This window comes from Mya arenaria, chromosome 7 (genome assembly GCF_026914265.1).
Source record: "Mya arenaria isolate MELC-2E11 chromosome 7, ASM2691426v1".
Taxonomy (NCBI): Eukaryota; Metazoa; Mollusca; class Bivalvia; order Myida; family Myidae; genus Mya; species Mya arenaria.
The window spans coordinates 10,821,544-11,069,952 of record NC_069128.1 but is presented as its reverse complement, the minus strand read 5'-3'; the positions used below and the strand labels follow the sequence as shown (position 1 = coordinate 11,069,952).

Genomic DNA, 248,409 nt, shown 5'->3' with positions numbered 1-248,409 from the left:
GAGTAATTAAAGGCCACTGGCTCCAAATACATAACATACAAGAAAGGCATGAGTTGTGTCAGGGTAATTAATCGATACAAGCAAAGTGTAATAAAATTCATGATTACTTCCCCTTAACCATTAATGTTCTGAAGGAGATGGTATACATAATAAGCTAGTATTCGTAAATCTTCAGATTGATATGTGTTTAATAACCTATAAAAATCTTCTAATTCTAAACATTTTCACCACATTGTTTTATTTGAACCAATACTCTGGATGTAGCCACCTTATCGAACACATACTGATACGTTAAACCAGTTTGTTTTCTGAGTGGGAACATGATTTGTTTCTTATGTTGTTTAATGATTAGTTTACGAGTGGTACTTTCCTCCTGTATATGGTGTTGGGTAACGTGCAACACTACAAATCAATGTTATTTCGCGTGCAAATAGGTCAGAAAACAGAGTATATCTACCTTATGAGACGATAGTTGATCACCATCAATCTTTTAGGACCCACCAGTCATTTAATATTTGTGCGTTTTCAGCTATTGAATACACGGTTACATTCATGCTGTCAGTTATATTTATTTTTCATAAATACATTATTTAGTAAGTAGTAAAATGTTTATCAAGCAAAATATATGTTTGTTATACATGTGTATGTATTGATTTTAAATACGAGTGTCACTTTAAAGTGTCCGATGTATATTTAGGTGCCTAGTGACCACGTATTACTTTAGCAAAATTTGAAGGGGTTATATGAACAGAGAAAGAGTATGCAAAACTCGTATCTAAACAAATATTAGAAACAATCTAATTTGGCATATTACGATTGTAAAATAGATTATTTTACGATCGATATCAGATGAAGAGCAGAAATATAAATTGCAATAACTATATTTGTAATGTATTTTAGGTCATTTTATACATATCAGCAAGTCATACGCTTTCAAATGATATCAAAGTAATTGGAGGTCACCAGGCATCAAATTTCAGTTCTCCAGTTTAAAGCTGCACTCTCAAAGACTGACCGTTTTGACAATCACCGCCAATGACCCGATAACATTACAAGCTTATTTGTACATCGGATGTCTTAAAGCTGCATTCTTACAGATTAAACATATTGACAATTTTTTTTGTCTTTGAACGAGCCAATTTTTTGCGAAAATGCATGGAAACCAGCGATATAAGTCTGCTTACAAAACTCCCGATTGTAGGTCTTCATATTTGAGCCGCATCGCGCGATTTTGGGCCTGCGGACATAAATATTTGCTATTAAAATGTTTTAAGGTATTTGAATTAAATGACATTTCAGGAAGTAATTCTGAAAATTTCATTCTGATATCACTTAAATTGTGTAAGATACGTGTTGTTTACAAGTGAGACCATATAAGCGCGTTTTGAATACTAAATTTGACGTCATTCACATGACGTCGTTACGAAAGAACATTATTCAAATGACGTGCAAAATTAACGTATCAATATTGCAACTAGTTTATAATTTAAATTATTTTATTAACACAGTTTCTATAAGGAACATAAATTTAGAAAGAAATGATGATTCGTTTTCGTATTTTAATACATCGTGCCGATTTAAACACAGACTATGAGTGCAGTCCAAATAAGTCGGGACGAAATCCATGGTTGCTATGGAAACATGAGTCAACCAACGGCCATAACTCGTCGATAAAAAGATGCACCAATGACAAACCTTTGAAAGAAAGAAGTTTACAAGAAATTGATATACATAGTAAAAATCATTATTTTTGGCATATTTTATTAATGATTATTTCATTTGTAAAAATTATGTCCGAAGGCCCAAAATCGCGCAATGCGGCTCATTTATGTTCAAAAATTGATGTTTTATGCATTCTTCTTGAAGAGTAAATAAAGCTTTTAGCCATTAAACATTAATTTATGAACGGAAATATGAAAAAAACTGCGATCTGATCTTTTGTAAGCAGTCTTATATCACTGGCTTTTAGATATTTACACAAAAAAATGGCTCATTCAAATAAAAAAAATAAAAAAAGGTTTATAAAACGTTTTATCTGTGAGAGTACAGCTTTAACAACACATCTAACCATGACCTTAGGGAAACCAGGTACTTATCTGAAAGCTCAATCAACCACTATGTTAAATTTTGATTCCTTGTGATCCAATGCAAATTTGGAATCATTTCAAAGAGAAGTGCTTGCTGATAACATACACATATATAAAAAATGTTCATAATCGATACAGTTTGTATTTTTGCTCTTGGTTTTTCCTGAAATCAGATGTAAAATGACATGTTTTGCCAGCTTTCAAGCTTGTTTGTTATTAGTCGGCGCCCAGAAGGGCGCCGACTATATTTGATATTACTTTAGAAATATTCCAACTAAGGGATTAGTTCATAAATTGCAGAACAATGCTTTCAATAGTTTCCACGTTGCATGATATAATATGAAGTTTAGTATATTTTATAAAATTTTACACTTCAATTGATAATGAATACTTAAATCATAATAGCTCAGCTTATCATTTTGAAAATTTTGATTTTTAATACCAACTCAATCATAACAACTCGGCCATCTCCGAGATAGATACAGGCCGAGGTGTTCCGGTTGATATCAACTTCCGCTCAGATAGATGTGCAATATGTACAACCAGCTTAAAAGAGTGATACTAGGGAAACATAGTGTATGCATAATTGAATAATTTGTATTGTGCTTGTATCGCTTGTCTTTTTTCAGGTACTATAATTGCAATTAATGCATTAATTAAGCTTAGCCTCATTATCTTGAAAATGATGAGAAAAAGTTTTTAAACATATCACTAAACAATATGTATCCGAGTATGTCATAAAAATGAAGAAAGAAAAGAAGTTGTGTCTTTTATTTTTCCAAACATTACACTTTCAAAATGGAAATGCAATTAAGGCTATATATGTGGCGTTGTAGCAGTTTCGGTCAGTAGTGATGAAATACATTTATAAATATACATTTTTTCTTAATTCATGGCATATTGAATTGTGTCGTGAACTTAGTATTATATTCGAATAGGTGTGCTTTAATTAAATCTAAAACAACAGACTGTTGTCCAGAATGCCCCTTTTGTGGGAAATTTAGGTAAATACCGTATTCTGGAGGCAAATGAGAATATACCAAATTCCAGAGGGAAATGGCTTTATATCATATTCTGTGGGAAAATTAGGTAAATACCGTATTCTGGAGGCAAATGGGAATATACGAAATTCCAGAGGGAAATGGCTTTATATCATATTTTGTGGGAAAATTAAGTAAATACCATGTTCTGGGGGAAAATGGAGTATACGAAATTCCAGAAGGAAATTGGTTTATATTATAGCCTGTATTATTTGAATGTAAAAGATAATTTGCAAATTACCTTTAATTTTTATTATCAGGCGAATGGATTTGTTTTCGGATGATACTCAGCATACATAAGCCAGAAATTGATCAATTTGAGCATCCAGGGTTTGGCCTTCTGGGTGAAGCATTATGCTGCCATACGCGACACTTATAGAAAATGTGTCAAGGTAAATTACCTTGTCTAGAATAGAGTTTAATTCCTCATAAATTATTTCACGGTACATAAGGGCTATTCTGACATCAAACCACTTATCATCTTGTGAACACTGGTGCGGCCCTTTAAAAAGTACTTTCGAAAGAGGATACTTTGCTTTCAACATGGTAATTGGTTTAACTAAACTTCTTAGTCTTCTTCGCAAAACTTCCAGGGGGTACTTTTGGAGATGTGTGTTCATTGTTATTAAAATGATTATCTCAGACCCATCGATGGACAGTGAACGTTTGTATAGTATGTCCAAAAGTTTGCCAGCAATGGAAGAAGAAACACATTTGGCGACGCTCCCCCCGCAGTGGTACGGCATAGAATGGATTGACCATTCAAAATGCATATTCTGTCTTGTATCAGTGAATAATAAACCATTAACATACTTTCGAATATGATTTGTTGATTTAAGTTTTGATATGATATTTTCGAAATACTGCCTCACAGTGGAATCCCCCATGGTGTAGAATCGTTTCCCTGCGAAGCAGCGCCGAATGGTGGCTGTATCCCTGACCTGCGTGTGGCGGCAGTGTAGCATTCGCCAGCCATGGTTAACCCCCAGTCCTGTTGGGTATGTTTCATTCCATGAAAACAGTGCTGATCGGATTTTGCACTCAGTTTGATTTAGTTCGAAGTTGTATACACTTTTCTCTCCCGCAAAGTATCTATTTGTATTTGAACACGATGCGGAAATGTTCAATACGATTGTGTTTTTAAGTTCAGCCACAAGTGGACAAAATATAATACCGGAATCGTTTCTTTTAAGTACGTCGAATTTCCGAGGTGTCCATAAAACTATAGGAGATCTGCAAGAGAGTAGTCGACTTTTAGGTTGCCCACAATAAATTGTCATGTTAAAATTGTGTTTTGTTAGGTTGCATATCTTATCGTAGCCTACAACATTAGGCACAGCAGAACAAGGTGTACTTTCTGTAAAATTTGTTTCTTGAAATATGACCCACACACCGTAAGGGCTCTTCAAAGAATACACGGAATCCCCATAAAGCTCCATGGCCAAGAACCGCCTGCAGGAGTTTGCGTATTGAGAAGCAATTATGGCACGAATCTCCGTAGGTCCCGACCAAAACACCTTTACAATGGCGACGTACGTGCCATCTCCGTTGTCGGTCACTGTACCAGCAACGACCGCAACAGGCTCTTCTGTTTTGGTATTCATCGAACCACTAGATGGAAGCTTAAGTGCCCGCACTGTAACCACATCTCCCCCGCGACTTTTCGGTCGTCCTGTGACGTCATACAAACGGATCAACACATGCAGTTCGTTTGTGTGTATGTTGTGACTCAGCAGAGACAAGTTCGAATAAAGGCCTGACGACAATTCACTGGAGGAACCACAGACTGTGTTTGCATCTTCGCCTGAAGGACAACACAAATGTAATTGATGTAGTTATAACTAAATTATTTATCATTAAATTGATGAACTTAATATAAAACTGCTGTAAAATTCCTCCTTGAATCAATATCCTCGCCGGATCTCACAATTCGTTATCATGACGCCCGAACAAATCTAGTGTTTGGGCTTAAAACATTTCATTTTACATGGACAATTCGTATTTCTATTTACTTACTTTCAAATCTTAATCAGCAATAATTCATATTACAAAATAAACTTACTGAAGGAAAAATGTAAGTTCGTGGTGAATTCTGAATGTCGTTTTCGAGATAAAAACGTGTAGTCCTTAAAGACATGTCCGTCTGTCTGGAACGACAGTTCTCTGTTTGGAATATCTAAGTTTCGCTCCGAACTTGTTACAGGCTCAAGATCTATGAAATTATTCCAGTTTATATAAACACAAGCAAGTGTCATTATCACTAGCACAATAAAGTGTCCTAGTTTCAGATTAAATACACTGCACGTGAATTTACTTTTCCTCGCCATTACAAACGTCTACGTGTATTTTCCATTTCAGGCCTATACTCATCGAAACTCATTATTTAAAACAGAAAATCCATATGGTAACATACTATTATGTAATTATTGCAACAGGTGGTGGTCGCCGACTACGTTTATTTGAAAGTTTTCTATGTTTTAAAGTGTTTGCCTATATGCTCAACTGGTACAATAACAGTTTATCGCAGAGTTAGAACTAAAAGGGCGTAATTATGTTTCAGAAACACCTGGAAATTTAAGTTTAACCATTTATGTTATTAGTTTATTCGGGATCGTTGGTATAAGAGTGAGGTTGTGCACACAAACGGGTTTAACCCCCCAGTAAATTTACATTATACTGACAGTTTCAAGGCGGTACCTAACAATCCTTGATAAACATACCTAGTTATTTATATAGTGTATATGCATTGTGTTGTTTGAGGATTTTTGTGTTGTTGTTCCATGTTTGTGATTTTTTTTGTGCTCTATGTCTATATGTGTTTACCCTATGCCATTAAACGGGGTTTATGTGTAAACTTTTGGCCATTGAGCTTTTTTTCTGTAGTTTTTCACATAGTAATTATTAGTGTGATGATAAGAGTTTATTTATACTCGCACTCGGGCAAAGCCCATTTAGCGAGTGCCCCGATTATATGTTTAGTCATATTTTTAGAGCATAGTGCACAAACAGAATGTAACCTTAGCTAACCTCGTTGTTTAACGTACACAAGTGTATAGCACTGTCACACGGGAACCCCATTTAACGTCCCTCCTAGAGGACGATTAGTATTTGCTTAGTGGTGCGGTTGGGAATCGGACCGGCAACCCCTAGATTGACATTCAAGTTTGTAAGCACTAGACCACGGATACACCACAAAGAAGTCGTGTTGCAAAACGGTACTTTCTTCAAGATGTCTTAACCTTTGCAATCTGACAACACATTACACATTACATTGCACCGATGGTTTGCCACGCATACGATCTCTTATAATCGTCATTTATATAAACTAAGAGCAAGCATTATGGGACGTGTTGAGGGTCTAGTTTGTTTGTTTTAGGTGTTTGTAATTGTGTATGTGGTGTATATATGTGTGTATCTAGCTCATTGTCGTTTGAACCATATCCTCGTGACCCTTAACAGTGTTTATTATTGAATTATCGGCTACTGGGCTTGTCCCTGCAGGTTTCATCGTATGATTGAAGCTTTGACTGATCGTGGTTTTTGCCCCGCCATAATACCACCATTGGAATTTCGAATCGTCTGTAACATCTCTAGCCTATCATTTGACTTTACACATCAAAGACAACCCGTCTGCCACCGTCAGCGATTTGTTCTATACTTTCACGTATCACGTGGAACTAGCTTCTGAAGAACACCTGCAAGAACGAGGCGGTGTCAAACGACACTCTTTGAAGTGCCGAAATTGACGTTTAGAAACCTCCATTGAATCGGAGTGTCTTTTCGGTACAAAACTGTTTTACGATCGTGCTTTTTTTAACTGATTGACGATCATTTTTCCCAACTTGTTGTTTATTTGTTTTCAAACAGGAGTTTACCATACTTACGAAATTACGTTGGCCCGATATCATTACCCGACGTTGGCCAAATCTCATTATGCTAATCCAGACACCGTTGACCCAACGCATGGGGCTTATAATGGTGCAAAGCGATACCTTCGGCAGTATGATATTCGCCCAAAATTAAATACGGTCGAACACCGTTGACTCGAAATCACAGAGAATACCTCGAGCCTCGGAAAATTCGAGCCAAACATCAACGCTTAGCTTCAGTCAAAATAAATCGGTCCTTAACATTTAGTTCGAGCAAGCGAGGAGTTCGAGCCAAGCGAATTTGAGCCAACGGGGCTCGAATGTGTGACGATAACCCAACTTTGGCACAACGTCGGTGGGTAACTGGATTCGATTTGGTAAAAGACCGAAGGCGGAGCTCCGTAAGCGGCATAGACTGCGCTATATTTCCTTTCAAATGGTAAAACATTAGAAAAGTTATCTTTGTTTAAAATCTTCAATCGAAGCGAAATATTGCCTTCCGACGTAGCATTTATGACACAATTTATCATGTGGTATACACACACTGTTTCTAATACATGACAGTGATTCAAACCACGGTCATTCCATCCCAGACCATTTGCTGCTTTCCAATTTTATGGGTTTTGAAGCTAAATGGTTTGTCATTAAAAAAAACAACTTGATAAACAAGTCAACAGTTTATTGAGTAATTAAAGGCCACTGGCCCCAAATACATAACATACAAGAAAGGCATGAGTTATGTCAGGGTAATTAATCGATACAAGCAAAGTGTAATAAAATTCATGATTACTTCCCCTTAACCATTAATGTTCAGAAGGAGATGGTAAACATAATAAGCTAGTTTTCGTAAATGTTCAGATTGATTTGTGTTTAATAACCTATAAAAATCTTCTAATTCTAAACATTTTCACCACATTGTTTTATTTGAACCAATACACTGGATGTAGCCACCTTATCGAATACATACTGATACGTTAAACCAGTGTGTATTCTGAGTGGGAACATGATTTGTTTCTTATGTTGTTTAATGATTAGTTTACGAGTGGTACTTTCCTCCTCTATATGGTGTTGGGTAACCTGAAACACTACAATTCAGTGTTATTTCGCGTGCAAATAGGTCAATGAACTTTAGAATATTCAGGAAATTTAAGTGATCTCTGACCTTATCATATTTTTTTTAATTTTTTTTTTTGAAATGCGATATAGCCTTACAAGTGACCACCAAATAATGTTTCGTCCTGTGTACGAGTTTTGTTTTTACATTTCGCAAAACGAAGAAAACGAAATATTTTTGGTAGAAAAGTTGTATTTGATATGGGGGAGGGGGTGGGGTGGATAATCCCCGTAAGAGAATGCTTTCGGTGAAAATGATAAGAAAAATATAATATTTGCTGTTTTCACTGCAAACCAGTGATAAAAGACTGCTGACTAAAGATCAGATCGCAGATTTTCATATTTTCGCTCCATAGTTTATGCATTTTTTAAATATTTTATTTTATAATTATATAATAATTAATGAAAGTGAGCGTAAAAAATCGAATTTCATTCACATAATATCATTCAAACTGTAAAAACAGAAACCAAGAGTGACATCGAGCAAATGGCATGTTACAGGCCGGCCATTCACTTAGACGCCTCTTTACAGTAAACTTTATTCATAATGTATAGATGCTTTTAATTGCAAAAATATGAAGTTTATACAAAGTCACTAAAATCGTATAAAAAAGTGTATTTACATCTTTATTTTCTAAATTGAACTTTGAATTGAAATACAGGTAGCTCGACTTTTTGCACATGCGTCTTCCATGACGAATCTACTGGAGAAGTGGTAACGCATCGAACGAGCTGACAAGTTCGGGTTGTCTCGCGGAATTTGACTACTCCGACACAGGATGCACAGATTGTTCCGGCTATTATCAGAATCGTTTCCGGAACGCAACAGGTACTGCCAGGATGACGAACATAACGCAAGATAGACCAGTAAGTAGACACACGGTCATCAGGCGGCTCCGCGAACCGGGCATACGAGCTAGACGGCCATTCATGTTACTTATTCTGGAACAACACCACAAGCAGCAGCGGGAGCGGCCTGAGTGGTTAAACCTCGTATTCACTGAAGATATCCGGTTTAACTTGTATCACAACGATGGAAGAATGCGGGTGTACAGACGTGGCGGAGAAACAATGAACGACGCGTGTGTGATTCAGCCAGGAATGTATGGTTTGGTTTTTGTGATGGTGCGGGCCGTAATGTCGTTTCACACCAAGGCAGACTTAATACGTGTTCAAGAGAACACTAAAGCTGCTTGATATCAAGATAATATTTTGATCCCGGTAGCAGTTACGCACATAGAGCCGGCGGATGTGGCATGGTATCTCTGCTTGATGAGGCATCGGTCCATACAGCGCGTGAGACACAGGCGTTTTTAGAGCAGAAGAACGTCCGGGATTTAAACATGACTGGGCGCAAAGTTCACTCTCCCCACGATAAAGTCATATTCATAATTTTATTTTAATAATTTGTTTAACAACATTCAATCACTATTACTAAACTTTCTACCTATTCCTTAATAAATTACATTTTTTTTTAATTTAAATATATTACTCTTTCTTGTTTCACTTACTATGTCACTTTCGTATTTTTTTCAAATAATAATGATACTTATATTAACTTCTTTATTCATGGAAAAAAGTTGTTGTACTTAACTAACTATTACAACAAAATGATATCTCAACATTCTAGTCGTATATTTTTAATTTGATAAACAGTATTTTGGAATTTCTTTTCATAAAACCAATAACTTTTCACTTTATGTTTTGGGTAAGACAGTATGGAAATACATGTAAGTGGTATTCATTTGCCATAAAGGACTCACCATAAGAAAACGAGCTATTGTCATATTTTGAAAGTATTGTTGATTAGTTGTCACATATCATTTACGTAGGGAAACATTTAGGTATGTAATGTCTTTGAAAGGATCTTTATTACTATCACATAATACGTTAAACGAGTTCACTTTAATATCATTGAATGACGTACATAGAAAAATGAAAAGTAATTAAATTCTTTACAATCTTATAATTTATTTATTGCTAATAACAAGTTGTTTTGTTAAAGCCTTTCTTTTTCGAAACCGGAAAATTACATTAACATTGCTTTGATTTGTATCTATCATATTGTTTGATAAACGAACTGTTCTATTACACAATTAGTGTATTTCAGTGAGGTTTAAAAGGAAGAATGATTGTCTCAACACACCGTGAACAGTTGGAACAGATAATTAAACTAACTACTGATTGACTATAAAGGCTATATAAAAGGTGGCATTGTAAGATATCGCCATTTCATTGACAAGAGAGGCTGTGATTACCAGTGACATTAATTTTAATGAATAAAATGTTTACCAAAATATTACTTAAAGTTGGTGTTTTGCACGTGCACAGCATTGTGTTAGCGTCAGCGTCCCACATTACTATGGATGTTGAAATGCTTCAAACTTGTCCGTTTGCCACCTGCCAGAGAAAGACAATAAACACAACAGGGGTTGGCATCAGTATAGCGAAAACTCTGATACTTTGCAATTTTAGAGGTAGGAGGTTTTGCAATTATTGTCGTATGGAGGTATATGAAAAGTAGTTCTTTACTGAAATCAGACTAAAATCATCATTTAACATAAAATATCGATAATCGTGTTAGCTAATTCTTTCAACGAAGTGAAATTGTGAACATAATTCTACCAATTGTTTTGTTTCTTCATGCTGCAAACACATTCAATATCTTTGAAAAATGCATCCGAATGGTCGATTTTAGCACTACATTAGGCACTTGGGGTAGCTAGGTGTTTTAACTCATTACAGGAGGACTGCCGACCGATTCTTTGCCCAACTGGAATGATAAGAAACGCTTCAGCACAATGTCAGCTCCTGAAAGTCGGACGAGGATGTCGGACTTTAATTGTCTTGGTATTTAATGGTAGCATCTGATTGGGTATTATCATATGGATGACGTCATTGAGACATATATCTCTTTAAAATTGTATTATACCCATGTAGTTGGAATTTCTTTCCCGTTAACTTGTTTGCTTGTGCGTAATCTTTATTGTACATAAAATTGACCTTTTCCGTGATGCCCTTTTTTAAAGATGCATCATTTGAGTTCAGGAGTCCGATGTACGCACATGCTCGTAATTTGATCGGGCAATTGGCACTTATGCACAGTGGCTCCATATAATGTTTATATTATACCTTACACATATGTGTCACTTCTTTGCATATATAAAGTCGGTCGTTCCGTATATCACTGTAATTTTATGAAAATACAGTTCTATGACGTCAGCGGTTCAATATTATGGCCAGTCTGGACCTCACCAAATATGTAAGATGGATCGCTGACGTCATACAACTGGTAAGTGCTGCTTCTTATTTTCACAACGGCGAAAATTTGTCGCTGGTAAACATAATTAGCTTTGTTCGATAAAACATATCTAAAGCTCTGTAAGAAACATTGAATGGTACAATTTTTTCAGTATAATATAATATTAAGTATTTACACAGTTCAAATCCGTTTTCGGGTATACAACTTCGCATCTATTCAATCTTTTAAACGGATGTCACACCTATCCGGTTATTAAAAAGAACCCTCATAACTATTTCGTCATTGAATACTCGATAGAAAACAGTTCACTTGAATCGCGAGATTTTTATAATTTCAAGCGACGAATACACTAAAAAGCTCATTCATTTCAAACAAGTCATTTCAAACTTAAGCAGGAATAAAGTCTTTTTTTCCTAGATGAATATCCGTTAGCTATATATTGTACATATTGAAACATTATTTTACTTAAAGATGCACTCTCACTCCCAAATAAGATTTACCACAATTAATCATATTGTTTTAATATTCCGAAAAGGATGAATAAATGCCGAAAATAATGGTTCTTATGAAGGATACCGAGTTTAATTTGAAAGAAACTAGCATAAAACACGGTATTTCGACCTTATGACACTAGTTGAATAGTACCTTTGATATCTTGTTTGTTTTGAAAACTGATAAGATGCATTAGCTCAGTATTCTATTTGAATGTGCTGAAATAGATTTCCAGCCTACAGGTACGGCCAAGTTTCCAATAAATATTCGTTTTCACCGTCACGAATTTGCAAAGCCAGTAATCAAACGTGCTGAACTCCTTTACATTAGAAAGATAGACCTTCATACACTGACTAACACTATTTCCGATCACGTATTGCTATTTTGTCATAATAATATTACTAAAGTACGCATACAGAAATGCAATAAAGAAAAATGAAGGGCTTTATATGAAAGTTATTTGCCATGGACTTTACAATTTTTGCAAATTGTCCCGAACGCCAATATTTTTGTATCAATTTTGACTGAGGTATTTCCTTACACAAATATAAAAACGCACGCGACCCTTTAGTTCCATCCTTAACGATATGCTTACACCGTTCGCTCTCGCAGCCTAGCAACGATGTCGGCCGAGGTGTTTTCTTATATTTCATATGAATTTAGACTCCATTAAGTCTTTACCTATTAAAACAAACAAAATCAAATTGTTCTATAAGCATTTGTTATTAATATGGATTCAGTTTAAGCAACTTCCAGTTAATCAAACGAAAACACCCAAAAGTTACTTAAATATTAGAAAAGAAATAATATTGGGTAATAAACTCATAAAAAACAAGTCTTCTATTTAAGAGCTGGATTGATTCCAACACACTATACATAAACGATATTCTTTCGAATTCGGGCAACTTAGACGCTAATTGTATTCTTGATAAGCTATAAAAATAAACAAAACTGGATTGCAGAAGTAAATATTTTAAAACAAGCAATTTCTAACACTTAGAAAGAAACTCTTACATCGGATATATCTACAAAAACAAACGTCAATCCAAAATTACTAATAAGTATCCAAAGTAAACCTTTTAAAGATATGACGAATAAGCAAATATATCAAATCTATATAAAGCAATTTTATGAAAAGCCTTACATTCATGGTTATTGGGATCGACGGTTGCAAGAGCATATTTGCTGGAACTCTTGGTATTATATTGTTCATAAGTCCATTGTGGATTATAAAGTCAAACAATTTAAAATAAAGTTATTGCATAATCTTGTAGCAACGAATTTAAATTTATTTACTTGGAAATTGAAGAATTACCCTTTATGTATTTATTGTAATGAAGTAGATGACTACGAACACTTCTTAATTAAATGTCCTTTTTGACAACTTTCTGGAATGCTATACATGATATCTTTAAAAGATGCGGAATACAGAAAGAAATTAAGAATTTAAGATATATAGTAATAGGTTACAAAATCGACCAAAAAGAGTATAATATTGTAAACATTGTTTTAAGTCAGATTGCCTATTGCATCTATAAGACCTATTTTTTTGTGAAAGGAGATCCAAACCGATAAATATAATGTACCATTTATATAATGATTTGAAAGTTCTTCAAACTCACTTGAACAATAAAAGCATTTCTAAACGTTTTTAAGCGATTTTTTAATAAAATTACAATATAATGTTAAGGCATTTTCATAATGTTTAATATTTACCTCAAATTGTTAAATGATATTGTTCCACTTCGATATATATACTTATATATATATATTGTATGTAATGTTTGTTTTATAAAATAAATAAAATAAACGGGTTGCCATGAACTGTCAATTCCAAAAATAAAAATAAACATAGGGTTAAATTTAAAAAAAAAGCCTTGACACCGCGAAAATCTTGTTGTGTTCGATTCTGTTACGTATGAAACTTAATAAATACTGTTATTATTTCGGAAATGTGAGTGGTTTTCTTGGAAGATTGATGAGAAGTCATGCATTGCCTGTCATTTTGGACTTTTCCCACAGCTTTCGCGTGAACTGCATGTAAACATATCCCGAATCATGGAAAACATCACCACTGATATAGATAGATAAGTTGCAGAGACATAGCTGCGACCATATTATGACAGAAAACTCTTGAAAGTATAACATTCTCACGGTGCGTTGATAAGCAAATACCCTGAAAATATGTCTGAATAAATGAGGGCTGATTAAGAAGAACTTTTTTTTTAAATTTCATAACAATTGTGATGTGAGTAGATGATAACCTAATTTAGCTTTCAGTGAATTGTGCTATTGGGCGTGGACCTTTTACACTTTCAAAGGCTGTTCCTCTGAATTATATCTCTACCAAAATGAACGTACTATTCTTCACATAAGTACTATATCTGTATACTTATTACTTAAGAATATGGCTACAAAGCAATTGATACAATCATGTAGTTGTATTTGTTTTTTTTCCATATACCACCATAGTCAAACGAGCCTTAACTTGTCACATCTCTTCTTTTGACCTACTTTAATGTGAGTTGGGAAGAACAAGCATTTCAACTTTTTCAAAAATTCAGTTGATGTCCGTTTGAGATATATACAGTTTTACTGATTAGACATGCATATATATACATACTTCTTCTGATCTTCAGAGGGGAGCTATCAATAATATCTAAACAACATTGTATCGTTCCTTTTGATGATTTTTGTGTTTAGTTAAGAAATTATAAGGATTATAATAACTAACTGGCAAAGTTATAATATATCATTTACGTCATATCATAGGATTAAAAAGTTTTTGGTCAGCCCTTAGATGTGACGTATTCAAGATGAATTACCCATGACACATTGTGTGCCATTTAACACCGCCAGACTGGATTTACAATATAATTTTGAAAGTTTAAAATGCTATTAAACTGAAGTTATTTTGTTTTATTTGAGAAATAAGATTTTTGGAACAGCTTTACAATGAACAAAATTTGTAATTACATAGTTTTATTTTGCACTCTTTCTGGTGTGTTCGGCAGTGAGCCCCGATATAGTTCACGTTTTGAATACGATGAACAAATGTTGGAAAAAATGATTAGGATGGAAATAGATTATGAAAATTGGGAAAAGAGAATTGATGAACAGCTGAACAAAATGGTGCAAATAAAAGAAAATTTGGAATCCTTTGTTGAAAGCAAAGTCATTCAAGTGCAAGAAGAATCGGAAAATGCCATACGTAACTATGAAAGCCGATTTAATGCAAGTCTCGAGGAGTTAAGAAACACTGACAAAGGTAACATCTATAACTAAACATTGAGAGATAATATAAACATCCTATTTAAGTATATCTAAATAAGTTACAACACAATAAACATCATACAGTATTGCAAAACAACTAAACCCATAAAATGTTTATAGACATTGATGTTAATATTACTTTTTATGTTTATCATTTAAACCTTTTTGTACATCAAAATACGAACATTAAATTTGAAGAGTATCCTTTCTTATTACAAAATAATTACTCATTATGCAAATACGACTTTTTGCAGAACAAGCCACTGCCTTACCCGACGTTTTGTTCAGAGCTCGAGGGATGGTAGACAACACGCTTTATGTAAACCAAACTGTGGTGTTTAGTGAAGTCATGTACAACAACGGTGATGGGTATGACAAGGCATCCGGGATATTTAGAACTCCCGTAAACGGAACATACCTTTTCAACGTGCATTTGTGCCAATACAAAGGGAAGAGCATTTTTTATGCAATTGTGGCAAGAGGTGAAACGGTTTCAAGTGGACTTTCTCACGAAAATGCCGGATTTGTCTGCGTTTCCGGCGAAGTTGTTATCAAACTTAACGAAACAGATACAGTGTTTGTGATGGCATTACATGATAACGATGAACTACTTGCAGGAGGACTTGGCACTTTGTATCGCTACGGTATAAAATCTAACACATTTTCTGGTGTACTTCTTAGATAAAGATTTCTTAAACGCATAAAACGGAGTATTCCAACAGTGCAACATAACTCTCTTTTTGATAAATTAAAACAAGCCTTCGTATTAATGCAACACAGTGTCCATCTAAATTGAGTTTTATTGACCAATAACAGATTAACAAATTATATTTGCAGGAAGGCTAAAAGGAAATATTTTCACCTGTTAAAAGAACATAGATCGAGAGCGACTGTTTCAGAGGAATAGAAATAAATCTTAAATGTGATTAAATCTGCCGAATTGCAATTACTGCACAAATGATATTTACGCTGAAGTGTTCAATGTGGTGTGTTAGCTACATGTTTTACTTATGAATTCATTATACAACTCTTATCATGAGAGTCTCATCATTGGGTAACAACAATGGTAAAGGCTCTGTTAATAAGTGCATAATAACGACGACCTTCTTGATTTCGGACTAAGCTCTACATGGATCTTTGTCCTTTTCTTAGGAGTTTTTAAGATAATTTTTTTTAAAGGATATGAGGGTATCAAGCTGTGTATGTGAACCTCTAAAAACGAACATCGATGTATCCATAAAAATCCTAAACTATATTAATGAAAAAAGTGTCCTAATTGAATAAGCACTCGCACATGGTGTCTATTCACCGATTACAATTTGGGAAACGAAGTCTTAGATAGGTAGCAGCATGTATCTATAAAGTATGCATGGAGGCTGAGATAAAAAACGGTAATTGTTTTACCCAAGATAAGTGAAGCCTTGATCGAGAGAGGATATTAAGTAGACCAATACTAAATGTTAAGTGTACATAACATTTTAGCATAACGATTGTTAAATAACGATTACCGCGACAGTAATATCTCTTCTTCTCTATGAAACTGTTCAGTTTATATTCAAAATTTTATTTTTGATGATTATTTTTCATGTTTTAACCAATCTCAACCACAGAATTCCTTTAACAGACGGATCAAACCGTTGTGTATATATTTCTGACGTATATGTGTGTGCATGTGATATCTATAATGATTTGCAGCCAGAATATTGGTATAAATTTCAATGTCGTAATTCAATGATAAGAGGATTATGCATTTTTCACTTTTGTATTTTTACACTTTGTATCCCTAAAGCGAAATTGCGTGTTTGTAAAATGTAAAATTATAGTTTTGTTTTTGCTTCTTCGATGTCATACTCCAAATTAAAATGCAGTTCTGTTATTGACAAAAATGTCCATATATTTCTATGTCGAAGATTAAAAACAACTATTACTAATGACTCATTGGGCTACAGCAAAGCAATGGAATCAAAAGGGATCTTTTTTTTTAGCTTGCCGAGACTTATGTTTAAATTTACATTCGCATTCGCAAAAATACTAAATGACATGCATTAAGTGATAATTTACTATTTATTTTTAAGTAATGTTGTCCTATTTTCATCTCAATGAAAAATATAATATTTGATATGAATACGTTTCAGATATTTAAAACATTATTTTTTGACTTTTAAAGAATTTTGTTTTATGTATTATTCAACATTTCGCCGTGTGGTTGATTCACATTTTGTTACATTTATTCTCAAATCCATTTCATTTCTTCACTTTATAATCACTATGCAAATTGTATAACCAGCTAAAAGAGCGACACCAGCGAAACATGTTTTCTTCTAAATTATGTCTTGATTATTTTGTATTGTGAATGTATCGCTTGTCTTTTTACACGTACTATAACCTCAATAAATACATTAATCATGCTTAAACTTAATATCTCGAAAAAAATATTTATTGAAACAAATAGTGCCTAAACCAATCACTCTACAACTCGATCAGTGTATGTCATAAAAACAGAAGTTGTGTCTTTTATTCTTCCAAATATTACACTTGCAATGTAAGGCAAAGAGTGTTTATATATTTTACTCAGGATGAGTGAAGCTTTCATCGAGAGAGGATATTTAGAGGACCAATAGTAAATGTTTAGTGGGAATAACGTTTTAGCATTACGATTGTTAAATAACGATTTCTGCGACAGTGATATCTCTTTATCTCTATGGAACTGATAAGTTCAATAGTATTCAATTTCTTTTTTAGATATTAAATTACTTTTATGTTTTAACCCATTGTGCCTACAGAATTCTTTTAACAAACGGATCAAATTGCTATGCATACCTTGCTGACATCTGTGTGTTGTGTAAATGTGACATCTGTTACGTTTTGCAACTTATATTTCGAAATAAATTTCAATGGCGTAATTAAAGATTATTATTTATGAGGATTATGCAGTATTCGCATTTGTACTTTTACACTTCCTATCCCCTTAGCGAACATTGCTTGTTTGTTCAAAGTTTTCCTTTAATTTCTTTAATTTTTTTTGCTACTTCGATGCAATACTCCAAATGAAAATGAAGTCTTGTTATTGACGCCAATGTCTGTATATTTCTATGTCGAATGTTAAATACAACTATTACTAATGACTCACTGGGCTACATCAAACCAATGGAAACAAACGGGACCTGCATTTTAGTTTGCCGCGACGTATGTTTAAAGAATTAATTCGAATCGCAAAAATATAAATCTAGAGTTTATTTACAATTTATTTTTGAGTAATGGTGTCCTATTTTCATCTCAATGAAGAATATAATATTTGATATGAACACGTTTCAGATATTTAAAACGTGATATCTCTTTATCTCTATGAAACTGATGAGCTCAATTGTATTCAATTTCTTTTTTCGATAATTACTTTTCATGTTTTATCCCATCGTGACTACAGAATTCAGTGAACAGACTGATCAAACTGTTATGCATACCTTGCTGACGTCTATGTATGTAAATGTAACATTTTGCAGCCTATATATTGAAATTAATTTCAATTTCGTAATTAAGGGATATTACTTATGAGGATTATGCAGTATTCGCATTTGTATTTTTACACTTCCTTTCCTCTTAACGAACATTGCGTGTTTGATCAAAGTTTTCCTTTAAATTATAATTGTTTTTTTTGCTTCTTCGATGCAATATTTCAAGTAAAAACAGTAATGTTATTGGCAACAATGTCTGTATATTTCTAGATTAAAGGTTAAATACAACTATTACTTATGACTCAAACCCTCACTGTGCTACAGCAAAACAAATGCAACAAAAAGGGACCTGCATTTAAGCTTTCCGCGACGTATGTATAAAGATTGAATTCGAAAAATATGTATCTAGTGTTTATTTACTATTTATTTTTGAGTCTTATTTTCATCTCAATAAAAAATGTAATAATTGATATGAATACGTTTCAGATATTTAAAACATTATTTTTAAAGAATGTTGATTTATATATTACTCAACATTTCGCACTGCTTTACAAAACGTCGCATTTAATTGTTGATTGATGTACATGGGTTTATTAAAATGTATCTTTTTCATAAAGCTTACAATATGCTAAAACTAGAAATATTAAAAGTAATTTCATTATGTTTACCATTTTACTCTATTGTATGTTATACAATTTATTTGAATTCCTATGTTCACCATTCACCACTATGTTTGTATGTATATTATTGTGTACATAATGTTGTTCTGGGTCGGTGGCCTATATCAATGTAATAAATAAATGAAATGAAATGTTAAAACTGACAACGCCGTGTGGTTTAATTCTCATATGGAATTATCATATCCATTTCATTTCTTCACTTTATAATCACTATGCACTATGCATAAACAGCTTAAAATAGTGACAATAGCGAAACATAGTATATGTTTCAATGTATTCTTCTTATTTATGTGTTGATTATTTTGAATTGTACATGTATCGCTTGTCTTTTTTTCACGTACTATAACCACAATAAATATATTACTTATGCTAAACTTTATATCTTGAAAATGATGACAAATAGTGTTTAAACCAATCACTATACACTTTGTATCCGAGTATGTCATAAAAAAGAATAAAAAAGTTGTGTCTTTTATTTTTCCAAACATTACACTTTCAATGAGAATGCAATTTAGGCCATAAAGGTGGTGCTGTAGCAGTATCGGTCAGGAGTGATGAAATACATTTATAAATATACATGTATTTTTTTATAATTCATGGCATATTGACTTGTGCCCTGAGCTTAGTATTATATTCGAATAGGTATGCTTTAATAAAATCTCCAACAGCAGACTGTTTTTCAGGATGCCCTTTCCATATTTTAAATTCAGTCCAATACCTGCACTCAGACAGAAAAAAAATCATAAATATCTCTGAGATGAAATACGTAACTACAATTTGAAGTGTTGTTAGTTTGCATTGAATGTATACGGAAATCATTTAGTAGTGTATAACCTTAAGATTGGAAGAGTGTGGAGTTATGACTATTTAAGATTATTTTATAAATTTCCATTTTAGAGGGTAATGGGGTAATACCAAATTCGGGAGAGAAATGGGGTGATACCATATTCTGGAGGGAAATGAGGAAACGCCCTATGCTGTAGGGAAATGGGGTAATACTACATTCTGAAGGAAAATGGGATAATACCACATTATGGAGGGGAATGGGATAATACCATATTTTGGAGAGAAATGGTAAATACCATATTATGGAGAGAAACGGGGAAATACCAAATTCTGAAGGGAAATGGAGAAATACCATATTGTGGAGAAAAATGGGGGCAAAACCATATCATAGAGGGAAATGTGAAAATACCATATTCTGGAGAGAAATGGGGGTGATACAATATTCTGGGTGGAAATGGGGCAATACCATATGCTTGGGGGGAAATAATGGGGTAATACCATATTCTTGAGATAAATAATGGGGTTATGCCATATGCTGGAGAGATATGGTTAATACCATATTCTGGAGGGAAATGGGGTAATACCATTTTATGAAGGTAAATGGTGTAATACAATATTCTAGAGGTAAATAATGGGGTCATACCATATTCTGGTTGGAAATGGGGTAATATCCTTTATACCGAAGCCTGTATTATTTGAATATAAAATTATTATTTTTTATCACACAATGGATAATTGTTTTAGATATTACTCAGCATACATATGCCAGAAATTGATCAATTTGAGCATCCAGTTGTTTGTCTTTTGGATGAAGCATCCAGCTTCCATACGCGACACTTATAGAAAATGTGTGTATATAACCTTGTCTAGAATAGAGTTTAATTCCTCATAAATTATTTCATGGTAAATAAGGGCTATTCTGACATCAAACCACTTATCATCTTGTGAACACTGATGAGGTCCTTTAAAAAGTACTTTTGAAAGCAGATACTTTGCTTTCAACATGGTTATTGGTTTAACTATACTTCTTAGTCTGCTTCGCAAAACTTCCAAAGGGTAATTTTGGAGATGTGCGTTTATTGTTATTAAAATGATTATCTCAGACCCATCGATGGACATTGAACGTTTGTATAGTATGTCCCAAAGTTTGCCAGCAATGGAAGAAGGAACACATTTGGCGATGCTTCCCCCGCAGTGGTACGGCATAGAATGGATTGACCATTCAAAATGCATATTCTGTCTTGGATCAGTGAATAATAAACTGTTAAAGTTCTTACGAATATGTATTGTGGAGTTAAGTTTTGATATGATATTTTCGAAATATTGCCTCACAGTGGAATCCCCCATGACGTAAAATCGTTTTCCAGCGAAGCAGCGCCTGATGGTGGCTGTATCCCTGACCTGCGTGTGGTGGCACTGTAGCATCCTCCAGCCCTTGTTTAACCCTAGTCCTGTTGGGTATGTTTCATTCCATGATAACAGTGGTGATCGGTTATTGCACTCAGTTTGCTTTGGTTCGAAGTTATATACACTTTTCCCTCCCGCAAAGAATCTACTGGTGTTTGAATACGATGAGGAAATGTTCAAAACATATGTGTTATTAAGTTCAGCCACAACTGGACGAAATATTACACCGGAATCGTTCTTTTTATGTACGTCGATGTTCCGAGTTGTCCATAAAACTATAGGAGATCTGCAAGAGAGTAGTCGACTTTTAGGTTGCCCACAATAAACTGTCATGTTAAAATTGTGTTTTGTTAGGTTGCATATCTTATCATAGCCTACAACATTCGGCACGGCAGAACAAGGTGTACTTTCTGCAAGATTTCTTTTCTGAAATATGACCCACACACCATGAGGGCTCTTCAAAGAATACACGGAATCCCCATAAAGCGCCATGGCCAAGAATCGCCTGCAGGAGTTTGCGTATTGAGAAGCAATTATGGCACGAATCTCCGTAGGTCCCGACCAAAACACCTTTACAGTGGCGACGTACGTGCCATCTCCGTTGTCGGTCACTGTACCAGCAACGACCGCAACAGGCTCTTCTGTTTTGGTCGCCATCGAACCACTAGATGGAAGCTTAAGTGCCCGCACTGTAACCACATCTCCCCCGCGACTTCTCGGTCATCCTGTGACGTCATACAAACGGATCAACACATGCAGTTCGTTTGTGTGTATGTTGTGACTCAGCAGAGACAAGTTCGAATAAAGGCCTGACGACAATTCACTGGAGGAACCACACACTGTGTTTGCATCTTCGCCTGAAGGACAACACAAATGTAATTGATGTAGTTATAACTAAATTATTTATCATTAAATTGATGAACTTAATATAAAACTGCTGTAAAATTCTTTCTTGAATCAATATCCTCGCCGGATCTCACAATTCGTTATCATGACGCCCGAACAAATCTAGTGTTTGGGCTTAAAACATTTCATTTCACATGGAAAATTAGTATTTCTATTTACTTACTTTCAAATCTTAATCAGCAATATTTCATATTACAAAATAAACTTACTGAAGGTAAAATGTAAGTTCGTGGTGAATTCTGAATGTCGTTTTCGAGATAAAAACGTGTAGTCCTTAAAGACATGTCCGCCTGTCTGGAACGACAGTTTTCTGTTTGGAATATCTAAGTTTCGCTCCGAACTTGTATCAGGCTCAAGATCTATGAAATTATTCCAATTTATATAAACACAAGCAAGTGTCATTATCACTAGCACAATAAAGTGTCCTAGTTTCAGATTAAATACACTGCACGTGAATTTACTTTTCCTCGCCATTACAAACGTCTACGTGTATTTTCCATTTCAGGCCTATACTCATCGAAACTCATTATTTAAAACAGAAAATCCATATGGTAACATACTATTATGTAATTATTGCAACAGGTGGTGGTCGCCGTCTACGTTTATTTGAAAGTTTTCTATGTTTTAAAGTGTTTGCCTATATGCTCAACTGGTACAATAACAGTTTATCGCAGAGTTAGAACTAAAAGGGCGTAATTATGTTTCAGAAACACCTGGAAATTTAAGTTTAACCATTTATGTTATTAGTTTATTCGGGATCGTTGGTATAAGAGTGAGGTTGTGCACACAAACTGGTTTAAACCCCCAGTAAATTTACATTATACTGACAGTTTCAAGGCGGTACCTAACAATCCTTGATAAACATACCTAGTTATTTATATAGTGTATATGCATTGTGTTGTTTGAGGATTTTTGTGTTGTTGTTCCATGTTTGTGATTTTTTTTTGTGCTCTATGTCTATATGTGTTTACCCTATGCCATTAAACGGGGTTTATGTGTAAACTTTTGGCCATTGAGCTTTTTTCTGTAGTTTTTCACATAGTAATTATTAGTGTGATGATAAGAGTTTATTTATACTCGCACTCGGGCAAAGCCCATTTAGCGAGTGCCCCGATTATATGTTTAGTCATATTTTTAGAGCATAGTGCACATACAGAATGTAACCTTAGCTAACCTCGTTGTTTAACGTACACAAGTGTATAGCACTGTCACACGGGAACCCCATTTAACGTCCCTCCTAGAGGACGATTAGTATTTGCTTAGTGGTGCGGTTGGGAATCGGACCTGCAACCCCTAGATTGACATTCAAGTTTGTAGGCACTAGACCACGGATACACCACAAAGAAATCGTGTTGCAAAACGGTACTTTCTTCAAGATGTCTTAACCTGTGCAATCTGACAACACATTATACATTACATTGCACCGATGGTTTGCCACGCATACGATTTCTTATAATCGTCATTTATATAAACTAAGAGCAAGCATTATGGGACGTGGTGAGGGTCTAGTTTGTTTGTTTTAGGTGTTTGTAATTGTGTATGTGGTGTATATATGTGTGTATCTAGCTCATTGTCGTTTGAACCATATCCTCGTGACCCTTAACAGTGTTTATTATTGAATTATCGGCTACTGGGCTTGTCCCTGCAGGTTTCATCGTATGATTGAAGCTTTGACTGATCGTGGTTTTTGCCCCGCCATAATACCACCATTGGAATTTCGAATCGTCTGTAACATCTCTAGCCTATCATTTGACTTTACACATCAAAGACAACCCGTCTGCCACCGTCAGCGATTTGTTCTATACTTTCACGTATCACGTGGAACTAGCTTCTGAAGAACACCTGCAAGAACGAGGCGGTGTCAAACGACATTCTTTGAAGTGCCGAAATTGACGTTTAGAAACCTCCATTGAGTGTCTTTTCGGTACAAAACTGTTTTACGATCGTGCTTTTTTTAACTGATTGACGATCATTTTTTCCCAACTTGTTGTTTATTTGTTTTCAAACAGGAGTTTACCATACTTACGAAATTACGTTGGCCCGATATCATTACCCGACGTTGGCCAAATCTCATGATGCTAATCTAGACACCGTTGACCCAACGCATGGGGCTTATAATGGTGCAAAGCGATACCTTCGGCAGTATGATATTCACCCAAAATTAAATACGGTCGAACACCGTTGACTCGAAATCACAGAGAATACCTCGAGCCTCGGAAAATTCGAGCCAAACATCAACGCTTAGGTTCAGTCAAAATAAATCGGTCCTTAACATATAGTTCGAGCAAGCGATGAGTTCTAGCCAAGCGAATTCGAGCCAACGGGGTTCGAATGTGTGACGATAACCCAACTTTGGCACAACGTCGGTGGGTAACTGGATTCGATTTGGTAAAAGACCGAAGGCGGAGCTCCGTAAGCGGCATAGACTGCGCTATATTTCCTTTCAAATGGTAAAACATTAGAAAAGTTATCTTTGTTTAAAATCTTTAATCAAAGCGAAATATTGCCTTCCGACGTAGCATTTATGACGCAATTCATCATGTGGTATACACACTGTTTATAATACATGAGAGTAATTCAAACCACGGTCATTCCATCCCAGACCATTGGCTGCTTTCCAATTTTATGGGTTTTGAAGCTAAATGGTTTGTCATTTAAAAAAAAAACTTGATAAACAAGTCAACAGTTAATTGAGTAATTGAAGGCCACTGGCCCCAAATACATAACATACAAGAAAGGCATGAGTTGTGTCAGGGTAATTAATCGGTACAAGCAAAGTGTAATAAAATTCATGATTACTTCCCCTTAACCATTAATGTTCAGAAGGAGATGGTAAACATAATAAGCTAGTATTCGTAAATGTTCAGATTGATTTGTGTTTAATAACCTATAAAAATCTTCTAATTCTAAACATTTTCACCACATTGTTTTATTTGAACCAATACACTGGATGTAGCCACCTTATCGAATACATACTGATACGTTAAACCAGTATGTTTTCTGAGTGGGAACATGATTTGTTTCTTATGTTGTTTAATGATTAGTTTACGAGTGGTACTTTCCTCCTCTATATGGTGTTGGGTAACCTGAAACACTACAAATCAGTGTTATTTCGCGTGCAAATAGGTCAATGAACTTTAGAATATTCAGGAAATTTAAGTGATCTCTGACCTTATCATATTTATTTTTTTATTTTGAAATGCGATATAGCCTAACAAGTGACCACCAAATAATGTTTCGTCCTGTGTACGAGTTTTGTTTTAACATTTCGCAAAGATCTCGACATAAATATTGTTACGAATGACCATGGAACATGCATGTATGAACACAATATTTTGACACCGTATTGTTGGGGATTTAAAACGATGCTTTGATTTTCAAATTGGATAGTTAAACTAACCTAACACTTTGCGTGCCATATTTTAACCTTTTCTGATTGGACGTTTTGTTAATCATAACAAAATGATAAAACCATAACACACTCTTTTTTACAGATGGCAACAGTGCAGGTTTTGAAAATGAAATAATTTTGGTAGAAAAGTGGTATTTGAAAGGGGGGGGGGGGTGAAGCCATAAAACATTAAATTTGGAATGGAAATATGAAAATCTGCGATCTGATCTTTTGTCAGCAGTCTTTTATCACTTGTTTGCAGATATTTACGCAAAAAATTGCTAATTCCAAGACAAAAAATAAAAAAGTTGGAAAAAACGGTAAATCTGTGAAAGTGCAGCTACGGTAACTTTCTAGACTAAGCTTTCTTACGACAAAAGGATAACAGCACCGTCATATTGTGTATATACTTATTGGACTAAATAGACTAGAAATTGAGCCTTCACTTCCGACGCGGACGGTCTCGGGTTCAATCCTGGCCACGTTATACCAACACGTTACAATTAAGTACCAGTAGCTCTATTGCCTCGCACTGACATTAAAAGGGTGGTACTGTGTGATTTGGGGTTTTAATTACTCGTTTACATCCAGGTCAGTTGCATCCTAAGTATCGGTGCTTTACACAGGGTACTTTAAATAGTCAAGAGGTTTCTGGCCCTAATATAAAAAAAAAAACAATACGTATCTCAATCTCAGACTCAACTTATTTTACCACATAACATCATAAGTTATCTAAAATCGAAGATGTTTTTACACTTTTAAAAAAAAATCTGTCATAGAATATGCACATTAAAACACACGCACATACATACGCACGCACACACGCACGCACGCACACAAGCACGCACACACACACACGCGCACACACGCACACACACACGCACACACACACACGCACGCACGCACACACGCACACACACACGCACACACACACACGCACGCACGCACGCACGCACACACGCACACACACACACGCACGCATGCACACACGCACACACACACGCACGCACGCACACACGCACGCACACTCATACTTACGCTCACACGCACGCGTACGCTCGCACGCACGCAGGCACGCACGCAGACACGCACGCACGCACGCACGCACGCACACACACAAACACACACACATTCTCACACAAACACACACATTTTACTCATTATTAGATTTTGATATAATGGACCTTAAAGATGCACTCTCCCAGATTAGATGTGAACCACAATTGATACATTTTTTATTTTACCGTAAAGGATAAATGAATATAGAAAACAATGGTTCTTATGAAAGGTACCGTGTTTAATTTGAAAGAACGGTGCAGAAAACAGAGTATATCTACCTTATGAGACGATAGTTGATTACCATAAATCTTTTAGGACCCACCAGTCATTTAATATTTGTGCGTTTTCAGCTATTGAATACACGGTTACATTCATGCTGTCAGTTATATTTATTTTTCATAAATGCATTATTTAGTAAGTAGTAAAATGTTAATCAAGCAAAATATATGTTTGTTATACATGTGTATGTATTGATTTTAAATACGAGTGTCACTTTAAAGTGTCCGATGTATATTTAGGTGCCTAGTGACCACGTACTACTTTAGCAAAATTTGAATGGGTTATATGAACAGAGAAAGAGTATGCAAAACTCGTATCTAAACAAATATTAGAAACAATCTAATTTGGCATATAACGATTGTAAAATAGATTATTTTACGATCGATATCAGATGAAGAGCAGAAATATAAATTGCAATAACTATATTTGTAATGTATTTTAGGTCATTTTACACATATCAGCAAGTCATACGCTTTCAAATGATATCAAAGTAATTGGAGGTCACCTGGCATCAAATTTCAGTTCTCCAGTTTAAAGCTGCACTCTCAAAGACTGACCGTTTTGACAATCACCGCCAATGACCCGATAACATTACAAGCTTATTTGTACATCGGATGTCTTAAAGCTGCATTCTTACAGATTAAACATATTGACAATTTTTTTTGTCTTTGAACGAGCCATTTTTTTGCGAAAATGCATGGAAACCAGCGATATAAGTCTGCTTACAAAACTCCAGATTGTAGGTTTTCATATTTTAGCCGCATCGCGCGATTTTGGGCCTGCGGAAATATATATTTGCTATTAAAATGTTTTAAGGTATTTGAATTAAATGACATTTCAGGAAGTAATTCTGAAAATTTCATTCTGATATCACTTAAATTGTGTAAGATACGTGTTGTTTACAAGTGAGACCATATAAGCGCGTTTTGAATACTAAATTTGACGTCATTCACATGACGTCGTTACGAAAGAACATTATTCAAATGACGTGCAAAATTAACGTATCAATATTGCAACTAGTTTATAATTTAAATTATTTTATTAACACAGTTTCTATAAGGAACATAAATTTAGAAAGAAATGATGATTCGTTTTCGTATTTTAATACATCGTGCCGATTTAAACACAGACTATGAGTGCAGTCCAAATAAGTCGGGACGAAATCCATGGTTGCTATGGAAACATGAGTCAACCAACGGCCATAACTCGTCGATAAAAAGATGCACCAATGACAAACCTTTGAAAGAAAGAAGTTTAGAAGAAATTGATATACATAGAAAAAATCATTATTTTTGGCATATTTTATTAATGATTATTTCATTTGTAAAAATTATGTCCGAAGGCCCAAAATCGCGCAATGCGGCTCATTTATGTTCAAAAATTGATGTTTTATGCATTCTTCTTGAAGCGTAAATAAAGCTTTTAGCCATTAAACATTAATTTATGAACGGAAATATGAAAAAAACTGCGATCTGATCTTTTGTAAGCAGTCTTATATCACTGGCTTTTAGATATTTACGCAAAAAATGGCCCATTCAAAGACAAAAAATAAAAAAAGGTTTATAAAACGTTTTATCTGTGAGAGTGCAGCTTTAACAACACATCTAACCATGACCTTAGGGAAACCAGGTACTTATCTGAAAGCTCAATCAACCACTATGTTAAATTTTGATTCCTTGTGATCCAATGCAAATTTGGAATCATTTCAAAGAGAAGTGCTTGCTGATAACATACACATATATAAAAAATGACTTAATGTTCATAAACGATACAGTTTGTATTTTTGCTCTTGGTTTTTCCTGAAATCAGATGTAAAATGACATGTTTTGCCAGCTTTCAAGAAGGGCGCCGACTATATTTGATATTACTTTTATTCCAACTAAGGGACTAGTTCATAAATTGCAGAACAATGCTTTCAATAGTTTCCACGTTGCATGATATAATATGAAGTTTAGTATATTTTATAAAATTTTACACTTCAATTGATAATGAATACTTAAATCATAATAGCTCAGCTTATCATTTTGAAAATTTTGATTTTTAATACCAACTCAATCATAACAACTCGGCCATCTCCGAGATAGATACAGGCCGAGGTGTTCCGATTGATATCAACTTCCGCTCAAATAGATGAAGGTTACACGGTACTATAACAATATCCTTTATGTTTGTAAACCTCTGTAGTTGTATGTCAGTTTTATGTTTAAATCACATGCATGTAACATGCCTTGATTTATGAAATAAACTTTCAAACTTTCAAACTTTTCCTACGCAGTAATCTCCCCTGGCGACAGCAAAAATGCCGAGTTTTGAAAATTAACATTGAGCTAAATGGTTTGTTTAAAAAAATCCATTCGAAAGAATGAGCTCCTGATTATTCCCTATTGATGTATAGTTTTTTTATCCCCATTCTATAAACTCATATGAGTGAAATGTGTTACATAAACTTGTACAAAATATAAAGCAAGGAATTCACATAGCATGCCGGTACAAATAAAAGGTGAATTTCATGCTATTAAAATCTATGACCATTGACTCTAATTCTTCCGAAGAAACGTATGTATATTTTTGGTATAATGTAGTTTTAACCGGAGGATTAGCTTGACCCCCCCCCCCCCCCCCCCCCAGAGTTTTTATAATTCCGGGCTTAAACTGTTGTAACAATATTATTAACCATAATGTCATTCGAGCATATCGAGGGGTGAAAGCGAAAAGGTTCTATCTGCTTCTTTATTTAATGTCACTTAGAACCTTTTCGCTTTCACCCCTCGATATGTACACCCAACATAAAAAAAGATATTATCAAAAAAGATGATTACAATTTTTGGTTATCTGCATGCACGTTTTTCTTCTAATTTCATTGCGCCGACTTAATGCTATGCATCAACTTTTTTCTTGTATATATTTTGATGCGAATTGTACAAATTCTTTTTTCTGCAAATCACATAATTATGTTTTAAATTTTACAAAAAACAACATGGGGTTACCCGGCACCTACATTTCGCATAGTTGTGTATCGGTAACTTTATGATACATCATTGGTGACTCGATTCAGTCAGAGGAAACTATGACGTCATATATTCTACTGTCATATTTACTATACGGCCTATTTATTCATGCGGTGGTTATTTTTGAAATGATGAAATGGCCAAAAATGTTTAATGGCTGGAATTTAGCGTATATTAATTATTTATTTTAAAATAATGTTGTCCCATTTCATATTTGATATAAACAACTTTCAGATAAAAGATATACTGAATGAATCAAATATTTTTATTTTTTTATTTTTGTTGGTTTAGTGATTTTGACATATATGTTATTCTACATTTAGCACTACTTTACAAAACGTCGCATGTAATTGTGGCTTGATGTACATGCAATGTATTTTTTGTTCATTCTTTTTTCTTTTGATGTATATAGGTTTGTTCAATATTTTTTTTTCTGTGTTACCAACAATGTCTTTAAAATGGTTCTTACTAATTTATTTTAGCTCGACTCTGACGAAAGCTGATAGCTTATATGATCACTCTGGAGTCCGTTTCCTGTGCAGACACTAGTACTTTGTCCTTTTTGAGAGGCCATGAGAAAGTACCTGGTTGAGATCTAACCCAACCTCTTGAGTGAGTAGCGGACATCGATACCACTAAACCACTCTCACTCTATTCAAATTGACAACGCCGTGTGGCTTAATCACATAAAGTTACATTGATTATCTTATCCATTTCATTTCTTCACTTTAAGATCTCTGTACAATATGTATAAACAGCTTTATAGGGGTAACCGAAGAGAGACAAAGTTTACCCTTCAAAGCCTCCAACTCAATTCTGTCTTGATTGTTTTTCATTATGCATAAATCACTTGTCTATTTTTCATCAGTAAAAGCCAAAGTAAATCCCTTGATTATGTTTAAACTTGTACATCTTGAAAATGATTTATTGAAATTAAAAGTGTTTAAACAAATCACTTTACAATATTTATCCGGGTATTTCATAAAGAAAGAAAAAAAAGAAGAAGTTGTGTTTTTTTATTTTTTTAAAGCATTACACTTTCAATGAAAATGCAAGTAAGATCAGTTGGCGCTGTAGCAGTTTCGGTCAGGAGTGATAAAAAACATACTTATATTTAGACATTTTCTTAATTCATGGCATATTCACTTGCGCCGTGAGCTTAGTATTATATTCAAATGTAGATGTAGCGAAAATGCATCATTAAATTATTCATAATGTTGTAAACCCTTCAATAAAGGCGTGTACCATTTAACAAATTTAGTCATTAGTTAGAATGATAGCGATCAACAGAAATACTAAAATTTGCATAAAACTCAAACACAGGCTAAAATATCACAAAAGTACACAAGTCGAATCTCAATCTCAACTTATTTAACCACATAAAAGCATGGTTTATTTCAAATTTCTGTATGATGTAGCGTATTTTCTCATAGCTTTTGGGCTATAGTATATTTTTTGTTTGGAATATTGACCAAAGCTGTTAATCAAATTATTGTATAAGTGAATGCGCATTTAAAAAGTGTGAAAAACACATACAAATTTAAAAGGAAATTATAATGTTATATGGTAAAATTAGTTGAGATTTCGATTGAGATTTGACCTAAGTAGTTTCGTGATATTTGGGCCAAGATGATACTGATAATTGGCCCTGACCGAGTCCACATACATTTCCACCACATATTATTTAGCCAACAATTTCCTCTTCTCCAACGTGAGCTCTGAGTAAAAAGCCGGAAAACAGCGAGTGTCCACCACCGTAAGCACCATGGTCGCTCTCAATGTGACGAACCGAAATTGTCTCCCCTCGTTTCAATGCTAGAACGACAGTTTGTGCCGTGGAATCGGAAGTGACGTCACCGTGGACATAGATGGTTGTGATTTTGTCGGAGTTACGGAATATCGCGAAATGTGTCGTCTGGCTATTGAGGCTGTGCATTGTTGTTGAGAAAACATAAAGGCCAGCAACTGAAATCAATATAAAATACATTTGAACTTTTGTTACACACTAAAAAATCTTTGGTACCATATCTAAGAAACAACTGACCCTTAATCGGAATGCACCACTGTCAAGATAAGAAACTGGCATTGATATGAACCATTTAAATTAGTCTAGCGTCCTTGACGTTTTGGGGATAGTTGGATGGAATGTTTGTACTGCGAACTGTACACACCCTCATAATTAGAATAACAGACTAAATTAATGCTTTACTGTGAAATCGAGAAATGGTATACTAGACGCGGGGGGGGGGGATGGTCTTATATCTTAAATGTTAGCCCGAATTTCACTAAAGAAGGCGTCGATTGGCGCGCTTCCATGGACACTTTATTTAATCTTGTAATCTAACATGATCAATAATGAGCGACTCTTTAGTTTTACTCCGGGAACGGAATCATAACCTTAACCTAGATGTTCGTACCACAGTCGTGGTATATGTATATAAAAATACAAATTTAAAATGTATAAAACGCTATACTTGGCGCCGTGAACATTCCAGAACTGTTGTTGTATGCTCCAAGTGACATGGTGCTGTCGATGTCGGTAACAACATCACCGAACACGATAGTCTGACCTTGACCAAGGTGCTCCAAATTAGTCCCGACCTTTGCAAAGAATGCAACCTCATAATCGAACGGATTCTGTCTCTTTTGTAGTTTGTCTGAAAGTTATAAGTGTAAAAAACTTTAAGATAATGTTAGTAAAGAAAACCATGCTGCAGTAGCCATCGTAGTAGAAACGATGTAATTCGTAAACAGTTTGATTTTTACTGAGCATTGACATGATCGGATTATTAAATAAGCGACTATGGGTGCCTGCGCATTAGAAATAGTTCCCTATAACTGAAACATTTTAATCTAAAATGTGGTAATTTAAACAATACTAAGTCTTGTAGTAGACAGCTTTGCGCCCAGCCTTAGATACAAAATGGTACATACATTTCATGGGTAAATATTAGGCCTGCTATTTACACAATTATTAACAATATATTTCTACAGAAAAAACATAGTTAATAAGACATTATAACCTCCCTAAAAATCATTATTTTGGAAACACTATAATGTTAACAGTTAAAATAGGAGTACAGTTACCCTTCTCCGAACTCTTCACAACCTCCCGTAGCACTTTAATTTCATTCTCTTGCTCGGCCGTACGCCTTTTCAAAAGATCGATCTCCAACTGCTGCTCCTCAAACCGTTTGGTGAACGAACGATCCATTTCCTTGAATCTGTTTTCCATTTCGTTTGTCATCGTGGCAAACGCATTACCAAGAAACACAAGAAATAGCGCAGAAGAAAACATTGTTCTGTTGGTTGATTATTGCGAGCCTATGCCTGACCTGAAATGTGTACAATTATTAAAATAATCTACATTTATATAATGATAAGACAAAACTAGAACACACCTACATTAGCAAGTCGAATCGCAATTAATCATAACACTTTGGCATATTTCGTACAGAGTGCATAAAAGTTACATTTCTTGTAGGAAGTGATATTTGGACGACTGTTGTTAGATTAGGAAACTCGTGTTATTATCTAATTCAGATTTTTTTTGCTGGCGTTTACTCGGAAATCGCTATCAGTTTTTAGTTTTAAACATAATTCAAAATTTATATAAAACATCAGATTACAACATCTTATATCTTTTTATTATAATGTTAAGTGAGGTATTGAAACAGTTGTTTTTATACGAATTCATAATTTGTCTTATAAAACATTCGTGTATCTTAAAGGGATTGGTTAACGTTTTTTTCATTTTTTGGATATCCAAAAGCATAATCATGTTTGCAACGCAGACTAAATGCTTGAAACAAGAATAAAACCTCAATAAAAGTTTAATAAGATATATATTGTTAACAGGTATCAAAAGAAATGACAGATAATGCTTTATTTTGCCGAAAACGGTTAGTAACGCTAATGGAAATTGAATGAATTTAGGATGGATAATCAAAACAATGTTCAAATGATTACTTGCCAGTTACTGGTTGGTGTTTGTACATAAAAAATGATAGACTAACATAAGTTAAAGACATTTAACTTATAGACCTTGAAACACATAACATTTCTAAACATATAGACCAATCAATGCCCTGTTTACATACTATATAATACTATAAATGATTGAGTAAAAATAAAATTAAAATAAATACGTATTTCTTATTTATGTGACAAATTATTAGATGTATGTAGCCTCCGTCGTTTATTGCCTCCCCTTGCTCACACCGATTTTGTAACTAAATATGTGTATTTCAAAATGATTGGGGAGTTATACAGAAGTTTAATTGATTTTGGTTTAGATTGATAGCAGAAATATGAATTAATTCCTTATATAGCATGCATACGGCGTTTTAGTAAAACCAAATACTCCATTCATTGATTTTGTCATTATTATAGACGATGTAATCGGTCAAATCTTGTGGAATTGTGTTTATGATAGCAAATGCGAATTGCTGAAATTATCTTCATGAGAGTAAATCAGGAAGTTATACAGTGTTGTTAGTTTTGAGCATTATATTGTTTATAACTTTGTCATCAGTGTTTTAATGTTAAATGGTTATTTCGAATTCGAAACAGAGAAATTAGTCTATTTGCAAACTGGAAGATAATATACAATACCACCAAGTAAGTTTTAATATGCGCTTACGTATATAAGGCGTGATTTCAATGTAAGTAATTAGTCTGAACTGGGACTCTTGGTCAGATCGATGCTGTTTGTTGAGTGTGGATGGCTTGTGGGAGTCTGATTGTAAACATTGTTAAGGCAAAGGTTATTTTACGAGTGGTATTAATTGATCTCCTCTCAATTATTGCGAAAGTTCAGGGGCTCTGTGAAAAAAAACTAGTTACGGAAGCAAATGCCTGGGACTTAAGGGCGGTCATAATCAGATACCATTGTCGGTTTCTCTTCTACGTGCATTGCGATAGTGGTTTACCAAGCTTTGGTATAGTTTACTAGATGCGACGAAATGATAATAGTATAGTGTCATAGTTGTATTGCTGTTTGGTGCAATAATGATGAGGGTCATAATATTAAGCATGTTTTAGCAGCAGGTGTTTAAAATATAAGGCTAGAACATTTAGATATATTTAGTAAATATTGGCCAAACAGTTTTATAAGCTATGTGAACTTATAATTCAATTATGTTGACAAGAGGAAGTGTAGAAAAGTATCTCGGTGTTAATAGGAAATAAAGTCTTAATAAATCGACACTTCCTTGTCATCGGATATTTACAATGAAAACACAATGATTGCATTTGAAATCAGTAATTAACCTATGCAAATCAGCAGCGTTATTACCAATTATTCTAACAACTTCTAACAAAATCAATGAGTTCAAACCATTTCCAGCTTCAAGTTTCAAAGTTTCAAAGTTAATTATACACGCAATGCAGAATGAAGAAATTATAGATACAAAGTATAACGAGGTTTTATGAAGGTCGATAATGAAAACAAATATGAAAACAAAGTAAACATTGAGTTTAAAGTTGTCAGACAGGCAGTATACGTTAAAATTCAAATGGTGTCAAATTACTCATTTATTATCGGCTGACAAGGATTGTCGAATTGTTATGTCTAGACAATCAATCGCTACATATTTTGGTGACGTCATGATTGTCAAACAAGTTGAAAGAATTTCGTAACATTTGAATCCCTGCGTTCGTCCACGTAACTATGCGTTCCTGTTCGTTATTATATTTACTCACTCACTGATGATTTGTCTTTATTCTCAGTGGTTATAACTTACCTACACTTGCAGATAACACCTTTCGAATTCAATTCAATTCAATTCAATTCAATAGTTTATTAGCACAAGCATTCAAGTTCATCGCCTTTATATCTGGCCATTACATTTTACTTACATACAGGAGAAGAGCATGATAATATGATGACACAGTCACAGATCATTAACACTTTTAAGATATTGATAATTCATGTATAAAAGTGGCTAACCAGGTTGCAATTTATTTATCATGATCTTGTTTTAAAGCATCATAATCGCAAATAACAGAAAGAAGATAAAGAAAATAAGATTTCAACAGTAGTTTGTCTATCGATGATTATATATATTTTGATAGGCAGTACCTCACATTTTTCAAACTAAGAGTTAATAAGAATACATATTGTAAATCGAATGGAAATAGAATGGTGGTATCTATAATTCGACAAGTTGTCAGTTTTGTGTATAAGATATTTGCCATTAAATTACTATAATGCAAACAAAACTACGTTTCAGTTTACCATCTGTTCGTCCTTCACACTGTCAAATCAGCAACAATGAACTATATTATCTTGGACTCTAATGTACCATATATTTTTATAGCACAATATTTTTTGACTAAACTAATGCTCATTTTCAAAGGAACAGATGTGATATTCACAAATACACATTTGCATTGAGATACACTGTTTCATTGTAATGTTCTAAGAAGTACTGTTTTAACATTGAGACAAACTATCATCTTGTAATGTTCTAAGAAGTACTGTTTTAACATTGAGACAAACTATCATCTTGTAATGTTCTAAGAAGTACTGTTTTAACATTGAGACAAACTATCATCTTGTAATCTTCTAAGAAGTATTGTTTTAACATTGACACAACCTATCATCTTGTAATGTTCTAAGAAGTACTGTTTTAACACCGAGACAACCTATCATCTTGTAATGTTCTAAGAAGTACTGTTTTAACATTGACACAACCTATCATCTTGTAATGTTCTAAGAAGTACTGTTTTTACATTGAGACAACCTATCATCTTGTAATGTTCTAAGAAGTACTGTTTTAACATTGAGACAAACTATCATCTTGTAATGTTCTAAGAAGTACTGTTTTAACATTGAGACAACCTATCATCTTGTAATGTTCTAAGAAGTACTGTTTTAACATTGAGACAAACTATCATCTTGTAATGTTCTAAGAAGTACTGTTTTTACATTGAGACAACCTATCATCTTGTAATGTTCTAAGAAGTACTGTTTTAACATTGAGACAACCTATCATCTTGTAATGTTCTAAGAAGTACTGTTTTTACATTGACACAACCTATCATCTTGTAATGTTCTAAGAAGTACTGTTTTAACATTGAGACAAACTATCATCTTGTAATGTTCTAAGAAGTGCTGTTTTAACATTGAGACAAACTATCATCTTGTAATGTTCTAAGAAGTGCTGTTTTAACATTGAGACAAACTATCATCTTGTAATGTTCTAAGAAGTACTGTTTTAACATTGAGACAAACTATCATCTTGTAATGTTCTAAGAAGTACTGTTTTAACATCGAGACAAACTATCATCGTGTAATGTTCTAAGAAGTACTGTTTTAACATCGAGACAAACTATCATCTTGTAATGTTCTAAGAAGTACTGTTTTAACATTGAGACAAACTATCATCTTGTAATGTTCTAAGAAGTACTGTTTTAACATCGATACAAACCATCATCTTGTAATGTTCTAAGAAGTACTGTTTTAACATCGAGACAAACCATCATCTTGTAATGTTCTAAGAAGTACTGTTTTAACATCGAGACAAACTATCATCGTGTAATGTTCTAAGAAGTACTGTTTTAACATCGAGACAAACTATCATCGTGTAATGTTCTAAGAAGTACTGTTTTAACATCGAGACAAACTATCATCGTGTAATGTTCTAAGAAGTACTGTTTTAACATCGAGACAAACTATCATCTTGTAATGTTCTAAGAAGTACTGTTTTAACATTGAGACAAACTATCATCTTGTAATGTTCTAAGAAGTACTGTTTTAACATTGAGACAAACTATCATCGTGTAATGTTCTAAGAAGTACTGTTTTAACATCGAGACAAACTATCATCTTGTAATGTTCTAAGAAGTACTGTTTTAACATTGAGACAAACTATCATCTTGTAATGTTCTAAGAAGTACTGTTTTAACATTGAGACAAACTATCATCGTGTAATGTTCTAAGAAGTACTGTTTTAACATCGAGACAAACCATCATCTTGTAATGTTCTAAGAAGTACTGTTTTAACATTGAGACAAACCATCATCTTGTAATGTTCTAAGAAGTACTGTTTTAACATTGAGACAAACCATCATCGTGTAATGTTCTAAGAAGTACTGTTTTAACATTGAGACAAACCATCATCTTGTAATGTTCTAAGAAGTACTGTTTTAACATTGAGACAAACTATCATTGTGTAATGTTCTAAGAAGTACTGTTTTAACATCGAGACAAACCATCATCTTGTAATGTTCTAAGAAGTACTGTTTTAACATCGAGACAAACTATCATCGTGTAATGTTCTAAGAAGTACTGTTTTAACATCGAGACAAACTATCATCGTGTAATGTTCTAAGAAGTACTGTTTTAACATTGAGACAAACTATCATCTTGTAATGTTCTAAGAAGTACTGTTTTAACATTGAGACAAACTATCATCGTGTAATGTTCTAAGAAGTACTGTTTTAACATTGAGACAAACCATCATCTTGTAATGTTCTAAGAAGTACTGTATTAACATCGAGACAAACTATCATCTTGTAATGTTCTAAGAAGTACTGTTTTAACATTGAGACAAACTATCATCTTGTAATGTTCTAAGAAGTACTGTTTTAACATTGAGACAAACCATCATCTTGTAATGTTCTAAGAAGTACTGTTTTAACATTGAGACAAACTATCATCTTGTAATGTTCTAAGAAGTACTGTTTTAACATCGATACAAACCATCATCTTGTAATGTTCTAAGAAGTACTGTTTTAACATCGAGACAAACCATCATCTTGTAATGTTCTAAGAAGTACTGTTTTAACATCGAGACAAACTATCATCGTGTAATGTTCTAAGAAGTACTGTTTTAACATCGAGACAAACTATCATCGTGTAATGTTCTAAGAAGTACTGTTTTAACATCGAGACAATCTATCATCGTGTAATGTTCTAAGAAGTACTGTTTTAACATTGAGACAAACCATCATCTTGTAATGTTCTAAGAAGTACTGTTTTAACATCGAGACAAACTATCATCTTGTAATGTTCTAAGAAGTACTGTTTTAACATTGAGACAAACTATCATCTTGTAATGTTCTAAGAAGTACTGTTTTAACATTGAGACAAACTATCATCGTGTAATGTTCTAAGAAGTACTGTTTTAACATCGAGACAAACTATCATCTTGTAATGTTCTAAGAAGTACTGTTTTAACATTGAGACAAACTATCATCTTGTAATGTTCTAAGAAGTACTGTTTTAACATTGAGACAAACTATCATCGTGTAATGTTCTAAGAAGTACTGTTTTAACATCGAGACAAACCATCATCTTGTAATGTTCTTAGAAGTACTGTTTTAACATTGAGACAAACCATCATCTTGTAATGTTCTAAGAAGTACTGTTTTAACATTGAGACAAACCGTCATCGTGTAATGTTCTAAGAAGTACTGTTTTAACATTGAGACAAACCATCATCTTGTAATGTTCTAAGAAGTACTGTTTTAACATTGAAACAAACTATCATTGTGTAATGTTCTAAGAAGTACTGTTTTAACATCGAGACAAACCATCATCTTGTAATGTTCTAAGAAGTACTGTTTTAACATCGAGACAAACTATCATCGTGTAATGTTCTAAGAAGTACTGTTTTAACATCGAGACAAACTATCATCGTGTAATGTTCTAAGAAGTACTGTTTTAACATTGAGACAAACTATCATCTTGTAATGTTCTAAGAAGTACTGTTTTAACATTGAGACAAACTATCATCGTGTAATGTTCTAAGAAGTACTGTTTTAACATTGAGACAAACCATCATCTTGTAATGTTCTAAGAAGTACTGTATTAACATCGAGACAAACTATCATCTTGTAATGTTCTAAGAAGTACTGTTTTAACATTGAGACAAACTATCATCTTGTAATGTTCTAAGAAGTACTGTTTTAACATTGAGACAAACCATCATCTTGTAATGTTCTAAGAAGTACTGTTTTAACATTGAGACAAACCATCATCTTGTAATGTTCTAAGAAGTACTGTTTTAACATTGAGACAAACTATCATCTTGTAATGTTCTAAGAAGCACTGTTTTAACATTGAGACAAACTATCATCTTGTAATGTTCTAAGAAGTACTGTTTTAACATCGAGACAAACTATCATCTTGTAATGTTCTAAGAAGTACTGTTTTAACATTGAGACAAACCATCATCTTGTAATGTTCTAAGAAGTACTGTTTTAACATTGAGACAAACTATCATCTTGTAATGTTCTAAGAAGTACTGTTTTAACATTGAGACAAACTATCATCTTGTAATGTTCTAAGAAGTGCTGTTTTAACATTGAGACAAACTATCATCTTGTAATGTTCTAAGAAGTATTGTTTTAACATTGAGACAAACTATCATCGTGTAATGTTCTAAGAAGTACTGTTTTAACATTGAGACAAACTATCATCGTGTAATGTTCTAAGAAGTACTGTTTTAACATTGAGACAAACCATCATCTTGTAATGTTCTAAGAAGTACTGTTTTAACATTGAGACAAACCATCATCTTGTAATGTTCTAAGAAGTACTGTTTTAACATTGAGACCAACTATCATCGTGTAATGTTCTAAGAAGTACTGTTTTAACATTGAGACAAACTATCATCGTGTAATGTTCTAAGAAGTACTGTTTTAACATTGAGACAAACTATCATCGTGTAATGTTCTAAGAAGTACTGTTTTAACATTGACACAACCTATCATCTTGTAATGTTCTAAGAAGTACTGTTTTAACATCGAGACAAACTATCATCTTGTAATGTTCTAAGAAGTACTGTTTTAACATTGAGACAAACTATCATCGTGTAATGTTCTAAGAAGTACTGTTTTAACATCGAGACAAACTATCATCTTGTAGTGTTCTAAGAAGTACTGTTTTAACATCGAGACAAACTATCATCTTGTAGTGTTCTAAGAAGTACTGTTTTAACATTGAGACAAACTATCATCTTGTAATGTTCTAAGAAGTACTGTTTTAACATTGAGACAAACTATCATCTTGTAATGTTCTAAGAAGTACTGTTTTAACATTGAGACAAACCATCATCTTGTAATGTTCTAAGAAGTACTGTTTTAACACCGAGACAACCTATCATCTTGTAATGTTCTAAGAAGTACTGTTTTAACATTGAGACAAACTATCATCTTGTAATGTTCTAAGAAGTACTGTTTTAACATTGAGACAAACTATCATCTTGTAATGTTCTAAGAAGTACTGTTTTAACATTGAGACAAACTATCATCTTGTAATGTTCTAAGAAGTACTGTTTTAACATTGAGACAAACTATCATCTTGTAATGTTCTAAGAAGTACTGTTTTAACATTGAGACAAACTATCATCTTGTAATGTTCTAAGAAGTACTGTTTTAACATTGAGACAAACTATCATCTTGTAATGTTCTAAGAAGTACTGTTTTAACATTGAGACAAACTATCATCTTGTAATGTTCTAAGAAGTACTGTTTTAACATTGAGACAAACTATCATCTTGTAATGTTCTAAGAAGTACTGTTTTAACATTGAGACAAACTATCATCTTGTAATGTTCTAAGAAGTACTGTTTTAACATTGAGACAAACTATCATCTTGTAATGTTCTAAGAAGTACTGTTTTAACATTGAGACAAACTATCATCTTGTAATGTTTTAAGAAGTACTGTTTTAACATTGAGACAAACTATCATCTTGTAATGTTCTAAGAAGTACTGTTTTAACATTGAGACAAACTATCATCTTGTAATGTTCTAAGAAGTACGGTTTTAACATTGAGACAAACTATCATCTTGTAATGTTCTAAGAAGTACTGTTTTAACATTGAGACAAACTATCATCTTGTAATGTTCTAAGAAGTACTGTTTTAACATTGAGACAAACTATCATCTTGTAATGTTCTAAGAAGTACTGTTTTAACATTGAGACAAACTATCATCTTGTAATGTTCTAAGAAGTACTGTTTTAACATTGAGACAAACTATCATCTTGTAATGTTTTAAGAAGTACTGTTTTAACATTGAGACAAACTATCATCTTGTAATGTTCGACAAAAAACGTTCAGGCAAATTACCCAGTGTCGTGCAATGTGATATGTAGAGTATACATGCGAAAATATATTTATACGTTTGGTTTGCTATGAACGGGATCCCCAAAATTTATTTCATAGTTCTACGATCTTACAAATACTACAAACACTCGTTAATTGTGCATTTAGGAGTGCCAAAAGCATGATTATTATCTTCCTCTTTTGTTATTTTACAATCAAATGACATTATCTGTAAAATATGGAAGCATCGGTTTACGTTGCGAATAATTCCTGTTCGCTTAAGCCATACCCTGATTAGTTTATTGATAATTATTACATGTTTTGAATAACCAAGCAAACCTGTTCGATTGGGTTATGAAATATAATCGGCGATTTGTAGCGTGACATTCGTCTTGTGTCAGGCAAATAGAGGACGAATCTTTTAAACAAAACCGTATTTTGAAATTCTTTCATTCGTAACTGTCATGTTATTTACATACCGCATATATCAACGAAAATGCCATAGTGAACTTAAACACTTAAATCAATCTTCAAATGTATACAGACCAATGACCAGACATGTATTATTAAGAATACGATTTTATCGAATATAATAAAAAATAGATGTTATGTAATGATCTCAAATTTGCATGTTCAAAAGGATATGTAGCCTAAGGATAATACGGATTTCAGCGTCAAGACTTGCAATAAAAGCCTGCTACTGAAGGATGAGTGATCTTTTGACATACTGATGGAAGACGAGGATGATTATTTCGTGAGGATATGGCTAAGTGTCTTTGACTGTGGAACAGCGACTTTGAGACAAACATTGATGAAAGTATGTGAAAATGAAAGACCACTGGGCACAGATGACAAAGGCTGGTCTCTTGACCACCTTTTGAGTGATCATCAAGTAAAAATATTAAGTAATTTTAAGAATCGTGCAGATGGCAGACAAAAGAAAAATCAATTATTTCCTATTGGTTCTAAAACGAACATTGAAGAATGGGATCTGCAGTTGGTCGTGTTCATTCTTAAAATTGTAGGCAATTTAGAACAGTCTGTTGGGAAAGCAGTTGATGCCCTGCAAAACCTTCGAAATAAACTGTGTCACATGAAAGAGACAAAGCTTTCTATTGACAAGTACACTGTTTATAGATCGTTATCAAAAGATGCAGTTACATATCTATTAAACTTCATTCAAAACGAAAATGTGAAAGAGGAAATGTTGAAGAGGCTCAAAACCATACACAGATGTGTCGTTGTCGACAAGAATAAAGACTGGAATTGTAGGGACGTGGAGCTCAAAGACCTCATGACTCGGGTTAAAGCAAAGCTAGAACCTTTAAGCAAGGCGGACGAAGATGACACGTGTTTTAAGTGCAGTTTTACTGCAGACGAGGCAGCAAATGTAGGAGAAGGTTGGTAAAAGCATTATATTTATTGAATGACGGAATAGGTGTGAGGGTGTGAGAAATTGCCGAAAATGTAAGAGGACTTTACAAACTAGGGTCAGATTAAAAAAACTTAAACTTAATGAATGTTACATTGTTTTTTCTGTAATTATAAAAGTAAAATCATGTTAGGATGGGTTTAGTTAGAGAAAAATTCCGAGATCTGGTAAAGTTCCCAGTGAATATAGTTGTAGTTTGATTAGCTTTCCAAGACAGATGTCCAACATGTATTTAACAATGTAAAAACAACTGTTGTAGTAACATGTACTTGTTTTTACGTGTTATGTATGATAATAGTGACATAGCCCAACCCTATAGCTTTATCTTGCTTCATACAAAAATGAATGATTTGAAATACAATTTTTTTTTCAGAAGCAAGACTAGTGATAAATCTTTTAAATGATGTGAAGACAATGTTGACTTCAAAAGAAATCAAAGTTGAAGTTCCAGGTATGAGTAAAGCTTTGTTTCTGTATACAAATACTATAAGTTAACACTAACAGGCAAGTGATAGTATTATTTTCACGCTGTGCTGAAAAAGGAATGAAAGTGATTTTCGCATGCATAACATCTCATTGTACGCTACAATGTACGACCAGAAACGTTATTTATGGGAATGAAAATGATGAAATGATTTATAAGCAAACTATTTCCAGGCGTAATGAAGAAAATGTGCTACATGGTCCATTTAATGGGATATTTTAGGGGTGTTCATTATACAATGCAACTTTAGTTATTATTCGAAAACTTCATCAATGTTTAGGTATTGAACAAGATGTTTTTATTCCTTTATATACCCAGAAATAGTATTTTTTAGACCTGGTAGGTTGTTTTTTAGGCCCATTTTAAGGTATAGATAATATCCTGCCATATTCAATTTGGCCAAAATTTTACTTATCTTCACTGTGTGTGATTTCCTTTTTTTATTACTATTTAGTAGAAGTACCTAAATCCCCTAAAGTTTGAGTTTCCATTTTTCAACTATAAGTTTAATAATTGAAAAGTGTAGCTTATGCTAGCCTTTTCAATGAAGGATGTAAATATAAACTGTTTTATGAAATAGAATATTACGGGATTAGTAGGTGACCCGATATGGGAATAGAGGGCAAAGGAAACCATATCGGAGGAGAATATGGTTTCTCGGTTCCGTATATCCCATATTGGGTCATCTACTAATCCCGTAACGTATATATAACGTCGACAACCTGTTTACTCGTTTAAATGTTTCATTTATTCATCGGAATATTCATAGGAACCGGTAAATATACGCCAATTTGGTACAATATAAATTTGGTGACCCAATATGGAAAAAATATGGGGCCACGGCGCGACCGGTCCTGAACCAATGGCGTTGCGTTATTTATGTTGGAGGCGGGATATTTTCTAATACACAGTACTCTCCGGGGAGATTAATTTAACCCAAACTATAATTGTTTTAAAAAACAGTGCATCAATGTTCTAATTAATGCTGTTACGAGCCCGTGTCCTTTGCATTAATTAAACTTTAATATCCTTGCTATTGTTCTAAAACATAAAAGCAAATTAGAATGATCTTTATCATACAATACATTTCATATGAATGAGAACGGATTTTAAATTATCATAAACAAATCTTTGAGAAATAACACTGATTTAAGTTGAACCTGTAATTTAATTCAGTGTACCCAATCATGCTCCATTCAATGGTTTACAAATCCTATACTTACTGACGTAGGTCTATAGAATTGGGAAGACAGGTGGAACAAAGCCATTCCTTAAGAATATATTCGTATAGTTTATATAAGTTGCATTATACAATGTACAATCATCATTATCAGTCAATAACTGTATATTGTAGACCACAGCATATTTAAGTATCGGTGGACATCGTGTTTTATGTTTGACATGAATCAGGACCGGTATCCATAAAACATAGGTCAACTCCTAACTTAAATCATTTCCCTAAGTAAAGTATCTCACTGGTCATAAGATGTAATATATAAACGATATTTAAAAAAATCTTTTTTACATTAGTTTCGTATCCCGTACACTTTTTAAACACTTCTCTTTAATTTGAAAACTTAAGAAATATGATTTAAATTTACATTTTACTGACCGTTCCAAGGCGGTACCTAACTATTCTTGATAAACATACCTATTTTTATAAATATAGTAAGTATGCACTGTGCTGTTTGTGGAGTTTTGTGCTGTTCTTCTATGTTTCTTGTTTGTGATTTTGTGTTCTATGTCTTTGGCGTTTGCCCAGTGCCATTAAATGGGTTTATGTTTAAACTTTTTGCTACTGAGCTTGTTTCTGTAGCTTTTTGTATAAATATTAAGATAATAATGACTTGAGCAGTTTATGGATACGAACCCGGTAAATTATGTTTTTATCATATCGATATGTCGATATTGTTTACTAGTTATGTAATATTTATTTGTTGTGCTGTAAAATCGTGTCCCGCGTTTTGTTTTATGCTTTTAGGAGTTTCTCTGTTGCAATCGTTTCATTTTTGAATATGCATTGTTTGTGCCTATTTCGATTCTTAAAGGCCTAGTTCAAGCCTTCTATAAGGGACCCCCCACCCCACCCCCCCCCCCAAAAAAAAAAAAAAGAAAAAAAAAAAGAAAGAAAAAGAAAACGTGTATTTGACACAACCTCTGTTAATTGATCTTAATCTTATTGCCTAATTGTCTTATCAGATCTCCAATCTGAGTATCCTGCTGTGCAGTTGGGGATGTTTTATTGTAAAAGTGGACCCTAAATGGCCCTGAGCCAATAAACGAATACACTGGAAATTGGCCCCTACTGTGACACCAGTGCATTAAGCAGGAAATGCACAGCAGGGGATTATCATGCCAAACATTCCTTAAACTAGGCCTTTAATCATTTCAGACACTAGTATAGAACTTGTGATAAGGAACTATGATAAAGACGAGACTCATCGAATATCTGAAATTCTGGTGAACATGTTTGTCGAAGTCCGAGATCAAATCGAATCCAATCACGGGAACAACTCACTTGCATCAGATGACGAATATGCAGGGGTTAAGACTGCCATTAAACACATCATTCGAAAGTTAGCCGAAGGTAACTCCTTATTTAAATAATTTATTTCCCTAACGTTTATTTCGGCTATGACAAGGCTTATGTATAGTGTAGAGTGTGCATGTAGCTACATGTACATATACAAGTTGCTGTAGAGTGTTGAGTTTAACCGTCGTTTGCGAAACTTTACTTACAACTCGTACTTGTAAACTCATCGCTACTTGAACAAATCCCCTTTTATGTCCTAAACTTAATTTTTAACAGTTTTCTTTCAAATGTATTGTATCTCTACACATTTTAGCAGCTTCTAAAATATATCTGTGGAAATTCTACCGAGACTGTTCACATTAAATGTTCCCCCAGAAAAAATGTTTTAAACTACATAGATATGAGACTAGTCACTATAATGCTTACATCTCGAGCTATCTACCTTTTTGAATGCAATATATATGAAGCATTAAGATAAGGATCCATTCCTGAATATTATTGCCGACACCCAATTGTGTTAAAGTCCACTGAAATAGTTGTGTCAAAGAATGTGTTTATAACAAGAAACCTTGCTGTGTATGTTTAAAGAACTATCGATAGAAGAAAGCAGCATACTTTGTAACTGGTACAAATGTCAATTCTACAATTTATGTTGACCGAAATATGTCTCTATACTATGATATGTACGTAAACATTTAACTTATCAAAACTCATATGCTACAAAATACATTTTTTATATGTTAATTATTGATTTCTCGATCACATTGTACTGTATGAACTCTTTATGTATGTTTGCAATGGTCAGAGGTCATTTTGACCTTTATTCACTGAATGTATGTCATGTGTTTTGATATCAACGTCTGTTCTATTCTTATTTAAACTAAACTATCTTTTTATTATGTCCGTCTATCACATGGTACATAAACATTATAAATGTCATTATACAACCAAAGTTAGCGAATTTATTATTTTTATAGATAAAATTAAGATTCGTCGCCAAAGGAACAAATGTGTGCAACTAGACATCAGCTGCGATGAAATCTCGACGTTTCTCGCTTTGTACGAGAAGTGCATTTCTGGTGAACTGACGTCACTTATTGAGCCTTTAGAAGAAGAGGTTATAAAAGTCACTGGCAACGACTGTATCGACATTGATGTTGTTATGCCTGAAACAAGCTTCTGGTCCTGTGTTATCAAGTTTGGTAAGTGATTATTTATGACATGTGTTGAACCTTCATTTGAATTTAATTTCCCCATAACGACTTTATGTCTTTCGAATATGGTTATGCATTTATCTTTGAAATTTTGACTTGTTATAATGGTTTAATTATTTTGTTTGCTTTTCTGCCTTTGACCGTGATGTAATTAAACACGGTCGCCGTAGGCCTTTTGCAGATGGACTTTTTCTTGTAATGTTCTCGCCTTAATGAATCGAAACTACGAATAGTGGACCTACGTGTGTCTAACCATTAAACTGTTTCAAATAAGGTAATGAATTAAGTGGTGTCAGGGGTATATTTACAAATATATACAATGTATATACTGAGATCAGAAGTGATGCTCTCTCTTTCAGTGGATAACGTTCGCCAACTTACAGACGTTGATTTCGTGTTGTATGAGACTTTGAAGCGAAAGGAAATTGCACACATTCCTGAGAGCAAGATCTCAGAAATTCCTGAAGGAGCTAAAACCTTATTTTTGAGGGACGTAAATGCAATTCTGGAGCCATCTTTTCAATCACCATCGTCTCGTCTTGCTCTTTCCCTCTGCCACACAGAGAGTGAAGGTTCTATTAATTATTGTAAGGAAATATAATTTAACATTTGATGACGTTTGATTGTTTTGATATAGGTTATTTTCTGTGTACGATTGCAAATAGTAAGTTTCAATTTTCAAATTTTCTAAAATATTCACGGACACACATATGATATGTGAAAATATAGTATTGAGACGGCTGAATCAGCTGGACTTGTTTTACTTTAATATATTATCACATCATACAAATGTTTACTTTTTTAAATTAACAACGATGCATTAACAAAGTTGTTAACTGAAATAAAATTTTATACCATCGGCCTTATGTTCTGTAATGTATGGGAAAATTATTATAGGTTTAGATGAAACAGGAACAAAAAGGAATGTACTTGATAAATAAACTATCTTTACTTTTTTGTTTTGACGTTCACCATTATCATTATTCTTTTTGTATTCAGTTTCACCCGTTGCCTCACCATGCAACCTTGACGACGACGTAAATGGAAGCGTTCATTCCTGGGAACAAGACACACAAGAAGTCATTGTATCGCCTGAACAAATCACACAAGAAGATGTATCTCCTGGTACCGATATGGTAATATGTTGCTGCGTCTTATCGTTTTGTGTCGTGACCAGACCTTTTATGGTTTAACTTCACTTGGTAGTGATGACATTAACATGAAAAATATGTAATGCAGATAATGAATCGTTTCTTCTTGTTGTTTTAAAGAATCGCTAGCAGACGTTTTTGAGGCGAATGTTTTCAACATTTATCAAATTTAGACATTTTGTGAACATATAGGAACGGATATTTGTGTATTTAGCCTTCATATCGCTAAATGTCCAAAATTCAAATAAATCAAATATTTCAAATATCTTTACATAGGTGATCACCTATCAATACTTATATAAACTTAATGATTCTCGCGCAACATCGTGCCAACGATGCCTTTCTTTACAATCGTTGTAAAATGTATAATATTTATAGGTAACAAATTAAAACATAAGCTCATTGCACAGGGTGAACGCAGATGGAACAGGGTCAATACAAATGACAAAGACCACCACAGAAAAACATACATTTACAGACGATCAGAAACACGGAACAATAAGACAAAACTCCACAAACAACACACTACACACACAGATTATTTCAGATGCTTTCTAGTAATTTTGGTGCTTATAAATAAATGTTCTATTAATTCAGACCCGTTTCGAGACTGAGCGCACCCCGAGTTACAGTTCTGTGACCAGTGGTAGGTCTCTTGTACCTTGATGATATTTAAATGTGAAATTAATTCAAAAATGACATAAAAACAATGTTTGAAATTATTTGTATTGTGCCAATATCTGGGATCGATTCGTATACACATGTAACATTACAGTGATAACTAGTAAATTCAGTCACATGTAAGAATTGAATAATTTCGCTCGAAAAAGCTCAGCGCCTTGAGACATTTATACCTACAAATAAGTAGATATATGGAACTTGTTAATACTTTTTCAGCAATTTTGAGCGACAGCCCGCTAACGCCTCGAAACCCGACAAGTGAACCTTTGGTAAACATATGTACTTTTGATTTGCAATCATTTCAATTTTGAGTTTAGGCAAATTTAATAATTGACAATATATTTGCAGTATAACCATGGGACTGTTTAATTTCCAGAAAGGGCAAAAGCGAAATGCCACATCCGATGACGATGGGATGGCAGAGAGGGAAGAAAATGAGAGTGAAAATGTGGAGGATGGAGAAGGGAGAACTACAGAAATACAGTTGAAGCAGCATGGTAAGCATCGCTTTAGAAATACTTCTTCTTTTCGTACGTGTCGTACATATCATATTATGGATACTGTGAGTTTTGAAAACGATATAACGCTTAAGCCGAAGCCAGGGAGAGTAAACTGTGCTGAGTGCTGAGCCAACAAAAATGTAAAAGGGCTGTCTGAATCAAAACTACATGTGTTTTCCTAGTGAGTCTGTTTGTATTATTGCTCTTCAAATGCTCTGCTGCCTACCTAATTAATTATCAACAATATGTACAGATTCGTATGTGTACTCAATCAATTAAGAAGAGTAATTTGCACGCATACCATACAGTGTATTAATGTTGCAGATGAGATTAACAAAGAAGATAATGACCTTCCTCGAAATGACGTGTATCGGTCTGGTACACCTCGAAGGCGACGTAAAAGACGGAAAACGAAACACGCGACTTACATGACAAAACTTAGAGGTGAGCCTTTAATTTAAAAAAAGTGATTTTAGTCAGCCATGTGATCTATATTATTAAATTGTCCCTTCTCTGGTATTTTTTTTTTTGAACTACTGTATTATGTTGCTTAATATATCTACACGTTTAACATCATATTTTCAATGTTGTTTTGGTTTTATTTAAGCGTTTCAAAAGGATCTCATTCGATTTTACGTATTGAGTTGTGAAACTGCACCTGTTTCTCCAAGAAGCAGTTATCGTATAAATGTACCGAAGATCTTCGTAAGTCCGGATATTACTGAAATGAATACGTTCACAAAGACAACCATGAGGCAGTCAACAAACCAAACAGCGACATATAATTACCTTTTCGGTATTGATGAGGGTGTAGCCAAAAACGTATGCATCTGTGGAGAAATGGGAGTAGGCAAGTCTATAGTTTGTAACATGATTGTACTGCAATGGTGCCATGCGCATGATGATAAACCTGCCAGGTATACACCTTCCAAGGCTGGAGTTTTTAACGATGGATATGCACTGAAGATATTTTCAGTAGTATTTTACATCCAATTGAGCAAAGTCAAAGGTGTATGTAGGGTGGACGAAATGATAAAACGATATATCATAGACAACCTTGCACGATCAACCGATTACAATGAAGGTTTCATAACACAGACTCTTCTCAAAGAAAAATGTCTTCTGATTCTTGACGGCCTAGACAAGTGGACCCATCCGGAAGACGGGTATTCAACACATGAATGCAGAGATATATCATCCCTTCCGCACATGACAAACTGGCCCAATATGGTCACAATAACAACATCAAGACCGTGGAAGGTTTGGAAAACGCCTGAACTAGCTATTGACCGCTGCTTTGTACTTCAAGGTGTCAAGAGTAATACCGTCGAACAGTTGTTTGAAAACTACATCAAAGAGCTACCGAGTACAGGATCCCGTCTGAAACGTTCGTTTGTTGCTTTTAAGCAGTCAGGGATGGACCGCTTTGAGGATATGTTTACTAAACCCGCTGTTTTAGTCCGTTGCCTTTGTCTTTGGTTAGAAGGACATACATCCATCCGAAATGTGTGCGAAAGTATTTTGTCGATGTGTTTTGAAAATACTAGAGGTATTTACAAACTGATGAAACAAGCTAAAGCAGCATTAAAACAACAGGGCGTATACAATGTTTCCTCGAATGCAGGTTTGGCTGAACCGCTTGGTTCTTTTCAAGATGCCCAATACATCAATCCCACGGGTTCAGCTATGGATGAAACGCTTGTACCTTTTCAAGATGTACTTTACCTTCTGGGAAAGTTGGCTCTTAGTACATATCCACGAGACACTGACCACTGCAGAGTAGATCTCAATGCGGCTCGAATGATATGCAATGACCAAGATCCTGTCAACATTGGAGTCACCACTGGTGTGTTGATATGTCAAAACCGTGCATCATTGTTGAAAAATAACTTGGAATACAAATTCGTGAACAAAAGTGTTAGAGACTATCTAATGGCTGTTGTTTTGTCAACTGACAACCGTTTAGTCCTAGATGTCAGTCAAAAACTTTTGAAAGCAAAACCTTCACATATACTGACCACGACTCATGACAGAAAGACAGTCAGATTGAACGAGATGGACGATTTGTGTGGTGTTCTAGAGTTGTTATTTGATATAAACAACAATATTGCATGTACACTCCAGGGGGGAATTACAGACAAAACACTCGAAATAATGAAATCTACTCATTTCGCGATGAACAATGACGATTCTTGTATGAAACTTTTCCGAACTGTGCAAAACGCACTGATCAATGCAGCAACTGAAATAGAAGGTAAAGGTGAAGTAGCGCCGTTTCAGTTTGTGTTGTATGAAAAGTTGGACAAGGATGAACAAGACCAATTTGAGGTCATATCAAAAAGATACTCTCAAAGCCTCAATGCCATTGTAGTTAATGGAAGAGACATTGATGAGACGATTGTATCCAGCATTCATGAATCCGAACAGAGTTTACGCCTTCTTGATCTGTCGAACACAGACACGATAGTAACTCTTCCCGTCACGGCAAACTTAGAGAAGCTGAAACTGTATAATGTTCCCTTTTCAAACACAACTGTTGAGCATTTGGATTTGTCGACCTGCAAACGGATCGGAACATTTCTGGCAGAGAATGTCCGTATTCAGAATATAAACATAGAAAACGAGACCTTGTGTGAGTGCTTAATCAAAGGATGCTTCTCGTTTTCGCCGTCGATCACGATCGCCGTTGAGAAAGTTCAAAGTCTACGCCGTCTAGTATTGCACAGGGTGAGTGTAAATGGGCCCCTTGATCTTAATTGCTGTCATAAGCTTGAGGAAATCGATCTCAACTATGTAACTGTTAGCGATGTTACTTTGAAGTGTGAAACAATGCGTGTTTGCAAACTTACGCTGATCGGTGATAAAGTTGCCACAAATATATGCAAAGCCTTGCGGTCGTCCAAAGTGTTAGAAGAAATTGAGTTGTCATTCCTATCGCTCGATTGCCACCTAGATCTGTTGAACTCGCCTGTTTTATCGAAGGTCAAACTAGTTGAAATAACAGTTGACAAAGTCTGCGTCCAAACTAGAAATCTCACTGATTGTTCCCTGTGGTATCTAAATAAAGAAGCTACCGTAAGCATCATCAACAGCATGAAACAAATGATAAATAACACAGCTGTGTTTGAATTTGCAACCAGAGAGAAACATGAAGATGTAACACAGCTGATTTATCAGTTCTTACCCTCGATGGTTCATTTGCAACGTTTGACAATAGCTGATTTTGACATAGGCGATAACTTGGTAGCACCGCAAAGCATCCAGGACATTTCATTCTGTCGCACTGCCATAACATTCAGAACCTTTCAGAAACTTCTAGTACACATCTTAAAGTTGAGAGATGTCGTAGAATGTAGGTTATTGAAGTGCACAATCGAGCCAGAAAACGAATTCAATAACCTCAAGAAGGTATTGGAATTGAGTCATACCGTAGAGATAATAACAGATGATAAATCAAGACAAGACTTTCGATTTAGAACAGTGAAAGAACAAAACTGACATTATTCGCGCTCAAAGGACTACACCGATAGGGCTAGTGATTAAAACATTTCCATTGCTATACCTCATGGTCACGTGATTGCACGTCTACATGATTTTTTTAAAGCATTCATTACTCAGATAAACGCTTTGCTGTTAGGTTTGCGATCCTGTGTGTTTGGCGTGAATGTGATTCATTGTTCTACTAGTATTTGTTTTGTGTCTGTTTTGTCGTTTTTATTAAGTCATATGTTCGTACCTAAAGTTTGAGACGAATCTTACAATGTCCAATACTTGATATAGAAGTACTTGTTGATGTTTTAAATTTGTAGATAAGGCCATACCAAATTGTTGTTTCTTTTACGGATCTACCGCGTTTGATGTGGCCTTAGTATTAGTTACTTTAAACCGTTTTGTGGCATTAGTTATGTGTTTATTTTTGTGTTTCTTGTTGAAGGTATTTTTCAGATCTTTTAAGCAAACCCAATACTTATCTCTCATATCTATGTGACATGAATATTTTGATGGTTATCGTGTTTTATGTAACTATAGTAACACACAGCATGTACATGCCTTTATCTTTACAGAAATGCAGTGTTGCAATTTTAAGTATAACTATGAGACGGAAACTTGTTGACTTTGTTACATCTACATAGTATAGCATACTAAAGAACTTTTCAAATTTTAAAAAGAAATCGTGTTCACTAGCATATAATGTAGTTACAGTTCGAGGCCTTTATCATCATTAGTATTTCTTAATTGATCATATATATATATATATATATGAGAGAGAGAGAGAGAGAGAGAGAGAGAGAGAGAGAGATAATTGAATTTATATGCAAAGTTAAGTCCCGCAAACTGAACACTCCCGATATGAACAGTTCACAAACCCGATTTCAAATGACCAGTGGAAGTAGTCCCGCAAAGTTAACACATCCACTATCAATAGATGACAAACCGATATGACCATCGGACACTTGTGAATAAAACGGAATTACGATTGGAATAAGTCTAAAAAAATTGCATTGCTTATAATGTTTGGTATCACGACCTTGACTTGAATAAAAAATACCATCGTGGTTCTCTGACATACGTCTGCTTCAGAAGTCAGGTGCATTCATATTTGCTGAACTGTTAATTTGCGAAATGAATAGTCCATATACACATTTTTGAGAGAAAATTTTGTTCTTCTGATTAGACGGCAATTTCGTAAAAAATGTTTAATTAATCATAGAAGGATACATTACCATTGATACAATGTATTAAATAACAATACATTGTCTATCGTCTGCGACTTTAGTTTTCAGTTATGGATTAATTCAATAATGCATAAATACGTGAATTGAATAGTTCTTTCATTTCTATTCGTAAAAGGGCGGGCTTTATTTACTTAGATACATTTGCCTTATTTTAATAGACATAGCCTTAAGAACAAACATAAGGTAAAATGGGTAACACTAATATGACAGAAGCTTATTATGTTTGTTTATATTAATAAGAAAGCCAATAGATACGGAAAGGACTAACTGTTTGTATCTGATATTAGTAGAGAAACATCGGTCATCAACATTGAGCAAGTATATTGAATTCACATGATTTGTACATACATACGGAAACACTAAATTAGGGTGTCGGTCATCTGGTCTTCTTCATTTTAAAAACCCCAATCGTGATATGTTAAATTATATACGCTTAAAGACTTATGATAAGTTTGAAATGAAATTGCATAGTAATCATTTAAATAACACGGTTTCAAACCCAAATTAGTCATAAATTGTACCTGAAATAGATAATAGCAAATTGCATGTCATTTCGGCAAACAGTTGATTTCAATATTCAGTCAGACTGTTTTATAGCGACAACAATATATGATAATACCACAATATTTGCAAGGGCATAGAAAGTTCACTTTATCTGTTCAAGTTAGTCATTGCTATTGTCATTTTTGTGACAATTCAATTAATATTTTCTATAAGTACAATATTTTATATGAATTTATTATATGTGGTCCGTTTCCAACAGAAGCATGCGTATTTGTGAAATGCTCGTTCCATAACTTCACTATGTCATGTAATATTCAAACTCGTTCCCGATGGTCATTTATGAACTGTTATAATCGGTTCTTTTTTGTATAGCTAAACCAATTTGATATATACAAATGCTACACACTGCGTCTCATTGCGTGTCAATAAAACAAATTGTCATAGGACACAAAAATGTAATTGGTAAGTGCGAATAATTAAAGTTGTTTGTTAATGTTTTTGATTAAAGAGATATTTATTGCTCAAGCTCTTTATGGTAATGTTTAAAGCATGAAAATTTTATTAATTTGATAACAATCCCGAATGGGCACAGAAAGAATAACTTCATAATATCAAATGTTAGTTCCACTGCTCTTGTCGACCAATTAATAATAGTGCTTGAATGCTTTTTGAGAATACGCTTTATTGTTGTGTATACACGAAACACGAATGTGCTATTTTATAAAACTTGTCGTCATATGTGCTATACCGTTTTCTTACAATGTTCAGGTGTATGCGATTGTGGTTTTATATGTTCTATGTGTGATCCATAAACGTAAAAGAAATAAATTTGACACAAATAATTCTTCTTTTGTTTCACTTTATTTTTCAATAATAAGTTTGCTGTTTTCACGACGGAAATATGTAACAAGAGCGTTCAATTGTGGATGTAAACATCGGACATCAATCTAACACTTGTGTCGGGATTGGTGATATTTTTTGTAATTCGGATGAGACGAATTTCGTTATCTCGACTTTTTTACTAGGTCCCGAAAAAGTCGACATAACGAGTTTCGACTGTATATCACTATTAATGCCTTGCTCGAGATTTAGAAGAGACTAGCCATGAAAATTTAGACTTAGGGCGAGTTATGTGAACAATAGCAGTATTTATATATTGCTCCTGAGTGAGGAGAGGCTAGCTTCGACGAATTAGAACTAGGGTGAAAGATGTGAATAATATCGGTATTTATATATTGCTCATGAACTAGTAGCGGCTAGCCATGACAAATTAGAACTAGAATGAGAGACGTGAATACTATCAGTTTTTATGTATTGCCCCTCAAAAAAATAAGTAGGGGCTATCCATGACAAATTAGTACTAGGGTGAGACGTTAAAAATAACAGTATTTATATATTTGTCCTCAATGAGAATGAGCTAGCCATAACAAATAATAACCGTGATAAGAGGCGTTAATAATATCAGTGTTTATGTGTTGCTCCTGCATGAGGAGAAGCTAGCCTGCATGACATATTCGAACTAGTGTGAGAGATGTGAAAAATAAACCACGGATAAGTGTAAATAAATGTATTCGCTTTCAAAGACTTCATATGACATTTTCGTAACCAACAGTCTTTACTAGCATGCTGTGCGACAACCGTTCTATAAGTAAAAACACACGAATGAAAATATTTATATAATGTGAAATAGAGTGTAAACAGCCAACGCACATTTTATTCAAAAAGTCGTGATTGTATACTATCGATACGGATGAAACCACAGAATACTCAGATATCAATAACATTGATACACAATGGCGAGATATTTACAAGGACGGACATCATTAGAATATTAGAAGAATCATGAAATGACACAAGATAACAACCTTGCACATCCGTAATGTGCAATCGCCCCCCTTAGGGAAAAATCCTTGACCTCATACGATTTCCCCTAACAAATACCGCATTTTTTATGTTCACAATACCAACATTTATTACATTAACCGTCTACGTGGCCAAGTGGTTAAGGCGTCCGCCTACGGAGCGGGAGGTCGAAGGTTGGAGTCTCACAAGGGGCTTGTTCTGACATGACCGGTTGCCTTCCCAGCAGCTAGTTAAATCGAGGGGTACCGATTGCCTTCCTGCCAGGCGCCTGGCATTTGGGATAAGGAATCGGGGTAAAGATGTTCACGAATGTAGGTGTCTCATAAGCCCAATGGGCTGGCCCTTAACTAAGAGGGGTGACACTTTAATAAACAAACACTTTACTTTACTTACTTTACTTAACAAATTAGCAAACTTTAATAGATTCAAAGCGGAAAATAAACATAGATATTATCAAAAACTTAATTATCTCCTGCGCTACATTCCTGATGAAAATATAGTTTTCCTGAATGTCAATATACTTAGAAAATGTAATAACATAGCGGCAGTGATCGTATTGTTCTCTCCTTTTATACAACAAAGTGAATGACGGTGTCGTTTGAAGTCTGAACAAATATTTCATTTAATCAACATCTTAGCTCTTCCCAATCTCAATCTCTCTCCGATTCCCATTGAACCTGCCCTCTCCTCTGAAATACCATAGCGAATGCTCAAAGCAATGCTTTTCAACCATATCGTCGGTCAATAATAGAAACACATTCAGTTTCATATATTCATTTGCTACAACTAGAGCAAAGAATTGCAATTAGTTAAATCGTATTACAAAGTCATGAATTAAAATCACCTGATATTTAGGTTATCTGCAATTAACTACTTAAATTACTCGAGAGAGAGAGAGAGAGAGAGAGAGAGAGAGAGAGAGAGAGAAAGAGAGAGACTGCGCTGTAACAATGAAACTATTTTTGCAGATAAATTGTAGATCTTTTTATTTCCTTTTTATTTAGTAGCGATGTAGCAACACCAACAACTTGTCACTGAAATACTTGTCATTGTAATATCCATTATTTCGTAAACTAGTAGTCACTGATCTTGTTGGTCTCCTACTTGAGTGGCGATAAGCAAACACATTTTACTGAAATAGACGCTTTGAAATTTTCCTTATTGAAAATGTAGGGTACAAGTGTACGTAAACTATTAATTATTCACTACAAAGCGCAATCCAGGGGTAATTCAAACACTCAGCATTATGTCTGCGTTTGTAAGCGTTCTTTACTCGGAAATATTGAAATTCATACCATCAATTTGCCTTATTGCTGACTAACAACCCTTTCATCTGAGTTCTCGATAGTACTCTCTTGAAATAATAATTCTGGAAGTCGTACTTCAGCCTAAGTTAACAAACAAATATCGATGTATCAGAGGGAAAAGGTTCTAGGTCAATGTGTTTGTATGTATCAGAGGGAAAAGGCTCTAGGTCAATGTGTTTGTCATCACTAATATCTACTTATTGAATTGAATCTTTGAACAATAAATTTTCTGATGAGGCTTTTATATTTAATTCAGCAATTTTTGATAAATGATGGGTCAAGTGTGTGTTTATGACCATGCTAATTAGTTTAATCCCCCAGTAGACTCGTGTTCCAGAGAATGGTTGTCTCACTGACCGTTTCAAGGCAGAAATCCTAAAGTTTAACAGTAAGGAAAATTTGATGAGGGTATGGTTTGTTTGCATTTGTGCAGGTGGTGTAAGTTTGTTCTCGGCGTTTGTATTTGTGTAGGTGGTGTAAGTTTGTTCTCGGCATTTGTATTTGTGTAGGCGGTGTAAGTTTGTTCTCGGCGTTTGTATTTGTTTAGGTGCTGTAAGTTTGTTCTAGGCGTTTGTATTTGTGTAGAAGGTGTAAGTTTGTTTTCGGCGTTTGTATTTGTGTATGTCATGGTTATATTTTGTGTCTATACTTCATTGTCGTTTTGGCCCTTGCCTTGTGCCCCTATAACATGGTTTGCGTTTTAGTTTCCGATTACTGGGCTTGCCCCTATAAAATGGTTTGCGTTTTAGTTCTCGATTACTGGGCTTGTCCCTATAACATGGTTTGCGTTTTAGTTCTCGATTACTGGGCTTGCCCCTATAACATGGTTTGCGTTTTAGTTCTCGATTACTGGGCTTGCCCCTATAACATGGTTTGCGTTTTAGTTCTCGATTACTGGGCTTGCCCCTATAACATGGTTTGCGTTTTAGTTCTCGATTACTGGGTTTGCCCCTATATTTTTCATTGTGTTATTTGTTATTTCTCGTGGGGACCAATATCAAACCATAAGCGTATCTGTTTATTAAATTGATATTTTAAATTGTGTGTCTGGTACGTGGTTTATAAGGATGTCTTAGCAATGTTGGTACATTGGACAAAATATCTGACTTGTGAAAAGGAGTTTAAAGCTGCACTCTCACAAAATGCCAGTTGTAACATTTTTATCGATTTTGTCTCAGAATCATCAGAGTATCTTCAATTCAGTCATAACTTGAAATAGATCAGATATAAATTGTTTAATAACTGCCGAAAAAATCATTTTTCTTCAATCGCAAGTAACGTTGTATCCATAAAACATCAGTTGCCAAGTGTAAATATGAAAACTGCAATCTGCTCTTTTGTAAGCAGTCTTATATTCCATTGTTCAAGACATTAACGCAAAGATTGGCTCATTTCAAGACAAAAATAAATAAATAAATTCTTTAAGCGCATTATATTGACATTGTCAGAAACAGCAGTAAAAACGCTATCTAACTTGATTCAAACGCAGAAGAAAACTATGGGGGCCAAAGCGAAGGATTTTCCGAATCCTTATAATTGCAAATTGTCATTTTGGTCCGAAACAATGGCTCCGATAGTTTTAATTTCTTAAACCACTCTAATGACTTATGTTACCAGTTGCAGCCTGCTCACAACTCACATTACGCCGAGGGCATGTCGGAAAACTAGCACTTGAGTCGTATTCTATCACATTGCTGTGACCACCCAACGATAATCTATAATATTCTTGCCGTCCTAAGGCTTCTTTCGAAAATTTCATATCGCACGCTAACATTTCCGTTCAACAAACGTGTATTAAACAACCGCTCAATAATGTAAAGAATCATATGTCCTTGGCATCAAAAGCCTTCGAGTAAAGGCGATAAGGTACGATACCATGAGGGAATTTGGATGACTAATGAAGGTTTTAATAATTGTTTTCACCGAGAATTTTCTGTAACTCGTCAACAATGCGCGAGAGTCTCATCAGCAAGGTAAGAGTTGACTATTCTCAGAGGACATCATCGTATAAGAGAAACCACATCGTTTTCAAGCAATGGTTTAATACAGGGAGTATACAATGCTTCATATTAATTTGTATGTATCGCTCCTCCATTTGAATGGGCTAACCATGAACAATGCAAACTATGGTGAGTAATAAACTTAAGATGAATGAAAATCTCATTTATTCAATGACAAAAACAATAATATTATATGACATTCTCGTTACCAAACATTTACGACTAGACTACTGCGGGTTTCAATACACACAAATACTATATCTTTCAAAACATTGCATAAACGACCACGACATTTTATTTTAAAGCTGCACTCTCACAGATTGAGTGTGAAACTTTTTTATTGTTTTTCTTGAAACGAGCGGATGTTTGCAAAAATCCATAGAAACCAGTTATATAAGACTGCTGACGAAAAATCAGATCGCAGATTTTTATTTTTAAGTACAAAAAATGATGTTTTATGCATTTTTCTTAAACCGTTAGTAACGGTTTAAGCCATTAAACATTTATTTTCGAACGGAAATATGAAAACTTACGATCTGATTTTTTGTCAGCAATCTTCTATCATTGGTTCGCAGATATTTACGCAAAAATTTGCACTTTCCAAGACAAAAATTAAAAAAGTTGTTAAAATGGACGATCTATGAGAGTGCAGCTGAATGCATCAATCAATCATAAATTAACAATTGAATCAATTACAATACAATAAAAGTAAAAAATATTTTCACTGAACACACTTAGTTATACTGAGGTGGGCAAGGTGGTGAAAGTAAATTATGAAAATATTTTTCTTAACATTTATATAGCAATCAAGCCGAACATGTTGCATATTGTCATATGTCGCAGGAAAGAGCGTATAAATGTGACAGTTCGGGATATTAAGATGTCAGATAAACAAAAAAAATCTGATTCCAGATGACCCGTACTATTTGGTTGCCATTTGTTTTTGTTTTTTGCTTTCGCCTAAAGAACAAAGTATGTCAAAAACATGCCACGAATCTGTATAGCAAAGAACCCATTTAAAATTTTATGTACTGTGTTTTCCGTCAGTTACTTTACAAACAATGCTCGTTCAAATGATACGAACTTACATTTCGTTACATGTTGGCTAAGGCCAATGAAATGAAAATATTGTGTACATTGGATTAAAAAAACTAACAGCCATGAGGCAGTGAAGAGCGAAGGCTGTGCGTTTATACTTCTCAAAATGAATATACTAATACCATGTCCTCATATAAGTCTTAAATGTTGATACGTTGTATACATTTGACACTGATAATATCACTGAAATTCATACCAAAAAAGCGAGTTTTAACAAGGAGATCATAAGAACATTCATAAAATTATTTTTGTGCAGATTAGAATACAAATTTGCAAATCATGCAAAGTGCGTTAGCGCTTCTAGGGAAATCTGCAAGTTTGATTCCCTGTGTTCACAAGAAGCAAATCCGCTAACTTGTCATACATAATATATTTTTAAATCAATTACAAAGCAGCATAAAATTATCAAATTAGAAAGCAATTTAAACATAAATATAAACTATGATGCAATCAGCACTTGCGTGATATTCAATTATTTTTTTGCTTCTAAAGCATTATATTTGGAAAATGTTTTCAATCAAAGCGGCAGTGAGCGTATAGTTTATCCCTTTCGTATATTCAGTTCAAACAATATCGGTTAAAACTATGAAATCGATGGACAATGTTTACTTATATTAAATATGTTTAATTGAATCTGACATTTTAATCATTAGATAATAATTAATATATATTGAAACATTAAGGTAAAACATGCAGATTCAATATGCATTTGTTCTTTAAGAGTGAGTCACAATATTTTAATCTAAATAAAAGGTCATATGATCTAAGTTATTTAATCGAAATAATATTTTTAAATCAACTTATTAAACATTGATTATATAAAAAGTATAATATATTCATAACCAATTAGATAAGTATATATATATATATATATATATATATATATATATATATATATATATGCACGTATGTTACATGTGAACAACAGTGAACATATTTCCCAAAGCGAATCTTAGATAATTTATTCATTTCTTTTTTATTTAGTGATGAGATGAGATACAATTTTACTGAAGTATTCGTCTAGAGATCTTCTTTTTTTTTGAACTGGTGGTCTCTTACCTTATAGGGATCCTACTTAAGTGGCGAAGAGTAAACAGGTTGACTTCTTGCATTTTTCCTAATTCAATATGTTTTGTTAAAGTGTACGCAAATAAATTAATAAATGATTATAAAATACCTAGCGCAGTCCAGTGGTAATTCAAATAATCCGCATTCATACTTTGTTCGTTTTGTGTTCTTTTATCAGAAGCATTGCAGTTGTTACAATTAATATGCCTATTAATAGTCTTATTGCTGAATAACTCATTCATTTACGTTGTCTATAATATCGTCTTCAAATAAACAAACATTTTTATAATGGTCGGAAGCAACGCACTTTAGGTTTATTTGATCAAACATATCGAAGGGTCAAACCGAACATGTTTTAAGATACAATATTTGTTTTTCTATCGTTTACAAATCATTACTGCAAATTAGAACAAGCCTAAGAGCGATTTTGTTTCTCATGGGGGACAAAAATACCAATCATGAACGTATCGCTTTATTCTCATTCGGAGATCCTCGGCCATTTTTTAAAAACAACCTCGGATGTATTTGGACGGTTTACATACTCAAAAAGTGGTACGTTTAAGTCCGCTGCAAATAGATCGCGTAGTAATCTTATTAGTAGTTAAACTTTATGGCTTAACTCTTGGGAATCTTAATTATGTTTGCAATAATACACTTCACTGGCAATCAATTTAAACTGAGAGCAATGAATACAACTCTTAAACACTACATTTAATTAATGATATTATTTAAAAATTTACGGACTACTTCAACTGATGTACCGGCATACATCCGAGGTTGTTTTTGAAAACAATGGCCGAGGTGTTCCGAATGGCTTTATTCTATGCCTAAAGTTCGTAAATTGATCGTCTTGTTAGCGCGTTTTTAAAATGTTTAAGCAATGTCGGTATATCCGACAAAAAGATTAATCCAAACAATGTCCCTATAATTATCGACCCAACGAGTCCGATAATTGCAGAAGAAACCCTCGGATCGGATCGGGACATAAGCGCGTATCGGCTTAAACTCGTGGCATTCTTCTGAATCGCAGTTTCTCGAATGAGATAAGCAATAATTTCGTCCTGTGTCATGTTCACAAATGTCCTGTTTGCATTGCAGATACAGGGCATAATGTAGAGCCGGGCTGTCGAAGGAGTTGTCATCGCTTCTGAAAACATAATATTTAAGTCATTTTTTATATTATTATGATTCAGGTCACCTTTCCACATTTACACGAACACCATCGCAACAATTCAATTTGTACATGTGAATGTATACATCGACAAGGGCTAGTATGAATATCACTTTTATATAGGTCTTATTACCTACTTACTTTGAATACATGCAGGACTAAAGTTTGACCATTCGGAAGTGTTACCACAAGTCCGTTGTTGATAATGTGTCAACTGATACCCTGCGTAACACTGAAAAGTTGCATTGGCGCCAAAGGTTGTGTTTCCTCCGATTCCATTTGACAAGATCACGTGACCTTGAGAAGGAGCACTAACTGGCCCACAGTCTGAAAGGAATATTTAATGATATGTTCACCTAGACATAATTCGTTTAAATAAAATATTTCATAATTAATGAAAACGGAACATACATCTTGGAAAACGAGTTAAATAGTGTTAGAAAAGGGGCTCACAGTTAAATGAAAACAACAAAATATGTATCATGTTATGTTTCTAATTATTTATGTACCGTGTATATTATATATGTGGAATGAAACCAATTTTGTTAAATAACAAGTGCATAGGCAAATAAGTTTGTCTTTAGTACCAGTTAATGCATTTGTTTTCTCATGTACTTACCAATGAGATCACAAGATGGGGGTATGGCGTCCCAAAGAGCCGATGCATTACAAGTAGAAAACGACGATCCATTCAAAACAAATCCTTCATCGCAATCAAACAATGCTTGTTGCTCGAAAGCAGTCCCACCAGGCGTCGAAACACTTCCATTCTGTGGCTCAATTGGAGCATTGCAGTAAACAATGTTGCAAACAGGCAACATCCCGCTCCAATTACCGTCTGACAAGCATTCCCGTGTTTCATTTCCGGATAAATTAAACCCATCTATGCACGAATATTGCACAAGGTCTTCGTACGACACTGTACTGTTTAGGAGGACAACCGATCCGTTTTGCAGAGTCTCCGGGCTACTACAGTTGACCTTACTACATATCGGAGTAATACCGTCCCATGCTAAACTTCCCTGACATGTTCGTTGGTTAATTCCTGCGCTGAGTTCGTAGCCTGCGATACAGGAGTATGTCGCTGTTGAGCCTGGGATTCGAACTGCGGGGTTTTGTACAAGTCGATAAGACGTATTGTCAAGTTCTGGGCATTCTGAAAGTTCCAATATGTAACAATAAATATATAACATGGTTTAGAACATGCGAATGAAATAACAAATGTCTACACATGATTAGGTTTTCATAATACATCTTTAAGACCGTATATGGTTGTTTCTATAATTCTTACTGATACGTATTATGTCAACTCTCACTCAGCTACAAACATTATCATTTTTAAATTTCGGAGGTGCTATGGATGAGTAAATGATACAACGTTAGTACCATTATAAACACAGGTTGGTGGATCCTTATTCCAGGTACCAGATTCAGTACATATTACAAATGTTATATCACTCAGTTTGAATCCCGGATCACAGATAAAGTTAGCTTCTTGATTAACAGTCGTTCCACCGGGAAAATTCACCGTCCCGTTCCCTGGAGGATCAAGCAGTCCACAGTCCACTGAAATGGATTATTTTGAAAAGTTGAGCTCAAAAGAATGCTAGGAAATATGTCCACACTTACAATACATAACATTCATCGGACTAAAGTGTTTATTTGATACTTTTTCTAGATATATACGTATGTACCGTGTTCAAACTCATTATGGATTTAATAATAATTTAAAATACTACAGTGATAAATCCCAGTAACCAAACCATTACAAAACCATAAACAGTTTTTAAAGCTCTAGACTATAGCCCAACAGATACTTAACGATTTCCATCGACCTACCGATGGGATCGCAAATGGGACTTGTCGCGTCCCAAAGAGCAGTTGAATTGCAAGTAGAAATCAACGATCCATTCAGAACGAAACCATCATTGCATTCATAAAATGCTTGTTGCTGAAAGGCAGTCCCGCCAGGCGTCGTAACACTTCCATTTTGTGGCTCAATTGGGGCATTACAGTAAACAATGTTGCAAACAGGCAACAACCCGCTCCAACTACCGTCTGCCAAGCATTCCCTTGTTTCACTTCCCGATAAATTAAACCCACTATTACAAGAATATTGCACAAGGCTTTCGTAAGTTGTTGCACCATTAAGGAGGACAAACGAACCATTTTGTGGAGTACCCGGGCTACCACAGTTGACCTTACTACATGTGGGTACATTTCCGCTCCATGCTAAACTTGGTTGGCATGTTTGTTGGTTCATTCCTGCGCTGAGTTCGTAGCCTGTGACACAAGAGTAGGTCGCGGTAGAGCCTGGAATTCGAACTGCGGGGTTTTGTACAAGCCGAGTAGACGTATTGTCAAGTGCTGGGCATTCTACAAATTCAAGACTAAAGCGATAAAGATAATACGGCGTTTAGAAAGGTGTAAAGTTTTTATCACATATATATTATGTACATACTTGTTAAAGTAAAACGTAGTACACCAATATTTAAGTTGCGCGAATAATTAAATTTATCTTCTTCCTCAGTTATGAACAAAATATTTGACAAATCGTTGAAATAAATCAGATGTTTTATAAGAATATGTTACAATTATAGTACCGTTATAGATACATGTTGGTGGATCCTTGTTCCAAAGTCCAGTTGCAGTACAGATAATTGAAGATATGTCACTTAGTTTAAAACCCGGACTACAGGTGAAGTTAGCCTTTTGATTAACAATTGTTCCACCTGGAAAATCTACTGTTCCGTTTCCTGGAGCAGCAATTGTTCCACAGTCCACTGCATTGCAAACCGGCGGGTTGCCACTCCAGCTTTTGTTTGCAAGGCAGTCCTGTTTAGCAGTCCCCTCCAAGGTATATCCTGTGTCGCATTGATATTGAATTTGCTGTTGGAAGGAGGTGTCTGGACCGAGAAGGTGTACCATGCCGTTAGATGGATTAGTGGGAGTTGCGCAGGAAATTAGTGAGCAGGCTGGTTCGCTTCCACTCCATGTACTATCGGAGCGGCAAAGTCTGTTTGGTGTACCAGTAGTTATTTCATACCCTGTGGCGCAAATGTAAGTTGACACAGAACACAGTGTTGTTCCTGTTGTTGTGACGTGTCGCGTTGTTGTGTTTGTTAAGGTTGGGCATGTTGGGGCTGAAATTGAATTTAGGCTGATAAGAGATGGTGCATGAAAACAAAATATAATTCTGCCAACACTACAACATACACAACATGGAGAAGCACAGAAGGCAACTAGTGAGCCATGACGTTGTTAATATGATTTGTTTTCAATAAAAGTCTTACACGCACTGGAGAGTTATACAACTCCACTGTAGGAATACCCTATAATATTATATAATTATTGAACAATGCCTGTGTTAACACCTTGGAAATCAGTAGTTTCAAAGCTTAATACATTTAAACATTCATTTTTACGGCAAAAACGTTGCTAAAAGAGGTCAGTATTTGTACAAGCATCTTGATAGCTTGCTTACTCAAAAACATTTCTTTTATATGAAAAAAGGTTTTCAAATATAAAAAGTAATTTTGTGTCAAAACTTTCATCTGTTAACTTACCAGAATTAGAGTCATAGCATTCCCGTTCATATATCACAGTAGCTGTAAAAAGTTTAAAAGACATGCTACAACTTGTTCCACAACTAGTATATATATTGCATTCTTTTGAAATAGGGTTCCAGGAAAATGTATAACAGCCCACAGTGTTAAAACATTCTGCAAAACATTCATCGCTACTTTCGAAATTCTGTGTATCATCTGCGGCAACTTTAATATCTTGCCAAATAATGGCTTTCAGACGGAAATTCTTGCAATCAGAATTGCACGTCGCAAACTGTTGACAGCTCTCCGAGGTAGAATATTGAGTGTTGGGTATGCAGTTGCTGTAGCCGCACTCGTTTTCAGTGTAGTACACGGACAGTACAGCGGATCCGTCCAATAAACTCGGACAATCTTCCACAGAATACGAGGATCCTGAGCCGGTGCCTACACATTTTTGAAGAGATCCCCTGCAGCGGTAACATGTTTGAAGAACCCATGAGTTTTGACAAGACGAAAGGTAGTCGCTATGTATGATATCTGAAAAATACACATAAATTGTGGTAAATTAACGGCTTCATACGAAAAGGGCCAAACAAGTTAAATTCAAATTTTGTTCTAGATTTTTGAAATTGTGTGTTTTTTAACCATGTACATGTCTTTGAATACCATTCCACTTAATATATTTCATTAAATTAATTAAATGTTATGAAACACATACTATCCCACATACTAGTAAATATAGGGGATCTTAAACAAACACATTTTTTTTCTTAATCCCATCCCTGGAGAATAGATATTTGTAAAAACACTCTTGGGTCGGAGGTGCTGCAGGCATAAAAAACCCTTGAAAAAATAACCCGACCAAGTCTTAGCGGGCCTGTCAAAACCCCGCCAGTCGGAAATCATCCGCTCTATTTAAACTGCTCTAGGTCCCCCAAATTGTTGGGGTAAATCGTTGATATATTTGTTAAAACTGAATTCTGATGACTTAATCATTCTGTTAATGTTTAAACACGCCTCAAATATGCAATACTAATCTTTTTTTTACGCAACATAATTATGTTTTTAAAATTCTCAATCAATGTGTTTCTTAAGGATTAATACAGGCAATTTAAGGGGAGTAATACAGACATGTTAAGCGGATTAATACAGCCATGTCAAGCGGATTAATACATGCATGTTAAGCGGATTAAAACAGGCATGTCAAGCGGATTAATACATGCAATTTAAGCGGTGTAATGCCGCAGTGCCTGACCCTTAAAGGTCTTGGAAATTGGTTTTATGCTCGAAAATATTCCTTGGGCAAGCTTCGCTTCATGTCTTTTTAAATTGTATATTTTATTTAATTAAAATAATGAAATATACTCTGTTTATCTTTATTTTTTCTTATTTCATAAGTAATAACTTGTGAAAAAATATAACTGATTGTGATTTTTACAATGGTGTCCAGTAATGGTATACACTATATAATAGTTTTCTAATGGTAGTTTACTAGTTTATCAGAACTTAATTAGATACATCCAAAAACTTATAAAAGGTACCTTAAAAAGTGAATGAAAGTAAATGAAATCAATTTAGAATAATTAAGTTAGCAAATGATCAGTCATACTCCGTAAGGGCACTTACCAACATAGCCAAGTATGCACATAAATACAAGCCACATGCTTAAACACACTTTGTAGCTGATATGGGTGTTGAAATAAGGTCCTTTCAGAATGCGCCTGCTTATAAATTGATTTCAGAGAACATTATTCATTAAGACTCCAGATACTTAAACATTTAAACACCTTAATTCTTTTGCGGAATAATTGTACGCTTTATAATTACCAATCAAAAGAAATAGCAATATCGATGTTAAATATGAAGTATTTACAATAAGTTCAGATATTTGAATACTAAATACACTTTAATAAGAATAATTGATAATGTTCAAACAAGCTCATTCGTTAGATATTACAATGTCATCTTTGCTTAATTTCTGTGTTTTCAATAAACATCGCGTTTGAGTAGGTCAACAGCCACTAATCAATTTCTAGGATGTTTACTTAACTTTTAAAGTTACTATGCATATAAAAACTTCTGTCTTGATCGTGTTTTTTCTTAGTATTTCTATTAATATTTAATTGACTATTTGAAGAGGGTTGCGTATTAGTCCCCAATAATACTTTGGACCTTCTTGTTCCATTACCTTTTAAGTAAGATAAAATAAATACGGTAATTAGTACTGCGCTTTGATACAAAGAGAAGGTATTTGATTCGAGTGGATATTTCAGATTATGAGAGATCCATGAGAGTCTAATACGACCATCGGGATCAAAACGCAGTACTAAATAATAACCCTTTATCATATACAGTCGTGGTTTAAATCAGACAAATGGCATATTATAACATAATAAATTACATCTTATTGACGCACTATTTTGTTTAATTGAGGAGAAATAATTTTACCATCGCGTGATAATACTTGTTTTGACTCAAACATAGATCGTTATACTACTGTTTACATTTAATTATGTTCGTTTGACAGTGCTATACACTGGTGCACGTTAAGGAACCAGAGTAGCTCTTACCAGGGTTACATTATGTCTGTGCACTATGCATCATAAACATAAAATGACTAACAATTTTATTTGAGCACTCGCCGAATGGGCAAGACCCGAGTGCGAGTATAAATAAGCTTACACGCCACCTGGTCTCCAAATGTACACAATTTGCTTCTGCTGATTTGCGACTTAACGTCATGTGTCGATTTGAGGAAATTTTATATTATGACGTAATTTCCTGTATAACGTTTTATATATTTATATATTTCATTTGCCATGTTAAGTCTAAAAATGTAAAAAAAACAACTTCCGTTTTAGTATTTAAAAAAAACGTATTGCCAAAACATCAACAAAGAGTTAAATAAAGGATTTTACAGCTAAATTCCCTCGGAAATAATTGCAGTGATATTGCAACATTGTTATGGATATATCCAATTAGTTTTAAACCCAATACATCCTGATTTTATGCTTAGTATGTGTGTAGCCTGTAAAAGTAGGTCGGTACTGAGCCTGGCACTATAACTGCTGGTTTTCGTACTAGCCGAAATTAGGTGAATCGTTCTGTTCTAGGCATTCTGCAAATTCAAGATTTTGCTTTAAAGGAAATAATATTTGTTCAAGTTAAGATACAATTGAGAAAGGCCGGTAATTAAATGTGCGCATATGAATACATCTATGCTTAACCAGTGTTGATCCTCTTTTAGTGAATTAACGCGTTGTTGTATGTGCTAAGGTCGGGCATGTGGGAACTTAATTCAAACAGAACGTATTTGTACCTACAAGCATGGGCTCAAAGAGAAACGGTTCTTTAGGGACATTAAATAAAAAAGCAGAAATCACCTCTTCTAATTACTAAAATCACATTCTATTTTGACAAAGACCTGTTACCGAACGTAAGTGTCAGTGGTAATAGTGTTTGTCTATGAGTACTTTCGTGCCGCTGCTTTGTTCAGTATACAAAATAAACTGAATAAGATATAAATATTTCAGAAAAAAATAATATTAAGCATATTTACACTAACCTGTACTTAGGTCATTCTCACATATGTTAAAGATATGTAACTTGTAGTATGCTGCAACTTGTTAAACATATAACGTAAGTATTGCATTTGATCGCTTATACACTACAGGTATATTTAACAGCCTAAGGTTTTAAAACACTTCTCATACATTATTTCTGACTCGTCAAAATATCTGCGTCATCCGCGAAATTGTTAATATCTTGCAATAACTCAATTAGAGACCCGGGCCCTCACCTTCGGTATTACACGGCGAAAACTACTAGACTAGATCACCGGCTAAATGATATGATTTGCTTATGTCGTTGCAGTGAACTGAGATATATACTCGTTTGAACTCAGTTTTCCGAAAAATAATTGCTTTCAAAGTATTTGTTTTGCGATTTTGACGTTGGTCAGTGAATAAACGAACTCATACAAGTATAATTTTAATAACAGATATTCCATTCGGATCTGAAAACCTTGGTTTGCCCTGCACTCGAAATCAAGGAAAGATAATTTCTCACGTGCGCAGCCACAAGGTCCAAAGCCGGATCAGGCGTTCCCTGATAAACTGTGTCAGTCAGAGCCCCATGTAATGTGACACGTTGCTGCATTTACAGCCCCCACTATTTCTACTGCTCTTTTCTTAAACATTGCAGCAACAGTCAAATCCAGTATAGTTGTTGGCCCTTTTGTTTAATTATGTACTCTATCAGACACCTTCTCCTGTAAAACCTGAAAATAACTTCTCCTTTCTATTATATGCATTATGTAAATATTATATTAAGAGCTCGTAATTCTCACTCTCATTTGGTCGCCGAAGCAAAAATACTCTTAAATTCCATTCCGTTTGTGTATTCTCAGGGTTTGACCAAAGTTTTCGAGAGTTGCATAACCATAACCAAGAACCATAACCTGACATAACTTAATTGAGTGATTGTCTCAAGCGCTTGAGTTCATTAAAGAAACTGCAGTTAATGGCTCCAGCCACCGCACACCAATATTCAACATAAATCATGCTAACACGTGCGGGAACTCAGACCAGTGAGTGTAAAATGCAAAACACGAAGTGCCGGTAAGGGTACCATTTATCGATAAAGCTATTATACTGAGTGTGTTGTCTGTTTGTTGTGATTGTTTTTGCGAATGTGGTGTTTATACGTTTGTGTTTCTACTTCATTGTTGTTATGGCCCTTGCCTTGGGTCTCTAAACAGGGATGTTGTTGTTGTTTTTAATTTTCGACTACTGGAGTTATACCTGTAATATGCCTTTATTGTTGTTCCATTAGATGCCTCGGGTCGTAACTGCACGTGCGTCTTTTAATGCGATCGGCCTCTGCTCTACCACTTAAATTTCTCCCCTGGCGACACATATTAGTTTACCACTGTAGGCATAAAGGCATTGTGCAAGGCGGTTCTTAAATATACTAGCTTTACTTCACAAAGCTTAAGGATTGATGCAGCTAACATGGCCGCTAATAATGGCATTCCTGTAGATCAATTTCACAGGGCTGGCCGATGGCGTTCAGAAGTCGTTAGCAGATACATTCTCAAATATTGACAGCGTTCCAGAATTATCATATCATGCAAACGCTTGGAGTATGGGCCGTTTCTTCAAATTACAGATCAATCTTTGCCCATTTGTCATTTATTGAAACATGTTAGAGACTGGGTTATTGGACTGCGTTCCGTACTTAATTTCTACTAATTGGCCAATGTTTGAAGAATAGATTGTCCATTTTAATTGTTCATTTTAATAATGAGAAGTCATTGTTGAAAAAGGCAAGTCAGTAAAATAGTACGATGGTGTGATTAACACACTGTTGAATCAATACGTGTCTTGACAAACTTTTTCTTTGTAAATAATATCAACATTGTGTGAATAAAATGCACTTATTTGAAGAAAATTAACTAAAATTTAAATTCCTTTTATGTTTCGGTTAAATATAAATGATAAAAATGTTCATTTTCTTTTAAAAGTTCCGATTTTTGGGTTATAATAAAACAATAACTAACAATGATGAGACTTAAGTTTGCGGAGCCGTTAGGGACAGTGAAAATGTTTATTTATTGTATTCCCAAAAATAATCTTAAAAGTTTCCGACACATTTTGCACTTGTTATATAAGTTGAATTTGAAAGTTGATTATTTTAAATAATGACCCTCATAATTATTTACTAGTTAATGTAAATAAGCGCAAAATTATTTTGATTTACCTAAGAAATTCACACGATATGGAGCTTTTCAATGGGTGTGCCAGTGTCCAATAAGTCGACAATAGCACCATGAAATTTGGAACCTATTGTTTACATGTTTTAAGTAAGTGAAACACCTCAAACTGTCCATTTTGTTAGCGGAAAAACACTCTTAGAACTGTGTACCCTGAACTGTTCTTTCTCTGATATAATGGACAGTTTTCGGCCTTTCACCCTTATATGTCAAAACAAATAAGCTACAGTTTCGTTCTTATTGGCTGGTGCATTACACGTTTACTTGAGTGCAACGGGTCATCATTGAGCAAATATGCCATTCCAAAGGCAAGACCGAGTGCGTGCGATACAAAACCTTAAATTCATTGGCAGAGTGTGCGCATTAAGCAGATCAAATACGTTCTGAAGCTTTTTTTGAACGAATGGACTCCTTCACACTATTTTCTAGTGCACGGCAGGGATAACAACGTATGAATGTCAATAAATAATATGTTTGATACACATATAGAGTTAAAAAAACAACAAAGGTACAAACCCAAGTTTATCTGGTCGGAGAACCTCTCTCACAAAATTTGGAGGCAGTATTCCGTAAAAGATTCAAAAGCTATGATGCCATAATGACCTTTGGTTGCCATTATTTAATCATGTTATAATATTGTATTGTACATTATAATTGATTAAATTGAACCATTTAGTGATTGTAATTTTGCATTTCTTTTTTTGCTAAACACGGTATATTCATCTAACCGAACGAGGTCCCGTCTTACTATTAAATTTCAGCACCTTTGTTCGGCATCCCGCATCTTTTTTGTTTTGGAATGATGTCAGTAATATAAAATCTGACCCTCAGGGGCTACGTTCTGTACAATTAGTTGTCTGTTAATGCACCGCCACGTTTAACATACCAAGGGTAATTTGGGGTACAATTAGAGATTTAATTTGTACATATATTCGCTACATACAAAAAGACTTATATAGAACATGACTTAACTCCGGAAGAAAGAAACTCTATTGCAAACCTGAAGACTATTGCCAAAGTTATTGGTGACAATAAACTCTATGTTAAAGGCAACCGACTAGTGCAGAAAACACACAATGATGAGTCGCGTGACGCTCACGAGAGGCAAGAAGTGCGGCACCAACGAAATACGTCCCCTCACCAGGTACGCACGAGATCTGGCAGGTCAGATCACAGACGCCGAGATGAAACCTTCACAAGACGTCATGATACCGACCGTACTTCATATCGCCATGAGCATCAGTCGTCACGTGACCGACACGAGACGCGCCATCGCGACCATGCACGTGATACAAGCCGCCGCCACCAGGGATATCATGACGGTGAGGACCGAAGAAATTACACCCACGGTAACCAAGGTTACCAAGGTCGTCACAGAAATAATTACCGTCAATACTAGGTTTCATGCGGGTTTTGGAACACAAACGGTTTCAGTCGGAATGAAATGTCGGAAAATTATCAAATACGCAAAAATTGTATTGATCAATTAAATCTTGACATTGTATGTATAGCAGAAACACATTTAAAGAACGATGAAATTTTAAACGTCGAAGGATATACATGGATTGGACATAATCGAACTAACTTACACAGAAGGGCACCAAAAGGAAGTGGAGGCATCGGTGTTCTTATTCGGAATACATTTTTAAATACGTTTACTGTGAACAAGTTAAATGATGAACATGAAAGAATTTTATGGATATCAGTAACGAATAAAATAACTAAAGAACGACTTCGAATCGGTGTGTGTTACTTACCCCCGGCAAACTCAACACGCAACATTCAAATTAACGAATTCTTAGAAACACTTCTGTCACAAGTATACGAGTATCAAATGGACTCATTAGTTTCGATCGTCGGAGACTTTAACATTCGTGTCGGAAACAATGACGATTACATCGCTGGAGTTGACTGTATACCGGAAAGAGATTTAATTGACTATCACATATCGCCATATTGCGATGCTTTCCTGGACTTTCTTCTTAGTGCTAATTTATGTATTTTAAACGACAGAAATTGCATTAAAAAAGGTTATACAAGCATCTCAACAAAGGGTTGCGCAGTTTTCGACTATTGCCTAGTTCCATACGAACAGTTAAACCGTTATGAACATTTTAACGTAATAAGAGCAACATATCTTTTACAAAAAAGCACCGGTATAAACACACTAGACCGAATTACAATTCCCGACCATTCAGTGTTACAGTGGACTTTGTCTATGACAAATTTTAAGAATGTTGATAGTATTAACACAAGTGTTGTTAATGGCAAGTTAAACAAAAGCAAGATAATACACGACCGACAGAATATTCCAGAAGTTTTTTATGAACAATCATGATATATATGAACTTCTTAAGGAAAAGATAAACCTGCTAGAGGCCGACAGAGATAGACAAGAACATATTGACAATTCTTATACTGAATTTCTGGATATACTTAACTCGCAGATGAAGACGCACTTAAACCCAAGGGAGATAAATCTCAATGTCAACAACACGAATAATAAGCGAGTTAACAAACCTTGGTGGAATGAGGATTTGAGCGTTGAGTGGAAGGGTGTTTGCGTAAGCGAAAAATTATGGCTCAACTGTAAGATCAGATCTCAGAAAAACTTATTAAAAGCAATATTTATGAACAAAAGAAAACTATTTGACAAAAATGTTAAACGGAGAAAAAGGGCACACTGGCATGATGAACAAAGTAAATTGTTAAAAGCTTGTGAAAACACAAATAAGAGCGATTGTTGGAAAGACATAGGGAAGATTGGTATCGGGTCCGAGCGAAATAAATCTATTCCGATTGAAGTCTTGCTAGCGGACGGTTCGGTATCAACATTACCTCAAGACGTCTTAAACAAATGGAAGAACTCTTTTGAAAAGCTATACAATGTACCAAATATTAATAACGAGCCTGTAGTTATACAAAATAACTTACATGAAAACACTTTGAACACTCACTCACTGAACGATGGAATTCATATTTTGGAGATTGACAAAGCTGTGAACTCGTTAAACAAGAATAAAGCCCCCGGGCACGACGGTATACCAGCCGAGATGTTAAACAATAAATTGACTGTGTACTACTTACATGCCTTATTTAACGTCTGTTTTGAAACAGGGGCTGTTCCTAAAGCATGGACATACGGACTTATTACCCCAATCTTGAAAAAGAAAGACTCAGATAAACGTGACCCAGTTAACTACCGTGGAATTACATTGACACCGGCAATTTACAAAGTATATTGCTCTGTATTAAATGATAGACTTACTAAATGGAGCGAACTAAACAATGCAGTATCTGACACTCAAAATGGTTTTCGGAAAAACAGAAGTACGATCGACCAGTTATCAACTTTAACTAGTATAATCGACGCTAGAAAAAAGACAAAGAAGGATACCTTTGTTGCATACGTCGACTTTTCCAAAGCCTATGACCGGATTAATAGAAGTAAGCTATGGGCTAAATTGGAAGGGAACTTCGGAATACACGGCAAAATGTTGACTGCTCTGAAATCGCTTTACAAATCGGTCAAATGTGCCGTGCGCGTGAACAACTATACAACCGATTGGTTTGACGTATCCACTGGCCTGAAACAGGGCTGTCTGGTTTCCACGACAATGTTCAACTTTTTTTAAATGACTGCAGCGAACTATTTGAGCATTCAAATAAAGGTGTTTTATTTAACGGCAAGATAATAAGTCACCTATTTTATGCGGATGATTTAGTGTTAATTGCCGAAAATGAAAACGATCTTCAATATTTGCTAGACATACTATCGCGATGGTGTTGCACAAACGACATGACCGTTAATATTGAGAAGAGCAAGGTTATGCACTTTAGAAATCCGTCTAGACAGAAAACACAGTTTAAGTTCAAATGTAGTAATAATGAATTGGAATGCGTAGAAAATATCGTTACCTAGGACTACTACTAAACGACAGTCTCGATTATAACATCACTGCAAAATACGTTGCCCAGTCAGCTACACGAGCCCTTGGACTTATTATATCAAAATTTAAAGCCATGGGAGGCATGCCATTTAACGTATTTATGAAACTTTACGACACAGTAGTCTGGCCAACCATCAGCTACGGTGCTGCGATATGGGGAACACGGGAATACGCCTGCATTAATGCCGTCCAGCACAGAGCCAGTCGCTTCTTCCTTGAATTAGGAAAATATACACCAAACGCCGCTGTGAATGGTGACATTGGATGGACCCCACCTCTTGTTAAACAATGGAAAGTTGTCATTCCGTGGTTCCGATTAGCTAATATGGACAGTTATCGACTGAATAACTTTGTATTTCAAGCAATATCTGGTTATAAGAAGTGTTGGACTCGTACTGTAATGAATAAAGTAAAAGATATAGCTGACTATAACTTGGATATAAACGTTAAAATTCGTAGATCTGAACACTTTAGATTAATTGATAAGTGTCATACAACTATGCTTGACCAAATTCACCATCCATGGCGTAATGTTATAAATGTAAATACAAGCATACGACAGATAAATGGAGGCAACAAACTGCGGCTATACAGAACTTTTAAGCAAACATATAAAACAGAATACTATGTTCAGAGCCCATCTATTACCCGCCTTTATAGAAGTGCGTTAGATAAATTTAGATGTGGAGTGGCGCCATTAAAACTCGAAACAGGCCGCTATGAATCACTCAATGTTGAACAAAGAACCTGTTTTAACTGTCATAACATAGTAGAAGATGAATGTCATGTTTTATTACATTGTCCTTTATATAATAATCTACGACATTTACTGTTGTTAAAAGTTATTGATATTAATGATAATTTCAATTCATTATCGGATAACGAAAAACGTTCATTCCTTCTTTCAAATGAAACTATCGTTAAACACAGTGCCAAAACCTGTCATGATATCCTAAAACTCCGACGTCAGTATCTGTATAACAAGTAATTTAGTGTTTGTATGTTTTATTGCATGTTTTGTACAATAATGATTATTCTCACCTTATCTTTATTACTGAATATTTTAAGTTATATTGCATGTTTTAAAGTTATTGATATATTTTATTGTTTTTTTTTTATTGAGCAAATAGTCTCTCATAACTCCATGAGGAGTGGTTTTATACATTATTATTGCATGTTTTATCTGTATTTATCCCATGAATGTATAAAAGTGAGACTTGAATAAATTTTCTGTCTGTCTGTCTGTACATTTTAGGGCAATTACATCTGAGTAAAGTCAATTTGTTGGTTGAACCATAACGGAATAATATGACCGCCTTCGATGTGCCAATATAGTTCACATAATAAGGAATATCGCATTACGCGGACTTGATCCGCTGCTTTCCAGAGTCCACTGCGGACGGCGAGATTAGATTTAAAAATGACCAGAGCATTAAAATATTCATCTAAGACATTGTCAAAAATCATTTAGCACCAAAAACCTTTTTCTCTGGTTATGCACTATTTCACTCTTTCATACCAAAATTGCAGAAAAACAGCAACATTTTATATATAAAAAATACTATACTTTGAGTCAGTGTGCTAACCAACGCCTGTACAGTCAAGGGAAAATGAGGACACGGACAACAAAACCTCGCTATCGTAAGGAACCATACTCACATAAAAGGATACCTTAACCATAAATGCTTTTTTGAATCGCGTTTCTAACGCTACTCAAAATTGAGGTCGTCAAAGACATTAATTGAGCATATATCAGCATTTGTTGAAGGGTTCCAGCCGTCAGTATCTTACTTTTAACACTTCTTATGATTTGCCACACTTTATTTCGTTATAGATATTACAAAAACATGAGCGAGTACCTTTCAATATTGGGTGCAATCGAAGGCGTTCGGTGGCTTAATGTCCCTTAACCATTTCTGTCGTTTTACGATTTACCCATTGAATTACCAATAATTAGTGTCAGTCTTTTTTAACAACTCCAGTATAGTACAAACACTGGCCGCAAAGAAAACACTTCAATTTCAAAATTTATTGCGAAAGCAAAATTATTATCTATGCTAAGAAATGAATGTATAAAATCGATAATACGTTTGCGCATAAAATCATATACATGTATGTTTTTTGTGATAAGGCATAATGATACTCGTGAAATATAACATTCCCTTTTTGGTCCAAAATTAAAAGCTAATTAGTATATTTATAGTTCAAAAGACGAGCGTTATTGTTCCTTTGAGCATATATAATGGCTAAAACTATTGCAGGGAAAGATAAAACAGTTTAAGATTAGTTCAAAGACAATGGATTTCAAATTAATATACAGTGGTGTTTAATTGAGCTTTCTGCAAGCTATTAACGCATGTAGTATTTGTTCCATTGTAAGATAGCAATATATTTAACAGACTGAACACTAATCGCTATTTTCACAAGTCGCGTTGCCACGTGTGAAACATTTGCTTATTGTGTTTACCAGGTGAAATATATTGCAATCTTATACTGATACAAACATTTTTTTTAATCTCATGCATTACATTAATCAATGTTATAATTCATTGGTATTTGCGCAAAATTCCGGACATGAGGTTTCTGATTTTTTCTTGCAAGCATAGCGTTTTCTTCAATGAAACGGACTAAAACCAATCAATCAGTGAGGTCATATATATATTCGCTGTTCGGTGAGTTTATCAGGATAGAAGCCACTGTTATTTTTCATTGAACCACCGAAGAACATTAAATAAAGCGAAGTGCATAGTTTTGATTAGCAGAATGATGTTTGTCCATTGGAGATATTGTTTCGTTTCAAAAGCATGAAAAAGGTCATTTAAAATGTTAATAAAGCTTTATGCCACACCGACAACGAGGTATTTAACAGCGCTTTGAGATAGTTATTGGCTTAATGCCACTCAAACTGCGATTTATTTAATAGCACTTTGCAATGGTTAATTCATGAACAGCGATTTGAACAGCGCTCTGCGGTAGTTAATGGCCCAGTGCCACATGAACTGCGATTTGATAACAGCGCTTTGCGATAGTTATTGGCTTAATGCCTCATAAACTGCGATTTATTTAAAAGAGTTAATGGCTCAATGCCACATAAACTGCGATTTATTTAACAGCGCTGTGCGATAGTTAATGGCTCTATGCCACATAAACTGTGATTTATTTAACAGCGCTTTGCGATAGTTAATGGCTCTATGCCACATAAACTGCAATTTATTTAACAGCGCTTTGCGATAGTTAATGGCTGTATGTCACAATTAACATAACAGCGCTTTGTAATAGTTAATTGGTCTATGCAACCTTAACTGCGATTCATTTTAGAGCGCTCTGCAATCGCTAATGGCTTTATGCATCATGAACTGTGTGTAATTTAACAGCGATTGTGATTGCAAATGGCCCTATGCTATAAACACTGCGATTTATGTAACAACGCTCTGCAATAGGTAATGGCACTTTGCCACATTTACTTATGGATATTAAACAGCGCTATGCGATAATTAATACATTACATTAGACTCAGTTTTACACTACGATATATACATTAGTGCACATAACCAATTCCATTCTAAAAATAAGTTTACACACTTTAACCATGTAAAGACTTTAAAATAAAGCACACTTGATTTTGGAAACAAAAACGACAATTATTTTCAATAAAAAATGTCAAAAATGACACTGTACATGCGAACAAGCAACCGGAACGTAGCAATATAAAAAGCGGTAAACAATATATAAAAACATATGACATATTATATGGCACATTATTTAGTATGAGTATTTTGTTAATACCCAGATCATGTCATGAATTCCTTTGGCTCTGTATTGATTGCATAAATACATCGTTAGTCAAACACGACTTCAAAACGTTTATCGGGGGCTGCAAATCTATCTTATTCGACCTTTTTAACTATTTTCAATAGGTCATTTATTTAAAACACTTCAAACACAATCTATTTCTTTTCTATTACATTGCCATTCTTACAAGTGTTTTGAACTACTTCTTCCAATACACCTTCTAGATCGTCATACTTATTAATCTTAAACGAATCCCGTTTACTTGAAGCCATGCTTTCCACTTCGCTAGGATCGTCCATATTGATTCCGACTGTGATTACTCTTGCGCCCTTATTCTTAATATTATCAGCAGCAGCAATAGTGTCATCTTCGTTGACATTGCCTGTACCATCAGTGATAACAAATACAATATTCTCGGCATCATATCTGTCCCCTAAATCTTCAGTGGACAGTTCATCGACGACCCTCAGTGCGCTAGCGGTGTTTGTGTTCCCTGGACGGTAGCGAGCGTACTTGACTGCGTTTTGGATTATATTCAAGCTATTGTACCTTCCCAGAGAGAATACAATCTGGACTTCATCGCTGTATGTAAGAAGGGAAAAACGGTTAAAGCTGTCCTTGCTGCTGAACTCTTCAATGATATTGTTAATGAACTTCTTGGCTTGTTCGAAGTTTTGTGTACCAACGCTGTCTGAGCTGTCAAGCAGGAAGAAGATGTCCTTCACCGAAACGCACGCTGAAAATAGACAAACATTTGCATAGATGCGATATTTTTGAGCCCGTTAACCTGTCCATACCAAATATAAATTCTTAAATAGTTTTCACCGAGTTGCAACAGCGGTAAGCCCCTATTGATATGTAATGTCTGTTGCCTTGTATCGTTTTGACTCTTGATAAGCATTTTCCATGATCATTGTAGCTTTATACAGGAGATTGGTTGAAGTTCAGGATACTAAGCGTGTTTCTGCTGTTTTCACATATGAATGGAATACATTCGTGACAGGAAAGTATCTTAAATATGCAGCCTAATGGTATATCAGTATTTTTCGTCCATGTATTTGTATATACACTACAGGTAAACTGACATTGGAGTAAACTATCTCGTATTTTTTAATCATCTTCATGTTTATCATGTCGCATAATTTTGTTAGTATTATAAGTTACAGGGTTAGTAGATGACCTTTTTTTTGGAGACTAGTATACGGTGCAAAAGAAACCATATCGAGTGACAGAGAATATATATCACGTCGACAACCTGTTTACATGTTTAAAGTTTCATTTATTCATCGCGATATTCATTGTAATTGGAAAATAGGCGCCAGTTTGGTACGATATAAATTTGGTGACCCGATATGTTTAATATTGGGCCACCGCGTGACCAGTCCTGGTCCAATTGCGTTGCGTTATTTATATTAGAGGCGTGATATATTTCAATTCTTGACACGACCCTTCACCGACGCATTCCACAAACAAGCATTTGCGAAAAGAGATCGTAAATGTCTGGAATAAATTTCAAAACTTATGATATATACATTCACTTTACTTTTGATATACAATAAGATAATTTTACTTACATTCCTCACAGTGTACCCCGCGATATCCCCTGCGGCATTCGCAGAAGAGCCCGTTAATTCCTGGTACACAAACTCCACCATTTCTGCACGGATTCTCGTCACATACTGAAGGATCTGGTGGTAAAAGTTATTATAAATCATATAAGCGATACCGTTAAAACGTTTGTTTGCAGTGTTCTGTTGTTGAAAGATGACTTTACAATTTCTTTAGTTTGCGGGCAGCAATTACTTTTACGATTAAAGGATAACATAAGTTAATCAGATGGTGGATAGACTGTATATCAATACTGAAAGATAACCTAACATGTTAGTTGATGTTAAATGATGTTACTTAAGCTATTAAGGGATAGTAATATGTATTTGATGGTGGCATACATATCTAGACTCACAACTGACACAGTCTTCTAGGTGATTCTACTTTAGCTATTGTGAAGGGGAAAGTAGTCGTTGACTGATAATGTCATAAATAACAAAACTATAAAATAACACTCTCCTCTGCATGTATTCTAAAGGGTTCAACATTGTAAAGGGCAAAATAATAGCTTATTGATAAGTTCGTAAATAGCTTAACTACCAAATGAGAAATGTCTCTGTATATGTTCTCAATGTTTCTTGAGACATTTATATAGTTATAGCCATTGGAAGTAGCATAATTAGCTAAACCACCAACCGACACACGCCTCAACATGAATTCTTAATGATGTTACTTTAGCTATTGTTGAGGGCAGAGTAATGGTTAACTGATGCTGTCCTAAACAGCTAATCTATCAACTCACATTCCCCTTTACATGTATTCTTAATGATGTTACTTCAGCTATCGTGGAGGGCAGAGTAATGGTTAACTGATACTGTCATAAATAACTAAACTATCAACTCACATTCGCCTCTACATGTATTCTTAATGTATGTTACTTCAGCTATCGTGGAGGGCAGAGTAATGGTTAACTGATACTGTCATAAATAACTAAACTATCAACTCACATTCGCCTCTACATGTATTCTTAATGTATGTTACTTCAGCTATCGTGGAGGGCAGAGTAATGGTTAACTGATACTGTCATAAATAACTAAACTATCAACTCACATTCGCCTCTACATGTATTCTTAATGATGTTACTTCAGCTATCGTGGAGGGCAGAGTAATGGTTAACTGATACTGTCATAAATAACTAAACTATCAACTCACATTCGCCTCTACATGTATTCTTAATGATGTTACTTCAGCTATCGTGGAGGGCAGAGTAATGGTTAACTGATACTGTCATAAATAACTAAACTATCAACTCACATTCGCCTCTACATGTATTCTTAATGTATGTTACTTCAGCTATCGTGGAGGGCAGAGTAATGGTTAACTGATACTGTCATAAATAACTAAACTACCAACTGATAATCGCCTCTACATGTATTCTTAATGATGCTATTTCAACTATTGTGGAGGGCAGAGTAATGGTTAACTGATACTGTCATAAATAGCTAATCTACTAACTGACAATCGCCTTTACATGTATTCTTAATGAGTCTACTTCAGCTATTGTGGAGGGCAAAGTAATGGCTCACTGATAATGTCATAAAAAGCTAAACTACCAACTGACACTCGCCTCCACATGTTTTCCTAATGATGCTACTTCAGCTATTGTGGAGGGCAGAGTAATGGTTAACTGATACTGTCATAAATAGCTAATCTACTAACTGACACTCGCCTCCACATGTATTCCTAATGATGCTACTTCAGCTATTGTGGAGGGCAGAGTAATGGCTCACTGATAATGTCATAATAGCTAATCTACCAACTGACAATCGCCTCTACATGTATTCCTAATGATGCTACTTCAGCTATTGTGGAGGGCAGAGTAATGGCTCACTGATACTGTCATAAATAGCTAATCTACCAACTGACACTCGCCTCCACATGTATTCCTAATGATGCTACTTCAGCTATTGTGGAGGGCAGAGTAATGGCTCACTGATAATGTCATAAATAGCTTAACTACCAACTGACAATCGCCTCTACATGTATTCTTAATGATGCTACTTCAGCTTTTGTGGAGGGCAGAGTAATGGCCCAATGATACCGTCATAAATAGCTAAACAACCAATTGACACTCCCCAATACACGCATTCTTAATGATGCTACTTCAGCTATTGTGGAGGGCAGAGTAATGGCTCACTGATACTGTCATAAATAGCTAATCTACCAACTGACAATCTCCTCTACATGTATTCTTAATGATGCTATTTCAGCGATTGTGGAGGCAGAGTAATGGTTAACTGATACTGTCATAAATAGCTAATCTACCAACTGACACTCGCCTCCACATGTATTCCTAATGATGCTACTTCAGCTATTGTGGAGGGCAGAGTAATGGCTCACTGATACTGTCATAAATAGCTAATCTACCAACTGACAATCGCCTTTACATGTATTCCTAATGATGCTACTTCAGCTATTGTGGAGGGCAGAGTAATGGCTCACTGATACTGTCATAAATAGCTAATCTACCAACTGACACTCGCCTCCAAATGTATTCCTAATGATGCTACTTCAGCTATTCTGGAGGGCAGAGTAATGGCTCACTGATAATGTCATAAATAGCTAAACTTCCAACTGACAATCGCCTCTACATATATTCTTAATGATGCTACTTCAGCTATTGTGGAGGGCAGAGTAATGGCCCAATGATACCGTCATAAAAAGCTAAACTACCAATTGACACTCCCCAATACACGCAATCTTAATGATGCTACTTCAGCTATTGTGGAGGGCAGAGTAATGGCTCACTGATACTGTCATAAATAGCTAATCTACCAACTGACAATCGCCTCTACATGTATTCTTAATGATGCTACTTCAGCGATTGTGGAGGGCAGAGTAATGGCTAACTGATAATGTCATAAATAGCTAAACTACCAACTGTCACTCTCCTTTACTTGTATTATGATGCTATTTTAGCTATTGTGGAGGGCGGAATAGTTGCAAATTGATATTGTCATAAAAATTAACTACAAACCTCTACATGTCTGCTTGATGATGCTATTTGAGATATTGTCCAGGCCGGAGTAGTCGCTGAGGATGTAGGCGTTCTCTGAAGCAGGTTTACTGGCTATTTCATTTAGCTCTGCCGGGTCAAATTCACCGATTCCGACAGCGTACACATGCACTCCTATAAGAAAGCGTATCATGTTTTATCGTATCCGATGGTCAAATAAGCTAGTAATTTCCTCAAGACATTTGTTATTAGTGACCGGGTTTTCAAACCTTCAAGGTCAAACAGGATGTTTGCATTACCACCATCGATAAGATATTTTCGGATAACAGTCGAAACTCGCTATGTTGAACTCTGTTATCTCGATGTTCTGGTTATGTCGAACGTTTTTTTGGTTTAGTAATACATTTTTGTATTCCGGTTATATTGAATATTCGTTATCAAAAAGTATTTCACGAGGTTCCAACGAGTTTTGACTGTTTTCCTATACACATTAAACCTTTTAAAATGATTCCAAAATTATATGGGGTCAACAGGTGTTAAAATTTCACATTATTGTACACCTTAATTGAAAGCATTCAGTTGCATAAGGTTAAAGTCATACTGAACCAAAACATTTTACGCAAATATTGATAAATATTGAAAAAATGCAAATGGACTCCCTGTTAAAGAATACACTTTCTGAATATCTTAATCTTGAGTTGAATGTAGATATAAGTTAAATGTTTTATTTCTATATTTTAGCAGGACGCCATTACAAAGAATATGTGAGCTTTTATTTATATCCAGTCTTATTCCGTACGTTACAAGTTTTTGAAAACATTATATAAATTTCATGATATACATTATAGAATATAGAATAAAGATGAATACATTACTGACCTTTTTCCTTAATGAGGTTTGCCTCGATAAGGGTCTGGTCAGGTTGAACATTGGAGACACCATCCGTAATAACAACAACTGAAAATCAATAACCAAACTGAATGTATGTCAAATCTCGAATATGTATTGGTGTTGATATTTGAACGATTATTGAATCTGTCTCTATCGATTTCTGACGGTGTGTGTCTGGTTGAGTGTTGGGCCTTATGTTAAGTAATAAATTTAATATTTACACTCATAGTTCGTTTCTTTTGATAAAAATAATTCTTTCAATTGCGTTCATATTCCGATGATGGCAACATTTTCGGAATACCTCGGATAATTCACAAACGACGTCTCTGATGGGTAAAATGATGTTTAATTGCGATTAAATATAGCAGACGTTAATGAAACAAGAGACGTCATTGACGGTCTCGCTATTCAAACAGCCGAATGATGCTACTACGTTAAATATCCTTGGAGTCGTTATTGTTAAGCGTTGTAGTTAGATTATTCTAAAAATATTTTACAAATAAGAAGTGTAAAAATTGACATTGATCATTTCAGAATTGCTAAAAACATTTGCGTTTATCATACAAGAAAAAAATGCTAAACAATCAGAATGTAATAACACTTGTTTTAAATATTTGCTCTTGAAAATGTTTTGTTTGTATTTCGATTCCAACAATGAACACATTGAATTAAACATACGGAAGTCCTGGATGTCAGATCTATCGCCGTTGCGTCCATTGAAGTAGTGTTCCCTAACAAGCCTGAGGCCCTCAGCGGCGTTCGAGTTACCATATTCATAGCTGATTCCGGCAATTGCGTTCTGCAGCTTGAATAGGTCATCGTACTTGCTCATGAAGAATCCGTGCCTGTAAACAATCATCATCATCATCATCATCATCATCATCATCATCATCATCATCACAATTATCATCACCACCGCCCCCGCCGTCGTCGTCGGCGGCATAATCATCATCATCATTATCATCATCATCGTCATCACCACCGCCGCCGCCGTCTTCGTCGACGGCACCATCATCATCATCATCATAATCATTGTCATCATCATCATCATCATCATCATCATCATCATCATCATCGTTATCATCACCACCGCCGCCGCCGTCATCGTCGACGGCATCATCAACATCTTCACTACCATCATCATCATCATATCATCATCATTATCATCATAATCATCATCATCATAATCATCATCATCGTCATCATCATCATCATAATCATCATCACCACCGCCCCCGATAGGGTGATGGTTATCGTTGCGTAGTATAAATAAATGTTTAATAAATGCTTGAACTCGACCAAAACCGATTGGATCGAAATTAATAATAGTTCTAGGAATTGTTTCCTGTAACCGAAATTAATAATAATCATTGGGCATACAAATGTATTTGATTTTCAAGGTTCACTACCTGCTCTTGGAGCTGTATGTCGCCAAACCGATCCTTGATGCATCTTTGCCAATTTGCAGATCGCTAACCATGTTGTGGACAAACTTTTTCACTCGCCTGAAGTCCTTGTGTCCGATACTACCGCTCGAATCCAACAGGAAAACAATATCGGCTCTCGCGTTACACGCTGAAGAAAATAATCGATATTTTTAAGTGTTCATGCAAAAGCCCTTGTTATCGGCCCTCGCGTTACATTCTGAAGAAAAAAATCGGTATTCTTAAGTGATCATGCAAAAACCCTTGTTATCGGCCCTCGCGTTACATGCTGAAGAAAAGATCGATATTCTTAAGTGGTCATGCAAAAAACCTTGTTATCGGCCCTCGCGTTACATGCTAAAGAAAAAACGATATTTTTAAGTGATCATGCAAAAACCTTGTTATTGGCCCTCGCGTAACATGCTGAAAAAAATCGATGTTCTTAAGTGATCATGCAAAAAACTTTGCTATCGACCCTCGCGTTACATCCTTAAGAAAAATTTAGACATCAAAAGGCCGAACAAAGAAACTACACAGAAAATATACCTGACAAACAAAAAAAACCCATAAAAAGCTACTCACTATTCTCACAGTACCGTCCGGCATATCCTACACCACAGTCACAATAGAAGTCACCACCTAACCGCTGGCACACTCCACCATTCCTGCATGGGTTCTCAGCACAAAGGTTCTCATCTGTAACACAAAAAATCGTTTGAAATAACAACGAAAGTTTGGTTTAGGCTTCGCGTTTGGACTTAAGAGATTAGGTGCTCTCCTATGCTAGATTAAATCCCCCTGCACTTCCTGTTTCGCAGGCCGTTTTAAAACAGTGACCACCAACATGTTTTAATAATTATCGACACCTCTAAATTTCATCAATATTGGTACAACTATTGGTCAACTTCATAAAACACATTCACAATTAAAACGGTACCTCTTTTATCGAAAAGCAAGGTAGAAAAAAAAATTCTGCAAAAGTAAGGAAACACGTCAGTTATTTGTAATTAACGTCTGTGAAATGGAAGGGCTGATATTCGAAACGTCGTTTACCATTTGTCAAAAAAGCGAAGCCAATTAAGTAAACATTAAGGTCTTAACGTCAAGTGGCTCATGCAAAATGGACATTATTTTATCACAATACAAAAGACCAGAACATTAAAAAAGATTTATGTTTTACCGTCACACATATATTCAACAACCCTGTCAGCAAGATCGTCCATCTCCTTCCTGTCATCAGCAAACATTGCGGTCTCTCTGAAGGGAATTGAGACGCTTGACTCGAGGTACTCTCTCTCATTTGCTGTCAGTCCTAGGCCTGGAAAAGAATCAAGATTAATCATTAAACAAAACGTTTACTAAATTTTGAAATCAATCGTGACCCCTTGTTGTATTTTTGTAGATGGTCACCCAAGGAAGCTTCCTGTGAAGTTTCATTGAATTTGGCCAGGTAGTTTCAGAGGAGAAGTTTTTGAAGCAATTGTTGACGGACGGACTGACTGACGGACGGACGGACGGACGGACGGACGGACGGACTGACGGACGGACGCCGGACAAAGACCGATCACAATAGCTCACCTTGAGCACTTCGTGCTCTGGTGAGCAAAAAAACAACAAGAGTTTCAATTCAATCCGATTAGCTATATCGTTCTTAGACCTTGGATACCATTCGAATATTAGTAAAGTCATCAGTACTTGTACTATCGGGTGTTTTAATCCACTTACGGAATAATGCAAAAACTACCAAACTGTATTTTGAAATAGGGACCATCTAACAAATTAGTTTATCGTGCACTCGACATTTCTTGTTAAGGTTGTTATATTTGTGAAAAAAATGAAGGAAAAAATGTTTGGCAGATTAAATTCGGCTCCTGGCCTTTCTTTTTCAAGCTTACGATACGTTGTCGTACGTTGATAAACCCGTTATTTCTAAGCTTTTAAACTTACCAACGCCGAGTATTCTAGTTCCTTCAAGTTTCAGTTTGTTCGCTTCAGTCAGGATATCCTCTTCTCCTCGCATGCTCTTCGTAATTAGAATGAGGTAATTTGGTCTGTCTTTGTCTTCACCGTAAGCGTCGAATATTCTATATTTAGCTTTCGCGAGGGCAATCGAAGGTTGTGGATCTCCACCATGTACTCTGGTTAAAACAATGTAATAATAATAATAATAATAATAATAATAATAATAATAATAATAATAATAATAATAATAATAATATTTTTTGTCGATAAATTACAATTATGGATATTGAGTCATATTCGAACATATAAACGATTGTTTCCGTTTGCTAAAGGTTCTTTGTCGACATTGGTCCAATAATATTTCATACAGAGCGCCGCACAGAAAAGAAAATGCACAACACACGTAAAAAACAAAGGCACTACTTGTGAGATCCAAACAGAAAAAACAACAACATGCACAACACACATAAAAAACAAAGGCACTACCTGTGAGATTTGATTCGAATTAAGGAATGTTTTTCATCACGTAAATCGAAGATACACAGCCGTTGTATTTAAATTTTGTATCCACAATATGTTAATTCTCTGTCGGAAACTAACCTCAACCCAGCGATACTTTTCCTGACTGCCTTCTTTGATTTGCCCTGGCTCAGTGTCAGTGACACCTGTGCCCAGTCGGTGAACTGTACCATTCCCACGCTAAATTCATTCTTGTTGAACTTCAACCGCTTAACGACGGAGCGAAGGAAGCGTCGAATACTCTTGAGCTCTTTCCTGGTGACGTATCTTGATGTGTCCACAGCGAATACGACATCACCCTTGGCCGAGCAGCCTTAGATAGTTAACGAGATGAAAACATGTGTTTACTACTATTATGAATGAAATTGAAATGTAAACGGTAGTACAATTTAATAGTAAGTTCTTTTAATTAGCACAACTAGATGTGATTCCGAATAACCTACTTAAATTGTAGGCAATATTTCTAAATATCTGAACAACAGCCTGCTTTAATATATTTGACATCATCACATTGAGCAATTTGCATCAACTACTTTATTACACTTACAAGTATTCTAGTGATGGAGTTCCTCCTAGTTCTCCATGAACTCAATTAGTTTTGGTTTTGGTTCTAAAATCTATAAATCTCTTAGCAAAACTTCAAATGAACACTTTCTATTGTAGTGCCATTTTGTTAACCCCAAACAGCACAGCCATAACTTACCACTGGTTATATAAGTTTATCAAACAAAGATAATAAGTGAATACGCTATTTTCGAATCATGTTTGTTTATAAAGTCACGTTGGTTTAAACATATATATTGTATATAAGTACATTTAGAAAATACATCAATTACATGCATTATAATTATTAAGGATTGAGATTAACTTACGTTGAGTGCAAGTGTCACCGGTGTATCCAATATCACATTCACAGCTGTAGCCGAACGGTTCATTAACACACTGCCCTCCATTGCTGCAAGGGTTCTCCGCGCAATAGTCGTTAGAACCTGAAAACAACCATTCGTGTTTAAGTAAAGCTAAAACTAAACATGTAAAAGCAGAAGTGGAGGTGATACGAAACATCACAAATTTAAAAGCCAAAAATTTCATTCCGTCGTTAAAGTTTGAGAAAGATACTAGTCCAAATCGTCGTATTGAAATATTCCCCAATTATAACAAACGTTATCAGCTCTGTTAGAATGACACCATTAATTTGAATCAATATTAAAACGAAATATATTCGATCAGTGTATTTTCTATCTACAAGGAAAATGATATGTACCTTGGTCGCAGTATGACGCCAATGTTCTATTTACCTTCGTAAAGCGGTCGCAGTATGACGTCAGTGTTCTCGATGAGGGCAGGTTCGTCGTTAATCTCAATCACGTTTAGATTCTGTTTCTCTGCAATGTTGTCCAGCTCGAACCGTTCTCGGAGGTTAATTCCGATAGGTACAATTCTAAAATATCAAGAATATGTACATGATAACATATGCGTATGTAGCCGCAGATCGCGTGCATGGTATAGTTACGCGCTGTGACGCAATACTGTTTATTTCTGTTATTATACTATTTTGTAAGCATAATTATGATATTTCAATAGATGACTTCCATAAGCATTGATTTTACAAATAATATAGCTTCAAAACAAACAAAAATTACTCTTAAAAGACGTTAAATTGAAAGAACCTCTTGACGTCTGCAGTGAATAAAAATTACTGCGCGTCATGACGTTAGTAAACATCATCGCACGCGATTATAAGTGAAATGTACAAAAATGGGTTTTTCTATGTCATTTTTTTTCACAAAAAAGTAATTCAAAGTATGCTAGAAAAACATCAAGCATGTGTGTCCGGTCCGGAAAGATTAGGTCTGACCCTTGGTCACGCTGCGTAGCTCGTAACTAGACAAGCCTAGTTACCTCGAACCGATGTTATGACCCTTCAATCCACACTGTGCCCCTTGAAGGCATTACCTGATTCCGGAGCTGATAGCTTGCTCTGCCTCAGATTCCGCCATCTCACTCTCCGCATCGTTGGTTCCGTCCGTCAGGAAGTAAGCAATATTCCTTGCCCCGGGTCTGTCCCCACCCCTACCATTGAACATCTCTGTCCTCAGAGATCTGAACGCAGCCGCCATGTTCGCACGTCCCCTACTGTAGGAAATCTGCTCAACAGCCCGGACGTTCGTTTCTGTGTCGTCATACGTTCCTGTTGACGTAAAATTTAGTATCTCAATTGATCATGTTGAAAACTGCGATAAATAACAGGGGAGGGGGTGGGGTAAAAAAATAAAGCAGTTTGGTGTTTTTGACTAATTGCATATGCTACTTTTTTAAAGGACTTTCTAAACATTTTAAACTTGCATTGGATTTAATATGAGATTTAGTTTACGGCTTGTTCAACAAATGGTATTTAACTATTTATATGAAAAAGTACAAAAACAAGTACAGAAGTCGAAAGTTTAAACATAAACCCCGTTTAATGACGTAGGGGTCCACGCCAAAGACATAGAACATACAAACAAATAACCACAAACCAAAAACATGGAGATGCTGCAGAAAATTTCACAAACAACACATTACATATAAACACATAAACAACTAGGGGTGTTTATCAAGGATTGTTAGGTACCGCCTTTGTAAAACCGAAAAGACAATAAAATTCGAGAATAATGCACCAGTCAATTGTTACCACGCCCCCCCCCCCCCTAAGTCCGGGGTATACCTACCGGGGATAGCCGGGGAAATTGGCCGTTTTTACCTTCCAGGTGGCCCGCAGTGCCGGGTGAATGCAGCGGTTTTGTCTTCGCGCCAAAAATAGCGGGAAATGGGCCTTACCTAGAGTCCCTGGGGTGCGGGGGCATTTGACAGAGATTTTACCAGCAGTACATCCCCGCAGGGCGGGGATTTTACCCGGGCTTGGCTGTCCGACCGTAAGTCAAAGTCCCCGCAATTCCCCGGACCTGGGGGAGAGGGGGAGGTTACAATTGACTTGTGCATAAATGGTACATACCTAGATGAACTTGGACCATTGCATTGGAGCTGTACTTCATGAACCCGATGTTGACGTCACAAGAATCTTTATTCATTTCACGAACAAGGTGCTCCGAATATTCCTTGAGACGGCCGAAGTTGTACTCCCCGACAGTATTGGACGAATCCAGAACGATAACAACGTCAGATGGTTCCCCGCAATCTATATCAGAGAAGAAAGTATCTTGCTAGTTTGTTTCTCTACCCTTTCTACTTTTTAAGTTTTAATTAAATTTACACTCATTTATGCTGATTCAATATGTTTTTATTACAGACTCCGACAGTCAGATACAAATTTCGTTAGAAACGTTTTGAATTTCGATTCTACCAAGTGTTCGTTATCTCAAATTATTCAACGAGGTACCAACGACTGTCACATAATATATACTGTATTACTATCATGATTGCATGTTATTAGATTTGTACTTGTAGACATGCTATGTAATTCACTTATTCAAAGCTCATGTTGATGTATTATTTTATTTGCAAAAAAATCTTGGTAAACCAAATAATGTTTTTGCCAGGATCAAACCAAGGAGTCATCATCCTACCCTTTTTAAATGGCAGTATTTATCCGGTATGTACACGTTAAATCTGAACTCTTAACAGATTGTCAGCTTTGACTTTTTCTTTCTTTTATTATCCCAGATTGAATTCGGTGTCAATGCCTTAAATTCAGTCATATTATATCACTCATAATAGAACATATCTCAATTCTTTAGTGAAAAGCCGACATTTTTTCTTAAAGCGTTGGTAACGCTTTTATCGATAAAACATCAATTTTTAAACGTAAATATGATAAACTGCAAACTGACATTTTGTCAGTAGTCTTACATTCACGCAGAAATGGCTCATTCAAAGACAAAAACTAAAAATGTTGTCAAATTATAAATTTGTGAGAATGCAGCTTAAAGTGAAAGATAAGTACACATTTAAGTACATAAGTACTTACGTTTACTGCAGGTGTCTCCGAAGAAATCGTCCGGACAGATACAGATGTAGCTGCGGATACCGTCCATACAAACGCCGCCATTTTGGCAGGGACTGCTTCGGCACATGTTGCTATCTAGAAGGACATTATGGTAATGCTACAATCAATGTTGAAATTTCTAAGGTTAATTACTGTTAAATCTTATGTTATGAAAAACAGGGATATGTGCCAGCTTCTGCAAATCTTTGAACATGGAAGTACATTACAGACGTGTTTGGAATCATAATATAAATGAAATAAAATTCATGTAAAAATGTAATATTTGGTCTGTATTACGAGCATGTGAAGTATAAGGGATAGAGTTAAAATATTGATGGTCTGGAAATCAATATGGAAGCAAAAAACAACTTAACAAGAACAATCGGAACTCCTCGGCCTTTTTCCATCGAAAACAACCTCGGATGTATATAGACGGTTTACAATGTCAGGATTCATTACATTAAACAACGCTGCAAGTAGATCGCGTATTAATTTCAATACAGCAGTTTAATTTTATGACATCACTCTGGGGAATCTTTATTATTTATGCAATAATACACTTTACTGACAATTTACTCGATTTATATGTAGTAATAGAAAATACACGTTAAAACACTACACTTAATTAAAACTGTTATTTATTTTTTATGAACTACTTCTTGTGATGTACCGGCAAACACCCGGGGTAGTTTTCCTCAATGGATGGTCGAGGTATTCCGAATGTAATAAGAATTGAAACTAGAAGGCAAATGTATGTATAACATGTAAAGGATTATGAGGCTCTTGAAGGACATGAGGCGAGTGTGTACATATACGGCAATCGCTATACCTACCGTGGCAAAGAGGCTCAATGAGTTTGTCCTTGACTTTAGACAATGACTCGTAATCCTCCGTGTAGACGAGGTTCTCGCTGATTGGTGGAGATGTCAGGCCGACAAGTTCACTCGTCTCGGAGGTAAACCCGACCGCTAAGGTAATGATCGTCACGCCAGCAGCCTTAAATTATTCATACGAAGTTGAGAGTGTTAATGTCAACAGACGAGATGGTGAAAGCAATTATAGACTTTAATAAGAACACCGCAATCACTTGAATGATCTTGTTTTGTTTTCTCAGTCAAAAAACGAGCGATGTCGCTTGTCACATGTGTACCAAATTTCATTTGAATATCTTCAACGGTGTAAGAGTATGGCCAGGTTAAACGTTTTTTCACGACGCCGATGACGACGACACAAATGGCTTTATGGCTTTTATAACAAACACGCTGAGAATACGATAAGATATTTTCGCTCTAATCTTTCGCTACGCGGTTAGGATGACTCTGGAGTGTACGAGGGGAGTGGGGTAAATTAGTTTTAATGGCGATAACCTCAAACTTGTCCCAATGACAACTCTAAAACTTTGAACATTAAATAATGTACTTAAATGTACCTTAAGGTGCCTGGCTTCCGGTATTGTCATCTCATGGTTGATGTTGGACTGGCCGTCAGTGATTATAACAATCACGTTAGGGACATCTGGAATGGAATATTTGAATGCATGATTAATATTTAATCGTTAGTGTATTTTATTTGTTTTAACATTATATATCTTTCAACGATTGTGAAGAAAATTATGATAACTTATACTAAGTCACTCTCGTTGGCACGATGGTGCGCGAGAGTGCGGACTTGTGTATTTTATTTAGGAATTCAAACTTACTAAAAGTACTCGTATAATCAACATCGGTTAAATGTGAAAACAAAATACTAATATACAGTAGAACCCCGTTGGTTCGAATTCGTTTGGCTCGAAATCCTCGTCGGCTCGAACTAGATATAAAGGACCGATTTCTTAAAACTGAAACCATTCCGCTTGGTTCGATTTTTCTGAGGCTCGAAGTATTTTCGCCGGTCCCTGTGAGTTCGAGCCAACGGGGTTCGATTGTATTGTTATTTTTACCTGGTCTATCTCCCGCTGCCAATTGGAACATCTCAAGTCGAGCTCGTCTCAGCGCATGCGCAGTGTGGGTGTTTCCGTACATGTATCGTACCTATAAATTATTGTGTTTTAAATATAATTATAAAACAGATTATCATTAAATTATTTCTATTTTGAAATCGTATTGTGTTAATATTTGACAAAAAGAAACAAAAGAAACTTTTAAATGAGTTTGAAATAAAACATGCCTACATCTAATAAAGCAATATTTATAGAAATTAACCAACGGCTATTGTAGGTCTTTTTGTATGATACTATCAACTTATAAGTTATATTTTACCACAGAAATCCTTGTGCTGCATGCAAAGACAAAGTGAGAAGAGCAATACAGTCGAACCCTGTTAGCTCGAACTCGATTGGCTCGAATTCTTCGTTTGCTCGAACTGGATGTTAAGGACCGATTTCTTAAAACTTTAAGTAAGCATTGCCTCCTTGCTCAATTTTTTTAGGCTCAATGTCCCTTCGAGCTCGAGCAAATGAGGTTTGGCTGTATTGCATAACATGTGTTTTAAGACAGAAAAGTCAACACTTTACACTATAAATGGCATACATTTCTACATTGCTTTTTTCTTCATAATAAAGGCACATCTTGCGTACAGAATTATTTGAAGATAACACATAGCGACAGAGTATCGCAAAGCCTGGATTAGAATATAATGATCGGTAATACTCGAATAAGAAGAAACCTAGCATTTTAAAGATAAATGACATATATTATGATTTTACAATTGCTTTGTCAGATGGATTATCAGTTAACTGTACATGTATATATATTAATACTCAGAGATTCATACAGAATAGATATTGATAGAGGATTTGGAAAAAGTTATAGCACTGATTATCTTTGTTGTTTATGCCATTGAAGCCAGAGGCGTGGTTTGGCTAAAGATAATGTTTAAGCTTTTTTTGGTGCCCCCCCCCTTGATTTTTTCCAGCTAGATTACTGGGGATGTATTTGGGCGTATATCCCCTACCAGTAAGTATATTTGCAAGTACAACGATGACCTTTGATTTTACTTTAAAGCCTAAAATATGTGTCTGTCGATTTTATATTTTCGATATTTCGGAAAGAAAATGTGTATGCTGCGCCCCTTGACGCCATAGTCATTTAATAGTAATGAACTCCGTCAGGAGTAAGGTCCCTTTGAACTGTACATAGATTTGATCAGTGGACCGGTTACTGTGTTACATTCTCACACTGAATACTTTAAAATATTTGATTCAATGGTTAAGCCTATAATTATTTACGGTGCTGAAATATATGGTACGGAAATATCTGATATTCTTGAACAGGTACAAATTCAATATTGTAAGGAATTCCTTGGGGTAAATAATTATGTTAACGATTGTGTTGCATTGGGGGAATGCGGGAGGTTTCCTCTATGTATTGATCATCATGTAAAATGTATTAAGTACTGGTGCAAACTGCTATACATGTCCAATGAACGTTATCCAAGAAACTGCTATATAATGCTTAAACGACATGATGATATTGGAAGAAAAAAATGGGTTACATCTGTAAAGAATTTATTATTCAAATATGTTTTGGTTTTGTTTGGCTAAGTCAGGAAGTTGGAAATGTTGGCGAAATTTAATATCATTTAAGCAAAGGTTAGTTGATTGTAAAAGACAAAACTGGTTCGAAAATGTGGGAGACTCAACACGATGTGACACATATAAGCATTTTAAAACTTTGTTAAATCCAGAAAAATATTTATGTATTAATCTACCATTTTATGTGAGCAAATCGTTGGCGAGATTCCGATGTTCTAGCCATTAATTGTTTATTGAGACTGGTCAACATTTGGGTATCGAAAGGGAAAATAGACTGTGTAGATATTGCTTAATTAATTTTGATATCAGATGTGTAGAAGATGAATTTCATGTATTCTTTCAATGTAACAAATTCAGGCAAGAAAGGCAATTTTATATCTGTAAATGGTACACGGGTAGGCAAGACTTCCAAAACTTCATAAATCTTATGCAAAGTCTAAACGATGATCGAATAAAAAATATAGCATTCTTTGTAAATGTAATAATGAAACAAAAAGATCAGGAAAAATGAATGTCATTAAGGAATCACAACTCTAAAGATCTTATGCTTTGTATTGTATGTGTTGTATTATGGGCCGGAGGCCTTTCTTTACAAATAAATAAAAAAATTGAATTTGATTCGGAAACTTGAACAAATTTCGTCAATTAGACGCATGTTCAGGTAAAAATTTTGGTTGCTATTGATGGATTGAAGGGTGATCTGATTTTCCTTGTAGACGGGATGTTTTTGCAACTTTTCATTTAGGTACTTTGAGCTATTAAGGCCTTTCGAGATTTTCTGACATTTCTAATCTGCAAATTTATTTTATGCTAGATCGTTGAAAGGAGTGACCCCTTTGATAAATCGGTAGAAAAATAAATACTTTTAGGTTAAATGCCACTAAATGCATTTCAGGTCAGATGACACCAAAGCAGGAGATCATTTCTATTAAATGATTGTGCTAGAAGCTAGACATGGATTTTTTTCAACAAGTTCATATATTATGAACTAAACGCAAAGCATCTGAAATCCATATAATATTGTTTCAGGTATTTAAGGGCCGGTTTTCCTATTAAAGTTCATAAAATTTTCATAACAACATTAATACAAAATAAGAAAAAATAAGAAAGGGACTTAAAGGCCTAGTTTGAGCCTTCTAGAAGTGACCCCCCCCCCCCCCAAACTGTGTACAGTACACAACCTCTGTGTATTAATCTTAATTCACTTGCCTTGATCCCTCTTATCAGATCTCCGATCTGAGTATCCTGTTGTGCATTTTGGAAGGTTTTATTATAGAAATAGACCCTAAATGGTACTGAGCCTATAAACGAATACACAATAAATTGGCCCCTACTGTGACACCAGTGCAATTAGCAGAAGATGCACAGCAAGGAATTATCATGCCAAACATTCCGTAAACTAGGCCTTTAAGTTAGGAAATGACTTAAGTTGCTCTATGACTTAGACACCAATACTGCGCATAACACAATCTAACATTTCCCAAAACACTGACACTACGTACGACTAAAATCCAAAATGCGGTACTGTAATCTTCATTAAGTAATCTATAATACTTGTACATTTCAATGCATTTACGACGAAACAGCCAGTAGAAAGCCCTTTCCCCATAGCAACATATTATTAAGACGAAAACAGAGTTTCAAGAAACTATATAACCAAGAGTTAGTACGGTATTTAGTAACATCCGAACTACAAATATACTCTGTCACAAGCATTAATTTGTTACATGAATAACAAACCCTCTGAAAGAATAAAAAATAATATTATTTGGTATAAGAAAAACAAATAAATATAAGAATACCACTATTAATACTCAAACTAAAATATTACAGAAGCCTTCAAATGTTCACCAACGTCGTTAGTCTGAATACTCAATAGTGCCGATTTTTTTTTTCCATTCTAAAATAGATATTTCTGAAACATTTATGGAAACAAAAATGCTTAGTTCGTGTCAAATAGAAGGTTTGATTCAAATATGTATCAACTATTCTTTTATCAGAAGACAGATAATTACTAAGTCTTGCTATATTTAAACATTTAATATATGAAAGTTAGACTAAGGACGTTGAGTGAATAATGGCTGGTATTCAATATTAGTCTTAAATGGATCTTAGAACGATATAGCTAATCGGATTACTTTTTAAATATCTGACCAATTGATTGAATTATGTATGACAACAAGATTAACTTACATTAAGATGAATATTGAATACCACCCATTGACCATTACTACTTCTAAAACTTAAAAAGATAAATAAATTATTGATAATATTGAACTACGCAAATCCAAAACATGTTATTAAAGGGACTTGCTCATGGTTTGTTAAATTCACTTTTAACAAAGAAAAATATAATTTTAAAACGAAATCAAGTGTGGCAAAGCGTAAAAAGTGTCAAAGGATCATGAAAGCTATTAACCCTTCAACAAATGATTAAAATCGCTCAAATATTGTCTTTCAAACCCACAATTCTGAATACCGCTACCAACGCTAATCAGCAAAAGCGTGATTGGTTGATGGATATTATCACGTGATGTTTTCAATTTAATCGATTAAGGTTAGTTGCTTTTGATAATTAAAATATTTTTTACTGTGATAATTCATATTGAGAGTCTTAAAATTCCTCAAGAAGTACAAATCATGTAAATCATAGAAAAAAAAGGTGAGCTTAGCTTAATCCTGTAATAAGGGAGGTTTAGAGATATTTGGGCCAAATAATTATTGGTTTGACCATGCATATAATATTAACTTGAGCAATTAAATATTAACTACATAATATTTAACTACTTAATAATTTATTGTATACATTCTCCAAAAATGCAAAAATAACATAATAATATTTTGTTTTATCTTAAATGAAATACCTGAGTCAAAGCATCATGTATATCCTGCTTATTACTGAAGTCATTCAGGTTAAAATCTAGCCTGGAACTGTCACTGAAAGTTGTGACTCCGACCCGGAAGTGACCGCTGTCAATGTCAAGGCCGTCGATAGTACTGTATGTGAAGTTCAACACTCTGAAAAACAGAAAACATGGGATCGAATATTGAATATCGATATTAATAACAATACATATTAAAATGCCATACCTAACTTATAAAATAAACAATAACCTTGAACAAACAATTACTTTTTTTGATTTCAACATTGAATCTCAAAAGTATATTTCATATCAGTCATAAAGAGAAATGAAGATAAAGATGACCAATCACAATGAAACGTTACAATCCACAGGAGCAGTACTTGTTATTATTTCATCTAAATGTTTAAGAACTGCGACCCACAAATTAACATTTTCTATGATATCTCCATAAGGCCATTATAAATTAGTTGCTAGATTAGCATCCTTTTTCAACTGATGTGGGGTTGCCATTTGTTTTATTTTCTTAGATGGCTGATCCACCGTTGAGTTTATGTTCATGCTCTTAGCTGCATAAGGGAACATTCACATAGGGGATATTATGCTAGGACGCTTTTCTGGTGACCTGCATCACGTCGATTTCGGTGTGTAAACACGTATCCGTCGAGAACTACATTTTCAATAAAAACGATGTTGTTTTAGAAATCGGCCCAATAATGGTATGTGTAAGAAATATTTAATGGCAAACCTACACTTATAAAGATGTATAGTATAAAAATGAGTATTTACAAACCTGTAGAAGTTGTCCTGACCGACTGATCCACTAGAATCAAGAATAAAGACGATGTCCCCTGACGCAAAGCAATCTAAAAAAAACATAGACAAATGATTATTACCTAAATGTTAAAAAAATACATCATGTCCACCTATACAAAAATGAGCGGGAGGGATTTTGTTATTAACATTATTAAAAATACTAATGTTTTACCATTTTTAAAAGCACATTCTCACATGCATTATGTTGATTAACATGATTGCTCAATAATCTACAAAAATATATTTCTGCAGCACAAAATGTACTTGAGTAAAATTCAAAAACAAAAAAATGGACTCAATTTAAGTTTTTGCTCTCATTTTTTTCTATAAAATGTTGACCAATTTTTTTTATCGACATAATGAATGAGAGAATGCGATTTTAAAAAGGGTAAAACATTTACAATTTACAATCATATGATGCTGTAGTTTGATAAAACGAGTTGAGACTGAGATTGAGATTTGAATTGAGTATTTTCGAGATATTGGGGCCTGGTTTCTCATGTGTAAGTGGGTAACCCTGTAGTTACTCATACAGTTGGAACCCGTTGGCTCGAACTCGCTTAGCTCGAATTCCTCTTTTGCTCGAACATGATAAGAGGGACCGATTTCTTGAAACTGAATGTGAGCATTTCCGCATGGGTCGAATTTTTCGAGGCTCGAGTTATTTTCTCTTGTTCCGAGGAGTTCGAGCCAACACAGTTGGAAAAACGCATATAGGTATATGACTCTTACCGCCATTGTATGGTGTAGTTACTACGACCGGGCACGCAGAGGGGCGCGGAGTTCCTGAAACAAATGTCAAACAAACAGTATAAGATGCTGGTCTATTTCAAATTCCTTGGTAAAGAAAAAAAATCCATGTACAATGGCTTTCTACCATGTTCAAAGTATAAAATTGATCTGGGCAGCAAATAACAAAACGAATAAACAATGAAAATTGTTTTCAATACAATTTAAGGCGACAATGAAAAAGGCGTTATGTATGTTATTGATTAAAAATAAATCATCGGTTATTTTTCATAATGAATTAGAACAAAGTTACACTATTGTGTCCTGTAATTTTCCTATACTCGTGGTAAAGGTGCGGTCCGTTCGTTTTCCCTGTCTTTTTTCAGTTAAAGTCGCCTAAAGTTTTAACACTGCTTTTTACTCAAGCCATGTGCATCTATGATACCTTATATGAATGGTGATGTATCTTTTCTTGATAAACAGAATGCTTCTTTGACTCTTTTCTACAATGTGTGTGACTTGTGCTAACAGACAATGATACTTTTACAGTTTCTATAACAATGTCAATTCGATTTTTTACCAAATGCAAAGCTTTGTTTTCTTTCCTCTAGTGTAACAAGCTGGGTTACAAAATTTAATTACTTTTGTTAAGTTTATACAGCATGAGTCCCGATATCTCTAATTGTTTGCACTGCTTCCGCAGAACAAGCTGGGATCAACATTGCTTTTAAATCTCTTTAGGTTGTACAACATGAGTCCCACAATTTAGACTTGTTCGCTTTCCTTCCAATTAACAAGCTGGGGACAGCTTAAACTTATTTTTGCGCAGTTTGAACAACATTAGACCCTGCATCTCGCTTTGTTTGATTTCCTGCCGCATAAAAAATTGGGTACAACGTTTACTTACTCTGGTCAAGGTTGTACAACATGAATCCATACATCTCGCCTCTTTGTTTCTGCACAACAAACTGGATTCAACATTTACTTAGTCGTCTATAGAATATACAGCATAAGACCAGATAACTTGCCGTGTTCGCTTTCCTGCTGCATAACAAGCTTGGTACAACATTCACTTACTCGTCTTTAGGTTATACAACATGAGTCCCGGCATCTCGCCTTGACCGCGTTCCTACTGCACAAAAGATTGGTCCAACATTCACTTACTCGTCTTTAGGTTATACAACATGAGTCCCGGCATCTCGCCTTGACCGCGTTCCTACTGCACAAAAGATTGGTCCAACATTCACTTACTCGTCTTTAGGTTATACAACATGAGTCCCGGCATCTCGCCTTGACCGCGTTCCTACTGCACAAAAGATTGGTCCAACATTCACTTACTCGTCTTTAGGTTATATAACATGAGTCCCGGCATCTCGCCTTGACCGCGTTCCTACTGCACAAAAGATTGGTCCAACATTCACTTACTCGTCTTTAGGTTATACAACATGAGTCCCGGCATCTCGCATTGACCGCGTTCCTACTGCACAAAAGATTGGTCCAACATTCACTTACTCGTCTTTAGGTTATATCACATGAGTCCCGGCATCTCGCCTTGACCGCGTTCCTACTGCACAAAAGATTGGTTCAACATTCACTTACTCGTCTTTAGGTTATATAACATGAGTCCCGGCATCTCGCCTTGAACGCGTTCCTACTGCACAAAAGATTGGTCCAACATTCACTTACTCGTCTTTAGGTTATATAACATGAGTCCCGGCATCTCGCCTTGACCGCGTTCCTACTGCACAAAAGATTGGTTCAACATTCACTTACTCGTCTTTAGGTTATATAACATGAGTCCCGGTATCTCGCCTTGACCGCGTTCCTACTGCACAAAAGATTGGTTCAACATTCACTTACTCGTCTTTAGGTTATACAACATGAGTCCCGGCATCTCGCCTTGACCGCGTTCCTACTGCACAAAAGATTGGTTCAACATTCACTTACTCGTCTTTAGGTTATATAACATGAGTCCCGGCATCTCGCCTTGACCGCGTTCCTACTGCACAAAAGATTGGTTCAACATTCACTTACTCGTCTTTAGGTTATACAATATGAGTCCCGGCATCTCGCCTTGACCGCGTTCCTACTGCACAAAAGATTGGTCCAACATTCACTTACTTGTCTTTAGGTTATACAATATGAGTCCCGGCATCTCGCCTTGACCGCGTTCCTACTGCACAAAAGATTGGTCCAACATTCACTTACTTGTCTTTAGGTTATACAATATGAGTCCCGGCATCTCGCTTTGACCGCGTTCCTACTGCGCAAAAGATTGGTCCAACATTCACTTACTTGTCTTTAGGTTATACAACATGAGTCCCGGCATCTCGCCTTGACCGCGTTCCTACTGCACAAAAGATTGGTCCAACATTCACTTACTTGTCTTTAGGTTATACAATATGAGTCCCGGCATCTCGCTTTGACCGCGTTCCTACTGCACAAAAGATTGGTCCAACATTCACTTACTCGTCTTTAGGTTATATAACATGAGTCCCGGCATCTCGCCTTGACCGCGTTCCTACTGCACAAAAGATTGGTCCAACATTCACTTACTCGTCTTTAGGTTATATAACATGAGTCTCGGCATCTCGCTTTGACCGCGTTCCTACTGCGCAAAAGATTGGTCCAACATTCACTTACTCGTCTTTAGGTTATACAACATGAGTCCCGGCATCTCGCCTTGACCGCGTTCCTATTGCGCAAAAGATTGGTCCAACATTCACTTACTCGTCTTTAGGTTATATAACATGAGTCCCGGCATCTCGCCTTGACCGCGTTCCTATTGCGCAAAAGATTGGTCCAACATTCACTTACTCGTCTTTAGGTTATATAACATGAGTCCCGGCATCTCGCCTTGACCGCGTTCCTATTGCGCAAAAGATTGGTCCAACATTCACTTACTCGTCTTTAGGTTATATAACATGAGTCCCGGCATCTCGCCTTGACCGCGTTCCTACTGCACAAAAGATTGGTCCAACATTCACTTACTCGTCTTTAGGTTATATAACATGAGTCCCGGCATCTCGCCTTGACCGCGTTCCTACTGCACAAAAGATTGGTCCAACATTCACTTACTCGTCTTTAGGTTATACAACATGAGTCCCGGCATCTCGCCTTGACCGCGTTCCTACTGCACAAAAGATTGGTCCAACATTCACTTACTTGTCTTAGGTTATATAACATGAGTCCCGGCATCTCGCCTTGACCGCGTTCCTACTGCACAAAAGATTGGTCCAACATTCACTTACTCGTCTTTAGGTTATATAACATGAGTCCCGGCATCTCGCCTTGACCGCGTTCCTACTGCACAAAAGATTGGTCCAACATTCACTTACTCGTCTTTAGGTTATACAACATGAGTCCCGGCATCTCGCCTTGACCGCGTTCCTACTGCACAAAAGATTGGTCCAACATTCACTTACTTGTCTTTAGGTTATATAACATGAGTCCCGGCATCTCGCCTTGACCGCGTTCCTACTGCACAAAAGATTGGTCCAACATTCACTTACTCGTCTTTAGGTTATATAACATGAGTCCCGGCATCTCGCCTTGACCGCGTTCCTACTGCACAAAAGATTGGTCCAACTTTCACTTACTCGTCTTTAGGTTATATAACATGAGTCCCGGCATCTCGCCTTGAACGCTTTCCTACTGCACAAAAGATTGGTTCAACATCCACTTACTCGTCTTTAGGTTATATAACATGAGTCCCGGCATCTCGCATTGACCGCGTTCCTACTGCACAAAAGATTGGTCCAACATTCACTTACTCGTCTTTAGGTTATACAATATGAGTCCCGGCATCTCGCATTGACCGCGTTCCTACTGCACAAAAGATTGGTCCAACATTCACTTACTCGTCTTTAGGTTATACAATATGAGTCCCGGCATCTCGCATTGACCGCGTTCCTACTGCACAAAAGATTGGTCCAACATTCACTTACTCGTCTTTAGGTTATACAACATGAGTCCCGGCATCTCGCTTTGACCGCGTTCCTACTGCACAAAAGATTGGTCCAACATTCACTTACTCGTCTTTAGGTTATACAACATGAGTCCCGGCATCTCGCTTTGACCGCGTTCCTACTGCACAAAAGATTGGTTCAACATTCACTTACTCGTCTTTAGGTTATACAACATGAGTCCCGGCATCTCGCTTTGACCGCGTTCCTACTGCGCAAAAGATTGGTCCAACATTCACTTACTCGTCTTTAGGTTATACAACATGAGTCCCGGCATCTCGCCTTGACCGCGTTCCTACTGCACAAAAGATTGGTCCAACATTCACTTACTCGTCTTTAGGTTATACAACATGAGTCCCGGCATCTCGCCTTGACCGCGTTCCTACTGCACAAAAGATTGGTTCAACATTAACTTACTCGTCTTTAGGTTATACAACATGAGTCCCGGCATCTCGCTTTGACCGCGTTCCTACTGCACAAAAGATTGGTCCAACATTCACTTACTCGTCTTTAGGTTATACAATATGAGTCCCGGCATCTCGCCTTGACCGCGTTCCTACTGCGCAAAAGATTGGTCCAACATTCACTTACTCGTCTTTAGGTTATACAATATGAGTCCCGGCATCTCGCCTTGACCGCGTTCCTACTGCACAAAAGATTGGTCCAACATTCACTTACTCGTCTTTAGGTTATACAACATGAGTCCCGGCATCTCGCTTTGACCGCGTTCCTACTGCACAAAAGATTGGTCCAACATTCACTTACTCGTCTTTAGGTTATATAACATGAGTCCCGGCATCTCGCCTTGACCGCGTTCCTACTGCACAAAAGATTGGTCCAACATTCACTTACTCGTCTTTAGGTTATATAACATGAGTCCCGGCATCTCGCCTTGACCGCGTTCCTACTGCACAAAAGATTGGTCCAACATTCACTTACTCGTCTTTAGGTTATATAACATGAGTCCCGGCATCTCGCCTTGACCGCGTTCCTACTGCACAAAAGATTGGTCCAACATTCACTTACTCGTCTTTAGGTTATACAACATGAGTCCCGGCATCTCGCCTTGACCGCGTTCCTACTGCACAAAAGATTGGTCCAACATTCACTTACTCGTCTTTAGGTTATACAACATGAGTCCTGGCATCTCGCCTTGACCGCGTTCCTACTGCACAAAAGATTGGTCCAACATTCACTTACTCGTCTTTAGGTTATACAACATGAGTCCCGGCATCTCGCCTTGACCGCGTTCCTACTGTGCAAAAGATTGGTTCAACATTCACTTACTCGTCTTTAGGTTATACAACATGAGTCCCGGCATCTCGCCTTGACCGCGTTCCTACTGCACAAAAGATTGGTCCAACATTCACTTACTCGTCTTTAGGTTATACAACATGAGTCCCGGCATCTCGCCTTGACCGCGTTCCTACTGCACAAAAGATTGGTCCAACATTCACTTACTTGTCTTTAGGTTATACAACATGAGTCCCGGCATCTCGCCTTGACCGCGTTCCTACTGCACAAAAGATTGGTCCAACATTCACTTACTTGTCTTTAGGTTATACAACATGAGTCCCGGCATCTCGCCTTGGTCGCTTTCCTTAAGCACAACAAGGTGGGTACATTATTTACTTACTATTTTTAAGGTTTTACAACATGAGTCCCGGCATCTTGCCTTGGTCGCTTTCCTTAAGCACAACAAGCTGGGTACATTATTTACTTACTATTTTTAAGGTTATACAACATGAGTCCCGGCATCTCGCCTTGACCGCGTTCCTACTGCGCAACGAGCTGGGTACATTATTTACTTACTATTTTTAAGGTTGTACAGCATGAGTCCCGGCGCCTCGCTTTGATCACTTTCCTGCCGCATAACACTCTGGTATTCATCATTAGGCACAGAGGAATACGCGGTCAACTCGTCACGATTGCTAAAGTCCCCAAAACCAACACCAAACATGCCCACTCCTTCAGCCTAAAATTGAGTATAAAATTGATGCAAGGACTGAATACATTTGCAGCTAAATTGTAATATTTTAATTAACGTTTAAAGGGACTGTACACCAGATTGGCACCCAAAACAGTTTTTTGCTGTAACGAATCTCAGGACTTTTATCTAATAAAATGTGTTACGCTTTGATATCATAGTTGTAAAAAAAAAGTACCAAAATATAAAAAAAAATGTGTCGGAGACCGGGTGCGAACCTGTGTCGCCAAAATTGCAGTCCAGCGTCGTATCTTCTGAGCTACGACGGCTTACTCTAATTGGGTGACATAGTCAAGCTATACACCTACCTCGGTAATATCACGTGATAACACCGACTAGCCAATCACACATAAGGAATGAATTCTTCCTAGTACACATACCCAGTAATCTTTTGTAATGAAAAATACGAAATAACTGCTAAACTTAAATAAATTGTAAACCATGTGGTACTTCAGTTAGTATGTTTCAATGCATTGTACACATCGATGCCAAGTTTATGTCAGTTTTCGACAATTTTCTTCTTTTTTTTCGTCATTTTATCATACGGAGTACAGCCCCTTTAAATAGCCATAAATAGGGAAAGGTAGCACTCCACAAACGGTTCCGAGTTGATACGGGATCGAAGCATTTCGACTATCGGACATAAATATGGATAGAGGCATAAAAAGAACAATAAACGATATTAAACAGAGATTACGACAATGAAAGAAAGCGTAAAATGTAAAACTAAAAATGGCTGGAAATCAATCTAAGCACATCGGCAATTTTCCTACGAAAACAAGCTCCAATGTATGTGGACAGTTTACATTGTCTGAATTATTTACCGTTAACTACACTATAAGCTGATAAGTAATTCCAATTTAGCAGGTAAGCTAAGGACTTTACTCTTAGGAATATAAATGATTAATTTTATGCAATTATACCTTCACTAAGAAACATCTTAAACTTCGTAATATAACTTAAAACGTTGAATCACTTCAATGAACTAATACTATGTTACTATTACTTTTACGAAGTACTTTTACTGATGCACCGGCTTAAAGACCTAGTTTAAGCCATATATAAGTGACCCCCCCCCCCCCCACAAATCCGTTCATAGTACACGACTTCTTAGTTTTGATCTTTATCTCAATTTTGCCTTATGCATCTTATCAGATCTCCGATCTGAGTGTCCAGCTGTGCAGTTATAAAGGTTTAATTATAGAAATGGACAATACATCTTGTCTTTTAGTTGTTGTTGTTGTTTGCAAATGTAATAATATAATTATTGTTACAATGCCTTTGAATAAGAATAAGAGTTATGCTATATATAATAGCCAATTAATATGATTTAACCATGATGCTTCACAATTAGGATATAACAATCATGACCATGCAATTAAAATGGATTTAAATATATATGTTATATAACCATTTAAAAATGTATCACTCGTATTCGTGTATTATTCATTTCCAATCGGTTCAATTAATGAATAAATTAGCTATGCATATTGTTTATAGTTATTAGATTAGTGAGACTATGATATTATCTACTCGAAATGTGTCAACCTTAAATGGCCTGTTTAACAAATAAATGCCTAGTTTAAAGAATGTTTGGCATGATAACCCCATGCTGTGCATCTCTTGTCAATTGCACTGATTTTTACATTAGGGGCAAATTTCCTGTGTGTTTGTTATTTTGCCTCAGGGCCATTTAGAGTTGACACTTAGAGAGAAGATAATCTCATTGTCTCACTAATACATATACACAATATGCTTAGTTAATGTATTTATCGATTAAACCGATTGGAAATAAATGAGGAACACATAAGTGTGATATTCGAAGGCATTGTAATAACAAATATTTGAAAACAATAACTAGATCTCAGAGACAAGATGTATTGTCCATATATAAAATAAAACTGCAAGAACTGCACAGCAGGATAATCAGATCAGAGGTATGATAGACAGATAGCACAATGCAAATGAGATAAAGTGTACTAAACACGGATGGATGGTCACATATACAAGGGTTCAACTGGGCCTTTAAGAAACAATGAGTGTCAATGCGTTTAAGTAAGCGTTTAAACCTGGAGCTGACAAGCCTCAGTAGCGGCCCCAAACGGATCATCACTCGGGTTATCTCCTGTCAGCAGAATGAGGTAATTCTTGGCGTATTCCCTGTCACCTTTTGAAGGGGTAAACATCTGCTTGCGGGCGTATTTCAAGGCCGCAGCGGTGTTCTTTGTTCCCGGGCGGTAGCCAACCTAGCGTGACAGGGCATTAAAACAAAAAAGTGAATATGAGCATAAGTTTTGAAATCACAGGGACAGGTCCACTAGCCTACACTGTTATCAATATATATTTACCTTAAAGGCCTTCCACAGTACAAAAGACATATGATAAAACATATTAGTGGATCCAAATAACAATATTAACCGTTGATAACAGAGAGTATATTTTAATAAAATGCAGGTGCGTACACACATGCCGTGTGTGGTATGCATTATTATCCTGAGCGTACATGACTGTACTATAAACATTGTACGATCTCTTATTAACTTTTAGTTATACATTTATCTTAAACATATTGTAGCAACTTTTGACAAAAGTGATGGATGATAAGAAAAACTATTGGGACCAATCGTTTAACTATCAAAATTGAATATCATACCTTGTCGATAGCACTAAGAACATCAGACCTTGTGCCGTAATCTTGAAGATCAAACTGTCTGTAGGCCGAATTACTGTAGATCAGGTAGCCGACTCTGGAAAAAAGCAGGAAATGGTATTGGATTTCATAGTTGTCTGTAACCGCTAATCGATTAACAAAGTATGAAACTGACAATCAAGAAAGGCGATTTCATGTACCAAAGCTGAAAGCTAAGATCTGGTGCTGTCTACTTTAAAATCCGACGACATCTACTTCATGCTCGCGCCAAAACGCGACATTGGACTATTTTACTTGAGGAATACTTCATTTAGCATTCGTATGTTATTGAAATGAATACGGACAGACGTTTGTCTGATAACCTCACTAATGTTGTAGTAACGAGATATTAGATACCTAAATTCGCCATCGTCAATGCTCATCTCTCTGACAACTGCACGTGCATAATTGTTCATCCAGCGAAAGTGCTCTGGGGTTACCGACGAATCAAGTACAAATATGACGTCATAACCTTCAACTCGTGGGGCTAAAAAATAAAAATCTCTTGAAACGAATGCATGAAATACTGCCACCAAACGGATGATCAACCTAGACAAGTTCGTTGATGAAATTTCATTTAAATGCGAAAATAACAGCAGATATATTAGTATAATTTGCATTAAGGAACTATTGAAAAGTTAATAACAAAGGACCACAGTTGAAATAAGAGTTTCCTCTTTTTTGTGTAATCCTTGGTTTGGTGTGCCTGTCATGGCTGTTTATAATATCATGTATGTATTATGTATTATTAACTATACATGTTGTTTTTAAATGTCAATGTATGTGCTTTCCTTACTGAAATAAATCTATCTATCTATAATACTTCAAACGCCAAATGGAAACGACACGACTAAGGGCACATTCAGGTCAAACATATGAATATACTAGAGCTGTAAATTTGTCATCACAATCTACCTTTCTTCACAATAACTCGTGCCTCATCCTCGTCAAGTTGTTCTTTTCCGTCAGTTACAGTTAAGGTGAAAACATATTCTCCCTCACTCAGTCCGTTGACGTTCAATCTCGGTGTTCTCTCTCCGCTCATACGTACGCTACCCGGGTAACCCTGCGTCATTTTCCACCTGTACGTGATTACGCGAACATCGTCAGAACTTCGTGATCCATCAAGCGTCACGGAGTCGTCTGGGAGTTGGATTGTGTAGTCCTGACCGGCGTTAGCGACCGGTGGTGCATCGGGAGCTGTAAGTTAGAGCGTAAAATTTAGGACATGCATGTGATCAGTGACCTATAATACTTTTAAGCTTTTTGAAAAGGTATTCATTTAATATGTACCCTCCTCCCCTGCTTGTAAATGGACTAAATACGTTAGCAGAAGAAGAACGTACTGTTAACACAATTTCAAAAATAGATAGGAGAATTATCATGTGAAAAAAATGATTATTTGCTGGTAAAATCATTAAATTTTGAAAATAGCAGACTTGCTTAATTGAGGCTGTTAATAAACGGCAAATAAATAAATTGCATTATTAACGCCTAAACATCGGAACTGGCAATATATTCAACATTAACGCCTAAACATCGGAACAGGCAATATATTCAACATTAAGTAATACTAGTATTCAATCAACCCGAAAAAAAACGGGCAATATATAACTACCTCGCGAATGAAGTATTTTGTGCAACATTCAGAATAGTACCATATTGCTGATTATTGTCATTATTTTCGTATATGCATTAATTCTTATATTAAAAGCTACTGTAAACAAGTAACGTTCGGATGAAGAACAACGACATTTAAATATGTAGACACTTCTTATTTCGTGGTAGGCTAGGCGTTATGGTTAAACACAACTACCATCGTGATAAAAATACACTCTTAACTCGTATTTCACACTCGTCCATACATTCGATTAATCAAAACGTCGGTGCAGTAGTTATTACTTACCCGCAGCTACAGTAATGGTAACCTCGTCTTCGTCCATTTGTCCCTTGGCGTCGTACACAGTCAGGCCAAACGTGTAGGTCCCCTCTTGTAGGCGGGACAGGTCAAGAGTATCCGTATTTTGACCACTCATTGTTACACCCCGTGCATTACCGTTGACCAATCGCCAGCTGAAGGTGATTTACAATACAGATATACATCGAAAAACAATTGCAATTACATGGACAAGTCCAGTAGCCATCATTTTAACGACCTTATACCACAGACATTATAAAAGGCGTCACGTGCGCGCTTTACAAGACGCCAGCGTATCGAAACCAAATGCACTATTATATCATGATACAAGTCGGCTCTGGTAAGTGGCCAGCGCCGACTTGTTACATGATATATCATTTACCATGTTTATGCATTAGAATATAAATCATGCACTCATTTGAAAAATATGCATATCAAAGCAAAATACTATTTTTTGAACATTTGCTGATTGATTTATTGGCTCTCCAAAAATACTTTTACCAGTTTCCACATACTAATACATACGTTGTTTCGATACGTTAGCGTATTTCAGCACGCACTCGCAAAGAGTATGGCTTAGAAATAGATTTAAAAGATACACAACAAATATTGATGTTTATAAAGAAACAAGCTAGCTAGGAAACTGTTGAGATGGTACGCCTAAATACTAAAAACTTACATAGGGCCAAAGGACTTAAAAGTCCTGTGCTGAAAACAATTATTTTTTTTGCAGAAACTTACACCCAGCGAGTAATCCGTTTATCGTCGCTGCTGCCCCGTCCACTAAGCGTGACCCGATCATTTGGAAGTTTTACTTGCTTGTCAGGACCTGCGTCAGCCCTTGGTGGAAGATCCGGTTCTTGAAAACAGAAAGTATCGTTGAACACATGTACTTATTTCATTTTTCGGTATAAAACACGAACAAAAATGTGAACAACTGCGATCGGAATTTTTGTCAGCAGTCTTGGAGTAACGGTTTCCTGGCATCTACGCAAACAATAACTCATTCGAAGACGAAAAAAGTTGTCTAAACGATCAATTAATGAGAGTGAAGCTTTTGTATTTACGTTCAGCAAAGCTACTTTATATCTATTCATATTATTTTACGATGAAAATAATCTAATTTGATCATTCCTATCTACCTGGCAGTACTGTTATTACAACAGTGTCAGTATCGCTTTGTCCATCCACGTCCGTGACGTTCAGCTCAAACTCATAGACTCCTTCCGTCAATCTATCAACGGACAGCATGGGATCGTTGGTGTCTCTGACATTTACTCTCGGGCCTGACAGCTGGGACCATTCGTACCTGACAATACCGACATCATCGCGGCTCCTGCAATGTATTTAGTGTGTGGGGAATACATTTTGTGTCGAACACGGGCGATTTTCAAACATTATCTGTCGGGCGTGATAGCAGGTACCTTTAATTTATCACAACGTCTAAAACAGTGCAACTTTTGTTTTTGATTTAACGTGTTGGTAGATTTCGCTATACATAGGTCATTCATATACAATAACATTCTTTGTGCAACATTATTGTACGAAATAATTTCATGAATCAATCGTAGAAATAATATTGTTATTCATATCTATCCCTGTTAATATAATTAATAAGGATTATGTTGATTTTTTTCAAAAACATTTATATTAAAAAAATAATGTTCGCTTTCTTTTAGTAGTGTTTCTTCATTATTAAAATATGCAAACGATGGAACAAACCAATACAAATGATTTTCTTAGCTCGACCATTCTTTGTTTAAATACAGATTGCAAACAATTGAAAGGTTTTTGATTAAGGTACAACGAGGATTAGTATCATACTGGCTCCAAAAATGAACTCGTTCTTGTTAGTTGGCGTTGTTTTGAGGCTCTAGTCTGTTGATTGTGTTGCTGGCGAAGGACAACATTAAGGCACCACTACGACCTTAATTTATCGTTTTGTTTGCACGATACCAAAACAAGGCAGTTACATTGCTCAGCTATAGCATGCGTTTTGAATCGTCATAATTCTAAAGAAAATAAACAATTACCCGTCTCCAGAAAGCGTGATGGAGTTAAGTGGAAGTTGGATGGTCCTGTCGGATCCGGCGTCGGCAACCGGTGGTTCGCCTGTATAGCAGATAATAAGTTATTGCATATGCTTATTCTTATATTTCAATTAGCGCCAAAAATCGGCCCATAAAATGAGAGCTTCGAATTTTGTAACCCTTCTCACGTTATAGTTACATGGGTTACAGGCAAATAAATAGAACATATTATATACAATGAAAACAAAGTCAAAGTTCAACCACAAAAAATCGAGTTTTCAGGTCGACCTATTCAACTTGACTTGTATCTTATATTTTACAGATTAATCGATATTTTAATTCAATACTTTCGGCATAATATTTACAAAGGCCTTTCTTGGTCATGTTTATTTACTTCATGCAATCTGACATAATTAAATATGACAGCTGTTTGTATAAAATTGTCAATTTTAAACTAAATATTGATCTTAAAAAATATTAAAAATATTTTTATTTATCTAAATTGTTATAGTGATATTGCTTATAATAGTCATAATGTACATCAGATCAGTTTAATTAGAACACATATGAGACGTATATTGGTTAGTGAATACTTCTACAGATGTCTGTCGTCCTGGATGAAAAGAAAAACAACATATAAGACATTACGATACAGTTCATCTAAAACTTAATTCCATTATAACTCTTAAACTTTGTCTGAGATTTCTTAATTAATGACAAAAACATTCCTAATTAAAGTATGTCTTTGAAATTGTTCAAGGTTGTCTGTGGAATACATTTGAATCTGTATAGTATTAAATTCCAGCCCAATTGTACATACTATTCTAGAAACCAACACATTTAACAACATTTAACACTGAAGGGTTAGTTCCATTTCATTTCTAAAGTTAGTATATTTACTTTATTACGTATCTGCTCTGTTAGTTTTCTATCCGGTATATATATATAAGTAAGGTTATAACAGTCCATTTCATGCAGTATACCTTCGTTTAACAAATATTGTCCATTTACTACATTTAATTTCAGTTAGTATTCTATTCGGCTATGTTCAAATATACTTTAAACACACACATAGTTAATTTCCTAACTTATACCTTTGCAGTTGTCTGGCAACATTGGCAAAACTAGAGCCGGGACGCTTTTAAGTTCACCAAAATTATCCACGCTAATACTATAGTCATTTTTAGGATCAGATGATGCAGCGAACAGTCGATTGGAATTATCAACCCCTACTCCAACGGTCATTATTTTAACATTGTTCCGTTTCATTCGGATGGCTTCATTTAAGTAACGATTCATATTCTCCTCTTGTAATCCATCAGTTACAATGACAAGAAAGCTCTTTTTACCCGGTCTATCACCGTTGCTTTGCACAAACATTCTTTTTCTTAAAATTCCCATTGCATTTCTGCGATATTTGGTAGCTGAAGAAACATACTTTGCATTGTCTATGGCATCGACAATCTCAAACTTAGTAGAATATTTGTTAAGAGCAAAATGCACGTGGACCTCGTTATCAAAACTGGCTAGTCCTATTCGGACACCTCCAGAATCTATGTCAGCTTTGTTTACGATTAATTTTGCCAAATCGAGTATATTTGCGAATTTTTCGTTTGATATTGAAGTAGAAGCGTCCAATAAAAATATTAAATCAGCGTCTGTAAAGTCACATGCCGGTTCTGAAATTGCAAGCAAGCATATACATAATTGTTTGTTGAACATACTGAGGACTGTTTGAATTTCTCATAATTTGGATTTTGCGGAATGTTTCGCAAGTTTTGAGTCTCTGATAAATAGTTAATGTTATTGGATTAAATAACGGCTTCATGAAGTTTAAAGCTTACATAATTAGCCGGAACTCGGAAAAAAAAACGACGAATAAAAACCTTGGGAAACAGAAGCAATCCACAGTGTCGGTATTGACAGCAAAATAAAATGACTATCTATAAAATAAGGCATTGATGCAACTAATTTAGTGTCGAGTTTGTGTATACTTAGCAACTATAACAGCAAATAAACTTGCTAAACAGATTAAAAGCAAAAGCTCGCTTAAAATAATAAAATTCAAAATTATAAAAAGTAGTACAACCAACGGTTTAAATGTTCGATCAAACTAAATTAAAACAAGCTTTATTGCAGTATGTTTTTAAGGGACTGAAACTTGACCAAACTTATTCTTGAATGAGTTCATTGTGTAGGTAAATCCAATAGATTGATAACATATTCTTCAAACACTACACTTACTTTTTAAAGCTGAAATTTTCGTCCAACACTGTGGACATCATCAGAGCAACTGGCCTGACTATCGCTCACTCGCAGCTCTGACACTCGGGACTTCCCGCCGACGAGGGGGCCTTCCTTTCTGGGATTTACAACCCACTTTTCGCCGGATTACGGAAATTCGGCGGGAAGTCCCGAGTGTCAGAGCTGCGAGTGAGCGATAGTCAGGCCAGTTGCTCTGATGATGTCCACAGTGTTGGACGAAAATTTCAGCTTTAAAAAGTAAGTGTAGTGTTTGAAGAATATGTTATCAATCTATTGACCAAACTTATGTTTTATTGTATTTCGAAAAGGTTCGTCATAAATCGTTCTATAGCAATAAAGAACTTTTCTCTGACTAACTTTCTGATTAAAATGAAAACTCGCATGTTCGTGAATGAATACGGATATTCAGAAGAACATTTATGACATATAATATAATTATGTTCAGTAATTGTATTGTAAAATGTGATAAATCTCTTAAAGTGAAAGTCTAAAATTCACAACAATAATGATCATTTTTCTGCTTTACTCTCTTTAAATCTCCCCCATGGCATTTTAAGCCTTTTGGATGCACACGTACCCATAACTTATATCTTGATTTTTTTGTCAACTGCATTTTAGTTTCACTCCCTTTTATTGCGATTATTGAAGGCATTAAAAAAACAAGTTACAGTACATGCTTGACAATATAAAAAAGACTAAACGATTTTAAGTTCTCTTATCCGTAATATAACTAATTATGAAAAAAGATAAGTGCCTGATTGTAAAAATGATAATTTGAAACACATACATAAGTTTTAAGCATCTTTGCTCCTATAATAGCATTTTTACAAAAAAATAATATAATTTTATTTGCCTGAGTCTGAGTCTCAAACTCAATCACACTCAGAACATTGGTGATTTTGAAACGGTCCCTAAGCTGTGAAGTTTCACGTACAAGGATATTTTGTTTTTCTGATTTTAAGACGAGGTTAAACTAAACTAAATTAGATGATAATAACAAGTAAAGCGAACTTACTTATTTCGTCTGAAAACAGAAAACATTTTACACTTTAGTTCTTTGTTTACATATTTACAAATGTATTAGATGTTATAGCACACATGTAACATAACGACATTGTATACTGATACTATCATTAGAACTATTGACTATTTGAGTTTGTAACGTTTTGTGGTAGGGTTTACATCTAAGAATTATATATTGACCAGATAATATTGAAATGTAAATTGACCTGATGGTTTATCTAGCCCAAATGCCTCGAATAATTCTAAAAGTTCCTTATAAGAAGGTTGGGCTAATATCAACTTTTTTGTTCCGGTACAAACTTTGTAGTTATCTTCCCGTGAAGAGTTATGTAACTTCTAAAGAAAAAGATTTTTTTGATAATCATGATAAACTATTGTTTTATAAAATCATGGCAGGCTCTATGATAAACAACTACGGAGAAAGATGACACATTGACCAGAAAGTAACCCGAAACAAATGTCTCGAATAATCTTTAAAGTTCCCACTAATATCGTTATTTTTCATTTAGTGTGAACTGTTTAGTTGTCTTCCTTTTAAGAGCTATTCGACTTTTAAAGAAAATTATATTACAAATAATAATTATTAACTAGTAAATGTTTTTATCATAAGGTCTCAGCAAGAAATTAAGCTAAATAAAAACGATATTGAAGCGTGTTTTTGAATTCTAGAACCTGATATAAAAAGCTTATTTCGAGACATGGGAAAGTGTGAACTAGCCCCATATTATGCAGAGCACCAAATGTACGTTGAATTTCACACGGAGCTGTCATATTTAAACCTTTAGATAATTCTCAGAATTCCTTACGGTGCAGTGAAAATATATTAATAAAAACAGGTCGAAATAATAAATCAAACATTGATTATGAATGTTCATACCTTTACATGTAGCGGTGTTCAAGATTGTCTTATGGAGGCCCTTCAACTCGTCAAAGCTATTAACGCTGAACAGATTCTTTGATGCTGGAGGCGTGGCGATCGCAGTCACTTCTCTAGTGTCCGTCAGGCCGATTCCAATTACGTAAAGATGGACATTCTGTAGTATATGTATATGAATACACATGAGCAGTCATTTAATACATACATTATTTCCTTATGATGAAAGTTCATTCAAATGTCTAGTACCCTGTCGGCCAACTCGAATAACGTTAATGGATATTGTTATTCTGTTGTATAGATTTTTTTTCAAAGATTTTGTTAGTCCTGAAAGCCTTGTGAAAAGCAATTATTCAATTTACCTTCGCTCTTGCACGTTCCGCCTCAGGAATAGTTCTTCTACTGTTGATATTAGAAACACCATCGGTCAACAGAATGCAGACGTTTGGCGCGTCTGGGCGGTCGCCATTTTGTGGTGTGAACATCACGTTTGCCATGGATTGTAGCGCATCAGCGGTGTTGGTGGAACCGTAAATGTAGGGAATGTTGTCGATGGCGCTCATTACATCGGCTGCTTTGGTGTACCTTTGAAACAAATATAGTATGTAGTAAAGTATTAAAAAACAAGGTATATAGCCATTGATCGAATAAACTCATAAGTTTTTATTTTCTGGTATTGCCTTTCTGCAATAGTTTAAATTGCATTGTCCTATCTTTGTATTGGACTCCTTGACAACAAACATGTTACCTGTTCAGATGGAACTCGACTTGGACGTCGGTACTGTAAATATTCACGCCGACCCTTACAGACCCAGAGTCGATGTCGGCATTGGAAAGAAACTCTTTCAAGAAGTCGCGCATCTTTTGGAAGTTTGCATCCGTTACGCTGGTACTGGCATCCAGAATAAATACCAAGTCGGTTTTTGCAAGCCCACAACCAGCTTAAAATGATAAAAAATGTTGCGTTAGTCAAACTGCAGCTTGCACTCAAAAAGGATACGATCGGTTTAAGCGAGGACGGAAGCGTCGAAAGGTCATATTGAATGATTTTTGTAAATTATTTAGTAAATTTCAGATTACTAATATCAATAGGCCAACGCTATTTTGCATAGTTATGAAATTATTGCATGTTAAACAAACGCCATTCATTTAATATATGAATATTGTATACATCCAAAAAAAATAAATAAGAACAAACCAAAAGGAATAATAAAAAAATGTTGTACAAACGAATACTCAAAAAGCACAGACAAAATACTTTCAATAATCTCGTTTAAATCTTTTAACAGCTTTGACGTTTCGGCCTAAAGCCCCTTATTTAAAATACTAACACTGTTTTCTTATAAATAAAGTTATTCACATTTTAAGACATTTTACATTGTAGATATAATATATAGACCCATAGATATTTTCTAAATATTGCATGTGTCGATTAAATTCTGAAAATGTAACAAGAATTTCTTTGTTAATATTTTGAAAAAGGACTTTAGAAGAATTAACGAAATTAGTGTACAGTTATATTCACTGAAGAATATTTTCCATGATATGCAATTTCGTTTAACAATAACATCTTATATATTGCAGAAAAGGCATAACACGAGCTAGTAAAAGTAAAATTGATATTTCTAAAATCTAAAAATTAAAATATCGAAACAACAGGTATGGGGTGGTATTCAATACTGGTTTTAATTGGATCTTAGAACGATGTTACTAATCGGATTGCTCGATATAAATAATTGACTTAAACAGTGAATGGAGTCAACGATGTATGAATATAAGATTGACGTTAGTTGCATATTCAATACCACCCATGGCAGAAAATATAAATAACCAAAGCATACATAAAAAAGAACGTTAATCAATGTTAGACTCCTGATGTTAGCATAGGAGCACTGTTACACGTATAACAATACAGGGTGTTAAATATCATAGCATAAAAATAAAATATACAATCATAATTATATTATTTTGAAAGCAGTAGACCATGAGCGAGTCAATTTCTAACTTAAAGCCGCTCATGGCATTCACTATATTTAACCCGTAAATCTAACGGTTTGTACAAATGAATAATTTGATGCTTAAACAATTGCTGGTTCTATTTCAGTTTTCTACTATAAAGGAATTTGACCAAAAATGAGCTAGTTTTCTGCAAGTTCCATTAATTATATTTGATATTCATCTATTAATGCCTAATAACGTTGGTACCATTTTAAAAGGTAATTGCTTCCTGCTTACTGTAATATGCAATACACACAATGCAAACAGTCTTTGTTTGTAGTTTTTCTCCTTATTAAAGTCATTCTCGTACGTCGTGAAATGACCCATTTTTCAATTTCCAAAGGCTCCCAAAATATATATAACAAGGGCAGTAATGTCAGGTGCGTCCATGCTTCCCGGTTCATTGTTTTGAGTGATAAACGTCCTTGATTCGGTGAGTATTACCACTGTTTTTTTTATATGTTTCAACGATAATTTTTAGGAACGAACTTGTGCACCGAATGAAGAGCAATTGCTCGTTTACGAAGACGCTTGTTTTAGATCAAAATAATGTCTATATTAAAATATCTCGTGAAAACAATGCATGTTCTTACTAGGCTTCCCGACTCACTCAATGCATTTTATTGCTACAAAACAACTATATAATACCCTTCTATTGCGTACAAACCCCACCCGATGCTTTGTTTTGGACAATAACAGTATTGCTATTGTTTTCCGAAAACAGACAGCCTATTTTGAAGTTAAATCGGCTTATTTACGAAAATGCTTGCTGGTTCATTCTGTACATTTTTAGGAACTTGGTTCATCACGAATCTTGAAGATCTATGGCACATTAAAATAACGAATGGTCGTTTCTAAAAACAAATATCGTTAAAACATATAAAAAACAGTGGTAATGCTCACCGAATCGAGGACGTTTATCACTCAAAACAATGAACCGGGAAGCATGGACGCACCTGACATTACTGCCCTTGTATAAGTCTGCCTTATTTAAAAAATACATGAACATTTGCTGCACATTAACCGCTTTCAAATAGTACCAAAATGCTATTGGCATCCTAAATTGACATATGTTTGTATTGGATACCTTGATAATTCTAAGAAAGAGAATAAAAAAGACTGATAATTAGAAAACACATTCAGTTATATCGTTTAAGCATCCTGGTTTATGTTAGTATATGGTTACAAAATTGTACATTCATGAAAAATATAAATGTTATTTTGTCAATCAAATGTAACTCTGCGTCTATGCTATCCTGTGTTAGTAAAGTCCGCGTGTAATGTTCTGTGTTACAAGCAGGAGTACACTCGTGAGTATACACATCTATCACGTGATTTAAGCGGTGCACATTATTTGATGACGTGACATTAGCAGTGCACCAACTATAGTCACATGACGCAAGCGGTGAACAACACTCTAGTGCACCATACTCACAGGTAGTTGTCGGGGTGGCTAAAATATACACATAGACAATTAATATTATGGTAAAAAATAAATGAAATATTAAATACTGATCAATTGTATAATTACTGCTTCAAAATTGGCGTCAGTGTGTTTGCCAAATTATTTACTTATTAAATTACATAAAACTGAAAAAAATGCCCTTTTGTTTTTTGTAATTTAGAGTACAAATACACTGTAACTGTTCATGCAATAAGTACTAATGCGTACACTTAAACTATTGACAGTCGTTTTTTTTTTTCAAACGTGTTCATTTTTTTTGCTATCTCAGTAACATAAATGCTACCAATGTCTTACAACTGTACCAGGCGCAATCAGGGCATAACTGAAACTATATTTAAAAAACGACCTTGTGTTGTTGTTGTCGTCGTAGGAGTCGTCGGTGGTGTAGTTGAAGGTTCTGAAAGTAAAACAGAAAAATATTAAAAAAAGTTCTAAAATATTCTTACATTTTTATATCAACCTTTTTTTTCTTCTTTTTTTCTTTTTTATTGCTGTTTTTTAGATATGAAGGAATATTTAATCCTCTCATTTAAGTGTTTTATTTGCACTTTTTACACTTACGGTGTACACAATTGAGGGTAAAACGCGCAATCATCATAGCGAATTTCTAAAAAGTCACAATACATATCTGTCTATTTAGTTAATAACGCTAGGTTTTTATGGTTGATACCTGTTAATATTACTTTATAGCAAATATTAATGGGTCACGCTCCATTCTTTTCATTACGTGGACATGTCTGTTCTAATTTTACTTTCTCGCCCACTTAGCTAAATCGTTAAAAAACATTAAAGAAGACTACTTAATTTAACAAACTTTAAAACATATTTTAACTTACTGTCACAAATGGAAGTAAATATTTTCTGCTCAAGCCCAACTAGTTCATCAAAGTCACTGACGGCAAATGCATTATCAGACGAAGGGATTGAGGCAATTCCTTCGAGTTCTCTTGTGTCGGTAAGGCCGATGCCGACGGCGAAAATCTTAATTCCTAAATCCCTAGTGGTTATCGCTTCTGGAATAGTTCTTCGGCCATTGATGTTTGATACACCGTCAGTGATTACCATCGCAATGTTCGGGGCGTCGTCACGGTCTCCATTTCTGAAATGTCAATTATAGCTTGCGTCCTTGAAATTAATTTTCGTCTATGGTTTACAACTGTTCATTCTTACATTCAAATTTCATTTTGAATTTTTGTGCAATATGTACAATGACAGATAATACCTGAATGGATATCAAAATCACTATTTAAAAAAACAAGAATATTATCAGAAATATTTTGATCGTTTATTAAAAAGAAATGGTTTTCCAGTTTGCTTTACTGTTTACTTTTTTATTAAAATTTTTAGTGCGTTATGTACGGTAAAAGTTCATACCTGAATGAATATCAAAATCACTATTTAAAAAAATAACTATATAATCAGAAATATTTTGATCGTTTATAACATTTCTTCCTATAAACATTTCTTTCCTGCTCTCATTTTAGTGTTCAAAGGTACACAACAGGAAGGGCTTGCTACCTGAAACTAAATAGTTCATCTCTCATGACTTGTAAACCATCAGCAGTGTTTGTAGATCCGTAAATGTATGGTATTTTGTCAATAGCGGCAATAACGTCGTTCTTTGTGGAATACTGGTTAAGGTAGAACTGTACTTCAACTTCTGTGCTGTAGATTAAGGCTCCTACGCGTACACTTCCTGAAAAAGGCGTTTCGAAAAAAGTGATTAAAATTTCTTTTTTTATTTCTTTTATCACTGTATAAACTATTATATATGTTGATTTTGTACAAAAGTCTGACAATGGGCTAACACATCACAAAGAAGTAAATAAATATATATACAATCGTATCAAGCTATTGTTATAATATAGCATTATGAATAAAGGTGGCAGAATCGGTCAGGGTTGGTGAGTTGTATATAATAGAATACAAACGAAGTATGTATTTATACTCTCATCAATAAATCGGTGTTAAAACACCACTGTATACCATTACTTAAGCTACTGAAATCAGAAATATGATTATAAATACTATTGTATAATTCTATTTGCATGTTTTACTATATTTCTTTACCCTATGTTGTGCTATAATGATTTGTAAGAAGCGCTTTGTTTAAATCCAATATCATCTTTCTGTTATTTTCATATATGTATATGAGTTTATGTCTAATACTAACCGCATGACTTAGTCGGTATTCATAGAACTCCTAAATTAATTTCTGAACTTTAGTCGATTTAATGCAATAATTCTCCAGAGTTAAAGCTGCACTCTCACAGATATACCATTCTTACAACTTTTTTTTTTTTGTCTTCGAAAGAGCGATATTTTACGTAAATATCTGCAAACTAATGATATAAGAGTCCTGACAAGAAATAAGATCGTAGATGTTCATATTTCCATTCGAACAATAATGTTTTATGGCTTAAACCGTTACTAACGGTTTAAAAATGCATGAAACATCAATTTTTGAACTTACATATAGAACTCTGCGATCTGAATTTTTGTCAGCAGTCTTATATGACTGGTTTCCATGGGTTTTCGCAAAAGAAAATGGCTCGTTTTAAGACAAAAAATAAAAAAAAAGTTGTCCAAAGGTTCAATCTGTGAGAGTGCAGCTTTAATTAAGTTTAAACAAAGGTATGAGTGTTTTTAATATTACAGCACGTTTATTACCAACAGTGGATGAAAGTGTTTAAGGTATTATTATGTTAATATATCATAGCACCTGTAAAATAATTAACTAAGGACAATGACATATGTTAAGAAAATAAGGTAGGAAATTACCTTCAGGGGTTTATGATTATCGGAACCGATATAAGAATACAGTCTATAATATTTAAACAGCACGAAATTAAAATATCATATTTCTATCCTAAATATTTTCTGATGACAAACTACCAAATGTATTGCCAGATAAGTAAAGCCGTATACATATGTAAATATATGGACTATTTTTTACGGTGTGAATGAAAACGAAATTCAAATATAGTATTTGTAAACTTATATTTCACCGTTGACAAAATACCAACCAGAGTCGATGTCGGCGTAGTTGACGATGTTTTTCATAAATGCAAGTTGTTTCTTGAAGTTAGCTTCAGTTACACTTGTAGACGCATCAACGACAAAAACAAGGTCGGTAGAGGCAAACCCGCATGTCGGGGTTGGTTCTGTTATGGAAAAAAATCAGATAACACATGTACACTTCTCTAGCGTAGCAAATAACAAACGAGGTAGACAATACTTTTTTGTAACAAATCAAAGAAAAAAATCACATTCTGTAAGCAATCCTCGATATTCTCGAGGCTCGAAGTATTTGGGCCGGTCTCTAGAAAATCGCGCCAACGTGTTTCGACTGTATAGTCATTAAACTTCAAGCGTTATGAAGATTTTCAGTTTACAATGACGACATAAACAACACTATCTATTTAAGCAGAGTTGTGACCTATCGGCCATTTATCGACTAAGATATTTAAATGACATTGCTAAAATACACTGAACGAGTCAGGTGTAGTTACCTGGCTTAACAACAACATTAACGTAGTCTGTATCTCTTTCACCCTCATTGTCCGCCACAGTCAAGCTAAATCCGTATGTACCCTCAGTCAGATTACTAAGTTGCAGAACAGCACTTCTGTCTCCATCCATGACTACTGCGTTTTCGTCACCTTCACGAATGCGCCACCTATATCTTGCAATTCTTACGTCATCAGTACTTCTTCTTCCATCTAATGTGACTTCATTGACTGGCAACTGGATTTCAACGTCCTCACCAGCGTCTGCTTTTGGAGGTTGGTTGCCAGCTGCATTGAGTTAATACATGGTTTTGTAATGTGTTTAGAAGTGTGCTTGTGGTCATATTATGATACAAAAGAAAATAATGCCTTAGTTTATTAAGCAACGTAAATTAAATTTAAATTATGTTTTGTTTTGTTTTTCTTTTGAACATTTAACACCCTAACAATTATACGTAAGTGGGATGCAAGTACGCCATTGAAAGTATGTTTGATACAATCTATGTTTGATTTGTGAATTCTCTTTTGAGTGAGTTATTGCATATTGTTAATTGAAATTAGGATTAGCCTCGGACAGAGACCCTAACTATCATTTAAGTGGGATACAACTACCTCATTAATATTAAGTTTCATACAATCTATGTTTTATGAATTCTCTTTTGAGTGAGTTATTGCATATTGTTAATTAAAATCAGGATTAGCCTCGGACAGAGACCCTAACTATCATTTAAGTGGGATACAACTACCTCATTAATATTATGTTTCATACAATCTATGTTTTGTGAATTCGCTTTTGAATGAGTTATTGCATATTTTGTAATTAATAGCATATCAAGATTAACCTCGGACAGAAATTGTGACTTCATCTTCATCTGCCTGTCCAAGAGCGTCAAAGACAGACAATGCAAACGTGTAATCCCCTTCTGCTAAACCCTCCACCAACAGTTTTGACGACGTATCACCAGTGGTCTGAACACCAGGCGCACCCGATACCAGTGTCCATAAATACTGGACAATTCTGATGTCATCAGACGATCTACTACCGTCAAGTGTTACAGTATCAACCGGAAGTTGAATACTGACGTCCCTTCCGGCGTCAGCAACTGGGGGATTATCTGGTGCTACAAAATTGACAACATATATAAAGCTACAATAACTGCAACAAACAATACGTAACAAATATGTGCTACAAAAATTCACCTAAAAAATGCCTGTCCAATTTACAAGAAGCATGTGCGTGAGTGGTGCATAGAACGGTTATACATGAAGCATATAGTTATACTAACTAGTCGATATGTGCTTACATATAGTGATGCATATAACTTTTGAGTCAGCTTTAAACACATATTCGTACACACCTTAGCACATCAAGCTTTGAATGGCATGTTAAATATAATTAAAATATACATATAAATACATATGTTTAAACTTTTGGTATTGCTTATTAAACGTTGAAAGCACCTTTGACAACAATTTCGACGCTGTCTTTATCCTTCAGCCCGACGTCATCTGTCACCTCGAGGCTAAAGGTATAGTTCCCTTGTTTTAAATTAGTAATGGCTGGGATTGGAGTACCATTCCCAATGATATCTACATCTGATGAGGCACCATCGGTTAAAACCCAATTATATGATACAATTTTGCCATCATCTGATGATTGTGTTCCATCAAGAGTGACGTAATCTAAGGGCAACTGAATCGTGACGTCATTCCCGGCATTAGCCACAGGTGGTATATCGGCCTCTATAAAGTGCATCATATAAAAGCAGTGTTAAAGCGTGAAGAAAGGCATACATGATTACAAAGCACATATGAATACATCGATATAGCGATATATTTGATTATAATAATCTGTACACAGATTTAGTTCTTTTGCTAGAATGATGCTGCTAGGTCAGAAATGACGTAGTGATTAAGAGTTCTTTTGATAAATTTACTATTTTTAAAATTAAATGTAAAAAGAGATAAACCATTATGCAGCCAATTGAATAAAACTGATTTCATAGATACTGAAAAAGTAAGGGAAAACGTTTTTTACAATCAGTAATTACCCTAAAGGTATAGGTAATTAATTAAATCATAAAATTTGCAATATAGCCAAAATATTATCCTGTTGATAAAATATTAAGTTGCATATAATTGGCCCTCCATAATGACTAATCCTAATAATATTGGTGCATACAATCTGACGAATAACAAACAAGCAGACACCTTCAACAACAACATTGACGCTGTCTTGATCCATCTGGCCTGCACCATCGTAAACCGTAAGGTTAAAGGTATATGATCCGGGCTGAGCAAATTCCGCTCTCAAAGTCGACGCATCAACGTCCCCCAATCGAACATTTCCCGGTTCTCCACCACTCAGAGCCCATGAGTATCTCACAACTTTAATATCATCGGATGACCTTGTTCCATCCAGCTCAACATTGTCCTTGGGGAACTTAATCGTGATATCTTCGCCGGCGTCAGCCCGCGGTGGGAAATCCTGACCTATTGGTCCAATTAAGATGTATGTTGCATGACAAAACATGGAGTAAGCAGCAATAAATACATACATAGTGAGTATATATGTCACTTAGTCAGACAAATAATTGCAATTAGTAAGACAGATAAACATGTGTAATAAGTGATATATCATTTTAAACATTTAATCCGGTTATATAGCGGTATAGATAAAACGATGTGGAGACACAAATAACACTATGCACGAGAAAAGCAGTGCCAAAAGACAAACAAAAGGCGTAATAATAACGAGAAAACACCTGTTACATAAACAGTAGTAGTATCGATATCCTCCTGGCCCAATGCGTCATAAACCGACAATTCAAAGACATGCTTTCCTTCTGCCAAATTCTCTACTAACAAACGAGGCGAATTTACACCAGTCAAGAACAGGTCATCGCTACTCGATGACAGTATGTTCCAAACATACTTTACTATCCTCCTATCGTCAGACGATTTTGATCCGTCTAATAAAATGGAATCTATTGGTAGCTTTACAGTTTTATCTTCACCAGCATCGGCGCGAGGAGGTGCATCCAAAGCTACATTAAAAGCAAGACAAAGGACACGAGTATAATACACAAGTTAAACAATTAGCAGACAATCAACGTAACCATTATGTGTTTCACTTTCAGTAAAACCGACTGACAGAAAAACCATGGTATTAATATATTTCATCATTTTGTTATATAGCACAATAAAGATGGTTGAGGCCGCAGCACTGACACGATAAATGCTTCCCGACAGGGTACAACTTCCGAAAGGAAAGTGAAAATTAAAGAACATTAGTTTTTAATTGTAATTTGACAATTGTAACAAGCCTGATCAACAACACTTCACTTCAGCGATAAGGTGATTTGTGTCAGGTGATAATTCATATCATTATAAAAATAAAAGAGCAGACACAACCAAGTTGGAAGAGAAGTGCAATTGGACAAGTCATATACTGGAATATATTTCCGCCAAATCGTTTGATAAAAAGAGTAGGGGAAGTCATAAGGAAATGATCCATACAAACAAAGTAACAAATTGCAATTATTGTTGAATTGATGAAAAACAATCACATGGTGCTTATGGAGTAAACGCGATCTCAATAACTTCATATGAAGCTTGAAACTCTAACCAAATGTACTGAAGATATGCTCCGGACAAGCATATAGTACAAAAATGAACGAAGGGCAATAACGCTTTAATTACCATACACAGTATTATGGTTGCTATGCACTGCAGTCCTCTTAGATGTAACCTAGTATAAACTATGTTTCGGACAAAAATAAACGTAAAAAAAACAAAAAAGCAATAGGCCTGAAAAAGTTGTTTTTCATGTGCATTCGACTTTTACTCTATAAGACCTATAAGTATATGAATTGTGAAGTAAATAACCCAATGATGTTTGCAATAATTGTCAGGACAAAAATGAAAAATAGAAAATATGGTACTGGGGAGATAATACAGTTACTATGGAAGGTTGAATTTAAGCAAATAAACTCTGCTTTTCCTCTTATTGTTTTTTTTATTTATATTCCAAGTTGTATTTAAATTCCTTCATTATGTTAGGAGTTATGGACTGTTCATGCACTTTCTTTATTTATGAATACTCTATGGGTCAAAGGGGAAATAACTCAGAAATGACAGAGGCGGAATATATTTCACGCGGTCTACATATGTGCACATTGCATTTTGTCTTTGATTCAATTAATCGTTAAGTTACACTCCGAACAAGAATGTGATGGGTGGATGGAAGGACGGAAGAACGGACGGACAAAACGGCGACTATGTCTTCTAACTTCGGGAAGCATACACAGATAAGCGATGGAATACACTATGTTCACGTGATGTTTTATTGATTGCGTAATGAGAAGTTAAATGAAGCATATAAATTCGATTGTAGGTGCGGTGATCAATAAATTAATGATCAACCGTATGTATTTTTGTGATTTTTACAAATCGGGAAATACGCATAATTTTGCAAGTTTTGACTTATAAAAAGCAATATATCGATATATGGGCCAATTTCCGTGCAAGTAACATGTACCATTCAACACGTTTCCACATTCTGAATATGAAACGTAAGTATATTATAGAACAGAATAGCATACAAATTAGTATAAAGTGTAGACTGGAAGCCGGGAACTAGAATGACATAAAAAGCAAAGTGGCACCTTTGACGTAAACATTGACGGTGTCATCATCTGTTTGTCCAAGCACATCAGAAACGGTCAGGGTGAAGGCATATTCCCCCTCTTCAAGACCTTCTACCATTAACCTTGGTGAATCTTGACCCTCTAAAGAAACACTTTGTGGACCAGTGGTCAATTTCCAGCTATACTTTACAACGGCAATATCGTCCGAGGACTGTCGCCCGTCTAGTAGAACAGAATCGACCGGAAGCTGAATGGTGACGTCATCACCGGCATTTGCCTTCGGCGGGAAATCTTGGGCTATACAAGGGAGCAGCAGCATATATTGGAATTATGACAGATAAGCGACAGACAAAACCACATTTAGATACTTTATACAATTTACCCGAGCTAAAGCAGATATAGTATTACATAAGATGCACGGATACACTTGCAGACAGAACATTGTCAGCCATAATTTATGACCTGTAAACATATATGCTATATCTTGGACAAGTGTTGAGCATATACAGGCATGCATAAGAGAGCACATCTTGGTGTATACATACACGTAAGCGTAGACTGAAAAAGGCAGATCAAAATACAATAGCATATAAAGCAAATTAAGCACCTTTTACGTAAACATTGACAGTGTCGTCATCTGTTTGTCCAAGAGCATCAGTAACGGTGAGGGTGAACGTATATTCGCCTTCTTCAAGATCTTCTACCATAAGTCTTGCGGATTCATCCCCCTCTAAAGACACGCCTGGTTGACCATTTGTCAGTTTCCACATATACTGAACAATGGCAATATCATCTGAGGATTTGCGGCCGTCCAATAGAACGGAATCGACCGGAAGTTGAATAGTGACGTCATCACCGGCATTTGCTTTTGGCGGGAAATCTTGGGCTACACAAGGAAGCAGCATGTGATAAATTTGAGATAAGCGACAAACAGGCGGATATGGGATTTTGCTGCTTATCAGGAAGACAATGCAGACATTCTTTAAGTGCATACACTTGCATACAGAACATGTTAAACCTTCACGGAAAACAATTTGGTGCTATACTTGACAGAAGAATGTGTATATAATGACATGATTTATATTACATACAATGAAATAAAGACGTTAAAGTATGAAGAAGGCAGACCAAGAATACAGTTACATATAAAGCAAATGAAGCACCTTTGACGTAAACATTGACGGTGTCGTCATCTGTTTGTCCAAGAGCATCAGCAACGGTGAGGGTGAACGTATATTCGCCTTCTTCAAGATTGTCTACCATCGGTGTAGCAGAGTCATCACCCTCAAAGGACACACCAGGTTGTCCATTGGTTAGTTTCCACATATACTGAACAACGGCAACATCATCTGAGGAATATCGCCCGTCCAGTCGTACGGAATTGACGGGAAGTTGAATAGTGACGTCATCACCGGCATTTGCATTTGGCGGGAAATCTTCGGCTACACAAAGAGGCAGCATGAAATATATTTAAGAGATACTGTGAGATCAATGAACGAATGGAAGACAGCATTTAAGATTGCTTTATATCAATTCACATATAGAGACGTAAGCAAAAGCTATGGTGTGTACTGAAGATTGAACCCTTTCCAGGAGGTAAAGCAGACATACATAAGGTGCAAGCACTTGCATACAGTCAAAAACTTGTCTACGTTCCGACAAGTGAACAGATATGCCTTGCAATAAGCAAGTGATGTGCATGTTCTTGTATGGCAGCATAGCCCCCAGACAATATTGCATGTGAAATTGAGTGAAATTGTCATGATTATAAACAGGCATTCATTTAGTTGTGTAGAGATTTGTTCATTATACTGTTAAAATGCTATAGAAATATGTCAAAATGATTTGATTGTATAACCCTTGCGTAACGAAAATGATCTTAAAAACCCCTCATACCGAGTACCGAGCTTAAAAAATATGATTAAGCCCTGTGGAACTTATTTGATGATTAGATTGCTTTAAAAACGCAATATTCTTAAAATAATAATACTTTAAATATGATAAAAGAGCTAGCTATTTAGATAGCATGTACAAAACCTTTTAAATCCTGTTTATTATCATGTCAAGAAAGAAACTATCTGAAACACAAACACCAAAACAGCAAGCAGAGTATGTTCACTCGTACCTTCGATGATAACTCGGACTGTATCGCTATCACTCTGCCCATCTTCGTCGACAACTGTAAGATTGTATTCATACTCTCCTTCACGAAGGTCATACAGATCGAACGTTGCGCCAGTAAACAAGTCCCGGCCACCCTGAGACCACGTGTATGTCACGATCCCGTTGTCATCGGATGAACGGCGACCGTCCAGTGTTATCGTTCCAGATGGATATCGCCGTGTAACATCAGGACCGGCGTTCGCAACTGGTGGCTCACTGAGGGCTGAATAAGGACGAGAGAAAACAAAATTTAAGTCCATACCAAAACAAATTAATCTTTTTCTGTTGTAAGCTTTGTTAACTTAAATAGAAAAGTTAGTCATAGTGTTAACTAACTAGGTAAGTAACTATGGCGAATATGTATTTTATGTACCATCATAACTCGAAAAGCGTGTTATCGCTGACTGAGGGGTATTGATGAATACCCCCGATAAAATAATGTCCAAGATGTTTAACTGGTGGACCAAAAGTTCTTCTCATTTATATATTTACCACACTCTTCCGCTCCACCAAAGATAGTATCGATGAGTCCGGTCAGTTCATCAAATTCTCTAACATTGAACATGTTTTCACTTTTGGGCTCAGACGCCATGCCTTCCAACTCCCTTGTATCGGTAAGACCGATACCTAGAACAGAGAAATGAATTATGGGTACATTTAAAATAAACAGTCAAGTCCTAAACATTATCAAAAACCAGGCACAGTCAAGTCAATTGGGGCCAAATAGAATACTTTTTGAAAGTATGTGTTATAGGCATTGAGAAGGAGTATGCCTTTCAACGCAACATGGCATGATCAGTTTGCGTTATTTGAATGATTGAATCTTGGCCTCAGGCTCATTATTGAATTATAAATCAATGCTTCAATAAGCAACGATTTATTACTTTGTATTGATGGAAAAAGTTCGGGGAACTGATTGTAAAAATAAATAGCACTAAAGCAAAGAAAATATTTTTATCATACCAATCGCATAAACGCGAATGTCTTTCCCCTGTGCGTTTTCAGCTTCTGGAATTGTCCTCCTACCATTGATGTTGGAAATACCGTCAGTGATCATAAATGCGATGTTGTCTACATCGGGTCTATCGCCGTTTCTTGCAGTAAACATAACCTCATGCATTGTTTTGAGGGCGTCAGCCGAGTTGGTGCTTCCATATATGTACGGGATTCTGTCGATCGCAGCTTTAATATCTGCAGTGTTTGTGTATTTATTGAGGTGGAATTCTATTTCCACTTCTGTGCTGTAGATTAATACTCCGATTCTGACGCTACCACTGTCGATGGCCGCTTTGTCCACAATTTCCTAAATTGGAAATAATTTAAAATACTATTCAAATTGTTCGCCTAAATGATCGTTCATGCTGCTTTGATGTTGAACGGTATTTATTTATTATGCAAACCTTATTACAAAGTGGTTTTAACTGCTCTTTCGACAGTTATATGTCTTAGTTTATATAAGAACATCTATCTACGTCATTTTATTTGGAAATCAAATAATTCAGATGTAGCCTTTAAAAAATATATAAATATATATACTTGACCTTGTGCGACTTGCTCGATTTAAAATAATAATTTCCATGCGAATAGCTTAAACAAATGTCTGTTTGATTAGCGTTACAGTCTTTCTCGACACCAGAGACATCGACGACGTAAATACCAACACTACAATTTTATAACATTTTCTCGACTTTCTCCTTTGAACCCAGCTGAGATAAAATTTACCTTGCAGAAACTCAGCATCTTTTTGAAATTCGGTTCCGTTACACTAGTTGAGGCATCGAGAATGATCACCGCGTCCACCTTGGAGAGACCGCACTCTGTTTCTATAACATAGTTTTATATCAATGGTTTAATAAAAGCGTAAAATATTGTTTTAAATAATGGAATAATCTATCAAAGTGAAAGGTCCTTTAGTGCAACACACATTGCCATTTAATAGGTAAATGTGTATTTGTAATAACTTAGCAAGCTTAATAATGGGAATATACATTTAAATGTGTAAATACAAAATATTAATCAATCAATATGTGAGTATATTTCATCTACTATTTCCTGCTCCGATAATCCAATAAAACAATGTTTTCTATAAGAATTCACTTGCATAGAAAGACTCTGTACATGGTGTTGCCAATCTCGTTCACCAAAGTGATGGTGCTATTTATTCACTTGCATAGAAAGACTCTGTACATGGTGTTGCCATTCTCGTTCACCAAAGTGATGGTGCTATGCTAACCACATATACGATTTATCATCATCAAACCTCTGATGAATAAGAATGGGTATTGCGATCTTATACTGAATGTTTGGGCACCGAGGGATTTAAAAATTTGGAAATATGTTTATTACTTACTTGGGGCTAGGGTTGCTGTAATGAAAAAAAGATACTGGTCAATATTGATTATAACTTCATTCTTGTTCTACATTAAATTGAATTACATGTGTTTCATTCTTGCTTCCGTCAAACACTATGTTAATACTAATGATAAAGTTGAAAACCAAAGTTAGGCCAAAATTAATAAATAATTTGTTTGGCGTCTCCTAACCAACTCACAAAGTTACCCGCGACCCGAACGTTCTAATATACTCACCGGTTGTCCTGTTATTGATTTCGTGTTTTCATTATGAATAAAGGAGCCAGGAAGTAGAACAAACTACCTACCCAGACCTGAGAATGTTGTTGGGAAAACGTCGAACAAATCATTTATTTATTATGACATTATTGTCATATCTGCTCATCATTGAACCGAATAGTTTGTGAAATATGACTTTGATATCTTGTTTTTTATTAAAGCAGTATTAAACAAAACAATTTGATTTGATTTGTTTCATTTTAAGAAAATATTTATGTTTAAAGTGCTCTCTATGTATAATCTAAATTAGTAAGAACCATAAAGAGCAAAACAACTTACCTGGTGCAGGCGTTGCTGTAATAATAAAACAATAAAATCAATTAGATATGACTTTGATATCTTGTTTTTTATTAAAGCAGTATTAAACAAAGCAATTTGATTTGATTTGTTTCATTTAAAAAAATATATTTATGTTTAGAGTGCTCTCTATGTATAATCTAAATTAGTAAGAACCATAAAGAGCAAAACGAACAACTTACCTGGTGCAGGCGTTGCTGTAATGATAAAACAATAAAATCAATTATAAGTGCATTCAAGTCATATTTTATTTATATTTCAATGTAAATTGCTTTGGAATATAAAACGTTGTTATGTTCTGACAAAACTTTTGTCACTAGTTTATCAATTAAATATACAGTCGAAACTCGCTATATCGAATATTGTTATCTCGATGTTCCGGTTATGTCGATTTTTTTTGTGAATATTTTTGGTTAGGTAAGACAAGTTTTGTATTTCGTTTGTTTCAAATGTTCGATATCTCGAAGTGTTTCTCGAGGTCCCAAAAACTTCGACATAGCGAGTTTTGACTGTCTTTAACAGTTGGTGTATAGTCCATTGTCTACACGATTAGCCTACGAACATTGCATGAGCGTATGCCTATCTAACACGAGATATGTTTTACCTGTTGAGCAAATATCAACGTTACACATGGAATCAATTTTGTTGGCTTAGTTCGAACGCCAAAAGCATGGACAAGCAGAAAATCAAAGCAGTGGCTAAATCACTAAAGCATTCAAAACCATCCATAGCATATATATATTTTGGGTACTATGATGAAATATGAAGTAATTTTTTTTCCGTAAATATTTATATTGCCATGCATGTCTGGTATGTCTGTTTTGTTTTATACGATTTTTTATACAGTCTCTCGTCTTGTGTCTGATGGGCTTTGCCTTCATTGTGCCTAATCAGAGTTATCGTTAATTGTTTAGCTACAAGGCTTTTCCCTGTAGTTGTTATTTTCATTTGAATGTACTCACGGACAATTCAATATGTTTTATAAATCGGACCTTTTCATGATTCTGTAACTAATGATCTTGAAATAGTCATGACAAAAGACTTCGTGTTTACACAGTTTGGTGTTTGCATGGAGACTTCACTTACTTAGATAACTAGCCTATGAAAGAACATCTATTTTGCTCTCCACGAATACAAACAGTTACAAAAAATACCCTTTCGAACATTCATTATACCTTCACATTCAGTAAAGTACCCGTTCTCAACTATGTCATCCAACTGATCAAACCGTTGCAAAGAAAACAGATGTTCTTCTACTGGAGTAGATGCTATCCCTTCTAACTCACTCGACTCTTCTAATCCAACACCGAAAGCGTATATTACAATACCCTTATCCTTCGCACGTTTAGCTTGTGTTAGTGTTTCTTTAGAATTGATATCTGAATTGCCGACAGTCAGTAACATTATAACATTTTCCGTAATCGATATGACACCTCGTTCTGTCGTATTAAACATTCGTTGTGCAAGTTTCAATCCATCAGCGGTATTTCTTCGACCAGGCACGTATGGAATTTCATCAATGGCATCGAAAACCTCACGTTTCGAGTTATAAGTATCCAAGTCAAATTCGATGCTGACTTCAGTACTTACTGAGATGACGCCTACTTTTAATCGATTGATAATAAAGTCAGCATCGGCTAAAATGTCCTTTGAAAATTTGAGAAAGCGTATAAAATCCCTTTCCCCGACCTCAGATGATGAATCAAAGATGAAAACAAGGCTCACATTGCTAGGGCTGCATTCTGTACCTGTATAAAGCAAATTGCGAAGCAAATATTCAAAGCCAGCAAAAAGCCAATCCCAACCAAAGAAATGGATAAATATTAATTATTAAGTTTAATAATGCTTTTAGAAATATGAAGTAAAATATAAGTTTTTGTGATTTAAAATCGGCATTGTGATGACTGCTATAAAATCATGTTGTATTTATAACCACTCGAGTCGACAGAAGAAATCGCTAGGCTTGCTGGGTTCTAACGCCAGACTAGGTTTCGTTTAATTTTCTACTTTCTACCATACATATATCAGTATGCTACTAATATAGCATATAGATATATACATAACGTTAGGATTGCCTTCCTTTCAAAGAAGCAAATATACATTGTCAGGCATTTCTATAATTGGAATATGAAGGCGCCGGATGCCAGAAGCAAAAGCATACAAAATGCCCATTTTACAATATAATATGCTTTAAAAGTATCATTACGATGTCATATGTGTTTTAAACAGGTGCATCAACATTTGTTTAAAAAAAAACAACAACATCGTTTTACAAAAATCATATGATCATGTGATCAAATACACAGAGTGTGGTTAAAGCAATAGGCGAAACAAAACCTTCTATATAGCACTACAATACAAAGCAAAGACTAAACAAAACAAGACCATGTACAAGGCAAAAGAGTAACGTAAGAGATTTAAACTAAAAATAGTGGATGGAGTCGAAAATCAGAAGAATCACACCGCCAGAAACAAAAAAAATGACTAAACAGAATCACTATAACTAAACATAAGTGGAATTAAACTGTAATGAAACTAGGCCTGAGTCTTGCTAAAGGATCTAACGCTTGATAATTACTTACTTGGTTTGGGGCCTGTTGAAATGACAAGACTTAGAATTGTACAGAAGAAAAGATATGGAAACATGTATCACAAACATTGATATGCATTACTAACAAACGTACCAGGCGAACAATTGCTATACAAACATTATATATTGCATTGTTTAGTCTTAAAGGGACTAGCTAAAGTTTGATGGGGTCAGCCATCATTTTTAATTGCTTGTGAAATGCAAAGATAACGTTTTTTTATAGTGATGAAACAAACAAGTTATATTTTGTTAAGAATCATTTGAATTTCAAGCAAGTGATGCTCTACTTTGCCAAAACGTGTTAATAATGTTATTAACATTTTAATGTTTTGTGGACGTTTTGTTGTCCATAGTGTGAATGTTCTGGATCTTTTTTTTAAAATGGTGTTCCTTATATTTTGCAAAGATTGTCAATTATCATTGGCGTCAAGAGATAATATGATTTCACTAAACGTAAGTGGAATCAGATTAAATGGAGACATACCACAATCGCCACCCTCTCCAGCACCGAATATGTCCTCCTCAAGACCCTGTAGTTCTTCGAACCTCCGGACGTTGTACAGATATTTGTCCTTGGGTTCGGACGCCATACCTTCGACTTCACGAGTGTCCGTCAGGGAAATACCTGTAGGGGAACAGCAATTTTCAACACGATATTATAAGTATATTTTTATATCATCGTCGGATAATCACGAAACTGTACTATTCGATGCTTCGTTGTGTACCGTGGGCGATTTTGTCATATATCTCGGAATAATGAATGATTAATGAGGCAGTTTCAATGGTTGAGCAAGGTATCTGATGCGTTCCCGTTTGAAATATTCTAGCGAAAGCCCAGAATCAAACCGTGTCCTTTTTTTCAGTACAATAATATTACACAACAGTCAAGTCCACTCCGCCATGAAGGCTACTGGCACCACAGAGTTATTAAAGAGCATTTTATTGTAACAGTCGAATTCATTGGCAGACGAGTTGTCTCCTTTGCCTCATGCATATTAATTAAAACGAGAATTGTCAGTTAATTGCCCCACGGTATTTATGAAGTTTAACAGAATTTAGTATCGTGGATGCCGACGAAGATATTCATATATACTGGTATTGTGATGGCAAATATGTAATGATACGTCTGATCTCAGTTGAAATAAAGACCAAATATGCAAACTGTTGTAACGTTATGTGTTATGTTCTTTTGGCCATTTATTTAACAGTGAGCAATAACCTTATAAATGATCAAGGTCATCAAGCATCAAAAGTAACAGTAAAAATAATGGAACTGTTAGGGAATTTACGTATTTGTGGATCGGATTCATTAAAACGTACCGATCACGTAGACTTCTATATCTTTTGACCTTGCAGTAACCGCCTCTTTAATTGTTCTTCTCGAGTTGATATTCGACACACCGTCAGTAAGAACTATCGCGACGTTTTCAACACCTTGTCGGTCACCATTCGCTGGTGTAAACATTGTTTGGTGCATCGTCAACAAAGCATCTGCTGTGTTAGTGCTTCCATATATGTATGGAATTTTATCGATCGCATCTATCACTTGAGCGTTAGTGGAGTATCGGTTGAGATGGAATTGGATCTCAACTTCAGTACTGTATATGAGTACACCGACACGAACACTTCCAGAATCGATATCGGCGCCTTTGACAATATCTTTGCAGAACTCAAGCATTAATTTGAAGTTTGGTTCCGTTACACTCGTGGAGGCATCAATTATGATGACTACGTCGACACTTGAAAGACCGCATGATGCTGAATAGAATCAATATTTTATTATATGGTGAAAAATTGAGAACAGTCTACATACTATAGCATTTGTTTTGAATTTCATGCCACTGCCCTTTATCAGAGTTATCAGGGGGGGGGGGGGGAAATACACGTTTCGAGAGCATGGACATCTGCAAAATGTGTTAATGCCCGAGTACAAAGACAATGTTCAAGTCCGAAAAAAGGTTTCTATCATTTTTTTGCATAAAATATATAGACTGAAACATACTTTTATATGCGTTACGATGGAATAGCAAACTAGTTTCACTGTGGTTATTTTCACTGCATTTTACAGATTGGTTTCCGTCTTGTTTAACCTAACGTTCACCATGCCGGGTTGAAAATTTTGAAGTGACGTTAACAAAGTTAAGTCAAAACTAGATTGTACTTGGAAAACATTATCATGTTTGGAACAGGCACCCTGTTGACTTTCGATGTTAAATCAAACTTTATATCGATAGATGATGGTTTGTTGCCTTTGAACCATTTTCTCACTAATGCATGAAATCGCCGAACAATTTGGCTGTATTATAGATATAATGTACCTCCCTTATCGGTCTAAAACAACACGATAAACGCCCTGTTCATGTATGCTTGCCATTTAAACCGTTTTTGCAATAATTGTACTTCCCATAAATTGGCGTTAAACAATAATATAAGATCTTTGTAACACTAAACATGATTTGTAACAGTTTCCCTAGTTTCCCTCAAAGTTATTACGTTTTGAATCTGTTGTAATTCTACCACTTTAACCGAAATATGATTTAATCATATTTGATATCAGAAATGAACATAATGAAAATATAAACAGAAACTTACATTTAGGTTTGGGTGTAGTTACGGGTACAGTAACGGCTTCTGAAATAACAATCAAGGTAAGGATTAATTTGTGCACCCGCCATATTTCGAAATCATTTATTATTATTTAAGCCAAAACAAATCAAAATTCGAACAAAGACTCAGATTTGAAGTAGTGCAATACATGTACAGTACCCTGAACACTCCGTTCGCATAAAGTAACCCTAGTTTAGATCAAGAGCTTTTCTTTACATTTCATTAAAAATATCAAAGGTTATAATATTAACAGAATATTGCATGATTCAAATAAACCCCATCCTGACTAAACCATAAACCTTAAAACAGAGTATATCTCCCCAATAGTAGCGTTTAAAATAGAGGCGTTAACTTTAGATGGCGAGCCATGTGTAAACCACAACACAACACTATGAAAAAATATATTTAACGCACGTTTGAACCCGAAATCAGAAACAAATAAATCTTACTCTCTGGACACAGGGCGCTGAATATTTTCCTGTCGAGTCCGACAAGCTCATCAAAGGTCTGCACGTTAAAACTGTTCTCGGTCTTTGGAGTGTTAGCTATTCCATCCAGCTCCCTTGTATCCGTCAAGCCAATACCAATCGCATAAACATGAATGCCTGCAGTCCGAGCATCCTGAATATTAAAGATGAACTCTTACTCCCGAATAAGAATTACCACAATTTAAACAAATGTTTTAATAAATAGAAAAGGATAAATAAATGTCGAAACTAATGGTTCTTATGAAGGAAACAAAATTTAATTTGAGAAGAAGGTGCAGAAAATACGGTATTTCTACCTTATGCAACGATAGTAGTTTACAGTAAATCTTTTAGCACTCACCAACCATTTAATTGATTTTTGTGCGTTTCCAGCTTTTAAATATACGGTTTCAATCTTGTAATTAATATATTTAATAAATGCATAATTTAAGAAGTAGCTAAAGGTTTATCACTCGTATGTATTGATTTTGAATAAGAGTGTCACAATCACGTTATCGTTTTTGCAATTGCATCGTATATGCAAAGGCACCACGTAAACATAAGACAAATTTTTAGTTTAATCATTTTGGCAAGGTATGGTTTATACAAAAGCATCAACTAAGTAGAAAACATCTGTTCATGGATGAATTCTTGCTTAAAGTTTTTTCGTCTCCTTTCTGGTTGTCTTATACAGTCCATGCTATATTAAGTAAAAAATTCATGACAAATAATCATTTGTAAATAGTACCTTTATGATCAAATATTCAAATTATGTTTATGTTTGAAAATATCCGGTCATTGCTAGTATTTATATAATACTGGTCTAGTATTCAATATTGATCTTACTTGGATGTAACAACGATGTAGCTAATCGGATTACTTGTTTTTTATAACTGACCAATATAGTGAATGCAGTCAACTATATTTGGACATAAGCTTGACTTAAGCAGCATATTGAATACCACCCTTGGCCTACAAAGCATAAACTACACTCACATCAGCTTCTGATATGGTTCTCCGTGAGTTTATATTAGATACGCCATCGGTAATGATAATTCCAGTATTAGGAACGTTGGGTCTATCGCCATTTCTAGGCGTAAACATTTGTGCGTGCATTGTCTGAAGGGCGTCGGCGGTGTTTGTACTGCCATAGATATACGGGATCTTGTCTATCGCGGCGAATACGTCAGCCTTTCTTGAGTACTCGTTGAGATTAAAGATGACTTGAACCTCTGTACTATAGATTAGGATTCCAACCCGTACAGCCCCTGTTTGTGAGTGCATATATCTTTCATATATGTGTATTAATATCCTCACAAATGTATAAATGTATATAATTATATTTAAATATTTTGTTCCAAGCTAGGACTCATTTTCGAATTCGCTATAATAACAATAATTGATCAAGACAAACAACTCAAATTTTGCAATGAAAATTACGAGTAATTGGACAAAGAGGAAAAATATCAAGCATTATTAAAACAAAAAACTAGACTTACAGATTAAGATAGATTTATCGATAAGACGTTACTCGAGAAAATCTTTCAACTTGTACATGTAAAGAGGATTATAGTTTTACAAGACAAACTATGTCTAGAACATAAAGCTCTGCATTGGAAAGAAACAACGAAAACACTCAAGATCGTCTGAAATATTACCCGAGTCGATGTCAGCATTTTGAAGCAAGTCTTTTGTAAACTGCAACATCTTGTCGTAATTCTGTTGTGTAACACTGGTCGATGCGTCGAGGATGATCACAAGATCAGAGTTGCCCAATGAACACTTGTTGGGATCAACTGGAATTCCGAATCAAGTACAAACTATTTTAACAACAGGTAACATTGCAGTTCTAATGATACGTGCATAACTAATATCGGTGGTTGTTTTTAGTTTATTGTTTGTGTTAATGATGTAAAATAAAATAAAATTTCTTTGTTATTATGCTATAAAACGAAATACTTTTTGTTATGGGCACCACTACGATATGGAAAACTATGTAAAATGTTAACAATTTAAAATAAAAACTAAAATCTATATGCATGCATTGAAAGGTATTCCGTTAAATTAAAATCACAAAAGTTTTCAATTAAAATTAGTACTCGAGAACTTAGGAAACAAAGGAAAGTAAAAATTAGTAAATTTACCAATAACCTCTATTGCATGCAAACATTAACTGATTTGCATAGCTTTTGTATTTGTTAACTTTGGAAGAAACAGAACATTCATGCAAGAACAAGAAAAGTGCTTGGCCAAGAGAAAACGCCTTCGTGCCGTAACAAAACGCTTACCGAAACATGTAAATCTGCCGACAACATGGCAAAAATGCGCTTGAAATAGTGCGCGAATTCCACAATACAAGTGACAAAACAAATGCAAACACTTGGTTGACATGTGGAAAAACAATAATACGCTGAGCAGACCTCGCGAAAATACCCGAACTTGGAAAAAATGTCGCAAAAGGCGCAATAACGAACACATGAAATCGCCGCTTATATTTGTATGTCGCTTCAATTTCCTCTTTTAAAGCAACGCAAATATGAATGCGCAGATGACGTGGTGCCTATTATTTAAAAATAACGAACACAGAACACAAACTGCGCAATGCCTGTCGATAACCGCTGAACACCGTAGATCACGCTTGAAACAAATGCAAAGACAATGGTTGACAAGTTGCTCTGCTTCAAGGTTTAACCTACGCCACCATTTTGCCATAACATTTGCTAAATATAAATAGATACATCAGGCACATATTACCGTAGATACAATGATACATTGTTTGGAAGCACCCATAATGTCGGTTTGTATAGCCTATATGATTTCTCGGGAGTACATGCACGCAGATGTTCCATACCACTGCAAATTATGTCGTACATAGTCTCCAACGTTGAAGGTAGTTCCGCAAAACTGCTCACAAGTATTTGCCGTGTTGTTTGTGCTGCTAGGTGTCCAAAGTTTCTTTTGTTTGGAACATTAACTCCAACAGAAAACAACCTTATTCCAGCTTTATTCACTTTCTGTATTTCATTTCGTACTCTGAGTCGTTCAAAGTTTTGCTGTCCATCAGATACCATAACCGCAATGTTCTGTGTATTTCGTCTATCACCATAATACGGCGTAAACATGACATTTCGTAAAAAATATAATGTCTCTGCAATATCTACATCCAGACTTGGTCTCTTTGCTTTTTTAATTGCTTCCAAAACTTCTGTTTTGTTTGTATAGCTGTTTAAATGAAATATGGAAGTATTATACGACAGGAGACCCACCCGTACCCTGTCGGAATCAATATTTGTTGAAGAGGCAAAATTGTGCATAAGTTGCACTGCTTCATTAAAATTGCTGTCAGGAACAGCATCCGAAATGTCCATTATAAATACAATGTCAAGTTCAGTATGTCCACACGCTAAATATCAAGTACAGAAAACTGTTCTTAGCCATTGCGTTAGGAGAGAACATAGTTCTTAATGCATGATCATTCTAGGCAAATTCAACCGATGAACATGAACATTTTACTAGAATAGAGAAAGATATTGATCAAAACTTACAAAGCTTGTTTAAGTCAGGGAGGACTTGCACATCTAAAACAAAATGGGATAAATCAGACAAAACATTTTAGCCTTTAATTTTGATAAAAAAGAAAGACTTATTTTACATATTAGTCCTGATAGTTGCTGTTATAAAAATGCATATTGAATTTAAAAGTGTGCACACAACTAAATATAAAAATAATTTGAATGTTTTTTTTAATACTATTAAACGTGCATGAATATGATTTCAAATTACCATTACAAACCGCTCGAAAAAATTGGTCAAGTTTCCATTCAAGCTCTTCAAAATCATTTATATTAATCCTGTTTTCAGGGATTCCTGCTATATCATCCAGTTCTTTGGTATTGTTCAACCCAACACCAATGGCTAACAACAATATCCCCTTTTGACGTGCAGCATTCGCTTCTGGTATAACCTTATGGTAATCAATGTTAGATACTCCATCGGTAATGACGATTCCAATTTTCCCACTGTTAGTTCTAGCGCCATTTTTCGCAAGGAACATTTCTTCTGAAATAACTCTAATCGCGCCTGACGTATTAGTACTTCCTGCCATGTATTGGATATCATCTATAGCATTTATTAACTCTCTCTCTGTTTTGTAATCTCCAAGATTAAATTCTATGGAAACTCCCGTGCTGAATATGAGTACTCCAATCCTTGTATGGCCGTTGTCAATATCTGTGCTCGTTACAAAGGATTTTGCAGCTTCTAGCATGATGCGAAAGTTGTCTTTGCCCATGCTGGTCGAAGAATCGAGCACAAAAACAACGTCCAGATTCTCCCCTGTGCACACTGTAAAATTGAAAATGTGAGAAAGGGGTTTCATTTAAGGCCTCTTTTTACAATCGCAGGGATTGAGTGTACGGTACGCATGCATGCAGGATATGTACGCTTTGAACTAAGTGTGCTAATTACGCTAGCTAAACATAGTATTCCTGTTTCCTATTTCACTGATAATATCCTTTATTACATTTACTCATTCGAGTACACCGTGTCATCAAACTGGTTCCCAGTGCAGGTTTGCAATAACATGTAAACAGTTAACATTTCAACCATGCAGATAACCTTTCTAAGCATGCAATTATATGTTGGTAGGTTATTCTTCTGCAGCAATATTTCTTCGCTCAGCCGCTGCCGCATTTAGTTAACGAACTGCTGCCATTGTCATCACAACTGTTACTGTAACATGTATACATGTATGTGTTATACACAAAACAAAAGCTAGTGGATAAAGGAAAAAATGAAAGATTTCATTTTTTTAACCGCTGCCCTGTTAAAGTAGGAAAGAATTGGTGAATAAAGTATTGAAATGTGAATCTGAAAATTGAAAGCCTGTGACATAATAGTGAGTTCCGCATACACCCCATTAGAAGCTTCATTCAAAGAGTGGCTAGTTATCAGCCATGGCAATAGCGTGTGCTGTCATTTCAGTGAATGGAAACAGCCAGTTATTGTAGGTGAATGGAGTTCATTTGAGAAAACTTACTCGATCCATAATTATTTGTAGCAGGTCCCTCTGTAAGAAATTCACTTAAGATTTATTTTCTTTCGACAAATACTTTATACAAGTACAGAGTAGTTTATGTTTGTTCATTTAGGAACTTTAAATGATAAAAATTCTTGGTTACTAATTGAAACAATTAGATCGTGCTTAATCGCGTTCATATTTATGCCTTCCAATTCATATATTTACGGGAAAATGACAATTAATTAAATTGTAATTTAAATTATCTCAAATTTCTTTATCAGTCATGACATTTACCGCTACATAATCTCTTGAAGACAGCATCCAATTTGTATTCCACCTCCTCAAAATTTTCAATATCAAAACGATGATCTTTGCTTCCTGCGATTTCATCCAACTCTTTTGATTGCGAAACACCAACTCCGATGGCAAATATTTCGATACCTTCTCTTCTCGCTTGCTTTGCTTCAGGTATCGTCTGTAAGGAATTTATATTAGAAACACCGTCTGTTATTATGACGCCTACATTTGAGATATTCTCTCTATCTCCATAGTTTTTATTAAAACTCCTAGTCCTCATTGTTTTGATTGCATCAGCTGTGTTAGTGTCTCCGTAAACATACTCAATGTTTTCAATCGCAGAAAGTAGTTCCTCTTTGGTATCATAGCTGTTTAAATCAAACTCGACCCTCACGCGCGTGCTGTAGGTAATGACCGCTACTCTTGTATTTCCCGAATCAATGTCTGCTCGACTAATGAAGTTTCTGGTCGCCGCAAGCATGACCTTGAACTTTGCTTCTGTCAGGCTAGTCGAAGAATCCAAGACGAACACCAAGTCCATATCAGTTCTAGTACAAACTAATAAAATATATAATATTTATAACATTTTCCCTTTTATGTCTACATCAACTATTTGATGTGTATTTGTTAGTTATGTGATTATGTATTGTTAACAATATATAGCGTAGTTTGGTTTTGCCTTATCTCGCGCAAGACTAAGAAATTTATCTTATTTACAAGTAATTCATAAAATTTAAAGGTTGATCCAACGACATATGGTTTTAATTGAATTACAGACATACGTATTTGGAAAGTGTCAATTATAAATTGTAATTTCACAGTGTTTTCTTCAAGTGTAGGTCTTTGTTAATTATTGCTTGTGATACAGCCATGACAATAACATATGCAATATGAAAAGAAGGTCGAAAACAATTTAATTGCTAATAGCATTTATATGATGAAAGAGAAAACATGTTTTAAAGAGACTCGTTCATGTTTTTGAAAAATGTTTTTTTTTTTGTATAATGAGATAAAGTGTGGAAAATCTTTAAGAGTGCTAAAACTAAGATACCAAAAGCTGCATTACCGGGACAATAAATTATGGTCCAAGAACATGATTAAGTCCCTTTCACAAAAAACATCAATAACTTACTGCCTTTTGTTTTTGTTGTTTCAATAGGAATTTCTGTTGTTGTTGTTGTTGTTGTTTCTAGAATTATGATTTTGTAAATTAGAATTCAATCGTAAGATTTTGGTTTTATTTGTTTTCAATTTACAAGCAATTGTTGTTCGTATCTTATCTTATATTAAATCTGCTCTTTATGGAAATTTTGATAACTTGAATATCAAAAAGGATATGTCAATTATTTCAAATTGCAAAGATATCATTTGAAAACTATACAAAGCAATTTACAAAAAAATGAGAATCAAGAGTGAATAATTATGTCAAATGCCTAGATCTTTAAAAACCTTTGATATATATCCGTTACGTTTAGTTCACAGACAGAGGTACAATAGCTAGTGTCATATTCGGTCATATTAGTTCAATGTCTTGATCTAAATAAACCGATACTAAATATCAATCACCTTTAGTTTACAGAGAGGGGTAGAATAAATTGTGTCGTAGATGATCATATTAGTTCAATGTAAAGATCGTCATAAACATATAGAGTATATCCAACACGTTTAAACAAAAGAAAGAGGTTAAAGAAATTGTGACAACGATTATCAGACGAATTTTGATATTGAAACAAATGTCAGCGATATGACATTGGTTCTTCATTAAGCAAGACCGTGATTAAAAATAAATCATACCGAGTTTATTAAAGCTGCACTCTCACAGATATACCGTTTTTACAACTTTTCTATTTTTTGTCTTGGAAAGAGCAAATTTTGGCGTGAACATCTTCAAACCAATGATATAAGATTGCTGACAAAAAATTAGATCGTAGTTTTTCATATTTCCGTTCGAAAATTAATGTTTTATGGCTTAAACTGTTACTAACGGTTTAAGAAAAATGCATAAAACATCATTTTTTTTACTTAAATATAAAAATCTGCGATCCAATATTTTGTCAACAGTCTTATATAACTGGTGTCCATAGATTTTCGCAAAAACTGGCTCGTTCCAAGACAAAAAATAAAAAAAGGTGGTCAAAACGTTCAATCTGTGAGAGTACAGCTTTTTTTACACCTAGATAAGAGATAGGCAATTACTTTTGCTTTAAATTAAGCCTTATACTAGTATAACCTTCCCTAAAATGAATTATTTTTTATGAACGCATAGATGTAATATAGACCAGAAGTAAGTCGTTGTGACTTGCAATTTGCATTGTTCTTTATATGTATCGCTTTTATCGCTGGAGATTTTCTATGCTTAATTCTGACTGTTTCATGCATCGTGCAAATCCGCAGGGTGAGTCGAAAACTGTGCTTTAACTATCCCATACGTGTGTGCTAGTTCGATTTGCCTTTCCGTATGATGAAGCGAAGCTTACAACACATATATGTGCACATATTTATGTCAACCATACATCTTTCGGTGTCATTTGTTGATTTGATAGAATAGGAATACATTTCATAGAAGCTAAATATGAACGCCGAATTTGTCTTTTCTTAGTGTGGATAGAACAGTAACTGAACCATGACAAGCAGATATTAGTCGTTAAGTTAAAATAACACAGGTGGGAAAAGTGACATCATGGTTTTCCTTTGTGTTAAATAGGATAATGGTGGCTCTCATTGTTTGACAAATGTTGGGTCATTAGTACAGTTAAGCTAATAAATGTATCACTTAATTGGAGAGCCTGACAATCACAAACTATAAGGTGATGAGGATAAATATATAATGCTTGTCGAGGTTTAGTTATAGAGATAGTTAATGTAATGGTTTTCGTTTTAGTTCAAGGCTGATAAAATATGTACACCATGCAGCATTAAGTGAGGTATACCCGGACAAAGGGTCTTATATATCGATTCCATCTTTTGCTCCAATTCATCGAAGTCGTCAATGAAATATCTGTTTTGCTCTGAGCCAGTTATTTCATCCAATTCTTCCGTATCGATATCAGTTATTCCTATTCCAATGGCATATATTTGGATTCCATTCCGGCGTGTTTCCATTGCTTCAGGAATTGTTCTATTACTATTAATTGTCGATTTACCGTCGGTGACAATAACAGCAATATTTGGGATGTCGGGTCTATCTCCTTGTAATTCAGTAAACATTTCATTGCGCGTAAGTTTCAAAGCATCTGCTAAATTAGTTTGGCCATAAGTATAGTTTATACTTGAAATGGCGTTGATAATATCATTTTGGATTGTATACGTGTTTAAATAAAACACAGATCTTGCGTCGTTGCTGAAAACAACAATTCCAATACGAACATGTCCATTGTCAATGTCTAATCCCCGAACGAAATTCTGAGTAGCTTGAAGCATTGTTTTCCAATTTCTTGGTTGGACACTAGTAGAGGAATCCAATACGATCACCATGTCAAACTGAGCTATACCACATAGTTTATTCACGTCTGCAAGTAATTATAAAATCATTAATGCAATACCGTTATAACCATGCATGTGCTTAACTGTTTGTTTCATCTTTGATGATACTTAAAGATGACACCAGAACTAACGTGTTTGAACTACCCAAACGAAAGAAAAACACCTTTGTCAAACTCATTCAAGACCAGATACACAGAAATATCAAACAACAGAAAAAAGACAAAAACGGACATATCTCGAAGTTAGATCTTTAAACACAATTCCAAACCCATACAACCAAGCATATAAACAAAACTTAGTCAGTATAACAATAAGATTATAACTATCCTTGCAGAAACCATCTTTTGAAATATTGAAAGTTTAGTTAATTCAGTTGCTTCCCATTGGCTGAATCATCATGTCAGTTATTCCCCTTTGTGTCAAAGTTGTCTGTATGAACAACCTTTTATCTCTTATTGATTAGATCAAATTCAAACATTTTAACAGTGGCTGTAATATATTCTGCACCAATAAGCAAGACACAAATACAATTATACATACCTTGTACGACCAAATGTCTACCATACGTTTTGGTCTATTTGACGCAAACAGCATCCACATAACTCTTGCACATAAATCAATTAAAAACTAAGGAACAATAACATAATCATAAAAATATTACGTAGATAATGAAACGAAATGCAACTTAATAAATACTTATACAACAATTAATTTAAAATATTATTTCAAAACTTAAACTTACATGCACTATTCGACCTAGCATCCAATACTGAAAAAAAAACATAATAAAATAGCATAAATAATCAAGCTAAGAAATACCTACACACAAATAATATAAATATATATTTTCCTATATGGCATATGAGTTATGAAATTCTTTCTAATGTTAAAGCATATTAGTAAATTTAAAAACGGAGGCTATGGAGTAATCGTTATTAATATTTCATGTACATAAGATACCCACAAGATTATTAAATGAATACACATATATACGAACAGTTTGCATGCAAATAAAATGACGTGTTTTATCCTCCTTTGCATACTGTTAATTCAACTCATTAAACCGATTTAAAGGAGTTGATCCGAGTAAAAGCTGTCTAAAATCGACATTTGGTAAGGAGTCCCTGTACAATCACAAAAATGACAAACAACAATCCAAAGCAAAAAAATGGATATAGAGATTTCCCACCCACACAACCATTCATGTATATTCAATGATTTGCAATCATTTTTAGTTTAACAAGAATAGCTTCAAGCGTTGACTAGAATGTGAGCCACTATACGCATATTGTTGTTTGCTTTCTGTATTAACCGCTGTGTGCTTTTCACTCCTTCCATTACTCAAATACAATTTGAAAATAAAAACAACAACTTCTAAATAAAATTAAAATACTGTGAAACACGGCTGATACACACTATCACTATTTACACACGAAAATAATAACTACCATTTGCTGGTGCTGCTATAAGACCAACTGGTGAATCACTTCCTGTCAAAACAGATCATAAATATTCGAAAACTAAATATAACACAATTCCAAACTATAAATATATATAGCGAAAAGTGTTGTGATTACTTACATTACTGACAATATAATTTACGAAAACACTTAAATTATTATACAAGTGCATACCAAAGGCATGTACGGTAAGAACTAATTTTTTAACTGAGTCTAGAATAATCTAGAATAAAAATATCTATTTTTTTCTTCAATGTTAACTATTTTTCGACTATAAAACAACCATAGCCAGGTGTTTGTGTCTACATTTCGTGAAATGGTTAGACCGGTTTCCAAGGGGTTCTGAAAAGGCATGTTGCATGTTGTAGCGGTGAACAAAGAAAGCATTCCATTGAGTGATATATAAACATCACAATCAAAACAAATAACAAATAGCATAATACACAGATGAACGGCCGAACCAATTGTTCAATGTGTGTGTGTATGTTTTGCATTGTTAAAAGTGTACCTGTGTAGTGAGCAAAGTGTTTTTGATATGAAGATACACCAATGACGATGCATATAATAGACACTGTCTGTGAGGTAAACGAACAAATCACATGGTGAACATAGAAAAACTGAATGTTTTAGTATTTCGTCTCATTTTTTATACAAAACATTTGGTCTGTACACGATTATTGCAGTCCAAATGACTTCACGATTATCCGAGCACATACCGAATTTTACAGTTTAATATTCCGTATGATTATTAATGCTCAGTATTAGGAAAATGATTTAGGGATAGTCCAAGTACACCAATAAATAAATAACGAATCCAAGAGAATTGAGCTTAGTATAAATTCGGCTGTTTGAACAGCGACATCGTCAATGAAGTCATTTTTTTCATCGACTCACATACATTTAACAACAATAAAGACCAAACACAAACGTCAATGTATTAGGAGGTATTCTTAACATAATGCGCTAATTGCAATGCGCTTTTAAGAATATGCTTTCATCTAAGCAAGCAAAATAGGAGTGTGAATATAAACCATTGATTGTGTACATTTCTGCATTGAACCTATGTGCTCAAATACCTATACAATTCTTCGGAAACAGTCCTGTTCTTACGTCAGTTAGTTTACTAAAATCGTCAACAGCAAATCTATTGTCCGACAGAGGACGGCTAGCAATACTATCCAACTCATTTAAATTCTGTAACTGAATCCCAATAGCCATTATCTGAATTCCACCATCTCTTGCAGTTTCAGCCTCGACTGGTACCATAAGGTTGTTCATATTTGATATTCCATCCGTTATTATAACAGCTAAGTTCTTCACATTTTTGCGATCACCGTTTTGTTCTGTGAACATTTCTGTTCTCATCGTTTTCAGAGCATCAGCGGTGTTAGTGTTGCCATATTCATATGGTACCTTTTCAATTTCGTTGATGAGTTTGACCCTATTCTCAATTTCATTTAAGTGGAATCTTACTTTGGGATTAGTGTTGAACGTCATGAGGCCAACACGAACAACAGATTGATCAATGGTTGCATCTTCAAGCAGGAGTTTTACGAAATTCAACATTTTCTTGAAGTTTGCGAAGCCGACGCTAGTCGAAGAATCCACAATAAATACGACATCAAGAACTGGCGGAGGGCAATCTTAAATAATAATGATACTTCTAATTTAAACCCAAAATTGAAAATAAATACAGCCCATGACAAAGGCTTTGTCTGGTATCTAAATAAACCCAATCTTTTTTTCGTTCGTACATTTTTTATAAAGGAAATAATATACTTTACTTTAAATTGATCAAAGTTCGTACTGAATGCACACGAATGTGATATTCTGTCTATAGCATAAATACTAATTTGATGATCTTAAGAGCTATATACATTAACCGGTATATAGAGTGAACATTTGTTTTAAATAAAAAATATTACAATATACACCATTCAAATGTTAAAATATTTGATGACGTTATATCATGATCGCGACGTCATGTATGATATTAATAATATATGTCATGTGTTCCTGTTCCGGATAGGAAAATCCGACCCGAGGGCACCTGCGTTGCCAGGTAACGAGGCTTGCCCAGTTACCGGCTACGCAGCGTGCCTGAGGGTCGGTTTTTTTTTATCCGGAACGGAAACACATGCTAGATATTTTTTCTAGCATACCTTAAATTACATTCCTATGTTAAGAAAGTACGTAAGAAAGCGCGTTTTGTACATTCACAAAAAGCGCGTGCGATGATGTTTACTGACGTCATGACGCACAGTAATTTGTATTTATTGCATACGTCAATAAGTTACTTCGCCATCACGTCTTTTAAGGGTTATTTTGTTTTGTCTTTAAGGAATATTTTTGTATAGTTAATGTTAATGAAACTCATCTATTGAAATCTCGTTACTATGGTTACATTAAGTGTTTAATAAAAGAAATTGAAAGTATTGCGTCACAGCGCGTGACTCATCTGGCATGGGGGGATGCCAGATGGAGTTTTCCAGCACGGCTGAATTTACCGGAAATGCCTATCCGGTGTGCTAGAAAAATCCATTCATTAATCAAGACATTCATGTCATATTGACTTCTACCTAAACGAAAGTTAATTAATTGCATCCAAATGGTTTGATATTTCCTATATTCTATAGCCTCGTTCCTGGAGTTTCAGTACAGCGTTTTGGACTTATTTGAGCCCATTTTTACCTGCGCATAGTTGTTCCATAAACTGAGAACCATATGAAGCAAGATCTTCAAATGTTTGGAGAAATATGGCGTTTCTGGCAACAGGTGGCGAAGGGATCTGTTTGAAGTCGCTATATTCCCTCAGTTTCACCCCAAAGGCATATATAAATATGTTATCCTCTTTAGTTAGGATGGCTTCGGGTACAGTTCTCCGCGTCTCCATATTTGCTTGTCCATCAGTTATAAGTACCCCGACATTTCTGATATTCGGTCTATCTCCGTTTTCTTCAGTGAAACCCTCTCGTAGTGCTCTTAAGGCTGCAGCAGTGTTTGTGTTGCCATAATTCTGAGGTATGTCATCAATAGCGTCCAATACAGCTTCGTTTGTAGTATAATCGTTCAAGTGGAATTCAGATTTAGCTCTAGTATTGAAAGTATATGCACCAATACGGCTTGTTCCTCCAGTTATATCAATTTGGCTTACGATATATTTAAGAAAGTTTTTCATGTTTTGAAAGTCTGAGCGGCCCATACTAGAAGATGAGTCGAGAAGAAATATAAGGTCTATCTGTATTTTTGAACACGCTGAAAATAATAAGATATTAGTAATTTAAAGTTTGTTTCATATCTAATACAGTCTGAAAAGAACAGAAATCAACCAATTACAACAATTCCACCACCAAAGACATCATCAACAATGAAACTAAATCGATTTTGCTGAGTAAAACTGTGATAACTCGAACAAGCGATAACTCGAGAACTGAGGATAATAATAAACATGGCAAATTCATGATAACATTTAAAAGGTTTGCATATTAACATAACAACTGGATAAATAATTATCCTCTTGTCAATAAGGAGATCCTAAATGTGCGACCGTCACACTATGAAACATGTGTACCACCCGTGATAATGTGACATTTCCGTAAACCATTTGTATATATCAAGGTGAGGCTCAGTGCTCAGGTGAATCTTACCTGATTCAAAGTAGTTCTGGTAAAGATACCGATCTCGCCTAAAGTTAATTGCTGAAAATGTGGCATTTCAATTATACAACAGCATAATTCATGTATACACAACACACAATTTATATGAATTTTGCTCAAACAAATAAATATAATTGTATTGGGTGCCCTAGACACCTGGATTTGGTGCCTTAGACACCATTTAGAATATTATTATGGTGATCAGAATGTATGAAAAGCGTGAGTATTAGTGCTGAATTTGAAGCCAATGAAGGGAATGAAAATGCAGATAAAAACGATGATGTCGATCGCGATAGTTTGAACCCAAATAAAACGACCTCTCAAAGGTACAGTCTTATCCATCGATTCGTACCCACGTTTAGACAAAATACCATGAAAGTCATTCTACATCTTTAAATGTAGACATATGTTTGAAGCCATTGATGTAATAAAACAGCATAAAAACCAACGTTCTTGTTCATTCATTTTTATTCATGAATACAAAAACACATCGAATATTATGTTAATTGTACCAAAGACTAACAAATAACACACATTCGGTGTACCATGTACTAACAGATAACACGTATTAATTGAACCATGTTCTAATTAAAAGCATTTAATATTATACCATGAACTTACAAATCACATATATAATTTGTTTCATGGACTTACTGATAACAGATGCCAGTTTGATCACGAACAAACATATAACAGATATTGAATGTACCATGTACTAATTAATAACATATACAAATTGTACAATGAACTAACTGATAGATAATTGTACCAAGTACGAGCAATTAAACATAATTACTTTTAAATCAATTGTGTTCTAGCGATGACATATTGATTCTAAATATACTTATTAATTACATATATTCATTGTAGTATAAACTAACTGTTAACATATCCTAGAAGAGAACAGAGAAAAAAACAACACATGCACAACGCTGCAATATTATATTAATATATATATTATTCATTGTAAAAATATTAAAACAAATGTGTTGCAAAGGCCTGTAATAAACGTTATAACCTCGTGTGTAAACATGTAATAAAGTAGACAAATTACGTGATCAAAACTTACCTAGACTAGAAGGCAGCTCGAGTACGATGCCGTCTGATTTGGTTATAATTCCTTCAGACACTGAAATAAAAATATAAACAAATTTAAAAAAACATTATCTTATGTTGAAACAATGAAAATCACAGGGATTCAGATATAAACACTTTTTAGAAGCACACGGTAAGGGTCTTAACGACACTGAACGAACGAAAGCAAAGTGAGGAATCAAGTGACTTCAATAAGAGTTTTCGCATGGGTCACCAAGGGTCACAGCCAATGTAAACAAGCAAGCACCCAGGGGCTATGGTAATATCGGACGTATCGCACGCAGGGTTGGTTCAGGATTTGACGTTAAGTTGACGCATCTTTGGAGCGCAACTCAGAGTCCCCCATCCCCCAATATCCCTCGAAACCGAATTATAAAGACAAGGATTTTGAAGAAAGATGCTAATATTAGTCTTGGGTTTTTGGTGCATTAATCATACCTTATTCTTTGCTTGTACTGTTGTGTTTATTAATTTATTCATTTTTTCTATTATTTTTAGTATGTGTGGTGGGGGGGGTGCGGCTTTTAGTGGATAATTTGTCAAACGTCCATTGCTTAGACGCCCCTATTTGTCTTAAGTATACACATGAAATACCAACGCACCTGTCGTATCAGCTGGAGTAGTGGTTTTAGCTGCTAATGTAGTTTCTTCAAATAATTTATCTTCAGTGACGCCGTCGTTTTGAACTAGATAATATTAATAGGCTGTATAGACATGTGTAATATTGCAACAAATTACATAATAATCACCATGCAGGATACAATACGATTTTTATGACAACGCCATATTCACGTACGAATTGTATTACGTATAATGATTGCAATCAAATACACTTTGTAGCTAATTTCATCTTGGGTGAAATAGGCAACAACTGTTGTTTACGAAACGCGATGACGTGTGTTTAATGTCAATACCTTTGAGATTGCAACATTAATTCAGTTTAAGAAGTTTGCTTTTATGAGAAAGAGTAGAAAACTGAACCTCACATGCAAAGATCTTTTCTGTAAGGTCGTTTTCAGCGTCGTTTAACATCCATACATTGTCATAATTCATTATAAAGTCAGGATCTGATGCCAGTGATTCTAGTTTAGACTTGTCCGACACACCAATTCCTACTGTTAGAATTCGTATTTCATCTTCTATTGCTCGATCTCTTTCATCTCTCTGAAGTTGGAGATAAACAAATACACTCACGCACAATGACATGTGATTGAAGGGACTCCATTTTTTCAATACTGGGTCAGTATCTAATATTGCACCTAAATGGCGTCTTTTATCTGATTCCAATGAAACAATAGAACAATTCTCATAAGTTGACCAATGTTAACAGGTCGTCGACGTGATATATACGTTTCTGGGTTAGTAGTAGGTGACCCCATCTTTGCTCTAACACGATATGGTTTTCTTTGCCAGTTATATCCCATATCGGGTCACCTACTTACGCCGTAACTTATAACATAATGCAAACTAGATACCATACCACTCACATATACACAAGTAATACTAATATATAACTTAAAAGTATACACCCACCATCACATCAAAATTGGTATTAGCAGGATCATCCGCTATGAAGATCATGGCCGCCGGTACGTCATCTCGTCGATTGAAATACGGGCTCAGCATTTGTTTTGCAGAGGCAATAGCTGTCGAGGCATCAGACGTGTAGCTTCTAAGGTCGGCGCGCATCCCGTCAATAGATTTCTGCATAAGCGCTATGTCATTGTATCTGAAAAAGCCAGCAGTGATAAACGTTTTAATTCAACCTTGGTATTACTTCCAGTCCTTAAATGGACTTAAATTGAGAATACTTTCCAATTTGTACAGAGTGTGGACTACCCGCCCAACTGCACACCTAAATCGCAGTTTGTGCTAAAGAGAACACGAGTTATTGTTCTTATAATAACGCGTGTATATTCCGAAAATTTTATCGTAATACCTAACGATACAAAATGTATTCGTTTCATTGTACATGTACATATTGGTGGTTTCGAAAGAGATAAATAGTTAATCAATATTTGTTTATAATAATCTTATATTTTCATCGAGATATTACTGTCGTTACAAGCAGGAATTGGTATTACGATTATTTGATAAATTGAAGGCTTTGTGAATACCATGAACTATCAAATAAATTCTATGTTAAAAAAGATATTTTTACTGTAAAGCGTTTCACCACAGGGGCGCCAACATTCTGTTTTTAGTCAGATAAAACTAAATGGTCATATCTCCCACTGACGTCATAATTAATATTAAACATATTTCTAATTTTCGAGGTTTATATGATTACAACAAAATTTAAATCAGCGGAACGTACTGGTTAATATGGAATATGATTTCCGGATCCGCACCGTAGAAGACAAGGCCAATCTGCGCTTTCCCATTTGCAATATCAGCTCTGGACACTAAGCTTTTAAGAAATTCCTGGACTGTTATAAACTCCATTTCCGTGATTCTTGGAGATAGATGAACAAGAAGCACAATATCAGCTACTTCACTTACTGCAACAGAGAAGAAGAAAACCGTTCATGGAAATCAAATTAAGTACAGAGTATATATATTTTGCATCAATGATAATATACACACATCAAGGAACATAAGGCGATTTTGAATTGATTACTGGATTTTCATCCCCGACCACCCCCTCTTTTTCACCAGCCCCTTAAATTCTATTGAATCAAAAACGTTGAACAAGGGTCTGTATTTGCGTATCTGTCCGATTCTGACAAAACAAATTATAACACAAAAATGTAGAAAAGATATTGCCACTTTCAGACGAACATTTACTTAAACTCTTACAATTAATAGTTGAGTAAATCAATATAAACTTTTATATTATTTGCCATACTTTTATTATAAATGCGTTTAATTTGATTTCTTTTTAAATTGTCCGTCTCAATGTATGCCTTTCTTTTCTTTGGTTTGCTTGAACATCAAAAGTAGAATTGAATAAAAAACACTTAGCCACTAACTTACCTGATAGTGGAACGTAGAATCTTGAAGCTGAAAAACAAGATAATATATCAGGTATGATAGTTAAGTATGGCAAGGCGTTGGCCAATCATTCAAAACATTGTTAAAATTAACAACGCTGTTAAGGTCCTTGTTAACGTTCAAATGATTAATGCTCTGGCCCCAAATTCTCGAAACTTCTTAAGTCCCTTACAACAGGATTAAGTTTATCTCATTATTTTTGGTTTTCAATAAATTGCGTAATATTGACTTCTTTCAGAGTTTTTTTACTTAAGCTAGGAATTATCTTTATGATAATCACAATAAACCATTTTGCAATTTTCAAAATCAAATTTAAGTATGTATTTAGGATAATTGAAATGAGGTACTTAAGCCTGTTAAGCTTAAGAAGTTTCGAGAAATTGGGGCCAGATGGTTACTGCTCAGGAAACTAAAGGCTTTTTTCTATGAAGACTTGATACAGTTGTTTCATCTGTACTCCTTATGTTTAAACATGTGAGCACATCATCAATTTACCACCACGTTTAAAAGTTAACAACAATGTTTTAATCATATATTAACATAGGACAAAGTTCTGAACAATCGGCCCAATGTAATATTTTACTATTTAGCAACGTTAAATGATCAAGATTAAAAATGGAAACATATACATATACTTATTCACACTACAGTCATAAACATCAATAACAATCTCTTAAATCCAATTGTGAATCATTTTTTTATGTTAAAAATAATGAAAAAATAGTAAATTTTAAAATATCTTAAACATTGATACATAAGAATCATTCGTAAATATTTAATAGACAAAAGGAAATGGGATCAAACATTTTATAAACATTTAAAATTACTAGATGTCTTAAAGGTAAAGACTACCACAGAACAGATATACGGCTTACATTCACAACATTCATAACATTCACAGAACAAACATATGCACGAATATCGTCATGTCTAGCAAACATAGGTGAGAAAAAAGTACTTAGAAAATTGACTGTAGATTTCTAGTGGTAATTAATCAGTAAAATATAATTGGGGACAATAATTAATCATTGAAGTGTGGGCATATAATTCATCATTCTACGAGTATATAAAAACAGGCAGCCAGTTGTATAAAACTGTTTAAGACTTTTTGGGGGGTCAAAATTGACCATTATATGTATTGATTGGTCAATAATATGCAATAATTGATATCAACCAATCAGATATCATTTGCATGTGAAAACTAACCAAAAAGTGACATGTGGACAACTCGTCAAATTTTGATACAGTTGGCTGCTGGAACCATTCGAGAAACTTGTTAAGTTTTTAGTTTGGGTAGAATCAGCAAAGAGTATGTATTAATTGGTCAATATTTATCCAATAATTATTAATGACGAATCAAATTGCATCTTTGTGCAAACATGCCAAAAGGTAGTTTTATACAAAGGGCTGCATTGATCTAATCTGGTTTATACAATGAAAATCATAGGTTTAAGAGAAAAATAAAATTGGCAACAACATTGCAAGTTCATGCACCAAACAAGAAATTCAAATAACATGTACAATACAGCACAGAACACTAACTAAACGAGTATACAGAACAAGGAATACACAAGACATTCAAGTAACATAAACGAAACAAGGTACTGAGTATTTCGGTTAAAGGATCCATCATGCTATATGTTTGGTATATACACGTGTTTATGCTAAAAAAACTTTTGTATGAATCATGTGTGGTATCTCGTATCCACACACATGTGCGCACTGACATATATGTGCGTGGATCTACACATGTATGCAAATTGTGAAAATGTAGGCGTAATTAATTGAAATGATGCATTAGCAAACACTTGGGAAAACTTCTAACTGACTGCATCCAAACCAGATTGCCAAGAACAGCAATAGACATTCCGACTTACGACCAACAGGTGTTGTCGTTGTTGTAAACAGGCGTTGTCTTGTTGTCATCCTTGTGGTTTCAATTTCGATTGATCGCGTGGTCGTTGTAAAAGAGGGAGTAGTTGTTGTTGTGTCTGCCTTCGTTACTTTAGGTTTTGGCGTTGTTTTTTTAGGTTTCGTAGTTGCAGGAACTGTTAGGCTTTCAACTTTGTGTAAGAATCATAGTTTTAACCAAGTTCGAACAAAACAAATAAATATATTCGAAAGGAAATAATTGTCGTTAAATAAACATATTTTAAACAACTTAAACGAAAGGAGAATATAATAATAAACACAACTAAAACATTTTCAATAAACAAGATATAAGACATTTTGAAACAAATTACAAATAAATAAATTGAAAAGTATACCGAAAATAGTTGTCAATAAAACATTTAAATAAATAAGGATGTGTAATAAAAATGATTTTGTTTCTGTATCGCTTAATAAACTTACATATTTTAACATTCCGTATCATCTGTTCTCGTAGTTCGGGAGATTTCGTAAGATCGTCATATTTCTTTCCATTATAAAAGAATTCATTCTCTGGACTGCTTGCTAATGCTTTGAGTTCATCTTCATTCGCACTATCGACGCCTATTGCGAAGATTGTGTTACCTTTTTTCATCTCTTCTGCCTTCTGTTTAAGCATGTTGAGATCTGAACTTGACGCACTATCTGTTATTACAAGTATTAGGTTTTCTACACCTTGCCTATCCCCGGAGTGTGGTGTTAACACGTCAGACTCGAGTGTGGTCAATAATGTCATCAAGTCAGAGCCTTTCGAACGGTATTCCTTTCGTTTAATTTTCTTAAAAGCTTTCATAAGTTTCTTGTCCTTGTTAAATGCATTTAAAGGAAAGTGAACTTTAGTTTTTGCTCCGAATGTTACAATTGAAACTTGTACAGCTCCGGAATTGATATCGACAGCTGACAAAATATCCTTAAGAAGAACTTGAATGTGTTTCTTCACATTTTTCAGAGCTGTGTTATGTTGCGTATGGACGGCAATTATTAGATCAATTTCCTCCTGATCTGCAATGAAATCATTCTTAATGACATTGGTATAAAGATATATTAAAATGACCAATTATGATTTGACTAGAATGTATGTGAACGTGTTATTAGTATGAAAGTAAGAAATGAGTAATAGTGAGTTAAATGAGTATTCAATATGTGTTTTTCACACTCACGGAAGGATCTTATTTTTCTGCTCAGCAATTTTACAACTTCAGGCGAGTTGGAGAGCTCTCCGTAGCTTCCAACGTTTGTAACAGAGTCATCTCCAAAGGTGTTGGTAACCAATTCCGATTCCTTATCATTTTCGACTTGCTGACCAATTCCTATTTGGAATAAATTTGTTCCACTGGCTTCAAGCAAGCTGAGCTCCGTTCCTAAATGATTGTCATCAACTCGTTTAGATTTCTGGTCTCTTATGAGAACTATTCCATTTGGTAAATTCGGATCGTCACCATTAAACACTTGCTCGCGAACGAAGGATAGCGCCTTCAAAAGATCCGCTCTTTTGCTTCGCTTGTTTGGTTTAATCTTTTTCAAAGCCTTCTTTACAAGTTTTGCTTTAGGAAAGGATGTCAATTTAAGAACAACCTCCGGGGAGTCGCCATACATCACTACCCCAAATTTGTTTTTTGTTGTGTCTGCTCTTTGAATAATGCCTATTATATATTGTATAAGATTGTTTTTAAAGTCTTTTGTTGTAGTCTTTTTGGATGCATGAACCAGAAATACAATCTCCGCCTCATCGCTATCTGAAATAGCTTTCATATTAAACGGATTCGACGTATAGACTTTGATCCTAACTTGATGCAAAATGAACGTGATTTCGCGTTAAGCAAGAGAAGAGCGATCGAGGTTTTGACAGAACGTTCCAGGTTTATATAGGGCGTTGCAGGCTTGGGGAAAACGTTGCAGGTTAAGAGAGAGCGTTCCACTTTTTGAGATGGTGTTCCAGGTTTTGAGAGAGCGCTGGAGTTTGGATAGAGCGTTCAAGGTTTGATGCGGTCGTCCCAGATTTGAAGAAAACGTTTAATATTTGAAGAGAGCGTTCGAGGTTTGGAGAGAGCGTTCTTAGTGCGGAGAGGCCGTTCCATGCTTTGAGAGGGCATTCCAGCGTTCCATGATCGGGGTGAGCATTCGATGTTTGGAGAAAGAGTTCTTTGTGCGGACAGGGTGTTCCAAGCTTTGAGAGGGCATTCCAGCGTCCCATGTTGGGGAGAGCATATGAGGCTTGTAGAGAGCATTCCATGTATGAGGAGAGCATTCGAGGTTGAAGAGAGAGTTCCGATTTTTTAGACAGCGTTTTTCAGTTTTGAATAGACAGCTGCATGATATTTGTACGAGGGAAGTGAAGAAGTCTCTTTCTCGTCAAATAATTTTTGAAAGCAGGTAGTAAATAGTTTATGCTTATGGTATATGAATACTTACACACAGCGCATGTATATGTGTATACACATTATCCGGAACTTTAGAGAATTATTAAGTTCCAATTTTTAGTTCTCAATTTGATGTGTTATAGGAAGATGTTTGCCTTCACAATTACGTCGTAGACAATTGAACATTTACAATAAAACAGATGACCACACAAGGGTAGGGATCATGCAAATATGGATAAAAACGATTGGAAAAGCAATGAAGTGACATGAAAGCAACTTAATGGTTAAAAAAATACAAAATACCTGAAACAGAAAGCTTACATATACATGTAATCAACGTGACCTGACATGTTCAAGAACTGTAGATTGTTTTATTTTCGCGAGTTCCTTTTTAGCGACCTTTTTGGTTTTTGCTTATTTTACGAGGTTATAAACTTGCGACGTCATTATTTAACTATCGAGAAATATGGGTTATTTAATCCCTCTTATTAGATCCATAGATTGGATCGTTTTCTTACCATGCGAAATTGAACTTATCGACAGTCAACGATGGCAGGGCACCTTGAATTACACAACACATGGACATTTAAAAAATATGAATTACATATAAGAGGTTATCTTTAAAATACTTCATTTGGTGTACGAATACAGTCGGAACCCCTTGGATCGAACTCGTTTAGCTCAAATTCCTCTTTGGCTCAAACTGGATGTAAAGGGCCGATTTCTCTAAATTGGAGGTAAGCATTTTCGCTTTGCTCGATTTTTCAGAGGCTCGAGGCATTTTTCACCGTTCCCTTGAGAGTTCGAGCCAACGGGGTTCGACTGTAATATCAATACTTATTCAAGCTTTGAAAATAAACGAAAGTTGCTGTTATGCTCAAACAAAAAATAGATTTAAACATGTATTGTAAAAAAATGAAAAAAATCGATTTACATGAGACCCTCAAAAGGAAATCAGGACGATAAGGTAACCTCTTTTTTAAATTATTTTTCTTCCTTATTGACAAATAAAAAATGAAATAAGTAAACACAAAGTTCTTGACAAGAAAAACATGAATGTATATATCGTAAATGTGTTACTGTTTTGAAACTGAAAATTGATAATATTACATTGAAAACAAAAAAAAAAACCATCAAAGTAATAAGTTCAAATGTAAAATGTTCAACATGCCCAACTCACTTTGGGTAGAAACCGGAGTTGTGTCTGAAATGACATTCAAATCAATTTAGTCTGATGCCATTTATTGGTGGCTTGGACTTTCTAAGAAAACAGGGGGGAGAATCGAGCTTAACCTTAGCATTCAAACAAGATGGCGGCGCCTATGTAAAAGGTGAGTTTTTCGGCGATTTAAAATTTTGGAAGCCAGTTTAGACACTGGCATATTGTGAAAAACCTGCTAGAGAAAATTCCACACCCATTGGTACTTGGATCTCCATGAAACATGCTGTAGTTTTGTCAAACATTCGGACATCGGCATCGACTCGAGAGGAAAACGAACTAACAGGCACGGCTAAGGTTAGGATCCCTCGATAATATTGGCCTGTTTTGACGATTAGCAACACTATTCATGATTGTTGTGTCAAGTTGGTGCACTTTAAATGTGTATTGATCAAAAGTTATCCGTCTAGAAACCCGTAATGACGTATTTGCTTCAAAATTAGTATTTATGCACAATGCTAAGGAGCAGTGCACGCAAATAAGTGGCTAAGGTTAGGTGCCATTTATTGAGAGAGGCGTTCATCACCTACGGTAATTTTGTTTCGTGTTTGTATCTGTTCTTTCTGAGAGATTAAAGGTTTCCGTAACACTGTGCGACATCATCATTATCCAGATGAGGTATTTTGAAACTGCCAAATCTGATTTCGCTGTGTTTTCATATAGATACAGTTGAGAAAAAACTACAGTGACGCGATGTTGTGGATGAAAATCGTCTATTTTGTAGTTTTTGGTGTACCTGCTTAAATTTGAGGATGCATTAAAACAAGTAATAAAGAAATATTCATATTCATATTTAATCAATCGTTACCAGAAGCGAAACTGATCGCACTTAATTAGTACTTAAATTGTCAACGGTAGATCGGTCTTGTCAAAAATGTTGACAAAATAGTGTAATGATGATAAAGGTTTAAAGTAGATGAATGATGTTTCCTGTATACTCGTATTTGAAAATAGTGTCTGGCTCGATCAATCATAGTTTAAACGGTTGCAGGCATAGGACGAATACTTTACAGGTTGTTAAATAGGGCCGGTCTAGAACTGTTATGTTTGTTGTGTCACTAAACCCTAGTTTCTCCTGACATGATAATACTCTATTGTTTAGATCTTCATTTGTGATTTAAGACAATCTTGCTGTACGTAAACGCAAGCATGGCTAACGCTATTTAGCAACCCGAGACAAATTTACCGTACGCACAGCTGTCATTAGGTCTAGAAAATGACACAGCAGGATCCAGATAATAAGATTCTGAACTTGTCTTGGAGGCAGAATCGGTAAATGCCACAAGTCGAGGGTTTAGTGACACAACAAACATAACAGTTCTAGACCGGCCCTATTTAACAACCTGTAAAGTATTCGTCCTATGCCTGCAACCGTTTAAACTATGTTTGATCGAGCCAGACACTATTTTCAAATACGAGTATACAGGAAACATCATTCATCTACTTTAAACCTTTATCATCATTACACTATTTTGTCAACATTTTTGACAAGACCGATCTACCGTTGACAATTTAAGTACTAATTAAGTGCGATCAGTTTCGCTTCTGGTAACGATTGATTAAATATGAATATGAATATTTCTTTATTACTTGTTTTAATGCATCCTCAAATTTAAACAGGTACACCAAAAACTACAAAATAGACGATTTTCATCCACAACATCGCGTCACTGTAGTTTTTTTCTCAACTGTATCTATATGAAAACACAGCGAAATCAGATTTGGCAGTTTCAAAATACCTCATCTGGATAATGATGATGTCGCACAGTGTTACGGAAACCTTTAATCTCTCAGAAAGAACAGATACAAACACGAAACAAAATTACCGTAGGTGATGAACGCCTCTCTCAATAAATGGCACCTAACCTTAGCCACTTATTTGCGTGCACTGCTCCTTAGCATTGTGCATAAATACTAATTTTGAAGCAAATACGTCATTACGGGTTTCTAGACGGATAACTTTTGATCAATACACATTTAAAGTGCACCAACTTGACACAACAATCATGAATAGTGTTGCTAATCGTCAAAACAGGCCAATATTATCGAGGGATCCTAACCTTAGCCGTGCCTGTTAGTTCGTTTTCCTCTCGAGTCGATGCCGATGTCCGAATGTTTGACAAAACTACAGCATGTTTCATGGAGATCCAAGTACCAATGGGTGTGGAATTTTCTCTAGCAGGTTTTTCACAATATGCCAGTGTCTAAACTGGCTTCCAAAATTTTAAATCGCCGAAAAACTCACCTTTTACATGGGCGCCGCCATCTTGTTTGAATGCTAAGGTTAAGCTCGATTCTCCCCCCTGGAAAATAGAATTGCAGAAAATCCACACTCTGTACTTAATGCTTGCATATCATTGCTTCACGTACTACATTTAAAACCTACTTTTTTGTTTTATGCGATTAAGATTAAGAGTGACTGTGTGATTTATTTTCAAAATGACTAGTTAGAAAATCAAATTACTTAGTAAAAACATTATCTTTGCCTGCACTATATACATATGAACACAAATGTAACTGTTATGGTTGTAAACGTTTACCCATAACCAGGACAGGAGAATGATTACATCTGGAAGGCTATATCTATGATAGTACAAGAACCATGAGATAAATACATCTGTGACACAATCTTTGAAAACCAGTGTGCATACTTTCTGAAGTCTTGACCTCGATTTGGAGACTCAAGATACCAAACTGCAAAAACAGTTATTGTACTATTCTTAAAAGAAAAGCAATTATGATAAAAATTGCAATTTATCTGCGATTATTTACACTTTTTGTAACAATTAACTGCATTAAAAATATTTTATGACATTTAAGATTTCGCAATACTGGGAATGAGTCTCAAATACAGTCTCTATACGTTGGTGAATTTGGGCCAAAGCACTAGGTGAAAATCATACTTTTTGTCCAACAAGCTTTTTATTAAAGCGAGACATTGGATTTATCTTTACCACCAATTAACTATTAAGTTAATAACATTTAAACAAACCTAATACCATTCTTAAAGAATCAGCTTGTTGAAGAAAAGTGATTTTCGCCTTACATCGTGTTCTGATGTTGCCTGGTTTTCACAAATTGAGTCACATTCTTTACACCCATACCCATTAGAGACAACACTATAGTTTTGGTACAAATGAGACAAACCTGCAAATGTTCCCGATGTTGACGACTCCAAAGCTGGTATGACAACAGGAAATCCCTTGGCTCTAACTGCGAACAAACAAGTAGTGTCATGGGTATTTATATTATATCAAAACACTGATTTAGTATTAATCACACACCACATGATGTTAATGATAATAAATGTGTATCACTCTATCAGTAACGATGTTATGTTGTTGAAATCTAAATAACTGCCAAAAGTTGTTTTTTCTTTACTAACATATTTTGTCTAGTATCAACTAACTGTTATTTACGATTTTTGCTAAAGATTGAGTTGCCATCGAAGTGTTCGAAAACTAAAACAAAATATACTATCACAATGATAAACAAAGTATAAATTCTTGTTACGCGCACATTTTCTCAGTTAATATGAAGCAGTATATAGCCACGATGCCTTTTAAATATGTAAACGGACGGAACTTACGAGCAACAAAGTCATTATGGAATTGCTCATCGTGTCCTTCCAGCTCCGACGCGTCCTTGACCAAAACGTTGTAGCTAGGGTTGGAGGCGATGCTCAGTAACTCCTCGGGGTATGTGACATTAATGCCGACTACATACACTGCTGCACCGTCAGCTGCAATAAGTAGAAACTCTGCATAATTCTAAACACGTAAAAGGAGACCTGAATCATTATTTCTTCTCTCTAATTTATACCCTTGTTTTTATCAAACGCATTTAAGTTGTGTATAGGAAGTGCGAAGTTCGTTTCTACGCGCTGCCGTTTCCAGGGAATCTAGCCTTTGTCCTGCCTATTCAATGTTTGCTAGATGAAATGATGCCCTGAAAATGATGACAATTTGGTGTCTCCCTGTGGTTAAATTGCGCAATCCCAGCAAATACCACAATGTAGCGCACCATTTCTCACAATGCATTGCTTCAATATTTCGCTCTTTGGCAAAATGAAGCATACTTCAATTTCATTTTAATAATTATTACCAATAGAACAATAAGTTTTACATCAATAATGATAAATCATTCCTAGTATCAAAGTATGTGATCACATCATCACCTTTCTCATAATTAAGAGTATCAACGATGGCGTTAATAACTCACTTTACTTTTTTTTTCAAAGTTCAGAACAATCGGTCCAATTTAGATTTGCCTGTTCTTTGTTTAAGAAAAATAACATACCTTTCATCCGTTCGACTGCAGTAATAGTTTGATCAACATCAGTGTCGGCATTTGAATCGGTGATGAGTATGACCAAATTTGGCGCCGGTTCTCGCTCGCCTCCAGTTCTTGTAAACAGGCTGGTTCTAACCGTGTCAAATCCTGAAGCAATACTTGATGTTTTGGATCTGAAAATATTAAAGGTTTGATCTTGTGATTCATAATATACACGTGCGTGCTATGTTAACGGTTACCCTTTGCGCATTTTGTCATTTATGGTACCCGGGGTAGAGTTATGGGAACTAATGGTGCCTGGTAATCCTTAATGATGTTGGTATAAGATGAACGGGTATTTAACGGGTAATAACGGGCCCCAAAGATGACAAATAAGTACTTTTACATCAAATCTCTGTTCAAAACAATAAATTAAAACAGATAAAACATATCAAACTGTAATTAATCATATACAATGTATTTCTTTGATAGTAATTGGCCATCAACTACCTTTCAAATGCATCAAAGCTATACGGGTGTACCAGGTATAACAATACTACTACGATAAAGGAAGCTATCAGAGCACTAGGCTATCTTGGGTTCGGAATCCATAGAACGATCACAGTAAGTTGTTGTCTACAAAACTTGCCTAAGTAGTTTACATTGCATTGTTGCTTTTAATATTTGTTTGGCTTTGTTAGACATTATTTATTTCATTAACCATAATTTTCCAATTTCGTGCAACAGAGCGATGATGTTCTGGGTAATTTAGCATTGTCGAACTTCTGATGAATGAGAATGAACTATTCGAACACATAGGTAAATATATATACATATAGTCAGTACACAGAACCATTATACGATACTAATCAGCAAGAGTTGAAATGGAGTTGTTAGATCAGCCCACTTCTTTATTTGATTACCAAAATTAAACAAATTTGAATGTGCACCCATTATCATTCGTTTTCTATCAAACAGACTGGACTCAGAAGTGGTACACATAGATTACCTGTAGTTATAGTTAATTTGGTCTATGCCACCAAACACCTCCTCTTGTGAGTAATAGTTGTTGAAGTCAAACAATGGTATACCTCGTTTTCTGTAAAGGAAACACAACTAAATTATATTACATATAGCGGAATCAATGCAGATGTAATAATAATTATTCACAGACTTGATGATTTGCTGACCGTCACTGACCGTTCCAAGGTGGTGGTTACCTTAATAAATATTGACAACGACATTTGAATATTTCTGTTTTCAGTGTCTGTTGTCTATGTGGCGCTTGAGGCGATTTAGCTAGGAAAAACTCGTAACCATGAACAATTGAGGAGGCAGTTTCATTGCTTCCCCTAGATACGAGAGGCCGATTCCGCCTTTTTAGTATAATAATTATTATCAGCAGTCAACGCCACTAGGCTACTGACATTGCAAGGTTATTATAAAATAGTTTATATTAACATGCGAATTAATTGGAAGAAAAGTTGTCTCCCCTGCCTCAGGCATAATATAATGAGGTTTTGTCATTCATTTGTCTATGGATATATTTGAAGTGTAACGGAATTAAGAAACGTTGTTGCCGACTATGGTTGACAGGTAAACTCGTCCCTGTTGCTTCTATTGTAGGAGTGTTATAACAACGCAGCATAATTAATTCAAAATAAAAACAGAAATAAAACAGAAAAACAAAGCTCAATTCTAGTTTGTTAAAAGAAATGCAACCAGAAGAGCAAAGATAATAAACTGTTTTAAGTTCAAATGGAACTTAACCATCCCGGTAGGTCGTCTTTGTGGGCCTGTCAAATACCGATTGTCGACATCCACCCTTTGTATTTAGTGCCCTATAATAGCGTTCTCTTCTGGTAAAGCAATACATAGCATGCGTGTATCATACCTGAAGACAACCGCTCCAACTCTGAGTTTATCGTCATCAATGTCGGAGTATTGAAGGATATTTTTCATGAAGTCCAAGATGCGCTGAAAGTCCTCCCGGGAGACAGAGTTCGAGTAATGAAGGAGGAACGCCAAGTCTAAGGTTTCGCTGCCTGTAATATGATTAAAATACTATTAAGAAAGAGTAGAAATGCTTTCAATAATTTAAGGTGACCCCCGGTAAAAGCTAGATTAATGTGGAAGGCACACTAGATCAATGGTTTCGCTGATTTCAGTAAAAGGATTCAAACATTACTAAGATAAAGTAGAAATGGTTTCAATATTATGTCGCGGCAAAAGCTAGAAAGTGTGGAAGGAAAGCTAACTCCAATGTTCCTGCCTACTGATCAAGCTCTTTCAGAATGTCTAAGATGTGCCGTTGATATTTTCGGGACAACGAAAAGACACGCCAAGCTGAATTGGACTGGGTCATACAGCGAAAACATACTATTTTTATGAAATTACAATGTCAAAGCATCTCTCTTTTCAGAAACTGTTAGATTACATGCTGTCCATCTCAGTAATCTCTAAAACTGATGTTGGTGGGGTATCCTAATAACATGTGATTATTTTCAGAATTTAAAGAAGTTAAAATGTCTGTTTTATTGGGTTTTCAAATCGGTATTCGTGCATGCATATTTACTGTATGCTTCTGTTAATAATGCTATGGATAACAGATATTATTAAAAGTATATTCCACGCCAAATTTAACATTCTACTTGATGATTGTTAATGTATATTTACCTGCAGCTGGTGCTTTAAATGCCTGTTCCGCTCCTGCAAATGTCACATCCATTACATTTAGAAACATATAAATAATGAAAAATGAATAAATGTGTAAACAAAAATAATATGCGGCATTTTTATTGTTGAATATAGTGACCATTGGTTAAATACCACTAAAATCTATTTTGAAAGCAATCGTAACGGATCAATGAATGGACTAGATTACTTTTTAGACAAGGATGCAAAAATCTTACTTGCGAAAATCTGCATGAAAACTAATTCTCTCAGCATTTCTAGCTCATATACAGATGAGATCAGGAATGTATTTTCCATCGTTGGTTTGCTAGATACTTCAAACATTTCTTCTGCATCATCATCGTCCAAGCTGATACCAATTCCAAATATGTTAGCCCTCGCAAACTTCAAGCCATCAGCTTCCTGGAGTGTCCGAACACTGTTTCTATCGGATTTACCGGACATTAAAAGTAACACAAAATTCGGAGCATCTCGGCGATCACGGACGAGAATCTTTGTACGAACAAGACTGAGGGCATCCGCGAGATTTCTCTCTCTTGGCTCTTCTTCCTCAAAGTCAGCAAGAAACACTGCATCTTCCATGTCAGTCTTTGTGGAGTACTTGTTGAGATCAAATATAACCTTAGGATGAGTGCTATATGTGACCATGGCTACCTTAACGTTACCGGAATTGATGTCAGCGTTCTCAAGAAAGCCAGTGAGGAAACCTTTGACCGCTACTTCTTGATTAAGGGATTCCGTACTGTTAGAGAACCCGGATGTGTCCACTACGAAGACTATGTCTGCTGGTGTTGACCCTAAATCTACAAACAAGTTGTTAAATTAAATAGTAAGCATTTCTGAATTAAAACATAGTCACAGTTAACTGGTCGGGACATACATTGCGCATTGGCTAGTCAGATCGCATACTGTAAGTGATTAGTTGTTGAAACAAACGTGTTGTTCTTACTTATCCAGTTTCCAACACTCTTTTCAGAAAATTTAGATTTGGGGATATATCGTTGATTCTTTGAGTTATTTTTGTGCGATATATATTGTACAGTTTTGTGATTACTTTAAATCAATACTCGTATATAATGGGTCTTTGACCTTCTTAGAAATAAATGTTCTGTTCTATTCTATAATGTCAGAAGTTTGTGATACCTAAGTCAATATGTAATTCTAAGAACATTTATAATACAATCACTATCCCGTTAAATGTCAGCTATATATTATAATTTGAAAGTTATTAAACACAGTTTTACTTAACATATTAAACATATGTCTGCTGACAATTTAGATTTCTCATGCAAAGTATTAAAAAGAGATCGTATGTATAATACTCAAATTATTATTTAACACATGTATTGCATGCATGTTCTATTATCAATAAGTCTGTTTATACAGGTACATATATGTTTGGAGGAGGAAATATATATCATTATTTATTTTGCACATATACACACAAATGCTGACAGTCCTTAGACTTATTTTGGTAACCTTTGTACGTGTTTGTACAAACAAAACATTTCCCTATGAAGAAATAATTAGATAGTTTCACTGCTGCCAAATGGGGAGACCTTTTCGGGTCCTAAAAGACAATGCTAGCTGTGTTGAATTCCTGATTAAGTAACAAGACCTCTGTATGACGTCATGGTTTAACTTCTTAGTTGAAGAGCATTAAATTGTAACATGCGATTTCATTGGAGGGAGAGTTTTCTCCCCTACCACATAATCATTCATGAAAACAAGATTTTGTCAGCTAATTTTCCCACGATACTAGTGCAGTGTGGACGGTATATAGTACTGGATCAAGGCCATGCTTTTTTTGGGGAATGATAGCACAAATTTGTGATGAATACAGCTTATATTTTAACCGCATATATGTATGCATATCATAAACACAAAAAGTACATAACATATAATGTATATGTGCAAAATAAAACTAGCATTTTAAACAAATAAATTACAAAACTAAACAAACACGTCGCAACAAATAACATTGCTACATGGTAAGGAACATACATATAAATATATAAGACGTTAATTCACAAGACAAAACACGCAGGTAAACAACTCAAAACTCCTTACCAAGATCATATGAATCTGGTGGTCCGAAGTCTGTAATTGACGTCAAAATACGTGAAATAATCGTTAAACGTTTATGTGTAATAAACGCTAAGCTTTAACGCCTGTCTAGTAATACACCCAACGCTTGATGGCTTTTCATAAGAATTCTCTGATATATAAGTATTAATGAAACGATTTTCAGAAAAAAAATAAACGAACGGATTGTGAATGAAGATGGAAGCCAAAATGAAGGTTAGTAAAACCATCAAATATTCAAAATGAAAAAGCAAGCAAATGTATACAAATGTTAATATAGTGTTAGTAATATCCTTATAATGATTTTACATTTTAAAACACCGAATCAAATTGTCTAACTTTAGTTATAAATTCAAATTCTGTTAAATGCACACACCTGAAAGAGATGTTATTTCACCAGATTGAGTAAATGTTGTCGAAATAGCGACAAACAATTTTAAAATACTATTAAAAAAATAACAATTTCGAGGAAAATGTTATGTTCAATAATGTTATTTTAATAATAGCAACAGTGAAATGTAATTCTATTAATAGTGCATGTAACAGAACTTACCTCCCTGAGCAACTGACTGGCCAATCAGAATGGACAACAGCAGGGTCCAAACCACGCCTCTTGGCAACCGCCCCATGGTCGACTTCTACAATGAGAAAATAAAATGCCATTTAGTTTGGGGTTATTGATGCACCTTTTAAAAATGTATAATTCATATACAATGTATATGAATGGAGAATGAGACAAGTATTTGGATTGCTTATCTGAGTTCATGTACCCAGGCGCGAACCAAGGATTCGACGTTAGAGGGGCGTAACTAATGGGGCGTAACCTTTTGACTTTGCTACTCCCTTAAGAACCTAAATCTATTTGGTTGGAAGTGTTGACAAGGAGGTTTCCCCCACGAAAATTTAAACAATTTCTAGGCCAAAATGATATAAATTATTACTTTTCTCTCCTATATTGGAATAAAAAGTGTACTTGGACGATTTGAGAGGGGGTGGGTTCCGGGTGCGCCCCCACCCCCTGGATCCCCTAGTGGTACTTTTTCTTAGTCGCACACAATCTCGGATATATAGCTAATATGTTAAGGGACTTGAAAGCATCTACGAAAGACTTTATACTTTTAAGATATTTTGTCAATGGAAATAAATTGTAAAGTAAATACTCGTTTGAATATGTACTGTCTGAGAATACAATAGGTTTATTAGGTTGTTTTCGACTCGAGTTGATTTTGAAAACAAAACTGCAAAGTCATGACGTGACGTCAGCAGACAAGAATATGGCCGTTCCGCAATTGAGTGGGGTATGGTCTAGTAATTTTGGCGATAGGAATGATGGATATACATGTATATAATACATCTGTTTACGTCAGGGGGCTTTAAGAAAGTTACATTGGTGTTGAGTGAATTTATGATTAGCATCCTGTCTGTCGTATACGGATACTATTCAAGTCGTCACTGTCTCGTAGTTTTATGGTGTTGTAAATTAGACGGAAGTAAGTTTTTGCCGTAAGGTTTGAAAAGAATGTGAGCTTCAGATCCGTCTAAGTTGAAATTTATCTACTTTTAAATGCTTGTGAAACAAGTTATTAAAACATTTATGATTTGTATGCTCGGCGTAAAGAGGGAGGTATTGTTTAAGGAAATCCGCAAAAAACAAGCTATTGCAACTTATATTAATCACTCGCGTTTGCACGATGTTGCGCGAGAGTGTGGTCTTGTGCGGGAAACCGGAGTACCCGGAGAAAACCGACTTGTCGGGCAGGGTGACCACACATCAAACTTACAAGCGCCCAGGCCAAAACTTCAGATCAAGACGCCAGAAGACGCACAACGATCTCACTATTGAGCGAGCAGGTTCAACTATAAAAATGCAAAATCCCAACCAACCAAACAGACACATTGCTAAAGTTATCAAACTCGTTTATTTAGATTGTTATCAACTTAACAGTACTTTTATGATAATGTTCAAATACAGTTGAAACCCGTTGGCCCGATATCGCTTGGCTCGATATCCTCGTTTGTTCGAACTGGATGTTAACTGCCGAATTTGTTATATTACTCTTTGTAAGCGTTACCGCTTGGCTCGATATTCGCGAGGCTCGAAGTATTTTGGTCGGTTCCTGGGATATCGAGCCAATGGGTTTCGACTGTATTACAAATAAATTTTAAATGAAAGTGTCAATTAATGAGTTTGCAAATGCAAAGTTTGTTTACTACTTCATCCACCATGCATTTATCCAGATTCCTTAACGACCAAAGTCTCTGTAACAATTTTACAAAATAAATATGGGGGGTGGGGTCGGGGGATCGGAAAAATAGTATTATACAGTATATATAGTAAAGTGTTACCGAACTATGTTATCTCTATGTTCAGGTTATGTAAAAAAAATCTTCTCTTTTTTGGCTAGCTATACATTTATTTTTTGTATTTCGGTTATACCGAATGTTTGTTATCTAGAAGTATTTCAAAACGTCTTCGACATAACGAGTTTTGTCTGTATTTGAATGACGTCACATGATTTTGATCATCATCACGTGATTTGCGTGATGACGATTACTGTACGTCATGGGAAGTAACCACTGAGTAGAGTTTGAAACTATAACTGATTATGAACGTTCTAATACAAATCGAGATTGATTCTATACAATCTTCCGAGAGATTCTGCATTTGATACCTTGTTAAATTTAAACCACACTCAGCATTCGTGGTAGTAGGTGTTGTTTTTTTGGTTGATAAAGAAAAAGAGGATAGTCGAAAGCCGAGAGAGAAATATTTAGAGTTTACATTGGTGTTGAATTGGTAAAATGTTTTGCGATCTAACACTAAAATATTTTTTTGTATTTCTATTTTAAACCAAGAAGCATTTAAAATGATAAAGATTTTCAGAAAAGCGCACCAAATGGTATGGGACGACATCACGCACCGGTTGTCCGGTTAGTGCAGTGGTTAGTGCACTCGCTTTCCACCTAGGCGACCCGGGTTTGATTCCCGGCCTGGGTGCATGTGAGTTTGGTTTGTGGTCACCAAGTTTCCTCCGGGTACTCCGTTTCCCCCACAACATTTGACCGTTCTCTCGCGTTAAATCGTGCCAACGAGAGTGATTAATATAACGTTGTAATAACTTGTTTCACTATCATTGTAAAATAAATATTTTAAAACTAATTTAACTATGGCGTGCATGAATCTGAAGTTATGTTCTAGACATGTGCATTTAATTAAGATCTGGCTATCTTTATTTAATCAAATTGATATTTTCCTGCTTGTAACAGTGCAAAACGATTTTTAATTTCACTGATAAATATCTTTAAACTACCGGAACTCATGTAATAAATCGTTGCTGAAAATCAATCTCCTGGATATGATGATCAGATCTACATATGTCTGCCTCGCATGCACTTGTTTATCCTTGGAGATGTCTCGAATTGCACGGGCTGTCTTATCTATTGTAGTTTTTACAAGAACACGTGCTCTTGAACAATGACCTTGAAGATGCTGCCAATGTTACGACCTTTCTTAGCTTGTGCACTTTTTGCAAGAACATGTGCTCTTGAAGAATGACCTTGAATTATGCCGCGAATTTTACGACCTTTCTTATCTCGTGCACTTTTTGCAAGAATATGTGCTCTTGAATAATGACCTTGAATTATGCCGCGAATTTTACGACCTCTCTTATAATATGCACTTATTACATACCATGCACTAGCGGATTTAAAGGGTGCACTACCGGCGCGCACCCCCTCTAAAATAGTCGAAGTCCACATTTTTACTCAATATTGAAGGTAACAGTTATACTACATGTTAAAAAAGTACCATTTCTAACTACAAATTGTTAATTTTTTCTACAGGGGTAACCCCAAACCCCGTTGCAAACCGTTTATGTCATATACATTCGGAATTTAGGGAGGGGCGCGTGTCAAAAGGTCCCGCCCCAAGTCTCACCCCTCTAACGTCAATTCCTGGATCGGCTCCTGTCCTGTGCTCTTAAATGTCACGTATTTATGTCTTAGGATATAATTTACACTTCCCATAAAACCGTAACGTATATGATATGTATTTGCATGTCATTTCAATTTTGATATATGGGAAATTATGATTTATGTAATACATTCTTTACAACAAAATAGTACAAGCTTAATGTTTAATGGTCGCATATCTTGTCTTCATGCATGTCATACTAATTACGCAGAAATGCAAATCGTAGGTGACGTTACAATTTCATTCATCACAAATATGAATAAACTAATTAGTAAAATGTTTGAAACAGGTTAATGGCATAGCTGTAAAGATATGTATAAAACGTTTGTAAGAATGTAAAATGAAAAGGGATGCAGTCGAACCCGGTTGGCTCGAACTCCCAGGGACCCAGGGGCGAAAATAACTCGAGCCTCAGGATGTTCGAGCCAAGCGGAATGTTTCTATTCAGTAGTAACTAATCGGTCGTTTACATTAAGTTCGAGCCATCGAGGACATCGAGCTAAGCGATTTCGAGCCAACGGGGTTTGACTGTATATTGATTATGCATAAAACAGTTGTTTATTTCACTTAAAATCAACATTTTATTTAATCAAATAGTTGACCAATTGTTCAGAACTTCAAAGTTATAACGTTGAAAACAAGTTAAATGTGAAGTTAATGTAAAATATTGCATGCTGTGCTCATATGTTTAAATAAAGCAAGCACTACTGAGACAGTTGTCTTGAATTGCGTAAAAAGTACTTCGGATCATAATTTTGTCTTTTAACCTAAAAAAAAGCCTGAAGAAAAAAAAGTTAAAAAAAGTAAGATCTAACATATAAAGGTTATTGCTAGCAATCGTTTGATTTTTTTTCTCTCCAAGATCAACGACTTTCAAGTCAGTAGATAGTATAATGTTATAAATCACAATTTTAATGTTGATCAAAACTACGATCAATAAAATTTGATGTGAAACAGAAGATTCAAATATAAAATGTTACACACTGTGTATATTGAGTATTTACGAGTGAAAACATGCCAATCCGAGGCGGAATCAGAGTTAAAGAGTGATAACACAGTTTGGTAACAAAAACTCATCTCAGACGCGTTCTAAATCATATATTTTCTGCTCTACCTGTGTCAGTGTTTGTATTATAGTCACAACTCGCTATGTCGAAGTCGTTGGAAACTCGGAAAATTCTTCGAGATAACAAACTTTCGATATAACCGAAAAACGTGGATAAATTTATCCAACACATTAGAAAAAAGTTTGATATAACCAAATCATCGAAATCCCAACTCGACATAACCAAACATCGAGATAACAGCAATCGATAAAACAAGCAGATGAAGATAACATAGTTCGACATAACCATCACATTGAGATAACATAGTTCGACATAACCATCACATCGAGATAACATAGTTCGACATAACCAGAACATCAAGATAACAGAGTTCGAAATAGCGAGTTTCGTCTGTATATACAATGAACACCCACACAATAGTCAGCCTTTATGTTTGGTCTTTCAAACGGCAGCCACCAACATGGAAAGTCGGCTGTTATTTCAGTTAATAGATGAAAATTTGGCGGTTATGTAAGCTGCTTAAAGTTTTGGTTTTAAGTGGTCGTGTTCAATAAACATCTTATATTTAACCTAAAGAAAAAATGAAATCTGACTGTTCTGATTGGACTATAATATGTATCTATTTTACCAGCTTACTAAGTGAGAGGGTACATGTACCTGTTTGTTTGATTTTCTCATACATCTCTATAGTTGAACATATTTAAATTACATTGTGTAAATCTCCACCTGGTTTTTTGTTCCTTTCTCAGTGAAGCAAAAAATTAGTCAAACAAAAAATAAACCTTGCATTTTCATTGAAATCACATAGATATATCATTTACTTAGCGAATCAATTAATGTTTGTCGTCACGGTATCTTATACCACACACGCATATTTTGGCTAAAAGCTACAATAATGTATATTAAACACATCTTGCACCCATATATTTCTATTTAATTTGATTCGAGTCAGAGTAATATGTTAAAGATGCACTATTACTCCCAAATAAGATTTAATACATTAAAAACAAGTGTTTTATTATACCAAAAAGGATCAACACATGTCGAAAACAATGATATTTATGAAGGAAATCGAGGTCTATTTAAAAGAAATGTGTAGAAAAAACGGTATTGCTACCTTATGTGACCATATTAGATCGCAGTAAATATTTTAGCATTCACCAATCATTTAACATTTTTACGTTTTCAGCTATTAATACACGGTTGTAATATTGTTAATAGTAGTTAATAGTTTCCATAAATGGAAATTTTAGTGTACCACTAAAAATTCATGTTTGATTTACATGTGTATTTAATAAATACACATGTAAATCAAACATATAACAACTATTTATTGATTATGAATAAGAGCGTCACTTTAAGAAAGGATATAAATCTATTCAAAATACTACAATATCAGCTGTTGTTCAATCAAAAGTGTGTATGACGTATGCTTGAGCTCCTGTTTCACTCAGGGGCGGATCCAGGATTTGAAGTTTGAGGGGCGTAACTTAGGGGCCTATTTGCCTGCAACCCTCCCTCAGAACCGTAATTGATATGGTTGACGTGTTTGCGGGGTGTGTGTGTTTGGGGGACGGGGAGGGGGGGGGGGGAGGGCACCCTAAGAACAGACCGATAGGCGGACCTTTAAAACCCCGCTAAAGTTGAAATGCTTCAAGATTAAGACTGGTAATTAATGATTTGCCTGTCTGCAATTTCATTGGCTCAGCATGTATATTGTACCCTAATGATTATTATTGTACCTCCTGTGATGTAAAGGAATGTTCAGTGCATCTTTTATTTGAGTAAAAAGGCAAAAAAAAGAATGTTGGCAGCAATAACTGACAATTTATGCTTACATTAACATATCAAATAAATTCCAAAGGAATTTATTTAGCATGTAAATTCACACATAAAAAAAATAATTTTATAAAAAAAATCTCCTCCAAATCACGCAACGATACTGTATAAACTAAAAATCTAATACAAAACATAACTGAATCATCCAAACTATTGTCATAACCAACTAGTTAGCGGCCTTGCTGGCACTTATTTTGGGAATATATATCACTGAAACACGCCTGTTATGTCAAGTATATGCTTGACCCACTTCACGTCTGTATTAATTATTCGACTGCCGCTCTTCATTTTACGTTACAACCACTTACGGAGATGATGTTGTTCTTAGACAAACTCTTCTTCTTTAGACTCACCCATGTTTCTTTGTATCAGATATTTACACATTTAAACCCCGTTGGCTCGAACTCCCAGAGACCGGCAAAAATACCTCGAGCCTCGGGAGTTCGAGCCAAGCGTGAATGCTTATAAACAGTATAGAGAAATCGGTCCCTTACATCTAGTTCGAACCAACGTGGAATTCGAGCCAAGCGAGTTCGAGCTAAGCAGGGTTGATTGCATTTAAACATATATTAAGGGTGACGGGACAAGTCCAGTAGTGAACAATCTCAAGTAATCTCATTTAGTCGAACACGGTCACTTGTGTATGGCCACATTTGAGTAAAATGCCAAACACACACAATTATCGCAAAGTCATTATAGTACAGCTAAAATACAGATGCGCTTGAATGTGGTCTTGTTTCGTGGAAGAAACTTGAGAACCGGGACAAAACACATGTGTTTGGCTTGGTGACCACTAACCAAACACACATGCGCCCAGATATACTTTGTAGGAAGCCCTTACCACTACGATATCCGCAAAATCGCTCTCGACATACTTTTAATTTCAATTCACAGCTGCAAGTTATATTTATCAATACAGTTTTCTACCCTTACTGCAAGATAAAAACATATTAAGTTTAATATTTCGACTAGCATCCCATTTGAGAGAATTCATTTCAAAACAGATTTAAGGAGTGTCATTAAATTGCCTTTAATAATAACAAATGCAATGCCCGATTTCACGTGAGAGTTTAGTATTTCAAAAGAGGTAACCAGCCAGTTGTTATGTGATCGACAAATTGCGTGCTAACTTATCGTTTGTCATCCACACATACCGCCGAATTAGCTTTAAAACATCAATGTAATGATGAATTGCAAGTGTTTTATTTTGAAAAGTACAAATCTTAAAATATCTGTGAAAAAGCATGGCCCTGTTTAAGTTATAAAATTTATAGCTAACCAAACCGCAGTTTCTGACTGCATCGCTGTTAAATGTTAATCCTTTAAGGCTTATAATTTTTGTTATGTTTAAAATGGTTTCTGTTTTCCATCATCTTTTAAACATTTTAGTTTAAGGCGCAAGTACTAGGACGAATATATTGATGTCATATATTTCAGTGAACTAGAATGTCGCTGTGATTTCAATAAAACTTCAGGGACTAGCCCAATAGCCAAAACATATACGAAGTCCCTGTTTTATGCCAGAAGTCTAAGACACAACAGGCCCTTAAAGGCAGTCAAGTGCAACAACTTCCATAAAACTAAACCAACTCAATATTAAACGTCATAAGGAAAACCTTGTTCTATTTTTAGATTTAAACTATTTCATAAACCTAAGGGTATGCATAAAGAATGTCATTTGATCTAAGTAAGAAAACAGCTACATTTATGTTAACGTTTTTTTACTGGAATTTGACCGCCGATCTCATTACTGTATTTGTGTAAAACGTCACACATTTCCGACGCCTATGCACCATAGATATCTCAATTTAAATCTATTCTAAAACTTGTTTGCCTTTGACGACGTGTTACAACAACATACGCGTGTACATGGATACACCTACGACAAAGTCCATTGTTGAAACAAGATACAAGGTACAAGAATCTTTATTTGATGTCGGTCATATGCTCATAAGTAACATCAGCTCAATGAGCTATTTTCCGACATGAATAACACACATACATAACATATCAAAACAGAACAAAGATCTGGTAATTTGGAAATAAAAGCCTAAGTATGCAGTAATGTTTAGTTCTGCAGGTATTGGTAAATGCAAACTCCTACGCAGTTATCTCCCCTGACAAGCAGAAAAGATGTCCGCCACCATGTGCGAGTAAAGCTGGATTTCAGGAAGTATATTAACGTTTTCTTAACTGTTTTTTTTAATTCTTTTCTAATTTTTGGTATAGGTTTTATCAAACTTCAATTATTCAAGGCTGCAGTGAGGTTAAATAAAATAATTAACACTCATTACCGATATAATATTTCAAGAATATATGGTCACGTGATTTGCATGGTAGCAGTGATTACTGTAATGTAAGGGAAGTAACTCTGCATGAAGTTTGTGATCAATGTTGTAAAAAGTGTTTAGGTCGGCGCTTGTAAATCGTTTTAACACTTTGCCCCACTCGCTAATTCTTTAATAAATTAAGTTTAAGTACCATCTTAAATTGAGCCAATATGATTTAATTACACTTCATTCTATATATAACAACAAAAAGTAGTTAATCATTTTTCTGTTTAAAATTGTTATGCTGCTAACGTTTCAAAACTGTTTAAATGAGAACATTAAATAATTTATAGCAAAAATAGCGAGCTCAGCTTGATACTCGTAGAAATTTATTTCGAGAAATTGGGATCACCGAGATTTTATACTCTGTTTTTATTTTAAAAGTTGTGTTTTGTGTGTTTGTCTTGTGGGCTTGTGATTCTTGTCTGCTGTTTAGGCCTGAAACCATGCGTCTGCCTTTAAACAGGATCTTCGTTATATTAAAGGCACACTATAAATGTTGATGCATACAAAACAGTTGTGTTTTTTTAAAGCTGCACTCTCACAGATTTACCGTTTTTACAACTTTTTAAATTTTTTGAAAGAGCATTTTTTTGCGTAAATATCTGCAAACCAATGAAACGATAGCTGACAAAAGATCAGATCGCAGATTTGCATATTTCCGTTCGAAAAAAAATCATCAATTTTTGAACTTAAATATAAAAATCTGCGATCATTTTTTTGTCAGCAAGATTTTATAACTGGTTTCCATGGATTTTCGCACAAAATTGCTCGTTCCAAGCCAAACCTAAAAAAGTTGTAAAAATGGTAAATCTGTGAGAGTGCAGCTTTAATGCATTATCGACATTAACTCAATTGATTTCAATGATCAAAACAAATCAAAAATACTTATGAGTTACGTACAGATATTAACGATATTTTGGGGCTTTTTCACTGGAGAATTTGTGACCACGTAGCTATTAATGAAATAACCGCTAATAAAGGCTTATATTTTGTATTTGTACGTAAATGATACGATCCTTTTTTGGTTTTAATTATTAAATTCAAATGATTAAAACATGGAACCGCATTCAAATTAAACGTTGTTTTTGCATCAACTTATTGTTTGCGCCTTTAAAGTATTTATGCTGCTCGGATTCCGTTGTCTTTTTGCAACACTTAAAATTAAAAAAACTGAATTCTCTATTGCACAATTTGTACTGAAATAATAAAGAAAAGTGCGCCATAACGCAAAACATTACGTAGTTGATAAAACTTACGGTCTTAATTAACTTTTCCCCAAATGCAGCTTGTTTATGTATGAAAACGGATTAAAATCACATAAAATCAAATTTAATTGAAGAACTCAGCATGTTCTTTTTCATAAGTTTAATTGAATCAAAGTTTTTTTAAACATTCTTTCCTAAGAAGTTGTAATAAAATAAATTCGGATAGTACTTTTAACATCTTGAAAGTCAGCTTAATCATTGCTAAGATTTTTGCGGTTGTTAGTTATAACAGCTGCATTATTTCTTATTTTCTAGATGAAACAATATACTAGCCAGCTTGATTGTTTCATATGAAGCTAGATGTTTGAAAATTGCACCTTGGTTCTCGCTTTTCTTGCTTTTATAATATTTGAGAATCATCAAGTTTTACCTGATCCAATACAAACTACAAGGAAATCCAGTGTGTATATACCACGTGATAAATACGTCAATTATGCTACGTTTATTTGCTTAAAATGAAGACTTCAAACCAAGATAACTTTTCTTTTTTCTTCACCATTTTAAAAATGAAATAAAGGGCAGATTATGCCGCTTACAGAGCCCCACCTTTGATTTATTGCCGGAGTTTGATTAGGTGGTGACTTGACTCAAACAAACCTGTTTCCAAATGTATGCGTTGACAGTGCTCCATCATACGGCGGTTTTGTTTAAAATGGTGAAGAAAATGTACAGTTATCTTTGTTTAAAGTCATCATTCGGAACGAAAGGATTCCTTCCAACGTAGCATTTATGAGCAATTTATCACGTGGTATTCGCACATTGAAATCCAGGTATCCAGGAATTTAACAGAGAACATGGCTACAAAAATGCAACCACCAATAAAGGTTGCTAAAAAATTGAAGCGATACGCTCACTTGACATTGGGAGTAGAAATGTGTAAGGAACAAGACCCATAGGCCAAAAAAAACAAAAAAAACTGTGTTTCCGGTAACCCGACCGACCCTATTTTTTCCTAGCCTACCCTTATCTTTTTTTAGGCATAAAAGGAAAAAAAAATATATATATATCGTCGTTATTTTCGTTGTTTGTCTGTCTCTGTTCATTTTCGTTGTTTGTCTGTCTCTGTTCATTTTCGTTGTTTGTCTGTCTCTGTTCCCGGAGAATAAACTTTCATTCCTGATTATGTATTACCGAGATGCTTTGTCAACAGGGAAACAAAATGGCGGAATTCGGCGATCCCTCTCCGATATCTACAAATTGGCAAACGCATGTTTATGGTCCAAACAAGTGGTTGATCACAGGAGACACATTTTACTGTCTTTATAATGAAAACATTTAGGATAAAGTTCCCATTAAACAATGCTGTTTCTGACTTTTTATTTATTATGGAAAGCTAAGATATAATATTATTGATTTGATGCAACAGAATTTTGCATGAAATTGAAACTGTAAAAAAAAAAATCCCGACCGACCGACCCTATTTTTTTCGCCATGTTACCGGAAACACAGGTTTTGTTTTTTTGCCTTAACATTACTAACGTCGACACAATGGTTTGTTTTTTTTTGCTCTGGAAGTTACTTGAACTGATGTGTTTTAATAGACTCCTGGCTTTTATTTTTAACATGGCTTTGTTTTGATGGATTTTCTTTTTTTACATTCTGATGCAATCCAGGTGATTTCAATACAAAACAAAACAGAACCGAACAGAACATTTACTTGACCTAAGCATAAAAAGATCATCGTAACATCAATATGATTAGATTCAAAACATGGCATATTAATTCAGGGGTGGTAATCAATGTTGGTCTTAATTGGAAAACGATGTAGCTAATCGGATTGTGTAATATAAATAACGAACCTATTCAGTGAAAACAGTCAATGATGAATGACTTTAAGATTGACTTAAGTTGAACATTGAATACCACCCAAGATATATTAATATATCAATATATTAGTTAAACATAACCTTAAACCGGCGAATGAACATTTGATTGTATTTATTGCTACCTTGATATACGTAAAGTAACGTGTTACAATCAAACGCTAAAACACGAGGAATGAAACAAATGGAATATATAACAGGGATTTACTGATATGTTCAGTTTTATGCAAAGTGAAAGCTGATTGCACCGAACAAAGCATCTTTCACACAAGATTATGTTCACAATTAAGCAATTTCATGGATGGCAGAAATACAACCTCACGTAATTGATGGGCCAGAACATTTTGGCATAGATTTTAAAGTGCTATTCAAAATGCAATACAGGTATTAAACAAGAAGGATTTATGTTTTTCTATAAATGCTTGAGGATTCTTTTGATACAGCTTTATATAATGAGTACTAAGTCAGCACAATTACTTTCACCCCATTTATTACGTCAATAAGATTACAAGTAAAGATTTAATCTAATCAATATCCCCAAAGTGCGGTTAACCAATTATCTAGCAGGCTTATAATCGACCTGCGATTCCATTAAACAGCTGAAAACAATCAGAAAGCTACCCTATATTGCACAATGTTTACGACCGTTGTGGCTTCGTTTTTTGAAAGCCACAAATGAAGGCAAGTGCATTTGTTCATTGCATTGTGCATTCGTTTAACTCCCATGGTAAAGTTGCATACTTTGCCAAATATATGAAACCTGCAACAATCATATAATGTAAAAGACTTGTCGGAATACTTCTTTTTTCATTGCAAACAACCTCGGATGTATATTGGCGGTTTAAAATGTAAGAATTATTTACATTTAACTACGCTGGAAATAGGTCGCGTAGTAATTAATAATTAATACAAATTACACGTTATAACACTGAAATGTATTAATATTATTATCATTTTCGTTATCTATTTTTACGAACTACTTTTACTTTTAAATACACCTAACATCCGACGTACAATCAAGGTTGTTTTTAATGGAAAATGACCGAGGTGCTCTGATTGGTAATATACTGTGCCAAATTATAACCTCGAGAGTGGAACTTAGATTGTATTAATTATACAATGACACTATATGTACATAAAGTAACGATAACCCTGGCACAATGGTTCAATGTTCACCAAAGACTAAACAAGACACAAACAAAAAACACAGTTTTCATAATCAGGCGTACCCCGTTGGCTCGAACTCCCAGGGACCGGTGAAAATGCCTCGAGCTTCGGTTATTTCGAGCCAAGCGGAAATGCTTTTATTTAGTAGAAAAAGTTGGTCCTTTACATCCAGCTCGAGCCATCGAGAAACTCGAGCCAAGCGAGTTCGAGCCAATAGAGTTCGGGCAAATAAGATAGACGTGTTACGTTTTTACCGAACAAAGCACTATTCACACCAGAATAATTATGCTCACAATTACGTAATTTCACAGACGGTTGAAATACAACAGTACATAATTGATGCGCCATAACATCTTGGCATGGGGTTTGAAACGATCAATTCAAAATGCAAAATAGGTAGTTAGACAAGCAGGTCTTATGTTATCTATAAGAGTTTTTCTTTGATATCTTGGAACGCTATACATTACATAATGAAGGCTTATTTCGTTTGATTACATAACGCTAATTTAATACACTATTAATACAGAATGTCAAGATGCAATCTAATTAATACCGCTAAAATGCTTGTAAGAAATAATCTATCTAATTATCTAACAGCCAAATAATCGACCTGCTATTCCATTTAACAGCTGATGGCAATCACTACGGTTCCATATTTCCTAGACAGTTTCAGAAACCATTGCCCCATTTACACTCAGAACAGCTACCCAGCCATAAGTGCAGAGTAAGCAGAATACAGTTTATCATTTACAAGAAACAGACTAGTAAAAAACAACGCAAACTGTGCTTTCCAGTTCTTGATTCAATTCTCACACTTACAACAAATATTCTTTAGGTTAAACACTACTAATTCATTTCTCTATACATATCAATGTTAACGGGCTACACTTTAGATTGCGAAAATGCCATCTCTGGCGTTTCAAGTATTTGACAAACATACATTTCCTTAAAATTCATTTAAAAAACATATGATTTAAACAATAAAAGATTACGTTAAGTTTCTCCTAAGAAAATTCATTAACTTTGAAGTTAATTTTTCAAGGAATTCTTCTCCTGCAGAAACCATTTAATCTCTAAGATATTCATGAAACTTTGCTCTCTCATTGCAGAAGGTATTTAACTGACTTGAAAGTATACCAACTATAAATTATGTGCATTACTCAGACTTTCGCAAAATATCAGTCTTCTTAATTAATAAATACAGAGGGTAAATCCTGGACTTCATTCGGACACTTGGCAATTAGTTATAACGTACTTGCATCCGGGACCTCATCCGGGCACTTTGCAATTAGTTATAACGTACCTTTAAGCCAAAATGCAAATAAATCTACACCGGTGCATTGCCGTGTTTGATATTTTGTAAAATATTATCTATCCTATAACCAACATCACCTCTATTTAGTGGTATATTTACTCCCAAAAGGTGTATAATTTATTTATGGTTTCAAAAACCTCTTTTCTCATTAAATGATAAACGGTTTCCTATGTCTGATTAATGTATATGATAAGATGTATTATATTTAAAGAAGACATATAAATTGACGCTTCTGACCCCGAACGAAATTATATCTTGCTAATGAAATCATTCTGAATCTCAATAGTATTACATTCACTTAATAGCCATTTATAACATAACTCAATTCGAAATTGGATCTACATAAATACTGATTTAGATGTTAGTTTTCTCCTTGGACAATTTATAACGTAAACTATCCACATGTTTATTGTGTCACCAGAAATAATATACCTATACGTTATGTCCGTGGGTTTTCTTTCTTTTCTCTTTTGTATTTGTTCGGATTTATGTCATTTACCAACTTACTGGTGTCTAACGGATATTACAGTAGGTATCTAACAAGCTGATTTAGTCAATGCCTTATTGGCAAAATACGGGTCAATTATTACAGGCAATTGACGAAACAATGCCTAAATGGCAATAAACAGATACAGGTCTAACAGGCAATCCACTCGTCAATTCTTATAAGTAATCAGCGGATCAATGCCTAACTGGCAATCGAAGGAGCAATGCCTAACTGGCAATCGGCCGCTCAATGCCTAACTGGCAATCGGCGGCTCAATGCCTAACTGACTATCGTCGACCCAATGCCTAACTGGCAATCGAAAGATCAATGCCTAACAGTCAATCGGCGGCTCAATTTTAACCGGCAATCGAAAGATCAATGCCTAACTGACAATAGGCGACTCAATGCCTACCTGTCAATCGGCGATTCAATGCCTAACTGGCAATCGGCGGATCAATGCCTAACAGACAATCGGAATATCAATGCCTTACTGGCGCTCTACTGGTCAATTCAAATAGGCAATCCACGGATCAATGCTTTACTGGCAATCGGCTACTCACTGCCAAACAGGCTATCGAAGGATATGCAATCGACGAATCAATGTCTAACTGGCTATCAACGACTCAATGCTAATGGCTATCTAGAAATCGAAGGAACAATGCCGAACTGGCAATCTGTGGCTCACTGCCTAACAAGCAATCGAAGGATAGGCAATCAACGAATCAATGCCGAACAAGCAATAGTTGGATCAATAGTTAACTGACAATTAACGGGAGACAAAAAAGACAACAATTGCAGGTTTTCAGAAGTCATAAACATTAAGACTTCGAGGGTCTTATGCTCAATGAATTCATATGCTATGATTACTTGGTCTTGGTTTAGCAAACAAGACGTTGGTAAACTATAAGGTTGCGTCTGTAGTATTATAGCATCGGGATGGTTTTATTGTTTACGAAGGTCTGAGGTGTGACCTCACATCCCAAAAGTGAAACAAATACCCCTATTGTTGTTATCCGAATCCTGCGCTACAAAAAAGTTGGTTAGAAATTTGGGAGTCTGCGTACACAATACCGGACATACCTTTGTTTCTGATTTCCGCCTACCTGCCAATGAATATAAATCAACTTTCATGTCGTTTGAATGCCGCGAACCAAAGAGTGGGAGGTCAGCCTCACTTTAATCCATGTGCTTCAAAATGAATGAATTAATGCTGTCCTTTGATAAACTATGTCTAGTAAGTCATATTGGGTAACAGCATTCCGCGTACTGTTACAAACTTTTAATGGGTAGTTTTCTTTTTGTGGTTAAAATGATATATATCATGCAATTTATACCACACATGGGTAGTTTGATACTTAATTACCATTAGCAAATTTAAGCATGTGTTAATATTCTTAAAGGATCTGCACATTCTGTTGGGTAAGCATTCAAAACCTAAGCTATACAATTTCAATAGATGCTCACAAGATAAGCTAAGAATGATCTCTCGAAAGTGAAAACATTTTGGTACAGTAACCGACTTCTTACCGTTGCATACCGCATTGATCAGAGCCTCTGAGCATGTTTTATATAATATTATATATATATATATATATATATATATATATATATATATATATATATATATGTATGGAACCCTGTTTGCACTACATACATTGTTTTATATAGTGCTTCAATACGAGTTCATTTAAGTACCATTTAACATATACGCCGTTTATTTGGTGAGTTTTACGACCAGTGTCAAATTTGCCCCAGGGGCAAATATGTGCATATACACACAAATACGCATGGTGTTAATTTACCATCGGTGGTAGATTTAACACATAGGGAAAATGTGTGCATATAAAGATTTAATTTACTTCATGGGGTAAAATTAACCCAGGTGAAATTTTGTGCATATAAACACGAATAACCATGGGGATAATTTACTCTCGAGACTAGACTAATGAAGAAAATATATGTACATGACTGTATATAAACCGAAATACCCGTTGGGGTAATTTACTTTTGGGAGTTAAATTAATATGGGGGAAAGTGTATGCATATAAACACGAATACCCATGGGGGTAAACGTAACCTCGGGAGACTGGAGCCGAGGTAATTTGCCCCGATGAGTCATTCGGAACTCCTCGGCCATTTTTTTCAAAAACAACCTCGGATGTATGCAGGTACATCAGTTGAAGTAGTTCGTAAATTTTTGAATTATATCATTAATTAAATGTAATGTTTTAGAGTTGTATTTATTGATCTAAGTTTAAATTGATTGCCAGTGAATTGTATTATTGCAAACATAATTAAGAATCCCAAGAGTTAAGTCACAAAGTTTAACTCCTAAATAAAATTACTACGCGATCTACTTGCAGCGGACTTAATTGTACCACTTTTTGAGTATGTAAACCGTCCAAATACATCCGAGTTTGTTTTCGATAAAATGGCCGAGGACCTCCGAATGCCGATGAGTATTTAATATTATGTAAACGCAACGATTGAAGCCTAGACGAAATTCAGTTTCAAAGACTTATGTGTGTAATTCGATGATAGCTATAATTCCTATTTCAGTCTATTCAGCATTTAAATGATGCATTTCATCACGTTCTATGATATAACAGGATGGTACAATTAACCAAAAAAAAAAAAAAAAAAAAAACATTCTTCTTAAAGCGCTACCTTAAAAACGTAACACATAAAATGCAATAAATCTTGCTATTTACCCCTTCGGTTTATTACGCGCAACATTATGGCATATGACATGGTTAAATATATATTACCTTAAACCGCAAAACATGACGTTTGACGTCTAAATATGAGCATCAGTTCACGTGAAGTGATATTAACAAACTGTTCGTTGTTATTTATAACCAAGAAGGGATAAATGATTTATTTGCAAAAGATTATGTTCACACGAGTTCAGTATTTAATCATAGTGAACGCAAAGAAGAAATAAAAACAGAACAACACTTATTTTGACGATAAATAACATCGGTGTTTAAAATATGCTGTTTGATCGAGTATTTCCAAAGCAAATGTTGGTGGGCGGCAGATATGAAAAGGGCTTAATATGGTGATAGACTTGTCAATGACAAAAATCGGCGTCAAAAATAAAACAAGAGATATATTGAAGCCGCCAGTATGTGAGGAATGCATGGAATCAAAGTTAAAGGCCTAGTTTAAGGAATGTTTGGCATGATAATCCCCTGCTGTGCATCTCCTGCTAATTGCACTGGTCTCACAGTAGGGGCCAATTTCCTGTGTATTCGTTTATTGGCTCAGGGTCATTTAGGGTTCATTTCTATAATAAAACCTTTAAAACTGCAAAGCAGGAGACTCAAATCGCACTTATAGAAGGCTTTAAATAGGCCTTTAAGCGGTAAAAAACGTAAATGTCTTAAGTGAGGCTTCTGAAACATTGATAAGAGGGAACAATGTCCTATGTTCTATATAAAAGGCTGACAAATTATTAAAATTCACGATATACGACATAAACACGTTTGATTTTTTCTATGCTATTATAACTGTTATAAGTTATTGTTTATATTTTTTGTCTTCTCAAGTCGATAGTCTCGGAGCAGAACGGCGTCGACTGATCGTTAAGACAGCTAAAAATACATGCTAACTGTATTTGTGTTTAACCAATGCACAATGCGCGATCTTCTTATTTACTCACATCAAAAACAATGAATGACAAAACAGATAATTAGCGGTTTTTTCCTAACAATATGAACATTTGGCAGTTTCAATCTGCTTAATACATTTTTAATGACAAAAAGTTTTTAAACGATTAAATGTGACCATGAATACCGAAACGTTAATGGCCTTAACTTAACGAATTCCTGGACCTTTTCAATACACGTTCTGGATCACGTTCAAGTCATGATAGTAAATACTTTCTAGTTACAATGTATAATTAAATTATGTTTAAAGCTGCACTCTCACAGATTGATTGTTTTGACAATTTTTTTTGTCTTGTAATGAGTCAATTTGGGCGTAAATGTTGGATTTTTTATAAGACTACTGACAAAAGAGCAGACCGCATTTTTCATAATTACGATCGGCAGTTCACCAAACAATTGAGATTTTTTATACTGTCAGATATCTTATATGACTGAAATAAAGGCACTGATGCCGAAATGAGCTGATTTATAGACAAAAAGCATAAAAGGTCAAATTGGCAATTTGTGAGAGTGCAGGTTTAAGTACAGAAAAAAAGTTCGCGCATATAATGTTCGTGAAGTTGGCAGCCCAGCAGCCCAGCAGCGTGAAGTCAGCAGCCCAGCAGACTGGCAGCCTAGCAGCGTGAAGTCAGCAGCCCAGCAGACTGACAGCCTAGTAGCGTGAAGTCAGCAGCCCAGCAGCCCAGCAGCGTGAAGTCAGCAGCCCAGCAGAGTGGCAGCCTAGCAGCGTGAAGTCAGCAGCCCAGCAGACTGACAGCCTAGCAGCGTGAAGTCAGGAGCCTAGCAGACTAGCAGCATAGCAGCGTGAGTTAGCAGTCTAGAAACCTGACGGCGTGAAGTAAACAGCTGAGCAGCTGGGCAGATTAGCAGCTATGCTAAGACGAACTCGTGTGAAGTTTCCCGTCGGTTTTCAGTTTTCAAAGGCAAAAAAAACCCATAAAAAATTGAAAAAAATCCTTCACAATAGTTGGTTTGCAAAACGCACCTTGAAATGAAGCAAAAATACTAAAATGAATAATTTAAAAACATTTACACTATTCCCTTTTTGTGAACTAAAGAAATCACTTTACTCGACTTTTCGATTTCACGCTTCTGACAGCCCCGGGCAGCCCCGGGCAGCCCCGGGCGTTTTATGGTATTTTCACTCGGTTGAATAAAATAACTTTGCATTGAAAACTATTTGAAATAGTCCCAAAACAGAAACTTTTAAAGAGATTTTTTTAAATGTCACATGTTGTGAGGAAGTACCCCTCTTTATTACAGTTACATTTGTGTCAAATAATTAAGGTAAACCACATTGCATCCGGGCGCGTAGCTAGATTCAATTTGGGAATACGCTAATCGATCTTTGGGTATATAAACCCCTTCACCCTCTCCCCCTCCCCCCCCCATACTTTGATTTTTATTTCAAATTTGGGGGTTTTGGTATGACAAAAAATTCGACCTGTCAAAATTGTCATTACGCGTATATGCGTTCAAACAGCTACGCGCCTTGAATCATCGAATGACTTGATGTTATTCTAGACAAATTTCGTCTGATGCTCCGCTAGACTTGGTATTATAATATATTTTCCCACCGATGTACTCTTAAATATCCTTGAAATGTTATTTAAAATAGCGTTTAAATAAGTTCAACAAAATTGTGAAAACACTTACCACGAACAGAAGAAAAAAACAATAAAAATTCTGTCTGAAAATTATTTAAACGACGATTCTAATCATTATTAGAAGTACACTGTGTAGTTAATTCAGACAATAACTATATAATTTCTTTGAGCTAAAAGTTAAATCATCGCGTAATCAGGTCGTTTATCTCGTAAATAATTGTATGTGTTTTGTTATCGCGGATCATATCGATATTATAATTTGTATATTCAGTTTATTTACATTCTTGTGATCCTTGTTATAAAACATTAGGCATTAAACGAGTTCATGGTCTGTAAATACAGACGATAATTATGCAAAAAAGGAATCCCAGGAAAATCATTTCACTCTCAATTCACATGATAAAATTATGTTTCCATACGAGTGCTTTTTAAAAGGATTCGAATGAAACAGAACATGTTATTTCTTTCTTTTTTTAAATAATACCGAACAGAACATAACATTTTTATTACAGGTAAAGTTTACAGTTTTGTTGTGTTATAGTTACATATAAATACAACATTACAGCTATACTATGCAGTGAGCGACCTATGCTATTGATATCACAGTGATTTGATTGTAATGAACTCCTGCTTTGGTGTCATTTCACCTAAAGTATTTATTTTTTCTTCAGATTTATCAAAGGTGTCACTCCACCCAACTATCTTACATAAAATAACTATGAATTTCTGCAGTTTAACAATGCCAGAAAACCTCGAAATGCCTAAATAGAGGAATTTCATTTTATTCTAGGTCAAATGTCACTAATGTTTGTACAGGTCAAATGGCACCAAAGCAGGAGTTCATTCCCATCAAATCACTGTGTTTGATATAAATTATAAAGGGTGAACTGTAAATAGTTTTATTGCAACTGATCAAAGTTAGTACAATATCATTTGACTTTCGTATTCATATACATGTTGGAACAGTCATTTTCAATGTGTGACTTAGTTATATTACAAATAAAGTATAGATATTTAAACATAAGGATAAAACATGACTTTAATATGCTAAATTTAATGTAAAAAACTACTTATTACGATGCACCTTGATTGATGCAATCAATAATCTTGTTTATATTCTTTTAAAAAGTATATCGAATCTTAAATGCTTCCAATATATTCACCTTAATTACATAAATGCTTTAAAAATAATATTGGAAGTTACTCGAAGGCAAAAACGCTTTACAACTAGCCACTCGTAAAGGAATCACAGGAAAATCATCTCAAGCGCAATTTACATGATGTTTCTAAGAGTTTAAAATAAATTGAATAATACAGAACATACTTAAGAATCATTTTCTTTTTTTAAAGCTGCACTCTTACAGATTGACAGTTTTGACATTATTTAAGTGTTGATGTTTTTTTAGTAGAATCAGCTTATTTTGTCAACATAGCCTTCAATTCAGTCATATAAGGTAACTCACAATAGAACAGATCTCAATTGTTTGGAAAACTGCCGAAAACTCATTTTTCTTAAAGCGTTAGTAGCGGCTTTAGCCATAAAACATTCATTTTCGAACGTTGATATGAACACTGCGATCTGATCTATTGTCAGCAGCTTTGTATCACTGGTTTCCACACATTTACGCAACAAATGGCTCATTCCAAGACAAAAAAATTGTCAAAACGGTCAATCTGTGAGAGTGCAGCTTCAAATAATATTGGAAGTAACTCAAAAGCAAACATGCTTCACAACCAACCACTCTTATTACTTCTGACATGTCAAGAAGCTCAAGTACATTCTTACAGGAGAACCGGCGCCCGAACATGCCCTAGGTGTTGAAAGGCGACGCGAAGCTTAATTAAATGTCAAATTATTACCAGTCTGGAAATTCATGTCATCAACTAATCATAGACGATTTGAATTTGCCTAATAGCATCGAGTCAGACAAAGAGTTGTAGAATGTCTCCGTCGATAACATTTTTACATAATTATATAAATGAGTTTTTTTTTAAATAATGTAAAAATGATGTCTTGGGCTTGTATTTTCGCCTATGCAGGCGCGTAGCTAAGGCCAATTTGGGATTAGGCAGTTCGATGACTTCGGGTATATAACCCCTGTACCCCCTAACACCTTTGGTGTTTATTTCAAATTCGGGGGTTTTGGTATGGAAAAATAATTCGACCTGTCGAAATTTAATTTCGCAACTGCATATTTGCGTACAGTAAGCTACTTGCCTGCTGAGTATGTATGTGCTCGGGGGAAATATATTAACCATTATCATTCTAAAACTACATTTTTTGTGTGTTATCATTATTTCAATGATAAAACATATCATTTAGGTATTACAATTATACATATGGCGCCATTTCCCCATAGTCGGCAACCACGATTCCTCTTCCGCTACCATCCATACACCACGAAGCATAGCGTAGTGCGTATCGGGGGTATCCGACGATGCATGTCCCAGATAAGATCGGAAAAATACTAAACTCAGAAAAAAAAATAAAAAAAAAATTCCAAAGTTCATTGATCATTTCTAAAAAAATAAGTACATAATTATGTTATATCTGATTGACCTAAATTGTTTTCCTGCTTATTCACAAACAGATGAGTTCCCCTACAACTAAAATGCCATTTGCCAAAGTGATAAATGTAAACTAATCATAACCTGTCGCGGGTTTCCAGTCATGAGTGTTTCGCTCAGCAAGACATCTCGGGGGAACTCGAACACGCAATAAAACGGGAAATGGAAGCAATTATAATTCTCACCCGCCACCAGTAAAGCCTTTGGCACATGTAGATTAATGTATGGGTACAATTTATATTTCTTAGTATTTTGTAAAAGTGCAAAGCAAGATTGTATCTCTCCCTTTAAAATGATTATGTTTGTTTGACGTCTAGACTATGAGTCGTTTTTAGTTGAATGCGTGTTCATTGGTTTCCTAGTGAGTTGATTTTGCCTTTATGTACGAACGTCGGGATGATTGCGATGTTGAACACACAGCCCCTCCCCATTGGTTTGTTTTGTAGTTTTAATGCCTGCTCCAAAATTTATTTTTATTATCTATGAATTTGGAGTTTGTAAAAAAAAACTCTTGTGTTTTTTTTTCGGCGGTTGGGTTATCGATCTGTCTGCAACTGAACAGGAACAGCTTCACTAATTGGCTATTCAATGATGTTTGCATTGCCTTTTAAGCCAGAACCTAATGCAAACGTTTCGTTAATCATTTGAACATCAATATGCATATCAAGATATCATCAACGGCAAGAAATAACCGCCCCTCCCCGAACCCACGAAAAGTGTCTTTGTTGTTGTTTTTTGGTCAATACCGACGAAAAAATCACTTTAGCAAAATATATATTGGGTGTAGGCCCATTACAACCCTACAAACATTTAATCCATAACCATTACGGTTCTGGATGACCTTTAACATATTCAAAATTGTAACCCAAACTTGTGCACCCTCTAACATCAAAATCCTGGATCTGCCCCTGCTAAGGGCATTGACATGTTACCCTATCATGTTTGACTTATGTAATAGTTTGTGGCGTCCTAAGCGTTCAACACAAGATAAATTTGAAAGCATTTCCCATTTGTCAAGTATGATTAACTACAGACAATTCCAGAAAAAGAAAGCAATTTATTATTCTTTCAAGATTGACATTGCTTTTCTTATTAACACGAACAACTTAAAACCAACACATGTCAAACCGATTTTTAAATTACAATGTTTTCCAGCTGTACAATGCATATTGGAGTTCAATGGCCTCTTTAGATAAATAAGTAGTTCACTTTCGTACGACTTGTATTGTATCAAAAAAGTTTAAGATTATTCAATGCATCAAGACGTTCTATCTTTAGTTCAATATATTCATGGTGATCTACTTATTAATAAAGTCGAGCCCCCGTTGGCTCGAACTCGCTTGGCTCATTTTCCTCGTTGGTTCGAACTGGATGTAAAGGACCGATTTCTTAATATTAAGGTACGCATTGCCGCTTGGCTCGAATTCGTCGAGGCTCGAAGTATTTTCGCCGGTCCCTGTGAGTTCGAGCCAACGGGTTTTGACTTGTAAATGTATCTCATTATTTTCGTTTACAATATGCACCCTAAGGATACAGAAAGAGACGTTGATATCAGTGCTTTTGGAGTATATTACAAGTTGACGAAGGGAGACTGGCTTTTCCATTATTACAGTAAACTTCTAGTGAGCTCTAAAAGAAAGACAATATTATTACTAACACATGGGAAAACATTTATGTTGTCGGAAATGCCAAAATATGCACTCAACATTATATGGGAACAAAATGTACATAAAATAAATCAAAGGGGGCTAATCACATGATGCCAAAAAAAATAATTGTTTGTTTAGGGTAACCTTCCCAAAATGTCTAGGTAGGGTAGGTAGGTTTTTTTTATTATTTTTTTAAAATCTGTCGTAAGTTCAGAGTGTTTTCTGCACATGGCAGTCTTTCCTACATTACTGTCAATACCTGACCTTTTTTTATCATATTAACAATAATTCTGATTAAAATCTGCATTTATCCACCCTTCGTAACTCTCTATTCGCTAACGAATATTCTTTTGCTCAGAAACGGAAAAAAATAGTTAGGGTCGGCGCATTTTTATAGGTAGGGTCGGAATACCCGAAACGCACATATTTTTTCTTAGGCCTGAGCACAAATCGCATAAAATCTGCTAAAATCAACTTAGATATAAAGGATGTCACAGATATTTATTCCGAAGCAATTTGCATAGTGGAACTTGTCAGACATAAAGTATTTGAATATGGGACTTAAGTTATTTACAAAAAAAAAAAAATAATCATGTTTTACGATGAAACCATTTCAGACAGAATTTTTTTTGGTATGGGACTACAAAGGCTATTAATTTTGTACGATGTTATGTATGCATGTCATGCCTTTCAAAAGGTTTTAAAACGGTTTGTATATCCGGGTGTATCTTTTGACAAATTCTGTCTATATTTGATAAAATAAGAAAGTGGAAAATGAAAACTTGATCCGCTTCAGAGGATCACTGAGACCTAAAAATAGGTTTGATTCTAGTCACATGCCAAAAAAGATTTGGGTCGGTATGTAGGGTTGGTTTAATAATGGATTTTATAATGCAACCATTGTCAAAGGGCATTTTCGTTCGCATATGGAACAAAGAACTAATGCACCGCTTAGTGCTGAAAGAAATCTAGTTGTGAAATTAGCAAGAATTCTAGTCGGCGACAAATAGATAGGGTCGATCGTTTGCCCAGAAACAAAACTTTTTATTGGCCTTAATGGCAATCGGATGGGACAATTAGTTTTCATATTAACAATTCATACTTGTTTTTTTACAACTTCAAAAACAGTTTCTTTTACTGTTCAAGAGGTTTACATAAACCAACCGAAATAATCGTATGTTTTTTTTCTGGAAAAAATATAGAAGTACCTTGCTGTTTTATTACAGGCTTAGCATAAGATTAGAGAATAATTAGACACTTCAGTATTTTATTATTGAGCATTAAATATTTTTTTTGAACTCTTGGAATGATCTGAGTATTTGATCTAGACTGGGTATGATTAACACATTTGCATAAGATATAGGTTAAAGGGATCTAATTTCATCTGAATGAAGTTTAACTCGAATATTGTGTTATCAAAACATATTGATAAATAATGTAAAAAAGAATTTTTTTTAAATAAATGTGTAAGTAAGTTATATTGACATACAGTAAAACCCCGTTGGCTCGAATTCTCAGCGAGCGGGAAATTCGAGCAAAGCAGTAACTCTTACATTTAGTATTTATTTTCTTCACATCCTGTTCGGGCCAACGAAGAATTCGAGCCAAGCGAGTTCGAGCCAACGGGGTTCGACTGTATTTTATCCAGAACAAAATAAAAAAAACGACCCCCTCCCCTTCAACTTGAATTTATACTTGCAATATGAAATAAGATCATATTTTGAGGCAATGTGTATAGAAATACGAAGCCTCTTTTTCATCCCAGAAAGTGAGTTTTTTTGTGACCGAAAAATGTTATTGAAATAACTTCAGTATCAATAATTTGCTATAAACCAACGTCATAAATAAGCATTGGGGTTTTTGTATTTAAAAAGTCAACGAAATTATGAGTTACGGGGGGGGGGGCGTTAACCGGCATACGAGACTTGAACCTAAATATTGTCCATAAACTAACACATAAGAGCTACACTATTCCTGTGTATTATTCAATTATTTCATGCCTCAAGTCGAAAACCAACAGCCGCAGACTTCATTTGCAATATAATCATATGTTTTGTAACTTAACTAACATGCTAATGTAATCATGTTATGTAATATTAAATTCAACAAAAACAGTTTTACAATGAGAAGTAATTTATGAAGTAGATGCAAAAATGCACAACTGAGTTCAGATCTATGTACGCCAAATGCAAACCTTGTATTTTATGTGGTTTATGCAATTATGCAATTATATCTAAAATTCAGAGATTGTGGTTTTCGACTCACCTTTTCGTCATTGTGTGACTCATGGGGCTTATGCAAACATATGCATTTTCAATTATGACTTAAATCATTCATCATTTCCCATCGGATCAAATAACTTATTTAACACCTACACACAAATATTTTTGAATTCATTTGGACATAAAAGGTTTACGTTCAGTTTATGTTTAAGTGCACCTGTTACATTTTCAATATCATGTTTTCTGCATTTTAATCAGACGATGTTTTTTATATAATTTATGTGTTAATTTCCACAATGATTAAACATCTGCATATTTGTACATTCATATGGGTTATACGTGGTACTTGGGCTTTTAAAGCTGCCCTCTCACAGACGGACAGTTTTGACTTTTTCAGTTGATGTCTTATAATCGGCTGATTTTGGTATCAATGATTTCAATTCAGTCATATAAGATGACTCAGAACAAAACAGATCACAAATGTTTGGAAAACGGCAGAAGAACTTACGTTTCTTAAAGCGTAAGTAACGCTTTTAGGCATAAAGCATCAATTTTCGAACGAATATATAAAAAAACTGCAATCTGATCTTTTGTCAGCAGTCTTATATCACTGGTTTCTAGACATTTCGGCAACATTTGCTGATTCCAAGATAAAAATAAAATAAAAATAGATATATGTTAAAACGGTCAATCTTTAAGAGTGCAGCTTTAGGTAATAGTTTTAAGTAAGTGTTTATTTTTGGTATTCGTTACAATTAAATTTGGGCAAGCCGACTTAAGATCCTGACCAAAAGTAGATGCTTACTGTCTTATGTGCGAGCTTCATAAAAACCTACTAAAGAAAAAAAAACAAGTATTGACTAAATGGGAAATTGAAATTTGTAATCGTCTTTATGGATTTATGGTTGTCAAAGCCCTCCAAAGTATGAAATGTGAATCTATCGGGCGAACTAATTTGCATGAGACTAGACGTTTATATATGTTTGTATAATTTTACCCGACACTACTACTGCTACTTTTCTTCCGTAAAGTAAAAATTAATGTAGTGTGATTAATCAGATGCAATACCAAAAGTTATCGTTGCTGATGGTGACACGGATAGGTGATATTTATTGTCTTATAATTGTCGTTTTGATTTACTGCAACCTTCGTGTAAGAAATTAAATTAACAAGGTTAAATGAGAGCAGACAATGGATCCACTTCTCATATAACAAGAATCATTATAAAGATTAAAATTTACAAACATCCTAACAAACTATATCTAGAAAGTTTGGACATTTTCCTGGTGACATTAATCAATCATTTACTTTTTTGGCCTTAGCAAAAGCAAATCATGTGTCGTTTTTTGTTTGTTCGGTAACATACAACAGCTTTTGGTTAACCTTACCCAAATCCCTTTATCAGATGCTGTGGGGGCAAATGAAGCCACAGAATGTCTATGCGGTTAGACCACACACTTTGTGAGTTTTTTGTCGCCGACCGGAAAGGTAACCGCACTGATAAGATGGCGGGGAGCTATTGCATCATTAGGGTAGTTATTAGGCCATGCCAAATTGATTCTTTGTTTAGCCGCATCGCGCGGTAGGTTTTAAGCCTCCTTTATAAGAACATACAAACAAACAGCAGCAACAACATCAACAACATAAAAAACAACATTGATCAACATCTTAAATTAACAAGGAAATATGATGTTTTAGAGCTTAATAACTTAAGGAAAACTAATCGTTGTCAAGAACTGTGTCATTTATCATCCATCATTTCAATTTCTAGATGTTTTGATCTGCAAATGTATAACTTATGGTCCAGGAGTTTTCTCTTTTTTTCGCGAAGTGTCAATGTTTATACTACTTCTTTTGTCTGATTTTACATATATCAGATATCATGTTTATATGTCATAAAGATATAACTATTTGTCATTTTCAAAGCCGTTCGATGGGGTTTTTTTTCCTACCGGGGGGGGGGTAGATTTTAATATTGGGACTTGACACAAACCGAAAAAAACAACAATTTGGTAATGGCCGTAGTCAAGAAACACGCTGTTTCTTGATGGTCATTGTCTTTATCCAACTGTCTTGTTTATGGCACACTTTGGAACTATACGCCTTTTGTTTCCTCCCACCAACGCCTATAACATCTTAGCACTACTTACAGGATGTAGATCAGCCTCGAGGACTAATACTTAAAGATACACTCTTACTCCCAAATAAGATTTACCACAATTAATACAATTGTTAAGATGAAAAAATGTCGAACACAATGGTTCTTATAAAGGACACCGAGTTTAATTTGAAAGAAAAATGTGCAGAAATCACGGTATTTCTACCTTATGAGACGATAGTAGATTACAGTAAATCTTTAAGCACTAAGTACTATCAATCATTTAATGTTTGCGTGTTCAGCTATTAAACACACGGATACAATCTTGTTATCAGTATTTTTTTCCATAAAATGAATTATTTAGTTAGTAGTTAAAGGTTTGTCACTCAAAATTTATCATTGTAATACATGTGTTTGTATTGAATTTGAATTTATAAGAGTGTCGCTATTTTTGAGTGGGTGTTTCCAATATATCAATGAACATTTATGTCCAATGTATTTCCTTTTCTTAGCAAATAACTCGATCATTTACATGAGTATTTCTTATCAAGCTATTAACTACAAGTGCAGAAATAAAACAGCCATTTTAACTTTCATCTCAGCTAGACGTAACATAAAAAATCCTCCAGGGGTACGTCTTATTTTTGAAATACTCGTAAAGATTAACCTTATAATCATAACCAAGATTCGAATGATTAAAAACACATTTATTTTACAATTTATTCTAGTCATAAACCGTGATAAATATGTACTTCTAAATTCTGAGAGTTTGAAATGTTTGGTATGTTTTCCATGTTACAAGGTCATCATTGCTGAAGTCTGAGATTCGCTCACGATTATGCTCAAGTCAGCCATTTCAATTCCGGTTTCAATAAACCAATCGAGAAATCTCAGTTAATAGTTTTGGATATTTACACAGATGCACCCCTGGGTTTATATTCAACATGCCTTAGTAGATCACCAATCTGAGTATCCTGCTGTGCAGTTTTTGGTGTTTTATTATTAAAATGGACCCTAAATGGCCCTGAGCCAATAAACAAATACACAGGAAATTGGCCCCTACTGTGACACCAGTGCAATTAGCAGGAGATGCACAGCAGGGGATTATCATGCCAAACATTCCGTAAACTAGGCCTTTAAAAACAAAAATAAGATCTACAGTCCAATATTTCAGTGGTATGAAAGTAATTAGACCATAGTCAGCAAAAGAGGTACTTGCACATATTTTAAACTATAAATAATTCATTGTCATTGTAAATCATACGTACGCTTGATAAGATATGAAAGCATTAATATGAAAATGTATTTTCCATTAAAACTTAATATATGCTCCTTTACAAAATATCGTGTTTTTCTGCATTTGCCAACAATAACCGAATTTTGTACCAGTACCAGCCATAATTCTCCTTGCACGTTATTTCATCTCCTTCTGAATGCATTCATTCACCGGTATTTTGTTACCTTCTTGATATGAAACACCGCGTCGAATCAGATATAAAACTTGTTTATTTTCTATTAAGTGTCATTTTTGACAAAGATATAATCGTATACGTGTTAAACTTCACAATTTATAACGACGACTGATGACTGATATGTATCGGCGTTACTCGGCCATATATCATATTTCAGAAATTTCAGCCTTTGCCTTCGTCGTGCTATCTCAGACGCGGTATACAAATTACAAATTAAACAGGCAATGAAAGCGTACATTGAAAAAACACATTTTGGATGAAGATGAAGAGTATTGTAGTTTTCTTGATGATATGGATGAATCCTATTGCATTACAAATATACTGGTGAGCCATTCGTTATTCGAATAAGGGCTGATCAGCTTTTGAATGAAAGCTAACTTTTTTCAGTTTTTTTTTCAATTAACATAAATTTAAAATGAAACATTATGATACTTTAGGTTAAAGGCTGCCTCGATTTAATAATTATGTATGTCATACTTAAGTACTTGAGTCTGATTTAGCTGGACATTATTATTAATACGCTGAACAATTTACTTGTATCTCCTTTATATAATAATAAACTAGTGAATATCGAGTATGAATGAGGAGTCCGTGTAAGTGGTAACACAATTGAATGTCAATCCAGGTTTGATTCGCCCCGCCCCCGGAACATTAACCAAATACTAATCGTCTTCCGGGAGGGACGTTTAATGTGGGTCCCGTGTGACAGTGCTATACACTGGTGCACGTTAAAGAACCAGGGTAACTCTAACCAGGGTTACATTCCGTCTGTGCACTATGCTCCAGAAAACTAAAATGACTAACAATCTTATCGGATCACTCGCCGAATGGGCCTTGCCTTAGTGCGAGTATAAATAAGCTTACAAAACACAAAGTGTCTGTGCACAATGCCGACGTTATATGAACGTACACCCACGCAACCTCAATACATATTGGAAGAAGATGTTCTCGAACTAAAATTTAATTTGACCACATGAGATGCGTGGAATTTATTACTAGAACTGTGCAGAAATGCTATAAAATCGTTTATATCTTACAACTTGATAACGTGTGCCAAAAAGCTATCACAAACACTCTCAATATAATATACATTTTGGTTAAAATGCACATAACAATATATTTTATTACATCACTTTTAGTGCCTCCCCGAGGGCGAATTTGTTATATAGAAGTAGGTATGGTGATAATTAGAAGTCCAACTTCAACACAAATTATTTATCTATGAAACAACGTTTCGGCCATTCGGCCTTCATCAGGTTATATATAGGTATACTTATATAGAAGTAGTTATTCTTTTTATATTTCACGATGTTGCCAAACGTGTTACTGGGTTTAGAAATAAGCGCTATGTGTTACGCAATCTGTGTAGTCCTGAATGTTTGTCGATGTTGCTCATGTGTGTTAAGTGCATACTGATTTATTTTAGCTGATAACTTAAGCCGTTTATGCAGAGCAACCAGAACTGGTGTCCATATTGAGCGGTAACGAGAAAGTCTCCGTAGGATTGTATTAAATTGATCTTAATTAGATGTAGCTAATCGGATTACCCGTTTTTAATTACTGACCAATAGAGTGAATGAAGTCAATGATGTATGACCATAAGAATAACTTAAGTTGCATATTGAATACTACTCCCGGGATGGGGATCGAATCCTCTGTCTCGGGAATGATAATGGAGGGCCAGATAACATTGAAAATGAATAACAAACCATTATTATCGCTATTTGTTTAAAGCTTATATACTAAAAACCGAACATTATGTTCCATCTCGAAAATTTTTCACCTATCCATTTTGAAATCTAAACGGATGGCTTCAATTCTGCGCATGCATGGTATCAGTTAATCGGCGGCTCGTACATGCATTAGTTCAAAATGCAGGTGAGGTAACCAGGTAAAAGCGCATGCACCTTTTTGGGCTTGTTTTAATTACCGAACAACTCCTTCAGACACTTGGAATTTAAATTGGTGTCTTTATTTACTACAATGTGTATCTGTTTATCATTTTATGTTTCTTTGTGCTAAAAGTCAGAGAACGTTTTCATTTGTTACAAATCATGGTGAGACAAACAGGCAGAAGTGCTTTACATTTCTGCATATATTGTTGCATACACGTCTGCATCCACGCCTGCATGAACTTCTATTCCCCATACGTGCCTTCGTGCATTACTGCAGGCAATAGTACGCAGCTTTTTTAATACAATTCTGCATACACCTAACATACACTTCTGGATACATGCGTGCACGAACTTCCACATTTACGCCTGCGTGCAACATTATATGGAACAGTGCATCCTCTGCTTTATTCACTTCTATATACTATTCTGCATACACTGATGCAAACATATCTGCGAGTTTTTCAACACACAAAATTGGCATATTCTGTTACGTACATTATCGTATAAAATTCTGCATACACTGTTGTATACAATTATGTTTGCTTTTCTGCATACAATCATACAAACTCGTTGCATAAACATTTGCATACAAGTCTGCATACTCGCGACATACACTTTTGCATACAAGTCTGCATACTCGCTACATACACTTTTGCATACAAGTCTGCATATTCGCTACATACACTTTTGCATACAAGTCTGCATACTCGCTACATACACTTTTGCATACAAGTCTGCATACTCGCTACATACACTTTTGCATACAAGTCTGCATACTCGCTACATACACTATTGCATACAAGTCTGCATATTCGCTACATACGCTTTTGCATACAAGTCTGCATACTCGCTACATACACTTTTGCATACAAGTCTGCATACTCGCTACATACACTTTTGCATACAAGTCTGCATACTCGCTACATACACTTTTGCATGCAAGTCTGCATACTCGCTACATACACTTTTGCATACAAGTCTGCATACTCGCTACATACACTTTTGCATATAATTTTGAATACACATTATCAAACACTTTTTGTTCTTTTTAGTATTTATACAAGAATTTCTTCAACGTGATTAAACAATAAATTGATGTCTTTTTTCTGTACTTCACCTATCGCAATTGAACTTATAAAGTAATTTCGTGTTGCTTATAGACAGATAATGTATGCATTAGTTACGTAATTTGGTATTGAAACCTTACATTAAACGCTCCCGTGCATACACACAACCTGTTATATCGTTTGGTCTGTCTGAATGTCGCCTATTTTCTAAAGAATGTAAGATTTTTGTCTTCATTTTTTTCTTATAATTGCTATTTCTGTTTTTGTCGAGTAAATGACTTGTGTAATTATGTAACTGTCTTTTCTATTTATCAACAGTCAGGGTACGGTAACCTGCATGATCATTTTATCAGGTGCGTATGGCATTGAGAAAATTGAGAAACTTTTCCAAGTAATACTTATATCAATATTGATATTTGCAAATCTGTACATTATCAAAATATTTTGGGAGAGCGTTGACCTTGGGACGTGGCGGTGTTAATAGAAATTATGATAAAAAGCAGACAAACATTTAGACAATTTTATTCAAAACTGTGAAACAGGTATCAAGCTATTAAGAAAATGTATTATTTTGGCATACATTAAAACTGTGATAACTCGACGAAGCCAGGGCATCAACAAAACCTCGAGTAATCCGAAGTTTCGAGTTATCCGAGTTTGTATTTTAGTCCTTTATGAAATTCTTTATTTTCAGAGCATGAAGACACAATACGTCTAGTATTATTATACCATATCTCTTGTCGTCTTCAAATTGTTAACTTTTATTTTATCATTAAAAGCAAACTAACATCATTTACTTAATAATGGTTCGTACATCTTAGGACAACACAAATATTTTTAATATTACAAAAAACAATCAATCATGTTCATGTTGAATACATATTATCAAACGTATGCTTCATTATGTTCACAGGACTGACGGAATTAATTTCAGTAATATTAGTTCAACGAAAGATACAAAAGTTAATATTAAGATTACAAATATTTTTACATGTTTTACATATTATTGTTCTCTTATGTATAATTAACAAAATATATGCATACAAATATTAAACATACAGAAGATTTCAGATATACTATATTAAATTTAATTCAATTCAATATTCTTATTGCATTAAACATATTAAACATGTTTATAGCAAATACATAATACAAATACTTGTGCAAGGTATATATAATGGTTCGACCTTGACCCCTGACCTTTGTGAAGGTCAATAATAGTCCTTATAATATGAGGCAAGACTAGGCCACGGTTCGTAGTAACTATCCAATAAGTGTGCAATGTTGAATATAACCACGTTATGAACAAAATACGGGGCGACATATACAGGACAAGAGAAAAAAAACATGTTTACACCTAGGAAGCTTCTAATGACTGTACCAACAACATAAGATTGATGCACAACTTTTAAGTTTGAAGCAATAACCGGCATGTGTTCTAAAGATCCAAAAGCTGATTTGTTATCATAAGCTTGCTGATACAAACGTTTTGTTGGATACACTTACAAAGATATTCTGGGCAGAATACAATATCTGTTCACCATCTGGTCAGATTCATTTTTCAACAAAACCAAACTTGAAGAGGCTGTTTTCTAAGATAAAAACCTGCACAAGTGGATGCATCATTATCTCCTGAACTAATTTGTCCAAAAAATCCCCTTGCTATTCTTATAGCCAGACAACTTTTACGAGCTGTTTAGCAGTTAAGATAGAAATTTGTCTGAACAGAACGAATATTATTATAGTATATCGCGCTAAGTGGTTCGTCTTTGCTGCACCTCCGGTACGCAGTCCGATAACAATTAACTAATATGTTTTAATAGAATGTGCACTGGAAAAACAGGCAGATTCATAGAGATGGTGATGGTACTTTCTACCGCACCAGCTAAGAAGACTCAGATATGTGGCTATGCTGGGAATACTTATCTTGCCCACGGGCAAAGATAAAAAGGACCCGTATGTAAAAAACAAACTAAAATATTTTTTTAGTCTATTTGGTTTTACTGAGGTGGGAGAAAGAGCATTTACCATGGCCATCCGTGTAAGGTTTATCCGAACTCTCGCGCAGGGTGCCCTGCGGAATTTCTGTAAAACTCGTTTACGCTCGGGTCAGAATGAACCTTTATATATAATACACACACGACCATGAAAAAGATATTTATAATCCTACTCAAATAAATGAGTTCATGTATGTCGAAACTAAGGTTCGTCAATATATCTAGAAATGAAAAGTAAGAGGCCGGTAGTATAATCATATTCAGAAGCAAATATAATTGTTTCACTTTATTTCCTCGATTTCATATCATCATTACAAAGGTATGCATCGTGTTCACGTTCGCAACGCGTTTTTTTGCATTATTTACAGACGCCTACTATAATGAAAACCTTTCAAAATAGACACTACGTCAGACTATAAAAACAGAATCATTCTCTTAAATTTAAAACTGCAAAACAGTTTATGCAAATCGCAAAATCTAAACAACTGTAAGACATGCTTGAAACGTTTCCAATTATATTAACAAAGAAATTGATTATGTAAACAAAATATTGTTTTCGATATATTTATTTCCCATTTCAATTTTCAGTTTCCAGTTCCAATGCAATTATTTACGAAACTGAGTGATAAATTATAAACTGAACTGTATTCCTTTAATCCCTTGCCAAAGACATCAAATTGGAGTACAGATAATGTCAAATCCATATTTCCGGTAACCGGGATGTTTCTTAGCATGTGCAAGGCGAATCATAAGCCGGGAAACATCATTTCAAATTGCAGCTGCATGTCATAATACCTTTTTATCAAACTTTTCAATAAATCATCCAATAATAAGGGGCGTAGCTAGACCAGAATGAAGTGCAGGCCAGATTTGCTTAAAGGCGGGGGATAATGCTCCCGCGCGAATTTGTTAGGGAAGCGCTAAGGTGCGTTTTTTTACAATATCTTCGAATAAAAAAGAAAGAAAAACGCTACAAATATTCGCTGGCTTATACTGTTACCTGAAGCATACACTTTACCCCTATTATAGTTTTAAAAACATTATTTGGACTTTGTAAAGATATATTTTTTTGAAAATCATGTGCAGGCCGGGGCCCATTGCAGGGGCGGATATAGGAATTGAAGTAAGTGGGGTCGCCTCTCCCTCAGAACCGAAGTTTAAACGGTTTTCATAACTTTTTTTTCTCTGATACGGACATAAAAAGTAAATGTGAACGATTGTAGAGGAAGGGGACACCCGGTGCAACCCCCTCCTTAATCCGGTAGCATTAAGTTCCTACGTAGAGCTACGACACTACGCGTTACTTGACAAAAATATATACCTAATCAGTAATAAATTAACCGCGGCGTGCATATCACGTGATTATGACGTCAATTGTAAATAGCATACTGATGGGTATGCCAAACATTTTGTGATTTTTTTTCCAAATCCTGTAATAATTATCTTTTTTCAAATGTCAGCTAACGTCACTGTGGCTAATTTGTATGCACTGTCTTTCCTCAACTTTATTGATACAATCATTATTAATTTTCGAAAGGTAAATACAACTTTATGAACCAGTTGTTCCCTTTAATACAGATACATAATGGAAGAAATGTTATTAATAATTCCAGTAGTTGAAACTACAGGGACAAGCCCAGTAAAAGGTGTGTTTGGAATACCGCCTTCAGTTTCAACATTACTAGTATGTATTTTACGGCGATTGTGAAGAAAGTTATGATAACTAACACTAATTCACTCCAGCTGGCACGATGTTGCGCTAGAGTGTCTTCTTTTATGTTAAGAGGAAATCGGAAAACCCGAACCCCCCTCCCCAACCATACACATACTTGTCCGGCTTGGTGACCACTAACCAAACTCACATGCGCCCAAGCCGGGAATCGAAACAGGGTTGCCTTGGTGAAAAGTAAATGAAATAACCTTTTTCTTTCTTTTATTATGCTCAGCACATTATACATGTGCATAGAGGTAGACATAATACTATAATATAATATAATTATAATATAAAAAACAACAATTAATGAACCAGGTTTTTGGGGTCAGATGCTAAGGCATAATAACCGTACCGCCTTTGAACAGACGATGAAGTACATTTCCCGGAGGTTTAACAAGTTTATGAGTAATCAACCACAATCTTATCTCAATGGTGAAGAAGACAGAGATCAATGTTACATATCGTTATTTATAGCAAAACTATACATCTTTACTGGGTTTCTAAACTTCTGAACTACAAGGAGGTATACTGAAATAAGATATAATTCAAATATCAGTCATCGTTATACATAATGGCGTTCATTATAAGATGATATCATTTTCGAAAATTAAACTTAACAGACAATAAAATTGCTTAAGATCTGATCCGTTGTTGAGTTTCCTATAAAAAGAAAAGAAAAATGAAACCAGTGATCGAATGCGTTTAGGAAATATTTGGGTAACATGAACGTATAATTTGATAGATAAAACCACTTCATGTTTAATTTTGAGAGAAGGAATAAGAGCGAAAACTCCATATTGTTATTTTGTTATGTAATTTCGTGTGTATTTGCAGAATATGGTGAATTAAACGTCGGAGAACATTGTTAAAAAAATAGTTCATTAGTTTATTAGAAACAAGGAAAGTGTACGATTGTGTTTGACAGCTCTCGTATAAAGCTTGTTTGAGCCGTCAGATGAAGAATATGGTGTACCATTCGGAACAGCAATAACATAGCATCCTCTGTGGGTATTAATACCAAGAACATGTTTTATGTTTTAAGCTTATACGGTTCATGCATTTACTGTCGTATACATTTTTTCGCTGATAAGAAAAAAACAACACTTCATAAAATATTAAAAAAGATTGTTAATATTTAATTAAGAAAACTATGGCACGATTTTGCCGTTAAAGAGAGTTAATAGCTCTATAACTAATGTAATGCACTTTCGTCACATTTTTCATTTACGACCCACTTAGTCTTAAGCTAGATTGGTTTTAGCATTCATTTACAACACCCAGTCTGACTTATCACGGTTCCAAAACAATCTTCCCAGACTCTGCAGTTATAAATGCATGCCCCAAAACACGGGGGGAATGCAATGTAACAATAAAATGTGTTTTTATTTAAAATTTCGGGCCGAGGTATGTATCCATTCAGATTCCAATCACGTTATGTGTTTTCGTAAGGCATAAAAGCTGTGCCTAACAAGAGATGAAAGTTGTGCATACTGTTTAATTCCTGCACTTCTGGAATTCAAGAGTGTAGAAGTTATACTTGAGGCCATTGCTAATCTATTTCTTAGCTGGAGACGTACTCCCCATTTTCTTTGATATCCATCTACGGGGCAAAACAATATTCAAAGTATACTGTTGTTTTTGAAACGTAATTCATATTTGATTGTTCAAGAGCAGAGTGCATGTAACGATTTACTTTCTGGAAGAGCACACTCGACGTATTTATACCTGTATTCAATCAATTCCAGCAATAAACTATTCTGCTGACTTCATGATTATCCATCTCAGCAACTTTAATCAATTTGCTTCCAAGGCCATTTTATTTAAATCCGTTTTGTAAGACCGGAATGCATTTATCCAAACATCTATCTATTTTATGATTCAAAAGTTATCCTTCTCCTTCTTGGCATGCATTCATTTACCTATAGCACTTATCATTTGTCCACGTATACATGGGCACATCGTTGGCACCCACGGTACTTTCTTCCGGTACACTTCATAACACAACGAAGCATAGTGTAGTGTATATCGGGGGTATCCGACGATGACATGAGCATGGCCTTTTGTATGTTCCGGTTATAGATTTTGAATTTTGGATCTTGAATCATATCAACTTTTTGTCTAATTGCTTCGATTTGATTGGTTACCTCGATTTGATTGGATTGGTTACTTCGATTTGATTGGTTACTTCGATTTGATTGGTCACTTCGATTTAATTGCTTACTTCGATCTGATTGGTTAGTAGTTATTATTGAATAAATATTGACCAATCAATTAAAATTTTGGAGAACTTCGACCAAACCAAAAACTGAACCGGTTTTATGAAAATCGGCTGCTCATGTTTTGTTTAAGTGACACTATTAAATTAATACATACACATGTATTCAAACGTAGAAATTGAGTATTTAACCTTAAACTACTAACTAAATAATGCACTTTTGAAAAATATTAATTACTGATAACACAATTGTAACCATGTATTTAATAGCTGAACACGCAAAAATATTAAATGATTGGTGAGTGTTAAAAGAATTACTGTGATTTACTGTCATCTCATAGGGTAGAAATACCATGCTTTTTGTATCTAGACTTCAAATTGAGCTCGGTATCTTTCATAAGAACGATTGTTTTCGGCATTTGCTTCTCATTTTTGGTATATTTAAACTTTTGTACTAATGGTGTTAAATCTTAGTTGAGAGTAAGAGTGCACCTTTAACGTAAACGTATTCGTCTATAATGTCAGACATTGATGGCGACGACTTGTTATTATGTAAAGCAAGTACTTTTAGGTAAGTGACAGAATCTATTTACCATACAGTGAACAACACTGTATCCGTGTTTATATTACATAAGAGTTAAGAATGACATGACATTTGAAAAGACATACAATGTTATCATCACAGCATGCGTCTGTTTCGTAAGGATGTCAGATATATCAACCGAGGGCGAGAATTAATTGATAAGGCGAAGAAGATTCGTACAGGAATAAAGACAGTGGCAGTATTGACACTATTGAAATGAAAGGGACAGGCCTGTTTTTGTTTTGTCTGCCTAGAAAACAATGATGAGAGGGATTATGTACGCCTTGTAAAAATGATGAGAGGGATTATGTACGCCTTGTAAAAATGATGAGAGGGATTATGTACGCCTTGTAAAAATGATGAGAGGGATTATGTACGCCTTGTAAAAATGATGAGAGGGATTATGTCCGCCTTGTAAAAATGCTGAGAGGGATTATGTACGCCTTGTAATAAGGATGGGGGGATTATGTCCGCTTTGAAAAAATGATGGGGTGGGGGGATTACGTCCGCCTATACAAAAATGAGTGAGAGGAATTTTATCCGGGGGGATTTTGTCCTACACTCGGACAAGCCCAGTAGTCAAAACGTCAACTTTGGTTCCGTTTAAAGACCCAAAACAAACTCAACGAGGGACACATAACAACTCAAACGAAACGATGACACCAAATGATAAACCAGTTTATGCATTTCGTCGAAAAAATTTTTTTTTATCAGTCTTGTATATGCCAATTGACGCGCTTCTGTTTAAATATTCGATAGCCTATCAGAAAAATCACCATTTGATCAAAGGCGTTAATGTAACGGAAGAATAAAATCCCTCTATATGCAGCTTACTGCAAGTTTTAAGTTCGTATGCGATTGAGTTGCATTAGTTTTGCCTTTGTGCAAAAAAGTGCAGGTTCAGGATTTTCACTTTTTAGTTTTTGTCTGTCCGGTAAACTACCATTTTGTCATTTATTAGTTGTTCATGCAGAACCATCGAACACATTAAAATATTATTAGCAATGTTGCGTTTACTACATTGACGCTGTCTGTTACAATACCAATAACCTTGAGGTACCCGACCAATACACCTATATCAACATTAGACCCCTTATTTGCCTGATATCATTTGAAAGGTTAATAATAAATTAAGAAACTACCGTAACTATTTTAACAAACAATTCGTTGTTATTTTTTACCTTTAAAGATTGATCTAGTCTGATAACTAAGTCTTTCGGTCAGTTCAAGAATTTATTTAGTAAACAACAAGCCAATTCCTTTCAAATGTACCCAAAATAAAATGGGGCTACAAGGCATTAAAGTACATGGACTGATTGGGGTATCAGAGAACTGGCATTTTTGTGATACGGCTGATATACAGTGCGATTTCAGCGACCGCACTTGCCAAACGTTAAATGCACAGATAGTTGGATTGTCAGTGATTAACGACCCGCAATGTGCCAATGACATATGCTTCGAGCTAATGTCAACCATGTAAAAGCTTAACAATACTTTATGTGCCAGTTAACAGGACAATAATAATGTTTTTTGGCAATTGTGCCCGTAGTTTTGTATGCTTTATTAAATATTAATCGAAACGGGAAGACATCATAACATCCCAAGAACAGATAGAATATGTACCTTTTGTAATATGAATACCATCGAAAATGAATATCATTTTCTTTTAGTATGTCCAAAATATCACAATCTACGAAAATAATTCTTTAAACCATACTTTTGCCATTGGCCAACAAAACAAACATTTATTACCTTTTTGTCCTCAGACAGCGGAAAAACTATGCACTGTGTTAGTAAATATCTATATCATGCATTTTTGTTACGATCGAGAACCTAATTATGTTGAGAATTGATATGATATATAGTATACTTCTCTATTGACTATGTCTTTGCTCTTCACGATGATTTGTTTCATATGATTTATTTCATATGTTTTGCATTTTGGCTATAGATGATATGTCATTTAATGCTGAATAAATATTATGTTATGTTATGTTAAATAGCCATCGTACACAATTGGTATATAGTACAAAATGCACCTATTGAAAACATAATAAAACAGACATACCTAATTTAAATGGAAGAGAATTATCCTTAAGCACGTTTGAGAAATCTGATATCATTTATGTGAGCGTTGACAAATTGCTTGTGATGCACAAACATTGCTGTCGATGAATAGAGTTATTCAAGTTCAGACTAAAACTTTCGAATTTTTGGATCAACGTACCAAACCATGTATCGTATGGCAGCTTTTTTGAATTGTTATTTCTGCGTACAGAGGAACCCCGTCGGCTCAAAGTCGTTAGGCTCGATTTCCTCGTTGGCTCAAAGTCGTTTGGCTCGATTTCCTCGTTGGCTCAAAGTCGTTTGGCTCGATTTCCTCGTTGGCTCAAAGTCGTTTGGCTCGATTTCCTCGTTGGCTCAAACTAGATGTTAAGGACCGATTTCTTTAAAGTAAAGACAATTATTCCCGCTTGACTCAAACCTTCCGAGGCTCGAGGTAATTGCACTTATCTCTTAGAGTTTGAGCCAACGGGATTCGACCGTGGTTAAAATATATTTTTTTCGAAACTAAGAGCATGCGTTGTAAGTTAAGGCGGAAACATTTGATTTGCCATGTAAATATCTGCTTTTTTCGTGACGCTCGCTCAACATTTAACTAAAACTCTAGATCTAACGATATTTGATCGTTACTCCTCGTTGATAAAGTTGTCCCTTTGGCTGTAATGTGGTCCTCAGGAGGATTTCTTTGCAATGTCTCTATGTATTTGATGGTAGGTGTTACGAAGTCGTGTTATCATTGACAAGATAAGAAAAGAAGTGGCAGATCCAAACGTATGTAATTGCAATAAACATGTCTTTTAGTTATTCAAACATACAGGGTGATTACATGAGTTTACTACAGTATCTGATTTTGATTATCTTTATTTCAATTTGATGACTGTAGCTAAGGATTAAAGAAAGATGTCTGTATTTCTGATCAGAGCTTTTGAAATTCATCATTAGCTGGTAAGAACATGAATCAGCTGAATCACATGTAATGAATCTTCATTTTATATCACTAACAAAAACAAAGCTTATCTACAAATGTTTCATTTGTGTTGAATCGATTACTTTTAAGCAAAACAATTCAAGGCTATCCATACAACGGTTGATTTTATAAGTGAACCAGACGTTATATAGATTTCATTTTCAGTTTTGATTTAGGAACTGGCTACTCCTAATTAATGATAAAAGATGCAAATATAAACTGCTTTGTTTTGACAGGTGTTTCGATCGTAGGCGTTATAATCATTACAGCCGTGCACAAAACGCAAGAAAGATGCATACCTTTGTGATGAGGAGATGAACTGACTGACACATCTCATTAATTCAAATTTGGCCATTATCTAACGATTACGAAAAAATCGAAAATGAAACGAAAAACAATTCTAAGTTTTTTTGCTGAATCAAACCAAACTTTTGGGATTCCATTCCATGTTGGTCATCAATATGTATACGATTGAAAAACACACAAAAAGCACAAGAAAGGTTGAGGAGCATGTGCACTACTGATACTAAGTTTGAGGAACACTCACTTAGCACATTCATATAGAGGTTGCAAAACATGTGAACTTCACGGCGCCTGTACATGATACACGTTTACAGCGTGTGGTCGGACATCTTGGGCACATGTAGACCTGGAGAGGGCTCGAGCGAGTTTAAGGGTTATGTCATCAAGAAATTTACGAATAAAGCGTTGTATGCGAGGATTGCAGGTCTGACCGTCAGCTTTCACGTTCAAGGAAATTACCTTTAATGTCAACTGCAACTTGAACTAGTAGGGATAGCTTCACGTACACCTCGTGCTTCGCAACCTCTCTGATATTAAATTTTGGACTCAGTGGAGCCTACTGGTACCAGGGGCGGGTCCAGGAATTAACGTCAGAAGGGTAGGTCTTAGGGGCAACAGCCTTTTCACCTTCTTCCCTCCTTCATAACCGAACGTTAAATGGATTTAAATGTTGGCAGGGGAAGTCATAAGTAATCCCTTAGTCCGAAATGGTGCTCTTTGAGCGTATTTTATAACCATTTTTGTCCGTGTGAAATATTATTAGAATATTGATAACGGCTGATGCAATAACAAACTCGACATGATTCGGCAAGTATTGAGTCATTGTGATGACCCTTGCTTCGCATTTAACTGCTGCCATATATCACAACATGGGTTTAATAAAAATGATAAGAACACTTTTTGTGAAATGTTTTTTTAAGTATTCGCAGCTCGAAAGTATTTGACAATTTTATCAACATGACAGGTGGAAGTGCATTACAAGTAGACACTTAAACAGTTGCAAATGTATGCGGAATGAATTGCCAGGTATTTAGAAAGACGATAATGGGATTTAAGTATGAAGTGATACTGTTAATCAAAACAATGACTTATTCACTCTTTATCATTAAATGTCTTTGTGCGATCCAAAAAGATTTCTATCAAAAATACAGAGTTACTCATAAAACGTGTCTGGCTGGGCCTATGAGCAATGAGTGGGAATTTTATTGACGGACCAGGTATGCAGACCATGATGTAATCATCAATGCACTCATAAACTACGTCTTAATTGACAATTAACACCCCTGTGGTGGGCTGTGTTGCACAAAGATGTGCTTTAAGAATTCGGGCAACATAAATGTAATAGTGTTCTGGCAAGAAATACAATTGCATAACAAAATATGTCGGTTTTTGAAATGTTAATCATGACTCATGAAAGCTAGATCCAGGAAATAATCAGCATATCAATTATCATATAAAGAACTTTTTACTTTAAAGATTTTTTTTTGTATCTTTTATCTTGTACTTCTAAACATTGAAAATACACACGTAAGTTAATAAGTGTATCGTGTCTTTTTTGTGTGTGTTGCTGATTGGTTGTTTCGCCTTTGACAGTTGCTCTTTGTCTGTAAGCCTATGATACTTGAAGCGTTAAGAACTTAATCAATGGCTTCCTACCGGGACAAGCCCAGTACACTAAGCCAAGATCCTGTTTATAGGCACAATCAAGGCCGAACTAACACCAAACAAAACACATACAGCGCAACAAGACAAGACAAACATAACACAACTATACACACATTACCTTGACATAATAATTATGTTTCTGGTTGTTCGAATGTTCAAGTGTTTTTGTTACAGTTTTTGAATTATGGTTATATCGATTGTTCTTTATCTCGAAGTATTTCCCGGGGTCACACAAACTTTGACATAGCGATTTTTATTGTATATTTTATAAGGTCTTTAACTCTGGCTTTGCTGTTTGTCGACTGATGCTGCAAATGGATCAGCTAAGTTTTTAGTGTCTTTTCCAATTCACTTTGCATAAAGATGAGTGTTTGCATCCAACTGAAATTAGGCAGGCTGCTTCTCCTGAATGTTGTATGATTTAAAAGACAGCAGCATAATTACGCTAGTCATTTACTTTGCCAGAAAAGCGACGGCAATTACAGAATAATGAATAACAAGTGTTGAAATTCCTCAGATATATGAAAATATGCGACACACAGACAATACGAACAAACAGGTAGTAGGAATAATACAGTGTTTCCCTGGTTTGGTTGCCAATCTTTTTAACGAATACGTATGTTATCTGTCTACAAGCAACAAGGAATTACCGAAGAGAAACACGGAGACAAAGTCGTCTAAAGAAACCATTAGTATAAAGGCGTTTGATTGAAGAAATTGTTTTGTAATTAAAGACAGCACTGCAAACTGGTAAGCTCTTCCAGGAATGCATGACTAGCTAATTCTAATTTATTTAAGCTCGCTTACGACGACAGCTAAAAAGAATAACTTTCACGTACCTTTATTGCAAGAAACCATTTTTTGATGAAATTGTTTTGTTATCAAAGAGTGCACTGCAAAAAAGTTTGCACTTTCAGGAATGTACGACTAGTTAATACTAATTTGTTTAAGCTCGCTTGTAAAGACAGCTGAACGCTGAAATGAATAACTCTCGCGTATCTTTCTTTGCTAGAAACCATTTTTACATGTTCTAATTGGTAGGAATAATCCCCCTTTGGGACCGAACCCACAAGAGGTTGTTTGAGAGGCGGACATCTAAACAGATAAGCTACTCTTACCCTTATAAATAAATGCATAACTGAGACCAGCATAACACCCCAGCCCCTCCCCCGACACACACACTCTTACATTGTGTCATTGGATACTTAAGAATACATAATAACTGTTATTGGTATTAAAATAGTAAAAGTCAATAATAATAACAGTATTAACACATTTAGCGCATACCAATCTTACCGAGAATAACAGCAACAACATTTAACAAGAGTAGATGCTTATCATTCCAACGCTTTCGATTATAATAAGTTAAGTGAGAGTTAAAAATTGTTAGTATGTATTTATACACAAAGAAGATGTTTGATGAGATACAGTCGCATTACCATTAATTCGTGTATGTTCATATCGACAAATTTTCAGTCTTTAGTGGTCTACATGATATTTTGTAAACTACAAACACACCGGGCAAGCCACTTTTTATATAAACCGCCTCACCTGATTAAAAATTAATAACGGCTGACTGCTGATTAGCTTAAATAGATGTATTGGAAAACTTGTGTAGTACTGTCCTCTCATAGGAAAAAAATATATTTATAACAAATAATATATATATTTGCAGTATGATCCAATACTATGCAAAAGTGTAGGTCGCAAAAAGATCTTTAAACACTAATTTTCTTAATTTGAAGCTGGACGGTTAAATCGAATTCAGTACATATATTTCGCATAACAGAACAGACCTTGAATCCTCGTACATAATGGTCAAATTACAATATTGGCAACAATATGAAATCAAGTAGAAAACATCATTCCTGTTTATCAGTTTTGCACTGAGTAATAAAATACACCGTTACCTAGGTGTAATTCCTGAAAAATGCATCTCTTAGAGAAAGCTTTGTTATAGGCCATACATTTATCTGATACACTCTTTCCCAAAGCTAAAGTTTTCTATGTACAATTCTTTTTTTAATTATATGTAATGACTTTTACAAAAACTCAGTTTACTGTTGTATCTTGATGCTCTTGCTTAAATTCGAAGGTACAATACAAGTGGAAAAAAATCAGAACAATTACATAGGTAAGACTGCATTCAATATGGTCAAATATGTAACGACGTTTTAAAACGTGTTCAAAAAGGTTTTAGTTTTAAATGATACAAGTGTAATTCCTTTATAGTTGGCAATGTCGCGCAATATTCTTATGTTCCGTTAAAATTTCAGTTTTATCCTACGAAATGACCATGATATGTTATAGAAAAGAAATAACTCATTTTCAAAATGATGAAAAAAACACAAAAAAAAACCTTTTCAAGTTCACTAAATAATATATAAAGGGAACACATGGTTGAGTGTTAAATGCAAACGCCTGCCTCTATTTCTTTGGGAAGCAGTTGCATAAACAAAATGCACTTATGGCAGAAATGAATGTAAACTTTCTCTTAGAAAACGTACGTTTGCCTGCTAGGTATGATTCCTGCATTCCGTGAATGATGTGAAATCATTAGATCAAGCTCATTTGGTGTTTTTCATGTGTCGGAGACAATTGCAGATGCTACCATTATAAAATAGTAAAGGATCTAACTTTGCACTACGTCGCAAGATGGCGGTGTTTGTGTGCATAGCAGCTGTTTGCTTGTAAACTTTAGTCAATTAAAACCTTCATCACATTTTCTTAACTTTGCAAGCCTTTTAAATGTTTGTCTCAAATAAGCAAATGTCTTTACACGACCCTGATTAAAACAAATAGAATCAAATGGATGATTTCCAAAGCCGATCAAAATACAGTCGAGACCCGGTGGCTCGAAATCGCTTGGCTCGAACTCGTCGTTAGCTCGAACTCGATGTTAAAGACCCATTGCTTTAAACTGAAGGTAAGCAATCCCGCTTGGCTCGAATTTACCAAGGCTCGAGGAAATTCTGTCGGTCTCTGGGAATTCGACCCAACGGGGTTCGAAAGTTCATTAAGAATATACACAGAGATAATAACTGCTAGCGAAAAATTAGACACCACGCCTTAAACAATATCAAATAAAGAACTAAACATTATGTGTCTGTTTAATCTGTTGTCAACGAATTTGTCGTGACTTTTACTATATAGACTCATCAGTTGTTTTAAGCTTGTGATTTTTGCAGGAAAAGTAATTGGCTCCAATGTATTTGGCAAGTCTCTCAACATGACAGGGGCCAATGCATACCCTCTGAGCTTTAAATAAGTTTGCACTCGCAGAATGAATAAACAGGTAGCATGGTTGATTTTTTTATATATAATTTATTACTTTTGGAAGAGATACTGAAAAATCAAACTTTGAATAATTCATTTCAGATCATAAACGTCATTGTTCAATCCAGACCGCCTGCTATCTTAATTGCAGAGCATGGACATAAAGTGGGATTTTTATTGATGGAGCATTAATGCAGATCATAATGTAATCACTAATGCACCCATAAATCAGACTTTAATTGATAGTAATGCCCTTGTGTCGGGTTTTTAAGCACAAAGATGTGCTTTGAGAATTCGAGCAATATAATTATAAGTGTGTTCTAAAATGAAATGCTACTCTATGACACATACTGTTTATTGTTAGATTTTTTGACGTATCTAAATGAAATGCTACTCTATGACACATACTGTTTATTGTTAGAATATTTATGGTAAATCAACTATTTTAGCTTCAGTGAATAGTGTAATTATTTCCATTCATATATCAATAAGAATTCGTTTTAACTATTTTAGTAATGAAATGCATCATGTCTCTCACGTGTGGCTGTTGTTGTTTGCTTTTGGTATTTGATCATTTTCTGTTAGGCATTGATCCTTGTGTAATATGTCAAGCAGAATAACAATGGAATCTACAGGGATACACCCAGAGGAAGCTGAAGGGACTAGACACCAGATGGTACCATTGCAAGAAAAAAGAAAAAAAAAAGAGTTAAAAAACTTACTCGTACATACAATTGATATCGCTGTGTACAACGCATGGAGTCTTACTGACGCATCATATTGCTTAAGGCACATGTATCTTTCGCATTTTTGCGTATTTTTCCAATTCAGAATTTACTGGGTCTGTCTACCACGTTAATAATAAATTACCCAATAAATAAAACAAAACAAAAAACATCGATACATTTCTTTGTACTAATCACATGTCTTTCAGAGGCTAAATATATACACCTTTAACGGGGAAACAAATATGCGCTATTTGTTAATGTGTAAACTTAGCTCAAACAACGACAACATATTATTTCAATCATGTAAAATGATTTTTATCGGCATTTTACTATCTCATATTGAAAATTCTAGGGTGGTTTTGAGGAAATACTGTATTTGCCGTTTTTGGGACCATCTGGTGTCTTTGACAGTGATCTTGCTTAAATGCTCAGGAACCAATGCCAAACAAGACGAATAAGACACAAGAACATAGACATTACACAGCTATCAAAATATCGTCATGGTAACAATTTTGGCACATTCAGTCTTTGCCTGCTAGACAAACTAACTGTCCATGTGTATATCTAATTGCATTATAACTAGGCAAGACACTAAAAACATCAATTTATCCGTACCTCTAAGCTGTATTGAAATAATATTTCTATCATATATAAAAATATAAGACACATGTTCACACATAATATTGATAGGCATTGGAATAAAACATAAATGTATGATTTATTGGAAAGTTAAGATAAAACACAGGGTGTTTCAGCTTCCGGGAGACGATATAAAGATTGCATGTTATCTCACTGAAATAATATATGTTGTCTATCAGTTTGATCAAATGTAGCAGTGTTTATATTTGAAATCATTCCGCCATCGGATCAAGGCTGTCCAAAAAATCTGCGAGGCTTTCCTTAATCATCAAAGCACATCTGCTTTTCTTTAGAAATGTTGTGTAAGTGTTGTCGCAGTCTCATAAGTGTGTTTATCTTTAAAGCTGCACTCTCACAGATTGACCGTTTTGACAACTCTTTATTTTTTTGTCTTGGAATGAGCCAAATTTTGCTTAAATGTCAGATACCGGTGTTATAAGACTGTTGATATTAAGATCTTATCGCCTTTTAATATTTACGTTCGAAAATTGATGTTATTTTTTACTAAAAGCGTTACTTACACTTTAAGAAAAATATTTTTTGGCAGTTTTCCAAACAATTTAGTTCGTATAGATTGTGATTTATCTTATATAACTGAATTTAAACCATTTGTGCCAAAATCAGCTGATTCTAAGACAAAACAAATGAAAAAAGTTGTCAACTCGGTCAAATTGTGAAAAAGTGCAGAAAAAAATCAATAATTTTTGCCCAAACAAAAATAATTAGTATAAACAATATTTATTTCGATATAATATTTACAATTAGTTTAGTTCTATATATATTGCATTGAAACAAAGAACATGTAAATTATGCACAAAACAATAGTTAACCCATAATTGAGAAGAAAGCTTTAAGTCTTATACTATGTCTCCCTTCTGTGAAAATCCTTTGATGCTATATATATATATATATATATATATATATATATATATATATATATATATATATATATATATATTCGACAAGGTCCTTAACTCTGGTTTAAATCATTATTGATTATTGCAAACGATGTCAATAATTGATATTGCGGCTGATACCCAACATTTTGCAATGGAGAATTGTGGAGAGCTCATGACTTCTTCGGAAGGCAGAAAGTCAAATTCTTGCCCTTTTTGGTAAGCAGACACTCAAATTCGATTTATTTGCTTTGATACGCAGAATGTGTCTTGAAAATAGAGAAGTATTTGGTACCCGAAGGAGAGATGGGTGTGCCCCCTCGAATTCCACCTGCGTTGAAATGAATAGTTAACAAGGAGCACTTTAAGAATATTTCGCGAAGTGCCAACAGCTTTATTTCACCTGCTTAAATAGGACAGGCGGGCCTCTCCCGAATGATGTTAATAGAAAAGAAAGTATCATAATTACGCAAATCATTTACTAGCCAGAAAAGCGATGGCAATTACAAGATAATGCAAAAGAAAAACTAATGACATTCCTCAGAAAATATGCGACATACAGACAACTCGAACAAACAGGTAGTATGAAAAGGCCAGTTTTTCACTGGTTTGGTTGCCAATCTTTTTAACAAATACGTATGTTATCTGTCTACAAGCAACAAGGAATTACCTAAGAGATAAACTGATACATTGTCAAGAAAGGAAAACCATTATGGCTAACTGATCATTTATTTGAAGAAATTGTTGTATAATTAAAGTGTAATTGAAGAATGTGGTGCAGAATTGGAGGCGGTTTCAGGAATGTACGACTGACAACCAATAGTTTATTTCAATTACAACCACGAAATAGTGTGCCACCGCAGAAAGGAAGTGGTGAGTATAGGGTTCTTTTATTCCGCATTCCTCACAAGACCCATCAATCCTTTTATTATTATTATTTGGGTTTAATACTGGAGTGTTCGGTGTTCACGAGGGTGGTTCACGTTGCGATGAATTTTAAAGATGCACTCTTACTCCAAAATAAGACGTTACACAATTACTACAGTTGTTTTGATTTTCCGAAAAGGATGAATACATATCGAAAACAATGGTTCTTATGATGGATACCGTGTTTAATTCGAAAAAAATGTGCAGTAAACACGGTATTTCTACTTTATTAGACAATAGTTGATCACTGTGAACTATGTAGGACCGATTTGGTAGTCGTTTAAAAATAAAATTGCGTTTTCATCTATTAAATACACGGTTACAATCCTGTTATCAGTAATTAATATGTTCCATACATGCATTATTTAGTAAGTAGTTAAAGGTTTATCAATCAAAATTTATGTTTGTCATTCATGTGTATGTATTGATTTTAAATAAGTGTGTCACTTTAAATATTCACAGTATTCTGAACGCTAACTTAAAATTAGGTTAAAATACAATATCAATACAGAATTAGAAAACCAAATATCAGCCATACGAATACAGCAATGATAGTTTAGTAGAGTGTAAGTTTTTGTGAAACTGTGATTTATTTATGGATTTGCAATATCTAAAAAAACAAAAACTGTTTTTCAGAACTCGGAAAGTTTGTAACAAAGAAAAAGCGAAATTACCCTTAAAGCTGCACTCTCACAGATTGAAGGTGTTGACAACTTTTTTCTTCTTTTGCTGTCTTGGAACGAGCCCGTTTTTTGCAAAAATGCATAACAACTAGTGATATGAGATTAAGGACAAAAAATCCGATCGCAGGTTTTCATATTAATGTTCAAACATAGATAGTTTATGCATTTTCTGCTTTAGCCATAAAACGCAATTAATTTTCGAACGGAAATATGAAAAACTGCGATCCGATCTTTTGTCAGCAGTTTTATATCACTGGTTTTCAGATATTTACGCCAAATTCGTCTTATTCCATGACAAAAAAAGTTGTAAAAACGGTAAATCTGTGAGTATGCAGCTTTAAAGGTGAAGTTGCGGGTGTATTAAGTTCAGAAAACAAACAGGAAACCACGATACCGCTTAAAATGAAATTCTAAGAAAATTGACATTTTTGGCAACAATGCGTATCAAAGAACCATACATCATTCATGTTTAGTAGTAATCCGTCCAAACTGCGCTTGGCATGATGTAATAAACTAAATCATTATGTGCAATTTCTCAAGAATGTATCTTTTCGAGATAGCGTGTGATAACTCCTTTGGCATTGTCCATCAATTTGTCTGTTCAAATCTTTCTCAAAATAAAACGAGAAAAACGTGAAATTCTTACCAAATTTAATGACGCATATGTTTGGCAAATATTTGGCCAATTGTTAAGATATTTAATTTTATTATACCTCACGTGACCTGCCCATGTTAATTTCTCATATACCCATCATGGGCAATTTCTTACTGTCACATTGACAGTACCGTTTTGACCGGTTGACATTATTACTGTCACATAGCATGCGCGTCTAAAAAAAGGCATGTGGGGTTTCCCAAGTATGAGGTGGTAAGCGCTTATTAAAATGTGTTGTAAATCTGGTACCTTCCGGTGTTTGCAATATTTCCAAACGTCATTTGCAGAATAATGTCAGCTAGTGTAAACAAACAATAATTACAGAATAAATTGATTAAACTTGAACGTTGTGTAATGGTAAAAATCTTATATAATTATGTATATAAATGTAACTGTGTTCGGTATAATAAAATAAATATTGCATGGCTTCCAGTGTGACAGTACATATTGTCAACATGAGGTAAATACTGTTACTTAACAGTATTTCCCCGAATGTTGACAATATGAACTGTCACGCTGGAAGCCATGCAACATTTATATTTAGTTAATGACGTTGTTAACGTCATCGTTGTTATTTTTTAAACCTGTATTGCTTTGGAAATGTCACGAAGGGAAGCATTTGGGATCTGCAGTTTTTTCGACCGAGATTTAAACCAACAGCATCAACTGCATTTGTTTATATATATATATATTTCTGCGCCGCGTATACCCCATATCAGATCACCTACTTTCCCCGTAGCGTATATATGTTGTCTATAACCTGTTTACATGTTTAAATGATTCATTTATTCATCGGAATCGGAAAATATACGCCAGTTTGGTGCGATATAAATTTGGTAACCCAATATGGAAATATATGGGGTCACCGCTTGACCAGTCCTGGACCAATGGCGTTGCTTAATTCATGTTGGAGGCGTGATATACATGTATGTTTATGCTGTTGTTCATGTCAAGGCAGTTCCATTTGAACTGCTTCATACCCCTTCTTAAGAAAGATAACTCTGTAATATGATCTAACCTTGCACTAGCTTTCTCCAACACAATACAATATGATTGCCTTAATCCCCTGGGTATGTTCGCCGTCCTCTGATTTGACAAAACGTTGATAAATGCATAGAAATACATAACTACAAATTGATTTGATATAATATCGCATTGTTTTTTGTGTGTTTTTCTTGTATTAAAATCAAAATAAAATTAACATACTTTAACATAGTATTTGAAAATGCACAAAAGTTTACACATTGTGAACACATGGTGTGGAGTGCGTGTATTTCTTTTGGAAGCAGATGCGTAAACAGTCTGCACCTTTGGCAAAAACAAATGTGAACTTTCTCTTAGAAAACGTTCGTTATAAGCCTGCTGGCAATATCTCCTGCATTCTATAGGTATGATGCAAACTCATTTTGGTATTTTCAATTATCTAATACAAATGGTGCGTGATACCATTACAGTCGAACCATGTTGGCTCGAACTCGCTTGGTTCGATTTCCTATTTGGCTCGAACTGGATGTAAACTGAAGGTTACAGTATAAGCCTTTCCGCTTGGCTCGAATTTTACGAGACTCGAGGTACTTTCGTCGGTCCCTGCGATTCGAACCAACGGGTTTCGACTGTACAATGTTCAAGGCTGGAATATTGCATTAAGTTGCAAGATGGTGGTGTTTCTTTGCACAGCAGCTGGTTTGCTTTAGTGATTTAGTCATTAAATTGACGTTGTTCAATTGGTCAAGCCTTTTAAAAGTTTGTCTTAAGTAAGCAAAATTCTTCAAACTCTGCTGATTAAACCTAATATAATCAAAATGAAGGCTTCAAAGTCGATCAATGGCAACACATAAAGAAAATATCTAAGAGGAATATAAAGTATGTTGCTTTTTAACTAAGCTTCGCGTTTCTGCTTGACGACAGTGACACCAAGGTTATTACAATACCAAATTAGGAAATCCAAACCATATGAGGCTGTTTTATTGTTGTCAATAGATTTGTCATGAATTGAGATTATATAAATTGGAATGTTGTTTTTAAACTTTATTGGCGGGTTAGTAATGCAGGTCATGACATCACAAATCGAATCATAAAGCAGGTCTTAATTGATAAATAACGCCCTTGTGTTGGGTTTAGTTACACAAACATATGTGCAGCACATTTGGTTATCTGAAAGTAGTGGATGATATAGAGGGGAATCGTTCATACAGGAAAAAACCGCTATGTCGAAGTCGTTGGAACTTCGGAAAATACTTCGAGATAACGAATATTTCGATTTAACCGAAATACAAAATGTGTAAAACTTAACAAAACACAGCGAAAAAGGTTTTACATAATCGGAGTTTCGACTGTATTAAGATAAAAAACAACAACATTTTTTATACCAGGGTTCGATTATCACAATGTATGAATATTCTGTTTTGTTAAAGTTTCTATATATTTTGACGATTACCTGTTTGGATTTGGTGTATTGACCTATCACTGTAATTTCAGTTGCATAACTGAATAACTGTCGGAAATGCAACAGTTCAACAAAGAACATCTATTCATTGAACATATTGTGGTATGCATAAGACAAATGTTCACACTTAACATTCATATAAGTTGATACGAAACATAAAGACATGATTGATTGAGTTAGATTGCGGGTTATTTGAACTACCGTAGAATAGAGTATGGAAAAGAAAAAAAAATCTCGATAACTGTTATGTGTTGTTTATTGTTTTGCTGTATCGATGGAAATGTAACCTAAGTTAAAAAAAAGTCACTCATCCAGTCATGAGGTCAAGGCACTTCATAAATTATGTTTAGCTGCTCAGGTTTATAAAAAATGTCGAGTCGTTATCATGTCCCCGGTGGCAGTGTATTAGTCTTTAGTTATGCTGTTAAAGAGTTATCCTTTGACCCAAATAAAAACGTATGAATATCACGTACAGCCTACTATAACAATGTCAATACTCATATATACGCCAAGGCCCCTTACTCTGAATAGTCTTGTTATTCGCATGACGTCCCCAGTTTCCATTATTATAATAATGAAAGCGTTGAAAGCTGGATGCGCGACAAGCATGGTTTTACTTTTTACAATTCTGTTCACAGGCAACGACAATGGAATCCAAAACATATTTCGATTGGCCAAAAACTGTAAGAAGTAAGTGCCTGTTTCTGTTCAACTGATAAACCTATATTTACTAGGATAATATGAACATTGCTTTCATCTCACAAATGTATTGCAAGTGTAAAGTTAATTAAACTAAACCGAATTTGACTGAGGACGTTTTGACTTTTTGTAGAAGAGAAAGTAAGGTAGGGTAGGGTCTTTTAGTCAACACATTTTCCTTTTCTGCGTATTTGTCTATCCTTTTCTATTCCCCTCGGTTCTTCGCTAAGATTTATTTAAGATTCTTCGGCTTCTTCGGCTTGTTTTCAAATTCACATTAACGTTGCAATCTTACGAACGTAATTTAATAAAGTGGTATTTCAAATCGCATTTCTTTAAACCGCGAAACACCATACTTCCGGTTTTGTAGCTCCGGTGCATTTATGATTTAAACATGTTATGTCAAAACGTAGATCTGACCATACCTGATATCGATTGCGATACTCAAGTGATAATGATAAGTATTCCTAGAATCTGTTGCAGCTTTTTTTGCAACTGCAAGAAATTGGGCACGCTGCCTTTTACCGAGTGTTGATAAATAGAAAAGACAGTAGAATAATTACGTGAGTTATTTACCAAGCACGAACAGAACTGTCAATTACCAGAACACGCAATAAACTACTAACATTTCACATAAATAATGCGACATTTAGACAAACTAAACAAACAGGTAGTATGAAAAGGACGTTTTTTTCCTTGGTTCAGTTGCCAATTTTCATAACAAATGCGTTTGTTATCTGTCTAGAAGCAACAAGGAATTACCTAAGAGATAAACTGATACAAGGTGACTTAAAGAAACCATTAGTTAAACTGCTTATTCATTTCAAGAAAATGTTGCATAATCAAAGTATGCAATACAAAATTTTATGCAGTTTTAGGTACGACTGAGACCATAAATATCGTATACAGCGTACTGCAAACATATTTTCCGTTCATTTGGAACTCCTCGGCCATTTTCCATTGAAAGCATCCTCGGATTTACATGGACGGTTAACAATGTCAGAAATCATTACATTTTAACTACGCTGCAAGCAGAACGCGTAGTAATTTCAATTTAGCAGTTAAACTTAATGACTTTCATCTTGGGAATCTTAATTATCTATGCAATAATTCACTCTACTGGCAATCATTTTAAACTTCAATATACAACGTAAACGTTAAAACACTACAATGAATTAAAACTATTATTTAGATTTTCACGAACTAATTCTACTGATGTACCGGCATACATCCGAGATTATTTTCGATGGAAAATGGCCGAGGTGTTCGAAATGAGGTGAACGTTCATATCTTTATTGTGTTAAACATTTGCTTACCCGGCAAATCTAACCTGGATACAACTTGAAGTATAATTCTGTCCCAAGCTCAACCCACCCTTCATAGGGGAACCATGAGGCCCGGTTACAGATACAGCGTTTTTTCCCGTTTATTCACCTAATTGCTAGTGGCACCTGTATGTGTTATCTGCTGAGAGCCTTCCTTGCAAAGTCCATACAGAGTTACTTCCCTTGCAACACGGTTATCACTGCCACATTGCAAATCACGTGACCATAGATACTTGAAACATCATATCGGTAAAGATTGTAAATTATCTAAACAAAAATATTTTAATCTCAATGCACATTAAATGATTGAAATTTTATAGCAACTATCCAGAAATGTGAGAAGAAAAAAAACTTTTGAAATGTTCATTATATAGTTTAAATTCAGCTGCAATACTCGCTCATGGTGGCAGATATATTTTTCTTCTTGTCAAGGAAGATCACTGCGTAGGATAATATATTAGATTCTTGTAAATTATAATTCAACGATGTCGTTTTGTAATAAGTCGTTTTATACCATTTTTGACATGTAATGCCTTTTACATTATGTATGATGATGACATTTGTCAATTACAATCACATTTCAAAAGTATAAACACGAGCTAACCAATCAATCGTACCTTAGCTATCAGCAAATATAGAGTTTATCTTTCTAACGTGTTCACTTAAATTCAAATTGAATGTTTTTGCAATATTTGTTAAATAATTGCTTTTTAAAATATCAGTAGGATCCGAAAAGCGAAACAATCATTAAAGCTGCCCTCTCATAGATTATACGTTTCGACAACTTTTTTTTGTCTTGGAACGAGCCAATTAATGCGACAATGTTTAGAAACCAGTCAAATAAGACTGGTGACAAAATTCAGATCGCAGAGTTTCTTACTTAAGTTCGAAAATTGATGTTTTATGCACTTTTCTTAAAATCGTTAGGAACTCTTTTTGCCAAAAAACATTAATTTTCGAACGTAAATATGAAAATCCGCGATCTAATCTTTTTTCGACATAAATCACTATTGTGCAGATATTAACGCAAAAAAATGAATCATTCCAAGCCAAAAAATAAAAATAAAATGTCAAAACGGTAAATCTGTGAGATTGCAGCTTTAAAGGCGCACAGTAAACGTTGATGCGAAAATTATTTCTTTAAAATTTATGCATTTTTAATGTTTAAATAATTTGACTTTACTAATAAAAACAAAAATAGCATATGATTTAGCTCCAGATAAAAACATATTAGCATTTATAAATGACTTTTTAAAATTGATAGCTACGTGGTCACAAATTCTCCACTTAAAAAGGCGCCAAATTATCGCTAATATGTTTTTACCTGTACGTATATAAAGCATATTAAGGTCCTAAGCCTAAGGCATATGCCTTTTTGTTCTGATCAAATGAGTTCAACATGATAATGCATTTAAATACTATAAAAATATTGTGCATCAAAGTATATTGTGCGCCTTTAAACACTAAATTCAACATTAGAAGCTGCGGGTAAATTAAGTTCAGAATATTGACAACAAAAACGCGAAACCGAGAAAAATCAAAATGACATGTTTTGGCAACAATGCGTATTCAAATACAATAAATCACTCATGTTTTAATAGTTTTTCCTTCCAAGCTGCAATAAGCGTGAAGTAATAAGATAATTATTTGTAAGTTCTCAAAAATGAATCTTTTCAAGATAGCTAGTGATAACACTTTTGGCATCGGCCATCTATTTTACAGTTGAAATCTTTGTGTGATTTTTTTAAATAAAACGTTTTCTGTTAAAGTTTTTTCTTATTAAAGAAATTTTGCAAATACAGTCGAACCCCGTTGGCTCGAACTGGCTTGGCTCGATTTCCTCGTTGGCTTGAACTGGATCGAAAGGACCGATTTCTTAACTTTATACTGAATGATTGCATTTCCGAGCCAACGGGGTTCGACTTCATTGATTGTATGTTGAGTCAAGATGCAGAATAATGTTGCTGAAGTTCGAGGATAAAATACAGGTCAAATGGTCTGTCGGAGTATGTGGCAAGAACACATACAGTTTGCATTATAGTTTAAAGCACCGATACTGTTCAGAGAATGGACCTGGGCTGGTTTTCAATATTGGTCTTAATTGGATCTAAGAACGATGTAGCTAAGCGGATTACTTGTTAATATAACTGAGCAATAACAATAGTGTGAACTAAGTCAATCATGTATGATCATAAAATTAACCTTAGTTGAATATTGGATATCACCAAAGGTTTTGTCGTTTGGGGTTGACGCTCCAAATCTCATACATATATGGGCTTGACATTTAGTGTGGGTGTTAGTCAAAACAAAAGACAAATCCAAGACAAAAGTAGCGTATATTAGCTTTAAAGTGCAAGTTTTACCATCCCCATAAAAGTAAACTCGAAATTGATTACATGGGCGGCGGTAGTAACTTCTCTTTTACCACAAGCGCCGTTTCAAATATTTGCAAGTTTAAGTTTCATTGTAAGTCAATGTAACGACAATTTAGTTATATGGAAAAGTGGTATCAGCTCTATAATTACGACATGTTAAATAGGTTTGACTCCAATGAACCTCGAAATGTGTTGCAACATCGAGGTGTTATGGTTATGAGAACTTGATTGCAATTTTAATTTTAAAGGATATTTGATGCATTGATTCCCTCCAATCAAAGCAAATCTCTCAGCTCCAGGGGACAGTATTATTATTTTTACCAGGAGGTGTTATATAAAGAAAAAATGTACAGTTTGTCTAAATCCCCAGGCTGCGCCCCCACCCCCGCCCTCCTGTGATATTGTTAATATTGCTTTAATAAAATAACGATTAAACCTTACGCAAACCTGCATAACATTCGCTCTTCCACAAAATTATATAATCTAATGAACACATGGTATTGAGTGTTTAAAATACACACACCCGTCTTTATTTCTTTGCGGAGCAGTTACGTAAACAATATGCACCTTTGGCAGAAAAGAATGTAAACATTTTCTTAGAAAACGTACGTATATAAAGGCATTCTGCGAAGTCCTAAGATACAACTCATTTGGTGTGTTCAATTATCCAAGACAAATGGTCCGTGATATCGTTATAAAGATCAATGATCTACCATTGCATTACGTTGCAAGTATGAGGTGTTTATGAGCACAGCAGCTGTTCAATATATTCATTTAGGATGTAAATTCGCTTTGTTCATTTTTTGCAATCCTAGCTGTTCAATATATTCATTTAGGATGTAAATTCGCTTTGTTCATTTTTTGCAATCCTTTCCAATGTTGATTGTTAAGATTTAAGTGCAAATGAGTGTAAGTAAGTTAAGTTAAATTCTATTCTTAGATTTTGTGTTTTGAAATTACATGTATATGATTTCTTCTATTTCTTTATTCGTCATAACCTTCAATCACATGCAGGCCCCGATGAGCCATTTATATCTATTATTGATAAATGCTTGAACGTGTGTGAAGTAAAATACTCATAAACTAGTTTAAACCCCAGAAAACTCCTGTTTTGCTGACTGTTTCAAGGTGGTTACCCCAATGTGTAGAAACGTGTGAGGTTGAGAACTTCTGAACATGTTTACCGCTCTCCCCAGTAAACTCCTGTTTCACTGACCTTTTCAAGACGGTAACCCCAATGTGCGGAAATATGTGGGGTTAGTACTCATAAACCCCAAGTTTGCTTATGTTTTTACTGACCGGTCCAAGGCAGTTCACAATTTGCGGAAAAGTCTGGGGTAAGTACTCATAAACCCCAGTGAGTTTATGTTTTACTGACCGCTCCAGGACGGTAACCCCAATGTGTGGAAAAGTGTGGGATTGAGCACTCATGAACCCCAGTAAGCTTATGTTTTACTGACCGCTCCAAGACGGTAACCCCAATGTGTGTTGGATTGAGCACCCATGAACCCAAGTTAGCTTCTGTTTAAAGAAATAAGCCCAATATGCACCAATTCTGACCAGAAATTGCTAACATACGTTGGGGAGTACCCCAAACGCTCTGCTAGCACTTTGAACCAAATTCATTTCGGTTGTGAAGAAGGGGCGCAAGTCAAAAGGTTAGACCCCTAAGTAATGTCCCGTATATCCCATATCGGGTCACCTACACCGTATTTAGGTTCGAGCTTCGCTCTCACCGGATATGGTTTTCTTTGCCCCGTATATCCCATATCGGGTCACCCACTTACCCCGTAATTTTAATATCAACGCACCAACCATGAGTCAAATATAATTGATGACATTATCAACAATTTATCACAACTTCATACCACATTGATCAATATTACAGCTCAAAATTATACAACCGATATTAAAATGAAATATTGTTTTCATTAAAAAATCCTTCAAAAATAGAAGCATTAATTTACAGACGTATTTCCTTTCATAACTTTACAGGAAAGTGAAATAGAAGACAGTGAATCTCGAAGACGTTAGCATAAAAACTTTTACTGATTATTTATTTAATGTCACTTAGGGCCTTTCAGCCCTCGATGTAAAGGCGGTGACGAGTCAAATTCCAATTATTATGCGGTAAGGTATATTTGGCAGAAGTATTTACATTAAGTGAATTTTGCATCTTTAGCAAATTAAGAATTGTTACATACTGCATTTGCACAGTAGGAACTAATTCTACTGCAAGGTTTTATTTGCAATAAAATAAAACAGTGGCATGATGTAGAATGTATTTATATTATGTTTGGCAGTGCTGGAGCTTCGTCAGCCTTATAACTGCAGTAGCAATAACAGCGTATTTTTTTTTATTTCATGCGGTATATTAAAGTGATATATCATTGTGAAGCTTATTCAAGATTATTTTGGTACCGTTTTCGGCAGTAAGTATAAATGTTTGCAGGAATAATATCCATTGGAGTGAGGAGTGGTATTAGCATTGTGCAGAATAGGGAAGTGTAAAAAACGACGTTACGTTGTTATTGCAGTCTGCACAGAACAGGCAAATATCTAACAATCTTGATGTACCGAGCAGCGAAATGATATCGACTTTATCTAAATAACGCCGATCTTATCGAAATGACGTCGACCTTACCGAAATGACGTCGACTTTACCAAAATGACGTCGATCTTACAGAAATGAGGTCGACCTCACCGACATGACGTCGACTTTATCGAAATGACGTCGACCTTACTGTATTGACGTCGACCTCACCGAAATGACGTCGACCTCACCGATATGACGTAGACCTTAACAAATTGACGTCGACCTTACTGAAATGACGTCAACCTTACCGAATGTGCTAGCTTGGTCATTTCGCTGCTTGGCGCTTTCTGCGTATGCGTTATTTTTAGTCTTATTCGGTTTGTTTCTGAGTATGTTAGAACCATGGTCAATCTCGGTCTCATATGAACACATAAAAGGATCAGCAAAGAAGATATGCTTTCACGTACATTCCCCCGGGTAAGTATTTCTAGTTAGTAAAACATGGGCTTTTTTAAACAAAGAACGCAATACGCTTCAAACAGCATACCTTGCACAAAAACGCAGTTCGTCCATAAAGAACACGCCAAAAATTGCAAAAGTATGTCTTTGGTTTAAACGTAAATAACAAAGTACGCATATTACGTGGGGGAAATGCCGTCAATTACTCGAATACGTGAGAATACCTGGGATTTTCCCATGTAATGTGACAATCATACAACAAAACGCGAAATATGAAGACACAAACCACTAGTTCTTTTGTGAATGTCTTGCCAGTTAATGTTTGTAATGCGCTAATGGCCACATGCATCTGAGTGCAAAACATTAAAATTATTTGTAACTAATAGGCGGTGGTGCAGTTTAAAGATGTACACCAAAGGTGGAATGTTTTTGGTCGGATGTCGGGCATAAATAATTTGATAATTACCATTTAAGTTTAAAGGGGGAAACGAAGGAATATTACAGTAGAGAATGGGATATGCTAAGTTGTCAAACATTTTTAACTGCCATCATTTGTAAAAGAAAAGTGATAAAGACTCACCGGTCTCTTACTGAGAGACACACGGTCATAGTAATAATAAAACATCTTATAAAAGCATTCAAATATCGTGAACATACTGTTGGGGTAACAATTTTGGAACGGTTGGTGAAAAACTGAAAAACTTAACTGGGTGTGAGGGGGGTAGGGGGAGGAGTAAGTATGGGGGATTAGGGGTATGTATGTGTGCGTGTGGATGCGGGGGGGGGGGGTGTTGGGGGGTGTGTTGGTGTTGTGTAAACCGTTCTTCGATCTTAATCACACACAAGCTCATTTTAAACAACTGATTCTAGTTCTCGAATTACATAACACCTTGACCACCATCAAAATCACACGCATTCTGCTCTCACCAGAAGAGAATATATAATGTTGTTGTTTTATTTTATTTTATGAGGGGGCTCCCTTTTGCAAATTAGTTCTTTTTGGAAGCAAACTATTATATAACATATGTTTCCCCCTCTTATCCGTTTGCGAAAGCTACGCCCTCTTGTCTGGTATCGTAAGGACTCCAGGTTAAAATGGTAGTGGCGGCATTGAATCCTTAGCGTACAATTATTTCAAGGAATCTGACATTATGTCATCTTGTAAATCTTGCACATGCAGAGGTATTACGTGGGAAGAATGCCAGAAAATGCCACAAAAACTGGGACCTTCTGGTATTTACCTCACAATAAGATCAATTTATCATTTAAAGCTGCTCTCTCACAGATTGACCTTTTTTACAACTTTTTTAGTCTACGAACGAGCCAATTTTTGCATAAATGTCTTGAAACCAATAATACAAGACTGCTGACAAAAGATCAGAATAACGTTTGAAAATTGATGTTTATGTCTAAAAGCGTTACTAACGCTTTGAGAAAAATGAAATTTTCGGCGTTTTTCCAAACAATTGAGATCTGTTCTATTGTGAGTTACCTTACAAAACTGTATTGAAGGCATTGATACCAAAAACTGAATCTGAGACAAAAACTAAAAAAAGGGTCAAAATTGTTTATCTGTGAGAGTGCAGCTTTAAACTTGAGCGGTACACCGATGTTTAAATGTATATCAGAGAATCTTTACGCTAAATTTCATTCAAATGAAAGGTGACACAGACGTGTTAAAAATGCAAATAAAAGGCAAATCACAACCTGACGTTTGAAATATTGTTGCAATATTAAAACCTAAATAACCATGTGGTTATATCAATTTGTGACAAAGTCTATTAGATTTATCGTCTATGCATAAAGGAAATTGCAGTGCCGACATTTAAGTTAAACGCTGTCAAAAGCAATTTAACGATAATATCATGAACATGTAGAAATAACAAACCACTTATCCATGTTAACAGTAAACGTTTCATTCAAACATGAATTGGTAAACATATCAACAAATAAATGCGAAAGTCAAGACTGCGGGAAAACCAGCATGGAAATATTATATACGATAAGTATGTATACATACATATAATTTTATAATGCAATATATACTTAACGAACAAGCCCTGCTAAGAAAACCCTTATCCATGAAAAACTTAAAGATAATAATTATAGTTTCTCTGTAGTCCTTAGTTGTTAAAAGCGCACCCCCCCCCTTCCTCCATACCCCCACCCCACGGAGGGGCAAAACATTGATCAGTGCATAATGGTGAGAAAAGCGTTTCCAGCGTTCTCAAGTACCTGCTGCAGCGGTTTTCTACTTTCAGTTAATAGGCACTATAGTCTATTAGAAAATATATCCTAGCGATGTGAGTTCTTACGCCATCAACTTTTCCCGTTCTTGTATTTCTTACGCACACAATAGGGGCCATGTTTTTAAGTCTATGGCAACATATCGTAAACTTAAAAATTTGAGTAAGAGATTTCTGGAATATAACAAATTAATTCGAAGTTGTACGGAATCAATTAAACTCTGCCTAAATTGACTAATAAGGGTCCTAGTTTTAAAAAGATATTATGACTACCCAGACATATTAATTCGAACAAGCGATTGTACAATAACAGCATTGATTAGCTTGCTCTTAAATCACTCCATCAAAAATATTTTGGTCTTGAATACCACTTAAGGTTTCACTAAAGTAGTTGATTACGTAAGAATAGTTTAAATTTAAAGAAAAACTATGACAAGTAGAACTTGTTTGGATAGTTCATTCTAACGTTAAATAAATCACCGTTAAACAACATTAAGTGTTTAGCTGATGGTTTATTGTCTCCATTTTATTAAACCTATTTAATATCACTTTACAACTGTCATTTTCAGTTATGATTTCAATATTGTAGATATGAATGCATCACATCACAGTTGAAACTTACAATCGCTTTAACGAAAAAATCATTTTAAAATGCATTAAATAAACATTTCATAGCAAGCTTTGAAATGTTTGATTTTTATTACTCGCGTTTTTTAACAGTTAACTCATTGTATATAGTTTCAATGGTAAAACTTAAAATGGGACCATAAAATGCAAACATGTGTAAAATATCCTTTTAAAGATTTCTCAAATTTAACATATTCACACAGTACAAAAATATATATCCGTATTACAAAATTCGTGTCGCGAATTTTATAAATAAAAAAAAAAGAAAAAAAAATGTAAATAGAAAAATAATTAATGTAAATATTATATGTAAATATATTGTGTAAAATATTAATAAATTCTTCAAGAACGATGATAACAGAATTACTAAAATAATGGTATTAACACATAAAACTCTCTAACGTTCTCCTGGATAAAATTTTCATCCCAATACTTGAGAAAAAAATGAATTATATTTTCATACCGAAAATTTAGACGAAAATGTCAAAGGTTTCAATCTTTACCAATATTTATTTTTCTGATAAAGAAAAGAAATTGATGACTGCAGCGAAATAATCACTCCAACCTTTTGAAATCGATTTCAAATGCTCAACAGGGCAAACGTGATGCAGAAAATTTAGCTGAGTTTGCATTTAACAGAGTCAGACAAAATTTATGCAAAGTATTTAAATTATATGACAATATAAAAAATCCTACCTTTCGATGTCTTCAAATATCCCCAATGAATTATGTCCCAAAAATAATAATAAGCGTTAATCCATCCGTCCTTGGAGTGGCTTTTGTCAATGTCTTTTTTCAATTCCAACACAACGTGATAAGATTTAAGCAAAACAGTTCGATGCAAAAATCAATACATTAAATATCACTTAAACCAAAACAAAACAATAAATTATAAACAACTTTTTACTATCTGAAGAGACTTGGAGTTAAACGTACAATCTCCACTCTACTTCAAGTAAAGAAAGCCCCGGCCAACTCGTAGTCTTAACCAGAGTGAAGTAAATTCACGTAAGAGATCTTCACAGTAAGGATTGTATTAAAATGCAAGCTTTGTATAAACGCTGGTAGCTTGTCTCAGTTGCTATAATAACTTGACGAGTGGGAGAGAGAGAGAGAGAGAGACAAAAAAACATGTTACTTTGCTGTGAAGTTACTTGTTACTGAAGGTTCTTGACCTTTTTACGGGAAAATGGTGTAAGTTGATGTGACTTTTGTAACGAAGGTTTTAAATAAAAATATGCACCAGTCAATTGTAACCACGGCCCCCAGGTCCGGGGGTATACCGGGGATAGCCGGGGAAAAGGGCCGTGTTTTTACTTTCCAGGTGGCCCCGCAGGGCCGGGTGACCGCGGTTGTTTTGTCTTAGCGCCAAAATTAGCGGAGACTGGGCCTTACATAGAGTCTCTGGGTGCGGGGGCTTTTGGCCGGGGTTTTACAATCTGTTCGTCCCCGCAGGGCGGAGATTTTACCCGGGGTTGGCTGGACCGAAAGTCAAAGTCCCCGCTATTCCTCGGACCTGGGGGCCGTGGTTACAATTGACTGGTGCATTAATTTACTTCAAGGCGTAAAATGTTAAAATTCATATTTAAAGGGACTGTACACCAGATTGGCACCAAAAAAAGTTTTTTTCTGTAACGAATCTCAGGACAATTATTTAATAAAAATTCGTTTACAGAAAAAAACTTTTTAATGTTTTACTCTTTGATATCATAAACTTTTCTTTTTTTCGCTATTTCAGCATACGGAGTACAGCCCCTTTTACCGAGTTTAATTTGAAAGAAATGTGCTGAAAACTGGTATTTCTACCTTAAAAGACTATAGTAGATCACAGTAAATCTTTTAGCATTCACCAATCATTTAATATTTTTGCGTTTTCAGCTATTTAGTAATACACAGTAATTACTATTTTCCATAACTGCATTATTTAGTAAGTATATATCGTTTATCACTCAAAATTTATGTTTCTTATACAAGTGTATGTATTGATTTTGAATAAGAGTGCCACTTCAAGCTTTTTGTTAAATCGCTCAACCAACATTATTCAAAATGGTGGACTTCAAAACCAATATTTGAGCATACATCAACATTTGCTGAAGGGTTCCAGCCGTCAGTATCTTTGTTTTGACACTCACAGCTAAAATTTGCAGCACTCAATTACGTCATAAAAAATGTATTTTACCAAACATGAGCGAGTCCTTTTAACATTGTCTAAAGAGGGTTTTTGTTAAATCTTTATTTGCAAATCCAATTATTATATTTTATAAACAGCAATAGGGCGGAAAACTGAGCACATATCGAATGACTTCACGTTTAATAGAAGTGCGAATTAAAACATAAACTATCAATCAAATGAAAGGACAAACAGCCAGTTATTTGTGATCACGGGCAAAACAACATCGATAATAACAACAACAACAAAAACAACAGCAACAAAAACAACAACATCAAAAGCGAGAAATTCATACTTCATGCAGAGGTTATTTCCCTTTGCTGTATAGTATCACGTGATTTCATCACTTGATGATCATCAGAAGATCGTGAGGTCGTTCATTTTGTTGTCTTTATTATTCAAATTCTCAGCATGAAATAAGCTTTATACTTTAAATGATTATTTTGCATATATAAGGATACCAATAGCTTAACCAAGTTGTGTATATTGGAAATTCAGGCCTCAACGCTCGTTGTTTTGTGCTCGCCAAGGGCGATCACTGCGTATACGAGATTGCCAATTATTATCCAACACTCGCGAAACACCAGTTATGTAAAATTTCGGTCACTACTTTAAGGAATGGTTGTATAAACTGTTTAGTACAAAAGTACCAATCTTTTCGTGGATTAAGAAGCGTGCATATTCAAATGACTTTGTTAATTATCCGTACGGTACTTATTGCATGATAAGAGCGCCGTCTACTGGTATACTTTTGGGTAATTAGAGTGAAACACGGTTGGCTCGAACTCCCAGGGACCGATGAAAATACATCGAGCCTCGGAAAATTCGAGCCAAGCGGGAATGCTTACCTTCAGCAGAAAGAAATCGGTTCCTTACATCAAGTTCGAGATCACGAGGAAATCGAGCCAAGCGAGTTCGAGCCAACATAATTCGACTCTATGTGAATACGTGCATACGCGAAAACAAACAATATAAAATATGATGACAATAGCAGTTACTCACACACCCCATATATGTGTGGGTTCAATTGTTGTTATATTTTGTTAACTGGGTTCATAAATCTTAGCAACTGGTTAACTTCCTGTATTATGCGCCAGTATAATAGTAATAGTAACACCCCCCCCCCCCGAGGTCCGGGGAATAGCGGGGACTTTGACATTTTGTCCAGCCAATCCCGGGTTAAATCGCCGCCCTGTGGGTACAAACTGCTGGTAAAATTCCCACCCAATGCCCCTGCACCCCGGGCTACCAAAGTAAAGTCCATTCCCCGTAATAGCAGGGCGTTAAAAAACACAACCGCATTCACTTTGCTCTACGGGGCCAACATCCTATATAACCCCGGGCTTGGGTGGGGAGGGGGCGTGGTTACAATTGACTGGTCCATTATCAACATATATAATCAATATCTTTATCTTTAATGTCGGTAAACCATCACTTAGGTTTTTCGGTGAATCGGAATTCAAAACTTGCGATTTCTTTTTGTAAGAAAAAACAAAAACACAGGATAACACTTTATTTTCTCATCACAACAAAAACAACTTAATGCAAAATCCAGGATGACGTGAATAAATAATACATTATTAATCGTGAAATGCGTTAAGTCTTGTGTCGCGACATATGTAAAATAGCTATTTATATTTATCGCAAGTCCTCTTTGATAGATTTTTGCGTACAAAAAACGCGACTTTAATTGCTTCAGTTAAACACAAACTTAACATCGTTCAGTCACTTTATGCAATATATATTAATTATTTAAAGCTGACTTCTCACAGATTTACGTTTTGACAACTTTTTTTTATTGTTTGTCTTGTAACGAGCAATGTTTTGCGAAAATCCATGGAAACTAGTCAAATACGACTGCTGACATATAATTAGATCGCAGATTTTTATATTTAAGTTAAAAAAAATGATGTTTTATGCATTTTCCCTAAACCATTAGTAACGGTTTAAGTCATAAAACATTAATTTTCGAACGGAGATATGAAAATCTACGATCTGATTTTTTGACAGCAAACTTTTATTATTTCTTTGCAGATATTTACGCAAAAATTTGCTCTATCCAAGACAAAAAATAAGCAAGTTGTAAAAATGGTATATCAGTGAGAGTTCTGCTTTAAAGGTAGGTTAAAAATACAACGGAAAACATCGATTTTGTGTGACATTGTTTAAATAAATTATTATGACTAAAATTTTTAACAGATACGTACTTTTTAATACTTGTATGTTCTTTCTCATGAACTTTAAAATGTGACTTATTTCAAAGGTGAATGTACTGCTACCGAATTGCAATACCAAATTCTTTATTACTTAATTTAAACTCGTCTATGTTTATTGAAAGAAAGTTACACGCATGGGGAAACAGAGAACATGATAATTGAATTGCATTTATTCAATCATTTTGTCAAATGTTACGCTTGAAATTTTCAATTAGACGAACTGTTCGGAGGCAGTAGAAATATGTATAAGTTTTTCAGCTCACATGTAAGGTAAAATCGTATTGAAAATGAAGTGATTCATTCTCATTTTTCTATTGAGGATAAGGCGAAAAAATTAAGTCTGGTTACTGTGACATAATTGAAAAAAAAGAAGGTTTGCACCTTGGAACCGTTTTTTGGAATAGTATATCAGTAGAGCCAATTTATTTAGTATTTATCCTTCCCTCACCTCCGACCGTTATTGAAGGGTCAGTCGGGTCACCGCTAACATACATAGTTTTGTTTTGGCCTATTGAATTTGTTTTCTGATCTGAGACACGTTCACAATTGAAGCACTGTATATGTCTCCGAGTTTCATGGTACCTCTTATACTGGTGGGTTGGGGTTGAGACAGAACTATACTTCAAGTTGTATCCATGTTAAATTTGCTAATGTTTTTGTATTGACTTCTCATTACAAGTTTGTGTCAACAACCATTGTTTTTTTGTAACCGGAAGCGCCACTTTCTTTTCTAACGCTTTAAGAAGGGGAAATCATAAGTCAAGTACACACAATTGGCCTATAAAAAATCCTGCTGACTCCACGTTGTAATATCAATTGCCTTTTCAGCACTGTTGGTGTCTACTTGTGAATCAACTTGCTGGGCGATGCACAGTGGAAATGCGTTAACTGTAACAAGTATTTCAATATTTGCACAGTAAGCACTTAATGCGAGTCAGGATAATAAAATGAAATAAAATACATGTAATCAAGTATCTTCGTGGTCCTGGTGTTTGCATTAGGGTTTGTCATTGATTTTTCGTTTGAATTAGATTTAGCGTAATGCAATACAATTTCGTGGAACAATCAGGTTAATACGGAGGTAAATATTATGCGTGTGATAAATGTAAATTAAAAAAAGGACAACATATTAAGAAATTCAATAATCTCGTTCATTTATTCCAAAGAATCTATGCGCTGCCCCGGCGTAAGAAGGCTGATATATAGGAGGCGAATTGTTGACAAGTCCGCTGAGATCCCCAAACAGGAAATATTCTTGGCCTAAATATTAATGATTGCCTAAAACACCCCCAATTTTAACAATTTTCCCAATTTTCTATGCTCCGGTGAATGATGTAGCTAATCGGATTGCTTGTTATTAATAACTGACCAACAGATTGAATGGAATCAATGATGTATAAACATAAGATTGACTTAAGTTGAATATTGAATACTACCTTTGGGTTCGGATTTTAACAACCAAATGTGCAATTTGTCTACATCACGTGACCATGCCCCCCGTCACCGGGCCACCCCTAGCCGGCGAAGCTTAACATGATTGTGCACAAATCCTACGTCGTTTCGTGTCAGTCACAGTGTTTGTGATTTTTATAGGTAGTCAAACTTGTATTAACTATGTACATAACAAGTATGTAATGCTATAAACATGTTTACAATTTCTGAGGCCAAAAAATAGTTTGGTTATTGTAACATCCCTTTCAAAAAAGGTAGGTTAGGTAGTCTTTATTGTTTCATATTTTATAATACCTTGTAAAAAAACATTAATGCCATCATTGGAGAATGGCGTTAATGTAATATTCTGTATAACGCTTTCAAGTACCCATAAATTTGTTTTGTTTGCTTTTTTTACCAACTGACTATAAAAACTGTAGGGTCGCGAAACCCGAACCAAATGTACTTTTTAGACCTTATTGATAATGATACCTTTGCAATCATCCAGTTAAGATCAAGGTCAACAAAATGTTGGACTATGAAAACTTAAACCATGTATGAAACCGATCATTAAAGACCGTATTTGTGCATCATACTTCAGATACTTAATTTGCAAACCGGCGCCAAAAGAGACATTTTATACTGAGCATTTCATTAAATGTTACAGGCTGTCAGATATGTCCCTTTGAACACAATGAATTTAATATAAAAGCAACATATGTAGAATAGTTTATGATTGCCTTAACAGTTTTATACGAAACATATTTATTAATTGGACAATATAATTTCAATATTTTTACAATAAAACCCGCTGAAAAACTAAACCTATTACATATATGAAGTAAAACTTTGTGCAGATTAAGTGAGGCATTTTGTCGATAAATTGGCGATAAAGTGGGTATTTGATAAATAGCCAAAAATTGTATTAAAGTTAAAAGCATTAATCGATGTAATTTATTTCAAAGATAATTCGCTGATAGTCTCATTTGAGTGATGAAAGGATGCCCTTAGGTATTGATTAAATCATAAAACAACTTTTACGCATCTAAAGATTAATTACCCCGCCCCCTAATATGGGAATCAGTGATACGTTAAATGCATTTAGAATTGGCTATGATTGATGATAAATGTGTCTATTGCAGTTGGATAACTCAATTACAGGGAATTATGCTAGTAATTATGTTTCATATCTTATAATGTAGACGCAAATATTGGATAATAAGAAAGATATATCTGGTAAAGAGTAGCTTTCATTTTGAATTTCTTTAGCAATAACTTTTGACAGCAACGGAGCTTACATAATTGTAAATGACATACTTATTAAATTAAAAAGATCAAAGCATATGGAATCTATTTATATGCATTTCACCATTAGACGTTTAAAAAGATGCACTTTAGACTGTAAAATGTATGCAAATCGATCTAAATCCTATTTTGATCCTATTCAATTAGAGGTTATTGCAAAAATCAATGCGATGGCATCACCGTTCAGTATGCCAAGGCCTAAAAATACGTTTGGTTCAGGTGATCAGACCCTACCTACGGGATAGGCGCCGACCCTACCGTTTTTATACTCAAAAGGCCCATTCCCCGTTATATTTAAAGCAAAGAAAAAACCAGCGCATTCACCCGGCACTGAGGGGCCCTTTCCCCGGCTATCCCCGGTATACCCCCGGACCTTGGGGGCCGTGGTTACAATTGACTGGTGCATAAAACCTGAAATGCCAGAAGATAACTGTAAAACCATTCTCCAATGATGAAAATTACATTCTTATATAAAGCCTTATACACCCCCCCCCCCCAAAAAAAAAACAACAAAAAAACAACAACAAAAAACAAAAAGAAAAAAACCTACCTTCCCTACCTTTTTTTTTGAATGAATGTTACCCTAACCAAACAATCGTTTTAGGCCAAAGTGGTAAAGTCACAAGTACCAAATTTCAAAATGTTGCGTGATTCAATATTTCAAATGATCATCGCGTTTCAGAAGTCATCGGGTTATACCAAATCTCTTTTTAGCTGTCAAATCGTGCGATTAATGTCCTATTAGCCGTCTTAAATGAAACGGTGTCAAGATGGAGGTGGTCCCTTTGTTTGATATGGGTCGTGTCTGGCGTAGCAATGAAACTCATATTAAATTGCTGATAATTGTCAACAGCGTGGTTTTATTTATTTTGAGTCCATTGGGTTCAGTCAATGTTCATGTACTTTCAAAAAAAGAAGAAAATAATTCCACTTTAAAAAACCGCCGCTTTATTCTGATTAAATGTTTTTAGTATGTGTTTAAAAAAATCAATCGCTTGACGCGACACAGTAACATAACCATTTCTTTAGTGTTGATATAGATACCAACACTCTTTACATTTAAGTGGTCTACATTATGTTTTGTAACCTACTCAATAAATTGACCAGCCACCATTTATATCTACCGGTTCACCTGATTCAAGTATAAAACGACTGACTGCTAATGTAAGGTAATAAATGTATCGTCAAATTTGAGTTTAATTTTGAGTTACATTTGCCACTAAACAAACTAAAATGCTTTAATAGTTCACGTATTTAATTCAATCTCTTTCGGTAGCGAATCAAAGGGGGTTAAAAAGTAATATAACCTTGGCACGCAATCGTTAAGGATGGTTAAAGACACACGCACACACATACTCACACACAGACACAGACACAAGCTACTGTGATTGTATTTGTGCCCTAGTCGTGCAACACTCACACACCTTTTAAGATATTCTAAATAGATTTAGTACATTAATACCAGATTTAAATTGCACATGTATTAGAGAGCTCCTAACACTAGCCAGATACTAATCGTTGAGTTACTTCCCTTCTAACATGAGAAAGCAACCACAGCCGAGCGTCACAATCCGCTTGCGGCTGCAGCTACTCTTAAGTTTCAATTGCCTATTAATCACGTGTCCCGTACATTGCACTGCTAGCTACGCCGCCCATATAATGTATTGGAGGTATGTGAACATTGTGTCGGTGCAACCTGATACTGTAACCCAAAAACCCAAGATGTCATGAAAACATTAGCCCCATTGAAACCTGAACATATCTGAACCGAAATGAATCGATGCATTCTTAATTTGACACTTCA

At 35.1% G+C, this 248,409-nt stretch overlaps 5 protein-coding genes across 22 annotated transcripts; 1 reads left to right on the top strand and 4 right to left on the bottom strand.

The window, feature by feature from the left end:
• Positions 1 to 2,843: 2,843 nt before the first annotated feature.
• On the bottom strand, positions 2,844 to 5,497 carry LOC128241770 (NXPE family member 1-like). Its single transcript, XM_052958853.1, has 2 exons — positions 5,190 to 5,497; positions 2,844 to 4,931 (listed from the first exon to the last, which is right to left on the bottom strand). Exons 1-2 carry the CDS (start codon positions 5,452 to 5,454, stop codon positions 3,415 to 3,417), a joined length of 1,782 nt encoding a protein of 593 aa, XP_052814813.1. The 5' UTR covers positions 5,455 to 5,497; the 3' UTR covers positions 2,844 to 3,414.
• A 15,394-nt stretch (positions 5,498 to 20,891) lies between these two features.
• LOC128240510 (NXPE family member 3-like) lies at positions 20,892 to 22,866 on the bottom strand. Its single transcript, XM_052957164.1, has 2 exons — positions 22,577 to 22,866; positions 20,892 to 22,318 (listed from the first exon to the last, which is right to left on the bottom strand). The coding sequence occupies exon 2, from the start codon at positions 22,116 to 22,118 to the stop codon at positions 20,892 to 20,894; it is 1,227 nt and encodes a 408-aa protein (XP_052813124.1). The 5' UTR covers positions 22,119 to 22,318; positions 22,577 to 22,866.
• An 8,596-nt stretch (positions 22,867 to 31,462) lies between these two features.
• On the bottom strand, positions 31,463 to 33,429 carry LOC128241828 (complement C1q tumor necrosis factor-related protein 6-like). Its single transcript, XM_052958917.1, has 3 exons — positions 33,192 to 33,429; positions 32,579 to 32,761; positions 31,463 to 32,069 (listed from the first exon to the last, which is right to left on the bottom strand). Exons 1-3 carry the CDS (start codon positions 33,400 to 33,402, stop codon positions 31,789 to 31,791), a joined length of 675 nt encoding a protein of 224 aa, XP_052814877.1. The 5' UTR covers positions 33,403 to 33,429; the 3' UTR covers positions 31,463 to 31,788.
• Positions 33,430 to 34,430: 1,001 nt separating this feature from the next.
• Positions 34,431 to 54,263, top strand: LOC128241812 (uncharacterized). 6 transcript variants are annotated; one of them, XM_052958901.1, is made up of 12 exons: positions 34,431 to 34,597; positions 42,835 to 43,562; positions 43,968 to 44,045; positions 46,471 to 46,665; positions 47,589 to 47,813; positions 48,185 to 48,412; positions 48,825 to 48,961; positions 49,574 to 49,622; positions 49,874 to 49,926; positions 50,034 to 50,154; positions 50,482 to 50,601; positions 50,765 to 54,263. In XM_052958901.1, exons 2-12 carry the CDS (start codon positions 42,893 to 42,895, stop codon positions 53,653 to 53,655), a joined length of 4,767 nt encoding a protein of 1,588 aa, XP_052814861.1. In that variant the 5' UTR covers positions 34,431 to 34,597; positions 42,835 to 42,892; the 3' UTR covers positions 53,656 to 54,263. The 6 variants fall into 6 exon arrangements, with proteins under 6 accessions (XP_052814861.1, XP_052814860.1, XP_052814858.1 ...); XM_052958900.1 differs by having other exon boundaries at positions 42,803 to 43,562; XM_052958898.1 differs by having other exon boundaries at positions 34,590 to 34,724.
• A 24,926-nt stretch (positions 54,264 to 79,189) lies between these two features.
• LOC128240703 (uncharacterized) lies at positions 79,190 to 240,491 on the bottom strand. 13 transcript variants are annotated; one of them, XM_052957450.1, is made up of 80 exons: positions 240,180 to 240,491; positions 174,494 to 174,578; positions 173,926 to 173,955; positions 172,074 to 172,658; positions 171,838 to 171,870; positions 171,056 to 171,206; positions 170,171 to 170,260; positions 169,189 to 169,355; positions 168,479 to 168,631; positions 168,037 to 168,102; positions 164,851 to 164,874; positions 162,471 to 163,046; positions 161,734 to 162,312; positions 161,259 to 161,444; positions 159,364 to 159,390; positions 158,705 to 158,888; positions 157,921 to 158,116; positions 157,374 to 157,551; positions 156,990 to 157,073; positions 156,362 to 156,421; positions 143,035 to 143,172; positions 142,373 to 142,644; positions 141,359 to 141,530; positions 140,895 to 140,933; positions 139,623 to 140,060; positions 138,787 to 138,927; positions 135,895 to 135,909; positions 135,695 to 135,709; positions 135,136 to 135,150; positions 134,508 to 134,608; positions 133,749 to 134,088; positions 133,278 to 133,412; positions 132,748 to 133,008; positions 131,786 to 132,064; positions 131,230 to 131,508; positions 130,641 to 130,919; positions 128,739 to 129,020; positions 128,185 to 128,466; positions 127,435 to 127,716; positions 126,816 to 127,094; positions 125,977 to 126,261; positions 125,491 to 125,628; positions 123,983 to 124,160; positions 123,301 to 123,563; positions 122,811 to 122,861; positions 122,435 to 122,452; positions 119,750 to 119,942; positions 119,364 to 119,586; positions 119,005 to 119,161; positions 118,120 to 118,128; positions 114,843 to 114,921; positions 113,952 to 114,145; positions 113,551 to 113,668; positions 112,798 to 112,964; positions 111,807 to 112,091; positions 111,249 to 111,378; positions 110,856 to 110,949; positions 110,272 to 110,448; positions 108,028 to 108,190; positions 102,254 to 102,307; positions 101,499 to 101,571; positions 100,709 to 100,862; positions 96,252 to 96,342; positions 95,742 to 95,827; positions 95,146 to 95,308; positions 94,295 to 94,408; positions 93,323 to 93,505; positions 92,284 to 92,518; positions 91,626 to 91,768; positions 91,200 to 91,316; positions 90,409 to 90,640; positions 89,794 to 89,984; positions 89,027 to 89,164; positions 88,429 to 88,542; positions 87,832 to 87,997; positions 87,101 to 87,267; positions 86,411 to 86,488; positions 85,553 to 85,705; positions 82,542 to 82,655; positions 79,190 to 81,703 (listed from the first exon to the last, which is right to left on the bottom strand). In XM_052957450.1, exons 2-80 carry the CDS (start codon positions 174,567 to 174,569, stop codon positions 81,123 to 81,125), a joined length of 13,758 nt encoding a protein of 4,585 aa, XP_052813410.1. In that variant the 5' UTR covers positions 174,570 to 174,578; positions 240,180 to 240,491; the 3' UTR covers positions 79,190 to 81,122. The 13 variants fall into 13 exon arrangements, with proteins under 13 accessions (XP_052813410.1, XP_052813411.1, XP_052813412.1 ...); XM_052957451.1 differs by having other exon boundaries at positions 162,471 to 162,953; XM_052957452.1 differs by lacking the exon at positions 128,739 to 129,020 and having other exon boundaries at positions 240,180 to 240,490.
• Positions 240,492 to 248,409: the final 7,918 nt, after the last annotated feature.

Excerpts from the sequence above, each read along its gene's own strand:
- LOC128241770 (XM_052958853.1), bottom strand. The coding sequence starts at position 5,454 with ATGGCGAGGAAAAGTAAATTCACGTGCAGTGTATTTAATCTGAAACTA. Across the intron at positions 4,932-5,189 it reads GAACTTACATTTTTCCTTCA|GCGAAGATGCAAACACAGTC; the intron begins GTAAGTTTATTT and ends GTTGTCCTTCAG.
- LOC128240510 (XM_052957164.1), bottom strand. The coding sequence starts at position 22,118 with ATGGCGACCAAAACAGAAGAGCCTGTTGCGGTCGTTGCTGGTACAGTG.
- LOC128241828 (XM_052958917.1), bottom strand. The coding sequence starts at position 33,402 with ATGTTTTCTTCTGCGCTATTTCTTGTGTTTCTTGGTAATGCGTTTGCC. Across the intron at positions 32,762-33,191 it reads TGTGAAGAGTTCGGAGAAGG|ACAAACTACAAAAGAGACAG; the intron begins GTAACTGTACTC and ends TATAACTTTCAG. Across the intron at positions 32,070-32,578 it reads TGGAATGTTCACGGCGCCAA|TTGCTGGCCTTTATGTTTTC; the intron begins GTATAGCGTTTT and ends TATTGATTTCAG.
- LOC128241812 (XM_052958901.1), top strand. The coding sequence starts at position 42,893 with ATGGAAGACGAGGATGATTATTTCGTGAGGATATGGCTAAGTGTCTTT. Across the intron at positions 46,666-47,588 it reads CATTCGAAAGTTAGCCGAAG|ATAAAATTAAGATTCGTCGC; the intron begins GTAACTCCTTAT and ends TTATTTTTATAG. Across the intron at positions 49,623-49,873 it reads TTACAGTTCTGTGACCAGTG|CAATTTTGAGCGACAGCCCG; the intron begins GTAGGTCTCTTG and ends ATACTTTTTCAG.
- LOC128240703 (XM_052957450.1), bottom strand. The coding sequence starts at position 174,569 with ATGGGGCGGTTGCCAAGAGGCGTGGTTTGGACCCTGCTGTTGTCCATT. Across the intron at positions 170,261-171,055 it reads GTTGGAGCGGTTGTCTTCAG|AAAACGAGGTATACCATTGT; the intron begins GTATGATACACG and ends TTTCCTTTACAG. Across the intron at positions 86,489-87,100 it reads ATCTGACATCCAGGACTTCC|TTGTTGTTATTACGGATGGT; the intron begins GTATGTTTAATT and ends ATTGATTTTCAG.